At 39.5% G+C, this 288,358-nt stretch overlaps 7 protein-coding genes across 9 annotated transcripts; 4 read left to right on the top strand and 3 right to left on the bottom strand.

Annotated features, from left to right (window-relative positions):
- The first annotated feature begins 7,848 nt into the window (after positions 1-7,848).
- LOC122120780 (olfactory receptor 13F1) lies at positions 7,849-8,809 on the top strand. Its single transcript, XM_042695019.1, is given in 6 exon segments — positions 7,849-7,940; positions 7,942-7,991; positions 7,994-8,096; positions 8,098-8,587; positions 8,589-8,754; positions 8,757-8,809. Coding segments are annotated over 6 exon segments (954 nt in total).
- A 9,322-nt stretch (positions 8,810-18,131) lies between these two features.
- LOC122124148 (olfactory receptor 13C4-like) lies at positions 18,132-21,465 on the bottom strand. Its single transcript, XM_042698845.1, has 2 exons — positions 20,478-21,465; positions 18,132-18,220 (listed from the first exon to the last, which is right to left on the bottom strand). Exons 1-2 carry the CDS (start codon positions 21,418-21,420, stop codon positions 18,132-18,134), a joined length of 1,032 nt encoding a protein of 343 aa, XP_042554779.1. The 5' UTR covers positions 21,421-21,465.
- A 14,242-nt stretch (positions 21,466-35,707) lies between these two features.
- Positions 35,708-36,670, top strand: LOC122124156 (olfactory receptor 13C8-like). Its single transcript, XM_042698857.1, has one exon. The coding sequence runs from the start codon at positions 35,708-35,710 to the stop codon at positions 36,668-36,670; it is 963 nt and encodes a 320-aa protein (XP_042554791.1).
- A 10,336-nt stretch (positions 36,671-47,006) lies between these two features.
- Positions 47,007-48,239, bottom strand: LOC122124164 (olfactory receptor 13C2-like). The gene is given in 5 exon segments (XM_042698868.1): positions 47,007-47,258; positions 47,260-47,768; positions 47,771-47,906; positions 47,908-47,950; positions 48,118-48,239. Coding segments are annotated over 5 exon segments (1,062 nt in total).
- Positions 48,240-71,240: 23,001 nt separating this feature from the next.
- On the top strand, positions 71,241-81,079 carry LOC122124174 (protein NipSnap homolog 3A-like). The gene is made up of 6 exons (XM_042698881.1): positions 71,241-71,417; positions 74,048-74,258; positions 76,155-76,313; positions 78,446-78,595; positions 80,824-80,910; positions 81,003-81,079. The coding sequence occupies exons 1-6, from the start codon at positions 71,241-71,243 to the stop codon at positions 81,077-81,079; spliced, it is 861 nt and encodes a 286-aa protein (XP_042554815.1).
- Positions 81,080-91,467: 10,388 nt separating this feature from the next.
- Positions 91,468-105,781, top strand: LOC122123800 (protein NipSnap homolog 3A). Of its 2 annotated transcripts, none has more exons than XM_042698300.1 (6): positions 91,468-91,552; positions 95,169-95,376; positions 97,413-97,571; positions 99,282-99,431; positions 104,994-105,080; positions 105,170-105,781. In XM_042698300.1, exons 1-6 carry the CDS (start codon positions 91,490-91,492, stop codon positions 105,244-105,246), a joined length of 744 nt encoding a protein of 247 aa, XP_042554234.1. In that variant the 5' UTR covers positions 91,468-91,489; the 3' UTR covers positions 105,247-105,781. The 2 variants fall into 2 exon arrangements, with proteins under 2 accessions (XP_042554234.1, XP_042554223.1); XM_042698289.1 differs by having other exon boundaries at positions 91,468-91,549; positions 95,166-95,376.
- Positions 105,782-109,923: 4,142 nt separating this feature from the next.
- On the bottom strand, positions 109,924-213,017 carry Abca1 (ATP binding cassette subfamily A member 1). Of its 2 annotated transcripts, none has more exons than XM_042698565.1 (49): positions 212,878-213,017; positions 200,858-200,951; positions 195,932-196,073; positions 195,320-195,438; positions 178,383-178,504; positions 175,887-176,063; positions 167,318-167,410; positions 164,862-165,102; positions 161,995-162,134; positions 161,519-161,635; positions 158,237-158,434; positions 157,060-157,265; positions 156,119-156,295; positions 154,053-154,275; positions 152,665-152,886; positions 151,369-151,573; positions 149,764-149,877; positions 147,587-147,758; positions 146,595-146,726; positions 146,046-146,188; positions 145,706-145,843; positions 144,534-144,754; positions 143,239-143,317; positions 142,224-142,426; positions 141,164-141,212; positions 140,869-140,982; positions 139,637-139,785; positions 137,444-137,568; positions 136,351-136,449; positions 134,049-134,238; positions 133,138-133,232; positions 132,299-132,331; positions 131,116-131,221; positions 129,997-130,071; positions 129,384-129,553; positions 127,540-127,717; positions 125,313-125,428; positions 125,071-125,215; positions 123,042-123,165; positions 121,575-121,704; positions 121,180-121,300; positions 120,205-120,267; positions 119,132-119,238; positions 116,781-116,922; positions 116,259-116,393; positions 115,272-115,375; positions 114,623-114,715; positions 113,853-114,096; positions 109,924-113,278 (listed from the first exon to the last, which is right to left on the bottom strand). In XM_042698565.1, exons 1-49 carry the CDS (start codon positions 212,941-212,943, stop codon positions 113,138-113,140), a joined length of 6,792 nt encoding a protein of 2,263 aa, XP_042554499.1. In that variant the 5' UTR covers positions 212,944-213,017; the 3' UTR covers positions 109,924-113,137. The 2 variants fall into 2 exon arrangements, with proteins under 2 accessions (XP_042554499.1, XP_042554507.1); XM_042698573.1 differs by lacking the exon at positions 143,239-143,317 and adding an exon at positions 143,345-143,417.
- Positions 213,018-288,358: the final 75,341 nt, after the last annotated feature.

Below are 288,358 nucleotides of genomic sequence, written 5' to 3' on the forward strand. Positions count from 1 at the left end.
CCAGTTTCAGTTTTCTGCATGTGGATATCCAGTTTTCTCAGCACCACTTGTTGAAAAGGCTGTCTTTCTTCTAACCTATGTTTTTAGCTCCCTTATGAAATATTAGATGGCTATAGATCTGTGGTTGTCTTTCTGGGTCTTCTCTTCTGTTCCATTAGTTCTCAAACCTGTTTTTGTGCCAGCACCAAGTTGTTTTCACTACTAGAGCTCTGTAGTAGAGTTTGAGATTTGTATTGTTATTTCGTCAGCATTAATTTTTCTGCTCAGGATTTCTTTTGTGATTGGGGGACTTTTGTGCTTCCATATGAGATTTTGGATTGTTTTCTCAAATGTATGAAGTAAAATAGGTAGGTTCAGGGAAGAACTCAAATAGTATAATGCCTTAGAAAGATTAAATCATAGTTCAACAAAATAAACACCAGGAAATGGTACTTGAAAGAAGTGAGAATTGAGTTATGAAAGGGAATAGATGAATGAAGAGAAGAAAGGGAGAGAATCCAGTAAAAACTTCAACAAAATACTCATCCATCAGAAATAATGATATTGTACCATTTGTAAGGAAATGAAAATATTTGAAAAAATATATTAAGTGAAATAACTCAGACCCAGAGAAACAAATTTGCATAGTTTCCCTCATTTGTTGTAGCTAGAATGTGCCTATTAATCTATAAGTAATCATGTTGGGAGCTATGCAAATGGTTAGAAATGAATTATCTGTAGTAGACCCTACGGAGAGCTAAATATTGTAATTGTTTCAGGAAGACAAATTCAAAGTCTAACAAAATAAGCATCAGGTAGTGCATTCTTGCAAATGGGGGAAGCAAAGGAAAAGGGACCAAGGGGAGAGAGTAGACAAATGAAGGTGGGCAAAGAATATAGTCAATAATTTATTGTATATACTATAAAATGTTGAATGTGTGGCACTAATCAAGATGCATTGTATTCATATACTGCTTTATTAAATGGCACCTACTTAAAAATAAATGAATAAATAAAATAAAGAAAAATAAAAAATTCAATATATAGCATACAAAATTAAGAAAAGTGAGGAAAGGGATAAGTTGAGAGGGATAGGTAAGAACATTGAAAGGGGTGATATTGATCAAGTTGCATTGTATTCATAAACTGCCTTGTTAAATGTCCTTTGTACAACTACTTAAATATACATATAAATTATATTAATTATAGTGTAGTTTACACATATAGCTACATCCCTGTCACAGAAGGATAAGAGAATTAACCCTTTTTTCTCTTGTTTCCATTTGTGTGCTTACAAGAGCATGGTCTTTGTATTAACACTCACTCATTTAACATATATCTGTGTTGTCACTCTTGCATTCCAAACATAAAAAGATGACTAAGGGCAGGCAATGGTGGCTCACTCCTTTAATCCTTGCTACTCCAGAGGCTGAGATTTGAACATCACAGTTCAAAGCCACACAAAGAAGGAAAGTTCATGAGATTATCTCCCATTGACCTCCAAAATACATTCAATGGTAGAGCATTACATTTTAGCAAAACAGCTCAGAGACAGCACCCAGCTCCTAAGTTCAAGCCCCAGGATCTACACACACACACACACACACACACACACACACACACACACACACACACACATACACACAAAGTGTGTCTAAATGATTTACTCTGCCCTTGCTATGCAAACCAGGCTCATTTTTGGTTCCTGTCCCAACCAGGACAGGAACATATTCCTTCCTCATCCCTCTGTATCTCTAGTGGGGGTTTTCTATATATATTTTTATTGTAAAAATACTATACAGAGGGATTACACTTACATGAGTAGGGTAATGAGTGCATGTCCTATTGAGCATTGTTACCTACTCCTTTATTTTTCCCCTACCATCCCTTTCCTCCTCACCTCCCAAACTCCTCCCTCCACCCCCCTCCAAATTGTAGTGTCTTGTACACCTCATTGTTACAATGGGTCAACTTGTATCCTTATTTCAGCATTTTGTTATTTCCCTTCCCCTCCCCAAATTATAAAAATGTATATATAAGATGCAGGACACCGGAATCAGATACAGTGAAAACAGGGGTTATACCGTGGGGGGAAAACATACGAAAGAAACAAAAGAATCACATATATACATTATAAGTACATTAAAAGCAATAGCAAGAAAGAAAATACCACTTGTTTCCCTGTCTTGGGGTTCATTTTGCTTAACATCATCTTATATGGTCATATGTACATAGCTTTTGACCTTTTTTTGCTTTTCCTAGTTATTGAAAATAAGGGAAACCATGGGACCTATGTTTCTTTGGGCCTGGCTTCTCTAGTGTTTGAATCTCATTTCCCTATCACTTTCAGATACTGGCTTTGTACTACATTTCCAGTATAGGCTATAAACCATCTTTTGTTCTGATTATTTCTTTGACATTATTTCTTTGGTGTTTGCTGGTCAGAAACTACCATAAAGCTTATTATATGTGTGTGCTCCTTTGTGCCAAGGGAACAAAATCACTACTTAGAGATCAGACGAGTGTGAATTTTAATGTTCGGGTTAAGCCTCCTCACACCTTCAGCTTGGATATTTACCAGAGTATGGCATTTTATTATGGTGGCCATGGCAAATGAATACTTCTTTCCCTTCTAGAAAATGTGGACATCTCCTTTATTAACAGTCTTACTTTGTAAGAAATTAACTATCTTTCTTTACACCCAATCTATTTGAGAGGAAGTGTAACGATTTTTTCAGCCAAATATATGTTAATCCAGGAATAAATGATTATTTTCTTAAGAGGAGATAAGGAAAGCACCAAAGAAATTCTCTTAGTCCCAGCTGTGATCAGATTATTTCCTTCATGATTTAACCAGGCACATAGATCTTACTGAGATCATTGAAATAGGTGTCCATCCCTCTAGTGCCCTTTGTTAATAAATCTTTGTTAGTGTCCCCAAGAATCTCTAAAGTGAGCCCAAGTGAGCCATAATGAAACACCTGCTAGGAGGCATTATAGTCCTGGATGAGAGCTCCCTTTAGTTTTCCAAATCCTTCAAAATTAGATCATTCTAATATATATCTAATATACATGTCTGTCCAGCTCTTTTGGGTTACTTTGAACATGTTTTAATATCAGTCCACATTTTTTCTAATCTTTTCTTCTAATTCCACCTAAGTGATTCATTAAGAGCAAATGCCTATAATCCCAGATCTATGGTAGGTGGTAAAGGTCTAAGGTTGTTTAGGCAAAAACAAACAAACATACATGAGAGCCTATCTGAAAAATACTAAAAATCAAGAAGAATGGGGGTGTGGTTCAAGTGATAAAAGCAAGTGCAAGGCCTTAAGTTCAAGCCCCAACACAGAAGAAAGATTGGATCATATTTAGTATATATTCATATATATAAATATACATTAGTATATCTCTAATATGAAAAATATTAACTATGAAGCCCTGCAGTCAGCATAGACTACCCCAAGTGTCAATAACAGCTTCACTTCAGGTGAATCTTTCTCTCTCACTTAATAATCCAGTCACACTCACCTACTTATTTTTTTCCTGAGTGCAAATGACATTTTACAAGTCCAGGTTTAAGTACGTGTTATTCTCCTTGCCTGGAAGGCTTTTCAATTACTCACTGAGATGTTCTCAATAACTTTCCAAATTCAACTTTGGTAGTAATTCCTCTGTGATATCCTTTGTCACCTATTCACAGACTACCACAACTCACAAGTACTTCTTTCATTGAGCTATCGTTTCTAGGTTAGAATGAAAAGACGTTCAAGGAAGAGTTTACATCTTCATTTTTTTTCTGATCCCTAACATCTAACAAGGTAACTTAAAATCAATGCTAGTTAATCAAATGATTCAAAATCAGAAACAAAGCAGGAGGAATGTGATCTTCATATATTTGCTTTCTTGAATCATTTTTTCCATTTATTTCCCTTTGAAAAGAAGTAGGAATGTTAAAAATGTTGATTTTCAATGTTTAGTTCAGCTAAGCAAAAGCATCATCTTAGTACAACAGCTCCTGTGACCCTCACTGGCTTCCCTTGGGGCTTCATACATCATGAATGGGGCCTCAGGACTAACATTTGTGGTTCCACTTCATGTATTTCCTCAACACCAATGCTTTCAAGTGAATTTGACTTACTTCACGCTCTTCTACATCGGATAGGCTTTCAGTTTGTTATGCCAAGGGGCACCCAGTGGCAGTATGCCATTGCTAGAAAATCTCAATGCATTTAGTTTTTTACAAAACTAATGAATTCTCATGCCTCTTATTAGCTTGTCTATTGTAGAGCCATAGCATACTCATTTCTCTGCCTAGACAAACCAGGCATTCTCTGACTCTTCAATTTTGTAAGCAAACATAACAATATACAGGTAATTATAAGGTTCCATCTCTCAGGCTCAGGTCTAGTTTACTCTCTGTCACTCCAGTTAAGTGATTGGAACCTTTCTGATTCTCCTTTGAGAGCCTGCCCATATTTCAGATTCCTGCTCTTCTTCTGTTCTTCTAGTATAGTGTGGAGCTTCCCAGTTTCCAGTTTAATCGCTTCCTATTATTTCTCTTCATATTTGCCTGGAATCATTTATTCCTCATTCTAGTAACACTTTGAATTTAGTCTTCCCAGGTCTGTACTCACTCTAACATTAACAGATATTTACATGCTTTATTAACAAGATCTACTAAAAGAAAAAATATATGTACATATAAAGAGATGAAAAGACACATATATACCTATATATATATACTGACAGTATGCATATTATATACAGAGTATTATATACAGAGTATAAATAGATATACATATAAATTAATTAATGTATAATAATGTATATACATACAATCAGTATATATGCTTATCCATTATATAGGATGGATACACATATATTGATAATATATGTATAATATATATTGATAGCATATATGTATCCATAGTATATGTTCATTTATTCATCATATATACTGAGAGTATATACATTAATAGTATATATGATATACTGACATATATATTTGACATATACTGATATTATATATGAATCCATTATATATAATGTACACTCATAAGTTAGCAATTTTAATATACTCAGTACAGTTCTGTGATAGCCATTATGTAACTTAAAAATGATTGTACCAATGAACATCAGGGTTCAGCAATGCTATAGTTGAAAAAGTTAATACGTATGATTGATTTCAATCTCCTTCAGTTGGGTACAAGAAAAGAAAGGCTAGCTGCACATGATGGCTCAAACCTGTACTCCTACATACTTGGGACATGAAGATCAGTCAATTATGGTTTGAAGACTACCTGGAAAAGAACTCCATTAGATTCCATCTCAAGCAATGGCTGGATTTTGGTGAAATGTATTTGTTATCGTAGCTGCTAGAGAAATACAATGGCTGGGTACAATGTGTTGGAGTTTGTTGTACTTTTTAAAAATCTTGACAGCAGTTCAAATTTGTGACTTTCTCTGAATGAGGACATATTTAATAAGTGATGTTATTTGTGATATTAATCAACAATAGCCATGATTAAATCTGATACTTAATGTAGTTAATGACAAATTGTATACAATAAAACTGGTGGCATGTTTATCATTTTTCTTTTTCTTTGTCGATCATAGGGCTTGAACTCAGGGCCTAGATGCTGTCCTTGCATTCTTCAGCTCAAGGCAAGCACTCTACCACTTGAGCCACTTACAGTTTTCTAGTGGTTTATTGGAGATATGAATCTCACAGTGAAAATCGGTTATACCGTGGGGTAGAGGCATACAAAGCAACAAAAAATCACGTGGTATCTTATAAATAGGTTAGAAGCAATAGCAAGAAAGAAAAAAACCACTTGCGTCCTTATCTTGGGGTTCATTTCCCTATCATCAACTTATCTGACCTTTTCTGCTTGTCTCAAACATACACTAGTTACTGCAAATAAGGGAAATCATGGGACCTATGTTTCTTTGGGCCTGGATTACTTCACTTAATATAATTTTTTCCAAGTCTTCCCATTTCCTAACAAATGGGGCAATATCATTCTTTCTGATAGAGGCATAGAATTCCATTGTGTATATATACCACGTTTTCTTGATCCATTCATCTACTGAGGGGCATCTGGGTTGGTTCCATATCTTAGCTATGGTAAATAATGCTGCAATAAACATAGTTGTGCTGGTAGCTTTAATATGGTCTTGTTTGTGATCATTTGGGTAAATGCCAAAAAGTGGGAATGCTGGGTCATAGGGAAGCTCTATGTGGAGTCTTTTGAGGAACATCCATACTACTTTCCATGGTATAATTTTGGGAGGGGAAGGGAAAAAACAAATTGTTTGAACAGGGATACAGGTTGACCCATTGCAACAATGAGATGTACAAGACGCTGTGTCGAAAATGAACTTTACAATTTAGTCAGGAGGTGGGAGGTGAGGGGAGTGTAGTTGTGGAGATGGGAGGGAAGAGATAGTAGGGGAAAAACAAAGGAGGAGACAACAATGCTTGATAAGAAATGTACTCATTACCTTGCTCATGTAACTGTAACCCCCCCCCCATACAGCATTTTACAATAAAAAAAAAACATTAAAAAAAAAAGAGTCTCACAGACTTTCCTGCCCAGGCTGGCTTTGAACTGAGATCCTCAGATCTCAGCCTCCTAAATAGCTAGGGTTACAGATGTGAGCCACCGGCTCCTGGCTACTATATACTTTAAACCATCAGAGTCTTACTTGGAAAACAAGCAACCTGCAAATGGAATTGTACAGAGTTACCTAAGTTCTGATCTCCCCAATTTTAGAGGATCCCATATTTAATACAACTTGGTTTCACAGGTATTATGAAACTTTCCTTCAATCCAAAGACAAATACATCAAAATTAGTAATTCACGTTAATTTTATCAGCCTGAGTATTTACATAACATACTAGGGAAAAAAGTAAAATTCCCCATTCCCAAATAGAGTCAATGGGAGCATGTTTATTTCTTGTTTGAAAAGCAGTACAATTAGATCCGACAAGTTACTGATTACAGTTGGGTCAGTGGGATATTGTCCCTGGAGTTGCAAACTTTGTAATACTGCACAAATAGATGTGAAACTTTAATGGGTAGCATTAGTTGGCAATCTTTCAAAATCAACCAATAGCTTAAATTGCCTTCCAATACCAACAGCTGGTCTTTTAGAGGGTGTTTTTGTGGTATAGTCACCAGGACAACTCTGGCACTATGAAAGATATATCTACCTTGTGTTACCTAACGTGAGCACATCCTTCTCCATCACCCTGGGTGTGAAAAGAGAAACTCTTGCTTATTTCCTAATGTTCAAAGTTCAGTTAATTAGTTTGTGTCTAGAGATACCTATTCATTCTTTTCAGTCACTCACTTACCCCCCCAAAAAAAATTGCTTTTGAAAACGTCCATAGGAGCTGAAGATGAAATTGTGAACTTGGAAACAAAAACTTTCCTCTTAAGAAGATCGTTTAAAGAAAGAGCACTGTAAAAATATAAATAAATAAATAAAAAAGAAAGAGCATCGTTTCAATGGTTTAAAGGCAAATTGATTGCACAGCTGTAAACGACTTACAAGCATAGTTTGAACAAAGATTGTAAAACACTTTCACCCTCCTATATTTAATTTTAAAGACCCTCTTTCCACTCTCCCTAACATTGAAATGAAAGTTTTATAGCAAAAATAGCAATTTGAAGATTTGTATCTTGACTTCTTGATTAAATTTATGACATTGTTCAAATATGTAATATTAATACATTAGACTAGAGACGCATTTAAGCACATGATAATAGGTAATAAGTACATGTGAAAATGTGAAAGTGAATCCTTTTTTAAAAATATATAACAAATGATATATACATGCTTGTATAGAAGAACACAGTAAAATGTTCCATTCGAATTGGACATCTGTTACATTCTTTTCCTTCTTGGGATTTTCTCATTATCCTGAAGTTGAAGCCATCATATTTGTGCTGTGTCCTGATGTATCTGATAACCTTGCTGAGAAATATCATTCCGATTTCCATCACATCCTGGATTCTCACCTGCATACTCCCATGTACTTCTTCCTCAGCAACCTCTCCTTCCTGGATATCTGGTATACCTCTTCAGTGCTCACTCCAATGCTCGCAAAATGTTTTAGGGGACACCACCATTTCATTTTCAGGATATGCTTCTCAGATATCCTTCTTTCTTGCCATGGGCTCCACTGAGTGTGTGCTGCTTTCCATGATGGCCTATGACAGGTATGTGGCCATCTGCCACCCCCTAAGATAACCTCTTAGGAGGGTGACTGGGAGGGTCTGCGTGGAAATTGCAGTTGGCTCCTGGGTAACAGGCTGCCTCACTGCCCTGGTGGAAACAGCACCTGTGCTGAAGCTGCCTCTCTGTGATCATAGTATCATTAATCATTTTCCGTGTGAAATCCTGGCTGCCCTGAAGACAGCTTGCATCGATACCTCCATGGTACAGTTCACAGTGCTGGTGATCAGTGTCCTCCTTCTTCCCATACCAATGCTACTCATCCTTATTGTTTATGCTTTTATCCTCTCCAACATTCTGAGAATCAGTTCTGTGGGTGGTCGAAGCAAAGTCTTTTCAACATGGGCAGCCCACCTGCCTGTACAGGGTGGCTCTTTCCTATGGGACAGCTCTCTCCGTGTACCTGACGCCCTCTGCTGTAAATTCATGGGAAGTGGATAAATTCATGGCTTTGGTATATGCTGGATTAACTCCCATGTTCAATCTTATTATCTATAGTCTATGGAACAAAGACGTAAAAGAAGCTGTGAAAACTTGCTGATTGAAAATCATTTTAGGATCATCTTAATGTCTGTCATCAAATAATAGGAGAATAAACACACTTTTCTGGACAATCTACAACATTATCTTGAAAACTGCATAATAGTTAATATAACATAAAACTCTTGAGAAGAATCATTTGGATTAGGAGTTTGCCATCAGGTTCTCTGTCCTGATTTGCCTTATAAACAAAACTTTTTGCATAAAATTCATTTACACAGAACTAATTTGGCTTTGATGGAAATACTTAGCATTTAATAAGCATCAGCATAACATCAAAATTAAATGGTTGCCTATGTAAGCTCAGTGTCCAGATGTGGCATAATCATGGAAATACCTGGTTTAATAAGAATGTCAAACTTTAAGACTGGTAAATTTTCAAATTTTCTTTTCTTTTTTTTCTATTTTTCAATTACTTGCTTTTATCTCTAGATTTAAAATGAATAGATATTTTAAATCAGTGTGTATATAACTCAAGGCATATTCATACAATGTTATTTATAAAACTATCAACTTTAGAATTCTTCCTAGCCTCCCTAGTGTTAAAAATGTGAAAATATATGATTTTTAGATTTGACAAAACATAATTTTGCTTATTTTTATATGTGTTGGGTGAATAACTATTTGTACTTATAAAATTTGCAAAATAAGGTTTTGCATAATTTTAATGCTGTGTATGAGGTAGCATAAAGGTGAAACAATTATAGGGGTTCTAATTGTATAATTGAGTATAAGGTCAGAATGTTTTCATATTGTGTTTTTTGAAGTCTCTGTGAATTAATTGATACATGCGTCCACAGTGTTATTTTTAAAGTATGTTGAATAATTGACCCCTGAAGGAGAAGATAGATAAACCTTACCCTGTAGTAATTACATTGTAAAAGAAACTATTAATGTAAGCATATTGTAGAAAATGATTCATGAATACACTTAATATGTGAGGACAAAATTAAGTAAATTAGAATTTTGTCATTAATGCAAATTGATGTTTTGCTTTTACATCTTCAGTGAAGCTAGGGAATAATGAGGCCAATGGACACACATCACCTTCTGCTTATCATAGAAACTTGCTTGGATTTCTGTGAATGATGGCTTTATCCTATAGAAAAGGTATTACTTGATACTAGAAATATGATCTCCTTGGGCCTCAGGCTTACAAAAGATGACATGATCATAGGTAATTATCAGCTGAGCATATTGGCACACATCTGTTATACCAGTAATGAGCCTTCAGGTGCATTCATCTTTGAAATGGAAGAACAAAAACGGCTTAGGTTCCAAACATCTGGAGAAGCTTCCCATTCAACAAAAAGGGCCAGGATGTGCAGAGTCTCTAACATAAGGGACAGGATCGTCTCAGAAATCCTGAAGTAGATGCTTTATTTCCTGTGAACCTGATGACAGCAATCCATGAACTAGAGGACTCAAGAGAAATATGAAGTGTAAAGTACAAAAGATAAGAAGCTACTCTAATCTTGTCAGTGAAGTAAGCAAGGTGAACCTCTTTTAGAGAGTTTTGCTAAGGAAGGTGATCAATGCCACTGGGGACCCAGTGATGGTAAAAAAAAAAAAAAATCTTTAGAAACAAAGGTTTCTATTCCTAGGCCATAACAGTAGACAAAGCTAAACAGAGCTATAACATGCACAAAAAAATGTATATAAATACATTTCTATCTATTCTATTTATATTTATCTATAAGATGAAAAAACATATACTAATGTGTATAATTGCAATAGATTTTATCCTCATTTTTTGATATATATATATATATATATATATATATGTCTTTTCTGAAAATAAGAAACTTGGCATCAATTACCTCAAATATATTTCCTTTAGTCTGACTGTATGTGGTCCATCTCCCATTGCTACTGCTTTATCACCTACACTGGTTTATGTGTGGTGACACAACTTTGAGCTATAATTTTCAATCCAGACCTTCTCTGAGAAGCTAGGCTATTATTATCTGTTGTCAGAACTTGGCCTGGAATCTTAATTGCCACTCCCTTACCAGTTTTCTTTAGGATCATTTCCTTAATATTTATTTTGTGTCTAAATTCTGTTCCTTGGATCTCTGTCTAGACAATTCAATTTAAGAAAATGAGCTGGGCTCTTTTTGTTTTTCTAAATTTTCTAGATCAGAAAAAAAAAGTTACTTGGAACTTTTCTTATATCTACCTGTTATTTTCTATACTAAATTATGTTGAAAATACTTAAGAGCCAGTCACTTATGGCTGATGCTTATAATCCTAACTTCTCAGGAGGCTAAGATCTGAGGGTCCTGGTTTGAAGCCAGCGCTGGAAGACAAAACTGTGAGACTTTTATCTCTTTTAACCAGCCAAAGGTAGGAACTCCAGGTGTGGCTTAAGGGACAGTGTGCCAGCTATGAACAGAAAAGCCAAAGGAGAATGTGAAGCCTTGTTTTCAACTTCTATACTTGCACAAAGAAAATACAAAGAAAGAATTAAAAAATAAGAAAGATGGAAGGAAGACAGTCACACACACACACACACACACACACACACACACACACACACACACACAAAACAGCAAAAGTAAAAACTGTGACAATTTGTACAGATTCCTGGCCATTTTCAAGCGAATCTGCTTTGTCATGTGGTTGAAATTAGGTTTGGCCTAATTTCATTTAGGCCTAATGGCCTACATGTCATTCTAAGAGATGTAGTACAGTTTGAAATCTTTAGGGTTTGTGCTTGAAAGCTTATAAATCTCAAGAAATAATGAATTTACGGCAAGGTGAAATAGTTCTCTGGACAAAGAATGTAAGTGGTTTTTGGAGACTAACAGGTTTGTCTCTATTCTGCTCTCACTAGTGGTAAGATGTGGAATTGCAGCATGTCAGAGAGAACATTGTTCACTCCTGCTCTTGTGCTAGATGTTTTAAAGTCTGGGTTTTTTTTCGTTTTTTTATAAGTTTTATTGTGAAAATACTGGACAAAGGGGGGGGGGGGTTACAGTTATATGAGCAAGGTAATGAGTACACTTCTTATCAAGCATTGTTGCCTCCTCCTTTGTTTTTCCCCTACTATCCCTTCCCTCCCACTTCCACAACTACACTCCCTACCCACCCATCACCACCTCCCTATCCCCCCCACCCCTACCTAAATTGTAAAGTTCCTTGTTCAACAGTGTCTTGTACATCTCATTGTTACAGTGGTTCAACCTGTATCCCTATTTAAACATTTTTTGTTTTTTCCCTTCCCCTCCCCAAAGTATTCCGACATCAAATACAGTGAAAACAGGAGTTATACCATGGGTGAGGAACATACAAAAAACAACAACAAAAAAAATCACATGGTATCTTATAAATATGTTCAAAACAATAGCAAGAAGGAAAAAAACACTTGTGTCCTTATCTTGGGGTTCATTTCACTTAACATCATCTTATCTGGTCATATGTACATAGCTTTTGACCTTTTCTGCTTGTCCCAGACATATACTAGTTATTGAAAATAAGAGAAACCATAGGACCTATGTTTCTTTGGGCCTGGCTTAAAGTCTGTTTTACAATATGTACCATCACATAAAGAATAAATGTAAGGTGTCAACTTGTATTCAAGATTCTAAGGTACTGCATACAGGTGTCTTCTTCTGTCAGTATATTAAGAACAGCAGAGTTTGAGTTAACTCTGTCAATGGAAGTAGGAAGAAGCCTACATCTGGTTCCATCTTCAACAACCTTAAAATTACATTATGCTTTATCACACCACTGTTAGATTACAGGTTGTGGGTCATTTAATGACTTGGGAAATTGGAAATCCTTTCCATTGTGTATCAGGAAATGTTATTACTCTGGCTTTAATCTATTACCTATCCTAAACTAAGCATATATGAATCCATATTAGTGGCAAATAGCAAAGCAAAATCACCCACATTTCTTAAATTATACTCAGTATCTTGGTTAATGCAACTCTATACCTGCTCCCAGAAAGCTAAAAACATGTCGCAAGTGGATCAAGGTAATCTACAAATTACTGCCTACCAGAATATATCTAATATACTTTAAAGGAGACCATAAACTTAAGCATTCAATAGCCTAAAAGGTAAAGTGACTATTACTCATCCCCCAAAGCACAAAACATGAAAAAGAATAACAGATTCTGTATAAAAGCTAGGAAAGAAGAAGCATATTCAAAAATAAAAGATGATAAAATTAGCAGAAGAGTAATTATAAATTACTCAGAATTTAATGAAAAGTAAGAGACTAATGAGCTGAAAAGTTATTTACTATTATTTTGGGGGATGGAATATACAAATTGTGAAATGGAATGTCACTAGATGGGATGAAAAGCAGATTAAAGAGTGCTGATGGAAAATGCAAGTAAAGGCACAGCAAAAATTCATTAAAAAATAAAACAAGAGAAAATATCCCAAAAGGATAACAAATATTGTTCCCAGGACACCTAAGAAATTTATACAGATCAAAACATGTATCCTTGAAATCTCAGGAACCAAAGGGAGATGGATCACAGCATCAAAAGCTAGTATATGTTTCCCCTCCCCAATACAATCTGGATTTCTGCCATTTTGAAAATGAAGATTTGATTATTTTAGTATTTCCAATTATATATACACACACACACACACACACACACACACACACACACACACACACACACACATATATATATATATATATATACCTGAGTATCTTATTAAACTTAATTTTTAGCAGGTCTGAGTAGAGCCTGTAACTCTTCATTTCTATTGAAGTGCCAGGGAAAGATGGGCAGTAGGTGGAGTGTCATGTTTTGAGTAGTTAGTTGTTAATTTACCAGTTGTGTAAATTGGCAGATAATTCAGATTTTTTTTCTGATGCAATAGGTTTTCTTTATGTTATGTGGACTTGTTTAACAATGTGGAAAATCACTAAAGACATTTTCTAGCAGGCTTCAGGGCCACATCATGCTGTTCAAGGTACTTCAGAAAATAAGTACTATTAAAATACAAATATCATAAACTCTCCCCCACTATCACATGTGTGCAATATTACTAATAACTTCATCACAAGCCTATTGGCATCCAAGTAAAGGCAGGAAAAGTATGATGCATCATGTCAGCATCACAGTGATTATTTTCAGTGACAGAAACCAGAAAAATACCATGAAAGTGTTTGATGTATATCATAGGGTCAGAATGAATATTTTTAAGGATGCCCAGAAAGATGTTAATGAGAAATAAGTTAAGAGAGAGTTCTGAAACAATTTCAGTTCTAGACCAGATCTGGAAAAAGTCAAAATGGAAGAGAGAAAGGGAGAATTGGAATGTTCCAGAAGAAACAGCCTGAACATCATTTAAAAGTAGCAGATTCATAGCACCTACTTTGCTGCGGATGAATGAAAGGTTAACATGATAGGTGTATATGAAGGTTCTACTGTCAGAAAAAATGACATTTTTAAATAGGAAGAGCCACATTATTAGAAACAGAAATCTTGTGTTTAGAGGACCTTACCTGCCCTCCAGAGGTGACATAACGCAATTTGATTTTAATAGTTTCTTCTGAACAGATATATATGTGACATGTACAAGTAAGATGGCTAGATTAGCTGGATCATTAGCAATTACCACTTGGGACATACATAAACCTAGTCTTTTCATAACTGCTACCAGTTCTTAGGTTAATTAGCTCAACTTTCTATCTAAAACTCAGTTTATTGTGTGACAGGGGTGGGAAAATTTTCTCTGAGATGTGTAATTTCATGGAATCAGAAGCCAAACTAGAGAGAGTTTCTCACTTTAAAAATTATTTAAGTAATACCAAGTTGAAGGAGAGGTACAAATGAGAGAATATTACATCCCCAAACATGAAATGAGAAAATTGAGTCTAAAACCAATTTTTAATTTTATTTATTCGGACTGAAGCCAGAAATGCCTCCACTTTTGTTTATTTAGAGGAAAAAATTTATTAAAATAACTTTTATTTCATATGTGCCCAGTACTGCTCTTGAAATTAATTCTCTTAGCTGCATTCACATGGCTAATAAACAAAGGGAAAACCCAAACCTCACTTTCTTTCCACATGCGTTATGACCTAGAGGAAGCACTGACAAATGTACACAAATTTTGTGTCAGCAACAGAGAATGGCCAAAGAATTCCACAGGTAAATGGAGATCAAAAAGGCAAATATTAACTGTAACATTACCAATGTACAGGAAGAAGAGTTAGATCATGAAGACTTAACTTTTCACCAGAAAGGAAGACTCAGGATCCTAGTTTTCTTTTACTTTTGTACTGTAAATTTAATTTAACATAAATATATCTACATAGATCCATTTTTTCACAAATGACACTTTCAGAATTTTTAATGGTATAAGAGTGTTGCATTTTGTATATATCCCATTTTTATGTATCTATACCTGACACTCAAATTCTTTCCATTTCTTATTATAAAAAATGCTTTAATGTACGTGCGAGTTCCATGTATGTTTTCCATTTGTTCTGAATATATGTCCAGAAGTGAGATTGATGGATTCTATCATAGTTCTATTTGTATTTCTTGGCGCATTTTTCAACAGTTTTCAGTTATGATTGTCCTAACTCAGATTCCACTAATCATTTACAGAGATTCCCTTTACATCTTCACCAACACTGTTGATTTTTGTCACTTTCTATTTTTTGTCTTTTTGGATGCTAGCCATTTTTACTACAGAGAGACATTATTGCATTGTAACTTTGACTTTCCCCCATAGTTAGTAACTTTGAACCTGTTTTTGATACATGACTGCCCTTTAGGCCTATTGCCCATTTTTATTTCTTTTTTATTATCTTTATGTAGTTGTATGAGGGGGTTTAATGCAACATGTTCAGTTCATGAGTATAATGTGTCTTAGTCAATTGAGTTTGTTTGTTTAGTTGTCACTGAGGTTTGAGACCCATTTGTATATTCTGGATATTAACACTTTTCCAGATAGACAGTTTTAAACTATTTTCCTCCCATTCTGCACATTATCTCTTTCCTCTGCTGATGGCTTCCTTTGGTGTGCAATCATTTTGACTTCAAAACAATCCTATATGGTTATGTCTAGGGCTTGAGGCTCAAAGGGCAGGAGGAAGATGAGTGGAGAGAAAAAAGGTGAGAAAATGAAGTCCTAATATTCAAAGCACATAGGTGAAAAGGGATCCAGGTAATAAGGAGATGGATATAGTTGGAACAGTTGAGGTAAAGAATGATGGGAGGGGGCTGGGAAGGTGGCTCCACGGTACAGTGCTTGCCTCGCATGCATGAGACCCTGGATTCGATTCCTCAGCACCACATAAACAGAAAAGGCCTAAGTAGTACTGTGGCTCAAGTGATAAAGCACTATCCTTGAGCTGAAGAGTTGAGGGACAGTGCCCAGGCCTAGAGTTCAAGCCCCATGATCAACAAAAATAAAGGAAGAATGATGGAAGGGGTGACACTGATTGAGATGCACTATACTCATAAACTGACATGTTGAATTGAAATCTTTTTGTATACTACATAAAGATTGTTTTTTGTCTATCCTGGAGCTTGAACTCTGGGCCTGAGCGCTATCCTTGAACTCTTCAGCTCAAGGCCATTGCTCTACTACTTGAACCACAGTGCCACTTCTGGTTTTCTGGCAGTTGATTGGAGATAGTCTGGTAGGGGAAAAACGAAGGAGGAGGTAACAATGCTCGATAGGAAATGTACTCATTATTTTACTCATGAAACTATAACCCCTCTGAACACCATTTTTACAATAAAAAACATTTTTTAAAAAAAGAACCCATAAAAAATGTGCAGACGCTTTGAACTGTGATCCTCAGATCTCAGCCTCCTGAACAGCTAGGATTACAGGCGTGAGCCACCAGCAGCTAGCTATAAAGATAGCAGAGAGAGAGAGAGAGAGAGAGAGAGAGAGAGAGAGAGAGGGAGAGAGGGAGGAAGGAAGGAAGGAAGGAAGGAAGGGAGGAAGGAAGGGAGGGAGGGAGGGGGGAGGGAGGGAGGAAGGGAGAGAGAGAGAAAGAAAAGAAAAGAAAGAAAGAAAGAAATACAGAGAAAACATTCAGGACACTGAAATGAGCAAGAATTTTCCAGACAAGATTCCCAAGTCATACACAGGAAACAAAACATAGACAATCCTACATAGACATGTAGGATTATGATGTTAGTAGTTTTAATTGTGAATGAAAGGTATCATTATAAGGTATTCAGATCTCGTACTTAAAATAATTGATTATATCCACCCCCTACTAGAACTAAATTCTTTTTTGCTTAATATTTATGTCAGCATTCTAAATTAAAGGTAGGTTCATAGAACAATGTTTGATTCCACAGATATGGAAGAGAAATGCTTGTTATGTAACAGGTGTAATTGCTCCCCAATTTCCACAGGAATTTGAAGTTGGAGAGAAGGATTTGTAGTGTGAAGATCTTCTGGTATGACAGGAACAGAGTCCTACAGACCCAATTAAAGTGGTGCTAAGAATATATTGTGAACAAAAATTCAGTGAGAAAATACTATTTTCTTGCCCTTGTGACTTTTGACAGAGGGAAAGGTCCACACAACTAACTTTAGGTAATATGAGAGGTTTCTAGTTTAAAATGTATCTACCAAAGCAAAGTTAACTCAAGAATCTTAATAACTTAAACAATGACAAAAACAAAACACTATCATTTTTAAAAAAAGATCTAGACATTATGAATGGAAACAGATACTTGCTGTGAATTAAATTCGTTACCTTTAACATTTTGGCTGACATTTTCTTTGCTCTTTTGTTAAGTTTATTTCATACAAGATGCCATGCACAATCTTTATTGGACTGAAAAGAAATTCAAATCAACAATATAATAAATAATTCCTGGAGGAGGAGGAAAGTGATGATAGGGGAAAAACAAAGGAAGAGGCAACAATGCTTGATAGGAAATGTACTCTACACTGCTTATGTAACTGTAACCTCTCTTTACAGTATTTTTACAATAAAAATGTACAAAAAATAAACAATTCCATAGGCAAAAGTGAATCTGTATGTCAAGATCACAAGATTTTTACATCTATATCAAATGATTTGGGGAATAAATTCAGATAAATTGATTCAATATTAAAGTGTTTTAGTTAAATCTACTCAGTTATTGTATAAATGTTACTATTTAGATTATGACCCAATGTTAATAGATTATTATTGTAATAGTTACACTATGACTAAAATTTTCCAATCAATGTCACATTACTGTAAAGCACAGATTCTGAAAAACAGTAATTAACTTAAAATATCAAGAGCAATATCTATGAAAGCATGTAAACAAAAACAAACACGTTCTACAAATTACAATATGTATTCATTAAATACTAGCAGAAATATGTCAAGATTTTTTATATTGTAAGATTATAGAAGTCTAGAATCACAAAAGTGTGAAGTAATTAAAACTCCTTTCCACAAATAGAGAGGAATGATAAAATATTCTGATTGCTAATATTTTTCTTAAGAAGAATGAAAAGGAATCAGATAATGACAATAATGATACCACATATATTTTAAATATGGAAGAATGGAAGAATCATATCATCTAAACGTGTAAGTTTTATTTAACTACATAGGACCCCTACATTAAGTTTAAGTTATGAGGTATGTTTGAGGAGACATAATTAAAGTATGACATCTTTGCCTATTATAAAACTTCCCTGAGTTTAGAAAAGAACTAACACAAATGGAAATCTTTATGCTCCTTTTGAAATGGCCTCTTAGAGACCAAAGATGAGAGGAAATGGAGGCATTCAACCAACACAATGAAGTATGGACCAAAATTTAAAGAAAATTAGAGTTTTCAATGGATGATGTGTGGTGGGGATGTAGGAAAGGCATAGACTGCTCAAATGCCACAATGATGAGCCTTTGTCAAAAGCATGGTGGATCAACATCAATATTATCCAATCCAGAGGAGAGAAACCTGCAGCTGTAGACGCTCTACAGTCACAATGCTCCATCTACTGTGGTAAAGTACCCCAAGACAGGGACACGAGTATTTTTTTTCTTGCTTGCTATTGTTTTTAACGTACTTATAATGCACTATGCGATTCTTTTGTTTCTTTTATATGTTCTTCCCCCACAGTATAACTGGTTTTTACTGGATTTGATGCTGGTGTTCTTCAGCTTGTATATACATTTTTGTAATTTGGGGAGGGGAAGGGATATAGCAGAATGCTTAAATGGAGATGCAGGTTGACACATTGTGACAACAAGATGTACGGGACACTATGTTGAAAACAAACTTTACAATGTCAGGGTGGGGGGTCGGGAGAAGTTGGGGAGGTGGGGAGGGAAGTGATGGTAGGGGGAACAAAGGAAGAGGTAACAATGCTCGCTACAAAATGTACTCATTACCCTACTCATGTAATATGACCCCTCTGTACAATATTTTACAATAAATATATATATATATATAATAGAAAAATCAAAAGCTTAAAAAAAGAAAAACAACTGCAAGATTTAGATCATTTAGGTAGATTCTGATCATTTAGGTAGAAAGCTGGGTAAACCTGAAGGAAGTCGATTGACAAAGTGTGGATGGAGCAGATGAATAGTGAGGTAGGTTGATGAGGTTCTAAAACAAATAGAAAAGAGGAAAACTGTACGGAAAAGTGATGTAAAGCCTCAGCAATCATAAATAGGCTAAGAAATCATGGGCATGGTGGATGGGGTAGCTCATCACTGGTCTCCTAAATAAGGATTCACAGAAAAAGCAACATTTACCTCTGCATTTTAACTCACTGAAGAAGAGTAAGAACTGAGTTCACTTTCCCAACTGCTCGCTGTTTTTAGCGCCCTTTCTGAGCCTGTGAGAACAATTCAGAAAGATCTGAGATGTTGATATCCCTTTTTGGCTAATAATGTGGGCCTTCTTCCTTCTTGACTAGTTCTGCTAATCTGTACCCTCAAGGGTTCATCAAGTTATACCACATTCAGACCTACAACAGAACCTCCACAATCTTTTCTGTGTTGTCTAGGGACAGGAGTGAACCGCTTCCCACCAATTATCTTACAGTCTATTATTTTTTTCTCATGTGCCTACCTTTACTTTATGAAGATATTGGAGAAGCAGCAAAGGAAAGTGAGGTTAGGATTAATGGTGAACATCTTGGAACAGATATCTGGCTCTTCTAGTGATTAGCTGACAGTGAAAGAGGTGTTAGATTTAGTAGTATATTTCATTCCTCAATGTTGAGTCTAAGCTTCAATTGTGATTTTTTTGGACAGTATGAGACTGATATTATGCTAGCAAGTTTCCAACTTATTTAAACTTGAAATGACACTAGAATCAGCTTTGTTCATTTATTGGGAGTGAAGATCACCATGGCTTAGAAGAAATGAATAATCAACCCAAAACCCATTTAGGTAGTTTGGAGGCTTGAAGGGTTTGTACCCTTGTCTCTTCATTTCCAATGCTCACATGTAGTTGTTTTCCACTGTTGCTGTGTGGTTCATCAGAAACACTTATTTCAGATATATCACAGGATAGAATGCTAATGGAATCCCAAGTGTTTGTAAGATCTAGGGCAAGATTTACTACAAAGTTTATAGCAAACTATAGTCTATTTCTACTATTCTACCTGAGCAAGGCTACTGAAGGCAAAAACAATATCTCTTACTAACCAGGTTTTCTCAAAAAAATTCTCATTGACTTTTCTCTGAGTCCACTTTTGTACAAGTTACACAGAGACATGAATGTCCTGATGCTGTTATTTAAGTGGTTTTTGTTTCAGTATATATTTTATAGCAGCTTTGACATCATTATTCCTCAAGCTATAGATTATAGGATTCAGCATGGGAGTCACAACTCCATAAAATAAAGAAATGACCTTATCTGCAGTTTGAAACTTTTCTTCCCCAGTTGGGTCTTGAGACTTGGGTTTTGCATACATAGAGAAGATAGTACCGTAAAATATGATCACAACAGTCAGATGAGCTGAGCAGGTAGAAAAGGCCTTACGTCTCCCTGTGGCTGTGTTCATTCTCAAGATAGTGAACAGAATGAACATATAGGAGAAAAAAATGACCAACAGTGGAAGAACCAGAAAGGCCATATTTGATATCATCATGGTAATAACATTGAGGAATATGTCAGCACAAGCTAGCTTAAGGACAGCTAAGACCTCACAAGTAAAATGATTGATAATATTATTCCCACAGAAAGGCAATCGCATGGCAAGAGACGTTTGCACAACTGAATTGGTTCCACCACAGAGCCATGACACAGAAGCCATCACTACATACACCTCTCTGCTCATGATGATGGGGTATCTCAGAGGATTGCAGATGGCCACATAACGATCAAAAGCCATCATGCCCAGAAGCAAGCATTCGGTTGATCCCATTGCAAATCCAAAGAACATCTGCACTGTGCATCCAGAGAAGGAAATGTTCCTTTTCTTGGAGATTAAGCTCACCAGTGTTGAGGGAACAGAAGAAGTTGTATAGCAGATATCGAGGAAAGAGAGGTTTCCCAGAAAGAAGTACATGGGAGTGTGAAGACGGGAGTCCAAGATGCATGCTACGATCAGAACACCATTACCAATTAGAATCACGAGGTACATCACCAGGACCAGAACAAAATAGATGATTTCAGTCTTTGGATACCCAGAAAAACCCAAAAGAAGAAATTCTGACACAAATGTTTGATTACTTTGATCCATGTCATTCACTTAGGATTCAATCAAAGACTTTACATAAAATATGCCCACTGCAAAGAAATGGTACAAGCTACCTGAAACATCATTTTTAGGTTTTAGAAGTGTCTTGCTTGAAGCTCTAACAATAATTCTTGTCTCAATAATTCTTGTCTGAAGCTCTAACAATGTTCTCTTCAATAACATGCATTATTAGAATGCAATGAATTTAGAATGCATTGAAGTATCTAAGCATGATTACTAATTTATGTACAACTAACCATGAACAGACATATATACAGAAGTAACCTTTCTTAATGCTGAGAACTACATTCAGTAATTGATGGTTCTAACACTCATGGCCAATTGCCAATTTAAAGTCCGATTTATTTTGTTCCAAAAGAAGCAGTTGAGGGAAAATATTTACTCACCAAGGATTAGAGTTTTGATTGGTAACTAGTCAATTTAGTTGAATCTTTTACCAATATTTAATCATTATAAATTGAAAAGCAGCACCTGAAATTTAATAGCAGGTTCAAGGTATAGTTAGTTATAGACTTCATATTTCAGTCCATCCAGTATCTTGTGTGATTGTTCCTTTGGTAAGACCATTGCATACAAACAGGATAGAGAAATCTAGGAGAACATTGAATAAACTCCAGCTTATTCTTCAGCTTCAAATTTCATCTTGATAATTTACTGGTTTAAAGCCAACCTGAAAATAGTAAGAATGTTTCTAAATTTCATAGAAACATTCATACAGTTGTACATAAACTACTATATGTCTTTCTAAATATAAATTCTTTATATTATCACCATTTTTCCACACACGAAAGACAGAACTTCACTGAGATTAATCAGGTAGTAAATAATAGAATTTGAAGCTAAGCTCTTTGACATAGCTTGTGTCAGTTCAAGGTTACGATAATTTTCATGTCCATGCAAAGCATCTGGGGATATTGAAAAGCTTTAGATTCTGTTGTAGTGTTCCTTTTCCTAAGTGCTGCTGATAATGCTTAGGAAATCACTCTCCCTAGCACTGGAGGAGAAACACTTTCATAATACACACTGAGCTTGTAGCTTATAGATTCATTTCTCATTCAAACCAACATTCTTTCTTTCTTCCTATATAGATGAGCGTAAGAACCTAGGAAAATTCAAGACGACAGTTCTTTAGGGTTTTACAAGATGCACCAGAATGACATCATATTGTTAAATAGTGAAAAAAAATGGACAGGATGCTTCAAAAACAGGGTAAAATCATATCAAACTACTCTGTATTCGTTTAGTTTGAGAATATTATTAGATGCTCACCTTGAAACCAATCATGTTCTAAGACTAGCAAGAATAAATAAAATCATTCATGTAAATTGTTTCCATTGTGGACTTCACAGTTGGCTACTAGGAGCATAGGGGAATCTCATATGGATATATGTTACAGTTATATTTTCCTACTGAATCTTAGGCTAAAATAAGAAACTTTTTCAAAAGAAAGACATGTATAAGATTTAAGTCATATAAGTGAGAATCTACTACAATGTCCACCTTAAGCTGGACTTAAAAGTGTGGAGAGATTGGGGGAAAAAACTGGGAAGAGTAACATATGAAAGTGAAAAGTTGAGTCAAAATAAAGAGTAAGCAAATTAGCAGCTATCCATTTTTGACGAAGGACTTTTTTGAATAAGTATCATAGCATTCCTGAGAAATAAAGTCAATGTCAGGCCATGGAGAAAACCTCAAAGACAGAGGAGAGAATGTCACTGCTTTTGTGAGGAAAGGCCTGCCATTAGAAAGCCAAGTGCTAGAGCTGGAGGCATGGCAGAGTTGGTAAAGTGCTAGCCGGCAATCAAAAGCAGCAGAAGCCAAGTTCGGGTATTGATCAGAGACCTAAAAGAGAAAAAAAAAAAAAAAACGTACAGAGCTTTCCCATGTCTGATTTTAGCATTCCCCAAGCTGACATCATACAAGATGACACTACAAGAGTTTCTTTTTGTTGACTTGTTTTTTTTTTTAGCAGAAATGTAACTAAAAGAAATTAAGACATGGGCTGGGAAGATGGCTCCGTGGTAGAGTGCTTGCCTTGCATGCATGAGGTCCTGGGTTCAATTCCTCAGTACCACATAAGCAGAAAAAGCTGGAAGTGGTGCGGTGGCTCAAGTGGAAGAGCTCTAGCCTTGAGCTGAAGAGCTGAGGGACAGCACCCAGGCCCAAAGTTCAGGCCCCACGAATTACTAAGAAAAAAAAAAGAAATTAAGATATATATGGTATATATATGTATGTATATATGTGTGTGTGTGTGTATATATATATATGTATATATGTATACATGTGTGTGTATATATATATATATATATATATATATATATATATATATCAGTTAGCATGGTTGTCATTACTTACCAACTATGAAAGTTGCTCTTCCTGAAATCATCGTTGTGTTTGACTCTATAAATATTTAAATATTGAGGAAAAAAGGCAAATAAGGGAATACACATTCTCAGTCTTAGAAATGAAAAAAGTTAATCCCAAAAGAGATTGTTCCTTTTTATTTAATGAGTTTTAAAATAGAAGGAAGGAAGGAAGGAAGGAAGGAAGGAAGGAAGGAAGGAAGGAAGGAAGGAAGGAAGGAAGGAAGGAAGGAAGGAAGGAAGGAAAGAAGGAGGGAAGGAGGGATGGAGGGAAGGAGGGAGGGAGGGAAGGAGGGAAGGAGGGAAGGATGTTGGGAAAGAGGAAAGGAGAAGGGAGCCATGGAAGCAGAGAAGAAAATTGAAGAAGGTAGCATGAGAAGAAAGCAAGGAGGAAAAGAAGAAGGAATATATAATCATTTCATTGAATTAGCCACATTTTATGGTGGCATCTTACATGTCATATTTAGCTTAGAAATAGTTCTCTAGGATGAAGTCAAATTGATCCGAAGTCTATTCTTTTTACCTTACTATCTTTAGCAAAACCACATGTCAAAACATAGAATAATCAGCTCAAACCCTAGAAAAATTATAGAATCATGAAGATGCTCTAGACGTACTCACTCAACAGTGCTCAGAGAAAAGAAGCAATGATTTGACATTTATTCTATACTACTTCTTAGGATACCCAACATTCTCCCTCAGGTAGGGACCGGAAATTAGTTAAGAACACACTGAATAACAGACACCAGAAGATTCACTGCTCCTTCACTGCTCCAGTTCCAAATGCAAAATAAAGTAGCCAGACATGAAGTTCCCAGCACACAAGATCTTCCAGATCAGACTCCTTGGGGATCCAGACATGAGAAGCTTAATATCTTTCCTCCAAGACAAAGTGGCAGTGTACCTTAGGCTAGTTGAATTGCTTCTACTGACACTTCCTAGTCGGAAATTCCTTCACAATTCACAGTCAGTCAGTTTCTATAATGGAAAATGACTAAAGACACGGAAATCAACTTTTCTCTTGCTCGTCCCTTGATACCTGTATCTCTCACCCATCCTCTGATGCCTACATACAGTGTCTATACATAGTAAATAGGTTTTACTGAACCCATGGTTTACTCGCTAGGTTCTTAAACAGTTTCCTTGTGTGGTATTTGTGGATTCAGGTTGAGGGAAACTTAGTCCTCAAATTGTTCATTTCCAACAATATTTAATTTTAGCATCTTTCTGTAATTACAAACCACTGCCATCTGCTGTAAATAATCAGCAATGATGTCAGTAATCTCCGTGCACAGTGTACAGGGTCATTGAGTACTCTCTGGAGTTCCTCTTACATGGGTTTAACACAATTGGGAAGCACCTCAGACCAGAATCAAGGTTGTTTGGTTCTTCATAACTTAAGAGCTTGTTTTCTCATTTGTGGTAGTGATAAAATACTTATAACTTGTAGGGATATTTAAAAAGACTGTGGCCATAACTCTGGTGCCTCATGTCTATAATCCTAGCTACTCAAGAGGCAGAGATCTGACAATTATTTTTCAAGGCCAGCATAGGCAAGAAAGTCTGTAAGTGAGACTCTTTCCTCTAATTAACCAAGAGTCAGAAGTGGAGTTGTGGGTCAAGTGGTAGAGTGCTAATCTTAAATAAAAAAGCTTAGACACAACACCCAGAACTTGAGTTCAAGCCTCAGTAGAGGGACAAAAAAAAGAATAAAATAAATAAGAAATGACAACATATAGAAATTGCTTTAAGGATTACACATATTATACAAATAATAATTAATAAGAGTAATTTGGTAAAATAATTGATAACTACATTTCTTTAGGTTATTCAAAATGCATATTGACTAATAGCTGTAATTATAGATTGGGCTTCATTAAGTTCAATTATTGTGCTGTTTCTGGTATTCAAGACTCACCTTTGTAGTAATAAATTATTCTACCTCCTATAGAAACCACGTACATTTTCACAGTATTTATGTCAGCATACTGAATTATGGCCAGGTTTAACAAACAATTCTTGACTCCATAGATGTGGAAAAGAGAACATTTGTTATGCAACAGTTATCATAATTGTTCCCCAATTCCCAAAGCAATTTAAAGTTGGAGTGAGGACTCTGTAGGATAAACAAACTTCAGATGCAACAGGGACAGCATCCCACAGACGCCATTAAAATTGGTACTGTATATATATTGTGGCTGAACTGAAATGCTACAAGAAAATAACCATCACCTGACCTCATGACTTTTTGAAATGGGCCAGTGTCCACACGATAAACTAATATCAACAAGAAGAATGTTATATTGTACAAGGGGAGTTTTGTTGTAGCATTTACATATATGTAAACCTACTGCTGCTATCTGTCTTATTCCACTCCCCCATCCAAAACCAATTTCAATGTTCTTTTTCTCATATGTGCAGATAAATTACATGGATTACATTTATCTTCATTCGTCATTCTCCATTTGGCCTTTCTTCTTCCACTGACATACAAACCCAACAGATCCTGTTTTATTTTCCCCGTTATTCTTGTTTTTAAGTATGCCTCATCTGTACCAGAGAATTTACCATGGCATTTCAGGTGTGCATATATTCTATTTTGATCAAAATAAACCTCTCTACTGATCTCTCTTTTCCCTGTCCACAAATCATCTATTGATCAACTGCTTTCATTGAGAGTCCTCATGACATATAAGGTCATGGAGATTTTCTCTTAAGTTTTGGTGCTTTATTTTGTAGTAGAATGGTTAAATCTAATAATAACATAATATTTATTTCTTCAAAAAAGTTTTAAAAATGGAATTTGAATGACTTCACCACAAAGAAATGATGTGATTACTATGCTAATTGCCCCGAAATGATCATTGCATAATGTACACTCACATCAAAGCACCATATTATACGTGGTAAATATGTACAATTCATATATTTAAATAAGCAAATTTCTTCAGGAGAAACAGCAAAGCTTGAATCATCACAATACCTGATTTCAAATTATAGTACAAACCTATAGACATCAAAAGAGCATGATGCTTGCATAAAAAAGACATCTAGACTAATGGATCTCAATAGAGAACCTGGAAATAAATCGATGTATTTGTGGTCTGTGACAAAGTTGCCAAAAAGATGCAGAAGAGATAGAAGATTTAAATGAAAGACCCATAACTATGAAATAGCAAAGCATATTCAAAAATCTTGATAATATATGAGCATACTATCACAGACAACTCAAACAAAAATAAACAAATGGGATAACATCAACATGGAAAGCTGGCAGAAAAGAAATAATCATAAGAGTAGGAAAAAAAACTTTGGAATTAGACAAAATGTTTACAAAACATGTGTCTGAAAAATAGTAGCTCGAACTTATAAGGAACTTAAACAACTTAATAAATAGTAAAAATAGGACAGGAAAAATGACCAGTATTTTTCAAAGCATATTAAAGGACCATAATAGACAATTCCACTGGCCAACAGGCATGTACAAAACAAGGGAAGTGGCACTGTGGCTCAAGCGGTAAGCCGCACCTGCCTTGAGCTGAAGAGCGCAAGGACAGCACCCAAGCCCAGAGTTCACGACCGACAAAAAAATTCACCACTGCTAATTACCAGAGAAATAAAAATCAAAATCATCAATGAATGCCACTTCTTCTCCTTAAGAATGTCTATTATCAAATGAAAAAAAAAAAGCAGCGATAGCAAGTATTGTCCAGGATGTGAAGAAAACTCTTGTACATGATTAGTGGGAATGCAAGTTAGTAACCATGATATAAAACAATTTGAAAGTTCCAAAAAGAATAAAAATAAAACTACTGCAGGATGTAGCAATACTTTTTGGGGGTATACATACAAAGCAAATAAAAGGGGGAGGGAGGCTGGGAAGGGATGTGAAGGGTAAACAAAGGAGGAGGCTGCAATGCTTGATAAGAAATGTACGCATTATCCTGCCCATGTAATTGTAACCCCTCTGTACAGTGTGTTCACAAAAAAATAAAATAAAATAAGCAAATAAAAGTATCTAAAACAAATGTACAATCCCACATTCACACCATAAATATCCAAAATAGCCAGAAAATGGTATCAACCTACATGATAACTAATTGTTGAATGGATAAAAAGTAGTGATATTACTATGCACAGCCACATATTGGAACATTATTCTACTTTATTTGAAGAGGACGAATTCTATCATTCTTACCAAAATCAGATAAATCTGAACATATTACAGTATGTGAAATTAAGAAGGCACAAAGAGATCAATGAAAGAGTTCTTTGTGATACCATTTTCCTATGATCCACATGTAAAATAGTCCAATTCATAGACAGAGAGCTAGTGGAGTTGGCAGGCATTGGGCTGGGGTGAGTAGGACAAAAATGACAGAGAATAGTTAAATGTAAATAGTTCTAATTACACAGGATAAATAAGTTCTGAAGACCTAATATACATGATAATCACTACAGATTTCAATAGTATTCAATGTGCCTGAAAATTGCTAAGAGATAGTTCTTAAATGTTATCATCATATAAAAAAAAGTAACTAGGTAAAGAAATATATTTGTTGCTTAGGCTAATCATTCCATTTATATATATATATATATATATATATATATATATATATAAAACACTGGATACCTGAAATATGTACAATTTCTCTTACCAATGATCACTTATAAAATCTAGAAAATGTAATAAGGAATTAGTAGGGATTCCATCTACTGAAATTAAATAGGTTAGTATAAAAGAATAAATAAGCAACTTAGATGCCACGTGTCCTCAGAATCTAACAATTATATCAAGTCACCTCAATTTAACTCAGGCTTGATAAATATAAGACATGACGATGATCCATGGGATAGAAAATTTACCATCATCTCAGAACTAGTTTTAATTAAAATTGTATGAAGTGCAAGGTGGAATTATGATGAGAATATTGCCACATTTTCTTGTTGCAACCTAGTACGTGACAGAAAACATAAAGAATTTGTAAGTCAGATTGCCTGGGAATAATTTAGAAACTTTACTGGAATTACTGGAAACTGGTGTGAAATGTACTTAATCAAGCCTACTAATAAAAACTAAACTAAAATATAATGAAATTAAGGAATAGAATGATTTGGTCTTAAAATTAAAAGTAAAATGAAGTCCTAAACATGAAATAAAAATAAAGTTTGTAAATTTCTTTTACAAAAAAATGGAAGTATGGACAGATATTTTACTACCTTTACCAGAAAGTATTTCTAGAATATTTCATATGCCTGAATGGAGGACGACACTTCCTTTACCCAAATAAAGTCATGAAGACTTTCTCCATTCTTTTCCATTAGGACATTTTCCATGGGATTTGTTAGTATCACCTAAACACTCAAGTAGTTAATGTAATATACTTGGAGCATATTTAATTAATAATTATATATCAGTACTGACATAATCATCTAGTATGCCTGCGATCTATACATGTTGGAGATTAAATTGTTGACTATTGGAAACTAAATAATGGATCAGTCTCAAATTCTCAGCCAGGACTAGGATGAACACAAGATGCACAACACATTATCATAACTGATATTTTGTAATCTACTTAAGAAATATATTTGTTTTTATTCTAATTCAGAAGAAATGCAACACAAGTATGAATAGATTCCAATACAGAGTCACAAAGCTCCTGGAAGATGTTTAAACTATCTTGTTTATTGCAATATTCTGGACAGAAGATAGATTATATGAAATTGCTGTTCTTAATTATTACAATGGCATAATGCTGATAACTTATATGGACATTAACCTAAGGTTGAATTATAAATGATGATAATATGCCCAGCAAAGTAAGACAGATGAACTTGCTAAACCACATGTCCAAGCATAAATAGTAATAATTGTAGGAATCACTGGTATTATTTGTTCTGCAAACAACCAAAAAGAGGACAGAACAATACTTTTGTGCATTTAAAAACCTAAACAAGAGGTTACTGAAGTCGTTAAGGTGTTAAATTATGGAGAAATCATATATCACATAAAGCAATATTAATACCTCCTTCTTAAAAAGCTGCAATTTGAATGTGGCTCTGAATATCCACAGAGGCTCTTCAAGCTTCCAAAAATATTCAAAGTTACCTCCCAGACAATACTTGGTGGATGATAAAACCCTAATTCCTCAATATATCTAGAAGTGTCAACAACATACAACCACACTGATGGCCTATGACACTGACACTACCTATTGGGATTTTGATAGATGACAACCCAATGAAGCCTCCAGAGAAGTTTCTAAGTCTTTAGCCCACTTATTTATTGGGCAGTTGTTTCTTTGAAAATTTCTTATTGGGGGATTTAATTTTTTGAGTTCCAGGTATATTTTAGATCTGAGACCCTTGTCCGTTGTATGGCTAGTGAAGATCTTCCAATCCATGGGCTGTCTATTGATCTTTCTAGCTATGTCCTTTGCCATGCAGAAGCTCTGCAATTTCATGCAATCCCATTTGTCCAAACTTTCTTTGATTTGTTTTATTTTTTTTTTTTGGTGGGGGGGTCCGGTCGTGGGGCATGGACTCTGGGCCTGGGCGCTGTCCCTCAGCTCTTCAGCTCAAGGCTAGCGCTCTACCACTTGAGCCACAGCACCACTTCTGGCTTTTTTCTTTTTGCTTATGTGGTGCTGAGGAATCGAACGCAGGGCCTTGAGCATGCAAGGCAAGCGCTCTACCACTGAGCCACCTTCCCAGCCCACTTTCTTTGATTTGTTGTGTGGGTCTTTATTAAGAAAATTTTGGCCTGTAGCAAGGAGCCCTAGAATAGGCAAAACTGTTTGCAAAATGTATGCACTATCCCTGCCCTCACAAACTGAAAATGTACCTAACAAATATTATGTTTGTCAGCATACTAAATACTGTTAGAGATGTGTATTTTTCCCCTATGGTAGCAGTAACAAAAGTGCCAGATCAGATGGCTTGAAATAACACAAGTGCATTATCTATAGTTCTTGAAGCTGAAGTCCACAACCAAGAGCTGTGGCAAACTCCTTACAATCAGCAAGGGAGAGCTGGCTTTGCTGCTTCCTAGCTACGGGTAATTCTTGACCATCCTTGGATTGTAGATAGTGCAGTCCTTGCCTCCATTGTAACTTCTTTTATTTCCCCTTTGTGTCTTCCTCGTGCATCGGTGTCTGTCTCTGCTGCTCCTGCAGAAACGCCACTCATACAACACTAAACATACATTCTGCTCCAATTTGGCCTCATCTTAACTAATTCACAGCCATGAACATCCTTTTTCCAAGTAAGATCACATTCTGAGATGCTAAAGTGAAGACATTCAACATGATTTCTGGAAGAACACAATTAAACCCATAACACAACACTTTTTGAAAGGATCTGTGAAGACCATAACTGTAAAGTAGATAAAATCAGCCCAATTCTTTTATTCAACGTAAATAACTCTTCACTAAGAAAGACATGCATATGGATTTGTATTCTTGAAAACAAACCAATACCACCATGGAAGAACTATAGCAAGAATATCACTAAGGAATCAATTAACTGAAAGTGAAATACAATAATGAGTTATGAAATTTGAGATATGACTGGCTTATGGTAAGTCATTGGTACATTAAAAAAAAGATTAGACCATTGCTGGGACTCATGCCTTTAATCCTAGTTACTTAGGAGGCTGAGATCTGAGGACCACAGAAGAAAATTGGAAGTGGAACTGTGGCTCAGAGTCGTAGAGCGCTAGCCTTAAGTACAAAAGCTTAGGGACAGCATCCAAGCCCTGAATTCAAATCTCATGACTGACAAAAAAAATAGATTGAAAACTAGAATGCCATAATTATTAGAGTGGAGAGTAACTCATGGAATGGGTTTTATAATTTAGTGTGTTATAATTTCATATATATGAAGAAAACTAGGGATTGCCATTGGATGGGGCATTTTGTATAGATAAAGGAAAGTTGTAGAAATGATATAGTACTTTCAGAAATGACCCTACTTTTAAATTTTTCTTTCATTCTATGTTGGTAGGATACAGATTACATCTATGAGTATGGAAAAAAAATGTCAATTGCCGAACTGGACACTCTGATAAGAGGTCCCAATGTAAGTTCCCAACATTCCTTCAGTATTGGTCGTTCCTTCTTCCCGTCTTCCCAAAGTGAGCTTTGTGGGTTTGTGTTTCCTACTGGGTGGATGAGACTATATGTTTATGTTCATCAAGTTCTCTGTAACAGATGGCACATGAGTGCAGAGGGTTATAGGAGGTGGATTTGAAATCTTCACTCTGTCGTGTTCTGACTATGTTATACAACCATCAGCAAAGTAGTCCAACACAAGACAGAATGTCTCAGGCTCTTGGACTATAAAATAGGAACCATTGTTCTAACTAACTAAAGCCTTCTGAGGATCCTGAGTATTTGAAAAAGCTATTCAAATCAGGACAGTAATCATAGGGCAGTTTCATATCATTTCAAAAAAAGGAAAAAATAATATTGATGTGGGATATTTCCTGTTTCCAGTGTCTTATCCTAAAAAAGATCTTCAAATATTGTGATAACATGAATGGTAATTTATTCCTTATTTGAATTAGCTTAGAGCAAGAATATGCCAATTATATGATATAATTGGGTCTGAAAACTTACTCCCTGGAGTTTCTTTAAGTTTTTCATTCTCTATGTTTATGTTCCTAACTTTAATTTGTTGCAAATATTGGAATCCTCCCTGGCTCAACCCAAAACAAATTTAAATTGCCTTCCTGTGGTAATGGCTTGCCCTCTGAAGGATGATTCTAGAGCCGAAAATGTAGAGAAATATATCACCATGAAAGTCTGGAGAAACTGTAGAAATCTTATACTTTTTTCTGATATTGAACTAGAAGATGTGGGTCTAAGTCAGAATACTTTCGATAACATCATCCATTAACTTTACCTGAGAAATAAACTACGGGTAAGTGGAAACATGAGTCAAATAATTGCAGCACACTGCTTGCTACCTCATGCTTACTTGTATTTCCTCAGTTTATCCTACAAGTAAGTTATTTCATAAGATTAGCATTATTTCTTTTAGGACATAGGACAAAGGAGCTATTAAAAACCAGTCTCAACACAAGGAAAGGAAACCCTTCCTCAGGCTCAAAGGTATGTGAAATACATCCTATTCCATCTTCTGGTTTGTAAATATTCTTTCTTGGGAAAAAACAATTAGGAATAAATAATCATTTTATGCTTTAACTTGATATAGATGGTTATTTAATCATGTAGTTTTCATATTTAGTGTCATAGAGATGAATGTTACATTTTAGATCATCTGGTATTATTCACAACAAAGCTGTTAGGGAGGAATTGGCCCCTCTAAAGAAGAGATTGTAAGTCTGCATTTCATATCTAATTACTCTAAACTCAAGATCACATTGTTCTCTAAAAAAACATTTATTTTGTATGTACATCCCCCAGGGTGTAAGCCCTGCTTTCACTGTATTTGATGTTGATATAATTTGTGGAGGGGAAGGGAAAAACAAACTGTTTAAATAGGGTTACAGGTGGACCCATTACAACAATGAGATGTACAAGACATTATGTCGAAAAACGAACTTTACAACTTTGGTGGGATGGGGAGTGGGGTGGTAGGGAGGGGTGGTAGGGGGGTGTGGGGGTGGGGGGCAGAGAGGGGAAGGGATGATATGGGGAAACAAAGGAGGAGGCAACAATGCTTGATAAGAAATGTACTCACTGTCTGCTCATGTAACTGTAACCCCTCTGTATGGTATTTTCACAATTAAAAAAAAAGAACAGAAAGAATAAAAACATTTATTTTGTCTTGTCTTCCATTCCAGGAAACAGAAGGAACAGAATGTCTGGTACTCTTATGTAGAAACAACATTGAAAAACAAGGGCATTATCTCTTGTGTTCTTCAGTAGGTAAATAAGTAACTTGACCAGCTATTATTGACCTATAATCTGCTATAAAAAATTCTGTCTCAAATGTGTGCAAATGCAATATGATTGACCATAGCTAGGGCAAAAGTGTTTTGTTAAACATTTCTAGCCACTGAGATACAATATCAGCTGCATGGTTTTATTCAAAATAACTATTTGATTCAAATTATACAAGACACAAAAATAATCCCTATATTTAATATGTACATTCCTATATCTAAATTTTATGTAATTTAATAATAAATAAGCATGAAGTGCCCCTGCCATTAATACTTTCTGAGAGTACCTTGAACCATAATTACTATGATCATGCCACATATGTTTTGTACATGAGTGTGAATTTGGGTCTCTTATTCTTCTAATTGCAACTAAGCATGAACCAAGGATGAATCACATTTGTTTTAATTTCTTAAGTTTCTTAATTAAGTTTAGTGGACATCATAACAATTAAACAGACAAAGCTAAGCAAGCACATAAAATCACCTAATGTCACAATGCTCACAAGAGGCACAGCACAGTTTTCTGGCAATTCATTTGGCTATGAAACTTAGGATGTTCAATGTATCTTCTGTCTTCTCAGAAAATCCGAAGACAAAATGAGGATTCGCTTTCCCACTGAGTGAGCAATATAATTATGACTATTTGAGAAAGAAATTTGGGGGATAAGGGAACCAGAGAATCTTTTCTTAGAAAGGATAAAGGGAAGCAGCATTAGATTCTTAAGACCTTCAGGGCATCAATCTTATATGGTTTTGTTTTGTTTTGGTGCCTGTCCCGGGGTTTGAACTCAGGTCTAGGACACTGGCCCCTAGCTTTTGGCTCAAGGTTAGTGGTCTACCAATTGACCACAGCTCCACTTCCTGCTTTTTGATGGTTAATTGGAGATAAGAGTCTCATTGCCTGGTCTGGTGTTGAACCACCAATTCTCAGACCTCAACCTCCTGAGTAGGTCAGATTACAGGAGTGAGCCACTGGCTCTTGACCTTTACTTTTTTATTTTGTTTTGCTTTGTTGTTTCTTTTTTATTTGTGGCTGAATAAAGACACAATTTTTTTTAATCCTCGGATCAGTTGTAACTGAGCTCTATGAGAGATACAGGTTTAATGTTTTCAAACATTGTAATTTAAGTCAAGTTGAAATTACATTCTTATACCATATCCTCTTGTTTTAAAATTCTTTCCTGTAATTCATATTTAAAATACAGTGGGGAAATATAAGATTTGGAAGTTGAAAAGGAACTATTACTTGGGAAAGAAAAGAGGTTGTGAAGAACAGGAAGGCAAGAGAAGATAGGAGGAGGGTGAAATGATAAAAGGACAATAAATCTTTGTTAAATGTTACAAAGTAAAAACCATTAATTTTCACAGTTAATTCCACAATTAATTATAATAATTATGAGAGAAAAACTGTTGTAACTCATTAATGCCTAGCAAAATACATTTGTCTGCTAAAGCCAGTCTGCTAGCCACTAATTTGCTACTGAGAAGTCAAGAAATGGAGATCTTCTTTGGTACCAATAAGTACTTCTTTCTTAATTCTGGAAAAGTTAGGTTGGAATTCTTGCTCTAGTGGTCTAGGTTCCAGTAAGAAATCTGCCTACTGTTAAATTGTCAAACCCAAATACACAGGTATAGGAACAAGAATTAAAATTCTTTTTAAAAAGTAACTCTTAGCTGAGCATCAATAGTTCATGCCTTTAATCCTAACTACCCAGAAAGTTGAGACCAGAAGGATCATGGTTACAAGCCAGTCCAGGCAGAAAAAAGCATGAGACTCCATCACCAGTTTATCAGCAAAAAGCTAGGTGGAAGATTATGGCTCAAGTGGTAGAGCACTGGCTATGAGCAAAAAGAGACAAGCAAACTCAACACTCTGAGTTCAAACAGCAATACTGGCAAAATAAATAAATGAAAGTATCTCTTGTAGATGTGATAATAATAGAGTTCTGTCCTAACACCCACAGAGTTCTCTTGAAAGACACGTACCTATAACATGGGAAGAGTCCATAATTCCACATTGACAGAATTTGTCCTAGTGGGGCTTTCTGCTCACCCAAAGCTACAGACAGTTTTCTTTGTGCTTGTTTTGTGGATGTACCTAGTGATCCTGCTTGGAAATGGAGTCCTCATCTCCGTGATCATCTGTGATTGTCACCTGCATACTCCCATGTACTTCTTCCTCTGTAATCTTTCCTTCCTGGACATTTGTTACACAAGCTCCTCTGTACCACTAATTCTTGACAGCTTCCTGACAGTAAAGAAAAAAGTCTCCTTCCCTGGGTGCATGGTGCAAATGTTCCTCTCCTTTGCCATGGGGGCCACAGAATGTGTGCTTCTAGGTATGATGGCACTCGACCGCTATGTGGCCATCTGCAACCCACTGAGGTACTCTGTCATCATGACAAAAGGTGTCTATATGTCTATGGCAGCTGGTTCTTGGGCCATTGGACTTGTGGACTCAGTAGTGCAGACATCACTCACGATGCAACTGCCATTTTGTACTAATAATGTCATTCACCATTTTGTCTGTGAAATTCTGGCTCTGCTGAAACTGGCCTGTGCTGACATTTCCACCAATGTGATCAGCATGGCAGGGTCGAATCTGATTGTTCTGGTGATTCCAATACTAATCATTGCAGTCTCATACATTTTCATTGTTACAACTATCCTGAGGATCCCTTCTACTGAAGGAAAGCGTAAGGCCTTCTCTACCTGCTCAGCCCATGTGACGGTGGTAATCATATTCTATGGAACCATCTTCTTCATGTATGCAAAGCCCAAGTCTAAAACCAGTACTGGTGCAGAGAACCAAGACATTATTGCTGTTTTCATCTCCCTCTTCTATGGAGTCATTACCCCCATGCTCAATCCACTCATCTACAGTCTGCGGAACAGGGACGTAAAGGCGGCTCTTAAGGTTATGCTGGGTAGTAAAAACTTCTCCGATGAAACATAAATACTGAGTTCCACTAGGATACTAGTATTTGAAGTGGAGGGAAACACCAAATTTGGGGAAAAAAAATTATTATGTGACTATAAATCCACAATGTGGTACATGAAATCGTGTAATATATTTGAGTTGCTGTTTTTGTGATCCATTTTTTTGTTCTAGCTGTAGTTAAGGGACATGTGAACTGTTGAAAATTTCTTAGGAAAACTCAACAAGAAAAAATATTCCCTGAAACTTTAGTAAAATAATAAAGGCTAAAGATGTTCTTACAAGTACTTTGTCCTGTAACAAGTATACTATTAGCTAGTGTACAGTGAATATTGGTTGATTACATTCATTTTCATATGTTCATTTATTTGTAGTTTGTGTTCACAATGCTGTAAGTTCCCAAGATAGGTTATCTGTTCATATCCCTATAGCTTCTGATAGAATTATACCAGAAGCTGCAACAGAACACATACAAAATACATATTTTTCATAAATACATGAGCCACCTCATGTATAAAATGAGACATGTTTTCTGCCATATTTGAAATGATATATATAATCCTTAGCTACTCAGGAGGCTGGGTAGCTCCATAGTTTCATGCCAGTCTCCTCAGTAAAGTTGAAAGACTCTTATTTCCAAGTAAACAGCAAAACACCAAAGTGGAAGTGTGGCTCAAATGGTAGCCAGTCTTGAGCAAAAGAGCCAACGTAGAGGAAAAGGTCCTGAGTTTAAGTCCCACTGCCAGCACAAAAATCCAGTTACTTCTCAGAATAGTAATCTAAGGCATGTGAAATCATGAGAAAGGCTACCTAAGATGCGATAACTTTGATTAGTAGAGAAAAGAAAGCATTTTAGAATGGAGTCTAGAAATCATCTGAGAGGGTATACTTAAATTTACTGAGAACTGCCTGCAGCTAAAACCGCAAGTTAATTGATCAGCAAAGGATTCAAGTGCTTTGATGTTTCACTGTATCAATCATTGTAGGATTTTTTCAATCTTAACCTCAAGCTTTTTTTACTCTTTGCAGCATGTGTTCTTTTGTACTTTATATCATTGATGCTAATTATTAATCAATAATTAATAAATGGCAAGAAAATTTAGCAGTCCCAGCCATATTTTACCTTGGCATTTTATTAAAGGTATTAATTGGATAATTAGGTGAATATAGGATATTATACTAATACTCCAATTATGACAGAAGCCATGAATAAGTTACTTCAATCTAGAATCTTATTGAGAAACTCATACATATTCTTAGAATCACAAACAATGGATAATTGTGAATAGGAACAAGGGCTTTAACAAAAGGAAAATTAGTAAATAAACCTATGATCATGTACTTTCATTATAAGATACTTTAAGAATTGTTCATTTATTAATGGAGGCAGAAAAACTTCCTAGTTAAGGATCTACTATGTATTAAAACAATTTGGATTTCAATCTGATGTTCTCGTCTACCTTACCAATTTTCATGTGAGTGATTAAACTTCTGAACCTCAGTTTTCTCATTTAGCATGAGGATTAAACATGCAATCTTTTCGTCCACATTTCAGCACATTTCTTTTATGCTAGAGCAAGAGTGCTTAGTTCTTCGAGCCATGAAGCAATTGGACTATGGAGAGTTCTTTTATAAATGGGTTTCCTTGAGCTAATGGTAGATCTTTGAGCTGAGAGGCGATGCTAGATTGCTGGCACTCAGCCAGTACATGGAGATGAAAATTTATATTCTAATGATGGAAATTCAATTTGATTCTGGGAATAACAGGGTCCTTGAAGCAAATATTGTATGTAGTGCCTTCTCAGTGTATGATAAATGTGGAATGACCTTTAATAACCCACCCCACTTTTTATGAATGAAAGAAGTACAACCACTAACAGGAGAGGCAATTAGGCTGTCCAATGGGTAGAAAGAAAGGCTTAGAAAAAAGTATATCAAGCAAAGTAAGCCAGACTCAGGGAAACACAAGTTGCATGGTTTCCTTCATTTGTAGTAGTTAGAATGTGCTTATAAATGTATAAGTAAACACACTGTGTCTTATACAAGTGGTTACAAAAGAATTGACTGAAGTATAATTGACTCTATGGAGAACACAAATAGTGTAGTTCCTAAAGACTAAGTTAAAACCCAACAAAATAAGTACCAAGGAATGGGTACTAGTAAGAGGGAAGAATGGAGCTAAGGGGCGAGAGGTAGGCAAGAATGCAGGCAAGAATTTATTATATATATATATATATATATATATATATATATATATAATATATATCACAGAACTGAGCAACATTAAGGGAAAGGGAGGTGAAGATATTGAAGTAAAGAGACAGATCGAGGTGCATTAAATACATAATACATAATAAATAAAGGCTAAAAAGAGAATATCCATATTCTAGGAAAGGAAATCAAAGATATCATAGATGTTACCATGGAGAATGAGGGTGCTGAACAATGACTTAGTCCTGGCCCCAATGGGAAGAGCTTTACTAAACAAGACTCTTTTGTTTAGTCACACTTACAATAAATCCAGAGTTGTTATAAGATTGGTGGGACTCTGAACTATGATAAAAAGAACAATTACTTTCTTGAGATAGGAAAGGTAAATCCTTTTGATGGTCTCTGGAAAACATTCATATTTCATACTACAGATTAATGAGAAGTGAAGCAGCCACATTACTAATTAGTGTTTTCTGCATTTCATACAAGGGAACCATTCCACATTATGCTGCAGACACATTTAATCCTCTACATGTATTATGTAGAACCCAAAAATTCATCTAGACCACCCTAGATGACAAATGTGGTAAGTAGTTCAGCTGAGATTAGAGCGCTACTCAATAGACTTTAATATTCATACACCTATCATCTCCACCACAGGGCTCCATTTTTAAATTTATTGTTTTTGGTATTGACCAATAGATACTTCACCTCTTGAGTAAAATGTTCATAAAAGTTTTCAGTTCTTTGTTACATTGACCCATAGAAACCATAATGCTTCAAAAGAGGCCAGCATAGGAAGGCACCATTTTCTTTCTACTTGTTATCTCAGAGACTAGTAAGCTCCTCCCACAGGAATACAAAGCATAGTCTAGTATTTATACCTGAGCAGGAAACTACATCTCAGAGGACATCATTAAAAAGTTTACTGACCTACTTCTATCTGTTATCATGGTACAAATAAGTTACACAGAGCTGGGATCCCATGTGCCTGTTAGTCTAAAACCAAGCTTGTTAAGGTGAACTTGTTAACTTTTTAACAACACTTTTCCTTACACAAGTTTTCTGGAGGGAATCTGAAGAGGATCCTAAGAGATTGATTTCTCCTCTTTAGTTATAGCTTACCAGAAAAACAATATATGATCGCATCAAGTGGAAAATTCTAAAAACGTAGACACCAATTCCCTGAAAAGACAGTTTTCCATGTCCCGCCATCAACACACAATTCAGAAATGCTTATGTCCTGAATTTTAATTTGTTGCAAGTAATCCTCCTGGTAGGAACTTTCCCTGGCTTACCCTCAAAAGAATTTAAATTGCCTTCATGTGTTATTGGCTGGTTCTCTGGAAGGTAATTCTGGAACCCCAAATGTAGACAAGCATAATATTGAGGCCCTAAGAAATTATAGACATTTTATACTTTTTTCTGAGATTGAATTAGAAACTTTGAGCCCGAGAGAATATTTTCAGTAATATCATCTATGAGTTTTACTGAGCAGTAAATTACAGGTTAAGTAGGAAATTTGAATAAAATAATTACAGCACATTGCTTGCTACCTCATGCTTAGTTATAGTTCCTCAGTTTATCCTGGCAATTACTACAAAAAATTAAGAATATTTCTTTTAGTTCATAGAGCAAAAGGGCTGTGAAGGAAGATCAGTCTCAGCACAAGTAAAGAAAAACTTCTTTGGGCCAGAGATACAAAAAGTACTTCCTATTGCACTTTCTTGTATTGTGAATATTCTTTCTCAAATTACAAATAAGTTTTTTATATGCATTAGCTTAATACATCTATTATTTTGATTATGAGGCTTTCATCATTTTGGGCGATAGGTTTTTCTATTATATCTTAGGCCATCAAAGATGTGGTCTAAAATACATATGTATACTGTCTGCATTTCAAATTTGATTACTCTAAACTCAAGTTCAATGTTCCTTTCCAATTTCACATCTGCCTCTTCAACAGAATTTACTTTGCCTATTTTCCCCTCCCACTAGCAGAAAGAATAAGCATTGTATTCCTCTGACTGATGCTATTACCTAGAAACATCTTGTAAAATATGTGCTTTATCTCTCCTTTTCTCCAGTGTTCAACTAGAACTCTGTAACTGAATCTATAATCTACAGAAAAACATTAATTTTCTATCTCAAATGTGTGGAGCTATAATGTAACTGTCTGACTATAACCATGACATCAATATTGGAAAAAATTAATAGCTGCAATATCAAATCACTTGCATGGTTATATTGATTCAAATTATATAAGACAAAACTTATTGTTCTATCTAAATGCGAATGTAATTCATATTATATACAAGCTTCTATTAATATGAATAAACATAAACCACTTCTTCCATGAATACTTTCTGGATGTTCCTTGAACCAAGTTTATTGTGATCAATTCCTCTTTAATGTTGATATTCTTTGCCCAAGAATATGATTTTGTGTCTGTCTAATTGTAACTAATTATGATCCAAGAAAGAACCAAATGTTTAATTTCCTAGTCTCTACATAAACTTGTATGTAATAAGAAAATAACTTGAGGGGCTGGGAAGGTGGCTCAGTGGTAAAGCACTTGCCTTGCTTGCCTGAGGCCCTGGGTTCGATTCCTCAGCACCACATAAGTAAAAAGAAAAAAAGCCGGAAGTGGCGTATGGCTCAAGTTGCAGAGCGCTAGTCTTAAGCTGAAGAGCTGAGGGACCGCGCTCAGGCCCAGAGTTCAAGCCCCACGACCGGACCCCCCCCTCAAAAAAGAAATGAACTTGAGCCAGACTAAATGAACCTGTGTAATCTCAAATATATAAGCAAAAGAAGCTAGAGACTTTATCCAATTTTACAGAGCTCAGAAAAAGGGCAGCATAGTTATTATTTTAGCTCATATACATTTGATTAAAATGGGGTTTTATGGGAATTCGATTGCAAGAAACCAGCCACATTTGAGAGGTTGAATTGGGAGTCTTTATTACAAAGCCACGTGTCTGCAGGTGGACTCCTGTCTCAAAGACCTACAGCCCAGAATGTAACTTGCCTAAAGATTTTAAAGACAAAAACCACATGTTTGGGGTTGATACCAAGTCTTAACAGAAGCAAATCTCATAGGGTAATACTCAAGGGCAAGCCAAGAAAACCATATGGGGAAATATTCAGTGGTGAGCAAATGAGATAATTAAATCAAGGAGGAGCATTCTCTGTAGCACAGCTTTCATGGGGATAAGCAGCATGACATCTGCAATGCAAAGTACAGCCTATCTCACCCTTAGGCTTTGCTGAGCTTAGTGAAAAACTTTCTCCTCTCACAAGGCACCAGGTTGTCTGTAAGAAGACAATGTTCCCTGGACCCAGTATCCATAGTGCAATGGTTTATACTGTCCAATATGTCCTACGTCCCCCACAGCCAAACAACAGACATAAAATAAAATGTACACTGTCTGAAATAGAGAGCAGCGACTGAGTGAACTTATTACTTCTCCAATAGAAATTTGAATAGCAAAGAGTCAGGAAATATAAGAAAAATGATATATTAAAAATACTTTCCTTCTAAGGAAATTTCTCATTATTTCTCTTAAAATTAATTATCAAATCAAAAGACAGATTGGCTGCTTGGATTAGATCATGCAGACCAACAATCAACTATGAAACGAGTTAAATTACACCCTATTCAATGAGCTTAATAGATATTTTCAGAATATTTAACATACACTTCCTTTACATCAACACATAGAAGTTTTTCAAAAATAGAAAATAACTTTTACAGGGCAAGACGGAGCCGGGGGGGGGGGGGGGGGAAGAAGGGAAGGGATGGGAAGGGGAAACAAAGGAGGAGGCAACAATGCTTGATAAGAAATGCACTCATTACCTTGCTTATGTAATTGTAACCCCTCTGTACGGTATTTTCACAAAAGAGGGAAAAATGCAAAAAAAATAACTTTTACATAATAAGCAGGTCTTCATGAATATAAAATGTTGAAATAACTTTGCTTTTGGACATAAAATTAATAACAAAACTAGAAAGCAACGGCAAGATGAGCTATAGAAACTATATAAACACACAGAGTTTTTCAACAAAGCAGTTTTGAACTAATGATAGATCATTGAATTAATTAGAGAACAATTTAAAAAAATCTGTAAAAATAAAAATGGAACATGACATCCCACAACCTGTGAACTATAGTGAAAACAGTTCTAAAAAGAAAGGTCATAATTAAGAGTGCCTACCTTTAAAACAAAGAGGTCTCAACTAAATAACCTTTATTGTTTTCTCGTTTTGAACCCTTAGGAGATCAACAATAACTAACAAGATTATAGCTGAAACAAAATGTCTCAACAAATGAAAGCATGGGACTAAATGGATAGATTCACAACTTAATTTTACCAGACTTAAAAAAAATTTTACCAGACTTTTCAAAATTTAATACCAATACTTCACAAACTATTCTACAAAGCAAGCATTACTCTGATATCAAAGCTTGATAATGACATGACAAGGAAAACTATAGACAAATCTGTCTTGAACATAGACCCAAAACTCCTCACCAAAATATCTATAAATTATACCCAACAAGACATTACAATGATCCTCTACCATGATCATGTAGATTTTCTTCTAAGGATATAGCATAGTCCCACATACACAAATCAACAATTGTGATCCCGTACACAAATAGAATTAAGGACATAACCATGTATAGAAAAGGCATTTCACATAATTCAATGTCCCTGTATGATAAAATCTCTGAATCAATTAAGTGTAGAACAATCATATTTCAACCCAATAAAGGCTATCTATACCGAATAGAGAAAAACTGAAGATATTTCCTTTAAAATCATTTATAACACAAAAATGCCCTCTCTACTCAATAAATACAGTGCTTAAAATTTTAGTCAGATCCAAAAGGCGAGAGATGGAAATAAGTGGATATAAACATCCCACTGAAAGGCTATAATAACTGATAAATAAATTCAGCAAAGAAGCAGAATAAAAATCAATAACAAAGTATGGCTAACTTTTATACAGAAGGCTAATATGTAGAAAGAAAGCAGGAACTCAACTGATAAAGGCTGCTGCCCAAACAAGTACCTTCCAATAAACCTGACTCTAAGATGAAAATGATAAAACACACAAAGAGAGATTGATGAAGACAATGGATGATGGAAAGATTTACCATGTTCATGGATAGGGAGAATTAATCATCTTAAAATGGTCAAAACACTAAGTGCAAGTTCCATCAACATTTCGGTAACATTCACCACAATATTAGAAACACATGATTCTAAACTCTATTTAGAAGCACAAAAGACTCCAAATAGCCAAAAAGAATTTCAATCAAAAAAAGTTAAATAAAAGAAGAAGCAATGCTGGAGGCATCATAAAATCCAATCACAAATTATTCTATTCTAGACACTATTACAAAAACGGAATGGCAGTGGAATAAATATAGAGATATGTAGGGCAGTGTTACAGAATAGTGGATCTAGGTATAAACCCATGCATTTGCAGGTATCTGATTCTCAACAAAGTAGCCAAAACATACATTAGAGAAAGAACCTCTACCACAAATGGTGCTTGGAAAACTGGATATCCACCCACAGAAAGATTAAACTAGATCCCAGTCTCTTACTGTGTGCAGACATAAACTCAATTACCAAAGACATTAATGTAATGCCTGAAATTTTGAAACTACCAGGGGAAAAGCCTTCAAGGTATTGGCACAGGCTAAGATATCACGAATCGGACACTAGTGGCTCTAGAAATAAAAGCAAACATTATTAAAGCAATTACATCATACTGAAAATCTTTATTACAACAGTGGGATCAACTTAGTAAAGAGACAATACACAGAAAGTGAGAGAATCTTTGAAGAAGGGAAGGAAGGAAGGAAGGAAGGAAATATTTTAATAAGATTTTTATTAGGAAAATATGTACAAAGGGGTTGCAATTACATGAGGGAGGTAATAAGTACATTTCTTTTTTTCTTTTTTTTTTTTTTTGGGGGGGGGTCTGGTTGTGAGGCCTGAACTCTGGGCCTGGGCGCTATCCCTCAGCTTTTCAGCTCAAGGCTAGCACTCTACCACTTGAGCTACAGCACCACTTCCAGCTTTTTATTTTTTTCCTGCTTATGTGATGCTGAGGAATCGATCCCAGGGCCTCATGCATGCAAGGCAAGCGCTCTACCACTGAGCCACCTTCCCAGCCCATATACAATGAGTACATTTCTTATCAAGCATTGTTGCCTCCTCCTTTATCTCCCACCATCCCTATCCTCCCATCTCCACAACTACACTCCCCCTCCCTCCCACCTAAATTGTAAAGTTCATTTTTCAACATAGTATTTTGTACATCTCATTGTCGCAATGGCTCAACTTGTATCCCCATTTAAACAATTTTTCCCTTCCCCTCCCCAAATTATATGAACATCAATACAGTGAAAACAGGGGTTATACCGTGGGGGAGGGACATACAAAGTAACAAAAAAAAATCACGTGGTACCTTATAAATACATTAGAAGCAATAGCAAGAAAGAAAAAACCACTTGTGTTCTTATCTTGGGGTTCATTTCACTTAACATCATCTTATCTGACCATTTCTGCTTGTCTCAGATATACACTAGTTATTGCAAATAAGGGAAACCAAGGGACCTATGTTTCTTTGGACCTGGCTTACTTCACTTAATAGAATTTTTTTCCAAGTCTTTCCATTTCCTAACAAATGGGGCAATGTCATTCTTTCTGACGGAGGCATAGAAATCCATTGTGTATATATATCACATTTTCATGATCCATTCGTCTACTGAGGGGCATCTGGGTTGGTTCCATGCCTTAGCTATGGTAAATAATGCTGCAATAAACATAGTTGTGTTGGTAGCTTCAGTATGGTCTTGTTTGTGATCCTTTGGGTAAATGCCCAAAAGTGGGATTGCTGGGTCATAAGGGAGCTCTATGTAGAGTTTTTTGAGGAACCTCTATACTACTTTCCAAAGTGGTTGAACAAGTTTACACTCCCACCAACAATGCAGTAGGGTTCCCTTCTGTCCACATCCCCTCCAGCATCTGTTGTTATTAGAGTTCTTGATTATAGCAATTCTAACTGGGGTGAGGTGGTATCTCAATGTTGTTTTGATTTGCATTTCTTTTATGGCTAGGGAGGTTGAGCATTTCTTCATGTGTCTATTGGCCATTCTTATTTCTTCCTCAGAGAAGTTTCTCTTTAAGTCTTTCGCCCACTAATTTATTGGGCAGTTGTCTTTGAGGATTTGTTGTTGAGGGATTTAATTTTTTGAGATACAGGTATATTTTAGATATGAGACCCTTGTCCATTGTATGGATAGTGAAGATCTTCTCCCAATCCGTGGGCTTTCTATTGATCGTGCTAGCTATGTCCTTTGCCATGCAGAAGCTCTGCAATTTCATGCAATCCCATTTGTCCAACCTTTCTTTGATTTGTTGTGTTTTGGGATCTCTATTAGGAAAATTTCGGCCTGTGCCAAGGAGACCTAGGGTTTCTCCTATTCCATCCTGTAATGTTTTCAGGGTTTCTACTTTGACTCCGAGGTCTTTGATCCATTTGGAGTTGATTTTGGTGCAGGGTGATATATAAGGATCTAGCTTTAGTTTTCTACAAGTGATTAACCAATTTCACCAGCACCATTTACTGAAGAGGCTGTCTTTCTTTCATTCTATTTTTTTAGCTCCCTTATTGAAGATTAGGTGGCTATAGGTCTGTAGGTTCATTTCTGGGTTTTCAATTCTATTCCATTGGTCCTGAGGTCTCTTCTTTTGCCAGTACCAAGATGTCTTGATTACTATGGCTTTGTAGTAGAGTTTGAAATTTGGTATTGATATTCCTCCATCACTGTTCTTTCTGTTAAGGATTGTAAATTTTTTAATATACTTTTCATTGTAAAGATACTGTACAAAGGGGTTATAGTTGCATGGAATCTTCTATTTGAAAATCTCTCTATTAAAAATAATTCTTCAATGTGCCATGAAAGTCTATTTTCATCATTCACTACATCAAAGAGAAAGACTGTGGACTTTGGGAGCTTGGTGTGATGAATTTAAAATATCAAGAATGTATTATCTACATGTTTTGGTTTCACTAAACTATTTCCACACTGTGATTATAAAATGATCTGACTTTTTTCACTTATTTCATAAAGGTTATTCTCCTCCATAAGTGTTTTACTGCTTCCTTCACATCCTTATTCCTAAGACTATAGATCGTAAGATTTATTATGGGAGTCTTCACTCCATAGAATATAGCATCTGTAGCATCCATGTCATCTGAATTCAGTGTGTCTTTAGACTTGGGCTTCATGTACATGAAGAGGATAGTCCCATAAAATATTATTACCGCAGTGAGGTGAGCTGAGCAGGTCGAGAAGGCCTTCCTCCTCCCCCTCAGAGGACTGAACCTTCAGGATTCTGAAAATGATCAATGTATAAGAGATCATGATTAATAACAATGGTGTCAGTATGAGAAATGTCATGGCCACAAGTGTGATGAACATATTGCCTGAGACATCAACACAGGCCAATTTCATGTCAGCCAGAATTTCGCAGAGGAAATGATTGACAACATTCCTGCAGAAACGCAGGTGGGCCACACCTGCAATTTGCACTGCAGAGTTGACAGCCCCTGCCAGCCAGGACCCAGCTGCCATGGACACATAGGAATCCTTGCTCATGATGACGGGGTGTCGCAGAGGGTAGCAGATGGCCACGTAGTGATCCAAGGCCATCATGCCCAACAGCACACATTCTGTTGTGCCCGTGGCCAAGCTAAGGAACGTCTGCATGGCACAGCCTAAGGAGATGGTCTTTTTCTCTGAGAGGAAGCTCCCCAGTATGAAAGGAATGGAAGAAGTAGTAAAACAGATGTCCAAGAATGAGAGGTTCCCCAGAAAGAGGTGTGAAGGCGAGAGTCCAAAATGCTGATAATAATAAGAGTGCCATTACCCAGAAGGATGACTACATACATTGCTAAGAAGAGCACAACAAAATGTAGCTCAAGCTTTGGGTAACCATACAGTCTCTTGAGAAAAAAATTCTTCCGGAATGGTTTTGTTTTTCCATTCTATCTTACTGCCTCTGTTTTACCTGTAAGAAAGAGCATGGATTTTACTAGGATTGCTTTCAAAGGTATACCAATGCAGAAGTGCCAGACTTTTATAGGTTAAAAAAGAAACTAAAAAACTTCCTAAAAAAAGAAACTAAAAAACTGAAAGCCAAAAAAGAAGAAATAAGAAAGAAAGTACAGACGGAAAACGGGAGACTCGGTTACAAATGCATCCAGCGTTCTGAGCTGGTGTATAGCCCACTTCGGATGGCTGCCCCAGTGAGTAACAGGAAGGGCTGAAGAATTGCTGATGGGCTGCATCTGTTCACAGCTCAGCTGTTCTCAGTGGGTTGGAACTTAAAGGCTAAACTTCAGTTTCCTCCATCGTATACAAATCAAGAGTCAGCTAATTCCCAGTTGTAGCTTCATTATATCATATATGAAGTAGGATATTTATAGTGATGTGCAATGACTTCTAAGGTATTTATTAAGCAGTAGTGACCTACAGTGAAGTATGTATGCCTCACTGGAGAAATACCCTTACTAATACCTTCCCACTTCACTCTTACCTTGGTCACAATGATTTGATGTAACCAGTGTCCTCTTTATGTCATTTAAACTCACCATAATTCTAGGAGTCTATTATCATCCACATTTTATACATGAGTCAATTAAAACGAAGCTCTTACCTAAACTAGGCCAATACCAAATACCATTGAGCAAAGCTAAGATTCAAATCAAGGTCATTCTTGAAGATTCCTAAGCTTTTTTTCCCCATATACATAAAAAATGTATACAAAGTAGAATTAGGATTAAAAATGAGAATTACATTATCTATAACTTTTTAAATCACTTTTATTGGCTATAAATCACCACAACAAAAAAATGCTACCGTCATTCCTTGCAATTATACTATTGTATTTATTGCTTTTCCACCCAGTAGAATTGGAGCAGGTTCTTTTCCTGTTTGCTTCCATGATTCCAACAGCTAGAACAATGCAGACACAGAGACTGATGCTCAAACCTATTGACTTGAATAAATTAATAAAACCAAAAGATGAAAGCCTTTTTCTGTACAAACCTCTACTTATTTCCCCCAATTCAGTCTGAATAGAAAATCTGTGAGGTAATTACTACTATTATTAGCTGCATTGTCCCTATTATATGTAGGGGGAAATTAAGGCACATAAAAATAAGACAATTTGTTTAAAGTGAAAGTCACAAAACTAAGAAAAAAAATGCCACAGTTACACTTAAACCTTGGCAAGATGTCTGCAGAATTCAAGCTCTTAGCAGCCAATTGCAAATATGGTCAGGAAGTATCAGGCAAAAAATTAGTTGTTTACAAGAGACAAGTTCAATAGAAAGCAGTGGATCTGATGCTTTGTACTATGCTAGGAAATCAGTGTGTTTTTCTGGCAACGTTTAGTCATTAACTTGAACAAAATCCTTACAATTCTTGTTGCTTACCATATACGTCAGGTTATTTTCTTTATTTTGACTTACAGAGAGTTTTCTATATAGCTTTTGTCTTTTAAATATAAAGCATATTTAGTCAGGTATGGTGGCATATACCTATAATTTCGGTACTCTAAAAGCTGAAGATCACAAGTTTGAAGCCAGCCTGAACTACATAGTGAAACTTTGTCTCAAAGCCATCAAACAACAACTAGAATAGATTTGTGGCAGACTTGTCCTTTCTACTTTTGTATGTGCATGTTTATTAGTTAAGGTTTTTGTTGTATTGAGACAAGACCTCACAATGTAGGCTACATTGGTCTTCAACTCAAAATCCTACTTCTGCATGCCTTATGAAGGGATTATAGGTATGCCAGCACACCTGGTTTAACTTAAGTTTCTGCCTTTGTAAGTATCTTTAAACTTTTTTCAACCTTTTTTTTTGTAGGCTGTGGGGCTTGAACTCTGGGCCTGGGCACGTCCCTCAGCTCTTCAGCTCAAGGCTAGTGCTCTACCACGTGAGCCACAGCGCCACTTCTGGTTTTCTAGTACTTAATTGGAGATAAGAGTCTCACGGGGACTTTCCTGTCCAGGCTGGTTTTGAACCATGATAATCAGATCTCAGCCTCCTTGGTAGATAGGATTACAGGTGTAAACCACTGGCATCTGGCCTTAAATCTTTTTTCTACTTTCATTACATAAAAGCAAAATGCTTTATTTCATTTCTCCCTTAAACTTTTAGCTTACTAAAGACACTCAAAATACTTGATGTTTCAAGCTAGCACTTATGATATAGATTTAAGATTCAATAGTTTTGCTTATAAAAAAGAAATGTTATATCCACTAGGGAACTCTCTAACCTCCTTAAACCTAAATGAAAATAAAATAGAATACATTCACTCTTTCATTTCTCTATAAATACTCCCATTTTTTTACTGAGATAATGTGTTAAGACTTTCCTAACAATATGTCTTTGTAAAATTTCTTCAGCCTTTACATGATACAAATTTGGATAGTCAAACTTTATTAATGCATCTACCTATGTGCTTATTCACTGATATTTCTGGCACCCCCTCCTCTGTTTTTCATCATTTCTTAAGGGCTGTATTTATATTTTTGGTTAGCTATAGTGTATTTGCAGTAATTTTTCTCATGCAACATGTACTATGTTATTGGAATTCCCATGGATCAATAACCAACACAATGAAACACAAAAGTGAAATAATGAATATCATCTATGATCAAAGATCAAAATATAAACTAGAATGCCTTAATAGAAAATAAGCAATATAATAAAATACCAAATACCTTCCTTTTACTTTACAGGCAAAAGCATATTATTTTGACCTACAAATTCCACATGTAAGAATATATTTGTTTAAAAGCATGTACTAGAAGAAAACAATATGTATTTGTATATCATATATAATGAATATGAGTATCATGTATAACTTATGTAAATATAAATATAAATTATGACTATAAATTATCACTATACACCTGACACATCCCATTTAGTTCTTTACACTTCTGTTATATGAATTGGTTACAGAGCTGAGACTGTGGCCTAGTGGTAGAGTATTTGCCTGGCATGAATGAAGCCCTGGGTTCGATTCCTCAGTACCACATAAACAGAAAAAGTCAAAAGTGGTGCTGTGGCTCAGTTGTTAAGAGTGCTAACCTTGAGCAAAGGAAGCTCAGGTACAGTGCTCAGGCCTGAATTCAAGTCCCAGGACTCTCCAGAAAAAAAGAACAAATAAGATGAATTGGTTACAAAGATGTATGTGTAAATTCTTTACACATGTATTTAAATAAATAAGTATAGAGATACAGAGACATTGCCTGAAAAGGTTAAGAAATTTAGTGGCCAAAATCCCAGAGAATCCAAAAAGAGAAATACCCTACTACCTCTTACTATATGGCAAAGCTTGTCAAATTTACATCATTTAGAATGATTGACTACAGATTTAATCCTCCATAATTATCACACAAATATATTGGTGCATATGAAAATTGATGTCGATACAAATTGATTCATTAAAATATTATTTTTCGTAGTATATGAGGAAACAATTGAAATTTCCACAAAGAAGTAACATGGCAATGATGGGATTCCATTAGCAAAAGAAATAAGATATTTTCCTGTACAATACTATGCAAAGATCGTCAAGAAATAATAAGTGGGAAAGTAAATGAGAATGGCAAGCCAACATCTGTGCAAAAAGAGATTATTCTTACGCATGCATGCCGTCTTTTTTATGTTTTTGCTCACATATATCTCAGATCTTAAAATTATAAGCACTAGTTCATTATCTCTAGGAAATGAAATGGATAGTTGATCTAAAGGATGGTACTGTTTATCATTTTGAATCTTGTGAATATATTCAAAAGATTTCTATATATAAACATGTATATATATATATATATATATACACACACACACACACACACACACACACACACACACACATATATATATATATATATATACATATAGATGTGTATACATTTAAGCTAAAGACTTGCTTTTGGATTCAAAACTTTTCTTCTTTTAATCTTCCCATCATACACTATATCATTTCCATATAACACAATGAAGACATATGTCTGAAAATTACAATAAATTATTCAATGTCACATATTAGATGGAAATTGCTGAGTACTTTAAATACAGTCACCTTCTCAACACTGAAGACACTTCATATAGTTTGATTAGGACTTGTGGGCCCACCTCCATTTCCCGTCTTACCATTAGCCTCTAGGTTATTCTTTGCCGTGATTAAGGATCCATTCTTCAACTGCATGCCATTTCATTTCTACAGAATGTGTCAGTGTTTGTTTGTTTGCTTGTTTTTATCATCTGCAACAAAATTACAGCTCAGTAAATGTCACTGTTCTTACTCTCTTTTTAAATCCTCAAAGCCTTCCCATTTCAGAATCTATTTTCGCATGAATTTCATGGGCATACTTTGCTCTGAAGCCCCAGTCCATCTTCAATTGCAGGACATAATTAATGTACTTTCAACCATCCCTAAATCAACATCACTTTTCTGTTTTTAATTCCTCCTTTTGCCAGATTTTAACATGCTGCAGATTTTTATGAAATTTGTTAAGCTTTTCAGATTTTTCTGGATTAATAAATAAGCCACTTGAGACCCCAAAGGATAGTAGGAAAAGCTTTTAGAATAATGGAGATCATACTGCACCTGTGAAAGTTGTATCTCTGCAATTTCAAGAACTACCTCTATTTTAGAGGCAGTCTCTGTTCAAACATTATCTTTGCCCATCATTAATTAGTTATCCTAGACGGTTTCTGGTCATTACTTTCCCTAGCAGTACAATAGAGAGAGATAGAACCTATAACAGTATAAGTCTATTGATAAAATTAAAAGAGATGGTACATGCAATTAAAATAGCAACGTAATGTTCTCACTACTAATGTTTTCCTCCATGTCTCCCTTCCATGTCTCTCCTTCTGTTAAAAGTATTTTTGTACATCTTAACTGGTTATTAATAATACTGTATCAAATTTAATTCGTTCCTTAAATTGGGTACATTTTCTTTTTTAAAAACTTGAGACAAATCTCACTATGCCTGCAGACTAGTATGGAACCAGTAATCCTCCTGTTTCAGCTTCCTGAGTGCTGGTATTATAGCCATGCACCAACATGTCTGGCTGAAAATTAGAGTTTTGATCATATATCCATGTAGTCTGTTCCTTGTCTTAAAGCACGTGGCTAGCCTTTCTTGAGTAGGACAACTGTAACAATTTTTAATAAGGCTATTCACATTTAAAAAGCTCATTTTACACTTAGGATCTATTGATAAAAAAGCAAAAAATTAAAAATGTTTGTTAATTTTGCATACAAACAGAATAATGCCCAAAGTTTTCTTTTGGACTCTATTGCGTTGATAAATTGTCCTCCCACACACACACAGATTTTAGTTGGTTATGTGCAGTCTTTTAAAATTTCCCAAACTAATTGCAGTATTCTCTTTGTGTATTCTGTCCATTTGAGAGTCCCTAGCCTGGATCACAGCGTTCTGCTCTGTCTGAGAGGCCCTTACCACTCCATTGTTTGCAGTTCAACTGGTTTGCTGTTGGCTGAACCAAATGACACTGAGTTATCATGCAAAGAACCAAGTGACATTGAGTTACTGTGCATAAGCATCATAGACACTTACGAATTTCTATACTAAACTTCAACATAGTCTATTCACTACTGTGCACTCAGCTTCAGTAAGCTCAAGTATGTGATAGAATGTCCAAATACTTTGTAAACCACTAGAAACTTCAGATGAACAAAAAAATAATATAGACAAGTTCCATGCAGTTTGTTTCCTAAGTGCTTTTGCATACAAATTGCTGTTTGAGTCTCAGCTTTTTTTCTTTTTTTTTAATTCCCAGTAAATAAACCTATTAATCCCATTGTGAACACTCCAAGTCTTTCCTCAGTGAGAAAAAAACATTTCTTTTCCAAATTTGATAGATTTAAGTCATTAGTCTAAGTCTTGCTTATAGATGATAAATGTGCTTCTTGTTCACCTCCCAGGAACTTACATCAAATCAGAAGTTCCTTAGCTCTCTGGGTTGTAAAAAAAAACCATCTTATTTTATGGTTTATACTTTCAGGCCGACTTCATAGCTCATTGTCAGTAGCTGGATCTCTGAAGATCAGCCAATTGCAATCCACTAGTTAATATGCACAGAAAAATAGTGTGAGGTGATATGATTACTAGTAAAGTGTCATTAAATTCTTCTCGCTTATATAACAAATCATTATGTTCTTTTAGTTTAAAATAAGAATTTTTGCATTTCATTTTAGTAATAGGACAAATTAAATTTTCCCTTAATAGGGCAAATTAATACCCCTCTGTTGTTAAAAGCCACAAAATCCTAAAGAACTTGTCTCAAACTTTAAGAAACAATTTAAATATTCTCCTCTTAAGGACTGCCTTAAACCTCTGTACACAATGATAAATGGCCTCAGTGATGAAAAATCTATGAAACTTATGAAAATTCAGATATAAAGCCCTGAAGACCTAGTTACAGCAGGTCTATTGCTCTGCTGCAGCTCAAAATCAGAAGGGAGCTCATGTGTTGTAATTGATTACCCCATCTTACCTCTCTCTGTCTCTCTCTGTCTCTCTCTCCTTTTCTCTTTCTTTCTCTCCCTCTCTCCCTCTCACCTCTCTCTCTCTCTCTCTGTCTCACACACACACACACACACACACACACACACACACACACACACAAGCAAAAAAGGCAATAAATGATATCCTAAAGCGATATACAGAGGTTTATATATCAAAGAGAAAAAATAATAATTGAATAATTCAGGAAGAACTATTGTTCAGAAAGAACACAATTATACAATATAACTCAGATTATATTGTGCCTTTCTGCCAAAAATATCTTCAGTCTGGACAGTTCTAAGTGATTGCATATGATTATTATCTGCTTCCTCCTCATTTGCATATATCATACACATATGTCTATACATATACATCATGTACATACACATGCACATCTTATATAAGCATTCATATACATATACATATATATACTTATGCAGTACTGAGGTTTGAACTCAGTACTTTTACTTTTACTGTACTGCTTGAACTCTTAAAATATATTTTAAGAAATTATATTTGTTAAGATACAATTATAAATGTGAAATAAGTGAGTCAAAATAAATTAACAATTTTATAAATCTAATATGTATTTTACCAATTTATAAAACTAATATATAAATATATATAATACGAGTTTGTAACACCACAGTTGCAGTGATATTGATTTTATCTTACTCTTATCAATACTATACATTTAAACCAATAGTTCTAATTTTTCTTCTAAAGGTCTTGAATATTTTAACTTTCTTAACTTCTAAAATTATTCATTAATGCATATATTAAAAACCTGTATTTTATTTTGTATGAGCTATTGTGTATGAGTTTTATACACAATTTTCTATTATTTTAAATGTTCAAATCACTTCTGTTTACATAAGATGTGCTTTATGCTCACTCTGTCAAACTAATAGCAAAAATTTCTGTGAATAGAGAAAACGTTAACATACAGTCCTTACCTCAGCAATCTGGGTGGTGTGAGAAGTAATTTGGATTAAAAAAAAACATAATTAAAAATAAATCTTTTAGAGAATATTGTCAGTTTCATAATTTTAATATTTAATCCATAAACATGATATATTTTCCTGATCTTCAAATTTGTTGTATCACGGTTTATACATTTTAAAATATAAGTTTAAGATAATAACTTTCTAAAATTTATACCTATGTATTATATTATTTTTTATTGTGAAAATACCGTACAGAGGGGTTACAATTACATGGGCAAGGTAATGAGTACATTTCTTATCAAGCATTGTTGCCTCCTCCTTTGTTTCCCCTTCCCATCCCTTCCTATCTCCCATACCCTCCCTTCCACCAAAGTTGTAAAGTTCATTTTTCAACATAATGACTTGTACATCTCATTGTTGCAATGGGTCCACCTGTATCCCTATTTAAACAATTTGTTTTTTCCCGTCCCCTCTACAAATTATACCAACATCAAATACAATGAAAGTAGAGGTTATACCATGGGGGAGGGTGTATTACATTATTTACACTTTTATAAATTATTTTCTTAATTTTATGTTTGTATTGTTTATTGCTGAAGTGTTTAGAAATAAAATTTGACAGTTCATATATTCTGAAATTTTTTCTAAATTCATGGCTTAATTATAATTCTAATTGGTACCTTAGAGTTTTCTGTGCACAAATTTTGTGACCTACAAGAAGAGAAATTTCATATATGTGTGTTTTTGTATGTGTGTGTATGCTCTTGTTTGTCTGTTGATTATCTGGTTTTCATATATTCCCTAATATCAAAAGTTGATACTGGTCTCATAAAATAAGCTGGGTTAGCATTTCCTCTGCTTCAATTTTTTGGAAGATTTTGTGAAGGATTTATCATTAATTTTCTTTTAAATATTCAGTAGAATTTAAAAGTGAAGTAATCCAGGTCATGACTTCGTCCTTTGTGGCAAATTTACACAACAAAAACCATGCTTTTTATTACTGGTTATTCAAATTTTCATTTCTTCTGGGATCAGTTTTGCTAAGTTTGAGATTCATCCAATTTCTTACTTGTTTATACTATTCATTACAGCCCTTTGTACTTCCATAAGGTCTATATTCTATTGATGTCCTCTCTTTCATTTATGATTATTTTACTATGGGTATTCTCTAAACTTATCTTGAACAATCTAGCTTAAATTTTATCATTGTTTCAAAGAACAATTTTTTATTTCTCTAAGTTCATTTACTGTTTTTCTATTGTACATTATATTGATGTCATTACTATTTATTTATTTATTTTCTTCTTCTGGTACCTTAGATTTAGCTTGCTCTGCTTTGTGTAAATTTTAAGGAATAATTTTAGGTTACTGATTTGAAAGCTTTGTTCTTTAAAATATATATACTTCAAAGATTAATCAAACAAAAAATTATTTCAGAAACTAAAGTAAATTAAGGAATCCTTAGCCAAAAGAGAGAGGGAGAGGTCCAAAATAAATAAAGTTCAATGTAATATAAAAAAAGGATTGTCATAAATGGCAATTAGAAAATCAATGGGAAATACTTCGGAAGTTTATATCCTAATAAACTGGAAAATCTAGAATAAACAAATAAATTTCTTGATGCATATGATCTGCTAACTGGAAAGAATAGAAAACATTTAAACACTCAAGCAGTTGAATCAATAATAGAGTCTAAACAAAGAAATGCCCAGGGCAAGGTAAATTCATGGCAAAAATTCTATCAGGTCTTTAAAGAAGAAATAACAAAAATGTTCCTCAAACTATTTCATACAATAGGGAGGGTAGAAGCATTACTAAACTCACCATATGTGGCCAGTATTACATTGACATCTACACCAGCTAAGGAGAAAATAAATGAGAAAAGTATAGACCAATTTCCTTGATGAACATGCAAAACTAAACATAGAAAACATACAAGAATTCTTAATAAAATATTTTCAATTTGAATTCAACAATCCATTTAAATGATTATATACCAGGATAGAGTTGTTTTCGTCCCAGGGATGCAAGGATAGTTCAACATCAGAAAATTAATAGGTGTAATATAGTACATAAACAGAATAAAGGCTAGAAAGAAATCACAATACAATCTCAAAAGGATGCCAAAGAAGTCTCTCATAAGCCCCCAATCCATTCATGTTAAAAGCTTTGAACAACTAGGATTAGAAGAAATGTACCTGAATATAATAAAAGGTACATATGAAAAATCCATAGCAAACATTGTAATAAATATGGATAAAACAAAATAATTTCCTTTGAGGTCAGGAATGAGGCAAGGGTATCCAATCAATCCACACTTATTCAATAAATAGTTTCAATTCCTAGACAGAAAAGTAGGTAAGAAATAAACATAAAAGTGATATAAGTAGAAAAGGAAGAAACGAAATAATACCTACTTTCAAATTTTATAATCTTGTACTTAAAAGATGGTAAAGATTCCACTAAAATATTCTTGGATTTTTTTCTTCTATAAGTAGTCATACAAAGGAGTTGCCATTTAAGAAAGCAGTTTATAAATACAGTATATCTTGATCAATGTCACCTCTTTCAACATTCTCAACCATCCCTCCCCTACCCACCCCTTCGCTTTCTTTTCTTAATTGTGTAGGATATAATATCTGATTATTCACTGTATTCTTCTTCTGTTCTCTCCATTCATATACTTCTCTCTCCTTGACCCTACCCGACCCCTTTCAAGTATCAGCTTTCCAGTGGTTATTTTGTTGAACTTTGCAGTAGCCTTTCTAAGGAATTACAATGTTTGAGTTCTCCCTTGAATCTACCATATTTTAGCTAATTCATTTGTGTACACCTGCATACTCTTAGTCTAATAAACCCATTTCACAAATTCAGGATACAAAATCCACATGTAAAATTCAGTAGCTTTTCTATATACCACCGACATAAGAGGAGGAAGAAGCATAGGTGGAAAGGGAGAGAATGATGAAAAGGTTGACTCTGTTTAAGATGCATTTCATGCATAAAAAGCACATATCAAACTGAAACACCTTTATATAATTGTTGTAAGGAAGAAAGGGAGGGAGAAAAGAAGGTAGGAAGGAGAGAAGGAGGAAAGAAGGAAAACAATCCTAGTCACAATAGACTCTAACGAAAGAAATTAATTATTTAATTAATTGCTTTCCTTTGAAAAAACTCAGAATGTGAAAGACCTCCACAATGAACATTATAAAACACTAAAGAACGACATTAAGGAAGACACTAGAAGATGAAAGACCACTGGTGTTCATGGATGGGCAGAATCAAAAGTTTGAAAATGGATATACTCCCAAAGTTTACATATTCAGTAAATTCTCCATCAAAGTCCCAGTATTATTCTTCAAAAACATAGAAAAGTAACCTCAAATTTCATAGAGAAAAAGAAAAGAATACATTCTTTTAAATGAATACATTCAAGACCAGTCCAGGCCAAAAGTTAGTGAGACAGCATCTTAACGAATTGTTGTGATAGTGCACATCGATCATCCCAACTACTCTGGAAGTGTAGGTAGGGTGATTCCTGCTTCAGGCCGCTCTAGCCAAAAACGTGAGAACCTACCTCAAAACTCATCAAAGCAATGAAAGGGTTGGAGGCATGGCTCAAGTGGTAGGGCAGCCACTCAGCAAATTTGAAGTCTTGAGTTCAAATCCCAGAAAGACCAAGTAAAAAGTAATGGACACATGAGATTGTGTCAAATTGAAAAGCTATTGTACATTAAAGGAACAAATTACTAGAATCTATAGAAAAGACACAGATTAAAGAAAATATTTGCAAGCTGTTCATTGGACAAAGGATTAATATCTAGAATACATAAAGATCCCAAAACACTGAACATCAAAACAACTAATTCAATACATACATAGGATAATGAACTGAACAGAGTGTATAAAAGAAATACAGATAATAAAAGTGTGAAGGAATTTTCAACAGCCTTAAAAGAAAATCAAAATCAAAATGAAGCTGAGATTCCATCAGAAGCAGTTAAAATGGCAACAGCTAGAAATGTTCACAAGGATGTGGCTAGGGAGAGGAGAAGACCTCTATACATTCTTATTGGCAATGTAAATTATCTAGCCACTTTGGCTCTTGGTATTCAGAATCCTCAAGAAGCTAAAAATATGATGATTATGTAATGCTGCTATGCTATCCATGGGCAGATATCTAAAAGGATGTAAGTCAACATACAGTAGGGATACCTGTAAATCAGTGTTTGTAGCAGCACTGTCAACAACAGCCAGGCTAAAGGAGGAGGCTACAATGCTTGATAAGAAATGTACTCATTATCTTGCCCATGTAATTGTAACCCCTCTGTACAGTATTTTTACAATAAAAAATAAATAAAAATTTTTAAAAAAAGAATTAGCTTAGGTATCCAACAATTGGTGAGCTACTCAGAAGGCTGAGATCTAGGGATCACAGTTCCAAGCCAGCTTGGGCAAGAAAGTCCATGGACTCTTATCTCCAATTAACCACAAGAAAACTGAAACTCAAAGTAGGAGAAAACTAGCCTTAAACAAAAAGCTTAGGGACAGGACCCAAGCCCTGAGTTCAAGCCCCATGACAGACAATAAAAAGAATATATGTATATATAATATAAATACACACATATATACATATATGTGCACAATATGAAGACTGAAATTATGTCATTTAGTAGAAAGTGGATAGAACCAGAAGTCATCATGTGGAATGAGGCAAGTCAAGCTCCAAAAGACAATTAGGTCATTTACTTATATGTAGAATCTATATCTAATAAAAATGAGAATGTGACATGATTGGAAAATGAGGGCTGTTTGGAGTAGAACAAATGAGAGAGTGGGGGGAAAGAATAGGGTAATAGAGAGTGAATCTTACAGAAGTTACGATTGCAATACGTAAGCCAAACGAAACTCAGTACTATGAGGTAAATCATGAGAAAGTCAGAGCTTGGGTGAATGCATCCTGCTTTGCAGATTTGATGACTATTGTAGAATAACTTTATAGACCTAAAGCAAAATATACTGGCAGATGCAAAGGACACATAATGAAGCTATATTATGACCAACTCAATCATTATTTCAAGTTAGAAATTATAAACTTAAACATCCATCTGTTTTAAGTGTTAAAAATTCTTTATATTTGCAAGTATTCTTTTGAAAATTTAATTTTTTAATTGCTCTCAAAATCTTTTTTATTTTGCCAGTCCATGCCTATCCTGGGGCTTGAACTCAGGGCCTGAACTTCAGGCCTACGTGCTATCTCTGAATGCTTTTGCTCAAGGTTAGCACTCCAGTTTACCACTTGAGCCATGACTCCACTAGTGGCTTTTTGGTGGTCAGGTGGAGATAGATTCTCATGGACTTTCTTGCCTGGCTTTGAACTGTGATCCTCAGATCTCAGCCTCCTAAATAGCCATGATTTATAGGCATGAACAGTGTTCCACTTATTTTTCTCAACTTTCTAGCTACCTCAAGACAATTTTCTTGATTTTTTAAATTTTGATTTCTTACACCTTCCCTCCATTAAGAAATAATTGATTCCTTCAACTCATGACTTTTTTCAACTTAGTGGAGAAGGATTGATTCTCTCCTCCCTTCGACTTGTGTTATTAATAGGTTTTCAGCCATTGTCACTAAAGGTGGCAACACTTAGCACATTGTTTCTCCTTGAGATTCTATGATCCCACTATTGTACAAAGTTTTCCATAGACTGATAAATGGCTTAAGATGGATTTCCATTAGATTCATAGTATTACAAGATGTATTAGCTGGAAATGTTGATGATAATGGCCATCATTTTTTTAAACTTTTCTTTTATATTCTAGTGAAATGAATTTCCACGGAGAATATTCTTTGGGTTAATTAATTCAAAAGAAAGTGGTGAATAAATATTTAAGTTCATGTTGAGAATATGGCACATCTGATTTGTTCCTGTAGCCCAAGTGGAAACACTATCTCACTGCAAAAAATTCAGGAAATTCTTTAAAGAACTTTCTTTGTGCTCTGTAAAGCAATTTAAATATTTCTAGCTCTCAGGGACTTCTGTAATTTCCTAAGCTGTAATTTTAAATTGCTTCGGGGAAAGATGTTTAAAACTTTTGAAAACTTCAAGAATAATTCCCTAAAGACTTAATTAGATTATACCCACAAATGTATCTTGAATAACCAATCAGAAGTCTTTAAGACATGCCTTTCCTTATTCTCTAGTACTATATAATTTTAAGATCTCACCCCACATATATTCTTTTTTGTCAGGGAGCAAAAGAAGTTTTTATTTCTGTTAAATGTTAACAACTTTATTTAAGTGTGATTTACATACTAAAGGTTTACTTATTTTAAATGTATAATTTAGCAATTTACCAAATTGTACAATCATTAATCTAATTTTAAAATATACTCACTACTCTAAAAAAGAAATTTTGTGTTTTTTTAATTACCCCAACCCTTATTTAATGTCTCTATAGATTTGCTTTCTCTGGACATGCATATAAAAGAAATCCAATGGTATGTGGACTTTTACATCTTTCTTTTTTTGTGGGGGTTAGGGGGTCCTCTGGTCGTGGGCCCTGAACTCTGGGCCTGGGCGCTGTCCCTCAGCTCTTCAGCTCAAGGCTAGCACTCTACCACTTGAGCCACAGCACCACTTTTGGCTTTTTTCTTTTTGCTTATGTGGTGCTGAGGAATCGAACCCAGGGCCTCAGGCATGCAAGGCAAGCGTTCTACCACTGAGCCACCTTCCCAGCCCATCACCTTTCTTTTATTTAGCATAATGTCTTTGAGATTCATCTACATTGTACCATGTGTTAGTACTTCACTCATTTTCATGTTGAGTAACTATTCCATTGTATAAACAGATATACCACATTGTCTCTCTCTATCATTTGACAAACATTTGGTGTTTCCACCTTGGCTATTATGAACACAGCTATTAGAAAATGTTTACTCTAGCTTTTTATATGGACAAATATTTTCATTCTCCTTGGTAGACAGTAAGGAGGGATATGCTCATGGCAAACTTAATAATTTTTAAGAGTTTTGCATATAACACAGGCTGGTCTTGAGCTTGCTCTCTTCATGTGTTCACTCCCAAGTGCTGGAATGACATGTAAAGTGCCATCAAGCATGACTGCTTGGGTTTTTGCAGCACTGGGAATGGAACTCAGGGCCTTGCACATGCATAACAAGTGCTCTAACTTGAGATACATAACTAGCCCGTGTTAAATTCTAAGAACCCAAAACCTGTACATTTTTCTACCACATCTAGGCTTATGGAAAAGCATATGGAACTGTCTTTAGGGGAGTAGAACTACCTACAAGAGCATTATTATAAAATGTACAATGTCAAGAGAAAACAAGAAACTAAGGCTTACACTCACACAAACTAGGCATTCTATCTCTTGTTTATAGAATAACTTAGCAGTATGGAAAATCTGAATGTAAACAGATTAAAATAATTCATGCAAAACAATTCAGAAAGAATCATTTTGAAAGACTCAATACTCGGTCTCAGGTGGATAAATGGAAACTGATTTATCTATGTTAGTTTTTCAGAATGGGTTTCATTTTATTTTCATACATGTATTCAACAGACGGGTTCATATTCATCCCTTATCACTCTTCTTGTCAACCTTCACTTCCTGCTACCCTCCAAACCCTCATAAATAAAATTTTACTTTCGTGCATATTTTTTTTCTTAATCTAGATTCCAAGTATGCAGTCTGAGTTTGGCTTAGCATGTCCCACTCATTTTCAAATGATACAATTTTATTTTTTTAAATGTGTTTATTGTAAAGGTACTGTACAGGGGTTACAGTTACATGAGTGAGGGAATGAATACATTTCCTATGGCGCATTGTTCCCCTTCTTCTGTTTTTCTCCCTACTATCCCTTCCCTCCCCATCTCCCCTGAAAAATACTCTGTTGTGTACGTCTACCACTTTTTATTTAGTCATTCCTAAGTTTATCAGTACCTTAACTGATTCCATAATTTGGCTACTGTGAATATGAGCACGATAAACACAGTGTGCAGTTATCTCAACTGTATGCTATGATTCCTTTGCATATACACACAGGAGAAATTATAGAAGCGTCACAAGGTAGTTCCATTTTTAGTTTTCTGATTTGCATGTGTCTAAGTCAATTCACTTTCCCACCCTGCTTCCTCACCAGAGTTTTTGTTTTCTTAATGAACGCCATTCTAGGTTGAGATAAACATATTAAAGTATTGTAATTTACAGTTCCTTTACAACTACTACATCTCTTGAACATTGTGCATATATTACCAGTTTATATGTCTTTCTTAAAAGTGTCTGTTCCATACATTTACTTATGTATTGAGTGAATTATGGGTAAGAATGGGAAATTGCTGTTTAATGCTTTAGTTCTTATAGTGTGGATATTAATCTGATGTCAAATGAATTTCTGGTAAGGATTTTCTCCTATTCTGTAGGCTGTCTCTTCATTCTATTGTTTATTTTTCTGTGTAGAAACCTGTTAATTTGATAGAATCCCATTTGTCAACTCTTGTTCTTATGTCTTAAGCTCTTAGAATCCTATTCAGAAAAGTATTACCTTTGCTATATATCTTTTGAGTATTTTCTCTATGTTTCCTCTAGTGTATTCAAAGTTTGAAGTTTTATATTAAAGTCTGTAACTTATTTGAATTGACTTTTATATAAGGTGAGAGACAGGATCTTGTTTCAGATTTCTACATGTGGATATCCAGTTTTCCCAGCGCCATATGTTGAGGAAGGTACCTTTTCTCCAACATATGTTTCAGACAACTTTACTGAGAATCAGATGAATGCATCTGTGTGGTTTTATTTTTGTGTCTTTTATTGGATTCTGTTAGTCTACACATCTGTTTCTATGATAGTGCAGCTGTGCTTTCTCTCTCACGCCACTGTGTTCTATTTCTCACTGTCTTCTTCTATTATTGTTTTTTAAAATAAGCCTAGCCCTTTCACATGAGAGCAAACTATTACCACATTCAAGTTACTATAATTAGGGCTGGGAGTAAAGGCCAGTGAGTTCAATTCCAACACTGAAAATAAATAACTCCATGGCTACCCACTGTGACAGTCAGCCCAACAAAGAACTAACTGAACCAGCATCGTAAAATACACTTATGGGTTGGTCTATATTTGGCACACAAAATAGTGTGTTCTTTGGCCTGTATTTTGGTTTGCTTGTTTTGCTTGCATTGTTTTTTTCCTGGTGATGATAGTGGATCTGGGTTTGAACTCAGGGCCTCCCATTTGCTTGGTGATCACTCTAATACTTTGAGCCATGCTCCAGTAATGTTTGTTCTGGTTATTTTTGAAGTCAGATATTAGTCTTGCTCAGGCCATTCTGGATTGTGATTCTTGTTTGTACACTTTCTGTCACAGCTAGAATGACAGGTACATGTCACTGTACATGGTTATTGTTTGAGATGGTCTCACAAACTTTTGGCGTAGATTGTCCTCAAATTACAATCTTACTGATCTCAGCTTCAAATTAGGGTAGGATTTCAGACATGAATCACCATGTCTGGCTTCAGGTAATATTGTGTGTGTGTGTGTATGTGTGTGCATGTTATAAACTTTATTTATTCAGCAAAAGCTGGTTGATTCAGCAAATATTTGGTTAACTGAGTGAGTAATTGAGTAACAGAGTAAGTAACAAATGACAGAACGACTGCATGAATGAAAAATTCATATTCTACAGGAAAGTTATGTCCCTTCAAAAAACTACCTAATTTGCTACACTGTAAACTCATTATCATTGCATTCTCAGAGAAGTAGGCAATAAAGCTCTTCAGAAACCAGGTAATTTCTTGAGCCATTTAACAAACACAACAGTTGCCACTTAAAGACACTACTGTTCATCTACTGAAACACAAGATAGAGCACATTTCCCTATCATCTAGGTTGTCTGCACACAAAGCCATATTTTGTCCCAGACATCTCTAACAGAATGCTTGCCAATTTGCAGACAAAAGGAATTCCTCAAGACGCAGTGATTTATTCAACATAGCAAGTGAGCCAAGTCAGTCTAATCAAATTCAATTGAAGAATTACATCCCACTATGAAAGATGAGGCATTTTTTTCTACTAGAGTTGGTAAGTGGGTAGATCATAAACCTGGAACTAATTTTCACAAGCACATGAAGACAGCCTAACTGCAAAAGCAAAGAGGCACTTGTGCAAAGGAAGGGAGAGGATTTCTGGTACTGTATTTGTTGTTGTTTTGTTTTGTTTTGTGTTTTGGTCGGTAGTGGGGCTTGAACTCTAGGCCTGGGTGCTGTCCCTCAGCTCTTTAGTTCAAGGCTAGTGCTCTTCCTCTTGTGTCACAGCGCCACTTCCAGTTTTCTGAGTGGTTTACTGGAGATAAGAGGCTCACAGACTTTCCTGCCTGGGATGGCTTTGAACCTCAATCCTCAAATCTTAGCCTCCTGAGTAGCTAGGATTACAGGTGTGAACCACCGGCGCCCGGCTCTAATGCTGTTTTTTTAATTCCTTGGTCCAACTATATCTAAATCAAAGTCACAATTTTTTTAATTATATGAGTCAAATTACCATTCTATAAAAATAACTTTATATTGGATTCTTACCACTTAAAATCATACAGTCCTAACTAAAAGTTTATAGTTACCCCATTCATATTTTTGAGGCAAAAATGTGGGAATGCATTATCCATTTTTTTTAATTTTTTGTTTATGTAGTTGTACAAAGAGGTTTCCATACATTCTGTCAGTTTAAGAGTAGAATACATCTTGATCAATGTCACCCTTCCCTCATTTTCTCCATCCAAGATCTCCAACATTCAGAAGTTCATCTTTAATAATGAATTTATAGTAATCTAACATCTACTTGTTATGTAGGGAGGTACTTCAGTTTCATTTCTAATCATTTGTGAGGCGAATTTACATTTTCCTACATTCTGCTTTTCATTTTTCTCCAAACCCCTATTCTGAACTTACCTTTCCTTTCTGGGGAAGCTTATATGCCTCTGTGTTCAAACTGTCATCAATATATTTTGCCCACAAGAAACAGATATAAGTCCTCATAACATCTACATACATTGAAACATTCACTGTGTTTAACGTCTGTGTTTAGACTTGAAAGTAAGACGAAGAGCACAGATCTGGGTCTTATTAGCCATGCCTCTTCACATGGCCAGTCTGAAGTCCATTTTCCTCTCTGGGCTCTTCTCTGACACCAGGTTGATGGTGTCTATTCATTTTTAAAAGAACATGGGTTGGTTCCTCATCAGCACTGGTTTAAAAAAACATCAGCATCCAATCTACAAGTACCTTGAATGATGCCTTCCAGTGGAAGATACATCAAGCTGTGTGCTTGGGATTTATGCACTTTCAATAAAATGCCAAAGAAAGAAGAAAACATGAACCCTTGCCTGCCTGTCATTACGAAGTATGAAAATTATCATCACAACTCACATAAAACTAAGACCCAAATGGTTTATTCTTAACAAAGAACTGTAATTAGAAACCAGCAATCAAAGTGCTTTTAGGATCTTCTTTGGGTTTCTAAAAACCTCCACAGCAATTTGCAAAAATCGTGCCACAATTCAGCTCACAGTTACCCTGCAGCTTCTCTTCCACCATTTCCTTATCCATAGGTTTCCCACCGCTTGGGCCCTTTCCCCCGTTCATTTGACCCTTCCCTGATCATGATAGGCATTTCCTTGCAAAATATTCTGTCCTCCTAATGCAAGGAGTTTAGAGAAAGATGGATTTTGAAGGAAATGAGAAGTTGGTTCCTAAAATATGAATAGGAGGTTGTGAAAATTCTCAAGAATTTTTTTCTCACATTATTTGTCAGTACAAAATTTAACTCTTCTTTTCACAAATGTAACCTTTCAACATCTTGGGAGCTCCTCTAGGAAGAAATTATTTCTTCCAGTTCTATTCTTTTGCTTTTTATTTTTTTAATAATGTTTTTGAGGTTTGAACTCAGAGCCTCAAACTTGCTAGGCTGAGGTTCTACCACTTGAGCCACTTTGTCAGCCCTCTTCCCATTCTATTCTTCTATTGTTTTATAGTATGCTGCTATTGGATTTACTATATTTTTTCAGTTGGCATAGTTTAGAAGGATAGGGTAAAAGTCTGGAATAAATGGCTACAAGTGTTTAGCTCTATGTTTTATTAGGAATACAAACTTTAACATATCAGAATGTACATTTCCCCTAATATAAAATCCAAATCCAAAACCAAAACCCCCTCTGTCAGTGGACAAGACTGTTGAATCATTTTGTATCTCTGAATTAGATCCTAAATAGTATCAATATAAATTATCTTAATTTAGGAAAAAGTTCTATTTCGAAAACTTTTCAGTTTTTTTTCAGATTATTTACAACCCTTACAGGAGAAAGATTAAAAATAAATTTTAGTACTCCCTGTGAAACTTAATTTCATCAGAAAGTCTCAACCTTAATTTAGGAGAAAAGTTCTGCGAAAGTTTTTAATAGGTTATTTACAACCCCTGCAAAACAGAAACTGAAAATAAATTTTAATGATCCCTGTGAAACTTAATTAAGTATACTGAACTTCTGTTGGGTTTCAGGTGCTATCCCTGGGGGATTCAAATGGAAAAGGAAAGAAAGAAAAGGAAAATAAGAAATCGAAGAAATAGATCAGAAGATTTACCAGAATCAAATTTCAAGATGACAAAGGACAAAGGGCTTCGTTTGCGTGGTTTGTGTCTTGCAGCATTCTTTCGTGTGAGTCCAGCTGTTTTTGACAAGACTCCAGGTGCCCCAGGCAGGCCACACTGTGTAGGCTTTGGCAAAGGAAAGCTGGTCCTTCTTACTACACTTATTCTCTAGTTCCACCTTGTCAATACACTTTAAGTCAGAAGCCAGGCCCAGTGGCTCACACCTGTAATTATAATTACTCAAGGGGCTGAGGTCTAAGGATCAAAGCCAGTTCAAAGCCAGCCTGGCCCAGGAAAGTTCATGAGACTCTTATCTCCAATTAGCCACCAGAAAACCAAAAGTAGAAGTCTGGCTCAAAGTGATGGAGCAGTATTCTTAAGCTAAAAAGCTCAGAGACAGCACTGAGGCCCTGAGTTCATGCGCCATGATTGAAAAACAAAAAATGAAAGCCAAGAAGTTTTTGATAGCACCATTCCTATACAGCCCCAGAACAATTACCTAAGTGTCTTAACATTGCTGGTCTTCAAACAATGATGTTACATAATCATTCCCATACTCTAGAGCCTTTCCAAATATAGAATCCCAATAAAAAATCAAGTTCAATTTAAGAAATTAATTTATGTTAGGTGAATTAATTTATAACTTAGTTGAACCATTTCCTTCCTGTAGTCCTTATTATCTCACATTACCAGATGGGGGACATAAGTGGTGGTGTGAGGTACTATTGGTTAAAAGCAACAGCAACTATACCATAATAATGATTTGGGTGAGTAGAGAATAGAGTATTAACATGCATTCTGTGATTAATAACACTGTTTCAACTTAATGAACAGTGCTACAATGAATGATAAAAGAACCATTGAGTACAAACTTGGTTTCCAATTCAAACTTTAAATTTTAAATCATTTTGAAAGAACGAAAAGTACATCTTAGTAAGTGAATAATAAGTGAACAAGCTAATGAAGTACATCAATTAAGACAATTAGATACAAAGAATTATGTTACAGTGATCTTGGTGCAGAAAGAAATCATGGCTCCTAGAAACGCACACACACAAACTCGGGCATCCTTGTGTTTAATGTCTTTAAATTGTTAATTAAAATTCATGGAAAATAAGTGGTACCAGAAGATAATCAAATAAAAAATAATTATACCAAAGTCATAAGGCTGAAAAGAACGTGCACTGTATTTATTTTAGTTTTGGACCAATCCAGGAAGTTGTGACACATTTTGAAGCCAGTTGTCTTACTATAAAGTTGAAATCATTAGAAATTCTAAATACAATTATGCAGAAATATATACCATGTATAAAATTGCATTGTTTTAATGCATATAACTACATAGGTATATATGTATATTCATATGTAAATATATAATAACATAATGTAATGTAATCTATAATATAACTATATAGTATAATGTAATATAAAATGTAATTAAATAGTTGTAGCAATGCAAATATATGTATATATTGGCTTATCTCTCTTCTCTATCAGATTGTGAAATACAGGATTTGCTTTTTAGCTTTACAGATTGAGGAAAATTACAATGCCCAGATTAGATTTCTCTCTGTAGAAAATGCCTTCCTTTTTAGTTACATTTATCTTAGAGTCCATATTTTAGAGTATGATTTGATGGTCACATTTAAATTTAAAATCTAAAACTTACAAAGTTTGGTTTTAAATCAATATTCTAATGAGTAATAGTTTTCAGCAACGCAAGTCACTTTTTGAATCCACATAAAGTGTATAAGCATGTTTATGAATAAGCAAGTTATAATGGTAAAATGACTCATGAAAGGCAATGTGGAAGTTGGTCGGGAATGTCATGATACCCCATATTGACTGCACAGATGTCCTAGCCAGCAAAAGGAAGGGAAAGAGTGCTGATCAGAGGGGGGGACAAAAAGAGGATGAGAAGAGACAAAGGAAATAAGGGAACAAAGAAAAATCAGGAAGGAAGAAAGAAAAGAGAGGAAAGGAATGGAAGATGGCAGTGAGAAGTATAAAGACTGGACAGAGAGAAAGAAAACATCATTACTACTCACTTAAAATATGGTTTTGTCTGTGGAGAAAGTCAGAAAAATAATCTGTAAAACTAAAATACTGAGAAAGAGCAGAAGAATAATTTATAAAACTCAGTAGCAGTTACTGAAGCAAGTACAACTAACTGGGTGGAGAAGGTACTTTGAAACTACCGCAGGGAAACATAGGAAAAGCATTAAAAGATAGAGCCACTTCCTGAATACAACCCCAATAGCTCAGAAAAATAAGAGTAAGGACGGCTTCAAATGTAACAGATTCTGTACAGCAAAGGAAATACTTACTAAAATGAAAAGACAGCCTACAGAATGGGAAAGAAACCTTTGCCAACTATCCATCTGACAAAGGATGAATAGCTAAAATATATAAAGAGCTCACAAAACTAAACACCTACTAAAGAATTAATAATCCAAATAATAAGTTAGCAAACCAGTTCAATAGATAGTTCTCAAAATAAGAAATACTGATGATAAAATACAGGGATATATATATAGATAGATAGATATACATATATATATAAACATGAAAGCAAATACAGCACAGTTTGGGAGGTTTGAGAACAGGGAGAAGGAAAAGAAGGTGATTAAGGTAACATGAACTGTATCATAGTTACACGTGAAATGACATAATAAAACCCCCTGAAAACTGTAGCATGTGGGTGTCCATGAAGAGAAAGTTCTATTGCACACATGTGAGCTGGCCAATGCCCAGAATACATTCAGCCAAGAATCCCTGATCAACTCGGGGTCACAGGAGGTCCAATCTCAAAGCATGCTCTACATGGAGCATTTTAATGCTAAATACTCCCCTTCGGGGCCGGTGACACACAGCCCAGAGAGGTGGAGATGGGCCGTCTCAGCCCTCAGCCAATTCTAACGTCACTTCTGACGTTTGAGGCAAGAACGCTGGCGTAGACAAGGCAAAGGGGACGAGCTGACATCACAAAGTGGGCTGGGCAGGCGGGGCGGGCTGACCCTGCGAGCCTAGGTCCGGGTCATCCTCCCCAAGCTAGCCTTTCCAGCTGCCCGGAGAAAGAGAGTCAGCCAGGACTCGGTCTGGTTGCTTTCTAGGCCGTTAAGCTCACCATGTTCGCCCGCGGTGGCCGCCTGACCAGTGCGCTGACCACGCGCCTGCTCCCATCACAGGTGGGGACCCGAGGGGCGCGCAGGGTGGGTAAAGCGTACAGGAGGCCACATCTGGCAGAGCATCTGGACCTGACATTCCGCACGGAGAACCGGATTCTCGGGTCTGTGGGCCTGGATGTATGTGAACCAGAGGGCACAGCTAAGGACCAAAATGGACCAAGTGATCCAGACATCAGTTTTGGGCACTAGCTTATTCTGTGACGTTAGCCACCGATTGCTTTCCCTTCCCAAGTTGAGGCTTTTGCTCCTTTCCCAAGTGACAACACGGAAAGGGTTCACCTATTCTAGAAATGGACTTTATGGTGGACACTTTCCTAAACTGGCCACTCATCTGATTTTAACTGCAGTCTTTAGGCTTCTGACCCGCACTGTAATGGTACCAGGCCTTATAACGATTTTTTTGAATTTTTTTTTTATCTTTAAGTAGTTGTACAAAGGAGTTGCCATTCAACAAAAAGCAGTTGATGAATATAGCAGGTCTTGATCAATGTCTCCCCTTTCCATACTCTCACCCACCACTCCCAGCCCACCCTTCCTTCATTCCTTAATTTTTTAGGATATGTTAATTTTTTAGGTTAAGTATTGCATATATTTGCCATTGAACAAAGCAGTTTATGTACACAATGCATCTTGATCTGTGTCATCCAACATTTTCAACCCTTCAACCTACCCCTTCTTTCATTTATCATAGTTTTGTGGTATACAATAAATTGTGGGCTGCATTCTTCCCTCTTTCCCCTTTCATTCATTCTTGGCCTCGCTCCCCTCTTGCAAGTACCCATTTCCTGGTACATATTTTGTTGGGCTTTGACTTAGCTTTTCCAAAGAATTAATACTGTTTGAGCTCACCGTAGAGTTTATTACACCTCAGTTAATTCGTTTGTAAGCATATACATAATAGCCAATATGTTTCCTTACAAGTTTTCTCTGAACTTAAGAGTTTTCAAGTTTCTACCAACATTCTCTTAAAAATCGAGTTTTTGGTCATCATCAGAATGAGCCCTAAGTTGGACATAAGGGTGAGGCAAACACTGATGATGTCCTGCCCAGGCCAATCTGTTCAGTCCTACAACAAACTCTGAAAGATCACCATTCCTTCTTATTCACACACCACCTCCCGCACCGCCGGCGCTCACTGTATGTTGGCCCTCACCAGATAATAAGGGTCTGTGCCTATGACCAATTATTTCATCTTCCAGATGTAGCTCTTTTTTTTTTTTTTTTTTTGGTCAGTCATGGGGCTCTGGGCCTGGACGCTGTCCCTGAGCTCTTCTTCAGTTCAAGGCAAGTGCTCTACCACTTTAGCCACAACACCACTTCTGGGTGGTTAATTGGAGATAGTCTCACGGACTTTCCTGCCCGGGCTGGCTTTGAACCATGATCCTCAGATCTCAGCCTCCCAAGTAGCCAGGATTACAAGCATGAGCCACCAGCGCCTGGCTTCAGATGCAGCCTTATTAAAATTGTAATACCAGCCCACTTTTTATTCTGCTAACATTCTGCACGTAGTTTGCTTCGAAAGCACAAAATAGTGACGGCAAAGTACAGAGACCACTGAGATTGTTTTTTATGTTATTTGAGCAATAAGAATATAATAAACATGAACAGATGTGAACAATGAACTCAAGATGATTAAATCTTACATACATAAAAAATACATAATGTGTTTGTAAACAAAAAATAATAGGTCAGTACAAAAGTCTAATGCTTCCTCTAGACAAACAGTCTAGACAAACAGCCAATTTAAGCAATAACTGGTCCTTAGTTTTGCAGATTCTAAATCCATGGATTTTTCTGATTTTATTAGCTTTAGAAAATGAGCACGTTTCACCACATGTAACATAAGATGTATCTGTGAATTCCAATGCCATAAGAGTGTATGTGTGTGCCCTTCTATGTATGTACATACAGATACACATGTACAGAGGACAATTTCCCACAGGGTGTTTCCTAGTGAAAGTTAAGTTCACTTAGATGAAGAATTAAGAGGTTACACAATGACCCTGGGATTATTGAAAAAGTAATGGTTCTTAAATAGTTCTATAAAACTGGTACAGCTATATGCATCAAATACATTTCCTCACTTTGCATCTGTCATGAAAAATGAATATAATTCAGGCACCCGGTTCCCTCAATTTTCCTCTCCTAGAATTCACATATTCTACTACCCCATTATTATGATGCTGCTTGATAGCACTTTACTAATGCATTACTTAAATTTCAGTCCTATTTTTCATCACTGGCTGCTCTATTGAGTGTAGAAAATACAACAATTCACTTTTGTAAGAGGGAATAGTAATAATAATAATAGTAGTAATATAAAGGTTTCTCCTAATAAACGTTTTCATTGTGCCTCCAAAAGATTTTGTAAAGTGTTTTAGGTGCAAAATCCTGGCACATATAATCCTGAACTCAGGTGAGATCTTGATTAAGTAAGGGAAAACTGTAAACTTAAATTAATCCAAATTGTATTTTGCCTGTACAGGAGTAACATTAAGACACATAGACCTTTACATACACATCTTCTCATGATCATGCACAGTAGCTATGTGTTCAGCATATTTGATATTAGTTATCTTTATTAACATCTCTGCATGAACAAGTCTAAGGAGATTTGATAGAAGCACACAATACATTTTTTCAGTGTACCGTGTATCCCTTGTTTCTAGACTCAGAAGTGGTTGTAACAGAACATCACATATCCTACCTTTCCCCAAAATATTTAAGTTCACCTTATCTCTATCCAGGTGTGTGCGTCCTTTGCTACAGGCCCTAGGCAAGATGATGGAACATTCTATGAATTTCGTACCTACTATCTTAAACCCTCAAAGATGAAGGAGTTCCTAGAGAATTCTAAGAAAAATGTTCATCTTCGGACAGCTCACTCTGAATTGATTGGATATTGGAGTGTAGAATTTGGAGGCAGACTGAACACAGTATTTCATATTTGGAAATATGGTATGACGTATCTAATTTAGGTGTCCAGTACAAATATTCATTCTGGGGGCTGGGAAGATGGCTCAGTGGTAGAGTGCGTGCCTTGCATGCCTGAGGCCCTGGGTTTGATTCCTCAGCACCACGTAAGAAAAAATAAAAAAGCCGGAAGTGGCGCTGTGGCTCAAGTGGTAGAGCGCTAGCCTTGAGCTAAAGAGCTGAGGGACGGCGCCCAGGCCCAGAGTTCAGGCCCCATGACCAGACCTCAAAAAAAAAAACACAAATATTCATTCTGTTAGCTGTCACATGACACACTATTGGATCTATATTACAATAGATACACCTAAGTTAAATAAAACTATTAAAAAGAAATATAGTACCAAAAACAAATGTAAATTCAGTGATTACTGTTCTCAGTGATCCACTTTTAACAACCCTTTCCCAAAATCTTATCATAACTAGGAAAATATGCATCTTCATATATCAAATAATAAAATTGTAATCCAGATGTAAAACACAAATGGTGTACTAGGGAAAGAGTTAGCGCAGGCAGAATTTAAAGCAGTGCTTGCAAAACCCCCAAGTGTGGTAACAACACAGAACAAAAGTATCTTTTCTTATTAATAAACTAGGGCTTAATATCAATATTGCAGCAAAAATAATTCACTGAGGGAAAAAAATAAAAGGAGGTTGAGAGGAGATGACCGTCAACTTTTGAGTCTCTCTCTTTTGAAGTTCAATAATTCTCTTATGTTGAGAGACCATTTGTACTTGAGTACATACTTGAGTATGGCTGTCATACTATGAAGATGAAGGAGGAGGAGACTTCTCCCCATTTGAATTTACCTAACCCTGAAGAAAGAGAATCAGTTATAAAAATCCCATCCATGTTTGCTGACATTGTGCCTGGTCTTAACAGTCCACATCAGAATGCCCAAAGAACTCTTAATTTCATTGAGGGTTTGGTCACGGGTGACCAAATTAATGTTCCTAGAATACTCCATTATCAAAAATTTTCATTCTATGTCTAATGCAAGATTATTTTAAGGGTCTTCCCTGATGTAATAGAACAAGCCACATTAAAACATAACTTACACTTTGGGTATGATAGAACTTAAATCATGGCTCACTGGGAAAACAAAGTCCTCATCCTCACTTCATATGTAAGACGGGTGTTATTCATTATCCCCAACATAACATATATGAATTTTACCATTCACCTCATGAGATCTAGTAGTAAATATGACACTAGGCCTATACATTGGTAAAAGTTTGGGTAACTTACAAAAGAGAGATATGAAAGTTGTTGAGAATGACCATAAGCCATCCATTCTTTGAAATGGATCTGTTGTTGTTGTTGTTGGTTTTAAGCCATTTTAATTCAGTTTGTTAAAAGTTATTCTAAGTATGCCTTGTCTTGGCCACCTACCATTACTAAGAAATCATATAATATTTGCCTAAACTGTCCTTGTCAGCTAAATGCCTCAATTGAATAAGTGATGCACACACACACACACACACACACACACACACACACGAGTACTGTGTGCTGAGCCTTGTGCTAAGTCTTTCTCATATATGAATTCATTGGATCCTCACATCACCCCCAGACATGGGTGCTGCATTATCCTTTCCGGTTTTACACACAGAGAAGGTGACCACAGAAAGACACCCAAACTGACTCACACAGCCACTCAGGAAGTGGTAGAGCCTTTGGAGCCCAGTCTCTCGTGTGACCACAGTCCCTTGCATTTCTGTTCCCCATGAGAGCATCAGTGCCCTGCGGCCTTTTGATCTCGCCACAATATTCCTAAATGCTGTGGATGAATTCTGCTGGACTGGATAAAATCCAGAGAAATACAGTTGCTTTGAAGTTGAATTGTTTTTCTTTTCGCTCTTCTTAATGCTTTTCTCCCATAGATAACTTTGCTCATCGAACTGCAGTTAGGAAAGCCTTGGCTCAGGATAAAGAATGGCAAGAACAATTCCTCCTTCCAAGTTTGCCTCTCATTGATAAACAAACGAGTGAGATTACTTATCTGGTCCCTTGGTGCAAACTAGGAAAACCTCCAAAACAAGGTAAGACTTCCTCCTGACTACTTTGAATGTTGGTGAATAAAAATGGTGAACCTGCCGGGTGCTGGTGGCTCACGCCTGTAATCCTAGCTACTCAGGAGGCTGAGATCTGAGGAGCAGGGTTCAAAGCCAGCCCGGGCAGGAGAGACCGTGAGACTCCTATCTCCAATAAAACACCAGAAAACCGGAAGTGGCGCTGTAGCTCAAGTGGTAGAGTGCTTGCCTTGAGCTGAAGAGCTGAGGGACAGCGCCCAGGCCCAGAGTTCAAGCCCCATGGCCGACAAAAAAAAAAAAAAATGCTGAACCTCAAGCAATAAAAAAACCAAAGTTCCAGTGGAAAGCAACAATCATTTGTTTTCAATAAAAACATCTTATTGATATAAAATTAAAGCTCTATGCTTATACTTTTTTTTAAAAAAGTGAAAATTGAAGTAAAGAATTGTTTTCCAAATTTAGATTTTTGAAACTGGGTAAAACTTAGCCACATTATGGGAAAAATCATACACTTGTCAATAGGGTTGAGAAATTTCTCACTAGGAGTAGGAATCATGTCTCAAGAAATAATGAGTAATATATAAAATACTATCAAAGATTTAAAACAATATGTGTTTGGATATAAAAGCATCTTCCACACATCACAACAAATTGATCATTTAGGGGAATGAATTACCTGAAACTGACAAGCTGTATTACCATAATTTTTCACTAATTTCTCAGTTTGCAAATAATTATTGACAATATGTAATAATTTAATTGAAATAATTTAATATTTAATTAATACACATTTTAAATTTATTTGTTTTGATTGCTTTAACTTATTTGCTTTATTTATTTCACTTCATCTTTGTGTGTGTGTGTGTGTGTGTGTGTGTGTGTGTGTGTGTGCGTGCCTGTGTGTGTGTGTGTGTGTGTGTGTGTGTGTGTGTGTGTGTGTGTGTGTGGGTGTGAGTACTGGGGCTTAAACTCAGGGCCTATGCATTGTCCTTTAGCTTTTTCTCCCAAGATCGGGACTGTACCACAGTTGAGCCACAGCTTCAACTTCTGGCTTTTTGGTCATTAATTATAGATAAAAATCTCACAGACTTTTCTGCCAGAGATCGTTTCAAACCAGGAGCCTCAGATCTCAACCTAAAAAGCTAGAATTACAGGTGTGAACCAAAGTGATTGGCTCATTTATTTCTTTTCCAAAAATACAGACTTGGAAAATTCAAAAATCTTGTTTGTTTATAAATTTTCAATATCTGTTCCATTGATAAATATTTTAAATTTAAGATATTTCAGAGCCAGGCACACAAGGTATCCACTCCTGGATACTTTGCTGTTATGGAGGCTGAGATTGGTAGGATGGAAGATCTAAACCAGTCCAGGCAAAAAGTTAGTGAGATTCTATCTCAACCAATGGAAAAAATAAGTCTGTGTGTGGTGGCACACACCTGATGTCCTGGCTGTGTGAAAGTATACACAGAAAGAATCACCGTCCAAACTTATGTAGGCAAAACACAAGACCCTATTCAAAGAAAGAAACAAAGAGGGGGGAGGGAGAGAGAGTAAGAGAGAGAGCAAAAAGGAACGGGAGCATGGCATAACTGCTTGCCTAAAAAGCATAAGGCTGAGTCCAAAATGTCATTACTGCAAGTACTAATTGCGAAATAAATAAGTAAAGTTCAGGGGCTGGGAAGGTGGCTCAGTGGTAGAGCACTTGCCTTGCGTGCATGAGGCCCTGGGTTCGATTCCTCAGCACCACATAAGCAAAAAGAATAAAAGCCAGAAGTGGCGCTGTGGCTCAAGTGGTAGAGTGCTAGCCTTGAGCTGAAGAGCTGAGGGACAGCGCCAGGCCCAGAGTTCAGGCCCCACAACCGGACCCAAAAAATAAATAAATAAAGTTCAAATAATCTTTATACAGTGTCTATTTTTTCCTTTTCTCTTCTGTGTAATTAAGTTTACAAAACTCACTCTTAAATATGGGCAGGGTCTTAACATAAAAGCAAAGAAAAATCATGGAAATATAATATGTGTAAACAGTGTATAGCTCTCCAAATCTGCATATGTAGATGAGGCTTCCACTGGAACAACAAATAATGATTCTAAATTATAGGATGTCCTCTGTGAAATAATGCTTTTTCTCCCTATTCCAGGTGTGTATGAACTGATAACCTTTCAGATGACACCCGGAGGCCCAGCTCTGTGGGGTCATTCATTTCAAAGGGCGATTCATGTTCACATCAACCAGGGTTATGCAACACTCATTGGTGTTTTCAATGCAGAATATGGAGCACTCAACAGAGGTATGGTTGTCTATCTCTTCCATGAGACTTAGATGCATACAATGATCTACTGATAAGTTCCTTGGATCACTGTGACTTTCTCATTAGAGTGCTTATTTTTTATTGTCAAAATTTTAGTGTTTTGTAATGAAGGTTGAAATTATATTTTTACATCCTATTTGGAATGTTGACAACTGGCTAGGTACCGAAATTTTCTATTTAAAAAAGAAAAAAGAACAAGCCAGATGTGGTAGCTCATGCTTGTAATTCCAACTATTCAGAAAACGTAGATTTTGAGGATTATGGTTCCAGACCAGCCAAGCAAGAAGTGAGTAAGACCCTAAATCAACCAAAAGCTGGGTGTGGTGGTGTGTACCTGGATGAGCAAAATAAGGCCAGACAACTACCTGAACAATAAAGCAAAAAGGGGCTAGTGGTGTGGCTCAAATGGTAGAGGTTTTATCTCAAAGTGTGGCGCCTTGAGCTAAACCCTTGTGTTATCAAAACAAGTACTAACACTTACCAAAGCTTTGTTCAGTGCTAAACTACTGTTTTCCCTGATACATCAAAATAATTAAGTTTAAAAAGTGAAAGAATCTTGAGAAATAATCTATTTCTCTTACAATCATGTACTCCTTTAAATGTACTTTTATTGCTTTTGTAAAAAAAAATCATTACTTGAGGTAGGGAGATTGTTTCTGGGCAAATATAATGTATACTATTTTTAATAAATATTAACACCCCCACCCATAAAAATTTACTCATTTTTGTATTGCCAATTCAGTAAATATCCATATATTCAGAGAATATCTACCTTAAGGGATAAACAACAACTAAGAATATCTCCTTAGTATTTGAAAGGCTCAAAATGTCTACTTACCTTCTTACTCTTTTTTTTTTTTTTTGGTCGGTCATGGGGCTTGAACTCTGGGCCTGGGCACAGTCCCTCAGCTCTTCAGCTCAAGGCAAGCACTCTACCACTTGAGCTACAGCACCACTTCCGGTTTTCTGGTGGTTTATTGGAGATAGGAGTCTCGCGGTCTCTCCTGCCCAGGCTGGCTTTGAACCGCGATCCTTAGATCTCAGCCTCCTGAGTAGCTAGGATTACAGGCGTGAGCCACCAGCGCCCGGCTTACTGTTTCTTTTTTTATATCCACTGGATATCTAACACTTGGCAATAATCAGTGATGAGCTTCTGATCTTTACCCAGAAATGCTCCTAGTGATAGAGAGGCTCATCTAAAATAAATGACACCAAGCCAGGTGTGCCGGTGGCTCTTGCCTGTAATCCTAGCTACTCAGGAGGCTGAGATCTGAGGATTGAGGTTTAAAGCCAGCCCAGGCAGGAAAGTCCGTGAGACTTTTATCTCCAATAAACCACTAGAAAGCCAGAAGTGGCGGCGCTGTGGCTCAGGCGGTAGAGAGCTTGCCTTGAGCTGAAGTGCTGAGGGATAGCGCCCAAGCCCAGAGTTCAAGCCCCACAACCAACAAAAAAAAAAAAAAAAAAGAATGACACCAGGAGTATTTCAGGTTTCGGATGTTTAAAAATTCGGGATGTTCAATCTATACTTCATGAGAAAATGAAATACATACAAAAATAGATGTCTGCTTAAGAGGAAGAATAGATGGAGAAAAATTATGAAATTATCTCATACCAGATACTAACATAAAATCAAGATGGATTATGGTTTGGGATGGAAAATATAATTCATAGCAATGCTAAAGCAGTATGTAAATTTTAATATTGTGGGTGAAGACTATATTTCTAAGGTAAAAGCAAATCAAGCTGGGTGCAGGTAGTTTGCTGGTGAGGTATTAGCAAGGTAATCCTTGCTATTCAGGAGGCTGAAATCTGAGGATCGCAGTTCAAAGCCAGCTTGGGCAGAAAAATTTATGAGACTCTTATCTCCAATTAGCTACCAAAAAAAGCCAGAAATGGAGCTGAGCTCAAGTAGTAGAAAGCTAGCCTTGAACACAAAAACTCAAGAACAGGGCACAGGCCCTGAGTTCAATCCCCAGAACTGGCACACGCGCGCACGCACACGCACACACACATACACACACAGACACACACACACACACACACACACACACACACACATACACACACACACACACACACACTCATGGCAAATCAAGAAGTCATAAGGTAAAAAAAAATTATGCATTAGACAACTGCATTATACAAAGACTCAAACTTACTGCATGCTCCAAATATCTATAGAAACAACTTTTGATGCATTTGTGCAGTTCACGTTCTTTGGTGGAGTGAGAATGCAGATACTCGTGCTGCAGGGAGACATCGTTCCCATGAGGACCCCCGAGTTGTGGCTGCTGGTAACTTATTTCATTGGTGATGAATTATTTTCAAAAACCCAAATTTGATTTACTCAATAACTTATATTCCACTTAAATATGTTTTTATCCAGTACGGGAAAGTGTCCAATACCTGGAGACTCAGCAAAATATACTTCTGATTCCTACATCATTTTCACCATTAAAATAGCTTCTTACTAAAATATGACTTTACTAGCCGATATTAGATGTATCTGCCAATGGTGCTTGAATTCTCTCAAGAGAACTTTTATTTGAAGGAGATGGTAAGCTAACTTCCTATGTCTTTTGCATTTTTTAAATCCCTATCATTGGGAAGTAAGAGTTCATTTTCCCAAGGAATTTCAGTATTTGTTACACATTAAAAAATACCTGTCCTAAGTTGTCATGTCGAAAACGAACTTTACAACTTTGGGGGGGGGGGGGGGGAAGGATTGGGTGCGGGGGGGGGGGGGGGGGGAGGGTGAGGGGGGGAGGCTGGGAAGGGATGGGAAGGGGAAACAAAGGAGGAGACTACAATGCTTGATAAGAAATGTGCTCATTATCTTGCCCATGTAATTGTAACCCCTCTGTACAGTATTTTCACAATAAAAAATAAATTTAAAAAAATACCAGGCATTGGTGACTCACACTTGTAATCTTAATACTCAGGAGGCTGAGATCTGAAGATCATGGTACAAAGCCATCTTGGGCAGAAATGTTCCCATGAGACTCTTATCTCCAGTTGATTACTCAAAAAACAGAAGTGGTGCTATAGCTCAAGTGGTAGAGCACTAGCCTTGTATACAAACAGGCTCAGGGCAAGCACTCAGGCCCTGAGTTCAAGCCCCACAACTGACCAAAAAAAGAAAGAAAAAATATGTATCAATTAGAAAATAATGTTATTAGGTCATAATATTAAAAATCTTTTAAATCTCTAGTATATAGGCTGAAATGTCTGCATTTATCCTTAATTGTCCTTTACTTCATTTTGAATCTTATTTAATGAAGATGTTTAAAATATCTTTGTTTTGACAAAATCTTTATGGATATGGAAATATTTGCACTCATAAATGCCTGCCTGTATATTTTGATTCTTCTTACTGTTTTGTATTTTTATCATCTTTTCCAGATCAATGGATTAAGGTAATGAGATTGTGGTAAATTACCATCTTTGTTGTAAATATGGTTTCATTTAGATGTTATTGTTTACATCTTAAACATCCCTAAAGAAGGTTTCCTAGCTAGTGGTACTATTGGAGGGGGGCGGGTTGCAAATGTTAGGAGGTGAGGGCTACTTGCTGTAAATAAGTAACTAGGCCCATGTCATTGATAAATACCTCAGGCACCCATTCCTGTCTTTTGACAGGATTACTACAGAAGGTCTCACACTTAGCCTAAGCAACTATACAACCAGAGTTTTCCACTGGCGTTATCCATACTCTAAGCACACTGTCAAATCTACAGCCAAAGTCCCCCCAGGCTCTAGGGTTCCTATTCATTTACATTTCCATTCATTCATTTACAGTTCCTATTCATTTAACATTTTTCATATGCATTGAAAATGAAACATAACAAATTATGAATTAGCTATTTCTGAGGGAAAACTGAAAAACAGAAAGCACTAACTAACTCAGAGATTCAAAGGACAGGTAAGCTTCCTAGTAAGATTTTTAAAAAAATACCCTGACAATGGAGGTAAAAACCTACCAGAGACATAGTGAGATTTGGGCAGAGAGTGAAATATCAGAGTCTGCTATGGTAATCTTCCTCTGAGAGGTTTTCACATGCACAGTTAGATGGCAGTGTTATTCATTGCAATCAATGTGAACAGATATCGATGTGACATCAGCTGTCTACCCAAAGTCATTTAAGGTCTTATACCTGTACAACTTCCCTGCCTTTCTCTTTCTCAAACTAATTTGAAAAGGAGCCAATGGCTCTTTTCTTAGACATGCCCATCTATGATCCTGACCAAGATTTATGAAGAGGTAGAAGACCAGGCCCAGAGTAACCATACTGACTCAGTATGAGAGCCAATGAAAGTGAAATTTTATTAGTGAAAGCTAATAATTTTATTAGTGAAGCTTTCACTAATAAAATTCAGCATGAGGTCACTATAAGGGTCTGCTTCTGTTAGGTTCAAGAGAATTTTTGAGCCATGGCTCTTGGGTAAAAAGCAAAGAGGGGCTGGGCACCAGTAGCTCACACCTGTAACCATAGCTACTCAGGAGAAATCTGAGGATTGTGCTTCAAAGCCAGGCCAACCAGGAAAGTCCATGAGGCTCTTATCTCTAATAAACTATTACCACCACCACCCCCTCAATTCCAGAAGTGGAGCTCTGTGGCTCAAGTGGTAGAGTGCTAGCCTTATGTAAAAGAAGCTTAGAGATAGTTCCCAAGCCCTGATTTCAAGTCCCAGGACTAGCACCAAAAAAGAAAAAAAAAGTCAAAGAGGAAATATGGGAAGCAGAAGAAACAATTTTTAAGGTAGGCATATAAGGACTAGGAAGGATTAAGTGGTAGAGTCCCTAGCTAGCAAGCACAAGGCCCTGAGATCAAACCTTAGAACCACCAATTAAAAATAAAATATTTATTTTTGGAAAAGAAGTATGTCAACCTTGTTTTCCAAGTGATAACAATTGACTTTGAGTTATTTCTGCTGTGTACCCATGGCTAATGCCTGCAATCCTAGGTGTTCTGGAGGCTGAGATCTGAGGATTAAATTTCAAAGCCAGCCTGGGTGGAAAAGTCTGTGAGACTCTTATCTCCAATTAATTACCAAAGAGTCAGAAGGGGCGGAAGAGGATATATCACTCAAGTAGAAGAGCACCAGCATGAGGCCCTGAGTTCAAGTGCCTACACACACACACACACACACACACACACACACAAACACACACACACACGAATAGTAGTTTGTGTGACACCTTGTAGAGATGAAGATAGATACGTTGGACAGCATTGGATAATGAATGCTCGATCAGAAGTTCATGAAAAATGCCATGGCGTATGTGAGCAGGTGAAGATAGATGGTGTGTCCAGTTACAGCTGGGAGGGATAGAAACCACCATACTTAATGAAGAAAATTGAAACAAATTACAAAAGTTCTAAAAATGCTTTCCTAATAAAAAAAAAAAATTCCCAACTCTATCATCAGGCATAGAGATTATTCAAAGGAAGAAATTTGCAATGCCTAGATTAGGCATTGCATTTATTACTGACAGGTTTTTTAATGTCATTGTTATTAAAATATACTATCCTAAACAAAAGCCTTAGGAAAGACAACAGGATATCTTAAAAAATGTTTCATATGTGTGTGTATAGTGAATGTTCATGGGTTTTAATACTAAAAGTTGCTCCTATATGTAGAAACCACTTTAAATTAATTTATACCATAATAACATTAGAATGTTCATAAACTTTCTTGTCATTGAGTCTTATTAACAAGGATGTTAGCAAAGACATTAGCTGCAAAAATATGACCACAGGTTGCAAAGTTCACAGATTTGGTCTTTTTCCATCTGCACAGCATGTTCAGCAATGTTCAGCACAAAACATGCTTAACAAGTACTTAGTGAGATCAGGAGGACACCATAAGGAATATTGAATGAAACTTGGTTTTTACTTTTATTGAAAGTTGCCTATTATAAATAGCAAAAATTATGGGGTGCTGGTGGCTCACTCCTGTAATCCTAGCTACTCAGGAGGCTGAGAGCTAAGGATTAAAATTCGAAGCCATCCCCAGGCAGGAAAGTCCCTAAGACTCGAATCTCTAATTTTAAAAACTACTCAGAAAAGAGAGGAAGTGGCATTGTGGCACAAGTGGTAGAGTGCTAGCCTTGAGCAAAAAGAAACTCAGGGACAGTGACCAAGCCCTGCATTCAAGCCTCAGAACTGGCACAATATAAACAGACAGACAAATAAATAACAAAAGTAAAGCAACTCACAAAATATTATCAGAGTAACTCACCTTTCCTGAAATATTTTCTCTGATACATAATCAGGCATCATAAAATTTCTGTAAATTAATTCTCTTCATATTCATAAGCTTAAATTTCAACATAAAACCAGCAAAAATAGGTGGATACGACACCTTCAATGAAAGGAAAGTTAAGCTATGCCGCCATCTAGTGGCATTTAAAAGTAGCTCTAATGAAAGAAAGTACCCAGGTTCACATCTGTCCTCTAATCTCATCAAGGTCAGCATTGGACCCACCTCTACTGCTTCCATCTACACAATTGCATGAGCCTGACCTTTAGACAAAATTAAACAGGTAGATTATTTCTTTTTACCACTTCTTAATCTATCACATTGCAACTGACACCAATTTTTATATGAAGCATAAAAATGCACTTTCACATCAAATTCTATGAGATGGCTAGAGAATCCTCATATACGGGTTTGAAGATTGTAAATGTGGCACTATTTAGGACAGATAAATAAAGCATGCCTTATTGCCCAGTAATTCTATTTCCACGAATGTATCCTAAAGCAAGGGTGTGTAGCATCCTGGGCATGAAGCCAGGAAAGTTGGTATTCAGAGGGTCTGGTAACTTTCATAGGCAAATGTTGTATCTACTCTTACCAGTAAATAAACAACATTATTATCAGAACCTGTGACATGTAAGCCACAAAAATTCTTAAATACTGCCCAATTCTACTTCTAGTCGCTGAAAATACACCCAAATTTCTTTTATATTTGACACTACTTAAAAATTCTCTTACACCAGCTATTAGATTTTGTCATTTAATACCTTAATAAAGAAGACTATTTCATTAAGAGATGTGCATAGTATTGGGGCTTGAACTCTCGGCCTGAGCATTGTCCCTGAGCTTCTTTTTGCTCAAAGATAGTGCTCTACCACTTGAGATACTTCCAGCTTTTTCTGAATAGTTTATTTTGGAGATAAGAGTCTCATGGACTTTCCTGGCCAGGCTGACTCCAAACCATGATCCACAGATCTCAGCCTCCTGAGTAGCTAGTATTATAGGGTTGAGCCACCAGGGTCTGGCTTATGCCTTTATATTTTGATGATCCTGATTCAATATAATTCATTTTCTCTACAGCCCTCTGTATTTTCCTCTGGGAATTCCCTCTGCCTTCCTGACTGCTAGAGACATTTCATGATAAATCTGTAGAAAAATGGTAAAGCCAAGGGGTAGGAAAAGCCTTAATTCATCATGTAAAAAATACTGCCTGGCAACTAGGAAAACCTACTTTAGATTCTCAAGGAATAAGAAATAAAACACTGTTGTGCATTTGCTACATCTATATATTACAACAGTGATTTTTTTTAACCTTGAAATATCAACCACATGCAAGAATGTGAGAAACAAACTTAAACAAATAATTCAGTGAATTACAACCTAGCAAATACTGAGATAGCCAGGGCCTTCCCTTCAGTCACAGGAAACTGAAATAATGTGCATATTTCACACATAGGACATGAGGACATGGGAAGTTTCTCCATAGGTCTTACACACACACACACACACACACACACACACAGCTTTAGGAGCAGGCATGTGGTATGTAGTATTAAACTTTTGAAACTTGTATGTCTAATAATATATTCTACTAACATTCTATTCATACTTAAGATGAATATAGAATTCCACATTGTGTATCTTTACTTTTTTTTTTCTGTTGGTCATAGGGCTTTTGAACTCTGGGCCTGGGTGCTGTCTCTGAGCTCTTCAGCTCTAGGTGAGTGCTCTACTACTTGAGCAACAGTGCCACTTTTGTTTCTGGTGGTTAATTGGAGATAAGAGTCTCACAGACTTTCCTGCCCAGGCTGGCTTTGAACTGTAATCCTCAGATCTCAGCTTCCTGAGTAGCTGGGATTACAGTCATGAGCCACCAGTGCCTGGCTTTTTTACTTCATTTTTTTTTTTTTTGGTCGGTCATGGGGCTTGAACTCTGGGCCTGGGCGTGGTCCCTGTGCTCTTCAGCTCAAGGCAAGCACTCTACCACTTCAGCCACAGCACCACTTGCAGTTTTCTAGTGGTTTATTAGAGATAAGAGTCTCACGGACTTTCCTGCCTGGGCTGGCTTTGAACCATCAGATCTCAGCCTCCTGAGTAACTAGGATTACAGGCACCGGCACCGGCTTACTTCATATTTTTAAGGCAACTTATCATGGGAACTACTAAGAAAATAGGGTGGGTTCCCTCAAAGAGCCCATTTAGAAAATTGTACAGTGAAGCCCACTACTTAACAGGTCATTGTAAAGTCAAATCCAAGAATCAAATGAAGACATTTTAGGAAAAATTCTGGTACTAAAGATAGGAAATAAACCAAGATAGAAAATGTCAAATGAAAAAGAAGATATTGTAATAATTTATTATTTTTTAAAAAATACTTATTATTTCCTGAGAGATAGAATATTGAACTTGCAAAGTAAATAGAAAACATTTTGTGAAGATGAAAAAAAATATTCCAAGGAAAGTGTTAAAAAGGGGGGGGGGGAAGAGATCTTGAGAGTAAATACTGTAAAAGTAGAAGTTTAGATTTCTATGTGAGATTAAATTGTGCCACATACCCCACAAAAAATGTAAAAAAAGAAAGTAAACAGAAGAACTGGTAAAGAAAATCAGAAGATCAACTAGAGGCCTTGTGTCCCAACAGCATAACATCTTGAGCTCCACATGAAAACAATTTAAAGAAGAATAAGTTTTTCAGTGCTGTTGCCAGATGAATCTACTGAGAATGACACACTTTTTGGAGGGGGTAGAGCGGGAGAAGCAGCTTCCCAAAGTGCATCAGGTTTCCCAGAGAGTAAGAAATAATTCTCAAAGAATCAGCATTTCCAACTTCAGCGAGTTTCTTATAGAACTTATTATACAATAAAACATTGCCTTTACAAAAAACAGAAAAGAGTCCCAGTGTAGAATTTTATACCCATCAAACCATGAAGCAAAAGAGTTGACCCACCTTTCCCTAGGACATCACACACCAGGACAGAAGTAAAGCACTGTTAGTGCAGGGTCAAATACAGTTGAAGTATTGTCACTGATAAGCCTTTGTTGTCTGTAGCCTTTTTTATTGTGAAAATACCATACAGAGGGGTTACAATTACATGGACAAGGTAATGAGTACATTTCTGATCAAGCATTGTTGCCTCCTCCTTTGTTTCCCCTTCCCATCCCTTCACATCTCCTTCCCCCAGCCCCCCCTACCCACCCACTCACCCCCCCATCCCACGCCACCTCCCTACCCCCCGCCAAAGTGAAGTAAGCCAGGCCCAAAGAAACATAGGTTCCATGGTTTCCCTTATTTGCAATAACTAGTATATGTCTGAGACAAGTGGAAAAGGTCAGATAAGGTGATGTTAGGAAAATGAAGCCTAAGTATTCAAATGTTTTTGTTTTCATGCAATTGTTTCTAACATATTTATAAGATGATTTCTTTGTTGCTTTGTATGTCCCTTCCCCAAGGTATAATCCTTGCTTTCACTGTATTTGATGTTGGTATAATTTGTGGAGGGGAAGGGAAAACACAAATTGTTTAAATAGGGATACAGGTGGACCCATTGCAACAATGAGATGTACAAGACGTTATGTCTACAGCCTTTTGAAAGCTTTTTTTTTCTTTTAAATGGGGCCTGAAAATTCTAAACTCCAGAAGTAATAGCTTTTACACTATTCTCCTCTACTCCTGTTGCCTAGAACAAACCAGGTTGCCAAACAGACTGCCAATACCCAAAGCATGACTTCAGCTCCATCCTCCCTCCTCCATCCCCCACCCCAGCAAGGGGCTCATGGAAGTCCAGTTGTCAGAACTGCAGCAGGTGGGCAGACACGGATCTGCATAATGGACTGTACATGATTGGCTGAAACGTGAGGGGCCATTAATTATTGGTGCAGACAGTCCTCCCCTCTTCCACTGACTACATAAGCAAGCTGTTCAATTGGCTTTGTGAGTAGCTAGCAGACACCTCCACCTTCCATCCACCCAATAAAGACTTTCCTTCCAGTGGTTTTATCCACCTTTTTCTGAGGCTTTTAACACAAAGACAGACGAGAAGCAGGGGTAGCAGTAAGGAAGCTGCCCGGCATCACAGCACCCCCTTTAATACCAGCCTGATCAGTCACCAGGGTGAAATTTACCAGGGCAGCAGCTGGCAGGCAATGAAGAAGTAAAACAGCAATGGCCTGTGGGGTTCATAACGCCAAGGCCTAAATGCTGTGTCAACACACGAGCTGTCAGAGGCCCGGGGCTGGCTGCGGCTGCTCCACCTTTATCACCCTGCTGCCCAGAAATATCACAAAGGCCCAGAATACTTGAGTAAAGAAAAAGCAAAACAGCTGGTTTGTCATGGAAGGAGAGCCCAGAATCAGTGCCATGCCATATTAGAGAACAAGAAAGCCCCTCTGGAACAAGACAACCAGGAGTCCTGAGAGGATGACTCCAAAGATGCAGCTGATAATGCTGGCTCACAGGTTTAATCCTATGGATAGGAAAGTCATGTTCAGGGGAATTAATTGGGTGACTCATAAATGGTAGAAGGAAAATGAAGACTATATAAAATGGAGTGAGAAGAAACACCCACGCTCATATTAAGATCACAGATATAAGCCATGTAACAGCAGTCTTACACTACAAAGCAATTTCTTGTGTAATACAGACCTAAGGAAGGAAAGATTACAGTGGCTAGTATGCAATTTCAAGACATCAGAAAATCGAGACTCCTTTTCTCTTATTCCACCATCATCATCTATCTTAATATTTCATGGACTCAGCCATTACAGCCACATTCCAGCAAGTACAAGTGAAGAAGCAGAGAAGGGAACAGCTCCTCCCTTCTCCATTCCTGTAGATGACTTACAGGCTAATGGACTGACATTTTTCACTGGCTAGGACTCAGTCACATAACCACAGAGCCTAGTGTTCTCTTAAAAAGATGAGGGCATAGAAAGGATATTGAGAATAGCTAGCAGTACAGGTGATCTCTCTCCAGTATGTTCCCTATAGGTACCTTACTGGTAATTCAATAATTGCTGATGTAATTTTCCTTTTGCATCTCCAACAAGCTACATGTACCCAGAAAGTCAACCAGTTATCTACCCCCACTCCCTGCATCACCACAGCAATTCCTATCCCTCTGCCTAGTCCACAGGGCTGGGGTCAACCGTAAGTCAGGAAGTTCACTTACAAGGGTTTTTCTCTGAGATCTTGTGATTTCACCCTACATCTTAAGTTTACTTTGCATCTCCCTATCTTTCCTGGATAGCTGCTACTTATCAAGAGGGCTTTCAGAACTTAATCTTTGGTTCCCTCTCAGTATCAAACTACCTACCAAAACCTGCAGCCCAAAAGTTCAGAAACTATTGATTGAATGAGTGCATTGGTAAACTGTTCTATGAAACCTGGCACTGGTGGCTCACGTCCTAGGCAGAAGTGGGATGTCTGAAGCCAATCCAGGCAATCCATAAGACTACATTTTCAATTAGCCAGCAAAAAGCTGGGCTGGAGGCATGGCCTATGTGGTAGAGTACCAGCAGCAGGGCCATGTGAGGCCCTGCTTTCAAGCTCCTGTCCCAGCAGCAACAACAGACTGCTAAATGAAGTTATTCTGGTGAAAATGAAGTTATTCTGGTGATTACATCATTGGTCAGTTTTCCTTTTCCATCTGACAAAACTGATTTCAATCCATGCATGTTTAAATTTTGATTTTTTTCCTTGGAGTGGTGGGGTGGGGTCAGTTGTAGGACTTGAACTCAAGGCCTGGACACTGTCACTGACCTATTCTGCTTAAAGCTAAGTTCTACCATTTTGAGCCACAGGCCACTTCCCGTTTTCTGGTGGTTAACTGGAGATAAGCTTCTGACTGACTTTCTTGCCCAGGCTGGCTTTGAACCTTGATCCTCAGATCTCAGCCTCCTGTGTAGCTAGGAGTACAGGTGTGAGCCACCAGCACCCAGCTTTGCTTGCGTTTTTATTTCACATCAAGCCCCCATTCTTCTGAACTCCACAAAAAGTTAACATACATATGTGTGTATACACATATTTATCAAAGCCTCTATGTGTCAAAGAATACATTATATATAGGATATTGGCATCGAACACATTGATACATATGTGTATATTATATATAGATATATAGACATATATTGATTTATAGGTATCTCAAAGCCTCTCAAGAGATCTTGACAGGGTGGTCAGAAAGATGGAAAAGGTACTCCGCAGGTAAAGGTGAAAGGTCGCTGGTCGGTTCCAGGTCTCTGACCTCCATGAGGTTACCTGCACAGCCCTGCACAGCACACACCCCCAGGCGCCTCTCCTCCCAGCTCAAGGACTCTCTGGCCACACTTCCCTTTTCCACTTCTGTATCACTGACCTTTGAGCCCAGTGACAGGCGGCCCGGGAAGCTGCCCGGGTCAGATCTACCGTCCCCGCTGGCATCTGACGGGACCAAACACTCCAGGGCGCATATCCCAGCGACCACAGCATCCCTGCCATGACGGGGGGCGGGGCTGACCCTCCGAGAGCCCCGCCCAGGCCCCGCCCAGGCCCGGCCCCGCCCACCGCCCGCCCCGCCCCCTCCCGGAAGCCAGAAGGCCAGTCACTCCCCGGAGACCGGGCGCTCCGGCGTCGCCATGCTCGCCCTCCGCGGCCGCCTGACCAGCGCGCTCGCCGCGCGGGTGCTCGCGCCACAGGTGGGGGAGGGGGAGCGGGCTCCCTGGGGTGGAGGGGGGCCGCGTGGGGCGGGAGGGAGCGGGGGGGGGGTACGGGGGGCCCTAGTAGAAGGGGCGGGGCGCGAGGCCGTCCCCAGCTTGGGTAGCGCGCGGAGCGACGTGCGGATCGTGGATCGGGAGTGGCCGGGGTGGAGGGCGCGTCCCGGGGTGGGGGGGGGCGCGCGTCCCGGGGTGGGGGGGGGCGCGTCCCGGGGGGGGGGGGCGCGCGTCCCGGGGGGGGGGGCGCGTCCCGGGGGGGGGGGGCGCGTCCCGGGGTGGGGGGGGCGCGCGTCCCGGGGTGGGGGGGGCGCGTGCGCGTCCCGGGGTGGGGGGCGCGTCCCGGGGTGGGGGGCGCGTATGCGTCCCGGGTGGGGCGCGTCCCGGGGTGGGGGGCGCGTGCGCGTCCCGGGTGGGGCGCGTCCCGGGGTGGGAGGGCGCGTCCCGGGGTGGGGGGCGCGCGTCCCGGGTGGGGCGCGTCCCGGGGTGGGGGGAGCGCGTCCCGGGGTGGGGGGAGCGCGTCCCGGGGTGGGGGGGGCGCGTCCCGGGGTGGGGGGAGCGCGTCCCGGGGTGGGGGGGCGCGTCCCGGGGTGGGGGGCGCGCGTCCCGGGTGGGGCGCGTCCCGGGGTGGGGGGAGCGCGTCCCGGGGTGGGGGGAGCGCGTCCCGGGGTGGGGGGGCGCGTCCCGGGGTGGGGGGAGCGCGTCCCGGGGTGGGGGGAGCGCGTCCCGGGGTGGGGGGGCGCGTCCCGGGGTGGGGGGAGCGCGTCCCGGGGTGGGGGGGCGCGTCCCGGGGTGGGGGGCGCGTCCCGGGGTGGGGGGAGCGCGTCCCGGGGTGGGGGGGGCGCGTCCCGGGGTGGGGGGAGCGCGTCCCGGGGTGGGGGCGCGTGCGCGTCCCGGGTGGGGCGCGCCCCGGGGTTGGGGGGCGCGTCTCGGGGTGGGAGGGCGCGTCCCGGGGTGGAGGGCGCGTCCCGGGGGCTCCCGGACCGCTCATCCCTACCCCCACCCCAGCTGAGAAGGAAACTCCTGAAAGAGAAGTGTCTGTCTGTAAAGTGAACCCAAAGCTGGCCTTCGCCTCCCCACGGAGAGGCGCTTTCTTGGCGATTGGTGGACGCAGCTGCCTAATAATGGCGCTCGCCTGCTGAGAGCTGCAGTCCTTATCCTCACCACAGTGGCCCAGGCCAAGAGTTAGTAACCTCCTAGCCGATGGTTTTCTGAACTTAGAATGCTCACGTTTCTTATCCATGGATTATTATTATTAAGAACTGAAACGTGGGCGTGTACACTTGTTCAACCACTCTGGAAAGCAGTATGGAGGTTCCTCAAAAGACTCCACATAGAACTCCCCTATGACCCAGCAATCCCACTTTTGGACATTTACCCAAATGTTTACAAACAAGACCACACTAAAGCTACCAGCACAACTATGTTTATTGCAGCATTATTTACTATAGCTAAGATATAGAACCAACCCAGATGCCCCCCAGTAGATGAATGGATCAAGAAAATGTGGTATATATACACAATGGAATTCTATGCCTCCATCAGAAAGAATGACATTGCCCCATTTTTGTTAGGAAATGGAAAGGCATGGAAAAAATTATATTAAGTGAAGTTAGCCAGGCCCAAAGAAACATAGGTCCCATGGTTTCCCTTATTTGCAATAACTAGTATATGTCTGAGTCAAGCAGAAAAGGTCAGATAAGTTGATGTTAGGCGAAATGAATCCTAAGATAAGGATTCAAATGTTTTTTTCTTTCATGTGATTGTTTCTAACATATTTATAAGATGATTTTTTTTTGTTGCTTTGTATGTCCCTCCCCCACGGTATAACCCCTGTTTTCACTGTATTTGATGTTGGTATACTTTGTGGAGGGAAAGGGAAAAAACAAACCGTTTAAATAGGGATACAGGTGGACCCATTGCAACAATGAGAAGTACAAGTCGTTATGTCGAAAAACGAACTTTACAACTTTGTGGGGGGAGAGGGCGGGAAGATGGGAAGGGGAAACAAAGGAGGCAACAATGCTTGATAAGAAATGTACTCACTATCTTGCCCATGTAATTGTAACCCCTCTGTACAGTATTTTCACAATTAAAAAAAAAAGAACAAATAAGGGAGTGCCAGACATTGGTGACTTCTGCCTCGGTTGGGTTCTTAGCCTTGTTAACAAAACGATCCCACTCTCAACCTCTGCCCGTATCTCCCCTGTCCTTATCTCTCATTGTAGGTTCTCATATTATTATCCGGGGAAAGATTATAATAAAAAAAAGTACCTATTTAGCCATTTATGTCTCTTTCCAAACACAGATTACTTGAGTCAACCTGAGCAAAGTTTGCTCCATATGCCCATTGATTCATTTTTTTATGTTATTCACAGTCTTTAAAAACTATAGGTAGGAGGCAGGGTTTGTTGTTTTTTTTCTTCTAATAACAATCTATCAGGATGTAGTTTAAAACACAAAGAGTGCCTACCAATGGCGATTGTTTTTGATGACAAGCTCATTTATTTGGGACAGTAAGACACCAAATGGAATAAACTCAAATTACATGGTTACATTAAGATTTATATACTACAAGGTAAAACTTATATAACTGTGTTTTGTAGACAAAATATATCAGAATAAAAGCTAATACCTTCATTATGCAAACTAGGTAGTGAAAGTAAGCCCTAAATTTGACCACAGCTTTGTAGATACCAAAAACTGCTTTAAAAGATTTTTCTGGAGTCATTAGCTTCAGGAAATGGGTGCATGCTAACCTAACCTACATTAGATGGATCTGTAAACTAGAATGGCATATGTGTGTGTGTGCGTGTGTGTATGTATACACACACACACGCACACACAATTTGTGTTATAATTTATGGTGAAGCAGTTCCTAATGAGAATAATTTATGGCAAAACCTGATGTCATTAGAGGCTTAAAGATGACCTTGATACTGCATCTGTCTTTGAAACTAATACTGACTAACACAGTTCTGCTTGAAGTCTCCTTTTTCAGCTTGTGTGTATTTTACCACTATATCACAATGCAGTTAACACATAGCATCGTCTTACATTAGTTACATCTCATATCTGCTTTTAATCAGTGAATTTTCTGCATTTACTCAATATAGGAGATTCTTTGACTTTAGCAGCAATTTCTGATTTTTAAAGAACCTAAGAAAATTCTGGTAAAACATACTTTTATCATGATTGCCAAAAGACATGCAAACAGAATTAGTAAAGTTCATTCAGATGAATACATTATCGAGTAAAAATTTTTACTGCATAATTGCAAAATTTGCAATAATCCCAATTGTTGTTCTCAGATAAAGGAACAACATTGGAACACCAACACCCTCTAATGAACATCTACTCATAAATATGTGGTTAAAAGAGAATGCCTGCTGGTTCACAATAGCTATACATTCAGTATTGGGTAGTGGTTATCTTTATTGACATCTCTACATAAATATGTCTAAGGAAAGCCAGTAGAAGTACAGCATATATATTTCAATCTACTGTGTGTCCCCTGTTTCTAGACTCAGATGTGGTTGTAACTGAACATTGCGTGTCCTACCTTTCCCAAAATATTTAAGTTTACCTTATCTCTCTTCAGGCATGTGCATTCTTTGCTACAGGCCCCAGACAAAATGATGGAACATTCTATGAATTTCGGACCTATTATCTTAAATCCTCAAAGATGAATGAGTTCCTGGAAAATTTTAAGAAAAATGTTCACCTTCGGACAGCTCACTCTGAATTGGTTGGATATTGGAGTGTAGAGTTTGGAGGCAGAATGAACACAGTATTTCATATCTGGAAATACGGTATGCATCACACAGTTTGTGTTCCATACAGGTATATTTGTTCTGTTGGATGTTACATGACACGAAGTTTTTTGTTTGTTCATTTTGTTTTTGGGGTTTTTTTTTGCCAGTTGTGGGGCCTGAACTGTGGGCCTGGGCATTGTCCCTCAGCTCTTCAGCTCAAGGCTAGGGCTCTAACACTTGAGCCATAGCACCACTTCCAGCTTTTTCTGTTTATGTGGTGCTGAATCGAAGCCAGGGCCTCAAGCATGCAAGGCAAGCACTCTACGACTGAGCCACCTTCCCAGCCCCCAACACATGGTTCTTGAATTCTGTATTACTATAGATACTCATTAATGAAGTATAGCTATTAGAAAGCAATGTAGAGCCAGATATCCAGAGCTCACGCCTGTAATTCTAACTACTCAGAAGGCTGAGCTCTACGATCACAGTTTTAGGCCAACCTGGGCAGAAAAGTTTATGAGACTTTTATCTCCAAGTCCCACCAGAAAGCTAGAATCAAGACTGTGACTCAAGTGGTAGAGTCACAGCCTTGGGAGAAAAAAGTAAGGGAGAGCACTTAGGCCCTGAGTTCAAGCTATAATACTGGCGCACACACATACACACACACATGCACACACAAAATCAATATAACACCAGAAGAGTAAAATTAATACATTGATTACTCTTCTTGGTGGTCCAGAACAACACTGCTCAAATTATTAAATTGTCATCAATGGGAATATATAATCTCATGTATCAAGTCCTTAAATGGTGAGCTAAACAAAATTTGCAGAATACTTTCTCTGTGTGTATCTATCTGAGGGCTTGAACTTAGGACCTGTGTAGTATCCTTGAGCTTTATTTGCTCAGAGCTAGCACTCCACTACTTAAGCCACAGCTGCACTTCTAGCTTTGTGGTGGTTAAGTAGAGATAAGAATCTCACACTCTCCTGCCCTGATTGGCTTAAAAACCATGATCCACAGATCTCTACCTCCTAAGTAGCTAGAATTACAGGAGTAAACTATCAGTTCTTAGCCTTAATGCCTAGACAAATCTTAGGATCATTTATTGGAAAATTGGTTTACGCAAAACTTAAACACTTCTTTTAAAATCCCAAGTGCACAAAAATCACAAAAAGGAATTTGGACAGAGCTAGGGTTAAATACTATCTTTTTGTTAGACAAAATTCACACATTTGAGGTTTTAAGTAAATGATGATAGTCAAGTTTTATGGCTCACTCAACTCTGGGATTTAAAAATTCTCTTATGCTTAAAGACCACTTTTTTTGTATTTTGTACCTCAGATATTCAAGGAAATCTGTCATACTACTCTGTGAAGGTAAAAGAGAAGCAATTAGAGAAACTTCTTCCTATTTTGAAGCTACCTATCCTGGAGGAAAGAGAACCAGTAACAAAAATCCCTACGATGTTAGATAACCCTATGTCTAGTCCTAACAATCCACATCACAGTGTCCAAAGAACTCAATAATTTCATCTAGGATTTGATCATCAATGTCAAAATTAACATTCCTAAAATAATTCACTATATATTAAATTAATTAAAATAATCTACCATTCCCTACCTAACATGGACAAATTGAGGAATTTTCCATCATGTAATAGAACACAACTTAGAATTTTGATAGACAAGTTGTTACAATATGACTTTCCAGGAAATCTAAAATGTACTGATATATCACTTAAGATGTAAGATTCATGTTACTCCTTATCCCCAACATAAACCGTATCAATTTTCACTATTAGTCTCATAAATTCCTATTAGTAACTATTTGGCTTGACCACCTACCAGTACAAAAGAAATACAATATTTGTTTCAGTAATATGAACCTCTGGCCCATGAGCTGCATAAGGACTCTGAAATCAGTAGCTCTGGACCTGCCAGGGCATCTGAGGCCAGGACCCAAACTATCTCCACAGTATTCCTAAATGCTGTGGATGAATTCTGCTGCACTGGATAAAATCCAGAGAAATACAGTTTCTTTGAAGTTGAATTGTTTTTCTTTTTGCTTTTCTTAATGCTTTTCTCCCATAGATAACTTTGCTCATCGAACTGCAGTTAGGAAAGCCTTGGCTCAGGATAAAGAATGGCAAGAACAATTCCTCCTTCCAAATTTACCTCTCATTGATAAACAAGAGAGTGAGATTACTTATCTGGTCCCTTGGTGCAAACTAGGAAAACCTCCAAAAGAAGGTAAGTCTCCCTCCTAACTAATTTTTGTTTTGATGAACAAAATGCTAAACCTTAAGTGGTGAAAAACTAATGTTCCACTAGGGATGGGGACCTAATCCTTTTTTTCATAAAGTAGCCTACAAGGATGGTTGATATGAAACCAAATGGAAGCTCTTAGCTTGTCCTTAAAAAAATAACTGGGAATTAAATTTGAAGAAATTTTCCAAATTGAGATCTTTATATATTAGTAAAGCTGAGCTATGCTGTAGAAAAATACCTATATAATATAGAAGTAATCATTTAAATATAAAATATTTTCTCCAAATGATAACTTTAAGACCTAGCCGTTGCTAGGCAAGTGCTCTACCACGTGAGTCATATTCCTTATGCTTTTGCTCTCATTAGTTCTTGAATAGGGTCTTCTTTTTTAACCCAGGTTACTGTGGACCGTGATCCTGTTCTTTATACTTTAGTAGCTGGATGATAATCACGCACCTCCCAGGCCCTGTTTTTCATTTTCTTACTTTTTCCCTGGCTGACTTCTAACTATAATCTTCTCTCCCAAATAGCTAGGATTATAAGTGGAAGTCACTACACTTAGTTTGTAATTAATCTCAAACATTAGGTTTATCTTTGCGTAAAAATTGGTGGGAATGAACCAAAACTGCTAAGCTATGTTACTATAATCTAGCATTTTTATCTTCCTCTCTCTTATTTCTGTTTGATAATAATTCCTTAAGCTAGATCTTATTGCTGATTTTACTTCTCACTGATGTAAAGGACCTCTAACATCCAACCAGTTTTAATTTTTTTTATAATTTTTATTCCTCTTATTACTTATTCTATACTTTATTTTAGATTTATAAGAAGTTTGAATTTCTGCATTTTCCTATTTCTTGTTTCATCTACTTATATCCTAGTTCTCTCTCTCCATCTAGTCCATACTTCTGGCTAGAGGTAAAAAGCTTTTCAAGTGTTGTTTAGATATTAGGATGTAGTATCAGAAAAACAAAGAAGAACAAAAAACCATCTAACCTACAAATTTTCTTTTCAGGTTATTTTCCTTCAAAAAATAAAATATGTCCTATCAAAATTGAGAGAGAGGGGAGAGAAAGAGAGGAAAAATAAGAAATCAGAAGATATTTCTCTTATTAATTTCTTATCTAGTGGACTTAAGAGACTCAAAAATCCTATTTCACTATAAATTCTCAATATCTGTTACATCAACAGAGTAGACAGTTTAAAAACATTTCACACAATAGCTTCGATACAGCTTCTATGTCTTTTTCCTTCTGTTGTGAAATTTAAAAAGTAAGACTTAACATGGACAAGAACTTTCTAAACATAAAAGCAAGCAAAAAGAATAAGTAAAAAAAATAATAAAGGGCTCGGAAGGTGGCTCAGTGGTAGAACACTTTCCTTGCATGCATGAGGCCCTAGGGTTTGATTCCTCAGCACCACATAATCAGAAGAAAAAAAAAAAAGCCAAAAGTGGCACTGTGGCTCAAGTGGTAGAGTGCTAGCTGTGAGCTAAAGAGCTGAGGGACAGCGCCCAGGCCCAGAGTTCAGGCCCACGACCAACCGAAAAAAAAAAGAAGAAGAAAAAATAACTGCATAAACATGATCCTTCAAATATGTGTGCAGAAGGTTAGCCTTCACCTCCAGAGACAAAACTGACTTAAAATTGCTGGAATCTCTTCTGTAAAATGATTCTTTTACTCCCTATTCCAGGTGTCTATGAACTGGCTACTTTTCAGATGAAACCAGGAGGTCCAGCTCTGTGGGGGGATGCGTTTAAAAGGACAATTAATGCTCATGTCAATCTAGGCTATGCTAAACTCATTGGTGTTTTCCACACTGAATATGGAGCGCTCAACAGAGGTACATTTCTATGAAATTGTGTGCTAGTTTAGTTTTCTCTCTTTTTTGCATTATATCTTTTCATTATTACTGAAAATTTTTGAAGTTTCTTTGCAACATCGAGATTTGACAAAACTAATTTATAGCTGTTTCATTTTTAGAATATTAATACTTTCTATAGTCTATTTCAAATTCTGAAGTTCTATTTAGACACAGAAACTAAGAAAATATTATTTCTAATCTCTTTTTTCTTCTTAAATACACTTTCCTTGATTTTCCCCCCAAAAATACTATTCCTTGAGTTAGAGGGATAACTTATGAATGAAAATGTACTATATGCTAAAAATATATGGAAATCCAAGTGAACAAAAGTTACCCATTACTACTAGTAATGTTGCATAGATACTATCATCTATACCACCCTGTATGAGTGAATAGGCTGGTTAGATAGATAGATACGTACATATATACTTTAATTTTTAATTAAATATATTTAGATACATACATTAATTTTTAATTAAATATATTTGGAGCACTTAACTATTAAAATGGAAAGAAATTACAGTAAGAATTTCTGAGGTTTTGTGCCAAATTCTTTTAAAAATGTGTATAATGTTTATCTAGGTTTTTTAAATGATTAAGAAGAGCTACTAAAATACTTGAAAGAGTCATTGTATCCATTTATTTCCTCAACTTCCCTACCTGAATGTTCAACAGAGATCCAAGCCTGACACATGCAAATAACTCATCTTCTTCTGGTAATGAGGTTTAAACTCAGGGCCTCACACTTGTTTTGATTGCTGGCTTTGCCATTTGAGCCACATATCTACCTTTGCTTTTGCTGGTTAATTTTGCAGATGGAGTCTTGTGGACTTTTCTGTCTGGGATGGCTTCAAACCATGATCCTTTGACTCTCAACCCCCTCACTAGCTAGATTTATAGTCCTGGGCTACTGACACCTAGCCAGGCTCCTGATCTTTATCCAGAAATTATGTCTTAGCCATTTAATCAAAGAAAATCATTAGAATATATAAGCAATGTATTTTCAAGATAAAAAATAGGTTAAGAAGAGAAAAATATTTGATGTTTATGTCATGCTAAAATAAAATTAAAATGCATTATGGATTCAGTGTGTAAAAACATGCAGTTGTGCAATTGTTAGGATATTTGTGAACCTACATAATAGCATACATGAAACTAAGCCAAAATTAAACTATTGAAAATATTAATTTGATGATCTTATTATATAAGAGCTCAACTATCACACACCCCAAATCACTATTATGTGAACTTCAAAGCAAAAGGAAAACTGAGTCTTTATACAAAAAAAATGTACAGGTAGCTATTAATGTATCTTAAGGAAGATGCAGGTTAATGCAATAATTAAATAACATTTTTATGTAGTTTACATGTAGCTAAATAGGTATAATGTTAAGTCAGAAGCCGGGCGCTGGTGGCTCATGCCTGTAATCCTAGCTACTCAGGAGGCTGAGATCTGAGGATCGCAGTTCAAAGCCAACCCCGGGCAGGAAAGTCCATGAGACACATCTCCAATAAACCACTAGAAAACTAGAAGTGGTAGTGCGCTCACCTTGAGCTGAAGAGCTGAGGGACAGCGCCCAGGCCCAGAGTTCAAGCTCTATAACCGACAAAAAAAAAAAAAAGTTGTCCAGAAAAAAGTACTCATTTAGTGTTCACATTGGCTTAATTTTCCCTTCCAAAAATTTGACCATATAAACAAAAAGCTTTTATTTTTGTTGTCCTTGTCAAAATTACTTCTAGGAAATATTCATGAATGTGTAGCATTAGCTTGCACAGGAAAGAAATTTCCAAGAAAAACTGGAGGCCTGGCTGTATTGATACAGCACTAGCTCAGCAAGTACAGGCCCACACATGTAAGCACACACATGCACAAGACATTTGAAATGATGTAAAATATAAAGTAGACACATTTGAATTACAAAATTAAAGGTTTTGAAAGCTTCTATCTTAATTTTTCCAGAATGAAGATACATATAGATATATCATTAGATATTTTTTATAAGAAAAACATACCAAAAATGTGTGTAGACTTTTTGAACATAAATTTATTCTCAATACAAAAATGATACAATGCAGAGGATACATTGTCTGAGTTTGAATCCCAATTCCCTCACTTCATAACTTCGTAAACTTTGGGTAACTTACTTTAGCTTCATTAAACTTTAGTAACATCACTCATAAAACTGGAAATAGTAACCTACCACCTACACTATCAGGAGGCTCAAATAAATTAACACATGAAGAATACTTAAATCTAGGCCTAGGACATAGTAACCCCCAGGAAATGTTCCTAGTCACTGTCTTGGACCATGTCATTATTATGGGCACACATGTAGATGCTGCTGTATTGAAGTGTATGTCAGCTTTGTTTATAATAAGAAAATACTAGAAACAATGTGGCAGGACCCCATTTGAGTAATGTATATGCTCACAATGCACAAGTAGAAATATGTATGCCTCTCATGCATCCTGTATTTTATATAAGCAGCCACACATACACTGTGTGGGTATAAATATATAAACATAAAAAATACACATTTTCTAGCTGGGTGCCGGTGGCTCATGCCTGTAATCCTAGCTACTCAGGAGGCTGAGATCTGGAGATCACGGTTCAAAGCCAGCCTGGGCAGAAAAAAGTCCGTGAGACTCTTATCTCCAATAAACCACTCAGATAACCGGAAGTGGTGCTGTGGCTCAAGTAGTAGTAGAGCGCTAGCCTTGAGTTGTAGAGCTGAGTGACAGCACCTAGGCCCAGAGTTCAAGCCCCATGGCCTACAAAAAAAAAAAAAAAAAGATATATATATATATATATATATATATATACATTTTCTCTATATATAAGCATACATACTATGAGAGTATAGATGTATAAACATAAGTACACACATCAATATATAAATATGGGAACAACACAACAAAATAGAAAAACATGGTTATTTGAGGGTAATAAAATTAGAATTGTCTCTTACTTTTTTATGTATTTTCTACAACCTTTTTGGCTAGCATCGTAAATTTTAATTATTAAAAAATAAGTATATATAAAAGCATATTGGGAATAATATGCATTACTATCAATAAAGGGCTGGAAGAAAAGATATTATGTAGATAAGAACAAATTCATATAACCATTTAAAAAATAGTGTTATTGCTAGGTACCAGTGGCTCAGGCCTAGAGTCCTACCTTCTCAGAAGGCTGAGATCTGGGGATCCTGACTTGAAACCAGCCCAGGCAGGAAAGTATATGAGACTTTTTTGTTGTTGTTGTTGTTCGGTCATGGGGCTTGAACTCTGGGCCTGGGCACTGTACCTGCACTCTTGAGCTCAAGGTGAGCGCTCTATCGCTTGAGCCACAGTGCCACTTCCAGTTTTCTAGTGGTTTATTAGAGATAAGAGTCTCACAGACTTTCCTGCCTGGGCTGTCTTTGAACCGCAATCCTCAGATCTCAGCCTCCTGAGTAGCTAGGATTACAGGTAAGAGCCACCGGTGCCTGACTAAGCATAAATCTTCCTTTTTTTTTTTTTTTTTTTGGTGGGTCTTGGGGCTTGAACTAGAGTTCAGCTTGGGAGCTGTCCCTGTGCTCTTCAGCTCAAGGCAAGCTCTCTACTACTTGAGCCACAGTGCCATTTCCTTTATGAGACTCTTTTCTCCAATTAACTACCAAAAGGCATAAAGTGGAGTGGAGCAGAGGCCCAAGTGGTAGAGTGCTAGCCCTGAGCAAAAAGAGCTCTGGAACAGTGCCCAGACCCTCAGTTGTAGTTCCAGGACCAGAACAGACACACACATACACACAGACATGCACACATGCACATGTACACACACACACATGTAACATCAGCATCTCATGAAATTCCATTAATATGTACAAGGTTAATGTTTATATGTATTATCAAAAAATAACATTAACAGAATATTATCACATTGATGATATTTAACTGGTAGTAAGCATAATGTGTAGTAAGAACATGATTTGGTTTAGTCATTTCTTTTAAAGGAAAAATGTTATATATTAACAAAGAGTGAAGATAAGCTTTTTGGTTTTCTACATTAATTTCCTATGGAAAACACAACTTTTTAATAATCTACTGTTTTAATGAGACAGTCTAGAAGGAAGTAATGAAATGTGCACCTCATCTTAATTTTGTTTTAGCTATTTTATATTACTTCCCCTCAGCCTTTGGTTTCATTTGATTAATGTGTGCCGCGGACCGGGTTCTGTCGGGACGACGGAGGACACCTAAGGGAGGAACCTGGAATAGGTGGGGAGATGGCAAACAGACAACTCACACACATTAGGAGTGGATGCTGAGTGCGATTTAATGCAGAGGATAACAAACTTTTATAGCAAAAGTCTCCATGAGAAAGGGCAAAAGGTTACACAATCTTGCTGCAGGGCTTCTTTCTTGGGTGGTCACCAGCTGGTCACCTGATAGGCACTTGTTTCCGGCTTATCTCTAAGAAATATAATGGGTTTCGATGTTTTGTCATCAACTAACCATTACCTTATTTCTATAGAGGCCTTAACTGTCCCATAAGATCTTTCCTGTTCTTTCCTCAATAGCAAGGTCACCGAGGCCTACATCTAGCAAGTCTTTTAGTAAATGAAAGAGAGTAACAAGAAGTTCTTTCTCCTAAGTAGTTATCTCAGCAATTGCCATACATTCCTTCTGTTCTAGCCGCGCCTACAGCTTCTTGTAAATCTCTTACAAACAATTCCTTCTGCTGAAATGACATCATGAAACCCCCAATATTTACTTATGACTTGTCTACTAGCCTCCATAAGAGGGGTTTTAGGTTAGCACTTAACTCTGGTGAGTTAGTCATATTTTTAAGACACTCATCAGATATTGGAGTCGTCAACACTCTTAAGAAAGAGCTTTGAATAAGGGAACGTTGACAATGAGCAAGTACAAAGAGCAGTAGAAGCAGTAAAAGATTAATAGGCACTCTTATGCAGTGAAGAAAGGCAGAAACACATCTTTTCCCAGGGGTTTTTCCAGCCTTTTCCCAGGAGTAGGCCTCTTAGAAGCCCTATTCTCCGAGGTAGACTTCGGTGAAGTCCCAAAACTTGGAGATAGGTTTCTGTAAAGCCCCATTCTCTGAGGTAGACTTCGGTGAAGTCCCAAGACTCAGAGATAGGTCTCGAAGCCCCTATCATGGTCTGATAGATGGTTTCCCATGCTAAGCAGACTCTACTGGGGTCGGCGTGGCAAATGTGCACAATTTTTTCCCAAAGTTCTGACCCCATATTTAAAAACTAAACACAATGCTAGGCCAGGTGTCTGTGGCTCACTCCTATTATCCTAGCTACTCAGGAGGCTGAGATATAAGAAGTATGGTTCAAAGGCAGCCCAGGCAGGTGAGTCTGTGAGACTCTTTATCTCCAATTAAGCATCACAAATGCTGGAAGTGGAGCTGTGGCTCAAGTGGTAGGACCTTAGCTCAGGGATAGCGCCCAGGCCCTGAGTTCAAGCCCCAGGACCAGCACACACACACACACAATTGTAAACAAATTGATCTAAAAATAAGGTGTATTTGTGCAGTTCACGTTCTTTGGTGGAATGAGAACGCGGATAGTCGTGCTGCAGGGAGACACCAGTCTCACGAGGACCCCCGAGTAGTGGCTGCTGGTAAGTTATTTCACTAGGCATAGATTGTTTTTAGAACAAATCTGTTTCAGCCAGTAACTTTATGTGCCTTTTCTGGAATGTTTTTCCAGTTCGGGAAAGCGTCAACTACCTGGAGACTCAGCAGAATATGCTTCTGATACCTACATCATTTTCACCATTGAAATAGTTTTCTATCTAAATACCAAGCATTGCATTAACCTGACATTAAGATGTGTCTGTGAATGGTGCTTAAGCTCTCCCAAGAGGATTGTTTTCCCTATGATCTGAAGGAGGTAGTAAGTAAAGTCACTGGGATCCTTCCATTTTTTTAAAGCCCCCTCTCTCTCTTGTCATCACCAGTCACTTCAGGGAACAGCTGTGTTCATTTCCCCCTGTATCTGTTATACATTAGAAATGCTTCTCTTCTCCTGTGATACTTTGTACTTTGATAATCCTTTATGTCATTTTCTATATTCAAATAGTGATTTTTACCTTCTTTTGCCTGGCAATATTTTTAAATTATTTACATGCAGTATCTTTTCATCAGCTTTATTTTTCTGAGATTTCCATCAAAGTGGTTAGACCAAGTACATTACTTTGGAAAAAGTGTATTCTCATATGTATCATCTGTATTCATTATGGTTTTCACTTTAATAATTACATTAATCTACTTGGATCTTTTGTAATTAGATCACTGCATTAAAAATCTAGAGAAGACTTGACTTGCTTGCTGAAGTATGTTCATTTACAATTTAATAATTTTGACTTCTCCATGGGCCACTCACAAAGTTCCTGAGACATTTGTGTTTAACAAATCTGTGTGACTGTGGAAATGCCCTAACAAAAACAGCCATCTCTACTATGATAGTTCATGGGAAATATTTCATATTTCATTTTTATATTCTCTTTTGTAGAGGTCTTACTGTCTTGCTGTAGTGACACTGTGATAATTTGCCAGCTTTATGGTAAATGTCGAGTTATAGCATAAAAATAGCATGCTGGTAACCCCAGAAGGAAAATTTCTTTCATACTGATTCAGATGTTCTAGAATTTTCCTTGAAATCTCTTGAATCCCCAGTCTATTGAATTCCTCAACCTTCTAAAACTAGGTTTCATACTCAGCTCCCTGGGGAGCATTAGTCAGGGAAGGCAGACACACACAGGCACAAGCTTCTGTGTTCTTTTCCATGCCTCTAAAGTTCAAAGAGTCTAGAGACATTTCACATTTATATGAAATATTTAGGAATTCAGTAACTCATTAACATCTCATGTTACCAAGGTTTCTCCTCAGGTTCTCCTTTGATTCAGGCAGGCCATGGAAAGATGTCCGGGCAAGGTGGAAAAGAAAGTCATGATTATTCAAAGCTCTCTGTCCATAGATTCATCACTGGCATTAACAGCATCAGCAGCCCTTAGCATAACAGCACATCTTTCACCCAGCATCGACTCTCAGCACAGCATCACCATCTTTGATCTGTTCACAGCTTCACATTCTGTCTGCCGGCTGCAGCAAGTCGTCACCCTGAGCTCCAATAGCAGCCGACTGTCCAGCAATGGTACCACCCCCTCACTTCCTCCTTGTCCTTCAGTGGTCCCTGTTTATGTCCTCTGTAGACAAAAGAGACATATGGCCAAGGATGGCTGCACAAGACCAACCATGTGCACCCAGTCTCGAGGCTACATGGATGTGCTGAGACAGCTGAGTCCTAGTCCTTGGGAAGTTCAGGCTCAAAGCCCTTCAGATACTTATTCCATTACCCTATACACACATACCCAAACATTACCAATTCAGAATTCAGATTTAATTAAGTTAAAACTTTTAATGAACTCTAAAATACTACCGATGATTAACACTTTGCTTCAGAATGTAGCAGTGTCTTAGGCCTTTGAGCATCAGAGGAAGAGGGCTTTCCTCTTAGATCTTTTTGATGATACATGAAGAAGCACAAGGGAACTCCCCTTCATTGAACTCCTATGGCTTATTTCCATCGTTAGCTCCAGCCAGGTTTACCTTTCTCCAGAATCTGACATGACAAGGATTTGCCTTCCAAGAGGTCTAATTTAAAGATGAAAGTAATTTATCTCTCCAGATTCATTTCTTAGCCTTCAGTTTTCTGTAATTGGTTTGTTCTTCCAGTCTCTTAGGTGATTCCCAACACCTGCTCCCCCATCGTCATTCCCAACTGATAAACTTTCCTCTTACTACACTGAAAGATGAAAATAATCAGAAGAGACTTGGTGCAGAGGTTCATATCCCCGACTAAGTTCAAATTCATCTCCCCCACCTTACCTCCTGCTCTGCATGGTCAGAGCCAAGGGAGGATAACCTCTCCCACATTCACTCTCACTTGCTGCAGGATGAGGCCACAATCGTTTCGTCTTCTAAAGCTACACTTTCCCTCTCTTCTTCTTCCTTCTCTTATCATTTTATTATTGTTTTGCTTTTATTTTCCCCATGGTGGGAGAAATGGGAGAGAGTGGGTGGGGGGTAGGAGAGATTGGTGCTTGCACACCAGTCTTGGGGCTTGAACTCAGGGCCATAGCATGCTCCCTTAGCTCTTTCACTCGAGGCTGATCTACCATTTGACCTACACCTTCACTACCAGCTGTTTTTGGTTTTGGTTTGTTTGTTGCTGGTTAACTTGAGATAGGGGCTTTTCAATTGCCCTGACTCCCTGGAAGCTCAAGTCAAAAATCCCATCTACTCCCGAGGCTGAGATCTGAGGATTGTGTTTTAGAGCCAGCCAGGGTGGAAAAGTCCTTGAGACTCTTATCTCCAATAAAATACTCATAGGGCTGGGTAGGTGGCTCAGTGGTAGAGCTCTTGCCTTGCATGCCTAAGGCCCTGGGTTTGATTCCTCAGCACCACATAAGCAAACAGAAAAAAGCCGGAAGTGGTGCTGTGGCTCAAGTGGTAGAGCGCTAGCCTTGAGCTGAAGCGCTGAGGGACAGCGCCCCCGCCCAGAGTTCAGGCCCCACGACCGGACCCAAAAAAAAAAAATTAAAGTAATAAAAAAAATACTCAGAAAAAGCGAAAAGTATTCTGTGGTAGAGCGCTAGCCTTGAGCTACCCAAAGAAATTCTGAGACAGCACCCGTGTCCGGGGTCAAGCCCCAGGACCAGTTTTGTTGTTGTTTTTAAACCAAAACCTCTCATTTTCTTATTTATTTATATGACTCAGAAGAAGTATATTTTCTTCCTACCTTAATCTCATCTCAACTTCCATCTAAACATTCTTTTAGCTCCATTCTAGCCGAGCTGATCCTAAATCTGCTATCAATCTCTCCTTATTCTGGAACTATTTTCTTCATTTCTAACACTAACTGCATAAGCTCTCTCCCCCACGAATGCCTTCTAGTCTCTGCCTTCTCTCCTTGATCTCCAGTGAGGTAGCATCCCATGGCAGGTTCCTTGTGAGGCAAATGCTGAACAGGAATCTAGACACACTCAGAAGTCAAGAATCTTCTGCCCACAAAGTTCAGATCTGTGCCCCAGCAAAAGGGCTGATCAGGACTTCTCCCACAGTCCTGAAGGGATCACAGTGGAACCAGGACTCCCAAACCTCCTAAAAGGGACTTGTTCCAAGATAAGCAGATGTCCTGTTCTAAGACCCATTCTGTTCTTGTTTTGTTGGTCTTGTTATTGTTTGTGCCAGTACTGGGGACTTGAACTCAGGGCCTACCTCTCTCGCTTGGCTGGCACTCTTAACCATTTGAGCCATAGCTCTGCACCTCCCTTTTTCATGGATAACTGGAGATAATATTCTCATGGACTTTACTGCCTAGGCTGGCTTCAGACCAAGATCATCAGATTTCAACCTCCTGAATAGCTAGGATTATAGGCATGAGCCAAGTGTTTCTGCTATTTTTGTTGTTCTTGGTGGTACTGAGGTTTGATCTCAAGGCCTTGCCCTTTCTGGGCATATACTCAATGCAGCACACCTGCAGTCCCTTTTGCTATGTTTTTTATTTTTTGCTTTATTTTTTTTACATTTTTTGCTTTGTATTTTTTTAAAAAAAACTTTTTATGTTTTGAAATCTCTATGTTTTATGCAGTACTGAGTTTGAACTCAGGGCCTTGTATTTGCTCAACAACTACTCTGCATATAAAACTGACAAACTCAGTGTTGGTTATTTCTTAGAGTCTTGCTTTTTCTTTCCCTGGGTAAGTCTGGATGGCAACTCTATTTGTGTTTCCCAAGAAGGTGGGATGACAGGCACACAGCATCATGTCTTCAGCCTTTTACTGGTTGAGATGAGATTACAGGTATGACCCAGTGCTCCGAGAAGAAAAGAGCATCTCTATAGTCTCATCAGAGCACCATTTGTGAACTGCATAGCCCTTACCCCAGGAGCACAAGGAGACATCTCCAGTATGGGCTCAGTATGAGTTCCCTTCCCATATTTCCTACCTGTGCCTCTTCAGCCTTACCATCACTTTCAGCAAAAACTCACAGACATGCTATGCTATGCCTTGTATTTTGGAAAGACTGCCTTTTGGTAGCCTCCTCCAAGCCAGTTAAATATTTATGAAATAAATTTAACTAGTTTTATTTCCAGATGTCTCTATAGTATAATAATCAATAAGCAGAATAAATTCAACTAAAAAACACCTCTTAAGCTTTCTTAACCCCAGTTATCTAGGATCTCGACTGAATCATGAAAGTACAGAATAGGCATTCATGTACTTTCAAGTCATCTCCTGAATTCCCTTGTAATTCAGAGGACATTTGAACCTGTTCTAAGACTTTTTCCCTCTGATTGAAACAGCTTTCCCCTCCAGGAGAGACCTTTGTTTCTTTTGTCATGGCTTTACAACCCCTTATCAGTAGATGGTGCTACAAGTGCACAAAAGCAGACTAGTATAGACGAACAGAAGTGTCACAGCTTTATTTTGTGACCCATTACAACATACAAATATGCTTTTTTAATACGTCATATAAAGTCACTGACATACAAATGTTTTTTTCTAGTTTTTTTGTTCTTTTAATGAAAATGATTTAACTTAGAAATCTATTGTGAAACTTTTGTCTAGTTTTGCAATTCTCAGATATTCCAGTGCAAAAATAGATCCATTACAGACAGCATAAAGTGCTTGGAATGAAGGGCCGAGGGTAAAGAAAAAGCACAAAAACGGCTTCAACCTCAAGTTTAAGAAGAGATAAGAGCATGCCTAACCCTTATTGGGGAAATAAACATTCTAGAAAAAAAAAGGTACAGTGATTTTGGAAAAAAATTAGAGCAATGTTACTATGGTATTCCATGACTACTAGTAAATAGTAATAAGAGTACAAATTAATATCTCAGTATTAAAGTGGTTCACTATTACATGGCACAAAGCTCTTTGGAGAAGTTTTACCTGATATATACAACCATGAGAAGAAGAAAAAACAGACACCTCCCTTTAAGCAATGATTACTATACAGTGAATCAATGATGTTTAACATTTAATAGTCACAAAACATAGACTTTCCATACAGATATCAAAATACAGTAGTTTGAGGTTTGTTTGTGTTTTTTTAATAAAGAATTATGCTGGGTTATTTACAGAGAGAGGACTTGTTATTTTCTTCTGTATTTTGCTTGTTCACAGTTAGTAAGTTTTCCAAGGTTCCCAAAAGATGTAAAAACAGAAAGTTCTAAATCCTTGAGAATTTCCAAAACTCACATGGTTATACTTCCACAGGGAATATATAGAAAATTTATTCTCAGAATAGGATTGCTAAAAATTCTACCAAAATTAGGGTTACACAGGAAAAAATATAAAATATAGCTGGGTAATCTAAAGGTAACAATATTAATGAAGTCAATGTCTGACTGTGGATTGTTTAATTTTTAAGTAACAGACATGTCTTTTTAAAAAAAAATGGCCTTAAAGTGAGAGGAATTAAATCAAGGAGTTGCTCATGGATTTTATTTAACAAAGAAGTATATAGGATAAGAAATGCAACAGAAGTTAGATTTTGAAAAATAGGAACAATTCAATTATCTTTGATGATGACAGAGACTATAGTGATCTCACCAATAGTTATTGGAAATACGCTTCCAATATCATTTTAGAAAACTATTCACAGTGATTTCTAAGTCATTGTTTCAAGCAATGAGTTAGATAAGAACATTCTGTAAATTTAAATTGAAGTAGATTTGAAATCTTCTACCTTTAGAGTTAATATTTAAACTTTAGAAAAAATTGAGGAAATCAGTATGATGTGGAGACCACTTGAACTCTGCCAAACAATAATCAACTTCTCATTTTTTATTTCTGTCTCAAAACAGGTGACATTCACATTAGTGCAGTCATATTTTTGAAGTGTTTTGTTGAACAAAAAAATAAAAAAGAAAGAAAAAGACTGTGTTAGAATAGTCTGAAAAACATTCCATGTGGCAGTCTTTTTATGTTTTTCATGTTAAGTTAGTGATTGAAGAGATGAAGATGTTGAGATTGTCAAGGATTTACTGGGGTGTCTCAATCCCGGCAGTGTCAATGATTTGAAGGTACTAATTGTCATAAGCACAAGTGATGTTCAAGTTTACAACCAGTTATTTTTCCCTTGAAGAGTTCATTGTTTAGTCTTGTGAACCCATTCTTGGCTTTTGCATTGTGGCTATTCAAAAAAATTAAAGTTCAGAGGCAGGGGTGATGACAGTATTCTCTTAGTGGGCTCCCAAAACGACAGTATTATTATTATTATTATTATCTGAAGACTGTGGCACAGAAAATCTACTGACAATTTCCCCTCATCCCTTCACATATCTATACTTGTTCAGTGATAACATATTCCCCCAAAATACTTGATTGACGGACTGAGATTATAAGCATTCTAGGTGGCCTGAAAGAAATTCAAATTCAAATATCATGCATGAAATTTTGCTCACGTTTTCTAGTCATCGGGCCCTAGTCAGAAGTCTAATCCGCGAACTCTAGGAAAGTCAAGCTAGCAAAGCAAGTTGGGTAGCCAGATTCCTGTACACCACAGGCTTGTACAAAGAGGCCCCTGAAAGGATTCAAAAGTCACTGAAGAAGTTGAAATGCCAAATGACATTCATAGTACAAAGATTTTTGTCAAAACACAACCTGTTTTCATTGTCTTGACTAATCAGACATACCACACTTTTGTCAAATTAAAAAAAAAAAAAAAAAAGACCTGGAGATGCAGTGTACCGTGTTAGCAGACAAACAGGACAGACAGACATAAGCCTCCCTACACATGAATGCAACCTCTCTCATCCCTTGCTCTGACCTCAGTAGCTTGGTAGCTCCAGTAGTTGGGCTACAGCTGTTAGGTTTCTTACCGGTATCTAAAGACATGGAAGCAGTCCCTAGGGATGACCCTAGAGAACCATGGCTCCAAACATGGCACAATGTAACAATGGAGCCATGTATCCTGTGTTTAGAGACATCCATATCTTACACATTGCAGCCACCACGGCAGCTCACCAAAGAGATCAAAGCAGCCTTTAGTCACACACAGCACCAGTTTATCACCTGATAGTTAATGATGTTGATCTACTCTTGAGCAGGGAAAATTTCACCAAAATGTGATACATATACCATGGTGCTTCAAACTTTCTGAGCACCTTGGCACTAGTAATCCTGGCACACTCATTGCCAGCAATGGATGTGTCACTGGGAACCCATTCTTCTGGCCTGGCATTCCTTAATGGCTGAGGATGTGTAAGCCTTTGAGTTTGCTCATCATTGACCATGATTAGTTGCTGCATTTTTGTTGCAATCCCAGTGAGAATACATACATACACAGGAACAAAAAAAAAATATGACTTCAAACCCATATGTCCGCTGGGTTCCATACTAGAGTTTCACATAGGTAAAAATAAACTAAATTCAAGTCTTTTTCACTAGAGAGCCATACAAGACATAGGCTACAAAGGCACTGCCCCTGTAATGGAATTTCTGTTTTCATTGCATTGAATTGCATTGCATTGAATAGTATCAGTACAGTATCCAGTTTATGTCTTCCCATGAAAACCTTCCAGCTCTTTCCTCTGGAACACTTGACATGGGGCACAGGAAGATCGAGCTCTTCCCCACTTTCGGCCGTTCTGTGTGAACAGAGTTCTTCATACATAACTTTCTTTCACTTCCTCATCCTGCAGGAAAGACGTGAGCACTGCCACATCCACCACTGTCTGGTTTTTGTGCAATGATAGGTCCTTTAAGTGGTCGTCATCACTTTGGTCCTTGGCAAAGTTCACGAATACCTGTCAACAGAAAGAGGGGGCTTTAGGAAGACTTCTCAACTTGTTCTTTCTTTAGTCTAGTTTCAGGGTTTTTTTTTTTTTTTTCCTGTGTGGAAATTAGGTCAGGTAAGGAATTCAGAACTATATAAATAGACAGGAACACTGTGAGAAAAGAATATGTGAAAAACATCAATAGTCACTGAAAAAATGATCTCTATTACTCCCCTCAACATATCACTGCTCAATCATCTATTTGTAGCACACGTACACTTCACTACAGGAAAGAGAAGAACACATTTACTAAATACTTAACTGAGGGCCTGTTTTATACTTTTGGTTATCTAAGTGGAATAAGGCACCCGGTTCATAGTTGGTACTCAGTAAGTGGTGGTTATTATAATGACTGATACTATAAATTTTCAAAAGAGCCTCATCTTTTCTTGTAAAAGGCCCAGCTAGTTATAATGGATGAGGAATCCAAGCACAGATCATATGAACTGCTTCCGGGGTTATGATGGGGGGGAAGAATGGGGAATGAGTGGGCAGGAATCCTCACCCTGAGAAGTAAAGCTACTTTTTGATATGTGACGCTTACTTGGTCAAGTGTTGTCTGGGAAACAGAGTAGTCTTCTATGTGGAGTCGCTTTTTGCTCTGGGAGAGGATACTGAATATCCTAGCCAGAGAAGATAATGAGGATGGAAGCTGGTACTGGAGCATGTTCCGGTGTTTCTCCTTTAGGACACTTCCTGGAAAGGCGAGTCCGAAGAATTCCTGGACAGGCTTCAGGTCAGGGTTGGCCCCTGCTATTCGTACAACTATAGTATAACCATCTCCAAATCTAAAAGTGTAGAGGGAGGGAGGAGAGAGAAACACACTTGAAACGAAGTATTTCTAGAAAACTTATCAAAAGAATACTTAACCCAGAGAATCCAACTCTGCACCAGGACAAAAGGGAGGTCCCTGACATACCCAGAAATAGATTCTGAGGAAAGGAGCAACTAAGCATTTGCTGAACCCCTATTTTATGTGTGCACACTCAGCACTTGAATGCACAATTTCATTTCATCTCTACCCGAATGCATGAGGTCTAACATGTTACACAAACCCAAAGCTGAGAGTATTAGCCACTTGCCCATGTCATGAATGGTGAGGGTCAGATCAAAACCTTATGTGTTGCCTCCAGAGCTCCTAACCATAACGTCACAAGCAAATTTTAAAACTGATTTGATCAGCACAGCTTCGAATTAATAATCCTAGGAAATCATCCTTCATTTTCACTTCTAAGCCACCATTTATGCGCTCACAAAAGAATAAACATCAAACTTTCTCACTAGGCATTATCCCGAAGAAATTATCTTTGTTACCTATTTTTCAGATGTTGGACACTGCCGAGGCACCTGAACCTCCCATTGACCATAATTGCCATCCTAGTGCAAAGAGCTTCACATTCTTCCATGCTGTAGGAGCAGAAAGAGGTTTTCCTTTTAGAGAGAGGCTCTTGTAACTATGAGAATATTATGACATCAAAACATTTAAAGAACAGATCCTCAGACACCTAAGACCATAGTACCAGCTGTAGCAAAGACATGAAGATGTCTTTGCTCCCTGCAATGTTGGTTACCATTAATGGATAAGCTAGAAACAATACAAATGTCTATACAATGGGGAACAGTCAAATAAATTAGGATATATCCTAATGAAATACCATCCAGCTATAAGAAATGAGGGCACACATATTGATCATTGAGATCACACTCACAATATATTGTTAGGTAAAAAAAGAAAATGTGTATTCTATGCTTATGAACACACACACGTGTATGTAGACTGACATTCGAAAAGGCTGCAAGCATATATAAGCCAATGATAATAACAGTTGTCTCCAAGGGTTACAATTTCAGATGAAACTTATTACTAACTTTTCTGTTTTGTAATTTTTACAAAATGACTGTATGCACTGGAAAATTTAAAGGACACAGGGTGAAAAAGCTAACCCAAGCTTCCACTACGCACCTGTGAGAGGTCAGCACCACCGATCTCCCCTCTTTGACGATGCTGAGGGCACAATTCCATAAGAATCTTCGGGCTTTGGGATCCATGCCTGTAGTTGGCTCATCCTATAAGCAGAATAAAACAAGTTTTATTATTCACTGGGAGAAATACTGGTTATAAATACTAAAAACATTTTAAACCAGCATAAATTTTTAAGTTACCTTCTATTTTTGATGGATTTTTTTTTTAAAAAAAAGAGTAAGCCTCACTCATCTGTAACAAGGTCACTTATGTCTGATTAAAGCAGGCAGTTAAAAACTCTGAGTCACCATCCTCTTTTGCCAATAAGTATATTTTAAAAAGGCTTTTTGTCTGAAACCTCTTGGGAGATCAAGATCTAGTTTGAGTAAAGTCCCTTTCCTATATATTTTAGCTCCCTCCAGCTTATCCTATTATCTTGCATTTGCTAGTTTTAGTGAAGTCCCAGATCCACATGTTTGGATAACATTGAAGCCAAGGCTTCTTGTTCAGTACTCTTCTCTACAAAAGAGATCAAGGGTCACTTCCCAACTAATCTGCTATTCATTTATCTGTGTATAAGGAACTATGGTTCATTTGGTACAATGGTGATTCTGAAGCTGTGTCCTCACTCTCCATCTTTTGAGAGAGGACACAGCTTTCTCACCATACACTTGGTCAGAAAGAACACTCCAAAGAAAGATCAAATCATATATACACTCTCAGTCCCAGTTATAGCAGGTACCAACAAGCAGAGCACCTGGAATATCTTTGTGGGGAGCATCTGAAAGTACAATAGGGACACCACAGTGTGTGCTATCATAAAAACTTCCCTCTGTTCTTCCAAGGCTGCTCTGCCATTTCTAGTGGGCCACTCACCATTGCGACACCAATCATGCAACAACAGCCCCTGGCATACAGGACTTTTGAAAAGTGGCTTTTTCCACTCACGTCAGGACAGCAATTTTCCATCCCTACATATATACTCACCAGAAACACCACCGGGGGCCCGCCAATCAAAGCCATGGCTGTAGAAAGTTTCCTCTTGTTGCCTCCACTGTAGTTGCCAGCGTACTTCTCCCCATACTTCACGAGGCCCAGTTTCCGAATTGCCCACTCACCAACCTAGACACATAAAGAGCACCTTGGCTTCTGTCTGGCTCATTCATTTTATCATGTTTTCTTACACTTACACACAAAAGATCTTTTCACTGAATAAGACTAGATCAGTCATGAGCTACCAATTGCTAGGAAGCCAAAAGCAGGGAGGAGGGATTCATTGGATGGGAGCACTACTCCCTCTCTGCCCCCAGCCTAAGAATGGACATCCATGACCTACCCTCCCCCACGCATCACTATGACTTCCCAGCCTAAAAGCAGTTGCAAAGAGCTAGTACTTCACATTGCAGGAAGCATGGGAACATAGCCCAATGTAGACACGTGCAGAAAAGCCATAAGGTATAGTGTCAGGATGCCCAAAGAGGCGAGCTGACTTTTTGGTGTGCGTAATACCTTGCCAACTTCTTTCTCTGGGACTCCTCTCAAGAGAGCAAAGAACTCCACGTGTTCTCTCCCAGTCAGAAGCTCTGTGATGGCATCGAACTGAGGGCAGTAGCCCATGTTCTGATGTACTTCGTGGATACTTGATAAGATGCTAGAAAGGAAAATAAAGCTAGTCACTTTCAGCATCTAGACATATTCCAATTGGATTATCAGGACAAAATGTTCATGTAAAGTCTGCTTATGCCTAACACCAAGATAGTCATACATATGTTACTGTTTTAGAAGCTTTTCTGTTCCTAAGATGTCAGCTATTCCTGACTGTCTGGGGTCTGGCCTCTAATTATATTGACTCTCCCAACACTTCAACCTGCAGGCTCAGCTCTCTATTTCAAAATGCTTGTCTCTGCTACTTGAAGCATATGATACCAACAATATGAACTATACAGGAGTTTCAACACTTAAACCTCCATCCCAGAATTGACCCTATGATTCAATTTTATATACCAAGTGCCTTTTGGCTTCTAAAAAGTCTTTGTGACCCATTTGTACCATGAGAATGTCCAAAAATTCTGGGCATAAGCACCTGCTGCTTTCTGCTACTCATACTATATACTCATACTACTTACTACTCAACTATATACTGTGATGAGCTTGCTGCCTTCAGACCTCCCAGTCCTGAATACCCAGCCCAGACACCTTCTCAGTTCTTAAGAGGGTTTTTTGTTTGTTTGTTTTTTGTATCACAGACTCTCTGACAACAGGGTAACAACAACAACAAATATATCTACATATATTGCTTGGGTGAGTTTTAGGGTCTTGGGTAGCCAACTTGGTTATAAAAATCCTTAATAATGTGTGAGCACTTCAGCCTCCTCCAAAAAGTGATGAACTTGGCCTGTTAGCAGCAGTAATTGCTGCCTGCCTTTCTATCCAGAATTCCCAAGGCCAGCCTTTTCCACACAGATTGGATACCAATGAAAACTGTGCCAAGACCTCACAGCTACACTGCCCAAGATGGTCCTTAGAACCAGTCACTTGGACAAACATTAGTTTGGACCAGTTATTACTGCCATTACAATGTGTTCCTGGGAGCTAGAAACAAGCCTGGGTAAACAACACTAGTCCCAGAATGTCTGTTCTCTTAAGACTACTGTAGATCACTACAGAAAAAAAAAAAAAAAAAAAAAAAACACAAAACTGGGAAGGGACCAAAGAGGAGACTTGATGAATACATAAAGTTCCTTGCTCTTCAATATTACTGGCTAACCCCAGTCAATGTTTCCAATAGCAAATCAGCTCTCATTAGTGCATTGTGAAGTCAATTTAGTAGATCATGACTAGCAATTTTATGTGGCAGTGAGTAGAATAAACTAAGAAATTATCAGAGAATAACCAGATCTTAACAATAGTATTTTGTGAAACTTTGTATTAAATGATGTATATTCATGTGTCTGTGCACGCACTGCACTGAAAATGTAAGTTGCATTTCCTACATGGGTCATGCTCAGCAAAGTTTGAAAATCGCCACTTTGGACCTTTATCGACATAACAAAGCCTAGAGAAGTCCCACATGTTTTAGAGTACTCAGTATAACATTACCTAACTGGTCCCTAACGTGTGGCTGCAGCCTCAAAAATAATCAGACTGCTGAGTGACCTGTACAGCCTCAGAAAATGGACTACTGTTGGCCTCATCAATCAGCAGCTTTAGTAAGGAAGGTCTGGCAAGTATATTCCCTTTTCCCTCCCAGAAATTTTCTCAGAGGAAATAATAACACCTGCATAAGGACAAATTTACATAATGAAAACTGGAAAGGAAGAAGTCTCCAATATCTATAAAAAGAAATCAATTACACAGACATAGGGGCGTTTTAGATACATTAAGATTCTGCATCTTAAAATATGTAACCCATTGGAAATAATATACTAATTAGCAATAAAAGCTAATTTTAAAACAATATACAGTATGATCTCAAATATATGATGTATTGAGATTGTGGAAAGAAAGATTTGGAATGATGTGAAAGTTCCAAAATTGAACTGTGATGATGATTGTACAATACTTGGATTTACTAAAAATTTTTGAATTTATTCTTTGGAAGAATAAATCATATTTATGTAAAGTATACCTGAATAAGACTATTACATTATACTTGAATAGTAAAATGAGGCTGAAAGGAAATTTAAATAATGCTTTTTTATAGTCAAATTAGAAGTGACTTTTACTTTAATAATTCTATTTTACTTGAATAATTCTATGATCTCTAAATAGTACTTCTATAGTCAGAAAAATAATGATGTATTTCCTCACACTTAGAAAAATGAGTCATTGTAGGAAAGTACAGACTACTTCTTACTCACCTGTTTTTGTTAAGAAAAGCATCACCTCTGGTTACAGTGGTGTCTCCAGTTAACATCTTGAAAGTTGATGATTTCCCAGCACCATTCACTCCCAGGAGTCCAAAGCACTGGAAAATCAAGACTAGGTTAGTTGCCTAGGTCAACAACTAAGTCTAAATATGAGTGATCCTGTACAGTAGCCATCTAAGCTTGTTTTTTTATATGATGTAATCCTCAAAACATACTTTATGTGTTTGTATGTCAGTGCTAGGGCTTGAACTTAGAGCCTTACTTTTGCTTAGCATTTTTCCGCTCAAGGCTGGTGCTCTGCCATTTTAAGTCACACCACTACTGCCAGATTTCTGCTGGTGACCTGGTGATAAGAGTCTCTCAGATTTGTCTTTCCTGGCTGTCTTTGATCTATGATCCTTAGATCTCAGCCTTTACATGAACCACCAATACCAGGCCTCAAAAATAATATTAATAAATATCAATGACAAGTCAAATATCTCCTTGGTTTCAAGACATTATAAAAATATCTAAACATGCATTTTATAATAAACCATATTTTTAACTAAGTTTTTTATTGTGAAAATACTATACAGAGGGGTTACAGTTATATGAGCAAGGTAATGAATACATTTCTTATCAAGCATTGTTGCCTCCTCTGAATAAACCATATTATAGGTGGTTATATTTATAAATATTGAGTAATCAGGTTGAGACCAACATTAATATGTGGAAAACAATGATGTAAATCAACCAATCAAATTATGCTACCTCTGATTAACGGGCATGAAGGAACAAAAACAACTGAAAAAGGAGAAAAAAAACTTAAAAGAAAGCCTATTTGAATCTCAAATAGATCACAAATATAAAATTAGATGTGCAGGCTTTCCTTAAACTGCCTGAGATTACCCAAAATTGTTCCATTTTGACATATGGAATCCTCATCTTCTCCTAACTGACTTCTTTACACAGCCCTAAGTAGAGAGGCCTCTAAAAGCTTATGTCCCCTCTCAGAGACATTGTTGTTTGAGTAGATACAGTCTGAATTAATGGAGACAAACAAAAAGCAGACAAAGTATATTTACCTCTCCAGGAGGAATGCCAACACAAATCCTATCAACAGCTGGCTTCCTCTTCCTTCTGTATATCTGCAACAAACAAACACAAAAATCCATGCACTCAGGTGACTCTCAGCTCACCCAAACAACTGCAGAAGAGGGGTCTGTAGTCCATGACATAAGACTCATGAGTAAGACTTAGTCACATAGTGGATATGGTGAGAGTACTGTCTGTAAGACAACTAGCTTCTAACAGATTCAGAAGCTCAAATGTGATATGTTGATGGGTTCACCACTAAAATTGATGTAATTTTTCATTTAGTTAACTAATATCATACATACCCTTAAATTTCCATATGATATTACACTTTTTTTTCTTGGTCCTAGGACTTGAATTAAGGGCCTTAGCACTGTCTCTTGAGTTTTTTGGCTCAAGGCTAGTGCTCGACCACTTGAGCCATAGGTCTACTTCCAGTTCAGTCTCACAGACTTTCATGTCCAGGTTTGCTTAGAACCACAATACTTATGCCTCAGCCTCCGGAGTAGCTAGGATTACTGGTATAAGCCACCAGTACCCAGTTTATATGGTTATTTTTTTAAAGGAATTTTGGGGTTCAAGCATTTAGAGAAGGCCGAAATAGACCTTTCTTCTGAGCAATGGAGGTATACCAGTATTCTGAACTATGAAACTCAAACTCATACACTTAGTCTTGCAATATCACCAAAAACACAATATTAGTGTGTATATAAGTACACGAAACAAATAAATTTGAGAATGGATATTCACATTCCCAAAGTAATTGCCAATAGTATTTCTGAAATGAAGAAATGTCTATGGTATATATTAAATATTAAATTGACAGAAGTTTGGTACATTTTGGAAAGCACTCCTTTCTTTTTCTGTTTTTTTCTAATTTAGCAAGTCATCCAAATGCTAGTTCTCAGTATAGAACACTGAAACAACTAAAGACAAGCTGTTAGAGCCTGCACTCTCAACCTCACCTTAGTCAGTTCCTTGATTTCCAAAATGTCATTCTGTCCTCCACCATCCAGGATTCTCTGTCTTTCCCGCCTTACATCTTCATCCTCATCATTCAGAGGAGGGAGCTTTGCCTTCACAGGTCTTGTGGGGGGCGGGGGGGGGGGAATAAGAAAAAATATCAACCATCTGAATTATATTTATGACAAAAATCCAGTCTCTAAAGCAGTCTTACAAAACCTACTTGCCACACTTTCTCGGATTTGAGCAGGGCTGAGGGTTAAGAATGGCCACAAGAGGATAATCAGTTTGATTATTTGAGTTTAACTCAATTCAACAGGCATTAACCAGTATTTCCCTGAATTTCCCCTCTGTGACCCTCAATCAGGTGCTCCACTGGAATTTAGGAAATCCTCACCTGGGCCTGATGAAGAATCTGTACTGGATCAGAACAGTAATGAGGAAAAACACCACTCCTTCCACTGCCATGGCAAAAAGGTTCCGCCCCACCAAATCCCAAGAAAGTGGTGACACAAAGCGATCTTCTCCTGGTGGACACAATGCACAGATCTGGTCAAAATTACAGGCACTAGAGCACACGTCACTGCCTCAAATTAGAGGTCAAGTTCACCTAATTTCCTAAAGATGCTAGTAGCTGTTACCCATAGTGCCTATAGATGCTTATTCAATATACAACCTTTTATCAATCAGTATTTCAGAACCAACTTGTAACTTCATGCAAGATGGTTAATATTCTCTTTTCAATAAGACATGCCAAACAGTCCTTTTATTTATTTATTTTTGGTAGTACTGGGGTTTGAACTCAAGGCTTAATGCTTGCTGAACAGGTGCTCTACCACTTGAGCCTCTTCCTACCCCTATATTTTGCTTTAGATATTTGTCAGATAAGAGTTAATGACTTTTGTTTGCCTCAGGTTGGCCTCAGGCCATGATCTTCCTAAGTCTCCTATGCATAGGTAAGATATAATATAGGGATATGCCACCCTAACTGACTTGTTGGTTGAGAAGGAATGGGATCTCATTAACTTTTTGCTCAAACACCTCTAGCCACAATCCTCCTGACTTGTCTCTCTGATACCTAGGATTCCAAGCAAGCATCACAATGCCTGGCCTTTTAAATAAGGTAAATAATCCAGGGAAATTCTTAGTGTATGTTAATAAATTCTATGTTTCAATAATACGAAACACTAAAACACACAAAGAAGATACCTATTTTCGTAGCATATAATGTAACCTGGTGACTCAATTAAGTCATCTGGCTTTCAACAACCATCCCTTACATTCCTTATATAATCTCCTCTCAGTAAAAGAGAAGTCCCTCTTCTATATGTATTAAATAACATGGCCCATCTAACTATAATAGCTGGTAGATAAGTAATAGTAATATAACAATAAGAAATGCTTTTAGCTACTCTGAAGGTAGGAATAACTGTAGTAAATTATCTTTTTATTGACTATGTAAAAGGTAATATACAACCACACACTTGCAAGCCCACAATTTTCCTAATAGAGTCAAAGTATGCATATTTTCTTTCTATTCTCTGGCCTGTATCTAATTCCCAAGGCTGTGATTTGACTTTTCCAATGATTTGACAAACCCAGCCAATAGGCACAAGATACAAGCAAATACCAGCATTTTCCTTACTTCTATTATTTTTTCACTTTTATCTCAGCACTGTTTGTCAAAGAAACCCATAAATGGATATGTCATGAGAACCACATGGGACCAGCTACATTGGCATGAGCCTTCAGAGATGAAGTGAGGATGGACATCCTGTCTCTAGTCAAACAGAGGTCAAGGGTGCGAAGGACCCTGCAAAGTGCCACCTCTGTTAAAGACTTCTACAGCCACTGCTTCACTCACCAAATCTTTCCAGAGCATCAGCCATTGCCTGATTTTTCACCATGTCAATGAGCCCTCTCCCCAGGCAGAAGTGGGGGAAGATCAGGAACACAGACTTCAAGATGTCATTGATGTTATTCAGCTTCTGTAAACAGGAAGGGGAAAGGAATATTATTCACAATGTCCACTTAAGTCTTATCAAAGTCTACAACAGGAGCATGAAGAAAAACGGATTGCCTGTGGACATACTGGACCTCTGAGTTCAGAGACCAGATCTTTTCTGTTCTTTTAGGAAATGTGGAGTCAGGCTGACTATGGAGAAATAAATGAACAATGGGAGCTGGGCACCGGTGGCTCACGCCTGTAATCCTACCTACTCTGGAGGCTATGATCTGAGGATTGCAGTTCAAAGCCATCCCGGGCAAGAAAGTCCGTGAAACTTTTTATCTCCAATAAACCACTAGAAAACCAGAAGTGGTGCTGTAGCTCAAGTGGTAGAGCGCTAGCCTTGAGCTGAAGAGCTGAGGTGACAGTGCTCAGGCCCAGAGTTTAAGCCCCATGACCAACAAAACAAACAAACAACGCTTTGGAGACACAGGCTACAATTAATCAGAAGAAAATCCACAACCAAGTTTTTGATTAGCATTTCAAATCAAATGGCTCATGCATGAGTCAAGTTTCAGGACTTTTCTGGAAATTTCCCAAAATAAAAGGCTTCTCAGTTACATTAGAACTTATTATGATTATTATAATTGTTATTATTTTCCACAAGAAAATGGTAGCCAAATATCCAGCACTTGAGTGAGTGGCAATATGTTGGACACCTTGTGCTAGGGCATAGTAGAGGCAAAAGTTAATAAACAGACTCTACTCTGAGGAAGAGAAACATCTAGGTAGGAAATGATTACATAACTAGGTATGTGCTGTTCTAGAGGAAGAACTGACAGCTCTGAGAGCCCCAGAGATGAGAGAGAGCACATCTTATTGTGCAGGTCAGAAAAGCTTCACATTCCTACAGGCTCTGTGATAGAAGGGCATTTCAATTCATGCCCACAGTAGTTTGGTGGTTTTAAGGGACAATACAGCTTAAGTTTCAGGGCAAGAGGAAGAGGTGTAGTGAAAATTGGCCAGGAAGGACCTATTAAAGTACTTTTTAAAGACACTGGATGCTAACCCACGGTGTTTAGGCAGAGGCAATGACAACAGAAAACAAGAAGAAGCCTTGTTTATTTGTAATTGGAATTTGTGTTATTGGAAGAACTGATGGTGTGACCAGTTGTAATGGGAAAGAAGCAACAATAAAGCATGTAGGATGACTCCAATGGAGCCAACACAGGCAGCTATCCAGATGGCAAGGCCACTAGATCTGAGATGGCAAGAAAAATAAAACATTAGCTTCTGAAGGGAAAGATCTGTGACATCTATAAATTATGTAAATGGAAGCATACACTCTAGGAGACTAGAGTTTAAGGGAACAGCCGGGACATCAATCTGTGAGACTAAAATAGGACACTAAGAGACGAGTCTATACTTCTTATTTCCTGCCTCTCTCTCCACTTTAACACTGTTAGGCTAAAATAAATCCTTCTAAAATTTTAAACAACAACAAAAATCACTGTCCAAAAAGAAATGTACTCTTTACTTATGTAACTGTGTATTCTGTACTTACATAACTATAACCCCTCTGTACATCACCTTTATAATAACAATAAAAAAAATTGAAAAAAGAAAAATCAAGTTGGGTTGTCCAGAGATGATGACTAAATTGGACAGTGAAAATGGAAAAGGATCTAGTCCTGAGCACAGCAACAAAGGAGTAGGCATTTATTTAAAAAGAATCTACGACAAGAGATGAAAGGTATGGCCGAGAAATACAAAGGCACAGCCTAAAAGAACAGAATTGTGCAAACCCAGGAAGACAGAATGTAAAAGAAGACAGAGTGATTTGTAATTTCAATGCCACAGACAAATTGAATAAGATCACAGTTAACCACAGTCATCCTCTGGTACGTCCTGGCAGAGCAGGAAGTACTCCTTCTACAGAACTCACGTTGTTGGTGAAGAGCTCCAGCACAAAAGTGGCCACACTGCCATTGATGCCGATGAAGAGATTCACACTGGTGAGTACTACATAGGCTGTGCTGGGGATCTTGAACACAAAGGAAGCTGGGTACATGAGAGGTGTGATGGACCACCTGGGGAGGCACAATGTTAAATGTCATTGGAAGACATCTCACCTTGGGTTTCATATGCCTCACCCACTGTGGGATCCTGCACCCTGGGGCAGCTTACCCATATAACAAAAGTAGAAGGGCTAACACAGGCAGGTTGGTGGAGGACACATAGGACTTCTGTTGGAAGCAGATGAAGATGATAATGACCAGTGTAGCAGGGACCACATAATTGCACTAGAAGACAGAACAAGAAAATGAAGTTGACTCCTAAGTCAAACATACAACATCTTCACCATCCCTGAACAACAACAACAAAAAAACTAAAAGGACAATGAACTTGAAAACAAAAGAATTCACCTATCTTTTGTCTCAAAATTATTTTTTCTCCTTTTTTTCAAAGAGGAATGTATGCATTACCTGAATTGTTAAATGGTAATCCTTCTATACAATACCTTAATAAAATTATATTTTAAAGAAGCAAAAATAAAGGACAGATAAACATATTAGAGAATCACTTTGGGTTAATAAAGCCACATGAACTATTCATCAAAATGCTAGACAATACATTTTGACAAGCATTTTACCCTTGGATGGTTTTATAAACTGCATGCCCTCTCTGTCTTTCCCACAGCTAAGCCAAGGTGTCACGCTCAGTAAACTTACTGAAGGATGGATTCTCAGTCAAAGTAATTTCAATTTCACAGGAGGCAAATAAGCTTCCATTATTCTTCCCAAAGATGATTGTGTCTGTTTCATCATTAATGCTATATGATTGTCTGCCCAAGTTCAATCGCACAAGCAATCTATTTATGAGGTAAGCACTCCTAACACAAATGACAGGACTGTTTCATCACACTGAGAATAATTTTAAAGTGTGTCTTGACAGTCCTTCAGGCATTAAAATGAGAAATAAAGACTTGACCATGAAACAATTATGAGAATTCACAGCTATAGAACAAAGCACAGGCAGGGAGGTGATGATAGCTTGTCAGCTGGAAGAATTGCAGCTTCATAGCCCAGGACTCTGCCCCAGTCCCTAACTACTCAATCCTACTTAATGTGTTTATCAACAGCTTGGATGCGGACTTGATCACAGCAAACCTCAGTCTCAAAAAGGAAGGACAGCTGATACATGAGAGTATAAATGATGTCCCTGAGGTCAGAGACGCAATCATTCATCTCCGAATCTACTATGGCTGGCATAGTCAAACACATAGTAAACACTCAGGCCCCTTTACATGAATCAGGTAATTACTTGATCAAAACAAAACAAAACCACAATAAATGGAAACCAAACAAGATGTGGCTTAACAGGGATAAATATAAATACAGGTTCAAAAATGCATTAGCATAGCATTAAAAAAGCCCAGTTAAACAACCTTCATAGGAAATGGAGGTTTGAGGTCATTACTGAGTTGCAAATAAGACAGTGCGCCTTTTAAAATGCAATATCCTGGTGCAGAAAGAGAAGTACAGGATAAAGAATTATATAAAGCTCTCTAGACATGTAGCTGTTCAGAATGCAGCTTGAACACAAGGTTAATTCTGGACTCTGCTTTTCAAAAGGGACACTAACAAGATGGAACTTGGCCATGGAAGGCCAATCAGATCAGAATAGTGGCAAATCTTCAAGCTTTGTCCTAATTAGCATAGACTTCACCATCATCTTGAACAGCTCATACTTGTACAGGGCTATAAAGATCACAAAGTGCATTCTCATACATCATCTCATCAACGTAGAGGAGAGTTGTCTTTAAATATCCTATGAGTTGCACAATGGAAAAAGAATTAGACTTAAGAATTAGACTTATTTTGTGTGGTCTGGAATGAATGGAAGGCATAGTTCAACATCATTTTGCAATCATTAGAACCCCAGAATTCTTTGAAGTCTTCCAGATTGGTCCAAACATTTGTGCACTGGCACAAAAATAGTTGCAATGGATCAATAAGATGTTGGTAGAACATACGGAGTTTTCAATTCACAGGTGAATTTCCTAGTAAGGCAATGGATATCTTATCTCTGTGAGTTAAAACGTTTCAGAGAAGTTAAGACTGATTTATTGGCTTAGAGTTTTGACCAAGGTCTTTCCATTTCTATGCTTGTTGGGAAATTTTTCGCATGGGAAATTAGGAGGTGGTGGTAACAGCTGTACACAGTGCAGCCAGATGTCTGGTGTGAAATCAGCTTTGCATCCAAGGCCATGTATGGAAGTGTACAGCTGCCTCTCTCTTTTCCATTTTCTACATCTTTAGACCAACTGGAACACTTCCTACTGATGGTCTTACCCATATCAACCCATGGCTCTAATACAGATTCACAGGGACAAACAGGCATGTGTCCTCACCATATCCCAGACAAAATTGGAGAGCCAGTAAATGACAGGCTTCACCCCACTGATGAACTGCAGATGCTTTGCTTTGCTGACCCGTTCCTGAATTAGGAACACAACAAAGCTGGCTGGGACAAAAGACATCGCAAAGATGACACAGATGGACACAAGGACATCCACCGATGTGGTCATCCTAGAAAGAAAAAGACAATAAAGATCAGAGGAGTCTTTAGATCAGTTGGAAGTCATACAATGTAAGGAGACACACACACAATCTAAACCCCAACCCAGGGGAAAATATGTGTTCACACAATATGTTTAAATATGAGCATTGAATATGATCAATATCAATTGTTGGCTTTATTTTTTTATTTTCTTTGGTCATGGGGCTTGAACTCGGGGCCCAGGTGCTATCCCTGAGTTTTTCTGCTAATAGCCACAGCACCACTTCTGGTTTTCTGGTGGCTAACTGGAGATCAGTCTCATGGACTTTCCTGCCCAGGCTGGCTTCAACTCACAATCCTCAGATCTTAGTCTTCTGACATTTTCAAGTTTTTAAAAACTGACAATTGAGCCAGGTGCTGGTGGCTCATGCCTGTAATCCTAGCTACTCAGGAGGCTGAGATCTAAGGATTGTGGTTTAAAGCCAGCCGGGGCAAGAAAGTCCATGAGACTCTTATCTCCAATAAATCACAGGAAAAAAAACCCAGAGGTGGTACACTAGCTCAAATGGTAGAGTGCTAGCCTTATGCAAAAAAAGAGCCCAGGGAAAGCATGCAGGCCCCAAGTTCAAGTCACATGAATGGCAAATAAAGCCCTGAAAAAACCTGACAATTCAAATATAAAACCAATTTCTCTGAGGTTAAAGATAATACTCTGCTATAAGAAACCACTTAGAAGGCCTAGAAGTAGCCCATGTTCTACAATTTTGTCACCAGTCCTTGACCTTGTAAAAGCTAAATTGTACATTTTCACACATGAAAAGATCTGTGTTTCTTAAAGACTAAATAAGGAAGAAATATTAGTGTGAACCTACTCAAATAAACACATTCTTATGGCAGTGAATAAATTTGAAAACAACAGGTTATAGCATAGCTATCACATACAAACACATTTAAAATTTTACCAGGGTCTTAGTATAAAGAGCCTACTATCCTATATTGACATTCCATAGTAGTGAAGCAGAAACAATAGCTATGCCAGGTTCTGTGTATAGGTGTTGTTCTAAAGTGTTGTTCTAGGCACTGCACTTGACAATTTATAAGAATGGCTTCATTTATTATCAAACATCAAGCAAGTTTAGAGGCTAGATTCAAACCAAGGACTCAAATTCCAAAAACTGCTTCTTCTGCTTCTCCTACAGACTGCCTCTCTCTCTGTCTAGCTCTCTCTCTGTGTTTTACCTTCTTTCCCTCTCTAACTCACTCTCCCCTTCCTTAATCCTTTCCCACCCTCTTTTTCACTTACACACACACACACACACACACACACACACACACACACACACCATCAAATGTATGCTTCCGTTTAAAATACAAGTTTTAGAACAAATGAAACTGACATTAAATGATGTTGTAATGGTGAGAATTATTTTTGGATTTTATAACAGTTTTTAACTCACTTTATAGGAGTGCATCAAATATAATGTTTGTTTTTTTACATATCTGTGTCATTTCCTCTACAGTTTAAAAATGCCTACCAATCAATTTGTAAACTGACCATTTTCTATGTGGAGACTGATGAAGCCAGACTTAGAGGATACAGCTTTTTGTAGCTGTTCTCTACCTCCTCATACTCCAGGCTTCCCCCAGCACTCTCTCCTCTTCTCGCCCCATTCATTTCCACACAGCTATACTTACAAAGCCACCTCTGAGAGCTGCTGTTTGGTGAGATTCAGGGGGTGATTGAAAGCAGTGATTCCATACTGGCTAGGATTCTCTCCCTTCTGCAGGTTAGCCCGGAGAATAGCATTGTTGATGACATTCAGGAAAGAGCTGATGGCATGCCAGCCCTTGTTATTGAACCACACCTGAAATAAAACCAGGTGCAATGTACATGTTTTGCTCCTAAACCAAACTCTTAAAAAGTGAGTGTACACATGTACAAGATGCACATACACTTCAGAAAGAAAACCTAGTCATATATTGTGACAAAAACACTGTGGCAAAATGATAGCATGCAGAATTTACGGGCCTGGCACTGCATTAAGCATTTTTATCCTGAACTCATTTATCCTCATAACTGTGAGGTTTAAATAGGTTAGTCACAAGTCAAGGCCTGGTAAGTCTCACTAAGTCTGGTGGCAAAGCAAAATACTCTTAGTTACCACACTGTAATGCTTCATTGTTATAGTTGGCAGAGTTTGCTCTTTTCTGTCTTGGATACCTTCATTAATCAGATCATGAGCTGAAGATACTTCAAGGAACAAAAGACTATTTTTACTAAGAGGCTAGAACATAGATACTGATTTACCTTGACATTGTTTTTGGTATCCAGACCTGTCATGAACCTTCCCAAGCTGCTGAGAAATCGATCTGCAGAACTGTCCTGTGAACGACAAAACCCTCAATCAGCTCTGATTATAAGGGTCAATGGTATGGCAACAGGAAAAGTCTTTGAAGAGCAACAGCACTGCAATATCATTAAAATCAAATTTGAATCCATTAATAAATGACTCCCAAGAACCAAGTAACCAGAAATCTATAGCGCTGATACCACCAAGATGCCATCAGTCTCAAGGGAATCCTAGAAACCCCGCATCTCAAAGTCCCAAGATAAGTATCTGGATATAACATGGTGATGAGGATTCCTCACAGCGTTCCCCTGGCATTGTCCCCAGAACCACAACCACACTCTATACAGATGGGACTATGTGACTATGACTGCCACCAGCATTCCAGAATCCACGTCACTTCTTACATCAAACTGGGAAACATGGTATACAGAGAAATGATAGGGCAGCTGGGCGCCAGTGGCTCATGCCTGTAATCCCAGCTACTGAGGAGGCTGAGAGCTGAGGATCATGGTTCAAAGCCAGCCCGGGCAGGAAAGTCCATGAAACTCTTATCTCCAATAAGCCACCAGAAAACCAGAAGTGGTGCTGTGGCTCAAGCAGCAGAGCACTCGCCTTGAGCTGAAGAGCACAGGGACAGCACTCAAGCCCAGAGTTTAAGCCCCACGACCGACAAAAGAAAAAGAAAGAAAGAAATGACAGTGCACTCACTGGGTCCTGAAGACCAGATCAACAGCTTGAAAATAAAAATAATTCATTTACTATTTAGCCAGTGATTGTCTTAGAAAAGTCTGGCTGAAGCCTAGCTTTTTTTTTTCAATCCATTAGTTATCTTTATAAATTCAGTTCTTTTAAGAACTTTTCAGTCTCTGAATTCACACTTGACCTACCTGTTCAGTCTTTTAAATACACACTGAGAAGTTTTATCTAATTTGGCTGAAATCACTGAATGCTGATGATGGCTTCGTTTTAAAACATGCAGAGCAGTAAGCTACTAGAGTCAGATCCACCTGGCCATACCGCTCATGTCCCAGCATTCCACACCCATTTTTCTGATATGCCTCAGGATGGATACTTACTTTGGCCAGCCTCAAGTGTTTCTTTACTTGCTTGATGGCATCCTTAACTTCTTGACTTGGAGGAAGTGCTTGAGAATTACTGACACCCAGGGAAAACCCTCCATACCTAAAAGAACAGCCTGATATTAAAACCCAGACAATGTATCACATGTTATCACTCAGCAGTAGATAGTACAATGCACAACATTCCTTAGGATAAGTTTCTTATTTAAACTAGCACCAAGGTTGGACTCGGGAAGTTATGCCTCAGCCTCCTTTGATAAATTCTAGGGATCTCTTTAACTCTCAAGGTTGTTGTCCAGAAGGAAGGGCCTGGGGTTGGCAACACAAAGCTAGACATCTGTAACACTCAGAAAAGAAGGTTCATCTCTCAGATGCTCCTGTCACCAGGAGGCTTAGGTCTCAAGTTGGTCTGGTGAAGACATACTGTCCCAGTTGAGCAAGGTAGAGTGAACGGAAAGGCTTTGTATCTTCCTTAGCATGAGGGCCATCATAAGGCTATGTCTTCTCTGTCCAGAGATCCAGGGATCCTGGCCTTTGGGGAAAAGGCAGTCAGGAAAGTGGGACTCATTCACTTGGCCCCTGATATGTTCCCCAAGGCAGTCTCTCTTCTATCTCATTTTCTAGGATGTACAAATTGGCTGCAAGGCTGCTGCCTTCCCCCAGCCCTTCACAGCCCACAGGGGGAAAATACAGGGAAGATAAATGGCTTCGATGACTTGTTCTGCAGAGATCTTCTAAGTGACACAGCAAAGGCTCAAAACAAAACTGTCCCTGGCTCCCCAGTCACCTTTGGAAATCTGTTTGGAGAAAAGGGCAACTAAGACTGATATTCCTCGCACAGCACTGAGCTTCCTTCAAGACCCTAGTCGCTCCCCAGAGACGTCCAAATCTCCTCAAGGAAATCACTGCACCAAATATTTTGGTGTCCTCTGAAGTGGCCACGGAGCACAGAACAGAGATGCTCCAGGCAGAAACTTCAAATGAGTCCAATCTAAATTCCACTGTGCCCCTGTATACGCCGTGTGTTCCTCGGGCCCTTTGGCCTCTTCAAAGCGAGTTGACATTCAAGAATGTGAATGAAAATGCCCAAACCCTCGACTTTCCCTCAATCCCAGAGGACTGCATCAAATCTCCTAAGTTTAGAAACACCAGGGACAACTGAAAGTAAGGAGAAGCTTACCTAAACTCATTCACCCAGATCTTATTCTTTAAGCTGCAGAAAAGGAAGACAAAGAAAACAAAAATCAGTTGTAGAAGGCACCAATCCCATTCTACACGAGGGGTACACCTCAGGTACACCTGAGGATACAATATCTACCAGAAGGACTTCTATGACCAGGTATGAATGCACTGTACCAATGGGGAAAAAAAGCCATGTCAACAGAAGGCTTGTCTGCTATCTTAAACAGGATTGTTGTTTATATGAGAACAGAACCTTAGATTAAGCCAATTTAAAAATTACTCTACAGACCAAGATATGACAACCTATAGACTTTTATTCAATGCAAAGGGATACTTCAATTGTGAATGGCACATGGGGCGATTATGTCTCTTTCTTATAGATGCATGCTCATTATCAATCCAACACACTCTTGTTATTTAAAGTTACTGAGAACTAACAGAGAAACCCCACCTGACCAAGCTGATTGGTCTGAGCATTAAATGTGGTCCCTATGGGGACATGTCTCAGGAAGATACAAAAGGCTCTTCCAAGGTTCCACAAACAACAAATAAGAGCATCATTATTATCTCATTTTATATAAACAAAGGCCCTTGGTCAAGCAGCTAATAAGTATCAGCATTCACATTTGAATTCACATTTATTTTTTATTCTAGAGTAGGAAGTCTGCATGTTCCCAATACTTCTCATCCTTTTCCTCCTTTGGTATATCCAGACTTCTTAAACATCAGGCCATAAGTTGGCAATTCCCTCACCACTAACTAGGTCTACTACTCAAAGACCTAAAACTCTTCTACTCGGCAATGACCTCCCATGGGTTAAGTTTTATTAATAGTCACCTTTTAGCAATGATCTGAACGTATGTCTTCACCAAGTAATCTGAAATGTTTCTTCCTGTCAGGTTCTGAAGGATGTCTGCAGTGTTCTGTTTTCTCTGAAACCACATAGAACCAAGCACATGTGTCTTTATAGACAAGGACTTGGCAGAAGATAGACCATCAACAACAGGGATACATGCCCCACAAACATATACCCAGGCCACAGGACCCAAGTAGCCTCCGCCACAATACTACCAAGACCTTGTTCGTTCTATCCTAAGCATAATCGTTCATTTGTACCAAGTTCAGTTCATTCTCAGGAAACTTTTCTCAATATAGAAACAATAAGCACTGAGATAAAAATTCTTTATAGTCCCAGATGATTTGGAGGACAAGCATCATAAACCAAGCCTAGTGACTTGTATTCATTTGCATTACACTGATGCCTACATTAGCTGTCATTGTACAATGGTGACCAAGGTTTCTTTAAGCTGTCACACTCATTTAAAAATCACTTGGCTCACTGTCCAACCTGGGGGCTGAGAAAGCAGCAGAGAGCTATCACAAGCGAAACCCTTTCTGAAACTGTCAGAAAAAAAATTGCTCATATCTCCTTCTCAAAGTCAAGAGTTTCAGAAAATGCTAAGACTAACACACATTGTCTGATCCAGCTTTCCTAATTCATGGGCGAAGAAATAGGCTCAATGAACTAACATAGCCTGTTGACCAGCTCAGGGTTAGAACCCAGTCCTCTGACAGCCTGTCTGTGGCATTACCACTGTAGGAAAGGCATGGGCACAATACGACCCAAACCTCGTTTAAGCAAAACTATTGTTTTCACTGCTATCACATCTCATCCATTCCTGCTCCCAAGGAAATGCTACCAGCTGACCTGCACCCATGGCTCGGTTATGCATTTGACAATGACTCACTTGTGGAGGGGGCAGCCCTCCAGCCCCTGGAGGACACACAGGCAGCATCTTCTTTATTTTTTCACTGCTACACTGGCAGGCAGGAGAAGGGTTCTCCATCGTCCAGTTCCCATTTTGGAAGAGATCGACAATGGTCTGAGGAACAGCAGCAGTGGTCCATTCCTCCTCCCCCACCAAGCAGGGTGTGTCTCTGTGAAGGGAGAACAGGAAAGGTAGAATCACTCAAAAGAGCCTGGACTTCCTGTTGCCTTAGAGCACAAGATCATCCTGTCCCAACCAGTAGCATGCACCTGTCCCTTAGTGTTTGGAAAGAATGAGCATGACCTCATGGGATTGTTTGATCCCACCACAGTTTGGGAAGTTGCAAGGTCATTTCAGAGATAAGAAAAATGGAACTTAAACAGGCTCTTGAAGTTTATGTATTGAATTGTCTGACACTGCCAACCAACATTTGTTGACACAACACACATTGAGCATTTACTCTGTACCAGACATATTCCACATCTTTTGAGAGTCTGGAGTAGACAAGACAAATTCCTGCCTTGATGGGGTTTGCATGCTCCAAAAGAGTTAGAAAACAAATAAATAATCAAATTTTGCATGGCCCAAAATAAAAAGCAAGATAAAATGAGAGGATGTAGAAGGAGCAGACTTCCAATCTTTCACTAAAACAATACTTTAGCCAAAACAAAAATTAAAGGATCAGAGAATGAACTAGGCAAAGATTTGTGGGGAGGTAAGATAAATTCAAACTAAGTAATGAAAAGTCTTGAATGAAGACTCTGTGAAGAAATGAGTTTCTAATCTGAGGAACAAAAGAAGGCAGTATAGCTGAAATAGATGGTCTAAGAGGAAGAGTAATGCCAAATGAGATTGAAAAAGAGTAAGGTAGGATGCAGATGATCAGACCTGAGAAGAAGTTTAGATCTTATGCTCAAGATGTTGGAAATTCTGTGAAGAGTAGCAAGATTCAATTTATATTCTAAACTGAATATAGATAATTTGGAGATGAGTAGGAAGAATGCTTGGTGTTTGGAGAGAGGTTGTTTGGACCAGGTCTGATGGTTCATGCCTTTAACACCAGCTACCAAGCTAACAGGAGACAGGAGATAGGAGAATCACAACTCAAGACTTGCTATCTGAAAAACCCTATCTGAAAAGACCCTATCTGAAAAACAAAAGCTAAAAGCCAAAGGACTGGAGGTATGGCTCAAATGGTAGAGTGCTGAGTTGAGTAATCTCCAGTACCACCACACACACAAAAAATGGCTGTTGGCAAAACAGACAAAGTACAGAGCTTTTATCACTGCCCTGAGCTCTGAATTACCAGAAAAACATCAGCAAGTCTCTTTTCCTCTCAGGGTTTATTTTTGCCACCGGAAAAAAAATTAGAGTATAAGGTGACTTGTCATTTCCAGTCTCTCTTTTAGTTCCAAACTACTACAACTTCAAGTAGAACCACAGTATTTCCTTACATATCAGAAAACAAAATCAAATGAACCATTTTCAGATTGATCTCTCATTCTCTTTAAAGCCTCTTAGTCATAGAAAGACTTGGTGGTCTCCTGCAGCTCACCACTAAAACCTTCCAAAGATGATTGGCTGAGACAAACTTAATGAACACTGAGAGATGTGTTCCAGTCAGCTTTGCTTCAAGCCCTGCCACTTTCTGCAAACTTCAACTTTGAACTTCACTATGCCAGCAGGGATACCCTTCCTTCAAACTGATTCTAGGGCAGAGTCAGAGGTACTCAGACTCAGTGCTGAAAACCCTCTGATGTCAGGTCTCTGCTTCTTTTGTCTCTGTAGGCCATCTCTCAGCCCAACTGTGGCTCCTAGAGATCAACTTAAGCTGCCAGCAATCTAGGAATCAACACAAAATTCAGCTGGCCAGCAGTGAATTCCACCTAAATACATGATCAACTTACTCATCTTCTTGCTTGCCTACAAAAACCTTAATGGGGAATCTGAAAGGTGTGATGACATCTAGTTGGGCCATGTCTGTGTAATTTTCTCACCACCTCCCTCCCCCGCCATCTTTTTATTGGAGAACCTATATTAGCTGTTAGGATTTGCCACCCATTGAGTACTAAATACCAAGAAGTATTTAGTAACTATCTGTTAAGAGTGTCAATCTTAAATATCACCCAAGTGCTCATAAGCTATTGGCCCTTTAAAATTAAAAAAAAAGTGTTCAAAGGGCAAATCGTGACAGTCACATTACTCATGGCCTTCAGTTGAGAAGTGCAGTATATCAAAAACCAAGCACAAGCAGTCAGTCTATGGCTAAAGTGTCACTCACGGGATTGGGTTTCCTTCCATACAACGGGTTCCGAAGCCAGGGTCCTTGGTGAGGGCATTCAAGAGCTCCTGGGTTCCCATATCTTCAGGAGCATCATTACTGTGAGCATAGGAGAGGCAGCCAGCTTATAATTCATTCAGACCAGGAGTTAGGAGGTAGACATGTTTATTCCTAGATATAAGACCCTAAGTATCTTTGGGGCTTAGGCTCTTAAAAACAAAATAAATAAAAGACAAGACACTATGTACAAGGATTTCAGACTCTGGTCATATATTTGGCCTCAGGGTCATGTGCAGTACCAAAAAGTGGTTTGTGTAAATAGCTTATCTGAATGAAGGGTGTGTGTGTGTGTGTGTGTGTGTGTGTGTGTGTGTGTGTGTGTGTGTGTGTGTGTGTGTGTGTGTGTGTGTGTGTGTGTGTGTGCGTGCGTGTGTGTGTTTAATTTGAAGTCAATTAATTTATTAAGAATCAGTATTTCAAAAATACGTCCATTATTTAATTAGCATTAACAAGTTGCTCTAGAGTATTTCATTTTCACATATCCATTTATGTTTTCCTAAACTAAATTCTTTCAATTTACAGATAGGATTATTATATAGCAAGAAGCATTCCTCTCTAAAGATGAACCTTAGCTAACATCCTCATCTTGAGAGAATAGAAAATTATATAATTTACATTATGCAGAAAACAAGAACCTGAAACATCTATGATTTGGCAGCACAGGGAAACCTGTGATTTGATTACAAAATTAAAACTGATGTCTAGAAACCCAAATAGCTTATAAATTAGTCACAGATTTTAGTTGAGGGCAGATTACTTATTCTAAGGAACACATATTGTTATTCGTGACAGCTGCAGTATAACAAGAAAGGATAAAATGTCCAAAAGAGGACTCACTCGCCTACTATTTCAAAGATAGTTCATTGTTGCTCTTTGCACAGAATAGTTGCTTATGTAGGGACATGAGCCACAGTCAATAAAATCCACCTCACAGAAAAACTCTTGGGAGCATTCCATTGGCTCTCAGCATAGTAAACATCCTTGGTTTGCTTGAATCCTCCTACCTCCTGAGGCACAGAACACAAGTGCATACCTGACAAATGTATACTGCTCATTGTACATCCAAGGCTGAAGTTCCAGGCTGGGGTACTTGCCAAAGGGTGGTACGATCAGGCTGAACACCAGAGCAATGCAGACAAACACAGCTGGCAGGACAATCTGTAACCAGGCATTGGAGGAGAGCAGAGGCATGTCAGAAAACAGTAGGTGTTATAAATATGTTAGAAACAATCGCAAGAAAGAAAAACATTTGAATACTTATCTTGGGGTTCATTTCACCTAACATCGACTTATCTGACCTTTTCTGCTTGACTCAGACATATACTAGTTATTGCAAATAAGGGAAACCATGGGACTATGTTTCTTTGGGCTTGGCTTACTTCAATTAATATAATTTTTCCCAAGCCTTTCCATTTCCTAACAAATGGGGCAATGTCATTCTTTCTGATGGAGGCATAGAATTCCAAGTCCCAAGAGTCAGACCTTGTAAGTTCAGCCAGCCTCTCAGACAGACCTGGCAAAAGATACAAGGCCCATAGCTGATGGTGCTACACAGTTAGGGAGCAATGAAGCCTGAAAATTAAACCTCTTTTCCTTCCAGAGAATCTCTGGAAGGTGATAGCACATGGCCAATGGTTATGGTCATGCGGCAGAGGCACTAAACTGGGAATCTCACAGAGCAAATAGTTATCCTATAAAAGGATGACTCCAAACCTTAGCTCTTGGCCTTCTCTTGAAGACAGAGGAAGACCACACTGAGCCATGACCCCCCCTCCCCCACCATCAGAGGAAGGGCAAAAGGACAAGGAGCCAAAAGATCATAATCCTGGTTCTGACTCTGCCAGTGAGTGCTGGTGACATCAGTTCCCCCCTCTGGCCTCAGTTTCCTCACTTGTAATCTTGAGAATGGACAACAAGTTCAGATCTCAAGGCTACAGCAATAGCTCCAGTGTGAGGTAACAGCAACCATGCTCTCCCCATATCAACTCAAAACCATGATTACCCAAATCCTTCTGGAACTTACTCATACTTTCCACATACTTTCTCTAAAACAGTAACCCCTCTGTACTTGATAAGAAAACCAGGCATTCATCACAACAAAACTGACCCTCTTATCATTTAAGAGATTAAGCTAGATATGGTGTCTCGTGCTTGTGAGGACATCTACTCAGGAGAAAGAGATTGGGAGGATAGCAATTCAAGGCAAACCCAAGCAAAACTTAAGTGAGACTTCCATCTCATTTTTTTTTCTGAGCATAGTAGCATATACCTGTCATCCCAGCTACGTGAGAAGCATACTTTGGAGGATCACAGTCCAGGGCAGCCCAACAAAAATGTGACACTATCCCAAAAGTAATTAAGAGCAAAAAAAAAAAAAGATTGGGGGTCCCAGCTCAAATGGTAGAGCAAAGCTCCAAGGCCATGAGTTCAATGCAGTACCAAAGCAGGGGGAAAAAAAACCTGAATCAGATTTCAAATCCAGGTCTGCCTACTTTAAAGTCATGGTCACAGTCTGTAGGGAAAATTCTCTTACAGACCTTTCTCTACAAACTAAGCAAGTTAAGATGTACTCTTTATACAGACATTAATGCAATGAGAATTCTCAGTTTGCCATATACATTCTGATCCCTCTGGTTATATTTTCCTATCAATGGGAATCAAACTTAGAGAAAAGTTGTTTCCTGATAGGTTCCCATGTCAAGTACATCGGGGCATAATATCTCACAGGTTAAAAGAGTTTAATGTGCTCAATCATTTTTCTAAACTTTGTCCCTTTCATGTATTTTTTCTAAGTAAAATACACACACACACACACACACACACACACACACACACACACACACACACACACACACACACACACACACACACACACACACACACACACACACACACACACACACACACACACACACACACACACACACACACACACACACACACACACACACACACACACACACACACCCCAATTGCTCATGTCAGATTCTAGTCTAAAAAACGTAATTTTCATACTATAACAACCCTGTATCACAGGTACTATTTTCCCTTCTCTGCCGATAAGAAAATTGAGTCACAAAGATAGAAAAATGGCATTTAGCAGAACTGGGATGACAATACAGGTAACCTGGCTCCAGCATCTATATCCTGGCCAGAAGGCTATTCTACCTTCACTGGTCAGAGAACCTGAAATCCACCCATGAGACCAGAGACCAGCACATCTCACCTGAGCAAAAAATCCTTTCCTACTCCTTTTGGCAATCAGCAGCCTCTTCCATAAAAGAGCTAAAAACTGTTGCTGTGTCAGTTTCCAGCCCTTCACCTGGTAGGAGCCTTTGCCATCCATTCCACTGAGCAGGTCAGTCTCTCTGGATTCTGTAAGAAGCCAACACTGAAGGTCACTCATGATCATTGCACTTTGATCTGATTATATTCCTTACTCTCCTTTTCAGCAACCATCTAAGACTAGCATCACAGAAGTAGAGGGTTATGACAATCAACCTCCAAGAAAAGTGATGACTCAAACCATCCAACAGTAGCAGTCTCTGTGGTCCTTCAATGGTCCTCTGATAGGTAGAAAAAAAAAGGAAGGATTCTTGAAACAAAGAGAGAGGTGTTCATACATGATGGGGTGCTACTGCAAGTCGTTTGGAGGAATCAAGTCAAAATATTAATTTCTTAAGGTTATTCTATAAAATAGGTCATGTATGTAGGCTGATTACATGACAATTACAGTCCTATCTTTAATGTTTTTTTATTTTTTTTAAAAAAAAGGTAACAAATTTTAAATCATCAAGATACTGACAAGGTATAAAATCAGAGAGGATGTAAGAGCCATCTGCTCATAGGACCAAGAACTGGGAAATCCAAAGAGTTTTCTGTTCCTAAAAATTACATAGAAATCTTTGTCTCAAACATGAATCCTAACTCCAGTGCTTTGGTTTCCTATAGAATGTGTTGATTTCTTACCTCCCCTCTTCATTCCAGTTACACACACACAAGGATACCAGTCATCCAAACTATTTTGGTCTAGGGATACAATTAACTCTAAAAGCAGGACTTCTGACTCTTTCAGTATCACTCATTCAATGAATATCTATTAAACAATTAAACACCTAGCATTTTTCAGAAACTGGGACCCTATAGAAAAGATAGTCAGTAAATGGGTTTGGAGGGCTGAGGTGCAATTTTTTTGCGTGGATTTAGAGAAAGATCTCTTAGATGCAGGAAGTGATGAGAATAGGCACTCTCAGATTTAGCCATATATACAATGATGGAAAAGAAAAAATAAATAACCTTTTCTCTCCTCCCCCCCCCCCCCCATCCCCAGCTTCCCTTTGGACCCTGTTGGGATCTATCATCTTGCCTAAAGCCCATCAGAAAAGGAAACCAGCTGAGTAGAACATAAAAGAGAAATTCACAGTCAAACAACAGAACAAAGATCTTGCCTAAACAAACCTGGGTCGATGTCAGAGTCATTCGGATCAATAGCATCATCTTCAGTGAATGGGCGCAGACAGCTCTGCTTGTCCCCAAAGACCCGCCTGTTCCGTCTTGCTGGCAAGGTTCCATCTAAAGGCAAAGGAAAAGATTCTATGTTTTATTTTCTTTGTAACGAAATAAATGGTCTCCAGTTGTAGTACACCCATGCACACTAGAAAAAGGAGACTGCATTAGGAGCGATTTCAAAAGTACACCAGAGATGATCTATGACAGCCTGCAGGAGGCGCTATCTCCTGCGCAAAAGGCTTACCTGAAGTCTCCGCATCCACTCCACTCTCTTCTGCCACTTTAAGGAATATCTGAAAAGTAAGAGCATCAACATTAGGCCAGTCTAACATGAGTATATGGCTGAGTTGCATGCTAGCCCCTCAAGACACAAAAGGTAGAAAGCACATTTATTAACACTTTATCAGAGTCATCAGGGAGAGAATTTATATTCATCAACACACACACACTTTTCTTAGAGATGAGAAATATCAATCCAGACGATCTTTTTCAAAGCACACCTATCGCATTAAAACAGCAACAACAACAACGAACTCCAGGAATGAGGCAAGTGGCTTCTTTGAGGCCTATGGCCCCAAACCTTTGAATAGAACAGCACTATGATAAGTGATCCAAGACAGAATGGTCAGGAGGAAATGGGTTCCTTATCGCTAGAAGTATTACGGCAGATGTCCAGACATTAGAGGAGAGTTTCCAAACTAGTTTATAGGCCCCTGTGAGGAAGCAAACAATGAAAGTACAGATTTCAACACCGTATCTTGAGAAATTTTGGTTCAAAGGCTCTAGGGCTGAGCCTTAGAATTTTGATTATTATTAATATCCCCAGACAAGAGAGTCTGGGCAGCTTTTAAATCCCTTTCAGTCTTCAAGGTCTGTGTCAAGTCTCTGAGTCTAAAGGGAGGTACTACTGCATGGTAAAGAGAACATGAACTCTGACACCTTAAATCTCTGATTCTGAATCCCAGATCAATATCCCTCACTACTCATTTTCATTTTCTAAAAAAACAACATTTTTAAAAAACAACAACAAAATACCCACCAAGCTCAGCACCAAGTCCCACTGGACTAACTATAAAATGCTGGTCATTCTCTGTGTTTGTGAGTTCAGCTGTGCATGTGAAACCCTACCAGGTAACGATCCATCCCATGCTTCTTGCCTTCTGTTTGTCAGTACGCTTCTATATGATTCACTAGAACAACATTGCCCTTTCAACAATCTGAAAATGCAGTGATGATTCCATGTGATCCTATGTCTGATATAGGCTGCTTGTCTGTTAGTCCTTCTATAGTCCCACTGAACTTACTTCTTCTAGGGTAGTCTCTGAGATGCCATAACTGGAGATGCCCAAGTCTGAGAGCCGGTCATCAATCTCATGGAAAAGTTCCACAAAGGCTCCCTCCTTAGCTGCTTCATATGGCAGCACATAGGTCAACTCATGTCCAATGTCTTCTACCAGCCGGGCTTCAGATACATGCTTCCTGATGAGGTTGGAGATTGCAGACACATCTGTAGGAACCAGAATGCAAAGATGGCTTGATTAGCTCAGAGGATTAGCTCAGAGAAGATTCTCAGAAGCTCACATGTCCCATCTTTGGCCCTAACGCCTGTTTATCTCTCGCCTGAGCACTCCAAGGGAAAGACCCCCCACAGATTTAACTTTAAAATTCCAAAGCCTGGCACTGTAGGTACTCAATGCACAATGGATGAGCAACATGTGGATAATTTGCTGAGGTTGAAAGCCTGGTATGTATTATATATGCTCTGGGATTCTTCAATGGAAAACTTGAGTACAAAAAAAAAAAAAGAAAAATTTAAAAATGCTTCACTCTTCACTAAACTTTCAAAAGAGGCTATCTTCTATTTACCTCACTGGAAGCTTAATCAAACAGCTAATGGGAGCCAAACTCTTTCTAGAAAATGCCAGCTGTTAGTACTAAGGCAGATAGCCACAGGTCAATATTTCTGTTCCATGTACTTCTAGTAATACTGGTCTCCCATAAACATTGACTAAGGAAAACTTATAAGGCCATCCCTTACCTGGTACTCTGCCTTCTTATATATATGCCTTCAGATATATATATATATATATATACTAAAGGTCAATTCCCTCCTTGATGGCTTGACCCTAAGCTCCTCTTGCAGTCTCTAACCACTTCCATACCCTTAAGGGATTCCTTGGTTCCCAACCATCTCTTTTCTCTGGAACAATGCCCTGCCAGCTCCCAGACCAAGCCCCAGGCTCGCCAGCAAGCATTAGGCCAAACCACCACCAAGCTGCATTTGCTCCCACAGCCACCCAGCCCAGCCCAGCAGCAAACCTTGAGTCAGCGCCACCAGCCTCTGCACCTCGCCTCCTCTGCCTCCACTCTGCCCAGCTGGGGGAAGCTCAGGCACCACCTGAATAAGAAACCCCAGAGTTCTTACCGATGGTCAGCGTGTCACTTTCATGGTCGCTGCCCAGGCCAGCATCAGAACTGCTCTGAGAAACACTGTCCTCCTGATGGCAAAGAAGGAGGTGAGAATGGGTCAGAGACCAAGCAAGGTACAGACACCACCTCTGCCAGGGAGCGCTTCTAAGAAGCTGGATTGAGTAAGAACAGTTGCATAAAAGCCTTTCCTGGGATGCAGGCCACTGGCAGCAAGAGCTTCAGAGGCCACTGTTACTTGTGTGTGACGTGGACAGTCCTGATCACTAGGATGAGAGGTCAGGAAGCAGAGCTGTCCACAGAACTGTAGCCAGATGATAAATGCTGCAACCACGCTGCTTGTCAAGCATTGACTTCCCTGGCTGTTGGTCCATTTTAGATGTTTTCTAACCTTTAACACATATTTACTCAGGACCCTTATTAAAATGTGGATTCTGATTCAGGAGGACTGCATTGGGCCCAAGTGGTTACATTTCTAACAAGGTCCCAAGTGATCCTGTGGCCCACAAACCATGAGAATGGAGGTTTTTTATTAAAATGTTAATAAGTGGACAGGAGTTCCATGTGGAGCATGTGGGTTTCAAAGTGCAACTAACTCTTAGGCATGCGCTATGGTACCAAGGAAAATATTCAATTACTGTTATGTACTTGCTGTATGACCTTGAACAAGCAACAGAATCCCTACCAGCCTCATTCCCCTATCTGGGAGAGTAATCATGATGCCTTCCCACAGCTGCTCAGTACTTCGAGAGATGATAGATTAACAAACAATGTAAATTGAACAAAAATGAACTATCACCATTATTTTCTTTTAGACTCGGAGTCTGTGTGTCATGAAATTGGTGTTTAAGACATATTTAATATTTTGTAGTTTAAGAGCTAAAGTCAATGAGATTTGAAGGTAATGAACAGGAACGGCAGGGCATTTTATAACCAAGACTCTTACCTCTTGGCAAGTCTATTTTCTTCCACATAATCAAGTCCTCAAAGAGCCTTCTCCATCACTCACTGTACCTCCGTAGGAAACACAACAGAGCTAACACAGTGGGAAAGAGCTTCCCACATAGGAGGTAGGACATAGTCCAACAGGACCCCAGAGCAGCGAGATGGTGGCCACAACTGGACAGAACGGGCAACTTCCCAGGCCCAGCATCCTGTTCACACCCAGACCTGAAACGTCAGCTCACCTTTTTCAGGTATGACACAGTGCTGCTGCTATTCCTGCAGGAACTGAGAGAAGATTCCACATCTTTCTTGACCAGAGTCAGATAGTAGCCTGTTCCCAGCTGGTTTTTCAGGAACAAGGAAGAGCCCACACAACACAGCTTCCCATGGGAGATGATGGCAATCCTGTCTCCCAAGACGTCTGCTTCATCCATGTGATGTGTAGAGAGAATGATGGTACGGCCTGCAAGGCACACACACGAAGATGGAGGACAGGGAGGACCTCTCTGGTCTCATGAGTTACACTGGCAGGGGACTACAGAGATCTGAGTGGGGTATGCATGTGAGAAATTCCTGGCAGCTGCCTTCAACCTTGTGTGGTCAGCATCCTCAACATGACAAAGCTTAGGGTACTGTTACTAGATCCTCATAGAAAGAACTTGCTACCTATAAGGCCATGCGTTTATGGGCATCTTCGGTTAACTTACTCTACTGTGAATATAGTATTATAGGTAGGGAAACTGAGGCAAGTTCAGTACCACACCACAGCTGTAAGCAGGTAACAATTGTGTTTCTGAACCTCTCCCACTTCATCTGTTTATTTACCTACTTTCTCAAGAAGCATAAATTTGGGATAAAATAAACAAAGGCTCAGTCTCTGTTCTCAAGAACCTTTGTCCTGGCGGCTCACACCGGTAATCATAGCTACTCAGGAGGCTAAGATCTAAGGACCATGGTTCAAAGACAGCCCAGGCAGGAAAGTCCATGGGATTCTTATCTCCAATTAACCAGTGAAAAGTGGGAAATCAAAGTGTGGCTCAACTGGTAGAGAAACAGCCTTGGGTGAAAGAGCTAAGCAAGACTAGAGGTCTTGAGTTCAAGCCCCAGTACTAGAATAACAGCACACAAAAAAAAATCTCAATCCACAGGAAGACATAATCGTAATAGTGTAAGTCTATACTATTTCTGCCCTTCTCATAGGTACCTAGGCAATGAAGCTTAAACTTCCATGTCATATAAACCAGGCCTCCCACCTCCACAAAATGAGGCACTGAGCCTAAAGGAAAGAAGTCCTGTATTTCCCATGAGAAGCAAGTCTATTTCCCTAGCAGGAGCAGGCATGAGAATGATCCATACTTCTCAACAGCCCTCATCTTGCTCAGCCCATGACTGAGAATAAGTACACATCAGTTACCTTGGCGATATTTCAACAGTAGCTCCCATATTCCCCTGCGAGAGTAAGGGTCCACACCAGCTGTGGGCTCATCCAGAATAACAACCTTGGATCCTCCCACGAAGGCCAGGGCAACAGACAGCTTTCTTTGCATCCCACCTACGAGATAGAAGAGCCAGGCTCCAGGACCAGTCCCAGGTGGCAAATGAAGGCAGAAGTGGAGAGAGGTGAATGGAGGGACAAAGCCTGAGATATATTTCTGCTAGCCATCCACCTAGCCCGGGGGCCCTACACAGCTTTTCCTCTGTGAGTATGTGGTTGGAGTGGAACAGGGAAGATGGAAAGATGCCCAGGGCATCACCTGACAGCTGACTTGTTTTGCTTTTCAGCTTGCTGGGTGGCAAACCAACATCCAGGGCCATCTGCTCCATCTCTGCTTTCACGTGTTTCTCTGAGAGCCCCTTCAGGCGGGCGTAGAACCAGATGTGCTCTTCCACCGTCAACCTAGGGACAGAGAGGCGGGTCAGCTCTGGGGCTTGGCAAGATGTATCAGAATGTACTGTTTCCTGACTCACAACAGAAAACAATAAACACATTTTTCTCCCTCACCATAATCCTTTCTTAGAATTTTTTTTATCCATTTCTAAAAAAAAAATAATCAGAAGGATGGATTCAAGGTAGACCAACAGTGAACAAGAACTCAAGCTACACAGGACATCAAAGTGAAACGTAACTGATCATTTCTGACCTATCCCCAGCAGACTCCACCATCAGCCATCAGAGGACTCACCCCATAGTCCAACATAGTCCAGTCAACCAGTTGGTTCAGTATTTACCCAAAGGATTTCAGGCTCTGAGAGAAAGAAGGTCTCTGGGGAACCCACTCCACAAAGGGATTGCGGGTACTCACATGTCAAACAGGACATTATGCTGGGGACAGACCCCGAGGTTCTGCCGAATGGTGCTCAACTCGGAGCGAATGTCCTTCCCCAGGATGTAAGCAGTGCCCGAGGTGGGAGGGAACAACCCAGTCAGGATGGACCTGAGGACACAAGAAGTGCAGGAGTTGGGATTGAACACCTTCACCAACAGACTGTGCAGAGGGCAGAGAGAGCAAAGGGCACCAACGCCCCACCCCATTCCTTCCTCCTCGACCCTAGTCAATTCAAGAGCGCTTCTGCATTAGTGAAGAACTAGGGTTGGAACTGTGTTTGATCTGGCAAATTTAGTATGAGTGTTTGTATAATGAAGCTTCCAATCTGCAATGGGAGATTTGACTTCAAAAAGACTATATTCCTAATATCAATAGAAATGGATGAAAAAGAACCTACCAGTAAAGGCTAAAAATTATGTATGTTAGCTGGAGGACTTTTAGAGTTTCTTTTTAAAACAGTCAACAACATTAAAATGTCTTTTTGAAATGTTCAAAACTATCGATTTTTATGTGGGAACATAAGAAAAACTAGAAAATAACATCACCCCTAAAGGTCTAGCCTTTTGCAATAAGATGCTGTTCACATTTGCTTATAGACAAGGTTCCTGGAAGCTGCCATCACCCTACAACATATCTATTCTCCCTTTGCAGATTCTTGCTTTGTAGTCCTGACCAAATTGGCTCAAAAAGAGCCCCTCTTCTCTACAAACTATCGGAACCTCAGGGTCCAAGAACTCTGCAGAATTCTCAGAACAACATGGAAAAGTTTACCAGAAAGTTCTGGCTGGTTTTAGGCTAAAGAAAAACCTATGTAGGAGAAAAGTTGAACTTGGAAAGCACACTCAGAATTACATAACCTGCTGCTTCAATGCAGCCTCATCTGCCTGCTCTACCTGGGTCCCAGTAACCCACTGAGCTCACTGCAGAACCCTGCGGCAGACTCTCTGAGCGCTGCACCCTCTGCTTACATGGTGGTTGTCTTCCCTGCTCCATTGTGGCCCAGGAAGGAGGTGATCTGTCCCTCATAAAAATTCAGTGCCAGGCCATCCACAGCCACCTTCATGCCATCTCGGTAAACCTTCACCAGGTTCTGAATGGACACACCCAGCTTCAGATGCGTGGGTTCTTCTTCCATGCAGACTGAGAAAAGAAAGAAGTCAGGGATCAACCTGCAGGAAAGACTGATGAATGGAGTGTTAAAGACACAGGGGCGGGGCTTAACTTTTAAGAACTGTCTTCTGTCCATAGACACTCTGGCTGTAAGAATAAACAGGAGACTATAAATATTTATTTGGGCATTGGTGTTGGTGATGGGAATTAAGTGATAAGGGAATATTTGCATTCTATTGACGGAGACTTAACAGGAAATTAAAATATAGGATGTGAACAGCCACCCATTTTTATTATTCCTAAATAGCTGAACAAAAGGGCTTCAATGTGACATGTCAGTTAGTGAGTACAATGCATCTTAATCCGTGTCACCTCTTTTATCATTCTCTCCCATCTCTCCCAACCCCACCAATCGCCTCAATTTACCTGGTTCTATTTTCCCATATGCACACTGAATATTATGACTGCATTTACTCATCCTTTCTCTATCCATCCTAACAGCCATTTTTAAAACAAACAAAATATGCATGGAACTGTGGCGCATCACTCTGCGGAATAGTACTCAACAATGAAAAGTACTGAACTCTAGATAACCATACAATTTGTCAAGAGAATTGTGTCCAGTGGAAACAAGCCAGCTAATATTTAAAAAGTTACCCACCATATGCATCTGTTTCCACCAATATTTGGCAATCACAAAAATATAGAAATGGAGATCAGATGAGCAGTTAACAGGTATCAGGGAGTGGAGCAGAAAGCCAAGGCTATTTAGCAGTAGAATGAGGGATATTTGTAATGTTGGAACAATTGTAGATCTTCAATGGAATTAGTGACTGCACATATCTACAAACAGGATAAAGCTGCACAGGTCGAGTGAAATGATGATATGTGAAAAAAAGGGAAGGTATCTACAGGTCTGTAAAATATTCCAGTATCAACGTCATGTTTGTGAATCTATTCTCTAGCAATTTGTAGTGCTAGCACGAGGAGAAAATGGATGAGAAATAGGAGAAAACTCCATCCTCTTTTCTTCCCAGCAACTTATTATGACTCTAAAACTATTTTTAAATAGAAAGGACGTTTTGTGGGGCTTCTTTTGTTCTGTTTTTTGGCCACAGAAGCTCAGCAGAAGTGGTAACTGACCACAGGAGCATCTAGGAGGGCTCCTAGGAGAAGGATATTGAAACTGCTTCTGATGAGTGAGGAGGAATTCAAAGAAAAAGCTTCTCTCATGGGAAGCAACAGTGCAGACAAAGGCTTGCAACTGTGGAGGGGAAGGCATGTTCTAGTGCCTGGGAGCAGTCCTGAACACATGGACCGGAAGCTTGTGTGGGAAGGCGGGAGGGAAGAAGAGAAGGAACAGTGGGAGAACAGTTGGCATGGGTGCCACGCCAAGAGGATCATCATATTTCACCACCTGTGACCAAAGGTAAGGCACAGAAGAAATCAGTCGAAGGATCAAGTCATCCCTTAGGGTTAGGGTTAGAGAAACCACACGGAGCACAAAGACTAGAATAGAGAACCTGGATAAAAGAACCTTTGCTGAACAGTGGATATCTCTACCTATAGTCAGGAGACAGGAGAGGACTGGAGATCTGAGTAAGAAAAGGTGGGACCACTAAGAAACACACAGGCTAAGTTCAATGTTAGCCACTGCTGTACGAGCCTACACAGATTCTTACAAAGATCACCAAGACAAGGCAGGCAACAAGGCTACATGTCCACAATCACAGTTACCATTGTCACTTCCTGGAACTTGTTAGGAGAACACAAGGGAGGGGAAAAGATACAGTGATCAAAACATACTTTCTAAGAAGCCAAGGAAGCCAAGGAATGTTTCTAGAGACTTTGGTGCTGGACATGTTAGAATCTTGTAAAGGATGCACTCATTGCATCTGATGTATCTGATTGATGTCTCTGCCCCTAGACTGGCTCTAGAAATTTCACAGTGTAGCAGCTGTCTCTTGTCCCTGCTACAGGCAAGATAGCTGCATTGGGTTTATGAGGGAAGGTTTTTAAGCTTAGCAATACGTACTTTCTGATATTCCTTTCTGATTGGAACCAGGGTGGCTCTTCTCATCACTTTGTTCACCAAACCAGTAAGACTTGGTACAAGGAAAATACCAGGGCCTGGGAATTCCATACTGACCTAAAAGGAAGACATAGCTGTGATCCAAGCTGTACAGTACCTTCATATTCCTGACATTTGTCAGACCCAATTCCTCCTTGACACCCTTTCTACAGAACAAACACACTGCCATAGAGGTGGGGAGAAAGGGAGTTAACCTTTGCTGAAACCTATGATATATATCATGCATTCCGCACCTCTCTGAGGCCTCCCAACAAGCCCTGGAGGCAGACACATCCCTATATTATAGATGTGCGAACTAAGGGGAAAGTAGCTGAGGGATGCTCAGCCAGTATACTAAAGACTTGGACTTTGAATATAGCTCAACACAGTACAAAACTTCATATTCAAAAAGGAGGCTCAGGTAGAGGTAATCAGCTACCTCCTCAGAAAAGGAGCCAAACAGAGTTAAAACTCATTGTCCTAAAATCTGACCTTGTATTTTCATACAAATACCAGAGCCTGGGTATTCCAAAACAGATTCATCTTGGAATTGGTAAGAAACATTTATTAAGGAAAAAAGTCAAAATGTATTTATGGACTTACGTGGGGGGGGGGGGATTTCACTGTTACATCTTTGGATATTTACACACATTTACATTTACTTAATTTCACCCTCTGTACTACACTCCTTGCACCCTTCCCTCTGGAAAATACCATCCCCAACACTTTTCCCTTGTTCCATTTTCATCATTGCCAATAGTCTAGTTTGGCAGTATTCAATCTTCTTTACTCTTTCCCCAGGAACACCTCCCTCCCCCTCTTGATAGTCCCTACCTACCCACAGAGTCTACTTACCCTCCTTCTCATTCTCCTTCCAGAAAATGACTTTTAATTGAATACTAATTAAGTTAAGTCATTGGAAGGGTCTTAAGAGACAATATAGCATACGAGTCATGAATCTGTAATCAGGAAATAGCACCTCCCACAAGAGTTCCCTCTCTGAAGCCACAGAATTAGAGACTTAAGTCAGCCTGGTAGGGATCTCCTGGCCTGCTGACCCAACAATGAGAAAATTGCTTTTACAGGGTTTCTCCCACCTTCAGAGGCCAGTCCCACTCTACAAAGGAGGGGAGTGTCCAAGTCAGGGACTCATTAAAGAGGGGCACCTACTCTTTAGTCATGTCCAGTTCAGAACAGCATACTGAACACAATGGGGTTTTCTCAACCCAAAAGTGGTCATCTCCAATCAGTGGCACTGAACAGTCATATGCTCTCAGGCAAGTCACTCAACTTCTTCTAGGCATAATACTGGTTACAACAGTAAAGACTTTGCACTGAATTATAAAGGACATTTTGCACAGGTCTGGCATATACTAGGCTCAAGAAGTAAGTGTTATAGATGTGCTTTCAAAATCAGCTACTTCTTGGGACTATTGGTCTGCCATGAATTTAAAGTCCAAGCCTCCTTCTGGGAAGCCCAGGGCCTGCAGAAACCCCAGAGCAAAGAAAGGAAGGACCTGCAGGCTGAAACCATCTCTGTCTACCACATGGTCAAAGCTCTCAGTATACCTGGGAAGACAGCCTCGATGTACCACGTCATCACTCCATAGAGGAAGGTGTCAAACAACATCATGGAGACAGCAGTGGTGAGATTGAAGCCATCTCCCTCCACAGGACTCTCAAAGAGGTTGTCCCACTGCACACCGATGCCTTGTTCCTCAAAAAGCGCAAAGTACTCACAGCCAAACCCAAAAGCCACAGGAGACAGCAGGCTCTGGGACAAAGAGGCAAAAGTCAGTTCTTCTATTTCCTTGTTTCTCACATGTTCCTATTACTTCTAATATAAATTCTACCTGGAGACACTGGACTTTGTAAAACAGATCAAGTACAGGCTACGTAAGTCTTCACCTACAGAGTCCCTTTAGGGGACTGTGCTCCCTTACAGAATATAAATTGACTCCATTTATAACCACTCATTATGCGCACACATTTCAGAAATGCATGAGGCATGAAGCTGTGTAGAACTTTGAGGATTTTACGCTTCCAAAGATGTTTCAAGCCTCAGCAATCCTGCCCCTACCCATGCCACCTCATGCACGTACTGACATTCATCAAGGTCTTTTCAAACTCACTGCTCAGCCAGTGAATACTCAGGATCAGAGGAGTATATTTTGGGCTATTGATAACTATAGAACCCCAATTGAGGGACAGGAAGTACCCTATGTGTTACTACGAGCTTCTTTTATAAGTGGCCCTGAGGCATGATACTCTTAGAGAATTCTCTTGCTATCAAAGGCTAATCTTTTGTGGAAGAAAATTGCCTAATCATGAGTATGGGGCAAATGGGGCACCTGCTCCTCACACTTGTTCAGTTCAGAAAACATTACTGAAGCAAAAACACCACATTGGACCCAAGGAAGACAAAGGTCAAACATGAGCCATCTCTGACCTCAAAAGCATTCCGGTCTATCTGTGGCTGTGACTTTGTAGTGAGCTTAATATGACCAAAAGCAAGCAAACAAACAAACAAAAAAAAAACCTGGGTGATAAAATGTAGAGATGCTATCTATTGCCTAAAGTCATCTCTAAAAGTCATTTATCCCCAACCAGATTCAAGGTAGTCTGATTTCTTTTATTTAAAAAAAAAATCCATTCAATTCATTATCACCAGCATTCACCAAGAGGGCTAAAGATCAATAATGTAGTAAGATACAATGCTTTCCTAGAACACAGAATAGAGAACTGAGGATCGGATTCCATTAGGTATGTTTGGAACTTGCTTCCATTCGTGGGCTACGGAGGGGAGGTCAAACCTCCCTTGGTGGCTGCCACCACCACTGCTGCAGATGGGCCAGCGTGACTCACCACAAAAATCTTGACTGCAAAGCCCACATAGTCCTGCCATGCCACACACAGGACGTAGGGCAGGTACAGCGTGAAGTAGATGATGCCCCCACAGGCTGCCGCCAGGTTGGCCCGGGAGAAGAGTGTGCTAATCAGGAAGCACTGCAGGATGGTCACCACCGCAAACACAGACAGGAAGACAAACACCACACTGGGGTCGCTGTAGGGCAGCAGGTTTCCTAACTGAGGAGGAAGACACTCGTTAACTGTAATATGTTGATAAGCCTTAGTACTCATTTGCATCGTCTATGGAAAAAATCCCAGTTTATTTATACTCATCTTAGAGATGAGAAACAATGCTGTTCTGTGTTCTAATGAGGAAATCAAGGCCTTGATCACACAGCCATATCAGGGCAGAAACGGGAACAACAGAGTCTAGGACTAATTACTCCACATCAGTGGACAATTTTGCTATTTCTCAGGCATCCAGGTCAAAGTGCAAGATCCTATCTCAAAAGCAGACTAAAGGCAAAAGGGCTAGGGGTGTGGATCAAGTGGTAGAATACCAGCCTCGCAAACACGATGCCCTGAACCCAACTATTAATACCATGAAAAATGAAACATTTATTTATATGTGTTGCATTTGTACATGAAATAATTATGGAGGGAAGAAAACTGAGAAGTATGTTAATGTGTAGTGGAAACAGAACTGCACATCTGAGAAACATCATGAAAGGAGTGCTTCTATGACTGTCAATAGACAGTATCCAGATGCCAATATCTCTGGATTTGTAACAGACACAGAGCCACTTGGCCCTGGGGTACATCCTTCTCAGGGGGTAGGATAGGGATGTCAGGAAGGAAAGCAATGGGAGAATTTTAGGTGTGGGTTCTAGCAGCTCAATGACAGACAACCTCAACAAGCTTTATGTCCTCCAAAGCACACCATTGGTTGTCTCAACTCTCCTTTCTGCCCAATCCTACATCGGGCTTATTCTTCCCTGGGCATTGATCCCTATTAAACAGCCATAGGTCAAACTCTATGTCAGCTTCTACTTTCAGACAACCTAACTTACAATCGTGTATGTCCTTCTGATTATTATTTTTAGAAATTTGGAAAGTATCACTACCCAATACATCAGAGGATACAAACAGCTACAGGTACAGTTCAGTGTGTGCTTATCAGAAAGCAGGAGCCAGGAGCTCTAGTCCTACTTGGCTATGACCCAGCTGGGGAAGTCATTGCCTCGTTCTGGACCTCATTTTTTCCAACTTTGAAATGAGGGAAAGACCGATGACATGCAAGTCCCCTTCCCTCCCAGAACCCAAGCTGTCCTTCTTCTCTTCCCTTAGCTTAGATTGGGATGTAAGGAGTTCCCTAACAGAAGATGGCAAAATAAGCAGCGTACCTTCAAGATGATAACCAGTAGGCCGGCACTCACAAGTAGAGGGATGAGACTACTGATGAACCAGCTAAACCAGAGGATGCCATTATCCAGGCCCATGATCCGCATGGTCTCCTTCAGCCGCGCCTCCTTCTCATACACGATGCCCTTGATGATAACAGCCACAGAGTAAATCCAGGCCAGTGTCATGAAGAGGGGCATCGACCGGCTCATCACCCGTAGGAAGCTGGAGACACCAAGGAAGGGAAGGGCAAGAATGAAAATTAGGCTTATGGGACCAGGGCCTCGGCCTACATGATAGAGGAGGCCCCACATTTGCGTCACTAAGGGCAAATTCCTTTGGACTCCAAAATACATAGTACTTTGTGAGCATGCTGACAGAAACAAAAACTAGGCTGACAAAGTATTGCCAAGCAAATCTCCTTTTGGAGATGGAGTTTGCTTTAGTGACTAGCTAGCATCAAGCTCAAGGTAGGTTACATTTTATTTTATTATTTTATTTTAAAAGTGATGTTCAGAGGGCTTACAGTTATATAACTGAAGTAATGAGTACATTTTTTATGGAACATTGTTACTCCCTTCCTCTTTTTCTCCCACTTTCCCTCCCCCACCCAATTCTACTCCCCACTCCAAGTTGTAAAGTTCATTTCCAAATAGTGTCTTGGGAGTATCACCATTTTGTTATTCTCCTTTCCTTCCCCAAATCAGATAGGTGCATATACAAGACACAGGGTTCCAAAATCAAAAATAGTGACAACAGGAGATAAACAAAAAAAATGAAGGGGAAAGAAAGAAGTAACTTCACACTGTATATTAGAAAACAAAAACAAAGAAAATAACTTCTTGTTTCCATATCTTGGAGTTCATTTTGATTAGCATTATTTTATATGGTCAAATACACATAGCTACTGAGCTATTGTGAACCTCCGCTAGGGCTATCCTAGACATATATTAATAATTACAAATAAGGGAAAACATGGAGCCTGTTTCTTTCAATCTAGCCAAAGTACTAAATCCTACCTAGTTTTTCATGTAAGTCCCTAGATCTTAGGTCATCTCACTGTTGAGTTGCTTAGTTTAACTCTGATCACAGAGCAGAAATACACATCAGACAGCTTGTACCCATTATATTTCATATTCCACTCTAGCAGAGGAAATGTAGTGCTGCAAAGAAAGAACCACAGATTGTAGACCTTGCAACTTGAGGCTCCAGTCCTGATCTTACTACTTACATGCCAACTGACCACATGACAATAGTCAAAGGCTCTTAGGTCCTCAAATTTCTGTGAGTTCACCCTAACACACACTTTCTAGAATAACCCACAGCTTACAGGTCTTTGGGAAATTCTGGCTAATCATCTTGAAGGAGAAAATAAAATTTCTGGTGACCTTAAAAAATGCGGGTTGGCCACAGACACAGACACACAGACACACACACAGACACACACACAGACACACACACACACACAGAATGTCCAGGATTTGGAAGAGAGATGGTATTTTGAGAATCTTGCAATAGCTATACCTCTTCCCATTCTCTCTCCAAGAAATCGTTAGCTTCAAAGACACAGTTCTCACAATAAGAACTTGGCAGCTTAGCAACTTTGCCCTAAAAGATTATCTAAAAAGTCTAAGACAGGCAATCTTGTTCAGCTTCATTTTGTTCAATTTTGTTCAGCTTTGGATTGTTTCAAAATGTGGTTCAATAATACTTGGAAGGAGTAGACAAACTTACAGGAAATCCACCTTTGTTTCTGAGTTTGGGAGTCTGTGCACATATGCTCTTGTATATTTATCATGGCAGTTTTAATCTTCCTCCTTGGGCAAATCTTAAAAGAGTGCAATGTGCAAAATAAAAAAAGGTAGTAAGAAGGAGGTAGAAAGAAGGAGGTGTTAGTTGTATGTGCACACGTAAGTCTGTCTACAATGTGGACAATATTGTTATCTATCTTTAGCTGGGATGTTATTTTTCAGGTCATTCACACACATTTACACACACACATACACATTCTCCCTACAACAGTATTCTTTGGCTATTGAATAAGGATAATGGCTTGCTGGTAACTTACATGTCATCAACGTAACAGGGGTAGGGCATCTGTTGCATATAGACACCTGTTTTCTTCTCAGTACCAGTCAACACCCTTATGATTGCCTGCTCCACCACATCCTGCAGATAGGCAAAGCCTCCCCAGACATACCGCATGTCCTCAAATGGGTCAGCCCGAGGACCAGGGTCCCAATACCTAAAACCAAACCACAAGGGAGTAAAAAAAAAAAAAAAATTCAATCACCCACAGTCCCACTGGGCCAGTCTTTGTTTTTGTTTTTTACTTTCTGGTCTCTAGTGACATGTACAGGTATTTTTCAACAAAAAAAATAATCATCATGAACATACCACACTTAGTATTTTTATCTTTGTTGTCTACATAACATTGCATCAAGTGGACATAAAAAAATTTACTCCACCATTCCCATTTTATTGGTTTTATTCCTATCTAGTGGTAAAAGTTGAAAGGCTTTTCTTTTTATCCTCTTCTCTTATTGATTTAGGGGTTAATTTCCTTGAGTAGAAATTCTGATATTTTATGACCATAGAAATAATAGACTGCAGGCAATAAATATGATGCCTTCATCAAAATCATGTCATCAAGGATTTTTAAAAATTCTACCAAGTTATTTATTAAAGTAAAGTCCTAGCTATTCAAGAGACTAAGATCCATGGATCGAGGTTCAAAGCCAGAGTGGGTAGAAAAGTCTATCAGAGTCTGACCTCTAAATAACCAGCAAAAAGCCAGAATGGAGGTGTGGCTCAAGTGATAGAGTACCAGAAAAGCTAAGCAAGAGTGTGAGGACGTGAGTTCAAGCTCCAGTACCACCAGTACAAGTGTGTGTGAGTGTGTGTGTGTGTGTGTGTGTGTGTGTGTGTGTGTGTGTGTGTGTAACATGAAGTACCTCCCTCCGCTTTGACTTCCCTATTATTAGGCTGATAGGCTGGGATTCAACTTACCCATCCTTGATTTTATTGGTCCTTTCCACATTGTCAATGTCCATTCGGATCTTGTACTTGACATGATGGGGCAGTTCAGTGCTGCCTGGACTGACACCCGTGAACACAATACCAGCCCAGAACTTCCTCTCATCCAGCAGCTCCATGGACTTGTTGATGAGTCGGACTTCAGTTGGTATGGGTTCCAGCTTGTTCAGGTTGACACACTGATGGGAAAACAGCCTTAGTGAGAACTCTGCTGGTCGGGAATGTAGGCAATGGCCAAAACACACAGCCTCCTGGGAGAAGCAAGAACTAACTGCCCATTAACTGCCTGATAAAAAGTAACATGTTAGCAGGGATCCAGTAGCTCACACTTGTAATCCTAGCTACTCAGAAGGGTGAGATCTGAGGATCACAGTTCAAAGCCAGCCCTGGCAGAAAAGTCCCCATGAGACTCCTATCCCCAATAAACTACTCAAAAAAGGCAGAAGTGGCGCTGTAACTGAAGTGGCAGAGCGCTAGCTTTGAGCACAGAGAGGCTCAGGGACAGCACCTGAGTTCAAGCCCCAGTACTGGCAAAAAAAAAAAAAAAAAAGTAACATCTTAATCAGCACTATCCAATCCTCTCTTTGCCGATCTTCAAGAATGCATCCGTTTTTAACTGGAATTTAAGTGATATACTGGAAGAATTTAGGCCTAAGTTACTTGTATGGCTTTTGTGAAAAGAAATACATGAAAACAATTATCCTATCTGTTTTCCTCTTTGTTTTCTTAGCAATGACTCACAGCAACTAGTCACCGAAAACATACGTCAAAAACAAGTTTACTCATCTCTATTAAGTGCCAGCATTTCTAGGATTTTTTAAATTTGTCTGAATTAAATTTCAGGTTTACATAAAATGCCTTTTTAAGGGAGCCCAAAACATATTGGAATATCAAGACACAGGGAAACTTAGAAGGCAATGGATAGTAGGACTCCTATCATTGTAAAATAAAGCTAGAGTTAACTTTATGGACTCTTTCAACCATTCAACCAACACTTACTGTCTTTAGTATACCAACCCCTTAAAGGATGCTGCTATAAGTGATATTACACATTATCTCCAACATTTCCTTCTGTCTCTAACATTATTCCAACAGTGGTTACAAAGAAAGCCCTAAGCCTTTTTCACTGAAACACATAACAGATACTCACCTCCATGAAGCGAGATATTGTCTGGATTGCCTGGTTGGTCTCATTGAAAGCCTCTCTCCAGGTATATACGGAGCCATTAGAGGACTGAATATCCTCTGGGTGTTTAGCCAGAAATGCAATGATGTCTTGGGCTGTCCAATCTAAGCCATCTAATTGCTGTTCCCAAAACTGGTCATTGCTTTTGCTTTCCAACAGCATCTGTCATTTCAGTGAGAATGTACAATGAACATCTACATTTTGATGCCAATTACCTACTTAGGACTGCTCAATTAAATGGGGAGACTATGAAAGATTACCCACCATGACACCATATTTATATACAAGTAATTATAAATAAAGCAGGTTTAAGTGTCTTCCATGTTAATGTCTTAAGAGATTGAAAACAAATCAGCCATTAGAAACTATTCTTCCTGCTAATAAAAATTGCATGGTAAATATTTCATTGCAAAAATCAAAAACAGCGGCAAAGGAGAAAACAAACACATAAACAAAAGCAAAATAACAAAAAACCTCATTTCCATTTCTTGGAATTCATTCCTGTAAGCATGATTTTATATGATCATATGCACTTAACTCTTGATCCCTTGTAATCTTCTCCGAAGAATATCTTCCTTTGGTCTCCTATGTGAGTATTTAGAGGCCTATATAATTCATCACATCCAAGTGTTGTCTTTTACCAACCAGTGTGACTTATAGGCACATTCTAGTTATAACAAATGAGGAAAACTATGCAACTATATTTCTCTGGGTCTGGCTTGCTTCACTTGATATAATTTTTTTCCAACTCTTTCCATTTATAGTACTCTTAAGTATGGGGCTGAGACTCAAAATCAAGACCAGTCTGAATTCTCAGTTTTAAATTCCAGATCCACAGTATTAACTGTAATGACACTTCACAATATTTTATTGAGAGGCCAATATGTTTTACATCTCATACTATTCCAAAAGCGTAGTTGTTTTTATGTTCCCCATTTCGCACACAGGAAAACAGAGGTTCAGGAAGGGTAAGTCCCTAATAAAAGGACACAGAGCTAATAGGTGGCAATGCCAAGCACAAAACAAAGGACCTCTGATTCTAATGCATCCTCCATGTTGGATCACCTCCCTCTTCTGAGATATAGTCTGATGACCCCCAAGTAAAAATTCTAGTCTAGACTGAGCTTAGTTTCAAGACTTCATGCTTCTTGCTTCTGGTTAAATGAAGCCAAAGGCCATCTTTTCCAGCATCAAGACACATGGTTCATGATGCAAAAAAGGCCTACTTTTCATTTCTTGAGCCTTCACCTGCTAGTTCTTCACATGTGTCAGGGTGATGACAGGGAAGCCAATGTGGGGCTGACTAGCAGATCTGGCAGCTGGGCAGAGCCCACACAGATGTGTAGCCAAAGAGCAGAGCCCTGCAGGCTCAGCAAAAAGGAGACATGTTTGCAACTCTCCTCACAGTTTCAGAGGAAAGAGAAGCCTCAGCCTTTCAGAGGAAAGCAGAAGCCTCAGGCATGGCCTCCTTTTACTAGATAACAGGCTGCAAGAAGTGCTAAGGACTGAAAAGCCCAGGCTTGTGGAATTTGTTCCTTAACTTATAGAAAACAGTAGTTGTGCTGGGCGCCAGTGGCTCATGCCTGAAATCCTAGCTACTCAGGAGGCTGAGATCTGAGGATCACAATTCAAAGCCAGCCTGGACAGGAAAGTCCATGAGACTCTTATCTCCAATTACCCACCAGCAAACTCAAAGTGGTGCCTGTGGCTCAAGTGGTAGAGCACTCACCTTGAGCTGAAGAGCTCAGGGACAGAACCCAGGCATAGGGTTCAAGCCCCATGACTGACAAAACACAAAATCAAACACAAAAACAGCAGTTTTTGGTAAGGCTCCTCTGACTCCATAGGATGACAGCTCCCATGTCTCTGTCCCAGACCAACCTCCTGCACTGCAGACCCCCAAAAACATCAGCCTGGGACATCAAGAATCATCTTGCTGCCTCCTTCTTTCCTCTCCATCACCAAGCCACTTGACAGGTCTGCCAAAGCATTATGCCTGCTATACTCCCTCACATAACCGCTGGTTATGCCTTCCATTTGTCCATCTGCCCTCTTAAATCACAGTAATGCATTTATATCTCCATCACTGAAGGATCCTTCCTCAGCTGTCATCTGTCCCACAGGAGATCCAGGGACATTCCTAAACTCTGGAAGGGTTTGCTCCAGATGGGTAAAGTCTAGAAAATCCAGTGAGTGGTCCTGGGATCAATGAAGTTCAAGACAAGAAACCTGGCAAAAGATCCTCTCCTGCCTCTTAATGGCAGCAGAAGCAAAAGGAAGAGGCCTCCCTCACCGTGGCAATCGGAAATAGTCTAACGATTCTGACTCAGCCCAAGGCAGAGATGATGTGATTAAATGGCTCTCAAGCGCAGGCAAAGGAGACATTCCGTTCTTCTCAGACTGCTCTGCTTTTGAATCCAATTGTCTCCAGTGCACTTATCCCTTTCAAGTGGTTCGGAAGCATTAAGTGCAATTCCCTTCCCTGCAGTATGGGTTGCTATGCAGAGCCTTGGAAACTATCGCTGGGCCTGTCTGCAGACGGGGCCACATGTTGGCTCTCACACTTCCTTCTAAGACCTACAAAGACATAAGAAGGCTAAAGAAGATGCTGAGGGGCCTGGGAAGGTGGCTCAGTGGTAAAGTGCTTGTCTCCCATGCATAAGGCCCTGGGTTCAATTCCTCCACACTACATAAGCAGAAAAAGCTGGAAGTGGTGCTATGGCTCAAGCGGTAGAGTGCTAGCCTTGAGCTGAAGAGCTGAGGGACAGCACCCAGGCCCAGAGTTCAGGCCCCACAACCGACAAAAAAAAAAAGAAAAGAAAGGAAAAGAGAAAAGAAACATACTCATTACCTGACTTATCTAACTGTAACCCCTCTGTACATCACCTTTACAATATCAATTAAAAAAATTAAATTAAATTTTAAAAAAGAAGATGCTGAGGTTGGCTCAGCAACCAGGACTGGAAATACAGTCAGAGTCTTTCAATCATCCAACTCTACCTTCAGCCACCGCCTCACTAAATTCTGTACACAACTAATATCTGGCCATGAGAAGACTGTGATGGCATACCACATAAAGCTACATTGAACCATGTCTGATGTTGCTGGAGCAATGGCAACACTGAGGCTTGAACTAAGCTCATGACGTTGTAACTGGTTTACATTAAGAGTTCTCATCTGAGTCGTGTGAAAAAGTGGCTATCAACTCACTTTTCAAGTGAGCACAGTCACCAGGGGGAAACTCACCCGCACAAGGTCCATTTCTTGGCTACTCTCCATGAAGGTCCAAATCTTAGGACTGAGTTCTTCCCACATGCCTTCCAGATCATGAAAGACAGCCAGTTCCTGGAAGGTCTTGTTCACCTAGAGTCCAGTAGGGAACCAGGAGTCATAGAAAAAACAAAGGGAGGCAGAAATTATAAGCAATCCAGTGCTTCTAAAAGATACCCCATTATACAACCTTTGACCAGTTTTCTCCCATCCCCCCAAGAAATGCTTATCTGTAGCTATGATTCAAATACCCAGGGCTTTGGAACTGGTCCGAAACAATCAGTCCTAGTCAGAATTAGCCATGATATTTTGAAGTCCCAGAAGAACCATGAGTATATTCAGTCTACTCCATCTGAAACCTCCTTGACTTGTTCCCCCCACCCCCGCCGCATCCCCCCCCAAAAAAATCTTGAAGGAGTCACAAGGAGGGACTGTTGGCCTGGGTAGCTTACCTCAGCCATAACTTGTCTCGTGGCTGGAGTGTCAGGTGTATACAGAATCTTTCCAACAAGCAGAGGCTTGAGAGCTTTCCAAATAATGCGAGAAAGAGGACTAGACTCCAAATTCTTCATCAGATCATTGCAGTAAGGAGCTACAAAGATGGCAAAGGATACGGGTTCATTCAAATACACAGCCATATGCTGGTAGAAACATGCAGAGTTTTGGAGCCAGTCAGGTGGTACTGGCTACGAATCCCAGCTGGACCACATAGCAACCACATAACAAATGGCTTTCCTTGTCTGATCCCTAGTTTTCCCCTTGTTAAAATAAAGTTAGTATCATCTGCTTGGCAGAGTGTCAAGAGGATTAACTAAGATATTTTCCATAAATCCTCCAGAATAATGCTTCAGTAACCAGAGCTTCTTATAACTCACAGCTGAGCCAGCCCAGGAAAATGTTTTTACTGTATACTTGTACCCATAACTTTGCCTTCGCACTGCGTGCCAGCCCTCAGATCTCTTGTCTTCACTAAAAACAAGCATGTTATCTACAGGACAACCAGAAGGCTGGATTTAGACTTTTGTTTTTGGCTTTAAAACAAATACCCAACATTTTCCCTTTACTTAATAGATCCTATCACAAGGATACTTATTACTTAATAAAAACTCCCCAGTGAAAACTCCAAAATTATAACAAACAGATGGGATTGATTATTCCTGATTTTTTTTTTAATCATTAAGCCAGGCTCTATTGGTTCACACCTTATAATCCTAGCTACTCAGGAGGCTGAGAGCTGAGGCTCACAGTTCAAAGCCAGCCCAGACAGCAAAGTCATAAGACTCTTACTTCCAATTAGCCAAAACAAAAGCTAGAAGTAGAGCTATGGCTCAAGTGTAGAGCACCAGCCTTGAGTGAAAAAGCTAAGGGATAGCACCCCAGCCCCGAGTTTAAGCCCTAGGACCAATAACACCCAAAATAAATTACTGTGAGCTTTTCAAGTTGTTTTTTTTTTAAGTTATCAAGTAGTTCTATATGCTTCAAAGATAACAGAATTGCAGAGGAGAGGATTGTGAGAGATCAAACCCACAACTTTACTCATACTAGGCAAGCACTCAACCACTTGGCTACATCCTTAGGCCCAGAATATAAATATAAACACATACTTATGTAGCACTTATGATCCTCCTGACTCAGCTTCCCAAGGGCTGGGATTTCAGATGAGTTCCACCCTGCCCAGTTCGAAATTTTTTTAATAAAGAAAATTTGCTCACAATTATATTTCTTGTTCAAGTAAAAGCTCCCTAGGGTTGACATGCAGGCTGGGGGAGGTGAGGAGAGGAAATGACATTAAGTAAAACTGCCTACAATGCCTTCCTCTTCAGGTTTGTAAAGCAACATGCAAATTTCTGAATACACTAGTCCAGAGACTACGAGGGTCTTGTATTACAGTCATGCATGAAAAGCTGTGTCTGGAAATGGAGAAAGGCAGAGCCGCATCATGTTTTCAAGGCAAAGGACGCCATTGTCTTTGTCTGTAACACTGCCATGCTGCCACTGGGCACAGGCCCACAGAACTACCCATGTGCAGCAAGCAGATATGGAATTACAAGGCTCTTTAACACTGCCTTGCGGCTAAAAACATAAAACAAACAACAGATCAAATGTCTTCAGTGTGATGGTTCACACATGCTATTAACAGGTGTTTTGGAGGCAGTGTGGTTTACAGGAGAAAAGCTGGGAGCCAGGAGGATTTGAGCTTGAATCCCAGCTCTTGGGGATTAGCTATGTAGTAGCTTTGACCAAGTCTCTTACCCCCCTCTGAGCCTATGAAATGTAGGGTTTCAGATCCTACCCTGCAGAGTTATTATGCCTGCAAAGTGAGATGACTTAAACAGAATGTATTATATATTGGAAATTTTACAAAGTTAGGTTTTCTTTTTCTTGATTTTTTTTTTATTGTAAAGGGATATACAGAGGGGTTACAGTTACATAGGTCAGGTAATGAGTACACTTCTTTTTTAACAGTGTCATCGCTTTCCTCATTCTTCTCTCAGTTTTTCCCTCCTGCATACCCTCCCCACAAGTTGTATAGGTCAACATAGTGTCTAGTGAGTATCACTGCTGCATTTCAAAGTTGGATTTTCTTGTAATGGTTATTATTACTCTTATTGTTGTTAGTTTTATTAGAGTTTCATTTTAAAGCTTACCTCAATAGTAATAATAACATTTTTAAAATACTAGAATCTTATTCTTTCTCAGTTTTCTAGTTTTGCTAAGGTATAGTAGACAAATAAAAATGAAGTATATTTATGACATATGACCTGAGGTTTTGATATGTGCATCCACGTGAAATGGTTTAAAGAATTAAGATAATTAATGTACTCATCATCATACATAGTTGTTTTGTGTGTATGGTAGGAATACTTATGATCACTTCTCACAGAAATTTTTAGGAAAATACACACAACGCTACTAACTACTGCCACCACATTGTACATTAAATCTCCGGGGCTGACTCAGCTCACATAACCAAATTTTTTAAATCCTTGATGGACATCTCCTATTCTTCCCAGCTCCCGGCAACCTCCATTCTACGCTAGTCAACTTTTTTACATTCTAGATGAGTGAGATCATGTAAGATTTATCTTTCTGCCAATATCTCATCCTTGATTATTCCAGAAAATTGGGAGAGGCTGATTCTCAATTACTTATTCATTTTGATAACCACTACTATATACTGGACATCTGCCAGGCCACAAAGAACTGGGGCAATTAGCATCTCCCGAGGAGAAGGGCCAGCAGATGTAGGGGAGATGGCAGAGGCCGAGCCCACGGCTAAGCGGGGTGGGAAGGAAGCTTGGTCTGCACAAATACTCACTTGTAGAGTTGTCATAGAAGCTGTCAGCATCTTCTTCTGTGCCATTGCCTCCAAAGAGGGCTTTGTAGTTGTTGTCCTCATACCAGTTAAGAGACTTTATCTTCAGTCCCCCGCCCTCTGGATGGCCACAGACGATACGGGACACAGCCTGGTATATCTGCGTGGAGGAGCTGCTGCTGTTCACATTGGTTAGAAACATCACCTCCTGCCGCATGTCACTCCAGCTCCTCATGCTGAACAGCTAAAGATCAGGAATTGGAGGAAAAGGAGAGGGAAGGGAAAGAGGGCAAGGGGGAGAGCAAGGGTTGAAGACAAAGGAGATAAATGAAATATTTTATTCTCTTAACCCTTCAAAAATCCATGACCCAAAACGTATTGTGTCTGACATCATCTCACAGCCTCATGATGAATCTTCCTACCCTACCTGTGGTCCTGGGACATAGCAAGTTAGACAATGAGCCGTTCATTATCAAAGTGACATGAAGGTATTGTATTGAGAGAAGCCAGGGGCTCTTGCTCATCCTAGATCAGGAGAAGCAGGGCACAAAGAGCTGCTGCCAAGGAAAAATGTGCACTGTCCACTTGGAGAACTTCCCTCCGATCAGCACAGGAACATCACCTGCTCTCAGTTCATTTTTGACTCCCGACAGAAAGCAGGACCAGTGATAAAAGAGAAAAGAGTGCAACATAGCCTGAGTTTACAGGCAGCCTCCCTTGCTAGACCTCAGCTTTGCTTTCTCCAAGGCCAAAAATGAAACAGCAAGGAACAGGGCAGGAGAGAATCTCAAGAGCAATGAAGAGTAAGCCAATGTCAGCTAAGGCCCTGGAGAAATAGATATGGACGGGCATAGCAGTCTCTCTTTCTGTCCCCGTGAAGAATAACAGTTGGCTCAGCTTCTCTGCCCAGCCAAAGGTCATCAACCTTTCTAACAAGAGTCACAAATGACAGCCTGGAAGGCGCTGCTCCTGAAAGGGGAGCCAAAAGTTAAGCCTCTTCTGTCAGAGACACACGAGTGGAGTTAAAAGAAAGAAGATGGAAGAGAAGGGAATGCAGGAAGCATGATGACAATGTTTAAGCCTAGAGTTTTCTTTATTTTACAAGTGTTCTACCTTTTCCATGATGAACATGTAACACTCTGTTCAGAAAACATAAAGTAAATTTTAGTATTTGGGGGGAAAAAGGCATAAGTGTTAAATAATGAGTTAGAGAAGCAGCTGAAAATAAGACTGAGGGCTGGATATGGTGTCTCATACCAGTAATCTCAGTTACTTTGGAGGTAAAGCTAGGAGAATCAGTTTGAAGCCAAGCTGAACAAAATACCATTTCAATGTACAAGCTATTTGTGGTGATCCATCCTTGCAATCCCAGCTACAGACAGGAGGACCAAGGTCTAAGGCTGGCCTGGGGTATAAACAAGACCCTACCTGAAAAATAACCAAAGCAAAAAAGGGCTGAGGCTGTGGCTTAAGTGGTAGAGTACTGACTTAGCAAGGTTGTGATCCTAAGTAAAAAGAAAAGAAAAGAAAGAGAGAGAGAGAGAGAGAGAGAAAGAAAGAGAGAAAGAAAGAAAAAAAGAAAGGAAGGAAGGAAGGAAGGAAGGAAGAAAGAAAGAAAGAAAGAAAGAAAAAGAAAGAAAGAAAGAAAGAAAGAAAGAAAGAAAGAAAGAAAGAAAGAAAGAAAGAAAGAAAGAAAGAAAGAAAGAAAGAAAGAGAAAAAAGAACTAGACCAGGTCTGAAAAAAATTTCCCATCAATTTTTATTTCCCAGTGTCCTATATATTACACAATGTATTATTTATGATCACTGCCCAGCTCAGCTCCTTAGATAGGAGGTCTCTACATAGTTTCTCCTTCACAAGTCTGATTTGAAATGAAGCTGGAAGTCAGAGGAAAGGTTAACTGCTACAGGCCCTCTGTTCTGATGAGGGTTATTCAAACCCATGAGTCAACATGCAGACCTAAAAGGCCTAAAAGGCAAGAAGAGACAATATACCCAAAATTGAGCTTCACAGGCTAGATTTTACTAGGGAAAAGGCTGGATTGGGGAATCCTGTTATCTCCATTCGTTTAGAGATACACATTTCAGTGAAATGTTAATGTCTTGCCAGTGAAGAGGCTACATAGAGAAACCACCAATCAGATAAACGCAGAACATGAAGGGGTGGAAGAGAATTTTCTTCACAATGTGTGATTACCTAGGGACAGAGAGAACCCTTGGGAGAAAGGTCTAGACTAGATACACGGCTATAAGCCTCAAATTAGCTCTGAGAATCAATGAGCTTCAGTTTCTTCATCTCTGAAGTGAGTACATCAAAGCAGATCATGTTTTAGATCATTTATGATTCTAACACTGATATTGCTTCTTACATGATATTCAGATTTAAAAGACTACCTTAGGAAAAAAGAAAAGCCACTGTGGAGCCAATCACTTACTACTACTAGAAAAACACAACTTACCTCTTGGGCCAGACTTCCAAGACTATCCAGTAAAGTTCTAGTAGCTTCCACCAGCTGCTGAATTGGGAAGGAAGACGTGGAGTTTAGTCCTATCTGGAATGAGAAAAGAAATACTTTTGTTTCTGAGCTCAGATATAAGGCTGGTATCACCATTGAAAATAACCAATTAAAACCATTCCCAGTCTTCAATTTAAACACACACACACACACACACACACACACACACACACACACACACACACACACACGAAACTAACCAAAAGAAAGGACATTACAATTATTCTAAATGGTGGCATGTAGGTTTCATTTTTTTCTTCAAATAAGAATTTCTAATTCTACGATGAATGGTTTCCAATGTTGTAGGAATACCTAACTAAAGCTAGTGCATACATCGTGGATAAAAACATCTCATGTGGTGTGTACATACTCATCTTCATCTCAGTGTAAGTGCATGTGTACCCTAGAACACGACAATGCTCACAGAGCCTCACTTTCCCAGGGTTCTTTGCAGGAAGGTGTGTTTGTACATTCCCTCTCTGGTCCACATACTACCATTACTTTGGATTGTGAAATTCCAAACTGAGACTGATCCACAGTGGTGCCAATCACAGGTGCCCAGAAGTGTCTCTTAAACCCCAGATCCAACACTGACCCCTGTCTCAGTTCCCAGCCACCTATTCCCTAATAAGTACAAATTGGTGAAGAATGCTTGTCACACTTAGAATGTGGTTTCTTCATCTGAATAAATTTACATATTCATAGGTAACAACTTTCCTTTCCTCCAAGTTCTTAATGTCAATGTCTTAAAATTGAGGACAAGCTTATTTTTCTCATTTTACAAGTTCCACAACTCAGCAAAACTCCATACATACAGCAGGACCGACTACATGACAGTTTTACCCCAGTGTAACTGTTGTGGGATGTAAACACAAGGACCTCACTAAATCTGCCATGAGCATCAGACTTTTACGGAAACTACATCTTCTGATAAGGTTTTGTTGTTGTACTTGTGGTCTGCGGGCTTCTTTAGCTGAATGCTTTTTTTGGTTTTGGTGTATAACAGAAGCCTTAGCTCAATCTACCCATAAATAATAAGGTAAAGTAGTCAATGTGATTCCACACTATCGGTTTAAGAATAAATAGTAAATGTTCTCTAGGAACATTGGAAACCTGCATTCAATACAAACCTCCCTGTTCAAATGAGTGTTGAATGGAATTACATATATAGGCATGAGCTGATCTTGATCTCTCTTTCTCTCTTTCTCTTTTTCTCTCTCTCCCTCTCTCTCTAACACACATACATATACACAAACACACACACACATACACACACACATACACACACACAATTCAAATTCAGAATCAAGTTTCAAGCTTGGATTATCATTTATATATTTTTACTTAAGATATGATTTTACTTTTTCTGTGCATAAACATTATAAAATACAAAAAGGAGACTGATACAGATTGAAGAATATTACACTGGAGGCATGACTCAAGTCGTAGAACACCAGCCCTAAACCAAAAAGCCAATGGAGAACTCCAGGTTCTGAGTTCAAGCCCCAGTGCTCTCTCTCTCTCTCTCTCTCTCCACCTACACCCCACACACACACACACACACACACATACACACAAATAACAATGTTACAAAGGGATATTTTCTACCTCACATCATTACTCGTGTATAAATTCTTTGCATATAAAAGTAAAAATGAAAGTTTAAAACCTACAGGAGAAATATACACTTATGAACTTAAAGTAGGAAATCAGTTCTTTAACAAAATATAAAAACATGAACTAATTAGCAAAACATGACTCTACACGTTAACAGTAAAGACTGTGCCTTCAAAATACCATAAAAAAGCTGAAGACTTTATTGAGCTGGGCTCAATAAATGTTAGCTGAATGAATTGATTTGTTTATAGATAATCACCACATAAATGAAGACAGATAAAGGATATTATGAATATATTTGAAATCATAGCCAAATAGAAACAAGAACAAGATATCCTTGAAATTAAATGCAATTGAAAACTATTTTTCACTTTACAAAAATCATATCTGCATCTAAGTTTTTCGGGGACTCTAATGCTAAATAAAGTGTGAGTATGCATACATTTGAATAGTTTTTTTCAAAACAAAGTATAATTCTTTTTTCTCCTGCAAATGCATGCTAGCTATCATTACAATATTTCAAATTTTCCTTGAATACCTCCGTACAGTAGAAGAAAATCTGTACTTATTTTTCTCCTATTCCAAAAGTCAAACTTAGGGTTAGGATTAATATTCCAAACCACCAAGAAGTAAACCATATGCCACATATAAAACCCAGAAGTAATCACTGTCATATCTGAATAATTTCCATAACAGCAAATATTTCCTTTGAAGAACACTTTGATATTTTTTTCATGAAAATTGGAAATTATGAAATTTATGCCTAAGAAAGGTATTGTGCTTTTAAAATATAACTAAGCAATTTGAACATAACTTTTAAAGTTCATGTGTTTCACACATTAAAATACTTCATTTAGAGCTATTTCTAAGCATAATTAACTACATGGATTAGCATAATTTAGAACAAAAATCAAACTTTTATTTAGAAACAGCAGCACTTTTCAAGAACAAAGTAGTATAATTAAGACAAAAATATCTGTGCAGATGGAATAAAAATGGGCAGTCGTATTAGCACAAGGCTAATTCCACCAGGCTAGCCTACAGTCTCATGCTCTCCTTTCCCAAAGGAATGAGGTGAAGGTAAAGACTGTGTTGCTGAACCAAAAAAGTAATTATGAGGGTTGTGATCACTTAACAAGAGAAAGTGGCTTTTGTAATCAAATGGGCATCAAAAAGAAAATGAGCATCCAATTAAAACAAGGCCAAACAGCATCTCATACTTTCTACAAATGTCTGAATTTGAGGCAGCAAAAAGGAAAAGGAAGTGTTCTCTCCCACCAAATCCCACATAGCTGCTTTGAGGACTACGTATAACAAGTTGATGTATCAAGTCCTACAAAGCCACCATGGAGAAGATAAACTCAATCTGTACTCTGAGTCTTCATCCATAATAGTAAAGACAGAGCTAAACAAAGGTCCTTTGAGACAAGGCCCCTTGTTTACTTCTTACCCATCAGTGGGTTTATATACAGATCAGCTGTGAGGTCACTGGTCTTCCTGGAACCTCAAGACCCTTTTACTTATGAACTAAGTTCTGCCCTGGTAGGAATATGCTGCAGGAATCAGAAGAACAGGGTCTTCTCCATTTCAGGCAGAAGATATCAGCAGCAATGGAGATGATCTAACCACATAGTGGTATTATGTACAAAACCCACCGTATTGCTTATACAGATATATAAATCTCTATGCCTGACTCTGCCCTCAAGGATCAGACATCATATTCCTATCACAGGGACAATGATGAGCCAGGACTAATGTTCTAACCTAGCTAACTCCAATGGCACTTTCTTCCTACTGCATATCACCATGTCCCTGGCTGGCAGAAGCTAATGTTATAGGATCTAGGTGAGAGATCTTCAATGAAAATGGGGTAGGAAGAAACTCCTCACAGAATCTGTGATGAATTCTTCAAATGCCCAGTCCCAGCCTTAACACTTGTTCTCAGAACCACCAGAATGAAAGTCCCATGTATTCCTCTCTGCCTATGCCATGGTTGAACTTTCAGCATCTCTCTGAAACAGTGCCTGGTATAAAGCAAATGTACGGAAAAAAAAAAAAACTTCATGAACTTTGTTGGATGAATGTCTCATGCTTTGATCATAGGTGCTCTGCTTACTACCTCTCTTTGGTTTGTATATTAAAAACCCTAATGGGAAGTGTTTAATACACATTATGATTGTTCTTAGAATATGAGCAAGCTGAAAAAGGATCAATAAAAGCTTGAGGCCCTGAGTGAACACTTCAAAGACAAAATGAAACATACTCCCCTCTTAGAAGGCAGTCGTGGCAGGTGAATGGTTCCCAAACAATGTTCATAACCTAATTTCTGGAATCTATCTTACATTATGGGGCAAAATGTAAAGTAAGAGACCTTAAAGGGATTATCCTGCATGGACAATTTAATCACATGAGCTCTGAAAGCCATAGAGCTTTCTCTGGCTGGAAAAAAAAATTAAAAAAGAGATGGCAGGAAAAGTCAGAGATTGAAATCATGAGAGGGATGTAACCCGAGTGCTGAACCATAGAAAAAGGATGAAGAGAAACAGTAGGCTCCCAGGAGCACAGACCTTCCCCTTGCTGAAGGCAGGAAGGAATCAGGGACTCTAGTCGGTAAGTGCAAGACACTGGATTTGGCTGACAGCCTATAAAAGCTTAAATACAGATGCATCTTCAGAAAAGCTTAAATACAGATTCATCTTCAGAAAAGCTTAAATACAGATGCATCTTCAGAGCCTTCCAAAGGTACACAGCTCTGCAAACACCCTGATTTCAGCCATGAGAGACTGTATGCCAAGTAAGCCCCCACTATACTACGACTTTTGGCCTTCACCATTGTGAGATGATGAACGTGTGTGGTGTTAGGCTGTTAAGGATGGGAGTAATTTGTTACAGCAGCAACAGTGAACCCAAAACAACTAGCAAGGGCCTTGACAACAGAAACAAATAAATTGCTCTGGCCAAAATTTTCCAGATTATAACTCCTCCCTACAGTCCAAAACAAAGACTGGAAGTTACTATGGGGCAGAAGAAACAGAGGGCGGGGGGAGATCCCCACGGTTTTCTATCCCCTACCTGAGAAAGATGTGTACTGCAGCAGGAAGGACCTCAGGGGTTGAAAGTGGGGAAAACTCTGCCTGCTAGGCAGCCACCTGTATACTAAATCCACCTGCTGAGCAATGAGAACATGGAATTTGATTTCAGAGGTCCTAGGCTCCTCTTAGAATTTGCTTAACAATACATATACTCTGAACACTCAGCAACATGACTCTCCCTTCTGATACAAAGGCGTTTATCCGAGAGATAGTATTTCATTTATCAACCCATCCTTGGACCCATCAGAAAGTCTTTTTGAGGATCTCAGCTGAGTCTAGTTCCTAGAACCATCCTGATACATACATAATAAGCACGCAATGAAGAGCTCAGATGACAGGTGAATACCACCACTCCTATATAAATGAGTATGTTTCTAAGTTAAAAAAAACAGAGAGTGTCTAATTACATTGTAATAATACTGGAGAACTTGAAGGATATAATAGCATCCTGACATAGAATACTCATTTCCATGTGAAATACAGATTTAAATACAGATGTAACCATGAACCAAGGGGTGAGGGTTTGGCAATACCTAGGCAAAAACTGCACTTCTTCACTGAAATGTTTTCCAGAACTACCTTGCTTGGTATGATTCTGACTTAACTTTGATCTACAAAAAGAGACTTCCATCTTACTGGTAATTGTGTGAAACTTAAGATGAATATTACTCATGTCAATTATGATCAGCTTTTCTTTGTTGAACACTTAGTACGTGGCAGAATCTTCATACTTATGTCCAATAATCACAATAAATGATAGATTAAATCATCTGCCCATAAAAGAAGAGGAAACCAGGTGCGGGTGGTTCACGCATGTATTCCTAGCTATTCAGGAGGCTGAGATCTGAGGCTCTCGGTTCAAGGCCAGCCTGGGCAGGAAAGTCTGTGTTTGAAACTCTTATCTCCAGTAAACCACCAGAAAACTAGAAGTGGCGCTGTGGCTCTAGTGGTAGAGCGCTAGCCTTGAGCTGAAGAGCTGAGGGACAGAGCCCAGGCCCAGAGTTCAGGCCCCATGACTGATGACAAAAAAAAAAAAAGAGGAAGGCCTACAGAAGCTAAAATGATTTTTCCCCACGGTCAGTGATGATTAAAAAAAAAAAAAAAGATTGAAGCAAAAGTTGAACCTATATCAGATGGCCCTAAGGCAAGATCCTTCCAATTCTGCCATTCCTTCACACTGTCAAAACACTGTTCTCTCGATCATCTGGAGGCTGGAAGGGACCCAGGAGAAAAAGCCAGAATACCCTTGGCTGAAAAATTAGGGAACACCCACACCAAAAAAAAGTTTTAAATAAAATAATAATAGTAAGAGGAAAATATGTTTCAAAAGACGTCTTTCCTGATGATCCACTTGTGGTACATAAACACACATGGACAGAATAGTTTTCCCCCATGATGCTGGTCCTGGCATCTGGTTGCTGCCCAGTTGCTGCTCTTGGCACCATTAACCATCCATGTGCAGTAACGCCACAGGTGACATCCATCTACATCACAAGCACTGAAATTTCAACTGAGAGGCAAGAGAAAAAAATGCTTCCTGTAATTCAAACAGCAATCCCAATAGTCCAATTAAAGCTGTGTTTCATTCAATAAACAACATTCCAAAAGCTTTGGAAGTCATTTCATCCCAAAGGCACCCTCCAAAAATCTCTTTGCACAGAACAATCCTAATCACTGACTACAATCTAATGCAAAACCCCCATTTTTTCTGATTTTTGGAAGAGAGGTTTTTTTCAGCAACAACAAAAGAGCCAAAGAAGAGCCAGAGATGTGCCACACATGCACACATCCAAAATGGACACAAAACAACACATCCTTAGGATTCAGCTGACCCACAGGACACCACAGCAAGACAGATGGATGCAGATGACAAGTCTGAAGGTGTATTTCCATGTGCTTTGTCATGGTGTTAATCCTCCCAAACAGGGAGACAGTTTGAAGCTGAAACCCAAGATATTCATTGTCATATGATGAGGGCTAAAGTGTCATTCTAATTTGAGTATAATTCAGACATTATGTGAATGAAGAGATTTCACTGTGTTGCATACACAATAGGTGCTTAATGAGCAAAGAGAAATGAAATAGAATAAATGGGCACCCAAATACATCAATCTGCCTCCTGAAAACATTCATCTTTTCAAGAACTGAAGGGCAAACATTTGTCTTTTACTGAAATGCAGCAGCCCAAAATAGTTCCAAGAAAGTGGTTGACCACAACCTTTGGTACAATTTGTAATAACTTTGACCTTCTATCTCTCATAATGCAAAAAGAATGCCAACAAGCTGGAAATGTCTATGCAATTGAGCTCATCTATTTTGGACTGTTACGGATACAAACGACTCCATAAAGAAATATATCTCACTTGAAATTATAATAGAGGAAACAATAACCAAATGAATCACAGATCACTGAACCAAGGACTTAGTATTTTAAAAAAAAAACACTAAAATAGAATAAAACAAAAGCAATCTTAAGCACATGTCACATGACTGGCTTAGATGCCCACCACAAAAGAACCAGAAAGTCACAATTCTGCACCCACCTCTGCCTCAAACATCTACTATAGCATTCGAGTCGAGCAGCATACAAGAACTTCTTGCTTGTCAGTCTAGACAATCATGCACCCTAAGGTGGGTTTCTTTTTTTCTTTTTTTTTTTCTTTTGGTCAGTCGTGGGGCTTGAACTCTGGGCCTGTGAGCTATCCCTCAGCTCTTCAGCTCAAGGCGAGCACTCTACCGCTTGAGCCACAGTGCCACTTCCGGTTTTTTAGTGGTTTTATTGGAGATAAGAGTCTCACGGACTTTTCTGTCCCGGCTGGCTTTGAACCATAATCCTCACATCTCAGCCTCCTGAGTAGCTAGGATTACAGGCCTGAGCCACTGGGGCCCAGCCCTGAGGTGGGTTTCTAAGACCACATTACAAAGTATAATCTAGACACAAGGTCTAGAGTGGAACTAAACATTCTTAGAATTTCCTGGGAAGAGTCAACTCCCTATAAAGAAGTCACGATGCTCAAAGTCTAAAAGAATTGCAATTTCATTTTACTGTAGTGAGAAACAGCTCTTTCTAAGCCCATTCTTCAGAGCTTTTTCCCCTGGTTTTGAAAAATGTACTAACAAATTAAAGCACTTTCTGGTGAGTAGTAAACCAGAATGTTGTATGGTAAAGGATGCTATTGGAGGAACATTTCACCAGAACTCTTGGAAAGCTCAGATGCATATCTACTCAGAATTATGATAGACAGCACGGATGAACAATATCCAGCCTCACTTGTACTCTTTGATTAAGAGTAAATGGGCATCATGCAGCCTTCTCTGCATGATAGATTCCTAGGCTAACCAAAATGCTATTTGTTTGGTTTTTACTTTGAAAGTAATTTTGTCACTGATTAAGTATTCCTGCAATCCCATCCATTTCCAGGGTTTCTCTGTGACTACCCATAAATTCTCCTTTCTGATTCAAACCCACAAAAGTAACCAAGAGTTAAAAACAAAAATTCTTTCTTCAAATAAACCCTTACTTAAATACAAAAAATTAATAAAAGAAGCAGGTCATTGCTGATTGAAACAGGTACAAGGGATGTTGAATTTGAACTCAGCCAAACCAGCATGTTCATTCTCATTCACCCATAGTGAGATGAACCAAAGTTTGAAAGAACACTTAGGGCACCACTGAGCTAAATTGTAACACCAACTTCCAGTCAGCTCTGTTTCTACAAAGACAAACTCATATTATTGGGGGGGGGGATTCACATCCCCAATCATTAGTGCTTCAAGCTTCTCCACAGAGCAAGCCTACTCACCACAATCGGCTTCAGAATGTCCCTGTTGGAACGAAGCACCTGCTCTGCCACATCCAGCTTCTCTCTGGGTTGCCCACAAAGCTCAGAAACTTCCGGCTCACTGATTTGAATGGTATCTCCTAATTTTGATCCATTGCACAGATTGGTCAAATGCAACTGGTAACCTTGCAAAAATACCTGGAGATAATTCATGCAAAGAGAGACAAGCAAAACAGGTTACAAAGATGAGAAGCTGAGTCTTGAAGGCCTTTCAGGGTGCTTCATGTGAATACAGATTTGAAAGTCTTAAAAAAAAAAAAAAAACAAGTCACCACTGTGGTAGTTCAATGTGCCAAGCCTCTTCAATGAACTTGGAAAGGAGGCAGCACAAAATCTTCCAGCACATTCCAAACCTGCATGTTGGATTTGACTTAGAATCTCCTAAATCTGTATCTCCCTTACAGAGTTTCATCCTAAGGCCAATATTCTTTCTCTATCCTGGAACAGAGCCTGGATTCTTGAAACGTCTTTTATTAGAGGAAAATTATCTTCATTATTTTGGAATTTATGATATCTTACATTGGGGTTGGACTGAATCACAAAAATAAAACAATTATTTCTGTTTATCTGCAAAAGCTATTCAGCTGATGCATAGAACTATGCTCAAGTAATGTCAGAATTTGGATTTTTTTTTTTTTGCTGAAATAAGGATACAGGATGACCAAGTGTAACAACAAGATGTACAAGACACTATGTTGAAAACAAACTTGATAACTTTGTGCTAGGAGTAGGGGGTGGGGGAAGGAGTTGGGGAGGTGGGGAGGAAAGGGATGGTAGGGGAAAAATAAAGGAGGGGCTAACAATGCTGGATAGGAAATGGACTCACTCCCTTGCTCATGTAACTGTAACCCCTCTGTACAGTAACTTTATAATAATATATATATATAAAGAATTTGAAATTTTTCATGTCACTTGCCCCCAAATAGAGTGCTAGAAATCCATGCCTCTTATCATCTCATTGATGGGCTAGTAGACAGCTGGCTTTGTAAAGAGATGGGTCTTTGTTTACAGTGCACAGTGCTAGGATGATACCAACAGTGAATACTGATTGAAGAAGTGAATAATGCAGACTCTACAGCAAACCATTACTAACTCCTCTGTTAGTGTAAAGGAGCGCAGTCTGCCCTGTTTAGAAAGCAACTAGACGTGAGTGATGGAACAAAAGCCTCTCAAACCCATGCAGCTTTCTAAGCACTACAGAGCTTTGGTCCTGCCATGGTTTCCATTAAGTTTTCACCTAATGCCAGGTATTCAAATGCACTTCAGCTTTACCCCTGGCCTTAATCCTTGCTGCCAAGCTGTCAGTCTCCCCTTAGGGTCTGTGCTTAAGAACACAGACAACCCACTCTAATTACCATACCAGGACTACCTCCATGCTTAGGATGTCCCTGATTTTCAATTGATGGGATGTGACAGATATGAACTTGGCAGGATGCAGTGGAAATTGTACTAAATGCAACTATTTTCAAAAGCCTGCTGCCTCTGGCCCACCTCCCAGCCACACAATGAGTAAATACAGGCATATTTTCCTAGTTTCATAAGGGCAAGCAGTAAGCACATTTTTCTAATTTTAAGAATTCTCAGTTGTATGAAGCAAAAACCTTATTTTCAAGCATAAACATTTCCACTAGTTCTGCTTTTTGTATGAGATGGGCTGAGAGAGAAGTTCCCCTTTCTGCTAGAGAATAAACTCAAGAAGCATCTTTGAGAAAGCAATAAACACACAATCTGCCCAGAAGCTATAGGTGAATTACGGATGCCAGAGAAAGTTCTCCATGAATCAAAGGTTAAAATTCTACACAAACACTAATATTACTTACTGATTTTTATAAACCTAACAAAGTTGTCTATTGTGTATCTCTGTATCTTTTCACAGTTTCCTGTCTTAAATTGTGTGTGTATGTGTGTGTTGGTATTGGGGCTTGAACTGAGAGCCATGGGCTCTCAATTGACTTTTTTACCCAAGGCTAGCATTCTACCACATGAGCCACACCTCCACTTCTGGCTTTTTGAGGATTAATTAGCAATAAGAGTCTCAGATTTGTCTACTTGGGTTGGCTTCAAATGGTGATCCTCAGCCCTAGGCCTCCTGAGTAGCTAGGATTACAGGTGTGAGCCAGCAGCAAGCTCCCTGCCTTATATTTTATAGACAGTATTGCTCAAGATCAATAATCATCATCCCAGCTCTTATCTCAGAACTGTGATTTGTCTTTCAATTTAATTCACCTTAACTGAAAAATGTAACGCTTTTCGGATGAAGTCATCACATATGGACAGGTAAAAAAATCAGTTTTATTTCAACCAACTGGCCCTCGATACCAGATTCTACAGTCCCCTCTCCTGCCTGAACAGGGAAGTAAACGTAGGTGAATCTGAATTCAGAATAACCACTTCCCTCACTACAAAAAACAAGAGTTTCATTCAGCCCCCACGGAGGACACTGAAGATGCAGCTTACCTTGTGCAGACTGACATTAGCCTGCAGCAATCTGTGCACAGTTGGCCTTGGGAGAGAGAGATTGTGATACAGAAATCCAGAGAAGGCTTCATTATCCACCAGGAAATCCTGAAGCTTCAAGCCTATTGAAGACATGATGTTTTGTTTTCCTTTAATAAGTAACTCCAAAAGTTGAAATTAAGAAAAAAAAAGAGCAAGCACTATGGAGCAGGTGGAGAAAAATATCACAATATTGGTTGCCTAGATTGAAAGCCATTGATGTCCACAGGCTTCTGGCTTACACACACAGAAAAAATGAGTCAGGTCACTCCATCTTATTAGGAGGAACATAGAAAGATTGCTTTCTGATACCATGTTGAGACACACTCAGCATGAGCTTCCACAATCACACTGCATGACAGTGTGGTCACACATACAGCCTTGTCAATGATCTCATCCACTCCACCTGAGTTTTGTGACACAAATCCTTTTAACATGGTTAAAAGTCAGATCAATTGAAAGCCTTTATTCCCACAAGCCAGAGGGGCAGATCACCTGCATGAGTAGCAAACGGTTCTCACACTTCACCATCTATCAAATACCAACCTGGTGGGCTGGTAAAAGCAGGGACTAGATCCTGACCCGCTGCCCCAGAATACCTGTTTGGATGAACCTGAGCTGGGGTTGTAGAATCTGTGTATCTCACACATTCCCAGGGAATGCAGCTGCTGCCAGCCTACAAGCCACACTTTAAGAAACACAGGTATAGCACCTTCTGTCTTTCAGAGAGCTTTTACAGATATGGTCTCATTTAGTTCACAACAAAGCACCTGAGATGAAGCTCTTCCACAATCTGGGAAAATAGGTTAGTATATGTTTGCTTTTTTTTTTAATCTACCCTATAAAATGATTCCACTGCTGAAGTTTTCATACAGATTTCCACTGAACAATAAGCCCTCCAGGTACATTTACAAAAAGCCAGAAAAAAAGCACTAGTCAACACACAGCATTTTAGTTATGGATGCTGTGTCTGGAGTTGGGTTCTGTGCTTGGTAGATATTTCATGCCATGCTAATGGACTTAAGTTTCTTCATCTCCAAGAGATTCCTGAGCAGATGCATAGGAATAGCCTTCAGACTTGCAAATGCTATTTCCTGGACTTAATTCATTTGACTCTTCCTGTAATCCGTCCTCTTCTCCCTGTACCCTGTCCTCCTAATAACATATATTCTTTCTTGGAATAAAGATGAAACCAGTTCCTTCAGATCATATGGCCATCAGACTAAACAGGTATCATTTGTGGAATTGTAGTCCAGAGACCCAAACACTAATTGACCTCTAGGGGGCAAACTTTACAAACCCAAATCACACACCAAAAAGAAACAGAGATGCAATCTGAAACCTCTACAGTGTGTGGCTTGCTTAGGACAGGAGTTAATCTAAAAGGGTCACTCCACACACCGCACCGGGATTAAGTAGCAGGAGGGTCTCTCTAGCAACACAAGATTCTCATCAGAGCTGCATAATCCAGGCAAGTTCTGCCTTTAAAAAGCACATTGGATAGAGTTCTAGAAAGAGTTAATGAGCAAGAAGCGTATCTCTAGAGAAATGCTTCTCTGCAGCCCCCATGCAGCCAGCTCCTGGGGATGCTTCATGACACTCAGACACGGTTCCTAGGCCTCTGAGTGCCTCTCCTTGGAATCAGTACTCCTGCTAGTTGCCAAACTTCCTGCTGCTCCTATCACTCGTGATGTTTGTTTCTAAGACAAACTCTCTAAAATACTGACTCGGTAGCCTATAAATCTACATTTTAATCAAGTAGCTCTGGTACTTCAAATTTGGGGAGTCTGGGAGCCACATTTTAAAGAATATTGTTTAACTTAGATACTGCCACCACTCTGCCTGAAAGGACACAGAATACGGGTTTCCCTTGGTGTTTCCATGATCTAGATCAGGATTTGGACTGCACAGTAAATCACAACCAAATAATAAACACTGAGAGATGGGATTAAGGCTGAGAAAATGCCAGAGGTATCCAAAGGACTCGTTGGATGACAGGACCATCCATGCACAGGAGTAAACAGAATGCCTAACCACTAAAACTATCTTCCCAGGACATAAAATGGTATACAGTACATCCCAGAATCCCTATGGTACAGGTAAACAGTAAGGAAGATAGATAAGCAGGTGGCTTGAGGCCTAGTATAAAAATGTAGACATTATCAGATAGCAATAGAAAAAGTACCACATTTAGGACCCAAAAACCCTGGGCTCTGTTTCCATCCAGAATTTAATGGATCATTTCACCTAGCAGTGCTTAGACAACTAGAGACCAGAAAAGACCTTTGTGAACACTTGAGAGAACAGAACAAACATCTGAGCTAACCCCTTCATTGACCAGTTGGGCCACACATTCCTCTTCAGCAAAGCCACAGCAGTCCCACTGAGGAACTTCAGAATAGCCCTCAACTTCCCTCCCGGGGCAGCAGAAGTGTGGGAGGCTGACCCAGGCTGTACTTTCAATGGGGCTAGGTCATCCGACAACACTCAGGAGACCAACAAATGTGCTCGGCATGTTTATAAGACTCTTCTGTTATGTCAACAGATGCTGAGGATGAAAACAGCTGGATGTGATCAAACGCCAACTGCCTATTCCCTGGATGAGACACAAGAATGAAGAGGCGGATTCAATAGTCAACAACCCTTGGCAGTGCACGTGCGTGGTGTGGTAGGCCGGCTGGGTGGAGAAGCAACAGGAAGGGCCAAAGATCCCTAGCTACAAAGATTCTGCAGTCTGGTCACATGGATAGCCACACATGTTGGCTTAAGATACTCACATGATCACTGGCAGCTGGAAAGCAACAGGGTGCTTATGTAGGTTCTCAACCCTGACTACCTGTTGGACTCACCTGGGAGCTTTACAAGAGTTCCAAAGCAGACATCAGAATTAGAAGAGGAAAAAAAAAATCCAGATGATTCTAGCCATGTTTAGAAAACAATGATACAGAAGAAGTATCAGGGCTGATGAAAAGAAAAACTAAATTCATGCTACACTGTACTGTGAATTAGCTGTGTGGTGGTGAGAAAGTCACCCTGTCAAGTTTTCATACGCATGAAGGAAGACAAGCAGTATCCACCTCTCGGAGGACTAAGGAGATTCATATGTAAAGCACAAACAATAACCAAGTGGCTTTCGATAGGTACTTAATAGATGGTAATGTTTTTGTTGATATTAAAAAGATTGTTCACTTGTATGTACATGAAGTATGCACAGTAGATACAGACCTTCCCTTTAAGGGACTTTCTGGGCTGATAAAGGAGAGAAAGAGGCACATCTTTTAGAGTAAGCAGAAGGAGAGATAAGAAAGCCAGAGAAAGAGAATGCAAAAATTTTTCAAGACAGTTTAAATGCAGTTTATCTGCAGGCATTCCTTGGGGAAGAGGGGAAAGGGGAGAGGTATTGGAGAATTGGGCTGGAGCCAAGTTCTACCAAAGAACAGAGAGCCCAAATCTCTACAAGCTGCACCAAGTGAGGACAAGGAAAGACTCATGATGGAAGTGGCCGAGATATTCCTATGCTCAGTGCTAGGTACACAGTAGGTTCTCCACCTATATCTCAGTAAATGAATGATGAATGAACAAAATGAACAAGCTGATAAATAGGGAGAGAGGAGATTGCTCAAAACCTAGAATTTGGGGAACAGGAAAAGATAAGGGAGGAGTTGGTGTGGAGTAAGGACATAGGAGCCCCTGCTGGTCTCTTCCCCATTACAGGGCTCCCTGGGGAATGGGTAGAAACATGCAGACTATATGGAAAGCCAGATGTCTGAAACAGCCCTTATTCTCTTATTTGGCCTGTGAGTCACCTGCTCTAAGAAACTTTCCCTGACCTTCCCACCCTCAAGATAGATTGGGTAGCTCTCTCCTGTGCCTCAAAAACATCCTGAGTTTCCCCTAAGAACCACACAGAGCAAGCTGGGATGTCCGTGTACACATCCTTCTCCTAGAAGAATAGAAATATCTTGAGGGCCAGGCTTTGTACATCCAAAGCTAGTAACATCAGGCACAGAGAAGGAAGGATAAAGGAACACAAACAAGTGAATAAATTAATGAAGTGATACGATCCAGGAAACTGCCAGCTAAGAAGAGGTTCATTTAACCTGGCAGTGGTTTGGGAAAAGACAGAGCAGAACAGGAACATGAAACAAACTGGGTCAAGATGGTACTGGAGTTTCTCTAAGCCCACCGAGTCACATCAGCCCAAGTTAAAAGAGGAGTGAATGGCAGCTCAGAGCACAACAGGGATATAGCAGGGGGAGGCTAAGTTAATTAATTAATGAAAGAAAGATGGCAATGGCATCCACCTCCCTGGAATGAGCATGGAGTTAAATGAGAAACACATGTTCAGGCCAAGAAAACAGCTGACACTGAGATAGGTGCTCTCTAAAGAACAGCTGATACCTTCATCATCATCTCCTTAGCTTTCCTGCTAATTCAACCCTCAAGCATGTTCAGAACAGAGAAGAACAGAGAAGTGACTTTGCCCAGGATGCTGAGATGTTGAGTCCACGATCTCACACATTTCTGTATGTGTCTATCATGTACTTGCCTGGCTTGGATAGAATTAGTGAGATTTTTTTTCCCCTCTTGATAGGGTCTATAAGATGAAGAAAAAGCTGGAGTTCACTGATCCATTTATTGCAAACTTTACTAGAAGAATAAGTAAATGTAGCATTTCACAACAGGAATGATCACATCTGATGGTAACTACAAGGACGAACACAGGTAAAAGATACAACCAATAAGAAACCACTCATTCTAGTCACAACAGGGTACACTTATTGGGAAGGGTGATCACTCATGTGTTCAATTTTGGCCAAATGAGTTGACCTGAACCTGGATCTTATCATCTGGAAAAGGTGTATCTGAGGTATTGTTATCTACCCTATTTAAAGGAGTAGGGTCTCACAGAATCAGCACTGGACATACAGCACTAGAAGGACCACTTCCTAAATGTCTGTCCATTTACCTCACCTGTCACCTGTTCTTAGTTTCTCTGGGTCTGTGTCCTCTGCTGGACAATGGGACTCATACTCTTCACAGGTTGAAACAGGTAGCAATGAAGGATTAAGAATGTCAAAATGCTGGCTCAGAGGAAAGAGCCGGAAAGGTACGCCCACTGTCACAGCACAGGGACAACTGGAGGTCAGCTTATGTGCTAAATGAAATGGATAATTCAAAGTCACTATCCAGCAAAAGGCCAAGAGAGCTCCCTTCTGTCTCACAGTCTTTTCACTACAAACCAACGTGGCTGATCTGCTGAGCTCAACCTCCTCAGCTTTGCGTGGAAGAGCAAACAGCCACCTACCAACGTCTATCAAGTCCCAGGAGCTTTGCTGCTGGTACAGAGAAACAGGGCAAAGAAAAAAGAGAAAGGAAAAACAAAACCAAAAGGACCTTGGAGTCTAAAAAGAACAAACCGAATGAGATGTGTTTGTGGCCGGACAAGGATAAAACAGAAGCCTGTTTCTTGCCATTCATCTGAGCCAGGCCTCTTGGCCCACAGTAAGGCCAGGCAGGCAGAAGGGGGGGAGGGATGAAAAGGGGGAGGGGGAAGAACCTGCCCTTGGGAAACCTTTCATAGCCACTCCATGTTCCCTTCCTTCATTCCAGCACCCCCAGGAACAGGCTCCACCTCGGGGCAGAGGATGAGGCAGAAGGGAAGTGGGAGAGGAGGAGTGGGAGGAGGTAGGGATGCAGCTCTGGAAGGCTGGGGTTACTCGCGGCCAGTGCCCTCCCAGCCCCAGCTCGAGTTTCAAGAAGTCCAACTCCGCCAGCCAGTGCTCTACTTGAAAAGGAACCACAGCAATCAGCAGCTTGAGAAGTGGGTGGAGGAGGCGAAAGGGAGAAAAAGAGAAGTAGAGAAAGAGGTTGCTGTTAAGACCCAAAGCATAGAACCACTTCTTGAATGCCCCCCCGCCCCCACCCTGCAGGAGTGGAGTGGGGGTCTCCCAGCACTCAGCCTGTGAGAGAAGCAACAGTTCAAAGAGCCTGGGTTGGGATATGAAAGGCAATGCCAGCCTGGGTTGGCCTTATAAATAAGACCTTGAAACTTTTTTTTTTCTACAAGGACTGCTAACAAACACACTTGGCAGCTTTTGGGGCATCTATTTGTGGTTTGTCTTTGTCTTCCTGATGGCATGCCTCTGCTTTCTTCAGGGAATGAAGTGGCAGAGCCCTCTCTGGGAAGACCTTGTTGTTCCCTGTTCAGAGAAGGGCACAGAACTGACCAGCTGCTCGTGCATTACTCTTAGGACAGGTGAGGGGGGATTGGGATGATAGGAGGTACACAGCATCTCAGGCCCTCCCTTCTGGCTATGGGGGCTCTGGAGAAGTTTCCTTCTCCCAGTGGAGACTTGCTGAGGAATAACAAGACAGAGCTGAAAGTCTAAAGCCTAGGATTTAAACTCTAGATAATCTCATCAAATCTCAACTCCAGAGTTTTCTGGTTCTAAGGACTTTGGGAAATCACTTGTTAGGCTCACTGAGCTTCTTCCTTTGGTAAATGGTCTACTGTTTGAGCATGAGTTGTGTAGCACTAATGACACTGAGTGTGTCAAGTACTCTGAACACCAACTCACACATAATGCAAGAGAAGATTTAAGCTGAAAATTAAATGTGTTCAAAATAGATGTTGATAAAGACATTCTAACAATGATGTAACAAGTTCCCAAGAGAAACTGGATTATTTATGGCTACGCACTCAGAATTCTTTGAGGCCGGCACTAGGGAAGTGCATGTACAAACCTTTCTCTCTGGAGCAACTGGAAGAAGTATGACTTGAGGAAATAAATTTTACACAGGCGAATATACAAACCTGTGAATGGATGCTATACACCAAACACAAGTACAATGGTTAAAGCAAAGAAGTAATGCTTTTCCTGGAGCCTGCAATCAGTCATACAGGGGGCTACATGAAGATAGACCCTTTGCCCTGCCTTCTGGGTGGAGATGGTTAGAAGACAGGGGAGTAGAGTTAAGGGCCTCCACCCTATCTACCCCTCCAAAACTCAGGTGACACTGAACTCGGGGCTAGAAAGCGACATCACATCTTCCCTCAGATTCAACTACAAATGAAATAATGTGCCTGATGTGAATTTAAGATATGAAAGTGTATACAAGGAAACTTAATCACCACTTTATACTTAAAGGGGTAGGGCTTTAACCAGTGATTAAGCCGAGAGCCCTCAACAGGTGGGATTACAATCCTTGTAAAAGAGCTTCAGGGAAGGGTTTGCTCACCCTCAGTCCCTTCTGCCACTTGAGGATACAGCACTTCACTCCCATGGAGAATGCAGCAAGGGGGTACCAACTTGGAAGCAGAAAAGAGCCCTTCTCACACACTAACCCCGAAGCAAGCACCTCCATCTTGAACTTCCCAGCCTCCAAAGAAACACTTTTCTGTTTACACAGTTACTGAAGTGTCAGGCATTGTGTGATGGCAACCTGAGTGGCCTAATACAATACTCCTTTCTTACTAACCAGGGAAAAGTGGGGAAAATGCTGGAAGCCCAGAGAATCAAAACCAGCATCATCTGACAAGAACCTGAAGGGTAATAAGGAGCCAGGCAAGTTGGTGGACCCCAAAGGTCAGAATGACCTGGTCATGCTAGTCTAGGGAAGGCAAGCACAGTCATCTGACTTGAAAAGCCCAGAAGGAAATGAGAGGTAACACCAAGGCAGTATCGTGGGCTCAAATGAGTTCTGAACATAAAGAGAAGGAGGAAGAAATAAGGAGACAAGAGCAGAAAAAAATAAGAAAAGAGATAACGAGGGAACCTCTGTGGAGAACCTTTTGTGAAGACGAAAGAAACAGAAGAATGGGGGGTAAATGGAAAGAAGTCAAAAGGATAAAGGAAAAAGGGGTACAGAAACAGGAATGGCTGAATCAAACAGAAGCGGTAAAAGGGGAAAGATCTGAGAGGTGTAGAGAGAAAGAGGCTTTGAGGCACTAGCTCTCACTGGTGAGCTGGTCTCTGACTGACTAATGAAACCAGACTCTCCAATCACCAGAAGACACCAGAGCAGAATCAGCCTGCAGGGCCCAGGAAAGTCCAGGGAACAAAAGGAAGAATAGAAGATAAACTTACAAGTTAGGGACTGAGTTGAAATTCCTTCTGGAACTGATCTAGGAAGAATTGTTTCTCTCTAATGTAAAAAAAAAGTTTTACTTTTTCTAACATCTAAAATTTACAAAAATGAGTAAGGACATGGTACTAATTTGTCAGAAGAAAAAAAAAAGATTCCTATTTTCAGAGCCTCAGACACACTCTGCTTTATTTTCCCAGCATGTCTAAAATAAGCTTATGAGAAAGGTTTCATCATCATCATCATCATCATCATCATCATCATCATCATCATCATCCTCATTTTGTCAAATACAGAAATCGATCTGATGAAGTTAATACCTCACTCAAGGTCACAGAACTAGCAAGTGGCAAATTTGAACAAACCACTTTGATTCTTTCTACTCTATTAGCAAAAAATAGATTATTTATGCCCTAAAACTGCTTCATCAAAAGCTGGTGATGATCATACTACTTAGCTTTGAAGTAAGGCAACATGACCCCATGGTATAATGGAAAAATTCTTAGCTTGGAAAACAGAAGGCTTGGATTTAATCTACAACTTTACTCTTGAGTTTGAGAAACAGATATAACCATTTGAGCCTCAATTTTCTTATCCACAAAATGGGGGCAATACTTTCAGTCTGCTAGTGTTATTTCAAGGCTTTGGATTCAATAATCTAGTAAAAAAAATGTACAATGTGTCTCTTGACCTTTGTGCCTCAAAGGTCAACACCAATGGAGGGCTGAAATCCAACACTTCTGGTAAAAAAGAAACTGCATTTCCAAGCTCCTCTTTGCCACCCACAGGGTGGCAAATCTTATACTGGAAAAGCAGGAGACATACAAAACTGTTTTGGATGTTAACAATTCCAACAAAAATGTAAAGCAGTCTGCTATTTGTGGAGTATGTGGCATTCTGTAATTGAAAGCAATTGTGTTTTCTTCTATTTTTGTCTGGGTAAGGCCGACCTTTGATTTAATTTAGCTCAAGCAATATTTCAACACTGCAGTGGAGCGTTGAATCCCCAGACTCGATCCCAGCTGGAACCAGGCCCCTCCCTGTCCTAGGTGGAAATCAATATCTTAGTCCCTGGGACACAGCCTGACTTTGACAGATCTGAGGAAGCTCTCATAGAGATAGAAGAGTTTCAAATTATGAAACCCTAAGACCCTAAGATGAAAAGTTTCAACAAGTATATACCGAACATGAATTGCAATTAGCCACGATTTCAAGGGACTTCTATTTTGATGACATAATGTTGGCATAAAGGTCATTAAATCTCCCAGTGAGATGACCCAATGTGGAATGGGGTGGGGATTGGGGAGGGGGGGGAGGCTGAACGGAAGGAAATAACGTTTAAGACTGTAACATCAACCTCAGCATAGCTTCCCAAGTGGGATGAGAGACTTCAAATAAGAAAGGAGAAGTGGCCACAAGTATTGTTTTGTTTTTTGTTGTTGTTCTTTTTTTTTTGTTTTTTGTTTTTCTTGTCAGTCAAGGGGCCTGGGCACTGACCCTCAGCTCTTCAGCTCCAGGCTAGCATTCTACCAATTGAGCCACAGCACCACATTCGGCTTTTTCTGCTTATGTGGTGCTGAGGAATCGAATCCAAGGCCTCATGCATGCAAGGCAAACGCTCTACCACTGAGCCACCTTCCCAGCCCCCATGGCAAAGCCTTGGACACATGCCCAAATGCCCACTACCCATGAAGCCAAGAAGTGTAGGAAGTGGCAGAAGTGCATAAAAATCTAGCACTTCTCTCTGAAGTTCTCTTGTCCTTTCTCATCTCAGCCTGTATATATCCAGTGTCCGTGGCCTTCGTGAAGTTTATAGCTTCCTAGGAAAACTCTCTCTAGAATACAACAATATCAGAGTATAAGGGGCTTAGTTCTAGTCCTACTGCTGCCTTTGCCAGCTATGCTTCCTTAGCCTCTCCAAACTTCAATATCTTCATAGGAACTTGAAAAAAAATGTAACCCCTACATTCCATATGAAAAATGCCAGAAAACTAAAGTAGAAGCCTGGTATTTACAATGGCCTCACTGTTCAAAATGCTTTATCTTCATTGGTTCCTTTTGTTTTCTATTATGCCATTCCTAAGAAAGATGCTATACCATTTCAAGGAACCTGAAATGCAGAGATGTGAAGGAATTAGCCATGGGTAGAGCCAGGATTCAAACCCAGGCAGTCTGGCTGCCACATCTGCTCTCTTAACACTAAATTGCCCTTCCCAGAATACATTTACCAAATGTTAACTAACACCCCTTCCCTCAAATCCCCGATACAGCCAATCACCTTTCCATGTTACCACAATCACCTCCACCCCACACAAGAGCGCATCTATTTGATTTCCAAAGATCAAGGAAGGATAAAAGATCTATATTATGAATTCTCTGTATTATTAGTAAATCTCACAGCCAAAAAATAGGATGATTTTCCCAAAGCAAAGATCAGCATAGCCTGTCCGACAAATTGCACTACAGTTTTACTCTGAGTCGCAAGAGAATGGCAACCAAACCAGCTTTTTATAAATGGCAGCCATTCCAGGTTTTCAACTCAATATCCAGCTAAAGAGACACAGAAACCAGAGACCTAGAGTCAAGATTGTCGGACACAGCAAGACTGTCCTTGATCTCTCTCCTCTGCTTCTGCCCCTTTCAGGCCTTTGAATCTAACAACATGGGGACATGTCCTCCGGGAGAGCATCCCCAGCCCAAAGTTCTCTGGTTCTCTCTGGAAAACATTCTTCAAGAACTTCTCTACTCCAGAGAAACCCCTGAATCAGAGGTAGTGGAAGGTCTGTTATCACCCCAATACTCACTGGGAGGCCTAGTGTTGCTGAAAAGTATATTCTGCTACAGGACAAAACCAAGCAGGTTATACGCAGCCCACCTTGAAAGAACAATTCTCATGGGGAATGCCACACACATTGACCATGAACAACATGCACACCATCTCTTGCTCCAGTGCAGAAACTATGCCTCAGTTGTCCCACCCACCCTTTCTGGCCAAAATCCACAGGTCTGGAAAATTACCTTCAAAGCCCTCACTAAGCATTTTGTTAGTTGGCTATAACTTGAGACAGGGCCAAACACCTGGAGAGCTAAGATCTTAGCTCCCTGGCAGTCTGCCACACCACAAAACCCAGATCCATGTCAACATCACTTGGGTTGTACCACAGGTGTAAAAGGTGGAGAACATCAACAGGACTCACACAAGCCTAGGGATTGTCCCCAGGTCAGCATGGGCAGTGGTGAGACTGTACAAGGCACCACAAGGCATGTGATGAATGTAAGCATTATGTCCACCTTTGGTCCTCAGCTCCACCCAGACCTGAGCTCCGCCCTGCCCTGAAGTTCCCACCATACAGCTGCCCCCTCCCTCTCTCCACCCAGATCCACCTGAACTCCCCTCTACCTCACTTCCTACTTCCAGACCTTGTTGCTACCTGGATAGTGGAGGTGCCCATGTGCTCTCTCTCCGGGGAAATATGGTTCCTCTAATAAACCTTTTAATAATCTTTCTCCTATGTCTGCCTGCCTCCGCATAGTCCCCTGGCATGGAAAAGAAAAAGATCCCAACTCACTCTGGAAAGTAGAAAGGACCCATGCCTACTAGGCTGCCAGGAGCTGAGGAATCAGAGGTGAACATTCTAGGGTTGGGGAGAGAAGCAGATATCTGTACAAGGTGGATGTCTGAACCCAAACACTCAGCAGGAAGCAGGCTAATCTGACACTGTGATATCACTAAGCTTAACATTTTAAGTAGCTGAAAAGGAAATAAGCAGTAAAGATAACTATGGACAAAGTACACCCCCTTCTCCAGCCCAATCCTGATTCTGGCCCCCATCCTCCTCCTGGTCATCCTCCTCCTCCATCCTCCCTCAAAAAGGTCAGATACACCAAATCAGAGACACAGCCAGGCAGGGCCTGGTGAGGGAGGCTAAGGGCAGAGTCAGAGAGGAGGCAGAGGAGGGAGACAGTTTCTTCTCTTACCCAGGGCCCTCGCAGAAGCACATGTAGGTTTGTAAAAACCTAGAACTAACACATGTGGGAAACTCTCTTTAAGAAATATATAATGGTATTTTGTATTTCTACTTTTCCAGCAAGAACACATCTCTGCCTAAATGTATCACTAGGATACCTCAGAGAGCCTTGCAAGGTGCCACAAAAAGGGACTTGGGTTGAACTTTCCAGCAAAATGCACTGTGTTCTCTGGGTATCATTAGTATTAATTGTAAGCATTGTTAAACTGAGTTTGCCTAAGGGAATTAACTCCACAATTCCCTGTGCTAGCTTTTTACATGGTTCCCAACCCACTTTTACTTGATCTTCGCCACACTGAATGAAGAAGAAAGGCCAGAAGTTTGGTTTTCTCTCACGTGGCTGAGGTGAGAAATCGGATGCACTGACTTATCTGTCTATTACTGCTTGGCACAGAACCATGAACAAAGCCAGCCCAGCACTGAAGAGGTTCCAATCTCATGGACAACCCATAACTAGCAGTTTGTCCTAGAGGACCCCCATCCAAACTTCCACAATGAAGCATTTTCTCATGTTTCACCAAAACTGAAGACCCAGAGTGGGTAAACAAACTGGCTAAGTTCTGACATCCAAAACTATCCAGGTATGTAAAACAGTTCAGAATTACTATACTGTACACAAATTGTGTGCTGAGAGCTCATTATCAAACACCCAAGGAAATCATCTCACGCATAAAGAGCATGTTCCACGGTGACCTGTAGGGAAGTTAATCTCCCTATTTTGAGTAAACAAAGGACCAGAAGGAATCAAAATTTGCCCACAGCTCATACTTCAGAAAGACTAAAGTCTAATGTGTTGCCAAAACAATCTCAAACTCTTTCTCTTAAGCCAGCATTTTCTAATCTTTAATCACTTATGAACTACTTCCACAGGTTTTACCATGCCCACATAAAGCAATGTTCTCTTTAAATGAACGGTAATGGATCTTGCCTACCACTAAGCAATAACACCCATAAAAGTTAAATTTAATAGGAGCTAAAACTAGAAGCTGTTCATTGTGTACTGTCCAAAATCATCTCAGCCCTCACACAAAACTAACTCAGACAAACACTTTGCCAGTCCACATCATACCAAGTCATAATGTAGACAGGGAACTTATTTGCTAGAGTTTCTGGAAACGTGTCCTCTTGTTACACTGCCTTAGAATTGAAGATAGGGTCAGAATTTTAAGAAAGAATGCGCCTCACACTAATTCCCCTACATTACTTAAGCCAACCTCTTCACCTGTGTGGGTTAGATGGAAACAATAAAATGATCAAAAAGTCCCAGTGATGAAAATACTTGGTAAAGGTCCTCCAGAAGCCTTCCTTCTTAGGCATCTCTGTTAGGATGATTTCAAGGATAATGAGATTCATCTGCAATTTCATTCTTGAAACTGGAAGCATTCCCAGTTGGAAGTTCATTAACCCAAATGCAATATGGTATGGGAGAAAGAGAACTGTGCGGGACATTGGGGGCTGGCTATGTTCCATTCGGGAAAATGGAGGACAAAGTCACCTCCATCTTCAGGATCTGATTATGCTGTGGATCAAAGAGGTTCCATATTGCTTTGAATATCTGCTGTCTCATACATGGTTGAATAGTTGGATCAATCAACCCACTTTCCTATAAATAACAAAATAGCCTCTAAAGTCTCTTTCAATAAGTGGAAATGAAATGAAGTCCTAGCCTAGGAAACCATGACACTAGAAAGAAAAGATTGGAGCAGAGATTCCCACATCCACAAATCACCTGTAGATTATGGTCCCATGCATTTAGCAGATGCTAGCTGAAGAAAGAACAAGATGACTTCCAATTGGATCACAAAAGCAGGATATAGTGTCCAGCACTGAGAACAATAATTAGTGATTCTCTATGCCAAACACTGAGATCTCCAAGGGAGTGATCCAAGCCTCAAGCCTTCTGCTCATAGTTATCAATGACTTGGATGAGAACTGGGAAAGCCATTCATTAAATTCCTAGATGACAGGAAACAATAAGCAACAGGTATCATAGGGGGTAAATTCTAAGATAAAATGGCATGGGAAATCTAAAGAGGTAAATCAGAAAAGTAGACTTCCTCTTCCTCTTCCTCCTCCTCCTCCTCTGCCTCCTCTGCCTCCTCCTCCTCCTCCTCTTCCTCCTCCTCCTCCTCCTCCTCCTCCTCCTCTTCCTCCTCCTCCTCCTCCTCCTCCTCCTCCTCCTCTTCTTCTTCTTCTCTTATTCTTCTGTTGAAAAAGTCAATGGCGCAATGACCCAATTAAGAAAGGGAGAATGAGTCACAAATTCTGCGTATTTGAAAGAACCCGCAACTTTGGTTGACTGCACAGGGACTATGAGTCAACATTGTGACATGAATGCCAAAAAGTCTAATGAAATCTCAGATTGTGTGAAAAGAAATACAGTACTCAAAGTGAAAGAGGCAAAAGTCCCTTTCTTCCTCCACACTTAGAATGCTTTAGTAACTTCTGGTAAACTTCTAGCATGACATAAACACATGAGACCCAACAAGAGAAGAGGCAGAAATTAGGAGGAAAGGGGGCTGGGAAGGTGGCTCAGTGGTAGAGCACTTGTCTTGCATGCCTGAGGCCCTGGGTTCGATTCCTCGGCACCCCATAAGCAAAAAGAAAAAAGCCGGAAGTGGCGCTGTGGCTCAAGTGGTAGAGCGCTAGCCTTGAGCTGAAGAGCTGAGGGACAATACCTAGGCCCAGAGTTCAGGCCCCACGACCAGACCCAAAAAAAAAAAAAAAAAAAAAAAAAGAAATTAGGAGGAAAAGTTTTCCATTAGAGGGATGGACATTTAGCCTAGAAAATCTAAACATTCAAAAAAGAGAGTGAACATTCACAAGAGCTGTCTTCAGATTTCCCAAAGAAACAGAATTAGACATTACTAAGAAAGTAGAGAGCGATAGCAAGTATTTTCTAACAACTCAAGGTGTCAGCACCTAAATGGAGCTGCCCCATGAGAAGTGAGTGTAAGTATAAGATAGACAAGGTAAACAAGGCCAGAGTTCTGGACCAGAGCATCTCCAATGATCCTTCTACCCTGAGACAGTACCAGAGGGCTAAACTAGGAATGAGGACTTAGAGAAAATAAATACAGGTCTCTTAAGTATGTATCCAGGCTTACACTTCCAGCCCTGTAGTCTCTGTAAAATGTATGGAGCTCTGTTCAAAATCAGTAAAAGATTACTGGCTTCTTCTAAAGAAGCAGCATTTCTGTTCATGTCCCTCTAGAACTGAAGCCTGGCTTTGTGTTACAAAATAAACAAAGGAAGAATCTAGCGATTTTAAGAAATTAGTTGCTTAACCCCAGTGGTGAGCCCTTGCCTAGCATACGTAAAACCCCGTCCTTGAACCCCAGCCTGGCAAAACTGAACAAAACGAGCTGCAGGGTTGAAGAAGGGAAATACATACTCTTCTCCACGTTACCTCAAACCTCCAGTTGCTCAAAGAAGAGTTAGCTCTAAGGCAGCCTCCACCAGACTTGAAACTCTGCTAGACAATCCATCCCCATCAGCCAGTTTATTTCACCAGGCCCACAACTTGAGTGTCAGGGGAATAAGACCAGATGATCAAAATTGTATCACTGTCATAGAAGGAGAAGGATAATACTGGCTACTGTTTAGTGAGCATCTACTATGTGTCAGACAGTTTGGTGGGTATTACTTTTTGTGGTGGTACAAGGGATTGAACTCAGGAATTGTGCTTGCTAAGAAAACACTCTACCACTTGCTACCATTTATCATCAGGCATGCCCCGCATTGCCCACTGCCTCTTTTCCTGCCCAAGCACAGTACAGTTTTGTCTATACACGAAAGAGCTCCAATCCAATTCTGGCTTAAACTCTAGCACTTTGCACCATTTCTTCTTTTGCCAAGTGAATCACAAGTTAGGAGATCTTCTAGAAAAGTCAACCTACTCCATTCTCTCCTCGAATGCCAAACAGAGTAAAAGCACTTCTCTGGAGCAGTGGTAGTACTTAGCTGGTGATCGACAGGAATAATTCATTACTGCACTGTTTAAAACCACCAGCACAGGTGGTAACAAAGCAGACCCACCTTTCAGTAGGCTTCCTGGTGGTTTTTCAACCCTCTAGACTATGCACACAATTTTTACCCACATCCAACAGTCTATTCCCATCAGCTTCTGCTCCCATGGAAGGCCACTCCCTGGGAAGTTGCCCTGTAACACACATAGCCAATGTCTCTCCCAGCACATGGCCACTCATCGGCCACTTCCTTAGTGCATGCAATCAACTGTCTGGGCACTTAGTAGATCAGAGATGAACATTTCACTTTTAAAAGATCAGGGTTCACATGTTCACCACACTACAATGTCTAAGGGAGGATGAATTTGATTTTCCTTCTAGAAATGAAGGCTTACTTTTCACCTGCCACCTATTGAGTGGCAACTTCACCTGCTCTCCTCTAAGTGCAGCAGTATCCCTTGTCTACAAATGTCTAGTCATGACAACCATATTTGAAAATGCCATTAGTGGCAACCTGCAACCCCTACCTGTCCCTAACAGCAAACCTATGCCAGTCCTATCTGCTGATTTTTTTCCTTCTGTCTCCCCATAGAAAGTCAGCATACTGGATATGTATGGCAACCAGCTTCCTTCATTTTGCTTCTAATGCTTCTTTCAGAGAGGCCCTGCGGCAGAGAGGCCCAATGCCCAGCCACTATGAGGAGAGAGGGCTGTGGAGGAAGAGCTTAGGTAAGAGCTAAAAAGAGCCAGCCCAGGGCCACAGATGCAGGCCAAGGGCTACTTCCAAACACACGCGCAGAAGGCATCTGCTTACTTGGGCCAGAATTCTTGATCTGATGCAATGTTCTCAGAACTCTGTGTATGTCCTTCATGCTGGTGTCTTTCTGGCTGAATAAAAGAAACTTCCGAGCATCTGAGAACAGGCGAGATACACTGTAAAGGGTAAGAAAAGCATAAAATCCTTGGTTAGACCATCTAGCTGCTTCTCCTGCGTTAATAAACTGATTACCAGATCTATCTGCCACAGACTGGCTTGCAGCACACACAGATGCTGAGCACTGCTACTGCTCCCCATACACAGTCTTCCCATCATTTCAATCACCCCAATCCTGAGACCACAGTGGTTGCTTCATAGTAGACGGGAGTGTAACTAACTTGAGGACCAAGCCCCTTCTGGCATACCCCAACTCAGGGGCCATTTCAGATGTGCAGCTAGCATCCTGCTGGTCCCTCCCTTCCCTTCTTCTGGTCCATTTTTGGAGATACAGTTTAAAACCCAACACTTAGGGTTTGTTTGTTTGTTTTGGGCCACATATGGTCGTGACTTATGCAACAAAGTAAGGTCCCATTCTGCAGTCTTTTTCATACAAACATTTCCACAAAGGGCAGGATAAGTGTTCACGGACAAGTCAGGTCTGGTACTTACATGGATTTGTCAAAGTTTCCAACAACCCCAGGAGCCTCCCCAGGTGTTGGGTAACGGAAACAGGGATTGTTGGCATTACAGATAATCCCCTGAACCCAAGGAAGCGTTCCTGCCGATGGCATGGCTTTATTTGGAAAGTGGCCTGTTTGAAATCGGGGAAGAAAAACACACAGAGACGAAGGTTAATTCTCTGAAGTGATTTCAGAACTCTATTCACACAATACTTCATCCCAAATCTATACGCCTCTCTTTCCCATTTTCCCAGAAAAGTACCTCCTCTAGGGCCTTGAATTCGAAACCTGACATCAACTCTCTTAGCCATTCTGAATGCATGTGGCATCACCTGCAGGTCCCCAGTAAACGGCAACCTCAGGGAAATGGTGAGTGAAGTAGACCGAGACAGCTAAGTGCCTGATTACCACCACCTCCCAGAGACATAGAAGGGCCTTGAAGTGACCTAATCCGGTCCCCTCACACTCCAGCAAAGTGGCCCATGACAGACGGACACTTAGACAGTAGCAGGCCCACCTCAGAGTAGACTCAGCATCGCCATAATCCCAACCCAAGACCCTTCCGTATGCCTAGGACCTCCTCTGGAGCCAGGATCTTCTAAATCTCTGCCTCTCTCTTCAGTTTGACACCTCCTCTGCCAGCTCATAATCTCCTCAAGGGCGCCTCAAAAACATGCTGAGTCGGTGGGTCAGATGCCATCTGTGAAGCTACATTCATTGTTGGTTTGTCCCTTGTCAGTGAAGTGAGGTCCTATTTGCTAAATCAGCTTCTCACTCTCCTTTCCTTTCATTATGGGAATTCCTTGCAAACAAGATTACTGGGCATGACTGGACTGGGTCCCAGGCTTCAAAGGCACAGGTTGGTATATGGCAGTCATCCATGGGTGCTGCTTCTGGGGATACAGGTAAATGTGCTCTGCATCAGGAGCTCTTAGCCTGAGGGCCTGTTCATGTTAGAACAGAACAGCTATAGTTCCAACTTTCATCATATTCACACAATTATCTGTGACCTCCTAGAGTTGACAACCATTAACAACCACAGCTCTAGGTGGTGAAGAGCGTGTATCTTTAATCTTTGGGGTCAAACCAACTGGGATTCACTACCAGTCCCTTTGCTCAAGTCACTGGCCCATCTCATAACCCTCAGTTTTCTCATCTACAAAATGATGCTAAAGATACACAGGGTGAGCCAGGCATCAGTGGCTCACACCTGTAATCCTAGCTATTCAGTAGGCTGAGATCTGAGGATTAGAGTATGAAGCCAGCCCAGGCAGTAGAGGTCATGAGACTCTTATTTCCAAGTGGAGCTATGGTTCAGATTCAGTGCGTAGGTCCTAAATTCAAGCCCCAGGACCAACACAAAATAAAAAAAAAAAAAGAAAGAAATACAAGTGTAAGTATTACATAAGAAATTATAGTCAAAGCACTTTTGCAAAGGGCCTACCCCAAGTTAAATGCTCAGTGAATGGGAGCTGTTAGGACTTTTTAGTACTGTGGCAGTGAGCACACAATAGTATTTCCACTGGTATTGTCCAAGTAAAAACCTTATTCTCTCTCCCAGCTACCATCTTACTCCCAAAGCAAGGTTCTTGTTTTATTCATACAAGTCTGTGACAGAGACTCCCCCAAAGCTACATCAAAGCTAGGCCTTGCTGCACTAAGCCTATCAATACTGGAGCCTTTCCATCTTCTATCCATGTTCCAACCAGAGAGATAACATCCAAAGCAAGAAGGAGACAAGATCTGATCTCTGTGCCTACTCTCTACTGGGACTCTGGCCTACTGAACATTTACTCAGTTAATCTCTTTATCTTCCAGTTAATAGTTCAAGGTAAACCAAACAAGGCCCATTACCTAATGAACTGTTCCTCATTCAGAGATTTATGTAACCCAACCAAATACTACAAGGACCAAGGGATTGTCTTCTTTCATATATCAGAGATACTGGCTCTGGATGATATTGGCCAAAGGCAGTACAGGGCAGTGACAGCAAAGGTATTTCAGACTCTCCTTCAGCAGGGGTAGGGGGTGAGGGTGAGCGGAAAAGATCCTTCTTGTATTCATTTTATTTGCAAGCAAAAGCAGGATTAGGAGTCTAAACTTAGTGCACAGGATGCAGTCAAATGATATAATGGATACCCAGGAGCCAGGAAAGTTACTAGGATTCTGATGACTCTGAGTTGGATGAAGAAAGATTTGCAGGGAAAAATATTATTGATTGACTGACCAATTGATTGACTAGTTTGGAGTAGTACTGGACTTGAACTCAGGGCCCTGGCACTTGCAAGGCAGGAAGTCTACCACTTGAGCCACTCTACCAGGCCCTCTTTTTATGCTGGTTATTTAAGAAAAGGCCTCACTTTGTGCTTGGGCTGGCCTACACTGCAATCCTCCTATTAGTGCCTCCCAGATCTGGTAGGATGATAAGCATCACCACTGTGCCCAGACACTGTGCTTCCCCGAAGTGGGGACATACCACTATGCCAAGCCTTTATTTGAGGTTGACATTTCACAAACTTTTTTGCTTGGGCTGGCCTCACACCTCACTCATCCTGATCTCCTGACTCCCAAGTAGCTAGGAGAGCAATTTTATATACATGTATGAGAAGAAAACAATGAAAGGGGAGAGAGAGAAGATACAGAATGAGAGAAGGGGTGAATTTGGTCAGAGTATTTTATATGTATAAAATGCATAAAAGCTCCTTATGCAATTAGTATAAGCTAACAAAAATGTAGAAGGAAGGAAGGAAGGAAGGAAGGACAAAAGGAAGGAAGGAAGGGAGGGAGGGAGGGAGGGAGGAAGGAAGGGAGGAAGGGAGGAAGGGAGGAAGGGAGGAAGGGGAGGGAGAGAGGGAGAGAGGGAGGGGAGGGGAGGGGAGAAAAGAGACAAAGAGAGAGGAGAATCTTACACTAGTCATTCATTTACAGAAAGGAGATAATTTTGCAAGCTCTGACTTATTTTTCAACTCTGTCCTTCCAACTGGGTCCTAGAAGGAGGTGAGAATCAGATGAGTCTGCAAGTACACAGATGGATGGGGAAAGTCCTGTCTGCCCTTGAAACACAGAAGAAGCTCATAACAGTCCCCAGAAAGTCTGTGATCTGGGGTAAAAAGGATCTAAGTGTGAATTCAAGAATATATAATATGTCTAAGATCATCCAAGTGCATGATAAATAGGATGCCAAATTTTGTACAGTTTCTACTTTACAACCTGGTCTGCTTGTGATCATTCCAGAAAGACAATAGTCTAGGGGGTGAAAAAAGCTAACTATGCTCTAAAAGATATACTTCTGTGGGTGTTGGGGTCATGCTTTAATAAAAATTAAACATGGATTTGCTACTGAGTAAACATATTCTTTAAGTTTCCAAAACAGAAAATAGAATTACCTCATAGGCCTATAAATTGAGTAGAAACTTCATTTAATACTTCATTCCTTTTGGGTGAAATCATATTATATCTGAAGGAATATTGTTTAGGTTTTATGTGTACATGTGTATGTGTGCATATATGTGTGTTTAACATGAATGTACATGATGCACATTAGCAAACTACCAGATAAATAACTGCTGCTATTAACCATCAGAGAAACTCAAGGAGACTTTGGCCCCATTGCTTTCCTGGAAAAATAGAATCCTATAAGCCCTATGGTTCTGGTATAGGTAGAGCTGGGAAGTGGTAAGAAAAACCCTGAAACAATGACCAGAGGTCCTCACTTAAAGTCCCACATAAATATTGGTCCTTCTGATTTGGACATTTCTGCAGTGTCAATTCATATCTCAAGACCAGTCATCATGATAGCCTTAAATTAGGATGATACTACTAGCAGCAATAAGAGAAGTGTTACTGTTTTTCTTTTCTTTTTTAGCCTGTCCTAGGACTTGAATTCAGGGCCTGGGCACTGTGTCTGAGCCTTTTTTTTTTTTTTTGTCGGTCGTGGGGCTTGAACTCTGGGCCTGGGCGTTGTCCCTTAGCTCTTCAGCTCAAGGCGAGCGCTCTACCACTTGAGCTACAGCGCCACTTCCTCTGAGCCTTTTTTTTTGCATAAGGCTCGTACTCTGCCCCTTGAGCTACAGCTCCAAGAGTCTCAAGAACTTTCCTGCCTAGGCTGACTTCAACCCTCAATCCTCAGATCTCAGACTCCTGAAGCTAGGATTTCTGCTTTTTTAAAAAAAATAAGCTAAATTCACTTGCCTAAGATGATATGCCTTAGTGAATGTTGAAGCCAAGATTCAAACTCAAACAACCTTAGGTTCTTAGTCAATTCTATATTTTGACATTTGCTATAAAGGTTGTTATCAAAATTTAGGTCATCTGACTCTGTATCATGTATTTTGGTATCAAAATACATCTCTACTTGATTAGATGGCAAGTCTCTGCCACTGTGTGAGCCCTAACTTAGGTATCAAGAATTAGAGCAAATGACAATACTACCTATTATACAATGCTTTCAGGAATCAAATGGAATATTAGTAAAACTGAAATGGTCTATACAAAGGCTCTGTAAAAATCTAACTCCCTTTCTATTTTTTGATTATGTGGTTAAGACATGATGCATACGGAAAAGATCATCAGGAATTGGGTAATAGTAGTATTAAGACATTCCCTCTAGGAGACTCTTAAATCATTACTTTGTGAACTATAATTAAGGTTATTTTGTTTTATGTGTGATTTCAGATATGTAAAACAGATATCAGCACTTGTTATCATTCTTGTTATTTCCATTCACTGGGACTCAAAATGGTCTTCTGATTTCATTCTTTCTCAAAAAAATTAGGAAGTTATGTTTTCTGGTCCTAATCATTTGTGGTATCTCTTCCACACACCATCTTTGGAAAAAGTAAATTTAGGCCATATTCCCTGCCTGAATTTCCCTTGTCAGCAGTGAGTGAGTCTGGCATGATCCATGGATACTCACATTCATGTTGTTCATAGGGTGGATAGCTCAGCCGGACAGAGATCAAGATGAAGAAGATGAACAAAGGCCAGGCCACTTCCAGCAGCAGCTGACACTGAGTAGAAAAGAAGACAGAACAGTCAAACATTCCTAGTCACATGGTGCCTAATGCTATTGGCTCTGGGAAATCTGCAGAAAATTCCCTCTAACAATTGTTCAACTCTTCAACCTCTCCTACCATACCCTGACATTCTTAATATCATTGAACTGTTTGAAGTTCTCATCCTAAACCATTGCACTCTGTACCTCATGACTTCCTTAAGCCAGGGAGGAGGCCTCGTACCTGCTTCTTCACCTACTCAGTCTCCTGGACTCACTCAGCCAGATATAATGTCTTTTACTAAAATCTCAGCCTCAGCAAGAAGCTCATTACAGAAAAAAAAAAAAAAGAATTCTTAATGGTCACTCCATTCTAATCAAAATTTAGCCTTCCTGTAATTACTGGCTCTTGAGTGCTTTGGCTCTTTTTTGTTTTCTCTGTTTTTTTTTTTTTTTGGTGGGGGGGGGGGGTTGGTTTGGTTTTATTTTATTACTTGTTGTTTAGTTTTTTTGCTATTTCTAAATAATTAACTTAGCTGGGCACCAGTAGCTCAGGCCTATAATCCTAGCTACTCAGGAGGCTGAGATCTGAGGATCACAGTTCAAAGCCAGCCCAGGCAAGAAAGTCTGTGAGACCCTTATCTCCAATAAACCACCAGAAAACCGGAAGTGGCACCTTGGCTCAAGTGATAGAGCGCTAGCCTAGAGCTGAAGAGCTGAGTGACAGTGCCCAGGCCCAAAGTTCAAGCCCCATGACTGGCAAAAAATAAATAAATAAATATCTTTTAATTTCCAAAGACCTTTGGTATAGTTCCATATGACTGGTTCTTGAATCTTCATTTTGAAAGGAAATGCCACAAGATATTAACTATGGCTATTCTGAAGTGATTAGAATATGAACAACCTTTTTTTTTCTTTTTTTTACTGTTTTCAAATTTTTTTATAACATGCATGTATTATTTCTCTAATGTAAGAGAAAAACACTGTTAACCTAAAACTATAAAAGGATACTTTGCCTTGACAGCACAGCAGGAAAGTCAAAGACTAGTGGCTCCCTACTCAGAAGAAAACAGGCTGAGAGCGGCGTCCCTAAGACCAGAGTAGGGGCTGATTTCCTAAACACGACTTTAAATAATCCCAAAGTGGAAGACATTGTAATCTCTGTTTGCATATCTCACAAACCTTTTCTTTTTTCTTCATAGTAAAGTCTTTATTTTATGCTAATATTAAACTGACATATGTACCCGTAGGTAACATTTTAAATTGATATATATATACATGTATATGCATATATTTCAAGACATCACCTTCTGTACCTTAAATATATGAAACTATTATTTGTCATTACACTTCAAAAAAGTTATTTCCCTTCTTCCAAAGACAACTCTATGAAAATAAACTTCTCTACCAGCTGAGCTGGAAGTCCCTCCTCTGAGTCTCTAAGTCCTCTGGTCCTTTACCAGGACTTGGCACAGGAAAACCCTATTTATTCATGAGCTTCTCCCCTAGTCACTTTCTTCTCACTAAGACTGTCACATGATTAGGACTTAAAAAACACTTGTTGGGTAAGAGAATGGACTGAAGTTTTAAAATAATAAAAATGGAAGTATAAATCAACTGGTCCCCTTGGGAAAGAAGTTTGGCAACATGTATTCAAAAAGCCATGTTTATCCCCTTTGACCAAGTATTATCACTGGGAATTCATCCTAGGGAACTAAATTTAAAAACATCAAAAAGCCATATATGTGAAAATTATTCGTTCACTGAAATATTGTAATTGCAAATTAATGGAAACAACTTAATTGCTCAGCGATCAAGAAATAATTAAATGGGTCCATCTACTGGGCAATATATTATGCAGTCACTATGAAAGTATTTATGAAACACAGACATCATTAACTGAAAAATGCAGAACATAAACTCTTATGCATTCCAGGGTTACAGCTATGAACAGATATGAACTAAGATAGGAATTAAACTCTTTTTTAAAGTGGTACAACCATAAATAAATTGAGAAAAAAAATAATGAATCCTGAGAAAAGTAAAATTAAATGAAGCATCAAGCCTGATGCTCTGAAAGCTATCATTTCACTTATAGGATTAAACAGTAGTGGCTATTTATTGATAGCCCAACATAGGCATATTAATATGGTTCCTTTCATTTAATCCTTAGAACAATCCTGTGAGACAGAAACCATGATTATATGAAAGGCTAAGGCTCTAGGAAGAGTGAGTCACAGAACCAATTAGCTGCAAGGTTGAGACTAAAAAAAACCAGTCTTTAGCAAATCCAGAAACCACATTTGATACCATAGGTGTCTCAGGTGGGAAATACCCCACCTCAGTGGTGAGGACCAAAAATATCAGGGTTCCATAGACAGAAGGTGAACTTATGGTCTATAGATTTATAAGAGCCAATACTCAGAAATGTTCATAGCTCAACCCCAATATTTAATCCACAAAAATGCTTCAAAGTAAATAGTATTACTATTATTTTAGAAGTGATAGATGCAAGTTGAAATAGTTATAAATCCCACCTGATAAGACACAATCAGCCAGGTGCTAGTGGCTCATGCCTGTAATCCTAGCTCCTCAGAAGGCTGATATTTGAAGATCACAATTTGAAGCCAGCCCAGGAAGGAAACTCCATTAGACTCTTGTTAGAGGTGGCCTTGTCAGCCTTGGCTGGCAAATAAACTCCTTTTCTTGTACACGACTATGTCTGGTGGTCTTCTGGGGATGGGTGCTAACAACTTTTATCTCCCATTTACCACCAGAAAACCACAAGTGGAGCTGTGGTTCAGGGACAGTGCCTCATCCCTGGTTTCAAGCCCAAAGACTGACCAAAATAAAAGAAGAAACAATCAGAGTCTGGACTGAATCTGCTATTGAATCTGTCATGTTAGCTCTCACAGAGCTGTGAAGGAAACATATACCCTTTACAATATGCTCCTTCTGTGGAAGGTAGCACTTGCCAGTCCTACCAAACACTCATCTGACCCAGTGAGTCAAGCCTTTTCTCTTTGGATCTCAGAAGGCCCACATTGAGGGTTCTGTAGGACAGCACATATTGGTTGGTAAATTGAAAAAAAATGACTAAGATCTTCCCATGGCACTGACAACAACAAGCCATTTTTTTAGTAGCTGATGCCAGTATGCATATACAGAGCAGGGAAAGAGGCAAGGAGATTGATGACTCCATGATGATGATGATGATAACAATGGAGACTAATGTAAAACACTCAGCAGACTAGGACCTAGTAAGACCTGGGTGGCAGTAAGTATTGTGCATGTATTAGCTCATTTAATCTTCAAACAACCCAGTCAGTAAAATTAAATAATATCTACTTTACAAATAAGGAAACTGAGGATGAAAAAAGTTAACCAAGTACCAAGACTATGAGATTAGGAAGGACAGAGGTGAGATGTGGGGCCAATCTGACTTAAGAGCGCCTGTTTATAGCTACAATGCACCCCACTTCTTAAGTCCTGCCCATATGGTACCCTGAGTATATGGACATTGATCATCAATGCCCTTGCTGAACCGAGACAGTAGTGTATGAATGAATGAAGAGACTGCCTTCCATGTTCACACAACAACAACTAAGGAGCTCATGTGCGACAAAAATTAAATCATGTCGTTTTACCTTATCCTGTATTTCTTATTTTCCAAGCTCAGGAAGCATCAAAGCTTCTAGAAACCTAACTGACTTCTTCAGCAATGACATTCTAATGCACTCACTATCAAAATTAAGTGTCCTCTCAATCTCTGGGCCTAGCACTTATCCTAACATAGGCGATCATAAATAGCACAGAGACGAGGCTGAGCCCTCCCCTTTATAAACCACCACAGGAAACTCTCTAAGTCTTGTTTTGGCACACCACCCATGCCCATGCCTCCCCGTCATGGAGTTGGGATGTTGGGAAACACTGTAGTCAAAAAAACATTTCCCAAACAGGGTGCTGGTGCTCTCACCTATAATCCTAGCTACTCAGGAGGCTCAGATCCAGAAGAGTGTAGTTCAAGGCCAGTTTGGGCAGGAAGTTTGCTAGACTCCAATTCCAAAATAACCAGCAAAAAAGCATGGCTGGAGGTGTGGCTCACAGGCAGAGTGCTAACATTATAAGTATGAGACCAGAAGAAGAAGGGGAGGAGAAGGAGGGGGAAAGGGAGGGAGATGGAGAGGGGGAGGGAGGGGAGGAGCAAGAGAAGAAGAAGAGGAGGAGGAAGAAGAGGAAGAGGAGAAAGAAGAGGAAGAGGAGAAAGAAGAGGAAGAAGAGGAAGAAGAAGAAGACGAGGAGGAGGAGGAGGAGGAGGAGGAGGAGGAAGAGAAGGAGGAAGAAGAGGAAGAAGAAGGAGAAGGAGAAGGAGAAGGAGAAGGAGAAGGAGAAGGAGAAGAAGAAGAAGAAGAAGAAGAAGAAGAAGAAGAAGAAGAAGAAGAAGAAGAAGAAGAAGAAGAAGAAGAAGAAGAAGAGGAGGAGGAGGAGGAGGAAGAGGAGGAAGAGGAGGAGGAAGAGGAGGAGGAAGAGGAAGAGGAAGAGGAAGAGGAGGAGGAACAAGAAGTAGAACAAGAAGAAGAAGAAGAACAAGAACAAGAAAAGGAAGAGGAATCAATGCTACTGTAGTAGAATGTTTAACAGCATAGCACCCCTGTATCTAACCAGCAGTACACATGTACACACCAGGATCAAGACAACACAAACGTCTACAGACATTACGTCGCCAGGTGGGTATGAGAGATTGTCCCTACTTGGGAGCCACTTTAGAGCTATTTTGAGAATTCAATGTTATTTCATGTTAAAGGCTTATCATAGCTCTTATCCGTATCATGTTACTTAATGGGCATCAAACAATTTTGAATCTTTATTCAGAGTTGTTCCAAGATCTCACACACTATAAAAGATCATTGTCCATTTGAGATTTATGCCTAACTTTCTCTGCTGGTTGCAGAAATTTGGTCAAAATTTGGTTACTCTGTATATACTTAGTTACCTAGCTTAAGGACACAGTAATGATGCTCCTAAATCTCAAGACTTATCCATATTCATTCACTGTTGGGAGAGGGATAGAGCCATGTTTGAAGAATACAGAAAAGCAATGGAATAAAGTTTAGTCTCAAGCAAGGACCTTGCTTTGGCTTTGCCAAAAAATTTAGTTCTTACTTGAAAAAAGAAGTCAGTGTTTCTTAGCACTGAGTTAAAGATGTTTGAGATTTCAATGAGCCATGACAAAAGAAGCAAAAATAATAAGCATCAGAAACAAAAAGATGAAAATATACTTTCTGTTTATATCCTGGTCACGAATCTCAAAAAAGCTTCCAAGTTAACTGGAAAACTTAAAGTTGAAAAAAAAAAAAAAAGGATAAAATGGTCATAGCCAAGGTAAATTTTCCTAAAGAATTGCCTTGCTATAGGAATGCGATAATCAGCTAAGAATATAATGTGGAAAAAAAGAAATACATTGTTCACAGTAAGATCAGATAGAGCCTTGCCCATGTAATTGCAACCCCTCTGTACAATATTTTCACAATAAAAAAATTAATAGTCCAGGAAAATGTAAAAAAAAAATCAGATAGATAAGCAAAAAATTCTATACACTAATTGAATGTCAAATATATAATTCTTATATAAAAGAAAACCACAGAACCTTATAAGACAGATATTAATAAGTATGCCATTCTTCTTAATGAAAACTATACCTAAATTTCCCAGATTTAACACACATTAATTTCACTTTAAATAGTGATAGGATACTTTTTAGAACCTCATAAAATAGTAAGATTCAATGAGTAAAAGAAACTGTTGAAAATTTCAGAGAATATTCTTTCTTTCTTTCTTTCTTTTTTTACCAGTCTTGGGGCTTGAACTGGGCCTGGGCACTGTCCCTGAGCTTCTTTTGCTCTTGGCTAGCACTCTACCACTTGAGCCACAGCACCACTTCCCTCTCTTTATGAGTAGTTTATTGGAGATAAGAGTCTCATGCCTAGGCTGGCTTCAAACAGTGATCCTCAAATATCAGCCTCCTGAGTAGGATTATAGGTATGAGCCACCAGCCCCTGGCTTTCAAAGAATATTCTGAGAAGCAATGACTTCCCTCAAATATCAGACTATTCACCAGAGTAAGAGCACAGGCCTAGGTTATATTAACAACCAAGGCAATACAAACCCAGCAAATAACCAAATGAATAACTTTAAAATAGCTTCCTAAACATTTCATAGAGTTCCAGAATAACTATCAAAGATATCATTGTTTAATAAAGGCCATAGTATGATCTAATAAGAAGGTGAAAAAATTATTTTATGCCTGTTTCTAATACAACATACTTAATCAGGTGTGGAATAAAGCAAAATCTTAAAAATCAAACTGGACCAATGCCAAAAGGGAAAATTGATTTTAAAAACAGACCCATCCCCCTGGAATTATAAAGCTTAACGCATTGAAGATGGTTTTTTAAATCAATGCCTGCCGTAGGAAGGACAGTTGGTCATACACTTTAAGGGCCATCTGACTGTGGCCCAGTAATCCCACACTGGCCTAGGGAACAATACAAAAGTAAGAAAGGCTAATATGTATAAAAATCTGTTTACTAACTTACTTATGATTGCAAACTGCATGTTGGAAATTGGATTTCAACGAACAAAATAAAAAACGGCATTGATAGATTTTAAAGCTATCTGGAACATCTTCCAGATATCTTCCCAGGGTAGCTTTGGAGCTAAAGATCCAACACTCTTCTTATTGACTTACTAACAATAACTTTTTTCATTGGTGAAACAGAATTGTACTTCATAACTCTCAGAATAAGTGTAAACATTGAAACACAGTGGGTATAAATGTACTTTCAAAATTATTAAATACAATCAATATATCAGCAATCATCACTAATACTTATATGATTATTATAATTCTTTGGAGATATAAGAATATACCAAATAGTGTTAAATAAAAGAATAAAACAGAATATGAAATGCAATATATATATGTAATGATTATTATTATTGCTTTCAGGACTGTAGTCAAGTCTCCTCAGTACCAAGAACAACAAGACTGGCCCTAATGACCATAACCCGCCTACCTCAGGAACTTGTTTTGTACATAAAATGAAATTCAACTGCCGTTCCCTAGCTGCAAGGCCCTACATAATCTGGCCCTTACTGTTCCCTACCATCTCCCACCAGTCTTCCTTCAGTCCATCAATGGCTTCTTTATGTTCCTGGACCCAGTGTTTCAGCCTAGAACACAATGTTCGAAAGGTCTGAACTCCTGATCTTTGCCTGGATAAGGCTTAAATGGCACTGTCCTCCATTTTAAAAAATTCCTTACCATACTTGCTAGTTTGCTTTCTTCATAACATTTATCACCGTTTGCAGTTACACTGTGTGGTTGCGGGAGGGGAAGTGGAGAGGAGCAGTTCCTAGGGCTCAAATACATGTCCTTGATCTTTTGTGCTCAAGGCTAGCACTCTACTATATGAACCATATCTCCACTTCTGGCTTTTTGGTGGTTAATTAGAGATAAGAGTCTCATGGATTTTCCTGCCTGGCCGGCTTCAAACCACGATCCTCAGATCTCAACCTCCTGAGTAGCTAGGAATAAACATGTAAGCCACCAGCATCCACCCAGCTTGTAGATACATTTTTAAATGTATGCACTGATATGTTTCCTATCTGTTTCCCTCACCAAGCTCTAAGCTCTGGAAGCACAAGAGGTGGTATCAGTCTGATGGTATCTGATTTAGCCCTAAACACCCAGCAAACATTCCACAAGTCAGAGATGCTCAACCAATATTTGTCCAGATGAAATTTTATTTCAGCTTTCTTCATTCTATAGAAGAGAAAAGCTAAAGATTTGGAGAAATAAATATTTCCTAGGCCACAGTGTCCAAACTGCCACTGGGTCAGGACTAACGACAAAGAAGAAAGGTGCTACAGAAGCAGGAAGTGGGGAGAAGGTGCAGAGCTTCTACCCACTGAGTACATTTTCTAAAACCTCAGAATAATACCTCCTTTGTGATTAAAGAGTATCCCAATATGCAATGATAGAATTATCTATTTCCCCAGAAATGTGGCTAATCAGAACTAACTACAAATAAATTCATGGTAAAGGTAAAAGAAAAGAAGCCATGGGGCTACACTCTCCTTTGTCCCAACTGTCCCATGGAGACCTTGGCCTCCAGCTCAACCTAAAACCAGAGGAAGATCCAAGAAACCCTGAAATCCCTCCCTTTTCCTGTCCCAAACCCTTGTTTGTGCTGAGGGAATGTCGCCCACACAAGCTAACTGGTACTTTGGACCCAAACTGAGCTTTGTACCCAACTGTTGCAACTCAACTCTATTCTTTACCCAACAGAAACAGTGGAAAAGTAACCCTCGCTGAGATTCCCCAAGAGTCTGCAAGGGAGCCCTCTCAAGACCTGCAGCCAACGGACCAACAATGCATTTACCATTTCTTTGGCAAATTCTTATTCAGCATGACCCAAGGGTCTGAGCTGAGTTCCTGGCCAAACGTTTGCATGCCAGGATCTCAAGAGCAGGGAAATGATAAACTTCTATGCATTGTGAATAAGAGCTACTATGAAATAGCTAACTTTCCCACCTATCTCATAGGTTGGTTCTATCTGAGCTAATGAAGTAGCACAAACCTCATTACTAATGTCTGTGCAATATAATCTAGAAACCCAAGCCAAGCGGACTAGGAAGAAGTTACTATGTTCATGATTAACACTCTCCAGGTGCCCACATCCCTCAGAGCCCCCTTTTCAACTCATAAGAGGTGGACCAGATCTCTGGCCATTTCAGCCTGCTGGCTTGAAATCAATCACCTTTCTTTCTGATTCAGCAAAATAGATTTCCTTTAGAAATCAGAAGGGGAGAAGGGGAGGTAGAATTTTTTTCAAGTATGTTGTGTCAGGAGATTGTGTCCCAAGATTGTGTCCCTACTTCCTTTTTCAACAAGAACTCTGGCCACAAATTGCCTTTGACCAAACTTGCCTATCTCCCTAATCCTCACCCTTTAAAATGCAGAAGCAAAACTAAACAAGAAGCAACAAGCTCAAATCCAGTGCAGACCAGCCTGGGCTGGATGATCCAACCACACATCCTGTTCCAGGACAGGGTACTCCTGATTGCTTTCCTGACTGAGCACAGAAAGAAGAAAAACAAAAAAGGCTTCCCTACCATATCCTCCTCCTCTAGGCTGGGCACTTCTGTGCAGCTACAAATAAAATTCAGAAGAGAGAAGAAAAGCCACTGAAACGGAATGGAATGAGGAGATATCAGCCTTTGATCTCAGCTCTGTGGCTGCTTGGTTGACCTTGGGGAAATCCCTTCTCTGCTTAGTGCCTCAGCTTCCCCAAATCTAAGATCAAAAGATTATACTGGACTACCCCTGAGCTGCTCCCTTTCATTGCTGTGATGACATGATTCTTTCCATGACTCAGTAGTAAACGCACCACAGCCAAGACAATTTCCACATACTATGTTACTGCCACTGGGCTGCGAAAGGAGCAAGGAACATGAACCATACAGTAGCTAAGCAGTGAACACTAGCGCATGGGAACAACTGAAAGAGCAAGGTGTTAGGGCAAGAAGGAAGTCAGAAATGTCAAGATTTGGGACAGAAGACAGAAAAAAATAATGATACAGGAAAAAAGAAGAAAAGAATAGAGCCAGGCGCCAGTGGCTCATGCCTACTTAGGAGGCTGAGATCTAAGAATCACTGAAGCCAGCCTGGGCAAGAAAGTGTGTGAGACTCTTATATCCAATAAACGATTCACAAAAGCTGGAAGCAGAGCTGTGGCACAAGTGGTAGAGCACTAGCCTTGAGCAAAAGAAGCTCAGGGACAGTGCTCAGGACCTCTCCCCCGCGAAAAGAACAATGATACCACTAAAACGCAATCTGATGTGGAAATGTTGAGTTCCAACTATGGAGCCAGACTGCGAATTTGAATCCTACTTCTGCTTCCTTATTGGCAGTGGAAATCTCTGGTAAATTACAGAATCTCTCTGTGCATCAAATTATATATAGCAAGATGGCGGGGGCGGGGAGAGGGACTTTATGGGCTATAAAAGGGATAACACAGTTAATAACCTCCTTGGTTGGTGGGGATGGGGTGGGGTGGGGGCTTTGTAGTAATAGGCTAGCCTAACATGCCCTGAGTCTGATACCCAACTTTACCAATCCACTTTGTGTCTGATATATGAGGCTCTCATTTTAAATATTGCACTTATTCTTATAAAATATAACACATCATATTTTTCCTAAAACTGACAGGATCCATAGATTCTAGTGTACATTCTCTTACTAGTGACCCCAGAATTCAGTTCCCCATCTAGAACATGAGTGACTGAAGAAAATCAGTGTATCTCAAAGTCAAAGCAGTACACATATTTTTTGGAGAATTATAGTTGAGTTCTTTGTGAAGATTTAAAAAAATGCTGTGTCTCAATTCAATGGCCATCTAAACAAATTCTGATAAACTTATCTGAAATTTTCTGAAAGCTAACTTTAGTATCAAGTTTTGGCACAAGACTTCAAAGTTCAGGTTTTCATTTGTGTGTATAATTGTGTTGGCACCAAGATAATTGTAGCAGACAAATGAGAAACAAGCACATGCAAACTCTGAAAAAATAGAGCCAAATGACATCAAATAAAAGTTATTCAAGTAGAAAAATGGATGAAGAACTGAATCATTAGCACAAAGTAATACATACTGGCTAAACATCAAAGATGAGTACTACATTATGCACTAATATATTTACCTTCCAACTCATAAATTGGGTTTCAGCTACACAATGTGAATTGTCCTGTCACACCTCTGGTGATCATTCAAATGGCACAGTTTTGCAATTTTTTGCATTTAATTTTTAAATCTATGTGGATTACAAAGTTACAGTATAGCCTACAGTATAGCTATCACAGAACATAAGGAGTATATTATGACTATACATAAGTGACATTCTAACATAAATATAGTGAACACAAAGTACCTTGACATTTTTCTTCTTTTAAAAAGAAGGTCCAAGTACTATTCTATTTTTAGAAACAATGAAATAAATTCTCTTGAAGCTTCTTCATAGTTTTAGAACAATGATCATTAAGACAGCCAAGTTGGGATACAAGCTTAGAACTCAGGAAAAGGCAGGACAGGTAAAATCCTACCAGGGATTGACCAGTGTGTTGAGGTCTCCTTTGGATACCTTAAGCCTTAAAATATATATATATATATATATATATATATATATATATATATTTAACTCAGAAAGCAACTACAGACAGGTGTCACTAAGCCCAGAGGACTACAGAGTATCACCAAGGAAGAATGATCATCACAGATAAAAGAACTCAAAAGCTGACTCCCCAGCTCCAGGGAGCTCACCCTGAGGCTTTACAGCCCTCAAGTCCTCCATGAAAAGTGCTATTCCTGTGTGCACTGAAGGCAATCTCAGGATTTTCAGGCCCATACTGGCCCATGCAGAACCCTACGGGAATCCTCCAGAGAAATAAGACAAGTCTCAGTTCTTATGTTCCTCCAGGCCTGTAGGCAAAGCAAAAGGAGGCAGTTCAAACTACTACAGAGAGCTGCAGGCGCTGATCTCTAAGAGCTGAGCCAGTAAGTCAATTGATTCCCAACTCCCAGAAACATGGGAGTCGTGAGATGTTCTAGAAGAGCCAGGTGCTCCCAGAGCTGCAGTGGAAGGAAATAGTGAGGTGATCAGGGACAACTTTCTGCCATGTTCCATAAGTCAGAACTCATGCCTGGGTACCTGTAGCACAAATTAAGCTAACATTTCTGCCAGATGCAAAGTTCCCTCTGTGCTAAGCCATACAGTCACATCAGGATTGCCTAGTCCAGCGTCCGCCATGTCAGCTTCCTCCTCCACTCCCAACCCAACACCATGGAGGAAGCATGACCGAACCCTCTGAAAAATCCCATGCTTACTGTTTGTCTTCTTCTGAAAGTCAGGTTCTTCCACAGCAGCAACCTCAACTGAGGCCAACAAGCCATGTTACCTCTTCTGGCACCCACAGTGACTGGTGTATGGCTCGGGAGCCCTGGAGGCAGTGGCTGTGGCTGGTCATTAACTGAAAGATAAAGCAGGAGAAAGAGAGAGAGAGAGCAGTCAATCATTACTACAAAGCCTACACCAATGAGAGCCATGGTTCCAGCCCTATCACCTGAGAGACCTCCAATACCCTAGTCAATGTCATGACCACTCCTCAATGAGCTAAGTCCTGACATCCAACCTCAGAGATCTCTAAACAATGGGACTTCGGAAGGTGTTCCGGCAGAATCATGTTAATTCTATTGGTGTGATCATTCAGAAATGAAAAGTACACCCATGAAAGCAGATGTTACCCTTAGGTAACCGCTCATTTAGGATGGAAATGGCACACTGGATCCTAGGGGCTTGTACCTTTCTTCTCTAAGAAAATGTATGCCTTTCCACAAAATTTTAGTAACTTTTATAAATTCTGCCTCAAGCCTAGAGTGACTTATGCTGTTCCCTAAAGCTTCTAGGCAGACAAATTTGCATCTGGTCCCAAACCTACATCCTTCAAGCTGATAGGATACACAGCATCATCAATAAATCAGTTTTCCAGTCTGGAAACCTTCAGCATGTATTAGATGACTGTGAGTAAGCACCAAAGAAATGCCAGCAACATCTGGCTTCCTGGTGATTAGAGACAGCCCAAGTGTTGAGCCTCTGTGGAAGGAAAATAGTATCCCACAGAGAGATCAGTCTCCTAAAGCAGGCCCCGATACAGCATCTGTGCAAGTCAGGGGCTCCCATGGTCAGCACATTTGCAGCTCACTTCTGGCCTTGCTTTACCTGCACCTGAACACAGATGTCAGATGTCACAGGGGCCTCCCTGGAAGAATGAACAGGGGATACAGCTTCTGTGTGGCCCATATGCACAAAAAAGACAGCTGTACTTATTTAATGCTGGCATAATCCCAAGCAGTTCAGCTAAAGTTAAAGGTAAGGAAAAGGCAGAAAAGAAAAAAAGTAGAAGAAGGAAAGGAGGCCCAGGTGAAAGCCGGGCTTGTTGGCACTTGGTAATCATCAGGAGGGTTGAAAGGACTCAATTACTGTGGCTCTCATTGGCTTTCTAATACAATTACTACAGTACACTGGGCACAGAAAACAACAATAGGATGTTGTAGCCCTTATAGATACAAAACTAAAAACTGGAGTAGTTCACACCTGTAATCCTAGCTACTCAGAAGGCTAAGATCTTAAGGTCCTTCCAGTCCAGGCAGGAAAGTTTATGAGACTTGTACCTCCAATTAACCATCAAAAGGCCAGAGGTGGAGTTGTGGCTCAAGTAGTAGAATGCCAGCCCTAAGCAAAAAAGCTAAGGACATCACCCAGGCCCTGAGTTGTGTGTGTGTGTGTGTGTGTGTGTGTGTGTGTGTGTGTGTGTGTGTGTGTATTTTTTTAAGGCTTAAGGTATCCAAAGGAGACCTAAACACACTGGTAGGATTTTACCTGTTTGTCTCCTGCCCCACAAGGAGTCAAAAAGTTCTAGAAAAGAGACTGGAGGGAATTTGCAGCATCCAGAAGAAAGGATGAAATAATATGGTATGGTATATTCTTACTTGGATATTAGCAATCTAATAAATCAGTATCAATTCTTCTGAGGCAGCCAGACCTTAAAATCTGTAAAGGACACAGACTTCTCCATCCCTACCCCTGAAAGTCTTTCAAGAAGACTTAAGTATGCCTTACCACACCCATTTTCAGCCCCTTGTTGTTCGATGTCATAGCACTAATATGACATTGCAATAAGCATGCTTGAAACCCTAAGTTGTTCTGAGAGTAGCTTAGGACAGGGCTTGCATTTTTAGAAACACAGGAATAAAGACTTGTTGGATTTCTCTGTTATTAAAGCTGCTCTCCGGGAATCACTTAGCTGATTGACAAGGTACATGAATCTTTGCTATCCCAAGGTAACACCAAGCTGGCTGTAACACAATATGCTATTAGAGAAGGGAAAGCAACCTAGCAGAAATGCCCAGACATGCATTAGCCCTGGCTTCCTCACCAAGTGTCCCTGACCAAAGCTTTTATGCTCTCTGAGCATCCATTTCCTCATTATAAAGTGGGGGTGACAATGTCTGCCTTATATAAACTCTAAGAATTACACAGTAACATAAGTTCTCAACACATTACCCGGCACAATCTAAGTGACAAAGAAATACAAGTTCCCTTCTCTTCACTTACATTTCTCCATTTTATAAGTGCCAGCTCATAGAAAAATGGTTATATTCTGTCCCAGTAGAACATCCCATTACTTCTAGCCAATCCACTGAATTTCTGCACAGGTAAATGGATACAGCAGCAACGATGGAACCTAAGTCACTTAGTGTTTGGGTGCGTAGGGCCAAAACCAAGTACCAAAGTGCCTACCTGAGCCCTGAGCAAAGATGTGAGAGAAAGAGAAGATGCCCCTCTACAAAGTGTCCATGAGAACAAGAAATAAAGACCAGGAAGCATTTTCTTGGAGAGTATGTTCCTCCAAAGTTGAGTTTCTAGGTCTCTAAAACATGGATTCATACACTAGGGTCCAAGGAGACACACACAAACTTTCTGCCCCAATCCCTCCAGCCCACCTTGGCATTTCCTGGTTTCCTGCACAATTACACACACACACACACACACACACACACACACACACACACACACACACACACACACACACACACCCTCATCTCAAAACACAGCAATCAATAGTAGAAAGAAGTCAATCCAAAGACAAGGATTTAGCAATGATTGAATTGTCCTGTCCAGGTAACTAAAGCCAAAAGGACATTTCCACATCAGTTTTCCAAGTGAACAAACAAACGAAGAAAAAAAAAAAGAGAGAGGAAAGAAAAGAAAAGAAACAGGCAGTCTTATGTACTGGATTTCTCAATGTTTCAAAATGTAGCACACATAATTGCTGCCCTTCTACACATTTCCAGTTACTGGCTGGAAAGGATCCCACTTGAGTCATGCTAGTCAATAGGTGCTTCTCATCTGATTCCTGATTCCCACAGTGGCCACTTCACTGGTCTCCCTGCTCCAGTCTTACCCCTACTCCTCTTCCTTTGACAAAGAGCCCTCAAAATGATTCAACCAAACCAAATACCCAAATATGTCCCCTCCCAACCCTTTGTTAGCCTCCACCACCCTGATGATAAGAGTCCAACCTTCACCAAAGCTTTCCTTGGTCCCATAATGACTCTTCAGTTGACTCTCACCTCTCTCCACCTGCTCTGCAATGCCCTAGAGAAGGACTCATGGACTAGGAATGGACTTGTACTCTCTTCTACCACTGAAACATCACTGGGCTCTTCCCTGGTCCTGACTACTTTCTGCAGCACTGTCAGCCTTGCTAATTCCTCCTCCACTCTGCGTCTCCACTCAGCTGCAGCTGTCTAAGGAGTCCCTTCCTGATCACTTTTTCTTCTAGTCACCTGGTCTAGGGGCTCTTCCTCAGTGCTCTCGACAATTCTGCTTTCCCTTGTGAGATATGTCCAGCAGTAATGTTTCTAGCTCCTTTATCACTGTCTTCCTTGGTATGTAAAAGGTATCAGGGAATATGTGTGTGTGCTTCATTAGTTTTAAAAAAAAGGATGAACATGAGAAATAGTGTCTCTGAATTCATGATGGTACTATTCCTGGGCCTGTGCTAACTGATTTTTCATGCCTGATTAACTGATTCTGGCAAATTGTCCCCAGAGAAGGAGCTCTGTGTTCAGCAGGCTCCTGCCACATTGGAGAGGGTCACAAAGGACTACTAAGTTTCCCAGGGGACTCTGCAGGCATAAAACATAAATGAATCTAAGTCTGTTTCCTATAAAGTAGGAAGTAAAGAGCAAGCAGCTGTTCCCAAGGCCACTGGGACCATGAGCTTAGCTTCCAATCCTCATGCTCAAGACCTAGGCATCCTCTCTCTCATTCTTGTTGTCAGTCACCCAGGTAGACCCTCCCCCTGATCTCCTGATAAAATTTGGTGTTTTGCACATCTCAACTTTGCTTTGATCAGTAGGGACCTGAAGGAAGTGGTTGATCAAAGCTTTGATTACTCTATTTAGAATTTTTTACTTCTGCTACGGCTGGTATTTTGAAGCCACTCATATCTATAGAATACGTAAGACTGCTGAAATACAGCCTTCCCAAATAAGTAAAAATGCTTACTGGTTGCAGAGAAATGCAAATCAAAACTACATTATCTGACCACTAAATTTAAGTTAAAAAGTGCCAGCAAGTATGTGGAGCAACCAAAACTCATCACACAGACCCTAGGAATGAAAAATGGAAAAGCCGCTTGGGTAGTTTGGTAGTATCTTAGAAAGCCATACATTTGCTTACAAAGTAGCCCAGTCATCCCATCCCAGATATTTACCCAAAAGAAATGAGAGCAGGTGTGCACACAGACTTTTGTACATGTTCACAGAAGCGTTACACAAAGCGGCCCCAAACTGGAAGCAACCCAAATAGCCATCAGCAGAAGGAGATATAAAAATAGGATAGTATTTGGCAACAATAAGGAACAAATTACTGATACATGTAACATGGATAAATCTCAGAACCTTATGCTAAAATAAATTAGCCAGACATAGAAAACAAACAGGATATACTGTCTGATTTCATTTATATAACATTCTAGAAAAGGCAAAGCAATAGAACGCTGGTCAGTGACTGGGGGGGGGGGGGTAGCTATAGGATTATATAACTGTGTACATCTGCAAAATCTCATCAAACTACATACTTCAAAGGAATGAATTTTACCGCATGTAAATCAAGTATCAATAATCCTGACACCAAAACAATCTGCCTTTTATTATGACAGCTAATATACCCAACAAGTCAAATTAAGCTGGGAAGATCTAAGAACTGTATAATAAAAAGACTGTCTGATGCCTTTAGAAGAGATAAATAGTCACCACTATTTATTTATTCCATGAACAACGGCAGCATTCACACTCCCAGCCTCTCATGAGCCACAACAAATATTTATTGAGCACCTATCACATGCTGGAGCTTCAACGGGGAACAAGAAAGGCAATATTCTGTTTTCATGGTACTTCTAGCAAGAAAAAATAGACAATGTTGGGAAGGAACTCCTTTCTGATGAAGCATCTTTAGGAGAGCAAATGGATAGCCACATGCTACCCACAAAGGGGACACTTAAGTAGCACCAGGATTATATAAATTATTTCCACTTTTCTCCAAACCAAAACCTGAAATGCCAGACAGAGTCGATGATGCTGGCAAAAGCAATAAGAAGAAAAAGCAAACAGCTTCACAGGAAACCTGGTGGGAAGAGGAAATGATGTCCTTTGTCTCCCCACACTCTCCTCCTCACTCCCTTCCTGGCCAAGACATGTTTTCCTTTTGAACTTGACATGTAACTTTCAAAAAGAGATGAAAGAAGGAAAAAAAACTATAAAATACAGAGAACACAATAGAAAGACATGATAAAAAAAAAATACAAGGTCGAAGGTATCCTTCAATTTGGTGTCACTAAAAGAAAAACAGGAACTCCTAAGGTCACCTCTGCCTTCCAGCCACATTCAGGTATTGCTGAATGCAATGAAATGCAGATAGGGAAAATGTGCATGCATTCACACTGCTACCAGAAACTCTTGTTTTAAGTAACAAAAGGTGAAGCAGGACCTGTTCCTGCCTGCAAAAATACTTTATCACTGCATCTGAGCTGTGAGCACTAATGCTGGACTCCCAACCCTAGGGTGGCAGACAAACCACACACCTCAGCCAGAGCTGGTTCCTCAAGAGCAAAGTCTCCAAGCATGACCACCCACAGAGTTCCCGGTGTCACTGGGGCAGAGAAACCCCACCCCTCATGTTTCCCAAGTCTGGGTTCCACTGGTTTGCTGTATTTGTAGGCACAATGAGTATCTAGAGATTGTGGAGATCTACCCTCACCACATCCTTTCCAAAATCTTACAAGGTAAAGAAGCTGAGGATCCCTAGTAACAACTCATTTATCTAAAATTTAGGGTTGGCTCTTAGGTTACACAAGAAATTATCACATGACTCTTCCCAATAAGCCATTTCTCCTATGAGTAAACAATCATTTTGCTCACTAGTTCTACCCAACCAGTTCACATATCCTGAATGTGCAGCCAACAAACTAATTGGCTTTTTTTCCACAGCAGTGGTTATTTGAGTTATTCCCTCTAAACTTCAAATAAACAAATAAATGTTTCTGTTGTCTGGTATATGTGAGTATTCTGCTTTGCTAAGACAAATTTCACATCGTTACCAGCAATGAGCTGCACACTGAAATTTCTTACAACAGCTTAGTATCTGTCTTGATGAAATTGTTTGTAGATGTCCTTACTTTTTTTCTTTTTTCTTTTGTCATACATGGAGCTTGAACCCAGGGCCTGGGCGCTGTCCTTGAGCTTGCTCTTTTGCTCAAAACTAGTGTTCTACCATTTTTGAGCCACAGCACCACTTCCAGTTTTTAAGTAGTTAATTGGAGATCAGCATCTCATGGAAACTTTTCTGCTTGGGCTGGCTTCAAACCTTGATCCTCAGATCTCAGCCTCCCGAGTAGGCTAGGATTTTAGTCATAAGCCACAGGCACCTGGCCGTAGATGTCCTATTCTTAATTGAGGTAAAATGGACAGATTAAAACTCTAAGAAATGTACTCATTATCTTGCCCATGTAATTGTAACTCCTCTGTACGATATTCTCACCAAAAAAAAAAAAAAAACTCTGCACATTCATAGTGATTTAGGTGTTTTATATCAATGAACAGCTTGCCAATAAACTACAAAGTGTATCGGACAGGAAGGGAAAGGTGCTGGTCCTAAAACTCATCTGATTGACTATTCATGAGAAGTTGACGTAAGCCTAAGAGTCATGAGATTCCAATGTCTCATCTCCAGAGAGATGTATGAGGACCTGCAATCATCAGATATAGGATTTATAAACCCAACAAAGCATTTTTGCTTTGAAAAGACTTGTTCTCTGACTGCCTCTCTGGATGTGTCTCTGGATCTTTAGTCTGGGAAAAGCCTAATGAGATTACTACAGGTCAGAAGACCTGACTAGAACAGGCTCTCAGCATCCAGGATTGAAGACAGGATGTGGCTGCCATTTGGTAGGAGGGGATTCTGAGTCATCCATGTTTTCTCTGGGGCTGACCCATTAGCAATCTGGTAAGCCTGGAGCTAATTTGATTGTTTTGGTTTAACTTCACTGGTTTCCAGATGCTAATAGGGCTAGGTCCTTAAGGCTGACTTTGCTAGTGTCCATTAAATCCCAATCCAATTCCAACAAAAGCGAATCACAGACAGCCATGGGCTGGTTCACTGAGACCTCTGAAATCTTGTCTGTACTTAGACTATAATTTTCTAGCACTTATCATTGAGAAGACAGAGGGGAAGAAATCTCTCAAGGTAAAAATCAAGAAAAAAAATGAAGTCATCTTTGCATTACACAAGAATTACTTCAGTATAGAAGAAGCTCTGTTAACACATTATTACCCATTTAAAAATATATTGATCCAGTGATATTTACTAATTCCAGTCATCTACAACTTATGGAAAAAAATAAATGTATTATACAGACTTGATTATTAATAATTACACATAAATACCCTTCATAAAAATAAGATTACAGATAAATACCCTTCATACATCCTGGATAACGTATTCAATTTCTTAGAAAAAATTATTTTCAATACTCAGTTTTTAAAGTGATGCCTAGGAAATGAATCCACAAAAATTAAAAGAAGAAATCGATGAATGTAGTACAAATCTGTAATTAGCCTTGGAAAAGCATAATTTTTCATGATATCAACAATTCTATTTTTAAAGAAGATCCTAAAGATTTAAATCTATTCCAAACATGTCACCAATACTTGGGACAACCAATGATATCCATTACTCTTATCATTCCATTTGCTACTAGCTAAATCATCTCAGGACTTAGAAAACTCTCAACAGCCCATCTGGAAGCAGATTTGTTCTGAACCCAAGCCCTTCTATTATTGCAGTAAGATTATGGAGAAATTCTAACAAAAATGTTAGAGATATCCCCTCCTCTGCTGATTTCTACTAAACTAGGACAGGGAAACCTTCAAAGGAAGACTTCAGGGAAAAATGCAACTATTTTACTTTCTCCCTGGTCATAGGTAGGTAGCACCTAGGAAAATGGATCTTTCTCTTAGCTAAGAAACCTGTTACTATTATATGTCATGAGAGGAAAAAATCAAAGTTTTCAACCATAATCATATCGGAATAAGAGGAAGTTGAAGAGAGGAATTCATAAATAGCATCTGTGCATGAACAAGCAAGCAAGTCCCCATTCTGCAATCCTTGGTTTACAGAAAAACTATGACGGTGATGATATAACGTTCCTTATTGTCTTAGGAGTATTTTTCCAAGAGAAAAAAAAATGGCTCACAGATAGTGCCAGCAATGATCACTTTGTTTGGCTTACATCTCTGAAGGCTCTTCAGACACAATCTTTTCTTAGTCTATATGCTCAAAAGATTTGGGGGTCAGACAAACCCAAATCTTTCACTGTCCTTCCTTTCCTTTGGGCCTATTCTCTGACACAGCAAAATCCCCAACCTGTTGCTTTGGATAAGCATAGGTTAATTGTAAAAAGGGGTTTCATTGTGATAGTGTCATGCATGCACATAATGTATTTAGTCAAACTCACTCCTTCTACTACCCTGTCTTATGCTCCCTCCACATTTTCCTTTTTAAAATAATAATGTTATGTTTTCTTGAATTAACTGGTCCAATAGGAAGGAGGAGGCTTTGGAGAACTGCCTTTGTACACTCACAGTGTTACTCACTGACTCTGGGACCCTAGAGACTTTGAGCCCCTGGCAGAGCTAATAATGTATATAAAACATTCATCCACTTCCTGGAAGAAATTAGGTGCAGTACACATAGCTCTTATAGCAATGCGTGCCCACTCGGCAGGATACAGCTTTTATCCATAGTGGGAAATCAAGTGGGCAGGTAATTAAAGGAATTGCTCTTCTCTCTCTCTCTCTGTCCAGACATTTCCCTCTAGAGCTTTTCCAGAGCAAAGCGCAGCTCTCTCCAATGTCCAGCTTACTTGGCAGAGGTGAAAATGCCACCTTGGTATCCTGGTACCACTTCTGACCTTTTTTTTTTTAAATCACAAAATCCCCTTCCCAAATCTCCACTATTGGGCCATTCAGCTACCACTTTACACAGCCACTTCTGCCTTCCCCCGAGTCTTCAGCACCTGCCTCAGGTTTCAGGTCCACCTCATTTCTTCCATCCTCTACGGTGATGAAACCTGGGACTTGTAATTCCACCATCTCTTTTCAGCTCTACCTATAATCATTTCCACTTGAGCCCAGTTAAGTGGCAAACCATGTAGAGCAATCTACTCTTGTCTCCGTATGTTTTTCTGAGTCCAGGATGACCTGGTACTCCAAAAACACTTGTGAAATGAAGACTTCTGTAGTAAAAACTGCAGAGATAAGGACAGGTTTTGTTCTTTTTTTTAATTAAAGCAAGCACACTAAAATAACAAATCAGAGCTTTCATGGAAAGAAAAAGTTCAGGTGGCACAAAACCATGACATTTATATTAATCTCCAAAGAGCAAGAATTGTCAGGCTGAGTCTGCAGAACCCCCAAGAATACACCAGCTTTACAAAGGACACCTTTCCTAGGAGTTCAACCTAGAATATAAGACTTGTATCACTGCTCAGGAGCTCTGAACTCTAAACACACAGGCTCAGGTGAAGAACTCATGCAAAGAAGCCTTTCAACACCTGGATGTAATTTTTGTACTTTAACACTTTTGCCCAAACAAGTCATCCAGTCGGCAGGCTCCTGTCCACTTCTAACTCGGAAAGCAGATGAGCAACTCGAGCTTCTCCAGAACAACCAGCCAGCTCTTAAAGCAGCGCAAGCAGATGTCATGTGACTAAGACGCCTCCATTTCTGCAGTGCAGTGTCAGCTAATTAGATGAGTGGGAATTCTGTCAAGGTGATGGACTTGCTGAGCCTGTAGACACAGGTCCCGCTCTCTAAACTTTAGAACTAAAATCCTTCTCTAGAAAAACCAAAGCAAACAACTTTTCTGGCAGCCTCGCTAACTTAAAGAAGACGAATATGATCACAAGTCTCAATCCACACACTTGAGATTCTAAAAAAAAAAAACATACAAGCTTTTTATCTTTTCATATTAGCATTACAGAAACTATTATTTGAGGATTACTTCAGGTGCAGGGGAACTTTACAAAACTGAATAGTTCTATTTTGTTCCAGTATATCAAGATCCTATGTATTGCCTACACGAAGTCCTTCTGATGTGAAGATTTTCACAGATCAAATCTTCTGTGTGCCAAAGAAAATATACTGAAGGAAAACATGGAACTAAGCTATCGAGTATAACTTATGCTAGCATCCTTTAGTGAACTGTGGTTTTATGGTGGCATTTAAAACTTCACACAAGGGCTGGGAATGTAGCTTAGTGGTAGAGTGCTTACCTTGCATTCATGAAGTCCTGAGTTTGATTCCTCAGTACCACATAAACAGAAAAGCCGTAAGTGGTGCTGTGGCTCAAGTGATAGAGTGCTAGCCTTCAGCATAGAGAGGCTTAGGGACAGTGCCCAGGGCCTGAGTTCAAGCCCCGGGACTGGCAAAACATCAAATCAAAACAAAGCAAAACAAATATACTTCACACAAGCCATTTTCCAAGCAACAATGACCTAAATGCCTGTCAGCTGAGTGATGCCAAGGTTGTGACTGAGGACAGAGTACTAGGCTTGCTCTACAGGCTCTTGATACTACCCTGGCCTAAGAGAAGCCATTTGAATCAAGGATCAGACCAGCCTCCCTTGCTCCCCATAGGAGAACACCATGCTGTGATCAGGTGAAATATGACTGGAATTGTAACTGAAAAATGCCACCAAATCTGCAAATCCTACAAAACTGGCAAATGAATAAACGCAATTTGACAAAGTAAAATGGAGGAAGACCTTAAGGTCCTCATCACAATTAACACATTAACATAAAAAAAAATACACTTACTTGAATCACACCTAATTGTAAAGAGCCAAAATTAACATCAGGATTTTATAGGTTTACATAAGAAATATGCCTAAGAAACCATCAACATTTGGGATTTTTACACAGATTTCCTTCTCCTTAGAACTCAAAACAAAAGGGTAATTTTTATTTGAGAAAGTATAAAAAAAAGCTCCAATTGTAAAACCCCTTAAGATTCAAATTGGCCCAACAGACAGGATAAATAACGAAGGCCAGTAAGTGTTCAATGAACAATTGAAGCTGAAACGGAAAGACTCTTACAGACACAAATTTTTTTTCTCTCCCAAAAAGCACTATAAAGATTGTTCTCCATTTGTATATATTAGAAAAGAGGCTGGATTAAAGTGAAGAGAAACTAAGACTTTAATTTCCAATTAATGGCAGAGTGAATTTAGCAAAGCATTCTACCACTATGGGCCACAGATAGAAAAGAAGTCTTGATGAAGAGACTTAAAGTGGATAATCTCCTAGTAAAACTGTCTGGAATCCTAGGGATCCAGAAACTATGTGTGCACCTGAGAAACCATAATACTTAGACTCACAATGTCACACATTGCTCATGCATTGCTGGTATACCAGGACACACCTGATATCAAAATGTGTGTGGAAGCCCAGAAGATAGAAGTATTCTTTAAATGTTCAAGGAAAGGTAACAGGGAGGAGGAAGCATGAGAAATTCTGCTAGACTCTGGAGTTTGATGTCTGTCAAAGGCCCATGTGTTACAGGGCTGGTCCCCACAACAGTGTAATCAGGGGATGGGGCCTAGTAGACATTTAGGTCTCTAGGAGTCCCCTCAAAGGGGACTATGGGATTTTAGCTTCTGGCTTCTTCGACTTTTCCCTTGTTTCCCCATTCCCTGGCCATGAAGCTTAGACGTTAGCTCTGCCAGATGCTACCACCATCACCACAGTAGTACCTCTCCACAGACCCAGAGTAACAGGACCAATCAACCTTGAGCTAGAACCTCCAAAACTGGGAACCAAAAGAAACTCTCGTTATAAGTTGATTATCTCATGTATTTGTTATAGTGATGGAAAGCTTCCACCATAAATATGGCCAGGTCTGTAAAGCACATACTCAGGAGTGAGCAAGAGTTGAGTTCAAATTCAGCCTGTGCCATTAGCTAGATAGGTCAAGTGCACTATCTGAAAAATGGGGTTAAAATAGACAACCTCAGTATTTCCCCCACATGTGAGAGTTGCAGAAAACAAATGCTCAAAGGATTTTAAGAGATGAACAGGCACAGTATAAACTGAATTACAGAATAAGAAAATGTTGTTCTCTTCAGAGCCTCTTAGCCTTTATAAAACTTTTATTACATTAAGGAGAGCGTTTTTGTTTAGTTTTCTTTTTGACACCTCTTTAACACTTTGCTACTTTCCCTTTTTCAAGAAAGCGTGAGCAGGCTTCCAAGTTGGTTAGTGCCTTTGAAAAAGAACATTTTACAGACAGACTGCAAAATAATTTTTCATTCTAGTTTATTTTTTAATTGCCGACTTATGACAACTAATACTGGTTTTTAGCTTGCAGGACTAATGTAATGCTGATTTCAAAAATGTAATGACACAAGGGTTGGAGATGTAGCTTGGTGGTAAGATGTAGCCTGCTTGGCTAGTATGTACAAGGCCCTGGGTTCAATCCCCAGCACCACCAAACTGTAGTTTTATACACACACACATACACACACACACACATATGCACACTGGTTTAAATAACTTGATCCATACATTACACCTATCTCAGAGGAAGATTAAATGAGTTAAAGAGATAATGTTTAGAAAGTCCTATTCAGATACTAGGCTCTTATTACCCATGGTATAGTTGACAGGTAAAAATCTCAGTAGGTACAAAATACAAATTTAGGAACCAATGCAGATAAAAGCAACATGGCAGAAGAGTGGGAGATCCCAGAAAACAAAGTCAGAAAAAAGACCACAACCTGTAGAGAGATTCATTTAATATGTCAATCAACTCTGTAAGAAACTCAGGTGGACTTCCTTCAAATGTAACCTATAAACGTGTGCCAAAGCTGTCAAAACAGATCAGCATCTAATCTCAAAGAACCTCAAATGCCAAGCTCAAAAAGAACATTAATATGGTGGACCCTTAAAGTCTTTTGACATTTGTTCAGAACCTAGTACTTCACATGGTGTGTGGTGTTTAGCACATATTTACTGAGCAAATTATTTCCGTTTAAAAGCACTGTTTCTATTTTAGAACACTTAATTTCAAGGTAATGAGTGTATTTTGTTGCTCTATTGTTAATAGTATATCTTCCTTTACCTGGTACCATAAAACAATTGCACTCCAGCTAAGGCAAACTACACACCTCAGATCCCAAGGCCTTGAGTCTGCAAGTGAAGAAGGGTCTGCATATCTGTCTAGACTCATCAGTCTGGAACTTCATTCCTCTCTGCTTTCCCAAGGAAAGCTGATGCTTTCATCACTATGGCCTTTGTGTCAAACTGGGATCATCTAAATACCAAATCAAACCAATTACAAGCTGCTACCTCCTCCAACCCCAGGGACTCCTGTCCTCAAGAAAGCAAGCCTAGTTTGATTCCTGGTTAAAAATAAATAAAACCCTTACCCTGGTACCCAAAAAGAATTTTTGCAAACCAACCGGGAACAGGGTAGGATACCCAATCAATTTCTTAGCAGCAATTTCACCTATCTACTACTTCTGTCCAGAAGCTCTTGTTCCTTTACGCCCTTCTTCCCTTCTGTCCTAAGTATGTTACAATTTCTAAAGCATCAAATTCAGGATAATGCTTTAGAAATAGGTGCATCTTACCCATATATCCCCAATGAGCTTCTTCCAACATACTTAGAAATATCCTTATAAGGTACAGTCCAATTCTCTTCTTAGGATGATGCTGACATTCTAGCAAATCTTATAAAAAGCAAAACATACCCACAATATGTATGTGGAGATAGATAGATAGATATAGATACATAGGTATATAGAGGGGGAGAGAAAGAGAGAATATAGACATTTTGTTAAAGAGATTTTAAAGAATCTCCTTCTGGTTGTGTGGTTCAAATCTCATCCACTCCATGCAGATAAACATTCAGCTCCTCCATCTTCCTGTCCTTCCAACATCTCCCTTCTTTCTAGCCTCACTCTCATCAGGAAGGCTCTAAGGCTGTACCTGGGTGTTTCTCACCTATAACTCAAAAGCCCATGATGTGTTCCACTCAAACTTAGCATATCCATCCTTCAGAATATATCTCTGAGTGGTCCATTCAAAGGGTCATCTTTTCTCCTAAATGGAGCCTTTAAGTCAGAGGATATAAAAAAGCTTGTCAGCTAGATTCATCTTATAGACCAGCAACGTAAACCGCAGAAAAGTAAAGTGACTTGCCCAGGGCCACATGGCTCCTTAGTAAACTTATGGGTATTCATGAATATCCCTATACTTATACATAAAATTGGGATTTATGAGCCTCCACATAATTTTTCTAACAAAGAATCCATAGATTTCAGTATTACCTCAAGAAAATCAACTCTCTCCCCAGAAAAAAACAACTGATCATATGCATATATTTTTAAAAGTTGAACTAATATCTAATTGTACCATGTTCAAATAGAACACTAAAAGAATTAGTGACTCAGTATAAGAGTGGAACCTAGATTAATACCTGTCAACATCATCATCATCATCATCTATTTTTTCTGAGTATGACATATCAGCACATTACAAGTAATATGGGATAAAAAAAACTGAAGGGAAACAAACCAAAAGTAAAATTTTTTAGTCATTGAAAATGCCAGTATAAAATCATAGGCAATATGTCAAACATTTTATAAAATGCTTTACACTGTAAACACACATACACACACACATGTTATTTTACAGATAAAGAAATAGAACCCAAGAGAGATTAGCAACTTGTCTAATGTCAGATATACTCTGCTAACAAGATAAAAATTTCAACTATGGGGGCTGAGAAGGTGGCTCAGTGGTAGAGTGCTTGCCTTGTATTCATGAGGCCCTGGGTTCGATACCTCAGCACCACATAAGCAGAAAAAGCTGAAAGTAGTGTTGTGGCTCAAGTGGTAGAGCACTAGCCTTGAGCTGAAGAGCTGAGAGACAGTGCCCAGGCCCAGAGTTCAGGCCCCATGATCGGCAAAAAAAAAAAATCAACTATGTTAATTAACTCTTCATAGATTAATTTTCATTAATATCATTCATACTTCAAGATGCCCTCATCCTATTAATATATTATTTTTAACTGATTTAGGAAGAACTAAGAAAATATGTTAATTAACTCTTCATAGATTAATTTTCATTAATATCATTCATAGTTCAAGATGTCCTCATCCTATTAATATATTATTTTTAACTTATTTAGGAAGAACTAAGAAAATATTCAAGGTAGCATCAAAAGTCTTATAAATGGATTGGCTACTAGAAAATTCCACCTAGGGAATGTCATATATTACCATAAAACACCTTTACTTCAAGACTGAACAGATAAAATGTTTTGATTCTAGATTCTTTTTGGAAGTTGGATTTGACATAGAAAATACTGCAGAATTATTAACTCATATATATAGTTATAATTATAGTTATATATTGTTATACATATTGTTATAGATTTACATACATATGTAAATTTAATGCATGAGGTTATTCTAGTTATTCAGAATTTTGAAAAAAGTATTTAAATTTCTAAATTATTTTATTAATTACTCATTAATCAAATAAAGATGTCATCCAACATACTTAAATGTGGAAATGTCACATTCTATATTTTTTTTTCACATCACAGCTGGCTCCAAAAGGGAAATGAAACTGGACAGAGTAGAATTGTTTGTCCTACTAAGACTGATCAGACCCAAATAACTTAAATATGCATGAAAATTTATAACTCTTTCATAAACCTAGCCTAACTACAGTTATTTGCAATATAATTTTATTTGTAACACTTTCCTATGATTATCCCATCAGCATCAACCTAAACAGTCTTTTAGAACACTGGAAGCAAATGTGGGGTTCCCAGCCTCCTCTGACTGCATCATTACAGTCAGCATTTGTTAAACTCCTTCCACATCAAGGGGAATAAGTTAAGGGAGAATGAATTAAAGTCTTCTCTCTAGAGAAGCACACATGCCAGAGGAAGACAAATACTAACCAGTTTTGAAAAATAAAATACATGACATGAAGAGTGCTGTAATCCAAGTCCCCTGAGAGGGTAAAGAAAAGGTCAATTAATTTTCAGAGAATGTCCTGCAAGAGGTATGGATCCAGGCAAGTGTCAAAGCGGGAGGACAATCCAATCAGCCCATAAAGGAGGTTCACAAAAACCTGGAGGATTTTGTATTGAGTTCTTAGCTTTATTATATTTTAGGAGCCAAATGTGTGACAACTGCAGTTAACAGCAAATGCTCTTTGCTTTGAGAGAATTTAAAATTTCAAAGGAATTCAGAGTAACTGAAGGCCGTGGTGTTAAAGCACTATTATATGTGAGATTCTCATCCTCCAAGTTAGTGCATTTCTAAGTGTACTTCTCCAAATATGTATATTGTAAACTATTCAAGGATCTATTAAGTTTTTATTGTTATTATAAAGGTGATATACAGAGGGATTACTCTTACATAAGTCAGGTAATAAGTCAAGGAACTATTTTTAAAAGGAAGAATCTCCTTCTGTATTTCATTTATTTTAAAAAAAAACTTGCCATTTTGACAAGGTTTTTGCCCTGCAATTGGTAAACTCATAGCCAAACTACTTACAACACTACTTGTTCCTCTTGAACAAAACCTATAACCAGTCTACTTAAGTTGCTTCCATCTAAATTTCATCTATAAAAATAATAACAGTACCTACCTTGTGGGCTCTTCAGAAGAATGAACTGAGTTATCAAATGTAAAAACCCTTAAAATGTCCAGCATATGGTAAGTCAATGACAAATATAACTGTACTGAGAAGTGTTTAGTAAGATTCCTAATTTGCTATAAAATTAATAAGAAACTCAGTTCCCCATCCTATTTCATTGATTAAAACTTATTTATTTACATTTTATATATGGCAGTACTGGCCTCTTACTTGCTAAGCAAGTGCTCCACCAACTGAGCGTAACCCAAGTACTTTTTTTTTTTTTTTGGTGGGTTGTGGGGCTTGAACTCTGGGCCCGAGCACTATCCCTCAGCTCTTTAGCTCAAGGCTAGCGCTCTACCACTTGAGCTACAACGCCACTTCCGGTTTTCTAGAGGGTTTATTGGAGAAAAAGAGTTTCACAGACTTTCCTGCCCAGGCTGGCTTTGAACTGTGATCCTCAGATCTCAGCTTCCTGTGTAGCTAGGATTATAGGCGTGACCCACTGGCACCCAGCACCCTACACTTTTGCTTTTAGTATTTTTGTGTTTACTTATTCTTGTATAGGGTCTCATGCTTTTGCTCTGGCTGGTGTGAGTCATACATCCTCCTACCTTCAACTGCCTAGTAACTGGAATTCTAGTGCTGTACATCTGGTCCTGATATTTCGATTTCTTAAGGCATATTTTGAAACTCCCAGATAAATAAACCCAACAAAAGGCTAAATTTGATTTCGAGATAGTAACAAAGGAACAGCTCATTTCAAAAGGGTCCACATTTATATTTTTTTAATAGGCCAACTAAAGACCAAAATGTATGATAACCAAGTTAAAAATTCACCATAAGATTAACAGTCAAATGAACAGTTCTCCCTCCTTTTCCTTTGTTCCTTGTACTTTGATAGGCAAATGCTCCATCATTCCATTTCCGATCCTGTGTAACACACAGGAAAACCCTTTGAGATCACACATGACTCACAAATCATTGAACGAAGCAACAGTAACATTTCCATTTAAAACCAAGTTTTAAAATATTTGAGTTGAGCAAAAATATTACTTTCTGTTCTTTCCACAGTGTTGCAATCCCTATGCAACCAAGGTCTCTGCGTGCTAAAGAGAATTTGGCTGGCCCACTCACGGCAACACGGGAAGTAAGCTACCCACTGGAGATGCCGATATGGGCTATAGCAGATGAATGCACAGAACAGGGTGGGCATTCTTCAATGCTCCTTGCTCACAGCAGTTGAAATTGCATCAACACCTAGCTTAATGTAGGAGTTAAAAGAATTCTAGAACTAAACTCAAATCTAAGCTCTGCCCCTTGCTAGGTATATGGTCAGGGACAAGTTAGACTCACAGCTTCTTGTCTGTAACACAGGAGTAAAGAATGGGCTTATTGGAAAGATGAACATTTGAGAAACAGTATTTGACACATACTGCCCTACTTCTAATATATTTTATATATATGTGTGAGTAAATATATATATAAAACAGCCTTGACATTTATGGTATTTCAATTTGCATATGTAAAGATGATTGCAGATTTTAGTGTAGGTTTTCTCTGAGCACAATTAAATAAAACATTAATTCAAAATGATCTTTTAAGTGCTGATGCTGTGAGGAACATACCATCAGGGACATATAGCTGCATTGTTTCTTTTTTATGACAAAATTATTTTCTTTTAACAAGTTGTACTAAAAGGCTTCAATTCAATGCATCAATTAGTACAATGCATCCTGATCAATGTCACTCATTGCATCGTTCCCCCTCATCTCTCTCAATCCCACCTATCCTCTCAAGTTACCTGGGTCCATTTTCATATATGTACATTGACTGTTATGATTGTATTTGCCCATTCTTATTTCTTTAATATCTAGACCACAACTAAAGATGAATTTAGACGTAGGGGCATTTAAAAGTGCAAAAACATCATGTGTTTTGGTGTTCTCTAGATCTCCAAAAGGCTCATAATTTAAAAAGTTTAAGGGAATGTCCATCTAATGAAATAGCAAAGCTCTAACAATAAATATAGCAAGCATAAACATTCTGATTTGTGGGAGAGAATGTCCCTTTAAAAATTTAAAATATTCCCACTGCTCTCCATATAGGTTAAGTGGTACAAAACAAATAGGAAGCTGACTTGCTAAGTCTCATTCTATTTCATTCATTTTTAATAATGTTTGCATTGGAGCTTCCTTCAGAGTTGAAAACACCCAAGCACTAATCACTCTTTTCCAATCTTAGACTAATGCATTGTCTCACACCAACTGTTAAAAAATGCTCTAAGCCAAAATGTGTCCGGGGTCCATTACAAGCCTGCATTTAGATGCACACTGAAATACTTATAAGAGTTGAGATTTTTAAATGATCATCTACAGCAGGCACACACACACAACACAGGCAGTCTAGCCATAATTAGATATGTCATACTGTCACAATGTAGTAAGTCACTATCAGTATGCCATAATCACTTTGCAAATGAACTCAAATATTACTTTATTGTAACAGTAAAGCTGGAAACCTCTGGTTCTTCAGTTTCACTGTTCATTTTCAAGCAAGACACTGATTTGCTGTGTAGCCAGTGCTTTCCAAATTATCCCTATCATTAATTCAGTGGAAGCTACTGAGAAAAAGGCTGACAACAGAAACTTCCTACTTGAAAATTGTACTATGTAAGGAGATTCTACTCAGGAACATTCTCCATGTGTTCTCACTGTCTTCCATGCAGGAAAAGTTTCTCAAAAAAAAAAAAAAATCCTATGAACAGCAGTAAGCCTCTGTTATTTTGTGTTAGGTGTGAGAAAAAACAGGCTGAAATAAAAGTGGAGAAACTAAATGGTTTGAAAACTAAGACTCTTGGGTATAGGTTCCAATGTATTATGGTAAAGGAACCAATTTAACTCTTGCTCTTGAAATTGGGGGACATTTTGTGCTTTGTGGGAGGTGGTGAGTGAGCCATAGGAGGAAAGTAATACGCTGATTCTCAAGGCCAAGAAAAGTTTTTAAAAATATCCACTACGCCAAGCGCTGGTGGCTCACGCCTGCCATCCTAGTTACTCGGGAGGCTGAGATCTGAGGATCCGTGGTCCAAGGCCAGCCGGGCAGGGAAGTATGTTAGACTCTTATCTCCAATTAGCCATCAGAAAGCTGGAAGTGGAGCTAATGACTCAACATCGTAGGGAGCTAGCCTGGAGCAAAAACAGCTCAGGGACAGCGCCCAGGCCCTGAGTTGAAGCCCCCTGATTGATGCCCCCCCCCCAAAATCAAATATATTCCCTATTACATGGATGTACACCCCCCTCACCCCCATGGAGAAGATCTGGGTTTGAAACCCCGGTGGTGTCAGTGTTGCCCCTAGAGAACCCCACCACGGACGCATCTCCTTCGTTCTTTTTTAATAGTCCTTCTTTCCTTCCTTCTGGTCAATGCAGTGTTGGAGGGACAAAAGTAAAAACAGATAAATAAAAGGACCACACTTGCACACAACTTAGGCACTGGCCAGAGAACACCACCCTCCCCCCCTCCCCCCCCCCGCCCACCTCCATCTCTCGTTTAGCAATGACCTAGGGGTCGGTGGGGACACTGGCGGGCAGGAGGGGGCGGTGAACAGTCAGCCCCAAAGCCTCGGGGTTCCTCCCAGCCACCGAGGTCTCCACCAGCTTCCCAGATGGCACTCCCGGGTAAGCCCGCCGCACCATACCCCGACCACCCGGCCAGGAGGCGCTGCCGACCCGTCTCCAGGGGCCCGGCAGCCCGCGCCCCGCCCCCCACGCCGGCCCGGCCCGGCCCCGCCGCCCGCCGCGCTCGCCAGCGGTGCGCCGCCCGCCGGGGTTACTCGCGGTCATTCCTCCGCACCACCCGGGCCGGGCCAGAGGCTGCGCCCCCGCCCCCCCCCCCGGGATGTGCAGCCCAAAGCAGGCAGACGGGGGCCGAGATGGGGGAGAGAAGGGGGGAGGGCACCCCAGCGCCGGCTTCCCACCGGATTCTCTGAAGTTGTCTGCCCCGGCAGGCTCGGGTGAGCCCCGTAGGAGACCCTCCAGTCGGACCTCGCCTCCCAGGTCAGACAGACAGCCTCCGGGCTTCAAAGAGCGACCCCCACCGGGGCGCACTTTCCACTCGAGTTCTTCGGGCACCCGTCTCGGGGCGCGCGGAGCCCACCCAGCTCCAGGTCCGAGACCTCACACTCGCTCAGGAAAGGAGCAGCGAGCACGCGCGTGGCTGCCTTTAGTCCTGGGCCCAACGCTGGCTCCCCACAGCTTAGCTCGAGGGGTCCCACACCGAGGGACTGGCTCAGCGTCGATCAGCCCCTCGCCCCCACCCCCAGGGACCCTGCACCCCCAGGGTGCACTGGCCTGGGGTCTCCATGCCCGGGTGCTGCGAGGTGAGCCCCCGCGGGCAGCCCCCCCTCCCGGCTGCGTCCTGGGGTCCCCAGAGCCCGTCCCAAGGCCATTCTCACCCCCCACCCCACCCCGTTGAGGTCGCCTCCGCCCCAGGGGCGTCTGCCAGAGGTGGGAATGTGCCCCCCCAGACCCAAATCTCGAAACCCAGAGCCTCCCAAAGCCACCCCGCCCCCTTTACCCTGCCCCCCCAAATAAACCCCAAACAATAGCTGGACACCTCTTACCTGTTCTCCGCTTCGCCCTGGGCGTCTCTTTCCCCTACCCCTCGACGAACCTCGTCGGAAAGGGGGAGGGGAAGAATAACCGAGCCAAGCACCCCGTAAGCACGGCTGGCTGCGTAGGTATTGGGGCGCCCCGGGCCCTTCCCTGCCCACCCGCACCGGGGAAGAGAGGTGTGGGCTCCGCTCAGCCCGGCCGGGCCTGCTCACTCTCCCTCGGAATTACTGGGTTTTGCCGCGACTAGTTCCTTTTATAGATTCGGCTGTGCCGAGAGCCGGGGTTACTATCGGTCAAAGACTGCTCCCAGCCTGTCCCCGCCCCCTTCCCGGCCTCTGTTTATGTAGTTCAGTCACTCAGTGGAGAGCACGTGGAGCTGCAGCCCGCCCCTTAAATGGGCGACGACGCTTCAGTCCCCGCGGCGAGGTGGGGCTGTGCCTGGGTGGATCGTGGGTCCACCGTCCGCTCTCGGCCAGCGCTTCGCTGGCCCTGACCTGCCATCCCTGGACAAGCAGGGAAACTCCAGGCTTGAAGTTGTGACCTGAGGCTCCAGTCTGCATTCCTGGTAGCTGACTTAGCTAGAGGAAATCACTTCCTCTAAATCCTTTTTTCCCTCCTTTGTTAGTTTACTCAGCCCAAGAATTGGGGAAGGAAGAGAGCTGAAGGCTGAATCTCCCTCTTATGCCAACCGCTTAGTCCCAGTCTTTTCTAGACCTAGATGATGGGGGAAGGGTGGACAGTCTGAATAACTGCCTGGTTTTTGTTTCTGCCACCAACTTTAACTTTGCTTTCAACAGCAGACCTATCACCCTTGAGATTTTCAGATCCCTGGGGGGTGGGGGGGAGAAAAAAACAATGAAGAATGTCTTGCATATTGCAAAGAAATAGCCACACTGCAAAGAAAAAGAATGCAAAGGAATAGTGGAGACCAAAACCCTATTTGCTTTCACTATATTGTTTAGCATCAGGTCAGACATGCCATGCATAAGACTTCCATAGATTTACAAAGACAGACCAAGTACAGCTAGCAAATAGCCTTGTACAATTAGTCATATGGTCATTCCAGTTCAACTTTCTCCCAGGGGCTTGGCTTTGACAGTTGAGTAGAAAGAAGACTGAATGAAACATCTGAAAGACAGAAGCCAGAGAACATAGAAGCCCACATCCACATAAGGTATATCTAAATGCTTAAATCCAAACTGAAATAAATGGACAAGAATGTGGTGCAGTAGAACAGCTTTCCCCAACCATTTTTTTCCAAGCTCCATCATATTCCATAATTTGCCCTGTCTGCTGGTGACCCCCCCCCCCCCCCCACACACACACACCTGCCCATACACTCTCCACAGCCAGCAGGTAGCTCTGGGCCACAACTTAAGGCCAGGTATACATATCAGAACATTCTGGACATAACCAGAAAAGGGCTCCAAGCAGGCCTAGAGGAATTATGGGACCTTAAGCACTCATAACTCTTGGTGTCTTGCCTATTTTTGTCCCACTGGATGCTTACTAACTAAGCATGGCTCATTTTGAGGAGGGCCAGGGCTAAGCCTTCTGAAGTTCAGGCTCAGGAGAAGGATGGAAACCTCTTGCCTCACTCCAAGGACAAGCCCTTGGATGGAAGAGAGTGGGTTCTGGCATCAAACTAGACCAAACCAGATCATTTATACTTTAGGTAACGCTTTTCTACTTCTATTTCTTCAATTTTAAAGAAGAAAATATGCTATCCCTGTCTCTCAGGAATATTTCCCAAAAAATATTTGTTGAAATCTTTGAGCTCCTTATAAAAAAAAGGGTACATATAAACAGAGGCACACTCCTTCACTATCAGTGTCATTTTCAGGTTCTCTCCCCCCCTCCCTCCTTCCCTCCTTTCCTCCTTCTCTCCCTCTGTCCCTCTCCCTCTCCTCCCCCTCTCCCTCCTTCACCCCCTTCCTCCCCTCTTTCTGCCTTGAACTCAGGGTCTTGATCCATTTAACTAAGACCACCTGTGCCATCAGGAATCTGGTCATCTCCCAAATTGAAAACATGAATGCACTGTCCTGTTTGAAATATGTTTATGTTGATCACTATTATCAAAACAGCCTGAATCTTTCAAAAGGCCAAGTGTTTCTGCCAGCTTACAGAATAGCTTCGAAGCTCTTACAAAAAGAGTTCTGAATTTCACAGATTAGACTGGTTTGTTCACAGTGTGCTTCAGTGACTTTTCCTCCATTTTCTCATTCCTACAACACCAACACCCTAAGCTCCTATCCAGAAACCCTTCCCAAACAAGTGGAAAGGTCTTTCTGTCTTGATGCTGCTCATGAGGAGCTGGTTCCATAAATGTAACCTGGGTAGCTTGAAGTTCTATTCTGAGATGACCCTGGCATCTACTTATAGAATTGACCTTCAGGCAGCTGTGGCCTTAGAGACCTTGCTGGAGGTCATAGAGCTACAGAGAAGTTCAATTTTATCATTCCAGTAGGGCTTTTAAGATTACCTAAAGTCCTTGCTTGGAGGTCGGTTGGTTACAAACTGGCATCCATGCATTTATACACTGTTTAAAAAAGAGATTTTTTTCACCATTTATGAGTTTTTTGCTTGGAGCAAATATTTTTGACTACTGGAAATTAAAAATAATTTTAGTATTATAGAAAGCCAACAAATAAAAAGAAAGTATACTAATGTGATTTTTTTCAAGCTGAATTTTTATGATTAAGAAGACCTATTAGTTGGAATCTTGAAAAATGAAAGAGGACTCAAGTTGTTTTTAATTTTAACAAAAGGTAAACCATCTTTGAAATGAGGAATAAAAAGAACTAGACTTAAAATTTGAATTAGCTTAATTCCAATACATGGTTAGATATAGGAACAGATCCTCAAGCAATCAATGATCAAATAAAATAATAAAAGCAACCACTATTATATGTGGAATAGGCCATATACTATGGATTTTTAATACATCTCAATTTAATTGGAACAGTGTGGTCTCATATATTGATGTGAATCCTGTAAACAAACAAGCAAGATTCAAAACCATTATTGCTGCTGACTTGAGAAAGATATCTATTCTGTCATTTGGTCAACAACTTACATGCTTTGTAAACAGATAAATGTTCCTGAATTTCCAATTGATTATGAGTTATGTTATTCTTTCTAAAAGTCACCCTTCCAACCTTTCTTCCTTCAAGCTTTTCTTCACGTAAGAGCCAAACTTAACTAAATATTTACTATTTCATATCTATGACTCCTCTTTAATAACTTGCTCTGTAACTCTGAGCCTTTGTTCAAGCTTATTAATGTCAGAGAGAAAATATATTTTATATGATAAAATGCTTTTCATGTAGGAAATTGTGGAGAAAAGTATCTCAGTCGCAGACAGTCTGCTTAATTCTGATGACCTCTTTTAAGTCCTTACGCTATTTGATCTCTGGCATTTGACACTATTGACCGCACCTTCCTTCCTGAAACTAGTTCTCTTGTGTTTCATGAATTTGGTACTTTTCTGACCTACCTTTTTAACCTCTCTTTTTCTAACTCCTGTTCATATATATGTGTGTGTGATATGATCAATATGATACACTTGTATATTGCATGTGTGTATATGGCATACACCCTGTATGATATTTTATATCGTATATAAGATATGCCATACATAGATGTGAAATGTCTATATGTCATATATATGATACATATACAACAATTTGTAATTGTATATACAACTATATATATAACTTTCTAATATATTTTAATATATATAATTCTAATTATATTTATGTTTTACCCTAAGCATTATTATCTTGCTTTTTAGTGTCAATGAAGTGAGCTGTGTATGGCTAGCCTACAACTTGCTGAGATACCAGATCTTGCTCCCCAGTGCACCAGAGAGTACAGAACAGGATCATCTGTATTGAGGGCTCATTTCCCTCCACCTCAGAAGGGCTGATTGTACACGTCTCTTCCCAGCTTCCTTAGTAACTAATGGCCACCCCACCTCCACTAGCTTGAAATCACCAGAAATGTTAAAACTTTCCATCAAGGTTAGAAATTGTAAATCAGGACTTAACTTATACCAAATAAGTACCTTTAGGTAGTTGTATAAAGGGGCTTCGATTTAACGTGTCCATGTATATATACAATGCATCTTGATCAACGTCACCCTTCCATTACTCTCCCCCTCCATCTATCTCATCCCTATTTTGTTTTTGCATAGGTAAATTGGGTATTATGACTGTATTTACCTATCATTTCTCACTAAATTCATCTGCCTCGCTTTCTTTAGGGCCCACCTCCTTCAGAGAAGACACATTTCAAATTTCTGGTATTCATTTTGTTAAATTGTTACATCATTGAAAACCACCCATGAGTATACCATACTTTAGACAGTTTGATCCTGCATAAATATGCATATTTCCCTGTCTGTGTTTCATGTATATTTACATTTTAGGTCTAACTTCCACTTATTAGAGAAAACATGAGCCCTTTTTCTCTCTGAACCTGACTTACTCCACTCTGTGACTCTTTTTCCAGTCCATACATTTCTCTGAAAGTGACATAATACCTCCTCAAGTTTTTTTTAATCCATTCCTTCCTTTCCATCCCACTGCCCTGACAGATATCTGAACGTTTGTATTATGATACTCTCAAAATTGCTGCCCTACCTCTAACTTCTTTTGTCCTCTTTATCTTCCTTGTTTTCAGTGGAGTGTGTTTTACTTGGGGAGAGAGGGGTGGGAAGCCAAGCAAATCAACACTAAAAACTTCCCAACAACAACCATAATCCTTCCTATGGTTGTCTTTTGCTTACAAAGAAAAAGTAACTCAAATACCCTTGGGAAGACCTATAAAGCTCTCTCAAAACAGGATAATTGAAGGTCTTTGAAGCTTCATTGCGTGCTCAAGCTCCTATCTCTATCCTCTTCCTTCCCCATTGCATCCTACCTGACCCTGTCTCACAATCTTACTATCTATTTTCCAGAACTTGGAAACCCTTTTGTTCATCTCTACCTCAGTCATCTTGTTGTACTATTCCTTAGAATCAGGAAGCAAGAGGAAGAGATAGAGTAGCCACAATTCCTTGTTAGATAGAAAGTTGTGTTACGACGTGCACATAAAGAAGAAACGAAGAGATCTTTAAATTATCCAATAGTAGACAACAATTACCACTAACTCAGATCTATTAGCAAGCATAAAGATAGATCCACAGAGGGAAGTCAGTAGCTTTATATTTGAGAAGAAAATAATTGGACTCAGGGGATTAAAATAAATTCAGAATTCATTATAATAGAATAGATATATCTGCATTTATTTCCATATTCAGAGTACTTTTCTGGTACTAAGGAATCCATGATCTCTGCTGTGATTTCTGGGGTAAGGGATCGTTTAATGTCTTTGCAAGAGCTTTTCTTCTCTCTGATATAGTAATAAGAGAGCAAGAGAAAAGAAAGAAGGAAGGAAGGAAGGAAGGAAGGAAGGAAGGAAGGGAAAAAAGAGAAAGGGGGAGGAAAAGGAGAGGAGAGGAAAGGAAAAGAAAGGAAAGGAAAAAAGAAAGGAAAAGAAAATGAGGTCACTACAAACAATCCTGTTTTTTCCCTTCATCATTGGGGGCAATTCCTTTAAGAGTGTGTGAGTTTCTTCTATTATGCTCAATGGTCCTGGATTGTTTTGAACATTCCTAAATAGCTTCTCAAAAACTGCCCAGAACAAATACTCACAACTTCTGAAGATGTTCAGATTGCTGTGAAAAGATTGCAAGCACAGGCTTTTGTGTCCCTGTTCTGTGGCATGCTTCTGTTACCTGATGTCCATTTCTTAGCTAACCACTTTACTCCAGGATGTAAACTGGTGGGGAATGGGCTCCATTCTCCTGGATATTCTCACAGAGCTCATCCTGAAGCTGGTTCCCACTGCATTAGCTTTTAATAGGCTCCTTCATCCACTACAGTCCAGTAGGAAGTCCCCCCACCTGCCTACTTACTACTTGAGCTGGGCATTCCTGGACAGATTGTCCAAATTGGGACATAAAGATAAACTGGGGGCAAGAAAATAAAGAAATGGAGCCGGGCGCTGGTGGCTCACGCCTGTAATCCTAGCTACTCAGGAGGCTGAGATCTGAGGATCGCGATTCAAAGCCAGCCCGGGCAGGAAAGACTGTGAGACTCCTATCTCCAATAAACCACCAGAAAACCGAAAGTGGCGCTGTAGCTCAAGTGGTAGAGCGCTCGCCTTGAGCTGAAGAGCTGAGGGACAGCGCCCAGGCCCAGAGTTCAAGCCCCAGGACCGACAAAAAAAAAAAAGAAAAGAAAGAAATGAAACAGACTAGAGGAAAGGGGAAATGATGACATAATGGTCATAAAAACTTAAGAGTGTTAGTAGAATGTAAAGTGACCCAACATTCTGATAGTTGATTTAGCCATTTGGCCCACTGATTTTACTTGGGGAAATTTACCCCAAGGAAATTTCTAATAACGCAATCAAAGACAACATTCACTGTTTATAAGAGCAAGCCTTTCAAAAGATTTAATATAATCTAACTGTATGAGAATCTTAAAAACTCGTGAATTCATGTGATGTTATATCATATAGTCATGAAAAATAAAATTGTATTTCCAAACAGGAATGATGCAGGAAGCTGTTCATATTAATCATTGTACAAAAGCAAGTAAGATGGTAGATTAGAAGCTTTCCTGCAAGTGATTCCATGAATGAGAGGAGACAGATAATAAAGGAGAAATCATATGCTGAGGGGAAGATGAGGAGCAGAAATAAAGCTGGAATTTCAAGGTAGGCCAGGCAGTGCCAGTACCCACAGACTGGCAATCCTATTCACAAGAGGAATGTTATAGTTCCCAAAAGCCTTCCATTCAGTGTGATGATTAGGTCTATCAGTGACTCCTCCTGTATGTCAGTCCAGCATTGGAAAAGAAATCTATTATGTTATTCCACTACAGCCAAGTGCCATATTGATAGTAGTCAAGAAATGTGGCAAGGGGGTAGAGATTCTGTAATCCCAGCTACTTGGGAGGCAAAGATAAGAGGATAATGGTTTGAGGCCAGTTTGGAAGGGGAGAAAAAGTCTGTAGAAATCTAATCTCAAAAGGCAAGTGGGTTACAGTGGACATGTTTGCAATCCATAGTTATAGGCAATGACTTTCTAAGTTAAGGCTCATAAGAGCAAAAATGGGAAAATAATCCAATCAATAATCAGTTCTCAAAAGAATAAATGAAAAAAGTTGAGCATTCTTAACCATTAGAAAAAATACAAATCAAAACTACATTGAGATTCCATTTCTATTCAGTCATAATGACTAGCTATTACCAAGAAAACTAACAGCAACAAACACTGGTGAGCATGAGACAAGGAGAAACCCTTATATAATGTACTGTTGCTAAGAATGGAAGCTCATGGGAATAGAAATTAGTATGGATGTTTCTCAGAAAAACTAAAAATAGATTCACCATATCCAGCTATATCACTCCCAGATATATAACCAAAGGAATCAAAGACAGCAAATAGTAGTGATACCAACACACAGACTAGATGGCCGTGAAGAAATGAGTGCATAAATAAAATGTAGTGTAGATATACCACAGAGTAGTACTCACCCACAAAGAAGAATGGAACTGTGTGCTTCACAGGAAATGGATGCAGCTGGAAATCCCATTAGGCAAAATAAGCCCTACTCAGAAAGATAAATATCACATGATTATCATTATATGCAAAATGTAGATTTACAAAAACAGTACATGAAAGTAGGAAGGGAACTATTTGGGTAGAAGAGGAAATCCATGGGGAACAGAGAAGGAGATAGATAGGGTGACAGGAGACTGACTATACAATGTCCATTATATTTGGTATGAAAATGCCATAATGGAACACATTATATTATCCAATTGATACACATTGATAAAAAGGAAAAACAGCCAGCTGATCAAATTCAGAGCCCCAGTACTCCAGTACCCAGTTCAAACCCCAGTATCAATACAAAAAGAAAAATAAGTAATGCTACTGTTTAACTATGTGTCAATGATTCATATTTAATTTAAGATAGTTATTGATTCATTTATATCATCTTCATTGATCACATGTGCATAGAAAAGACTGAGAAGAAATCCACCTAGATGATAGCAACAATTTTCTGTGGGTGGTGGGATTATTTTTTTTGAAGAATAGTTTTGTTACATCCATATTTTTCAAATTTTCTAGGATAAACATGTGCTATTTTAAGCTAAGAAAAATACTATGAAAAGCAGAGTTTGTAGATAAGCAGTGGGAGGAGAAAATTTACAACAGCAGAAAGGCAAACCATAATTTACCACATGGAAACAGTATATCCTAGCTTATTTTAAAAGCATGTGTACATGGTTAACAAAGAACACACAAGAATTTGAAGAGATGAAAATGGCTAAGACAGCTGGAACTCTTTGGTGGGTGGATACTAAACTATAAAAGAAAGCTGAAAGATTTAAAAACTAGTCTTAGGAGTTCACTGTTAAGTGAAAATTCCTTCATGTTTAAATCCTCTTACTTGTCTCCTGCTTATATCTATAAAAGATATCTGTGTGTTCAGGGGCAAATTTTCATCTCTTTGCCTCAGTTCATTCATCTGTGGAATAAAAGCAATCATAGGATCTGTCTTATAGGCTTTTCAATGGATAATTAGACAGGTTAGAACATGTAACATGCTTTACTGTGATTGGCGTATGATAAACACAGTAAATGATAGCTGTTAGTGTTATTGCTTTGTATTATCATCATTATTATCTCAAACAATATAATCATTCTTCAGCATCCAACAATAACATTAATCTATGTATTCAGAAGTTGTTTTCAATCAAGTTAACCAGTATGAATGTGTCATCATTTGTAAATCAAATATAGTTCTATCTCCTTCAGATTTTTACTTAATCACTCAAATATCTGTCAATTAGCCAGGAGTGTGGCATCTCTTTTTGAGACCACCTCTCTCTACTTGGGTTCTACAAAATCTGGGCTTCTAGAAAAAAATCTCTGGGGTTCTAGAGGCTTAGAAAGGTCCATCTGGTCCCAATTAGGCTCCATATTCTTAGTGACCAATGTCGTTGTCATTATCACACAACAATATGGCTAGTCTGGTCCCATCAAGTATCAAGCACCCATGTGTGTGGTTGGGTTTGCATCCACACCGGTCCTCACCTCAATAATGCAGCTTCATCCTTACCTGCCCTCAGTTTCCCATAGCGAATACACCTTTGTTTCTGTCAGAAATTTCATGCCAGGGGTCTTTTGGCCATATCCAGCAATTTGACACATAGTTTGGTCTGCAGAATGTGGGACATCTGGTTTGGTTTTGTTTTTCAAGTAGCCCATGCTGGCCTCAAACTCACAGTATTCCTGCCTTAACCTTCAAGTGTTGGGAAGCTTGCAGGAGTAAGCCATGACACTGAGAAAAATGTAGGTATTGAATTAAACTAGTAGACAAGACTAGAATTGTCTCATACACACACACACACACACACACACACACACACACACACACACACACACCACGATGACAAGCTTTAGTCCCACATAGCACCAAGTGGCTGGTGCTGATAGAGCGTTCTCTTCGATTGAACATGCTCTTTCTGCTTTGCAAAGTCCCCTCTAGTTCCTAATTATCTTAAACTCCTTCTTTACTTATTTTCACTTCATTCTTGATCTCCACAGGTTTCCAAATTAGAAGGTCCTTGGCCTAGAAGTTCCTGGGACATCTGGGGTGGGGAGGAGGAGGGACTATGGAGTGTAATAGTGCTTCCTGTACACTGGGAATGTATTGGGCAGTCTATGAGTGTAGTAGCACGTGAATTAACCTAGATCTTAACGTTGAATCTAGCTGAAAGGCCTCTTATGACAGAATTAAAATTTCATTTCTACATTGATAATAAAACTCTGGTCTTTTCTTGGAACTCTGAGAGTTTCTACTGCTGTCAGTCTGAACTTGATTTTGCAGGCACACATTTATAATTGGAACTAAACAAAACTTGAGTCACAAAGTCATAAAAGGCATTATGCCCTCTAACACAAGCAACTTCCTGAAAAATCTCACCCTGCACCAGTATCAAAGGCCTAGTAAAACCAGCAGGAAAGACCCAAAGAGGTCAGAAGCAATCCTTTCTCTGAGTGACTGAAAATGAGACCAAAGAATACATCCAACCCCATAAGAGCTCAAAATTTGATCCAAGCCACTTTGTTTACTGAATTGAACCCTGCAGATAAACAAACGAAGCAAGATGAAATACACTCCACAGGGGTGCACACGAAAGCAAAATTGGAGAGGAGATAGGTCAGGAAAAACCTGTAGGGAAACTAGGGAGATAAACACATTCCCATAGGAATCTTTGGTGTGCCAAAGAGAGATTTTTCAATGACCTAAAATTCAATGAGATAATGGTGATTAGTCCTGCAGACAGTTTGTTTTTCACCTTCTATTTCTGAGAACATTTTGGGGGAATAAGTGAGTGTGTCATAGAAAACATACAATGAAAACCAAACTTGCAGTTTTGCATTCTTCATTTTCTTAAAACCATGCAAAGGCCAACAAACAGGAGAGAGATTTCAAGGAACCTGTAGAGTCAGAGTAATTTGATTCTAAAAACAGCCTGAAAGAAGTTATATTTAAATCAACCATCAATCTATCAGGACCTAATTTCTAAATTTAGTAATAGATAACCTTTCCATTCTACCACCCTTCCAATTATCATATACACAAAAGTATACCTTATACTAAAGAAGTTCACAGTGTTTCATTCTTTAAACATATAAACATTCAGAGGTTACTTTCTTTCAGTCCAAGAACTGGGTCTTAAAACATCAAAGACAATCCCTCCAAATTAGCAAGTGTTTATAATCCACTCACATTGGAAAGTGAAAGATTAAACAGTGGGAATGAAATTGTTGGGCTGTTCAGTCTCAGAAATAGGCAGCCAAAATGCTCTCTTTTGTACTATATTTCTGAAGGAAACCTTGAATAAATCTATTTTGATGGAAACATTTTAACGTAGTCTAAAACCTAAATCTTTAAATTTTAAATACAGGCTCATAGTCAAATGTTACCACTAATGAAAGTATAAAAAAATAAGATATTTTAAAATCACATAGAAAATTGGACCCAGTACAAAGTACATTCTTTCAGGATAATTTTTATGAATAAATTTATGTATATTAGCATCAGACCTACTTTTAAAAGTTCATGCCACATATATTTTGGTAAACTATTATTTTCACTATGTAATATATCATGGATAGTTTTCACATAGACAAATATACATTTTTATCATGATTTTAAATGGATACATATTTCCCATATATCATAACATGACAGCAAATCCCTACAGGTATAGATATTTATTTTACATAACATTTTTATCATCATAAAATACAGCCATGATCATCTTTGGACACATATTCAAAGATTTCTTAGAATATTTGAAAACTGTATATCTAAAGCTATATTGGGGTTACAACTTCGGCAGGAGGTGGGAGCTTAGTTGTGGAGGTGTGGAGGGAAGGGATGGTAGGGGAAAAACAAAGGAGGAGGCAACAATGCTCGATAGGAAATGTACTCATTACCTTGTTCATGGAACTGTAACCCCTCTGTACAGTATTTTTACCAAAAAAATTACAAAAAATAAAGCTATATTGGGCTGCATATATTGAGTACCTATGTATACGCTCATGAACAGGGTAAAAGAAGTCCTGTGTTTTTTGAGCGGCAAAGCAGAGGGCAGCTTAAAACTTAATTCGTTTCCCTTGGTATACAGTTTCTTAACTGTATGTCTCTTAACTGTTTGGGTTACCATCACCATCATCATTAGTATATAGAACACTCTCATCTCCCAGAAAGCAACCAGTATTCTATTCCTTTGTCATCATACCCTCCCTCACATATAAATCCTACCCATCCTGATCTGCTCTCTGTCTCAATTTTGTCTTTTCAGGAATGATGCGTATACAGAATCACATAGTATGAGACTTGTGATGCTAGTTTCTTCCGTTTAAAATAATGCTTTTGAAATTATTCACTCTGTTGCATAGATCAATACTTCTGGGCTTCATTTTTGTATTTCATTCCATTATATGAATGGACCACAGTTGATCCATTCACCCATTGAAGAAAGTGGTTTTTCCCCCCCAAAAATTTTGGCACATATACTTCCTAGCTCTTGGGGGATAAAATTTTTTTCACTTTTATACTGTGAATATCCCAGAGTATGATTACTAGGTCAGATGGGTAAGTGCATGTTTAACCTGAGAAATTGTCAAATTGCCCTACAGGTGGTTGTACCATTTTGCATTGGCACAAGTTATGTCTAACAGTTCTAACTGCTGTCCTGCTCAGCACTTGGTATTTTTTTACTTTGGTTATCATAATAGACATACAGATATAGGCATGCCTACATTTTCATCATTCAACCAATATTTTAATCAGCCTTTAAGTTATGTCCAACCCAAAGTATGATTTTGATTTATAGTTCCTTTGATTACTATTAAGATTTGATGTCTTGTCATGTATATTGACTTTTTAAAATCTAATGCTTATTCTTCTGTTATTTATTTGTTCAAACTTTTGTTAAATCAAACATTTTAATTCCTGACTGCCACATATGTTCCAAACGGTTTTCCCAGACTGCCCTTTTTTTTATATTAATCTATAAATCGTTTCCTTTGGGGTTTCTGGCTTCAAGATTTTCAGATTCCAACTATATTTCAGGATTATAGGAATAGTCAACCAAATTCTTCATATATTTGCATAAATGATTAAACACTTGATTCTATGATTGCCAGTAATCTTTAACCCAGCTCATCACTATCAAATAATGAACTATTTATAAAGTGAGTACAATTTATACAAATATATGAAAATAAGTAAGAAAATGATTAGGATAATCCAAGCCACAAGTCAAGTTATTTATGTAAACTTGAAGACAGAATCTCTGAATGTCCGTAATTGTCTGATGATGGAAATAACCACTTTAGGCAACATTTTTTTCTAGTAGAAATTTGTGTATTGTATACTCTCCACTGTGCTAGATTATACCCATGCTTTACATGAGCTCACAGCTAAGAGGAGAAAGACCATACAAATTAGAATAGTATATGACACGAGCTGTGATGATTGCGTGTTTGTTGAGGAAACACAGTTGAACCATTCAGTCTGAAACCTCTGAGAGTTTCAGTTGGGCTGAAGATGTCCTTAAACTTAGAAGAATTTTCCAGGAAAAACAACATGTAAAGGTGTAAAAGTCCAGGATGTTGAGCAAAACTAGGTGGGAGTAGGCACAGTCCCTTAGTCTAGGCTGAAGCCCAGACAAGTCCCTCAGTAGGAAGTGGCAAGGGAGAGGTAGCAAGGCTGTCCAAAGGCAGCTCAGGCCAGGACATGGAGCCATGATGGATGGCTTGGCTTCACTATTTCCTCCCTGTTTCTCTCAGCCCGAAGCATGCCTAACATGAAAGAAGCCCCTGTCTCCATTTGCTTGGGGAATGGAATCATCTCTGCATTTGAAGTAGTGGAGTGATTAGCTGTGAATACCTGAAGCCAAATCCTCGCCTTGACCCTCATGTAGCTGAATGACCTTTGAAAGGTTATTTGCCATCGTTGTACCTTGGGCTTCTCATTTATAAATGAAGAATAATAATAGTATTTGTACCTTTCCCCCATTGTGGTAAGGATGAATGAATTCATACATATAGAATCACTTAGAATATGGCTGGTAAGCAGTCTGCTATCAATAAACGAACATCAGATCTTATTTTATTAAATGGTAATATAATGTTCTGAAATTGAAAGCATGCTTTTAAAAGTTCCTTTTCAACTTGTGCTTTCTTATTGGCTCTCTGACTCAGCTACATGTGATTTTTGTTTTCTCCCTTTAGCTCTGCCTACCCCCTGAAGGTAACACCCTTCCTCAAAGATTATTTCTGAAGCAGACCAGCATGTTGTTGTTGATAAGCTGGGCTTGTGTGATCTCCAACCAACCCAGCCACCTATCAGAAATGAGTGACCAGTTCACAGCCGGTCCAGCTGTGCCATCCAGAACACAGCCTGGCCAGCAGAAGTCTCAGCCCAGAGTTCTCAAATGACCAGAGCCTGAAGTAAACTTTTCACACTAGAAAGCTGAACACCAGGATATCACAACCCTACTGGAGGTATTCCATTTAACGTTCTAAACAGCAATCTGCCAATTCTGTGGGAAGTAAAAAATAATAAAAATGTGTCCCTTATAAAGTCTAGGAGAGAAATCCAAGACCAGGCAGGGAATAAATAGATAGCAACAAGAGACATGTTCCAGTTTTTTTTTTCTTCCAAACTAACCACAAATGGGTGGCATTAATTTGCCAGTTTGGCAAATTGTTTCTGGTCACATTTATGACTTTGAGTGAACGCATCCAAGATATGTTGGCTCAAGAACAATAAAGTAGCAGTTGAAGAGATATCTCCCAACACATCTAGGATAAGATAAAGTCTTGATATGGACGTTCATACAAAAAACTGTCCTGTGCTCCTCCTCCAATCTCACAGGGTCTAGCCATTTCAATCAGGAGCATTATTTTTTTAAAAAAAAGATACTCCAAATCGTTGGACAGGAATCAGACAATGACACAGTCTCTAGGCTTCACTGTTTCCCAAAGCATGTTCTTGTGAAAGAACTTGGTATTGAAAAGAACCTTAGTTATTGTCTTGTGCAATGAAGAGATATATAAGGTAAAGTAAAATGAGGTGTGGAGGAGTCAATTGATTGGCCTAAGGTTGTTGTTAGTGTTAAAAGTACAGCGTGGAACATTTGACCTCTATATTCTGCACACAATAAGATAATTAAATCATTCAAATGTCAGTAAGACAACAGCAAACAGTGCCTACTTGGCTAGCCCCAGTTTCACTTACTTAAGAATTGCAGATAAGGTCAAAGTAGTGTCCTAAACTTGGTCCCCTTTGTTCCTCTATATTCTCAAGAAGTTCCTGTGCTCAAAAATTTCTCCCCTTCCCAAAGACTCCCTTTCCTTAGATCTTCTGCTCTACTCTGCTCAGTGGTTGCAACCCAAGCTCCTATAGCAGATGCAGACTCTCTGTTAGCTTAGATCTCATATCCTGCAGATAATTTGGTTCAGTTATGTCTTTCATGATGCATTGAGTTCTGCTCATTTCTGCTCATCTGTCCCTGAGACAGAATGAGCACTAATGGTCTGGGACTCAAGGCTAGCATCTGGGTAGAGAAGGGTACAAGGCATCTGTCATTCACTAAATGCTGTCTGTAGCCACCATGGTCCTGCAGCAGGACTCAGCCTCAGTCTTTCATGAACACCTCTCCTCTGCTACTTGTCCTAGCATAATTCCTACAGGGACTCACAACTAAGCCCTGAGCCACAGAGCAAACTCAGAATAGGTCTCAGCAGACTTTTACTGCCAGAACTATTCCAAATCTTGACATGAGAGTGAATAACATCACAAAGTTATTCAAGACAGGAGTCTCATTCTTTCCCTTAACTGCCTTCTTACTCTCCTACCAACCAGTGGTTAATTGTCAAATCCAACCAATGCTAACTCCTCAGATCATCTAACTTGGTCGTTTTCTTTCCCCTCTCCGTTACATTGACCCACTAATTCATCATCTGTCATTGGAATTACTCTAACAGCCTTTGAACTAATCTGGTTGTTTATTGCCACTGGTTCCCATGCCTCCTCTATATTGTGCTCTGAGCTTTAAGATTTTTTAAAATAAAATATGAATCTAATCTGTCACCTCTGAAAATAGTTCCATAACTCCTCTGTAGCCTGGAGGGTAATGTTCAGACTCGTGTCGTGGTTTACTGGCCTTTCGTAACCCTCTCTCCAACTCTTTTTGCCATTTCTCATACTCTACCTTTGGGTCTACCAAATTAGCTGTACTTCTATCAAATGTCTTGGTCTTTTCTTACTTCCTTTGACACCTCCGACGCTTTTCACCATACCACCCCCATTCTCTCACCTAATCCCAGCTCCGCTCACAGGAATGAGAATATGCATCTTTCCTTTTGAGCATCTTTTCCTCATCCCGGCTATGGAATGACATGCTGATTCTAAATTCCACCCGAGCCACATCATTTTTACATTTTGTTTAGCACTTTTCCAATATCGTATAATCGTCTATCTTAAATATGCATCTGCATATTGACATTTATCTAATACAGTAGTAGAATCTGATTCTCATTCCCTAGAATATGAGCGCAGAGTGACCCCTAGGAATGGAATGATGTAATGGTGGGGCTATGTACTTCTTAAACAATGTTGATTCAACTTCTTTCTTTTTCTCTTGTCATACTCATTCTCGGAACCCAATCACCAGGCAATTGAAAGACTATAAATAAATCACACTTAAATTTAAATGCAGCACCCAAATCCTGAGCCAAGATCTCAGCTGACAGTCAGCATCAACCTCCAGAGAGATTAGTGACCAGGTCTCCAGGTGATTCTGGCTCATAGCCTTGAACTTCCCCCCAGAAGATATAGGGCAGAGATGAGATGATATTATGAAGCTCTGCCTTCATTAGAGATCTGTGAGCAATATAAATTACTGTTTTTCCATCTGCCATTAATTTAGGTGGTTGTTTAATGCAGCAATGCATACCAGGAACACATCTATCTTGAAGGTATGCACCTGCTTAACTCCAAAACCTTGGACAGGCCTTGACAAAACCTGGCATACAATAGATTTTCTATTTGTATTGAATGTGACTTAAAGAAAAACATAGTGTTCCAGATTTTGGGAAAAAAAAAAAAAGTTTGGCGCAACAAGGAAACTCACCAAAAAAATAGAGGTCATTTTGGGGGGAAGGAATTTGAAAAAACAACAACAACAAAAACCAGACACTAGTGACATAGTCCCACAGCTAAGAAGGGTTTTTCTTCCTGTACTTCTTGATGTTCTTGAGAGAAGAAATCACAGGCCCAGTATGCACTTGACTAAAGTCTTTAGCTACAGAATTCGGTTGCACAGAATTAGGAAAGTCATGTTTCTCTTGAAACTTGTGACCTCAGAATGTATAGCTATGAGGAAAAAACCTGTTAGTTTATAATTTTACTATTTACTCTAGATAAAGCAAGCAGCCCTAAAGGGCTGTATTAAATGTAAGAACTATGGATTGCAAACAGAAATTAGGATCTTTAACTTTTCCTATAGCATTCTAGGAGGCTTTCTTTCCCTTTCTTGAGTTAATTTATAGCAATGGCCTATCAAGTACCTTACAGGGAATTGCTCATCACTTTCTGTGGGCCATAAAATCTTGCTTTCATTTCCTTGCTAAAGGCTCCTTCCCATGAGTGGGTCAATGGTTGGTCATGTATCCAGACAGGTAGTAGATTTAAGGCACTCCCTCCTTGCATTATCTACTTCTGCTATCTAATCTCACATCTAAAAGCACTGTCTCTGGGGAGAATCACAAAGTCTGGCTTTCAATAGGCAAAGCCCAATCCAGGCAATCTTAGATCAGTAGGTTATAGAGTACTTCTAGACACGTCTGAGCTCTTGTCCACATCTGGAAATGTCTAGAAAATGATTCTTGAAGTTTGAGACTTGTCTGAAAGTCTAGCTAGAAAGAAGAAATGTCGCTAATTGGGATTCACAAAGGCAGCAATTCAGTGAGTCAGTGCATTGCAGGAAAGGGAGTTACACATCCCTCCTCAGAGAAATCATCTTTGGCAGAATTCTATCATTATTTATGACTCAGATTCCAGGATTCAGTAAAGAGGGCTGGGAAGTTAGGTGTTTACAGACTGAAGAAATAACACTGCTTCTGAGCCAAGTGTTCAGCTCATCCACACCAATCAATATGTAATTTGATTGCCAAAGTTAGTGCTGCTTTTGGTGAACAGAGATTCCACTCTGGGGTTGGGGGGGTGGCGTTGAGGGGAGTACGTATGTTTATACAAGCACTACAAAAATCTTTTCAGTGCATGAGAATCCCATGTATGATGGCAATCCTGGATATATGGAACCAAGAATCTCCTCTGGCCTACTGACAACATGGTCATTTTAACATCGCAGAACAAGGGATTATTCACACATTTATAGAGACGCTGTCATAAGTAAACAATGCAAGCAGTGGTGTAAGAGTATAGCACATATCACTAGGTGCAGTATGTAACACTTGACAAAGATAATAAATGCAAAGGTGAGTGGTTTGAGTATTTATTGCACTATACTTTGTATCATTACTTCAGTTATCTCGTCTACCTTTAAAGTAATATATTGCAAGCTTGAAAGCCATGCTGTGTTATAACTGCAGCCTCATATGTCTTGTACTTACTATTTCTCTGGATTTCCCATAGAGGTTACAACAGTGATTGACTTACAGCATCTACAATTGTGTGAGTATGGTCTGTATTGGTCACACAATGGCCAAGTCAACTAATGTTTCATTTTTCCAATCAAGCCCCACCAGAAAGCAATACACAGCCATGTTTGTGTAAGTATAAAAAATATATATGCATATATGATGTATGCCTAATTATATCTGAATATAATATGTAAAAATAATCTCATTAGAAGACCAAAGAGATTGTATATAATGTATATACATATTCATATACTACGTACATATATACATATAAAATGCACATATATGTGTATATATTATACGCATATATGCTCATATATAATGTCTTTGGTTAATTAATGATATTGGTTGGTGTTTCATAATCAGTCAGAATGTTTATTTAGGCCCAATTACGATGCCATTGTAATTCCTTCCTCATGTACTCAGCAAATATTTGGATAGGCTGTGTGTGTGTCAGACCTCGGGTTAGACACTTGAGACATAAAAATGAGTAAAGCTTTAGCCCAAGGGAAGTTTGAAGAAGTTAAAGATCAGAGGGCAGATCTTAGGATTCGTTTGGAAGAAAGCACTTATGACCTTTGCTTATTTGGCATTTCAATAAATCAGAGGATGTACAGATTTCCTAGTTTAAAATAGATTATAGCTACACAGCCAAAAATACTTCTTTAATCCTATGAGAAAAAACTGCAATATATTTTGATTTCAATATTACCATCTTCCCTCATATCCACACTCATGGATAAATGCTGAACAAATAATACATGTGAAACAAGGTACGCCTTGAAGCTGCACTCCTGGAAGAATTTTTCTCTTCTCCCCAATTGTTAAAAGTAGACACTGGCTACACGTTGATGCTTTCCCCCTCTCTTCATGCGCTGGGATTCCTGGACCCTCATCAGCTTGCTCCAACTCCTTTGGATCTGCTGTAGTTCTCTAATACCTCCCTAACAACAGACCTGTTGTTCTATAGCAGGACTCCTCAGGGCGTGGCCATTAGGAAGTACAGTAGGCAGGCCATGCCCATCTTAAAAGGATGCTATTCTTCTATTGAGCAACCATTTTATCTGGTTGATTCACAGGTGCAATTAATGAAAACATCCTGTCTTCTTTTCACAAACTAACAAGAAGTTACATCTCCTTTATCTTGTGTATGGCATTTTAAAAAGTACAGGATTTTGATTTTACACTTTTCATCAAAATCATTTGTTCCTTTTGGATAGATTAAGCTTGTTATAATTTTGTTTTTCTTCTTAAAGAAATTTTGACTGTGATATATGCTGTATTCAATATCTCTCAAAATATGTGTCACTACATACACAAGTTTCACTCAAGTTTTAGATAAAGCTGTGGCCCCATTAATGTCTTGTTTGAGTAGCAGCAAACCTAACACCCTATCAGTCAATTGGATTTTCTCTATTTTGTTTCCAAAGAAACATTTTACCATGGCTGAAATCAAAATACACTGATTGAAGAAATTTCCCTTTCCTATTGTATCAACCCTATCATAAAGAGAAACAAGTTTGGGCTCAACATGGCTTGCTGTTAGTAAACCCACACTGTTTTCTATGTTCTGTGCACCCAGGCCATCTGTTCATCAACTGATGCCAAGGAATGAACATCAAACTCACCAGCATCATGAATTTACTTTTCTACTGTTGTTTACCTTAGACTGATTGCTTGCAGAATTGAATTTCCTTTTTTTATTTTTTTTAATTAATAATGCATGACATACTAGTATAAAACTTTGATGTCATTCATTTACGAATGAAAATGCATCATTAGGTTTGCCAGGGCTCTGATTATATCACAACCTAAGAATTGAGAAAATATGGAGACTTCATTCATATGTTGCCCCTGGGCTCACCATGCCACCATGTTCCTCACTGTGTTAAGTGCTGTTTCTCTCAGAGCCTTTCGAAGCTAACACTGGTCAGAAGCATAAAGATAGAGCACCAACCATCAGGCATACCCAGAGATTTGAGGCAAACAACTTAGTAGTTGGCTGGAAAAGCAAGATTTCGGCTTTGTTTTGAATATATTCCTCAAACTCCATAGGCTGGAAATGTAATCATCCCCAGTGCAACTGAATTGTGAGGTGGGGCTATTCAAAGGTAATTAGGTCACGGGGCTTTACCTTCATAAATGGATTAAAGCCATGATCTAGGGAGTGATCTCTGGCTAAAGGGATAGGTTTGGCCTGATTTCCTCTTCTGCGAAGTCATCTGTCCTTCCTGCCATGTGAAGACAGCACACAGAGTGCCAACCAGATGTTGGCACTATGCTCCTGGACTTCCCAGCCTCCAGTACTAAACTAAATAAACAATTATTTGTACATTCTCCAGTCTGTGGTATTATGTCACATAGCAGGAAAGGAACTAAGACCATGGCATATAAGAATGAAAATAACCACATCAAAATGGCACAAGCCAAACAGCAACGATTCTAGCCCCACAGGGATTCAAAATAAGCACTACCAAAAGACATGGAAGACAGATGCAGACTTTATTTCACCCCATCCTCACCCTCTTTGTGTGGTGTACTTGACTCTATAGTTCAGGGAATAGAACAAAATAAAACCAGATCTCTTAAGGGGGAAAAAGTGAACAATACCAAAGAAAACTCAAGGTAAAATCCAGCTTTTAAACTATGCACTGTTGTAGTTAATGTGATCCAGATCTTAAAAGACAGAGACAGAAGGAATGATTGGAAGTTAGATAGCTAACTCTTGCTGCATCCAGAATGGGTCTGTCTGCCACATAGGAATAGCAGGTGTGTTTGTGTGTGGGTCTAAGCACTTTTGCAAGCATTGGCTTTCTTTGGTGTGTCTTGTGATCTGAAGTTTCAGGAAGGTCATTTTCCTTTATGTAAGAACCTGACAGCCTGGCGCTGGTGGCTCATGCCTTAATCCTAGCTACTCAGGAGGCTGAGAACTGAGTGAGGATCATGGTTCAAAGTCAGCCCAGGCAGGGAAGTCCATGAGACCCTTATCTCCAATTAACCACCAGAAAATCAGAAATGGCATTGTGGCTCAAGTGGTAGAGCTCTTGCCTTGAGCTGAAGAGCAAAGGGATAGCTTCCAGGCCCAGGGTTCAAGCCCCATGACCAAGAACAACAATAAAAAAAGCTGACATTCCCCAAAGAGGACACTTAGAGTCTTCTTGTCATATGCGCCTAGTTGGTTTCCCATGGCCTTCCAAATTGAACCCCATGGGATGAGCTTTCCTCTTTGGTTTATATTGCATTTATAAAAATTGCTAGAAAACCCCAATAGCGTCTCTCTCCCAGGCAGAATAGCATAAAGCTGGCTCCTAAACTTAGTCAAACTCATTTTCCTGGCCACAGAGGAAGCAGCTGCAGATACCCTGGAAGGTCTTATGCAATCAAGGGAAGATATCAACACAAAGAAAAACTGAAGTTGCTTCCATCAGGACATATATTTTGAAAAACATTAAGAAGACATGAAGTTTTTCACATAGTCAAATTTATGCAGCTAGAATATTCAGGAAATGGAGCTATGTTCTTTGGTTCTGTGTGCTTGCGTCTTTTGTTTTAAATTCAATAACTAAAAAGTCATCATGTTACAATGCAATTCCAGTTTCATGCTACTGTGGAAAAAGCAAAGCTAAAAGGACAGAGAATGGCTCAATGGTTTCCAGGAGCTAAAGATGAGAAGTAGAATCAACTGGAAATGGGCAGCACAAGGGTCATCTATGAATGACAACAAATCTGCATCTTCATTTCAGTGGATGCATGATTCTATGTGTTTTTCAAACTCCATGAGACTTTTTTGTTTTTGTTTTTGCCAGTATTGGAGCTTGAACTTGGAGCCTGTGTGCTTTCTCTTAGCTTTTTCACCAAAGGCTGGCACTCTACCACTTGAGCCAAAACTCCACTCTTGGCTTTTTGGTAGTTAATTGAAGATAAGAGTTTCACCGACTTCCTGCCCAGGTTGGCTTTGAATTTACTCAGATCTCAGCCTCCTGAGTACTGGGCTTAGAGGCATGAGTCACCAGCACCCAGTTCTCCACAAGACTTTACACTTAAAAGAGTGGATTTGTCTATAACAAAGTGAAAAATACATAAACATGCAATGTAAAAATTTAAGTTGCATGCAGCATAGGAGGAAGGCTGCACATTGAAACTCAGGGGGCTTAGGTGCCATTTTTGCCAGCTCTGATCCCTTTGCTAGCCCTACAAGCAAAAGTAATTTTTGCTTTCATTCTTATTATTAGAAATCTTTGTAAATTTGCTCTAGGATTTGTACCTGCCTTAGGAAGTAGAATATGCAGGGGAGGATGCGGGGGGAGGGGGATATGTATGTTGCCTTCAATGATTCAGTGTCTTTGAGACCTCGCATAAAGCTCCGAGACATGAAAGTATCTGCCAGCCTAACTCCACACAAGCCTTCCAGCTCATGCTCTGCCTTCTCTATTTTCCTCCATTGCTCTGCACCTCCCCCAAGCCATCATATTTTGATGGATTTTACTGAAGTATTAATATATTTGCTTATTCAGACATTTCATGATAAGCAAAATTAGCTATTATATTTAGAGGCACTTAATGAATTCAATAATCAGTCCCTTGATAGAGCAACATATGGTTCTGTGTATAGAGTCAACAGCATGGAGATGTCTACAGTGACTTGCTCTCCTGTGCATGTCCTTTGGAGTGCTGTGCCTGTATCCCCTAGAATCAGTACATGTGGAGTAGCAGGCTCCAACAAAACAAGAGAAAGCCTTCCATTGTGGCAATCAGACAATCAATTATCATGCTTTGAAGAGCTGCTTGTTATAAACCAAGTTTGTATTGTGCTTTTCCAGATTTGTGGATGATGCATCCAAATAATTCATAATCATAGAGTATTTTGTGTTTCCTTTCCAGTCTCTTTCTCTTTCATCATTGTTCTCTATCTTTAGAGTTGGCCTCTTGAACTGTCTGGTCTATGGGGGAATTCCTTTGTACAGTTAAACCGTGAAGCTTTTTGAAACTTTTGGTTATGAAAACTGGTGTAACTTGGCCGCAACATACTGACTACAGTTATCAAGTAAAAATTTTGGTGCCAGCAGAAATTTGTGGTGGCATGTCTAAACATTATATATTGTACATACACACAGACAGGAGGACTTAGCACATCATTGTTTGCTTTGGGGGTATAAATAGTACCCAAGTTTCAGGATTTCTGACAGAGACTGTAAACCTTCCGAGGTCAGAGAAAAAGTTTTCTAATCAGAAGTCACCCTGAGCTCTTCCTTCACCGATTCCTCTGCCTGATATATGTTGTCATCTCTTGTCAGCTCCCTCATTTCTCTCCCTATTTTCTAGCCCTGCTGTTCCTATTCTCGTGAATATACTTCCACCCTGCTTATTCCTAGACCCCAGTCACTGACCGAAGGAGCTTGGCCAGAGAAAGTTCTCAGAGTGAAGATTGTGTGGATAGATGAATGAGTAAGAAAGATGGAGGGAAAAAGGAAAGATAGGATAAATAGCCAAAAGAAGGAAATAAATAGAAAAAAAGAAAAAGAAATAGAAGAACAGTTCTTTCTGATAATATGTGGATAGGATAAACTACATGCAAATCACAAATGGTCATGCTATGAAGCATTTAAATACCCAGTCCAGTGAGCCCAAATAAATGAGTTCTCCCCTATTTCGTTGTCTAAGGATTCGACTATCACATGAGTAAGTCAGCATTTTATGATGAACAATTCTATAACAAAAAACAACAATGGAACTGAATTCCCCTGTGATCCTCTGGGAAGATAGTACGGCGACAGCTGCCTTTTACTGACAGACCTTCCCCAGCTTCAGGCACAGGGCTCTGAGCTCTCACAAATATGGCTGCAGGAGTCATCATGACCCTTGGGAATAGGTGCCTCCTTTCCTATTTTTGTTTGTTTGTTTGTTTGTTTTCAAATTAGAAATCTCCTTCTAAGAAAGCCAAGTCCCTCTCCTAGTCTTCTAAATCCCTGGAAAGACCATAGACAAGAAAGAGGTAGACTGATCTATAATTGATAAACAGAAACACACTTTTAAAAACATCATTCATGCAAGTGCTAGAGGTTCACACCTGTAATCCTAGCTATGCAGGAGGCTGTGACCTGAGGATCACAGTTGAAAGTCAACCTGGGTAGGAAAGTTCATGAGACTCTTATCTCAATTAACCATCCAAAAACCAGAAGTGGTAGAACACCAGGCTTGAGTGAAAAAGCTAAGGGATGGTGCCCATGCCATGAGTTCAAGATCTAGTATCCCCTTCTTCCCCTGATAAAGAACTACTCTTCTCATTAGATATTGAACTCTTTACATGAAACTGTGTTGATCATAATTCTGTTAAGCAAGACTGTTGTTGTTGTTATTGTTGTTGTTTTTACAAGACTACCATTAAGCTGTGGTGTGATACTAGAACTTTATCATGTTCATACAGGTGAATGATTTGGGCTCCACTTCTTATGGAAATAAGCTCCATAAAATGAATTCAAGCAGGCATGTGGGTAGGTGTTGTTATTCACTGCTAGAAGTGCCCTAGTGACTTTGATTGCTGGAGCTCTAGACTATAGTTAAACATGAACTATTGTGCCTTCTCTGGTGCAATTCAATTGGAAAAGGCTTCATTCACACACACAAAATTCATGTTTCAGCCAGATGTAAAGGTAAAAGAGTCAGTTGCCAATGACAAAAGCTTAGCAGATTCTCCATGATAATAGTCTTTCCTGTCATGTTTTTAGCCAAAAAAAAAAAAAAAAATGTAGTGAATATCCATAGCATTGGAGACAACAGTCCAGGTCTAGAACAGTTCCAGGAATCTGGAGATTATAAAGGAATGGTCCATGATAATTTGGCCAAAGAATTACACTAAAGAGGTCAAACCACAGGCACCCTAGATCCTCTTAGACAATGATAGTGTCTTTGTTAAACTTTTTAAAATTAGATTACCTTGCAATCTTGGTTGCCCAAATAACAACCTTTATTTGCTGAGCAATGGAACAACATTCTAAAACCATACACATCGGTGAAGAATCCAGGAGGACTTGTGATTCCAGGTGTAAAAGCGAAGGTACTAGCCAGTCAACAAATCCTATGTACATTTGTCACAAAAAATAAGTCAGGTACATTGACCAATAGCCAATTATAACAATGATAATGTGCTTCAGTGTAATAAGAAAACAGATACTACAACTTCTCAGCAAATTTATTTTCACAATTGCATCTTTTTGTTTTGCCTTGCCTAGATTTTGAGAACGGTTCTTGTGATGCAATCCAAATTGGCCTGAAATATCCTGATTGACCTGTTTCAGCCTCCCAGGTGCTAGGATTATGGGTATGGACCAATCATACACACACCCAGTTTCATGGACCTTTAATACAGCAACATACACCCTCTGCAGGCAGATCTCTTGCTCTCCCAGTCTTCAAATTGAACAAATAAATAAATAAAAGTGCATTTTTTAAAATGAAAAACTGATCACAAGGAGTAAAAAGGACTCTCATTCAAGAATTTTGGTCAACCATTAACTCACTGGTATCTAGATCTCCAATAGAATAACCTGGTCACTTTGATTAGAAGATGCCTTCAAAGAGATGAGGTGATTACGTGCTTAATATGTATCTTCTTTCAGCCTCTACCACAAATCAATAGACTACAGCCATGCTCTCAGCCTGTACCTGCCCTACTATTTAGCATCTGGATTCTTGGCCAGATTTAGGCTCCTCAGTGCCAACTAACTGTGTTGTCTGCACCACTCCCATTGGGTTACAGAGATATGGAGACAGAAAACTGGGCAGGTGGCTGTCAGCAAGATCCTACATGCCTTAGTGTTTAGTGCCAAGGAACCCCTGTAGAGAGTAGTGGCTCATTGGACTAAGTTATAAAGGTAGCGTCAGGGCATTATTTAAACTTATAAATGTAGCTTCAGTTCTTCAAACAGCTGGGTCTTTTTCTTTCCTTTCTTTTTCCTTTGAAGACAGTTTCAAGAAATGAAATAAAATATTTTAACTAGGCTTAAAGGGTCCTCCAATATTTTTTCTTTCTTCTCCTAAATTTGGTATGTATCAATCCCATGTATTTTTTTTAATATTTTCTCTACATATGCAAATATTTGTAGTAAATAACTAATATGTTCTAAACCTTAAGTGGTATACTGGCATTGTACACATCTGTTTGTAACTTCTTTGTACAAATTGTTTTTGGAATCTATACATATTAGTCACATAGCTGTTGTTTACCCGTTTTTACTGCTTTCTAGTCTTCACTAAATGAATGAATTCACTAGCCAGTCTCTTCTTTAGGGATATTTTCTTTATTATCTGTCTAAGGCTGTTATTGGTGCCATTGTAAGTTTTGTTTTGACATGCCCCATGGGTGCAGATGCAGAAAAAATTCTCTGGAATATACACCCAGACTATATTTGCTTTGTATATTTCAATGGTATTGTCAAAATGACCTGATTTATACCAACATCAACAGTATGTACAACTTTGTGCTGCTCAACATGTTTGAGAACATTCCAGTTTATTGACCTTTGTCATTTTTCTAATCCGATAAATGTGGAACTGTGTCTTTTGTTTTAATAAGTCTCCCCCCAGTTACTAGTGAGGATGAGTATCTTTTTACTACTGATTTGCCCTTCAGTTTTCCACTTCTGGGAATGGCAAGTCATGTCTTGTTTTTTATAGTGTATTATCACATTGCATCATTTGTCCTGGCTTTATTGACTTGCAGCAGTTATATGTTCTAAATACTAATCTTTTGTTTCTCTTTGAGTTGTAAATGCCTTTCAACTCTGTGCCTTGCTTTTTTACTCCTATTTTCTATTTTCTAACATACCAAAATTTTATTTGCATGCTTTTTAGAATGTAATAAGTTTCACCTAACTTCTTCTTCATAGTTGGAACTTTGTGTTCCAACTTCCCTCCAGGCACCTGTGGCTCATGCCTATAATCCTAGCTACTCAGGAGGCTGGCTGAGATCTGAGGATCACAGATTGAAGCCATCCCAGGCAGAAAAGACCCAGTGAGAATCTTATCTCCAATTAACTACTCAAAAACTGGAAGTGGTGCTGTGGCTCAAGTGGTAGAACACTAGCCTTGAGCACAAAGAGGGCCAGGGACAGTGCCCAGGCCCTGAGTTCAAGCCCGCAATGAAAGAAGAAAGAAAGAAAGAAAAAGAAAGAGAGAGGGGGGGAGAGAAAGAAAGGAAGGAAGGAAAGGAGAGAGAAAGAGAAAAAGAGAGAGGAAGAGAGAAAGGAAGGAAGGAAAGAAGGAAAGAAAGAAAGAAAGGAAGGAAGGAAGAGAGAAAGAAAGAAAAAGAAAGAAAAGTTAGAAGTGTAGGTCAGTGGGAGAGTGCCTCAGACTAAGACAGGAAGAATTTTTAATTCCAGGCCAACTTGGACTACATATTGAGACCCTGTCTCAAAAAACAAAAACACTTCCCTAGACCAAATTCATAAAAGTAAGAGAACAGCTGAAGGTTTAAATTTTTTCCTTTTTCTATTTCAGTCTCTAATACAAATATAACTTATTCATTTCTATATGGTACTTTATAGATGTTCTATAGGGTACTTTACAGCTTTCCCAAGCACCACTAATTGAATAGTCTATCATCTACCAAGAATCTATCACATTGCAAGTTGCTCTAAAGAAACTGTCCGATTCTGCTATTTGCCTATCTCAGCAACAATATCCAATTTCCTATTACTGCATTGCTCTATCTAGTAGGGAAAATCCTCTATATCTTAGAGGTACCCACTTTTTAAAAGAATTGTGTTAGTCATGTTCCACTAACCTTTCACATAATTTTTAAATAAACTCATCAATACACATACACACACATACATGCAAAACTACTATTGATATTTGGCTCATATAACTTTATAACTAGTCATTTCATCCATAAACATGGTCTATTTATGCATTTAAATGCTTTCTTTATAATTTTCAATAATTTTTATACTTTCCTCCACTAAGATATCATAGGTCTTACTCGTGGTTTTTGAAATGTGTTAGGGATAGCATAAAACTGATGGCTGTATGTTGCACTTTTTGCCATATGCCTTCTCTTAAATCTGTTAGATTGTAAGTTCTCTAGAAATTTTCTTGTACACAATAACATTGCTTTTATCTTATGCTGTTTTTCTTTATGTGATGGCGCAGATTTGATCAATGGTTTAACAGAAAAGTCAGAAAGCTTTTTCTGTTCATGACTATAAAAGAGAACATTTGTGAATTTTGGGAAAGTCTGTTACCAAGTATCACGAGTGCTGCTTCCCTTAAATGTCTTCTAATGTATGGAGGGTTTGTTTCCAGCACAATAGCTGCTCTAGTCATTTCTAAATTCACCATACATCAGCTATTATTTCTATTTTCCAGCATGTCTATTGCTGTACTGCCACCACACAGAGAACAAATGAAAAATTAATTGTTGGCCCAGCTGGCCAGATTATCCACAAATGCCACCCTAAACAGACTGAATGCATAGATCATCATAAAACTCAGCAGACTGTAGCAGAGAAGTTCAAAGCATAGAGAAAAAGCCCAACTCTAAAACTTACTCAAGTTCTAAATTGATTCCCTTTTAGGTCCTTAAAATTTGTTTGCAAAAAATGCTCATTGTTAGTATGTGGACGTTATTAGCTAATAGTTATAAGAAATGGGGGCTGGGAGCTAGGGTGGGAAGAGAGCAGGGAAGTTTTTAATTTTAGTGTCTCAAGCCAATGAAGTCTCATCAGTTCTTAAGAGTAAATTCCCTGTTCAATAAAATCACTATTGAAAGAATGCAATAAATGGATGAAATAATAGCCATACTTTAGTAAAGTTTACTTTGTGTTTGTAATTATCACAGTGAAACCTCTTTGTTAACAACAAAACAAAAAAGCACTATAGCTATAAGGACCAATGGCATCAGCTAGAATATACACCTAAGAACCACCTTCTTCCTTCTCCTTCTCCTCCTTTTCCTCCTTCTTCTCCTCCTCTTCCACCTCTTTCCTCCTCCCTTCCTTCTCCAAGTGTGCTCCATTTTAAAAGTATTTCATTACATTCATTCAAAGATAGTTCACTACATTCCATTCACTCCTAAAACTTAGGAAACAAAAGTAGAAACTTTACTATATTGAGTTTTAATTTATCAGCATGATTCACTGCAAATTTTCTTCAAAGGCTTCCTCTTACATATTGTATTGAGCCTTAAAAGATTCTAAACATCATTATGACAGGTGCCAAAGATGAAAGAGAGGGGGGGAGAGGGAAAGTGAGAGGGAGAGAGAGAGAAAAGAAAGAGAAGGAAGGAAGGAAGGAAGAAGAGAAGAGAAGAGAAGAGAAAAGGTTGCTTCAACAAAGGGAGGAAGAGAATTCTTCCCAGGGCCTGAATGCTGTCCCTCAGCTCTTCAGCTCAAGGCTAGCGCTCTACCCATTGAGCCACAGCGCCACCTCTGGCTTTTTCTGCTTACGTGGTGCTGAGGGATCGAACCCATGGCCTCAGATGTGCAAGGCATCGAACCCATGGCCTCAGATGTGCAAGGCAAGCGCTCTACCACTGAGCTACCTTCCCAGCCTTAGGATTGCGTTTCTAAAGATATTTTAGGCTCTCTTAGACTAAACCCGCAACACAGAATTCTGAAGTAGTCAAACCTGAGATGAGACCTCCAAGAGAACTTAAATAGAGTTCCTTTTTATCATGCTATTTGCTAAAGCCACCCAACAAGGAAACTGTGGGCCCCCACCCACAGCGCCCCCGAGGCCCCGCCCACCCGGGAGCAGGCGCGCTCTGCGCCGAATCTGCCTGACCGCTTTAAGCAGGCCAGGGCCTCGGGCACGCCCACCAGGAGGCGGGGTAGCGCACTGGCTGCCGGGCGTTGTAGTTCGATCTTGCAAGTACGTCTTGATTCTTTTTTTCCCTCCTGTTCCCACTGCTGCCCAGCAACGTAAGGACTCCGAAACTGCTGAGGACTGAGCATTAGGACTTCCAGGCTATAAACCGAAAGGAGTTTTCTTTAATCTGCGGTTTACAGTGTCCCTGATATTGTTTAGAAAGGCGGGGAGAGAGGGTGGAAATGGTTAAACAAGTGGTGCGCATGCGCAGGCGTCCGCTGTGCCTGCTCCTCTCCAGGCACTGAAGTGACAAGTCAGCGAATATGGTCTGCAGTGACTTCAAAGCAATGGCCGTTAGCATGGAGACTGGGGAAGGCAAAGCGGATGAGAACCAGGACTTTCTGTTGTTGTTGTTGTTGCCCCGACATCCTGTCTCTAGGGACCTGCCCAGCTCCTGTCTTTCCCCAAACTGCAAAATTGCAGTTTCGCTCACCCCATCCCCCACCTGGTCCCTCCGGGAGAAGTTATTCCTACTGTGTTGTGAAATCTGTTAGAGCTACTTCTCAGCCAAGGCCTTTTATTCCCCCTGGAATTCAGCTGCCCACTCCTTGTCAAAATCCAGGTCATGCTAGGCAGCATAAGGTTTAAGGCACAAGCCCTACAAAACAGTGACTCTACCAATTTCCCCAAATTTATGCTGAATTTGCCCTCCTTTTCCCCTGCAAAAAATGAGATCAGCAGAGACAGATAGCATGTGATAGATGACTGATAGATAGCCAGAGAGTCAGCAGAGCTATCTGTCCTCGTTCTTGCACCTTGCCCAGAGAAGTCAGGTAAGATGCTAACCAGAAGTAGTGAAAGTGATGGGAATGTTTATTAAGAAAAAAAAAATATGCCAGAGAAAGGAGATTATGGTTGCATGATGCCAGGGGGAGGGAAAAAAGCATTTTAGTTTATCTTCAGCCATCTGCAGGGTACAGACATAAACAGAGGAAGAACTAGGGACAAGGGGCAAAGGCATGCATAAACAATCCCCAGAGTTCCTGTTACAGGTTACAGGTGTGGTTTGGCTGGCTCTGGAGAAGCTGTTATTGCTGGCAGCACTTGAGGTGAACAATCTCATTCCCATGAGATGATTGATCTGGCTCCTGAGTTATCGCCTCAACATTACAGATAAATACAAAGGGTGCTGTGTCCTGCAAGGAGTACTTTCAGTGCCTTGTCACATTATCAGTCAGTCCTGTCTTTCCTGGAACCCAAGGTGATTGTAAACTGTCCAGAAAATGGCTTAGAATGATGACAATCACAAAAAGAAGACAGAAATGCCAGACTTTTCTCCTGCTTTTAGCTAATTGTGGTGGCAAACCATTTTAAATTCTTGTTACAAATACAAATCAAAGACCATTCGACTAACCTAGAGGTGAGTCTTTAGGATGAGAACAACGGTGTTAGCCTTTAGGGTTTGAGTATTTATTTCGATTGCCTGTGGTTGGGTCCGGTTGACAGGGCTGAGGTCACCAGTGAGCCAAGACATCACAATATGATATCTCAGTGACTTTGTGATCTCATCTTCCACTTTATGTTCCCTTTTCATTTCCCCATCGTACATGGCTAGCTGCAAACTATCAGATAGATAGATAATATGTCCTTCATCTGCAGAGAGCTTTCGGTAGCCTCCTGTGCACTGGGGGAGAGCATTATTATACACAACATAAGCAAGAATTCATGGATGTAGGCAGTGGCAGAGCCCAGAAATGGAGAGCTACAGGAGTTCTAAGTCTATTGTGAATACGCCTATTCACAAACAGATGTGTCAGAAAGAGCTAACATGAGTAAGTACCTGCACCTGATGCTAGCTGCCTTTCTGAATTGTCAGCCCTCAATGAGTGAGCCGTGCCCATTCAAGTGACCCCTCCACTGGGGATTTCACATAGAGAAATATTTCGGATTGGGCAGATACATTGTGCTGGGCCCTGGAAAGGGGCACATCAGATCTTAACTTGGAAGGTAATACTTATTATACTGTGAAGTGCCCTGTATTTCCCACACGGTAAGACCAAGCCATGCTTTTCTGTGCCTTCCTCGAGTCACTGCATCACTCTTTTGTTCTTCCTTGTATTGACAAGACTAACATAGATGTCAAACAGGCATATATATGATGAAATGCAACAGTCCTGTCTCTGCTCTTCAGATTTGCACCATGGGGATGATGGAGATACAGATTTGCACCATGGGGATGATGGAGATACAGATTTGCACCATGGGGATGATGGAGATACAGATTTGCACCATGGGGATGATGGAGATACAGATTTGCACCATGGGGATGATGGAGATACAGGTTTATTCAAAGCTTGAGAAGGACATAACTGCTTAGAGAGGTCTCAAGACTGCACGGGAAAAGCAGCGTCTGCCAAGATGGAGTCCACTTTAAGGTTTGAAAATGAACCTCAATCAGAGTAACAGATGACCGGTTATCACACAAGAGTCCCCATGTGAACTTTGAAAGGGAAGGGAGCTGATTTTTTTTAATAGCCAACCAAAATGTGAATATGAATGATGCTTCCTTCTTCAAGGTGGTCATCTATAGAAATTGCACTGTGCAGGGACCCTGGCTTTCTTCAAACATCTGTGGAATGTTCTTTGTGGAAATGCCTTTGGATTGTGGGGTGCATTCTTTGCACCTCTCCAGCAATGGAACATCTTGTTCCTTCGGGGATATGGTATTTGGGAACAGCCAGAAATCATTTAGATGCAGGTTTGGTGGACAGTGAAGATGGTCATACTGCATAGTAATTGCTGGTGAAATTGAGAACAGGCTATTTATTAAAGACTGGAGTTCTCCTTGTGCAGTGTAGTAGTGCTTTCTTGAGGGGTCATGCCTTTGGTTTTTATTAGATTCACCCGGGATACTATGATTTTAAAAAAAAAAAAAAAAGCTCAATAACCACTTATGAGCTCATTTCTTCTCTGATTCCTAAAGTGGCTGTGGAAGAATGGAATGTGTCTGGAGAATGGAAGATAGGTTGCTTTCCAGTGAACCTCAGAGTATATCCTTGGACTAAGCAGATAATAAATGCTTCTTTGAAATAGCTGGAAGACAGAATTTTCAGCACATCTTCAGCCATCTCTGGGGTCCAGATTTGAGCTATGGGTTTAAGGAGACCGAGACCATGATTGGATTAACGCCCTCTATCGCCCTGTCTTTTCACCATCCTTCCCCTCCTCTACTGTTTTTAACAGCTTTCAGTAGGTTGTGCCAATTTCATATGTAGACACAATTATACTTTCTCCTTAATTGGTAGTTTTCCTGAAGTTAGGGATAAGATGAGGATGTTTTTATTTAGCCTTTCTCAATATGAACAATTGTGTTTTGAGCATAAAGCATTTATGATGTGATACAATAGTTTTGTTGTTCCAGTCCTGGGGCTTGAACTCAGGGCCTGGGTGCTGTCCCTGAGCTTTCGTTTATGTTATGCTCTACCATATGAACCACAGCTCCACTTGTGGCTTTTGTGTGGCTAATTGAGTCTAACAGACTTGCCTGCCCATAATGGTTTTGAACCAGAATCCTCAGATCTCAGCCTTCTGAGTAGCAAGGGTTATAGGTACAAGCCACTCATGCCCATCACGACACAGTAGTTTTTAAAACTCTGTGAAAAATAGATTATATCATCAGATTCTGGGGGTAGGTTTCCATGTCCAAGTCTCCCGGAATGAATCATGGTTTGTGAATTTTTCATGAGTACTAAACTTTTCATTTTTTTCAGGACTGCTCAGCTAAAAGGCTTTTGTCCTCTACTCTTCCTTTTCTTTTTCTCCTTCCTTTCCTTCCTCCTTTCTAATCTGTGAGGGGTGCAGGAGAGAAGAAATAACAATGCAGAATGATGCTCTCCAGTCTTAAGAAGTTTGCAAACTTGAGATAAAGATTTTCCACTTAAGGAACTAAATGACTAAGTGCTTAGTCAGGTTCTGAAAAAAAGAAAATCCCTACAAAGAAAAGGAGGTGAAGTTAGTAGGGAATGGAATGAGAATAGTCCTTGTTTTTCATGTCCCACAGAGAAAAAGGGAATTTCCATTCCCTAGGAGAAAGGATGACTACCCTGAAGGCTGAGCTTGCCGGGCCTCTGCTTTCTATGTCCTTATAGACCCAGCCAAGTCATATGTACTCTTTCTTTCTGCCCCATGTTGAATGTGGCTAAGAAGACTGCAACTTACACAGAGAAGCCCACAGCTTTTCAGCATTATTAAAGATTGAAAGGGGATTTTAAAAAAAAATCTGACTACTGGTCAAGCCACATTATCATCTTTATTTTATTTTTATTTTTGTGGTCAGTGGTGGGGCCTGAACTCTGGGCCTGGGAGCTGTCCCTCAGCTACATTATCATCTTTATCACTAAGTAAAGCTGTTTTATCTCCATTGGCCAGCCTCCTGACATTGCTTCTCTGTTGGTTCCAAACTCAAATCAAGAAAACAGGAATTCCCCCCTCCTCCAATGTTCCCATTCTAATAAAAGACAGAAAGCCACTGGGTTTATGGCTCACTATGGAATGGGAGCCTGGGGCCTTTTCTGTCACAACAACTGCAAGCTATGTAGCAGCCAGTGTTAATCTGCAGGCCTTACACAAAGCAGGTGGAGGGAGATCCTCCTAAAATTATTAAGCTTTTCAATAGCCAAGATCTACCACTGCAGTGTGAAAATGGGTAGCCAGAGGACACCTCTGCTATGGTAATCTGTACAGTCGGTCAAGTCAGGGCCAGGCCCAGACTTTACTGAGGCTGGTGACACAAGAAGGAATCCTCTACGATTCCCTTGGCATGTGTGGGAGCTTACTATCTCTGTTTGGCTTAAGGTGCTTTTTTGATTGTTTTTCTCTTTCTGGCTTTTCTTCTCTCCATTATTTTTACCAGCAAAAATCTAAGAACAGTCTCCCTGAAGCATGCTGGTTTTTTTCCTCATAAATGCCTTGATGGTCCTCTCTCCTAACAAGTTCTTACTCCATCACAGAGGAGTCTCCAACACTGGCTCCACTGTGGAACCTTCCCCTGACATTCCTGCCACATCCCATTGCGCTTAGTTGTTCATCTGCTCCTCAAAATGGTCATGGTACCTCGCCACTCCATTCTTTCAGTTACAGGGCTTCAAAGCTCTCTATCTCTAGCACAGCTCTGGCTTCTTGTTCCAGTGGTTGTAAACTTTGTCTCAGATATTCTTCCCTTCCTCCTCTTGGAATTACCTGGAAAGTTCTGTCATTCTCTAACACTACCTGTACTGTGTCCCCTTCAGAAACCTCTCCATCTCCACAAAGAGTTCATAGCCTACCCAACACCCAGTGGCTTATAATCCTACCTATTCAGAAGGCTGAGAACTGGAGGCTCACAGTTTGAAGCCAGCCTGGGCAGAAAAGTCTGTGAGGCTGCATCTCCAAAATGAGATGGGTTAGAAAGGGCTGGCTGAGAAGCATGGCCTGAATGGTAGAGCACTAACTGGGAGCAAGAAAGCCAAGTTCAAGCCAGGTGCTGGCAGATAAAAATAATAGTTCACTGCCTCTTTACCTTCCATTGTGTGACTGTGTTTTGGTTTTTTGTTTTCTAATTTACCTATCACAGCATCTACCCTGTCATTTTGAATTTTTTTGTATAGCTATGTCATGTCTTGAACTCTACTGTGGGTTTTTTTTTTTGCCATAATAGCATATATTTTTTCTTTTTACCTTTGATATTGGGACTTAGTAGTCAACCAAAGAATGTTAAGCAAACTGTATGCTTTGTTTATATCTGTATCCTTCCCACATTATGTCTTTGAAGTTAGGAATATCGGCTCATTTGTACATTATTCTGAATAGATAGTATAGTACCTAAATGTTTCTAATTTAATAAGTAAATGGACAAATGAATAAAGCTCTTCATAGTTTCTCCAACCAGATATATCATTTCCCTTCTTTGAAACTTCAGGCAGCTTCCTGCTGTTTCTCTTGTGCTATGTCATTAGCTTGCATTTACCTCATGTACTAATCCCCCTACTTGAAAGTTAGCTCCATAAATACAAGAGTTGGACGGCATTGCTTTGGTGTCCCCTCAGGGTCAGCCATAGTGGCAGGCTTATCAGGGGCACTCAGAATTGAACTTTTCTGAAGAACATAAAAGTATTCATAATTCAAATTCCCCTGTTCCAACAATGAAGTGCCCAAATAGGTGAGCAACACATATTGAATCCCTTAACACACCACCTTCACTCCATTCTTGCTTAATATTACTTTCGGATAGTATGAAGGCAGAGTTGAAAAGGCCATGTAATTTCTTACTCGTGTTAGCCACAGTGCTTTGTACACTAAGCATAAGTTCCAAATTAATAACAGTGATATAATCTACCAAAAAGTAAAGAGCCGAAGGATTCTGAAAAGCAGCAGCAGGAAAAAAAAATGGAAATCACTTCGGCCCACAAATGGAAAAGCAGCTCAGCAAATTCCCCTTTAGGAACTGAAAAACATGTTTTTCTTCAAAGAAGGTCAAGGGTAAACATATACTTTCAACTTGAAAATGTGATGATCCTTCTCATTTGGCCACAGCAAATGCAGAAGCACAATCTTCAAAATTAGAAAACTTAACAGTTTTCTTATGTTTGCTTTTTATCTGGGTGACCATTCGCTCCACTTCCTTCTTCTCTTCAGCGTTTTTTTCCCCCTTCAGCTCATTTTGAGCAATAAGTAGATGCACAGTACTAATTTTTCTAAGTGGTTTGTATACTCAGAATTTCTCAAAACCCTCACAAGTGGCGCTGTAGCTCAAGTGGTAGAGCGCTCGCCTTGAGCTGAAGAGCTGAGGGACAACGCCCAGGCCCAGAGTTCAAGACCGACAAAAACAAACAAACAAAAAAAAACCCTCACAACAACTCTGTGATATAGATACTAATAATCTTCCCCTGAAATGTGACAAAACCAAGGTTCTTATTCAGAAAGTTGCCCAAGGCCCTACAGCCATAATATGCTGGGATCATATTTGAATCCAGGTCTTACAAAAGGTGTAACCTTATTCTTTGTTGTTTAATTTCTACATTACAATGCCTCATTATACAGAAGGAACAGCCTTCTCTCACACAGCTTACTGACAGTTGGGATGATAACATGGCTCAGCAGTTAGCAAAGGAACACAGACAGCATCTTCCAAGTCAGCAGGGTATCAGGCTCCTTTTGTCAAGAAAAAGATCATTTGAGTTGAGATCTGAAAGATAAACAGGAGTTTTCTGGATCAAGACAGCAACCAAATCTGGATAAAGAGATACAGCAGAGACAAAGGCCTAGGAGGTGTGAAAAATCCCAATACATTCAATGAACTCTAAGTATTCCTTTGAGTAAAAACTTAGTCCTTTAGCATACTAGTCACAAAACTAGTATACAAAACTATTAAATCACATCAATGTAATAAGGGAAAAGGACTTATTTTAGCTCATGATTTCTGAAGTTTCAATCATAGTCATGTGGCTCCATTGCTTGGTTTATTATATAGAAGAAGTCTATTCACTTTATGGTGACCAGGAAGCAAAACAGAAACAGATGAAGAGAAGGGGTGCAGTATCCCAGTTAGGGGCCCAGAGATCCTAATATCCCTTTTAAGAGCATTCACCCAATGACCTAACTTCCTTCCATGAAGCCATACCTCCTGAAGATTACACCACTTCCCAATAGTATCATCAGATGGAGATTAGTACTTCAACACATGGGAGGCATTCAAAATTCAAAATATCTTTGGGAGACATTCAAAATCTGACTGTAGCTGGGTGCCAGTGGCTCAGGCCTATAATCCTAGCTACTTAGGAGGGTGAGAGCTAAGGATCACAGTTCAAAGCCAGCCTGAGCAAAAAAGTCCCTGTGAGACTCTTTTTTCCAGTTAACCACTCAAAAACTGCAAGTAGAGCTGTGGCTCAAAGTGGTAGAGTACTAGTCTTGAGCAAAAGAGCTCAGGGGCATGCCCAGGCCCTGAGTTCAAGCCTCATGACCAACCGCAACAAAAAATCTATAGCATTCTGTTTTCAAATCTGTCATTTATTTATTTTTATAGCTCACATCAGGTAATTGTCTTTGCTTTGGTACAAAAGTGCTGAAGTTTAAGGGTGAATAGTCCTTAAAGTAAATTAGGGTTTTCTTGCTGTCTTCAAATGCTCTTAAGGAGACCAGTGCATTTTGACACCCAAATAACATAGTGAAGTGGCCAGCATCATGTTCCTGGCATTCCACTAAACTCAACAGCTGTGAAAGCATAGTAGGATTCTTCAGGGACTGCAAAATATAAACCATGTAGGCTCCTATGATGCTTTACTTTTCTTTACAAAAGGAATGATCATTAATTACTTCCATAGGATACAGTGAGTAGAAATTATTTTATTATGATGATACCAGTCAGGAAATCAGATGTCAATCTAAAGAAAATGATGTCACTAATCATTCCAGACACCCAAATTATATTAAGATCTAAGGTGACAGGACCATAGAGATCTGTTGTACTCTTTTCCCTAATTTTATATAAGTTCAAAATTCTCCATAATCATTCTCTTTTAAATTTTTTAATAGATTTCATTATTTTAGAGAAGTTTTAGGTCTCTAGCAAAACTGAGCAGAAAGTGCATAAGTCTCCCATAAGACCCTTACACACTGGCTCCTACACTATTAATACACCATAGTAGATCTTTAAGTCTAATCTTTTAGTCGGTACAGGTTATATTCGCATCATCTATTTACCAAATACATAGTGTTTCATAATTTACCTAACATTTTGCTAGGTTTTAGGAGTATAACACAAAATAGACTTTGTTCCAACCCTTATGTTGTTTATATTCTAGTGAGAGAGAAATCCAGGAAAGAAATAATTTCACAGAACACTAGTTATGAATTATGTTGAAGAGAAGTTGGAGTGTGTACACAGTAAGATTACAACCTTAATATAAGTGCTCAGGAAAGGCTCTCCCAAGGAAAGTCAGCAGGGAGTTTGAGATCTAAAAGCTAAGTAGGAATTGACTAAAGAAAGATGATACTAGAAAGTGTGCAGACAAATGAAGTAGTGCATACAAACACTTGAAGCAAGAAGGCATGGTTTAGAAGTTTGAAGGTAGCAGATATGGACAGAGAGATGAGGCTCAAGCATCATGTGGAAGGTACAGTCCATGGATACTGTAGGCTGAGTTAAAGAGCTGTTTGTGTTTTTGTCGAAAGTGATGGGACACAGAGGATGGTTGTACATAGGAAGTGACATAAATAGGTTTTGTCTTGAAATGGTGGTTTTATCTGCCTGGTGAGGACCACATGACAGTGGAATAATACAGACTGGTTAGGACAGAACTCACAATAGACACAGAAATGCCAAGAATGCAATGAAGTAGTGTTAAGAGAGAAGCAGAGAGATGAATGGGTGCCATAAATATTTATGAGGTGGAATAACAAGATTTGGTGTTGGTTTCAAAATGGTAGGAGACTGTTGAGTTTCTAGGCTTGCAAAATGGCATGGATTATGGGTATGGGTAATGGGAAGATCAGGAATTTACAAGGACTTTATACTGGTTTTCTATTTAAAATAATAACAGTGCTGTGATAGGTTCCAAGATAGATAATTCATACACAGGATCATAGAAACCCTTCTTTTCTGATGTGGCAATGTATTGATTCCCATCTTACAACACAATTTACTTTAAAAGATTGTATTTATTGTCTTTGCTATCATTTCAATTGTCCATTTATTACCTAGTTACAATCCATTGGTAGATGGGACACCCTAAGTAGTATTTCAAAGTCCCTTCTTCCCTTCTCAGTTTTCTTAATGACTTACTTGGTGACTCCAATAGGATTTTTTTTTCTCTCTGTACTCTACTTCATAGTAGCAGGTTCATCATCCCCTCCTTCTTGAATAGTTTAAAGTCTTTATTATGGAAGGTCATTGGATAAAAGTGTTCTCAAATTATTCATGTTGCAAGTTCATCATTTTTGATCCATTATCCTCAATCCTTCATTCCACTGAGCATGACATTTGTTTTCCTTCTAACTTCACTGACTCCCTTAAGGTGTCACAGTACTTTGCCCAGTGCTATAGTGGTCAACCCCCAAATTCTCACCTTCCATTTCAAAGCTCTTATTAGAACAGATCACATAATCATTTCCATCTTCTCCTTTTTCTAGACTGCCTTCTTTATTTCTCTGAAGTCCTTCTGTTATTGCTTCTGTTTCAATAAAAGTCAAGAAAATACCCAGTGTTTTCATCGGTGATGTTCAATTTAATCCCACATCTCTGAAGTTCCTAGTCCTATGTGCAGCATGTATTGGTCATCCAAATGTTTGTTGAATTAATGAATAACATACACAGCTGGAAAAGCAAAGAATGCCTTCTTTGAAGGGCGATTGATCCTTCATTATTGTTTTTAAAAGATAAATGAAACTTTTTTAAGGTTTTCATGAGTAACAGCCCATCTATAAATTGCTAGGAGCAATTTTAACTGTTTATAACAGGATGGTTACTTCTGCATGCATGACTATGTTATTATGAATCTGACACCCTCAAGATAAATATTATTTAAATAGAAGTAACATCATATCAAAAAACCTTAAAAATATAACAATTAAAAATGTAAATTTTATATTGCATCATGGTGCTTCTGAAACTGGTCCAGAATTTTCACTTTGGTTATCTGTTGTACAAATTTCAATGACTATTTTTGTAACATTTCAATGCCTCTTCTAGAGTTGCATCAGAAAGCATGTTTTAGCCTGAGTGGCACCATACTATTGTACTCTGCATTTGGGGCTTACTTTATATTTGCAGAATGCACAACTATCATATTCATTAGTATTTCTGCAAAATCTTCCTGCAAGGTAGCTCAGCATTACTGATGCCAACATAAAAGTAAGTGTGCACTTATCAAGAAGATGCTGATAGTATTCATATGAAATATCAATGAACAATATTGCACAGTATTCAAATCGATTGTTTTTCCAGGATGCATTTCAGCAGAACTATCAAAACCTTTTTCTATATCATTTGAATTGCCAACATAAATATGAACCTTAATTTTCAAGGGGGATAATTATCATAAGATATTGTATTTGACTATTAAACCTTATGCTATTTAAAACTTACACAGAAGTCTTAGTTTATGAAGGGAATATTTATTGAATTATCTTTAGCTGTACAAAGGTGTTTCAATTCAACATGTCAGTTTGTGAGTACAATGCATCTTGATCAATGGTTCCCCCTCTCTGAGTCACATATTTTATGTGTAAAAGCTCAGTTACATTTCTAGCTAGGAAAATATTCTTCAATGGCAAGTTAAGGTAAATATTTAGACTCTTATATGGCAGAAAATCAGAATCACTCAATTAAATGAATTTGAGATGGTCTAAAATTGTTCTTATCATCTTTAAGATCTGATTTTCAGTTAGTCAGCCCAAATCATTCACCTATCATCACACAAAGATAGACCAGATTACTCTAAGTACTTATTTTAGTGGAAGCAGGAACTCCAGTCCAAACAAAAGCACAAGAAAAGAAAAGAAAAAATATTCAAAGCAAGATAGAGGAAAAAAGAAACAACGGAAGTGAATTCTTTGTATCATCTCTTTCTTTCTTTCTTTAGCATATTTTCATCCCTAACAAGACTAATGTTCTGGTAATAATGAAGAAAGGATGAATGGATTTCTGTGTAGACAACATCGACTATGCCACTTGTTCTAAGTAAGAATTGTGGGGACACCTGAAAGTGTGGTACAAGAAAGAAAATGCTAGGGCTGGGAAGGTGGCTCAGTGGTAGAGTGCTTGCCTTGCATGCCCGAGGCCCTGGGTTCGATTCCTCAGTACCATATAAGCAAAAAGAAAAAAGTCAGAAGTGGCGCTGTGGCTCAAGTGGTAGAGTGCTAGCCTTGAGCTGAAGAGCTGAGGGACAGCACCCAGGCCCAGAGTTCAGGCCCCACGACTGGACCCCATCCCCCCAAAAAATAAAGAAGATGCTAGTTCAACTGGTAAGAGGCATAAGCGTTCATGCTGGGAGGATTTTGTTGAGGACACCATCCTTGGGTGGGAAAAAAAACTCAGAGCTTATCATCCTGGCTTCCAGTTTTACTTCTTCCATTTTCCTATTGTTTGACTTTGGGTAATCCACTTCACATTTCAACTTTTTGTTTACTAGGAATGTTCTCTCTTAAAGGTTGTTGAGATTTCCAGTGAAACTAGACAAGTGAAGTGGCTTTGAATGAACTTGATATAGAATGCAAAATTCTTCCAACTATGAACCTGAAACTACATTTAAGAATACTCATTCCGCCGGGGGCTGGTGGCTCACGCCTGTAATCCTAGCTACTCAGGAGGCTGAGATCTGAGGATCGCGGTTCAAAGCCAGCCCAGGCAGGAAAGACTGTGAGACTCCGATCTCCAATAAACCACCAGAAAACCGGAAGTGGCGCTGTAGCTCAAGTGGTAGAGCGCTCGCCTTGAGCTGAAGAGCTGAGGGACAGTGCCCAGGCCCAGAGTTCAAGCCCCACAGACGACAAAAAAAAAAAAAAAAAGAATACTCATTCCAACATCTTTGAGAACCACCAACATTAATTTTAAAAACCAACCCAAGGTTTGGGAATGCGGCTTAGCGGTAGAGTGCTTGCCAAGCATGCTTGAGGCCCTGGGTTTGATTCTTTGGTACCACATAAACATAAAAAAGCAAATGCTCCACATCAACATCAGTCAGGTGTATGTTAACCTGCAGATTCATGGGGCCTCTCCTAAGACCAACCTGGACAGACTCCAATCTGGATTTCAGGCAAGGTTATCAGGTGATTCCTAGAGGACCATTGACACTGGGTAGTACAATATAAAAGAGCTTAATGGAAACTAGAAAAATGACAAAACTCTGGGTTGGAAGGTGACTCATATATCCTAGGGAAAGGCTGAAACTCTTACCCTTCGAAACTACAGTGGACACCAGGAGCTATTGCCATTCAACAAGGAAACGGACAGTATCTGTATTATCATGTATAAACAGCATCTGTTAGGATTAAGCTAGGAGACATGGAGACGCCCAAAGGCTAGGGGTTAAATAATTAACCGTTGTGTGTCCCCTTCCTGTGAAGTAAATTTGCAGGAAGTCTAATACTATTGTGAGTGCAGCACTTAAATATACTAGTAAACCAAGGCAATACAAACAAGTATTTCTTTGGTGCCTGTCTAACAACAATTTGATCTGGAGTCTAAAATAGTCAGCTAGACCAAAATTACTTGTATCATCCTGCTACCTATACAAAAAGACACTCTACCAAGTGCTCTATCAGCCTCTAGCTCAATCCAGTTGGAGTGACCAAGAGTTAAGTTTGGGTCATGAATTTATCATTTGATCTTGTTGTATTTGCATCTTTCCCCTCCTCCACTCCCTCATAGGCTTTTCTTGGGTGACGATGGGTAATCACATGCACAGATTGATTTTTGTTACATAATAAGGGAGATATTATTCACAGGAAAGAGCATTCCTGAGTATAAGAGAGATTCAGACCAGGTTATCCTTTTTAAACCAGTATAGAGGATGGGATATCCAGAGGCTTTGACTGGAGGATCAATCTCCTCTCTGAGAAATTCCTCTCTTGAGGGTGAAATCTTATATTTGTTACTAAACATTTCCATTGTTTTTACTCCATCTCACAGCTTGCTTGACCTCTTGTAGAGATACAAGAATCAATGACTTCAATTAAACAATTCCATAACATTATGGTTTAAATGTCTCCACCAAAATATATCTAATCCTCATTGTTGGGAGTTATGTGGTAGAATCTTAACAATAATATTTGGAGGTGGAACTGTTTGGGAGTCAACTGAGGTGAAATAAGGCCAAAGGGGCCTGGCCCTACTTTAGTGGGGCTGTGGCTTTATAGGAAGAGCAGAAGCCAGGCACCACTGGCTTACATCTGTATCCTAACTACTCAGGAGGCTGGGATCTGAGAACTGTGGTTCAAAGCCATCCCGGGCAAGAAAGTCTGGGAGAATATTATCTCCAATTAACCACCAAAAAAAAACCCTGCAAGTAGAGCTGTGGCTCAAGTGGTACAGAGCTAGCCTTGACCAAAGAGCTCAGGGACAGCATCCAAGGAAGAGGAAGGAAGGAAGGAAGGAAGGAAGGAAGGAAGGAAGAAGGAAGGAAGGAAGGAAGGAAGGGAAGGAGAGGAGGGAGGGAGGGAAAGAAAGAAAGAAAGAAAGAAGAAAGAAGAAAGGAGGAGTAGAAGGCAAAGAAGAAGAAAGAAAGCAGAAGAAGAGGAGGAAGGAGGAAGGAGGGAGAAGGAAGGGAAAGAGATACCTGAGCTAGAATGCTCAGTCTGTCTTGCTGTGTGATGTTAGTACAGCCTTGGGTTTCTATAGAGAATCCCCAATCAGCAAGAAAGACTTTTCTGGGTGCTTCCATCCAATCTTACCGTTCTAGCTTTCTAGGCATCTAGCTATCTAGGGTGAGAATTAGCCTTTCTCTTTATCAATTATCTGGTCTTTAGTATTCAGGTCTGTTCACACTATTGCCACATCCAACTTGTGACAACTTGGCTGTTGGCTATCAACCACCATGATTCTATTACAACCAACAAGAACACAGAAAGAGAGAAAACAGACCTACCTAGTCAGTGTAAGGATACTTCATAAAAGCCTCACAACTTACCTTTGCTTACATTCAGAATGGAGTTGCATCGCCATGTATAGCTGGGAGAAATGTGGGGGCATTTTGTCTTTACTCCAGGTGACTAGCTACCCAGCTGACGTGGGGGAAGCAAAAGCTCCAGTATCATAAAGTGATAAAATCAGGTGCTTGCTGTCACAGAGGTCAGGTGGTCACCAGCTCATAAACATCTTGCTGAAAAGACCTGGGAATTCCTCTGAAGACACAGTCAGAATGGTGCTGATTGTATGTTTTCTGGGGGTAGCACAGAGGCCACATTCCATGGGCGGCGGTGGCAGCAGCAGCATCTAGAAGCTGGCTAGAAAGGGAAAATCAGTCCCAAACTCAGCTTGCAAAACCAAAAGCTGCATTTTCATTGTTATTGGTATTGAAGTTCTGAAACTATCTTCACAGGAATCCTTGACACACACTGGTAGATTTCAGAGATTTGTATCACAGACTGAAGGTCTGAGGTGTGGGAGTGTTCTAGAAAGTGTGTGGGCTGGGCCCCTGTGTATTCATGAGCGCCCTGTGAAAGTGGGTGCAGAGGCCAGACAGGGAGCTCAGTGTTCAGTGTTGACTTGGAAGAAATTGCCAGCAAAGAATAACAAGAAAGAAAGGAAGAAAGGCACTTGACAACGTTGGAAAGAACATGATCTTGGAAACAAACTTAGAAAGAGTATCCTCAAAATGCATACTTAACTAGGCTGTATTGTGAAATCCTTAATGGACTTCAACGAAACTGCTGACTTGACCAGATCACATGTGAAATGCCCACATCGCTTGCAGAAATACTTTGTCGTAGAGATCGGACAGGTTCCCAAAGCACGGTTATATGCATTATATAACTTAATTCTTACAATGACTTGGAAATAAACAAATCACCTGTCATTTTTAATTTTGCAAGTAAGGAATTCCAAGGCTTTTGACTTTTTTGTTTTTATTTTTCCTCCCTTCCCTCCCCACCGTTTTTGTTTTCTGTTTCCTGACTTCTTGACATATGATAAGAAGAGTAAGAAGGGAAGGAAGTATGGCAGTCACAAGACCTGAATTTAACCTTGATTTTGAGAGGCCAACCCCAGAAAAGGCATATAATATTAGGCTCTCCTATGGTAACCGCTATGGTTATACGTACAGCTATTGGTTTTATTCAAGAAAGCAATGTTTATAAAGGTAAGATAATGTGTCTGCAACAGGGAAATCACTCTGAAATATGTTTCAGAGCATGAACTGTCTAGAGTCAGGGAGCTGTCTCCAATGCCAGCCCTGCTGTCTGATAAAATACAGGTGCTGGTCAAAGTGATAAGTAACCTCTGGCCTCCACTTCCACTTCTTCAAGGCTGATACTTCACTGTAATAGGAGAATTAAATAAGGTGAAGTAGGAGATTCTATTCCAATGGTGAGACTCAAACAAATACTTGATTATGATGCTAACTCCATTTATATAGATGGATGAACTGGTAGAAATCGAAACAGCAACAAACAGGAATAATCTACCTGAGTTATCCGTTGCATGCTTCTCACTTGGTAGACATTATTGATATAAACCTTAAATTTAAGAAGCATAACCTTCTTCCTCCAGCCCCCAATTTTAAAACCCTGAGTTTCTGTTGACGATACATTCATGGCTCATGTCTCTAAGGTATGGATATTTCTTATATTTCTCATCTATGTGTTTGGTAGCTCTGAGTCAAGCAAATGAGTATAAAATAGTCATTGTTCTTTGCCTTTTAATGTTTATAAAGAGAAATCAAAGGGAAAGCTCCAAGGAACTCCTACTATCTCATTTATGAGAAGCTTTGGCACCATTTATGAAGGTGAAAGATGTTCTGCTTCCTAGAACCTTTTTTTTCCACCCCTAGAAATCTATATTTTCCCTTAGTATATTGATTTCTTGTTACTAAGTGGGAATGGCTATTAAATATCTTCATTTGGGAGCTTGGGGGTACCAGCTTGTGAGAGGAAAAAATATATCAGTACTTAAAGGAGAGTCAATGGCGGGGGGAGCAGGGGTAGAGAGGACCTAAGTGAAGGTAATCTGTGTTCAGGAAATGATTTACAACCTGGCTGAAGGACCAAAAGACTCGCCAGAGGAGGAAAAGAGGGAGCAAATGAGAAAAGCATCCAATCATGGGTAAAGCCTTTGATGGATGAGAAGAATGCTCTAATAGATGAGAAAGCATTTTCCCCAGTGGCCAGCTGGCTCATCTCATCTTTTTGGCTTGTACAACAGTGGAAAGATTTGCTGTAACAAAATATGAAACAAATAGTAGTAAACAAGCTGATGCAACTAATAACATTGTTCTTTGTTATTTTGATGAGAGGATATTGATCTCTTTTTTGAGGTGGGGGTTGGATTTACACCACTGAAATGTAGCTGAAAAATCGAGTGGACTGATTATGAACAATGGTCCAAACATCATTTTTAGCTCACCAATGCAAATAACATTTCCGTAGTGTATTTATAGTTTTAAAGTAGGCTCACTTGCATTTTCTCATTTTTTATCTTGTAAATAGCCCTGTGAGATACATGTCATTACCCTCATTTTGTACTTGAGAAAACAGGCTTAAAGGACTGCATGTACAACAACATTCAAGTGTTTTACTTTAATACTTTTCATTGGTCCTTCTAATAAATGACAACCTATGGCTGCTGCTCCAAAAGAGGACTTAGAAGTGCAAAATAATGCCAATTTAAGACTGATCGTTGTGTCTGAATTTGGAATCACTTGCTGATTGTGGTAACTTCCAATTTGGTGTACACCTCCTTAAAAATACAACAGGGTAATCTTAGTACAAATAGCAGGTAATGAGAGTTCAAAGCACTGTATTACGTGTTTAGAATACTACCTGGCACATAGAAAAGCTATATAACAATTGGGTGAATTGCATCTTTAAAACTGCCTCCTTTAGGAAAGACATGGTGGCTTACAGCTATAGTGGCATCTACTTCAGTGGCAGAGATCAAGAGGATTATTGTTTGAGGCCAGCCTAAGTAAAAAGTTATCAAAATACCCATTTCAACAAAAAATGGCCTGGGCGTGGTGGTGTATGCTTCTTATCTCAACCATGCAGGAAACATTAAGATAGTTTCCACCAGTTCTGGGCAAAAATGAGATCCCCTATCCAAAGCAAACAGGGGTATGGTTTGAGTGGTAGAGCACCTGACAAATAAGCATGAGGCCTTGAGTTTGAAAACTAGGTCTCTCCCACCAGAAAGTCTACTTTTTAAAAAGTAACTGCTCTATTCCGGGTTCTTTACCTTGGACCTGGAGATGTCAGTGAAAGTAATCTTGACCCTTCAAATGGGCAGTCTAAGGGTTAATTTCCATTTCCATAGAATATTTAAAAAAATCTTTCTCCAAAAGATCTGAATTGCAAAAAAAAAAGTCTTGCATTTCTTGGTCAGCTCAGGCTCCAAATACTCACTTCTTTAGAATAGAATTATTCTGTTTAGAGATTGTTTTGTTCTCCATAGTGTCTTATAGATGTTTCCATTCCAATTAGTATCCCCACAGAACTTTCCAAGACATTCTTAAGTGTACCAACCTTTATCAGACTTTTAGGAAAATGAGATTAGACCAACAACCTAATATTGGTTTAAATTCTATTAGGTGTCCTTGTCTTTCTAATGCCTCTGATTATGTCTACATCCTAGGATCTGGCCTTCTGCTGGGTTCCTTAATCTTCCTCTCGCTTCCTAATGCTTACTGTAGGATAATATAACAAAATACCCATAGGCTGAGTATCTGAGAATCAAAAGAAAATTTTTTGCTAACAGTTCTAGAGGCTGAGAAGTCCAAGTCTGAGACAGCAGCAGGTGTCTAGTGACAATCTTCTGCTTCAGAGACCATGCAGTCTGGGAATCTTCAAATGGCAGCAGCAGCAGCAAGGGAACTCCCCCTGTTCCTTCAAACATTCTCTTGTAAGAGGCAGAACCTTCCTGTCTTAATTGTCTTCCCAAGGCCCTACCACTTCATACTACCACAGTGTGGCTCAGGTTCAGGTTTCAACCAGGGGTTTTAGAGCATATATTCAGGCCATAGCACCTGTCATCTCTCATCACCTAGCATCAATAGTTAGGTTGCCTAAGACCCCAAATTCTTCTTTTTATGAATCTTTTAAGCTCTTTCTAGCCCATCAAGAAGACAGACCAACTAGGTATAAAAACCTAGATAAACCTTTAAAAGGCTGCTACTTCAACTGTACAAGGACTTGCTGAAGATTTAAAATGGTCCTTTCTGACGACTTCAAGGTTTGCCAAAGGGTAAACAGGTTCTCCCTGTCTTTGTGAGGATGTAGGACCCTGGAAAGGAAGGTTGTTAACTATACATTATTTCAATTTGTTCTCATAGCCATATTACAAGGTAGGCCTTGTTCTCCATTATTTTATAACTGGAAAACCGAGAGAAATTAGAAATTAGTCACTCTGCCAAAGCCATCTTGTGGGCAAAGGATAAACAGAGGCAAGACTAGGAGCTTTATCAGTTTGACTCCGAGACTCAGCTTTCTGAAAACTCTTAGTTTTAGTTACAGCGCATTGGCTTACACTGTTGAATGTGGCCTTGAGAATATGAAGTGTCTTGCATGGAAGCAGAAATCATGGAAGCCAAAAGCAGCTCCTCTCTGGACCTCTCTTCTTGAACAACCCTCAGTTAAGCTCCAGGCTGTCTTCTATCCTGAAGTGTCAATGTTACAACACATGGTAAGACCAGAACCAGCCTTCCATGCAGGACCTGACCAGCAAAGCAGGACCTTTATTCTTTACTCTGGATTTCTAGCCATGCAACAGTCTCTCTGCCACCTCAAACACAACTTTTATTGCTGATTGATCCTGTGTCGTCAGCAAACAAAAACTCCCCTAAATGGAGGGCTTTCCTGAGTTCTTGGGGAAGTCCCAGGATTCACCAGAGACTTGTGAAACCTAGATACAAGGCATCTGTCCTTTAAACTACAGTTCCTTGCATTTCTCTCTCTAAAAAAGAGACAATAATATTATTTATTCCATGAGGCTGTTAGAAGAATTAAGCAGTGCACATAAAATGCTAGCCTGACACCTGGAATATTTTTAAGTTCAGTCAACATTAGCTGAATAACATTATAAATGCCAACCCTGACTCTAAGCTCTAGACAAATCAGATCACTACCCCGATATTCCCCATCCTCTCAAACCCACTATTAAAAAGCACTCTTCTAAAGAAGAAGTACCAGCCATAGTAGTCCTACCACATGCTAGCTGTGTTACCTTGGGCAAGATGCTCAACCTTTCTTGACTTCAGTTTCTTCCTCCATAAAATGGAAATCATAATTTTGTATTAACCCATACCATTGTCATGAAATTTATATAATGTAGAAATGGAGAGAAACTCCTTATTTGTTGTATTATTCCCATTCCCCTAAAAGTGTTAGTGGGGGTCTTTTAAGGACTTATTACTAATCTTTAATAAAGAAAGTACAAATTCATTAAGGATTTATCAGATTGACAGTCCCAAATCCCTTTCTTATTGTTCAGCTTTCACATTTTCATATGACACATTCATCTGCTCATGAATTTTAAAAAATTCAACTCATATTAAAATGAAAATGTAAAAGTCCCATCCTTGCTAGCTACAAATTTTACTATTAGTCATTAAGAATGGAGCCACACCAACGGGTTGGGACAACGGTAGTCAAAAGTACAAGGAATGTGTAGCTTGAGTTTGTGGATATTTGAGGGGCAGGGGGGGGGGGGAACAACCTACATATGATCCTTAAAGATCAATGTCTTGAAACAGTTGTACAACCTTGCAAGGAAAGCTTGCAACCCTCAAAATGTCCTCTCACGGAACACACTGGAAACTCCAGTTTTCCTTAGCAGCCTGCTCTTCAGGCACTGTGTGAAGTGAACACATGACATCAGGGATAGAACATCTGAGCGTTAGAGGCCCTGCGACCTGGAGACCATCTGACTCCCACGTTTTACAGTTGAGGATTCTGATCCTGGAGAGAGAGAAGAACTTAACCTCAAAACACACACACACACCCCAACTCCGTGGCAGGGTCTCAGCCAACCCAAGTAGTAGGTGGGGTTCTTACTGGATTTCAGTGTCCAGAGATAGTAGAGGGAGGCTCAGACCGTAGGACGAACAGTCTTTTCTGTCTGGGTCTCCCTGCCAGCTCCCCCCCTGCAGGCCTCCCACCCCACCCCAGGGCTGTGTGATGCAGAGAGGAGAGGAAGGATCCCCTGTAGAAGACCCCGGCCATGCGATGAGCCTGGGCGGTTAAAAGCGCTAGTGCCACTGCAGTTTCCTAGGGCCACGCAGTGGGTCCCCGGCCCCGCCCCGCGCCCCGGCCCCGCCCCGCGCCCCGCCCGCTGTCCGACAGTAACCCCGAGGCAGGCACGCCGCCGCGGTCGGCACCTTAGCCCTTTAGGAAGCAAAGCACCATTGTCCTTCCCTCGTGCACCCCGGCCGGGCTCTCCCGACCCGAGGACTAGGAACGTTCGGTTTGCACCCACATGGCGCGGGCTCCACCTTTCCTTTGGGGTGGGGGTGGGGGGTGCTCAGAGCTGAAGATGTAGGAGAAGGGGGAACGTGGACACCACAGAGGGAGAAAGGGAAACGCGGCGATCCGGCCTGAGATCGTGCCCGGGCCCGCCAGAACCCAGAAGCGAGGCACGTCCGCACAGCCCACGTCCGCACAGCCCACACCTTTCATTTCAGGACGGAACTGAAACCAAGGAAAAATAAACGCCGGGGAAGCCCAGCTGCGCCCAGCCGCCTGCGGCTCTGCGCATGCGCCTCCGGGCTACAGCGTCTGACCTGGAGTTACCCCGCGCCCAGAGCCAGCGAACTAGGTGAAAGGTAATTAGAAGGCGCTACGGCGGGTGACGGCCCAGGCGCGCATGCGCGGGGCTACTAGGCGCTCAGAGGCCGCCGCGCAACTTTCTCCAAGTCTGCTGTATGGGTGTTGACTGGGCCAAAGCAGAAGGCGATGGGTTGCTGATATCAAGCAGATGAGAAAATGAGGTCCCAGAACCCCGCGGGGGCATTGGGAGAGGGGAGAAAGCCATTGACTGGGCACCATTTGTGTACCTAGCGTGGTGCTTGGCATGATACATGTGCTCTTTTAATACAGGTTGAAAAAGAAGTGATCTTCCATTTACAGAAGAGAAAACTGAAGCTCATCAAGTCCATGTAGCCTGTCGAAGTTCATTCAGTGGATAAGGGGCAGTAATGGCTCTTGATTCAAGGTGGGGTTTTGTCATAGATTAAATACACTACTTGAATCAACGCTTCTAGGTTTTACTCACTCAGTCTCTACCTGCAGTCTGTGAGATACCCGATGGCACTTGGGCTGTTACCTTATGGAAGCCAGTGACAGTGCTCCCTGCCCACAGTTGCTGTACTTGCTGCCAGGGTTGAGTTTATAAACTGAATGGACACACTTCCAACCCCACAGCTGCCTCTGTGTCTGGCAGTGGGTGAAGTGACCGCTTGTTTGTGACTGTTCCCAGACAAAGGCTCTTCACATTTATTCAGCAATATACTTAGCACCCCCATTGAGATGTGTGCATTGCTAGAAAATAGGGCGGTAACTTCAGAGGGCAAGAATGCATTGGCTTCTTCTTGACTTAGGCCATAGACAGTTCTTTCTCAAAGTTCTTCAGGCTGGAAGTTCAAAATCAAGGTGTTGGTAGTGGTTCTTGCAAACTTCTGCCCTTCACTACATGTTCCTATGACAAAATGTGGGGAGGAGAGGAAAGGAATAGAGAAAGAAGGGATAGATAGGGATAGATACTCCCCCCATAAGAAAGACATAGACATCTGGGAGTTCTCATGAGTGGTGGAAGCTGTTTATTCCCTCTCCCATCTTGTTCTCCTGTGACACTAGGAGGACATCCCCCAGAGAGGGGAGGGACCCAATCACATTCCTCCACTTCTATTCCTTGGTGCTCACAAAGATGGAGAAACAAGCAGTCTCCTCCTCTCCTGAAGCATCCACCCAAAGGGTGGATGCAAGGGAATGAGAAAGGGCTGCAGCAAAGTAGGCCAGTCCCTTCCCACCCTCATCTCTTTCCAAGAATTCTCCTCCCAGAGTATCTTGTAAGGCAATTGGAATGTCACTGCCTTGGTCCCCAAGACTGTGTTGCTCTTCAGAACGATTAAAACAAAGGCTGCAGTTGGGCTGTCTTTGCCCTAACATAACCCTGTCTTGCTGCCTCCCTGAGGTGACCAGGGGAGATCATGTGCTGCCTGAGGTTGTCAAGATGCCTTGGTAAGCTGACAGCCTGCTGGTGTTGGCAGGAGGGAGGCTGCTTGGGGATTTACATCATTACCCAGTTAAGAGTCTTCTATGCTGAGAACTCTGGCCACACCAGGCCCTGTGCTAGTCATTTGTATTTAAATTCTGTAGTCCTCTACAGCCCCATAGAGTAAGTGCTATAATGCAGAGAAGGAAACTAAGGCTTCAAAGGATTCCTAACATCACACAACTCATAAAGGCCTGGCTGAGACTTCATTCCTTTCACTGTTCCATGTATTTAGATCCAACACTAACTGGGCAGGGAAAACTACCCGTTGGTTCCTCCCTTTGTTCTTTAGCTGTCCCAGTAAATCTTCAATTAAAGGCAAGTGAAATCTATTCTTACTGATGATTCAGTGAGGGAGTACAGACAAAGGAAGGCAGGTAGGTGGAAGATGAGATTGGATAAGATTCAGCATTGTGCCTACCTATAGTATGATTAAATAAAGGAAGAAGAATAAATCAAGGTGTAAGGAGTGCAAGAACTTTTAATAGGAGATGCAAATATTTTAGAAAAACCATTTCTCAGCCTTAAGCTCATAGATAAAGTTTACAGTACTGTAAGAATCTGCAATTCTTCTTTTTGAATTATTGGCAAAAGGCTTACTGGCTCCAGAAAGTTACTGGTAAATACACAGAAAGTAAATGCCACAAAGTCCTGGGCAACATCCCCTCACTATTGAATTGATTCTCACAGGCTTTCTATGTATGATTTGTGCTCTCTGCCTCCAGGAGAGGTTTCTTATTCAATTCAATAAAGGAGAAAACTGTTTATGAGGCACAATATAGAGTAATAAAAGTATATGATCCATAATCTTACCTGGGAAAACGTAAAACTTGAAAGCAAAAG

Source organism: Dipodomys spectabilis, unplaced genomic scaffold, assembly GCF_019054845.1.
Source record: "Dipodomys spectabilis isolate Male_0828 unplaced genomic scaffold, ASM1905484v1 ptg000006l, whole genome shotgun sequence".
Lineage (NCBI taxonomy): Eukaryota > Metazoa > Chordata > Mammalia > Rodentia > Heteromyidae > Dipodomys > Dipodomys spectabilis.

Bases quoted from the DNA above. Each gene is read 5' to 3' on its own strand.
- LOC122124148 (XM_042698845.1), bottom strand. From the start codon at position 21,420: ATGGATCAAAGTAATCAAACATTTGTGTCAGAATTTCTTCTTTTGGGT. The intron at 18,221-20,477 runs CACTTAAATAAC...ATTCCTTTTCAT, and splicing joins ATATATACTGAAACAAAAAC to TCTTCTTAAGAAAAATATTA.
- LOC122124156 (XM_042698857.1), top strand. From the start codon at position 35,708: ATGGGAAGAGTCCATAATTCCACATTGACAGAATTTGTCCTAGTGGGG.
- LOC122124174 (XM_042698881.1), top strand. From the start codon at position 71,241: ATGTTCGCCCGCGGTGGCCGCCTGACCAGTGCGCTGACCACGCGCCTG. The intron at 74,259-76,154 runs GTATGACGTATC...TTTCTCCCATAG, and splicing joins ATTTCATATTTGGAAATATG to ATAACTTTGCTCATCGAACT. The intron at 76,314-78,445 runs GTAAGACTTCCT...TCCCTATTCCAG, and splicing joins AGGAAAACCTCCAAAACAAG to GTGTGTATGAACTGATAACC.
- LOC122123800 (XM_042698300.1), top strand. From the start codon at position 91,490: ATGCTCGCCCTCCGCGGCCGCCTGACCAGCGCGCTCGCCGCGCGGGTG. The intron at 91,553-95,168 runs GGGGAGGGGGAG...TCTCTTCAGGCA, and splicing joins GGGTGCTCGCGCCACAGGTG to TGTGCATTCTTTGCTACAGG. The intron at 97,572-99,281 runs GTAAGTCTCCCT...TCCCTATTCCAG, and splicing joins AGGAAAACCTCCAAAAGAAG to GTGTCTATGAACTGGCTACT.
- Abca1 (XM_042698565.1), bottom strand. From the start codon at position 212,943: ATGGCTTGTTGGCCTCAGTTGAGGTTGCTGCTGTGGAAGAACCTGACT. The intron at 141,213-142,223 runs GTAAGTTCAGTG...CTTACTTTTCAG, and splicing joins CAGAGACTACCCTAGAAGAA to ATATTCCTTAAAGTGGCAGA. The intron at 133,233-134,048 runs GTGAGTCATTGT...ATGTGGTTTCAG, and splicing joins GAGGGCTGCCCCCTCCACAA to AGAAAACAGAACACTGCAGA.